Here is a 288,358-nt window from a genome sequence, read left to right as displayed (position 1 = left end):
AGCTTCAACAAATAATTACATATGTTCTTATTTTATCTGGTCCTCCCAATCTTTTTTCCTGGAGAATTTTAAAGAAAAATCCCAGACATTTTAGCATTTCACCCATAAATATTTTGGAATGTAAAAGATTATTTCATTTGCATATTTTACAAACATTTCCATTGGAAGTATTGATAATTTAAAGACAAAAATAAGGAAATAAAGGTATTAGGGGGGTGATATCTGAGAATATGGGGCATTCATTCTTGTCTGCCTGCTTTACTCGGAGGTACCATCCACAGTCCTGGATGGAGCCAAAGGCATATTGTGCTAAAGGAACAGTTTTTTGTGTGTGTGGCTTCCTCAGCACCCAGTGGACCAGCCAGCACCCACGGATGAATTCCTAGTGGTAATGTCTTCCCAGCAGGTCTGAGGTGTTACAAGGGTAGAGACTTTGGGCCAATGTGGGCCAATGAGATTCTCTCAACTGCCGATTTGAACTTGGAAGCTGAAAAACATAACCAGGCAAAACTCTAGATTGAAAGAGAAGGTCTTGATTCTGCTGCTGAGAGCCTGGAAGCTGTCCTTCCCAAACCTGGGGAACCTTGGGAAGGCTCTTGGCCTTCCCAAAGCTTGTGATAGAACAACATTTGCTTAGATTCCATGAGATACCCCTAGTCTTTCTAATAAATTCTCCTTTTGTGTGTTAGCTAGTCAGAACTGACTTTTACATTTGTACCCAAAAGAACTCTACTACAGATCTCTCTAGAAGGATCCCACAACCTAGAGATGCAAGCAGCACAAAACAAATGTAGTGATGAGAACGTTATGAAACAAACCTCATATGTCACATTCACTGCTGTCTCCCTAACACCTGGCACAGTGACCAATGCACAACAGTCATTCATTATCTATTTGTTGAATAAATTGAATAGTAATCTTCCCAGTAGAGAGAAGATGGTGGGATCTGGCCATCGTGAAGCGAATCCTAGTGTGTTACTAGAAACATGGGTTTGGCTCTGACTCTGCTGCTTTCTTTCTTTTCAAATGAGTCACTTCACCTCTGGACATTAGTTTCTTCATCTATAAATGGGGATAATAAATTCAACCAACCCTACAGAGATATTGTAAGGCTCAAATGAGGTCATGTTATATGAAAGTGCTTTGTAAAACATAAATTGTTTGCAAATGAAAGGTGTTATTATCTTTTCTAGCTGGGGATTCCATTCTGCCTATCTCAGCCTTTTGTACTGAGACGACTTTAGGGCAAAAGTGGAAGAGGAACTGCCTCCTTCACAATCTTTTTTTTTTTTTTTTCTGTTTGCATTCTAAGCACTTCTTTTCAGCTTAGTGTCTACTTTGAGGACTCTCTTTTTAAAATTAAACTATTTGAAGCCTAGGAACTAAAAAGATTCTTTTTCCTTTTTAATATATTTTCTTATTTTTAAAGTTATTTTATTGTTGTTTAAGTACAATTGTCTGCACTTATCCCTGACCATTCCCCCCACCACCCCAGCCATCCCCAACTCCCTCCCCTGCTTTATCTTTTTCCTAAAACCTATTGCTTCTCCATTCATCTCATTAAGTTCTCAAGACAACTCTTCTTTTTATTCATCTATCAATTTATTTTTTTTTAATTTTTATTGTTATTCAATTACAGTTGTATGCCTTTTCTCCCCATCCCTCCACCCCACCCCAGCTGAACCCACCTCCCTCCCCCACCTCCACCCTCCCCCTTGATTTTGTCCCTTATAGTAGTTTCTGTAATCCTCTCTCCTCACTGTCCCCTCCCCACTCCCCCCTGACTATTGTTAGATTGTTCTTAACTTCAATGTCTCTGGTTATATTTTGGTTGCTTTTTTCTCCTTTTTTTAAATTTAATTAATTAATTTATTTTTATTCAGTTACAATTGTCTGCATTTTCTCCCCATCCCTCCACCCCACCCCAGCCAGTCCCACCTCTTGACTGGGGTGACTGTTCTACTTGTCCCTCTGATAATAATGGATAGAAGCAGCGGCTTGATCCATTTATACCACCCCCCTTGGTAGACTCATCTTACTGGATAGAGGAGTCTGTGGGAAGACAGAGATGTGGAGGAACAGGAGAAATAGGTAACTGTCCATTTCCATAAGGCTTCCAGACTCAGCTCTCCAGCCTGGGAGGCTACCAGGTTGGCAAGAAGCAAGTACATGAGTCATGAAACAGCTTGAACTTTCCCATTACCTGAACAGCCCTGCACTTACAGAACATTGCTGCATTGTTCTGTGCCCTCAGGTTTCCCAGTGGCAGGCCAAACCTGGGCTGTACCAGCGAGCACAGAGCTATGATGACCCATCTGCATCTACAGCCAGTCAGTCATTCATCTAATTGAGTACATGGGGACATCATCTCATAATGTTACTACCCAAGGAAACAGGACTGGGCTCTGAACAAAGGAGATTACATCATCATTGTTATTGTTATTCATTTATCTGATGATTATTAATTATATGTCAATTAAAGGCTTGCACTCTTTACAAGCATGAGCTCATCAGCCCTCACAATGACCAAAGGAGGTCAAGAACCAGGAGATAGCTGATTTGCTCATGAATGCAGCTGACTTGAGTTTCAGACATCCTGTGATCTTTTTTTCCCTTCCATGTTGGGCAGCTGCCCACTTTCTTTTGGGGGCCCCATGTTACCTCTAGGTACAGTGACAGGTATGTCACCCATACCACTGACTGGACACAATAAAAATGGCAAGAATCGAATTTTCCTTTCTCAACTTTTGCATGGGTTAAAAAAAAGAAGAAGAAACAGTTAATTACTGGGTGCACCCATGCAAGCAGCTCATCCTCAAGATAAATATATGCAGGGAGGAAACTTCACAGTCAATCCAGTGACTTTCAATAAAGCCCCTAAAAAAAAGTTCTTGGTTGGTGTCTTGGCCAGAAAGTTGTTTGATCCTGTAGGTCAGAACACAGAGCTGCAGGGAAGAGGGACAGTAAATGGAGAGTGGGAGCCAAACCTTTCAGAAGGACTAAGCCACAAAGAGACACCAAATAGAAGGCCAAGCAGCCAGAGTCTTGTCTTTTTTGTAGGCTGCAGGTCCCACCCCCTACACACCTTGGGGTTCCAGCCTTTCCACCCCAAGGCGCGCCATAGCCATTGACCGTTGCCAACACTAAGACAAAACACAAGCCAGAAGAGAGATTTCCCTTTAAAACCATCATCAAATAGAAAAACTAGAGTTTTGCTTTGGAGGGGTAGTTCTTTTTTTACTATTTTATTTTATTTTTTGAGAAGCAGATGACGTGGAAGCTCTGTCAGGCAGGCTAAGGAACCAAGTGTCTTAGTGGGCCAGATGTCTGTCCCACAGCTGTCACCTCCAAGCTGGCTACAGAGTTAATAAAACCTGAAGGAAATGAAAAAGAGAGAAGTAGAAAGTTGAAGCCAAAAGTGCCTTATCTTGAAAGGGATCGGCATTTCAGTTAGGGGAAAGGTTTACTAATTAAAAGGCCTTTGAAAGAAGTAAATAAACCTCTAGTTAGTTATCCTGGTTGGCTTGGGGGCCAGAGGAGGGGGTGACCCAGTGCTTTGTACTCTATAAAGGGTATGGGCTTTGCAAAAGCATTTTGAGTAAAGGGACCAACGGCTTTACCCTTCCCACCCCTCCTTCCACTAACTTTACCCAATGAAGCTTGTAGTGATCTAATCTGAAAGAGATAAAGCCCAATTTCCTCAGCTTTGGAGCTGATAAACACCAAGCCAACAACCAGCTCTGTTCACAGGGTGATAATTAAAGCTCTCAGGAATCCAAGCAGTATGGTGGTCAAAAGGACAAGGACAAACTCTTATTTCTCAATGCCATTCTGGGCAGCTAGTTGTAAGTACCTGTCCTCTTGTTGGAATTTAACCCAGTGAAATTAGCATTACCATCATCCATGTCTTTATGGGTTCAGCTAGACCATATCAGATCATAAGCATTCCAGCTAGCATATAACTCTCAGATCACAAGCACCAAACATGCCATTAATTTAGCATTCTGTCAGGAGGCAAGATTCAACAAAAATAAATACTAACATATTTTCTTACTGGTCAAGGCAAGGTGTAAAATTCTAGAAATTAGACAATCCCATATTGAGGTATGCTGCCTTCTTTAATGGAAAAGCACACAGGCAAGATATCTTCTGATATTGTTGCAATTTATTAGTTTTGCAGAGTAAGTGCTGTTGTTGAGAGTATTTGGAAACACAAAGTACAATAATATGTGTGCATATGACATGTTGGGCAGAGGAAGCACAGAAAAAGGAAGGAATGTATGGAGCCATGAGGTCAACACCCAGAGGTTTCTCAAAAGTAAAAGTGGTAAAAAGCAGGGGCGGGTAGAGGGGAATGATGGAGAGACAGGGAGACATCTTGCCAAGAGTCAGCCATAAGTGAGTATGTTCCCCTGGAAACATGCATGCCACTTAGTTTTCTAAGTGGATCAGAGCTGTTCCTGGCTGGAACAGAAAATGTGGCTGTGAGCATCTGGAATTTCTTTTCTCTTCTGCATTAAAAGAACATATTGCAACTGTTTTAATAGGGTCAGGAGGAAGATAGAGTCTATGCTGAGACCTCAGTGGTTCTCACGTTTTTTCTTTTTTGAAGTACTGGAACATGTCTTTTTAAATGAAATTTTTCCTGGGACTCAACCCCATAAAATAGATCAATTTGATATTTTACTAATGTAAATTTATTATGAATATTTCTATTTTAATATTTATTTATCACTCAATAAGAACAGCAAGATAACTTTAATAAACATAAACATCTGAAATTAAGTGTTACATTTTGCTTCACATCAATCTCTGCACCCAAATTATTTATTTCAATCGCCTTCCATTATGTTTTGGCCTTTAAAAATTTTTAAATATATTTCAAAGTAACTAGAAAATCCTAATTCACACAGAGAAGTAGGTGCAGATGGAAAGTATGATTTCTTAACAGCCCTCCCTAAAGAATATACCCTTCAAATGAGCTAATCCAAAAACTTGAGCAAGAAGTTGATGAGATGTTAATTTAAAAATTTAATCACAATATTTAAGGATACCTTGCATTTCTCCTCATGATATAAAAGTTAGCAACAAACACTCCAACCTTTAAGTGCTGAAATATCTCTAGGAAAATATGATGTTTTTTTTTATTTTAATTTTTTATTGTTATTCAATTACAGTTGTGTGCCTTTTCTCCCCATCCCTCCACCCCACCACAGCCAAACCCCCCTCCCTCCCCCACCTCCACCCTCCCCCTTGATTTTGTCCATGTGTCATTTATAGTAGTTCCTGTAATCCCCTCTTCCCACTGTCTCCACCCCACTCCCCGCTGGCTATTGTTAGATTGTTCTTAACTTCAATGTCTCTGGTTATATTTTGTTTCCTTTTTTTTTTTTTTAATTTTTATTGTTATTCAATTACAGTTGTATGCCTTTTCTCCCCTTCCCTCCCCCGCACCCCAGCTGAACCCACCTCCCTCCCCCACCCCCACCATCCCCCCCGATTTTGTCCATGTGTCCTTTATAATAGTTCCTGCAATCCCCTCTTCCCACTGTCCCCACCCCACTCCCCCCTGGCCACTGCTAGACTGTTCCCAACCTCAATGTCTCTGGTTGTATTTTGTTTGCTTTTTTCTTTTCTTGATTATGTTCCAGTTAAGGGTGAGATCATATGGTATTTCTCCCTCACCGTCTGGCTTATTTCACTTAACATAATGCTCTCCAGTTCCATCCACGCTGTTGCAAAGAGTATAAGCTCCTTCTTTCTCTCTGCTGCGTAGAATTCCATTCTGCAAATATACCATAGTTTTGGGATCCACTCGTTTGCTGATGGGCACTTAGTTTGCTTCCAGTACTTATCTGTTGTAAATTGTGCTGCTATGAACATTGGGATGCATAGGTTCTTTTGGATTGGTGTTTCAGGGTTCTTAGGGTATAATCCCAGCAGCAGAATTGCTGGGTCAAAGGGCACTTCCATTTTTAGTTTTCTGAGGAAATTCCATACTGTTTTCCACAGTGGCCTCACTAGTCTGCATTCCCACCAACAGTGTACTAGGGTTCCCTTTTCTCCGCATACTCTCCAACATTTCTTTGTTGATTTGTTTATGTTGGCCACTCTGACTAGTGTAAGATGGTATCTCATTGTGGTTTTAATTTGCATCTCTCTGATGGCTAGTGATGCTGAGCATCTTTCATATGTCTCTGGGCCCTGTGTATGTCTTCCTTGGAGAAGTGTCTGTTCAAGTCCTTTGCCCATTTTTTAATTGGGCTGTTTGTCTTCCTGGAGTGGAGTCGTGTGAGTTCTTTATATATTTTGGAGATCAGGCCCTTGTCTGAGGTATCATTAGCAAATATGTCTTCCCATACGGTTGGTTCTCCTTTTATTTTCATGCTGTTTTCTTTAGCCATGCAGAAGCTTTTTATTTTGATGAGGTCCCATTTGTTTATTCTTTCCTTTATGTCCCTCGCTTTAGGGGACATCTCTGTGAGGATGTTGCCGCATGGAATGTCTGAGATTTTCCTGCCAATGTTTTCCTCTAGGACTTTTATGGTGTTACAACTTATATTTAAGTCTTTTATCCATCTTCAGTTTATTTTTGTGTATGGCATAAGTTGGTGATCGAGTTTCATTTTTTTGCACATAGCTGTCCAGATCTCCCAACACCATCTGTTGAAGAGGCTATTTTTGCTCCATTTTATGCTCCTGCCTTCTTTGTCAAATATTAATTGACCGTAAAGACTTGAGTTTATTTCTGGGCTCTCTGTTCTGTTCCATTGGTCTATGTGCCTGTTTTTATGCCAGTACCAGGCTGTTTTGACTACAGTAGCCTTGTAATACAGTTGGATATCAGGTATTGTGATCCTTCCTGCTTTGTTCTTCTTTCTCAAAATTGCTGCAGCTATTCGGGGTCATTTATGGTTCCATATACATTTCTGAACTGTTTGTTCTATATCTGTGAAATATGTCATGGGGACTCTAATAGGGATTGCATTGAATCTATAAATTGCTTTGGGTAGTATGGCCATTTTGATGATGTTAATTCTTCCAATCCATGAGCATGGTACATGCTTCCATTTGTTTCTGTCTTCCTTAATTTCTTTCTTCAGTGTTGTGTAGTTTTCTGAGTACAGGTCTTTTACCTCCTTTGTTAGGTTTATTCCTAGGTACTTTATTTATCTTGTTGCTATATCAAATGGGATTTTTTTCCTGATTTCTGTTCCTGCAGTTTTGTTGTTGGTGTACAGGAATGCCTTTGATTTCTGGGTATTGACTTTGTATCCAGCTGTTTTGCCAAATTCATTGATTAGGTCGAGTAGTTTTTTGGTGGAGTGTATAGGATTTTCCATGTACACTATCATGTCATCTGCAAACAGTGACACTTTCATTTCCTCCTTTCCAATTTGGATGCCTTTTATTTCTTTTTCTTGTCTGATGCTGTGGCTAGGACTTCCAGTACTATGTTGAATAGGTTTGGTGAGAGAGGGCATCCTTGTCTTGTTCCTGATCTTAGTGGGAAAGTTCTGAGTTTTTGTCCATTGAGTATGATGTTGGCTGTAGGGCTCTCATATATGGCCTTTATTATGTTGAGGAATGCTCCCTCTATTCCCACTTTGCTGAGTGTTTTTATCAGAAATGGGTGCTGTATCTTACCAAATGCTTTTTCCACATCTATTGATATGATCATGTGATTTTTGTCTTTGCTGTTGTTGATGTGATGTATTATGTTTATTGATTTGCGAATATTGTGCCATCCTTGCATCCCTGGGATGAATCCCACTTAGTCGTGGTGTATGATCTTTTTAATATATTGCTGGATACGGTTTGCCAATATTTTGTTGAGAATTTTAGCATTATGTTCATCAGCAATATTGGCCTGAAGTTTTCTTTCTTCATTGTGTCTTTATCTGGTTTTGGGATGAGGATGATGCTGGCTTCATAAAAAGAGTTTGGGAGTCTTCCATCAGTTTGGATTTTTTTGAATAGTCTGTGAAGGATAGGGGTTAGCTCTTCCTTAAAGGCTTTGTAGAATTCTCCTGTGAAACCATCTGGTCCAGGGCTTTTGTGTGTTGGGAGATTTTTGATTACTGCTTCAATTTCCTCTGCTGTTATTGGTCTGTTCAGGTTTTCTGCTTCTTCTTCATTCAGTTTTGGAAGATTATATTTTTCCAGAAATGTGTCCATTTCACCTAGGTTTTCAAATTTCTTGGCATATAGTTCTTCTTTGTAATTTCTTACAATCCTTTGTATTTCTGTGGTATCAGTTGTAATCTCTCCTCTTTCATTTCTAATTGTATTTATTTGGATCCTCTCCTTTTTTTTCTTGATGAGCCTACTTAAAGGCTTGTCGAATTTGTTTATCTTTTCAAAGAACCAGCTCCTGGATTCATTGATCCTTAGAATTGTGCTTTTAGTCTCTATGTCATTTAACTCTGCTCTGATCTTGGTTATTTCCGTCCTTCTACTTGCTCTGGGCTGTCTTTGTTGTTGTTCCTCGAGTTCTTGTAGGTGTAGGGTTAGGTTGTTTGTTTGAAATGTTCTATCTTTTTAAGGTAGGCCTGTATTGCTATGAACTTCCCTCTCAGGACTGCTTTTGCTGTGTCCCATAGGTTTTGGGTTGTTGTGAGTTCATTTTCATTTGTTTCCAGAAAGTTTTTGATTTCTTCCCTAATCTCATTTTTCACCCAGTCATTGTTTAATAGCATGCTATTCAGTCTCCATGATTTTGAGTGTTTTGGGTTTTTTCCCTTGGGGTTGGTTTCTAGTTTCAGTCCCTTGTGGTCAGAGAAAATGCTAGATATGATTTCAATTTTCTTGAATTTGTTGAGGCTTGCTTTTTGTCCTATCATGTGGTCTATCTTTGAAAAAGTTCCATGTACACTTGAAAAGAATGTGTATTTTGCTTCTTTGGGATGAAAAGCTCTCTATATATCAGTTAAGTCCATTTCATCTAGGGTATTGTTAAGTGACACAATATCCAAAAAATATGGAACACTTCACGAATTTGCGTGTCATCCTTGTGCAGGGGCCATGCTAATATTCTCTTTATCGTTCCAATTTTAGTATATGTGCTGCCGAATCAAGCACGAGGACAATGTTTTAAGGTAGGTACATACTGTATCTTTCAAAAAAAAAAAAAAAGGGAAGGTATCTGAGAAAAGTTCATGAACCCTAGAAGATAAGTGTAATTTCATTTGCTGGAGCTGGGAAAGGAGAAAGACAATCCTGGCGGGGATGAAAACATAAGCTAGAGATGAAAGCACAAAAAAGGACATTTGTGGGGAACTAGACAAATTCAGCTTGTGATAAGAATAGTGGTAGGGGCCCTGGTTGGTGTGGCTCAATGGATTGAGCATTGGCCTAAGAACTGAAAGGTCACTGGTTCGATTCTGGTCAGGGTGCATGCTTGCGTTGCAGGCCAGGTCCCCAGTTAGGGTCATGCAAGAGGCAACCAGTTGACATTTCTCTCATACATCAATGTTTTTCTCCCTCTCTTTCTCCCTCCCTCCTCTCTCTCTAAAAATAAGTAAGTAAAGTCTAAAAAAAAAAAAAAAAAAAAAAAAAGAATAGTAGGGAAGCCTAGAAAGGCAGACCAGGGCAAGTTACCAGGGAAAGTCTGAATGTCATACTTTATTGTGGGGTCTAGTCTGTAGGTATGGGGATCCAGTGAAAGGCTATGACAGGGAAAAGCATGAGATCATGGGTTCCAGTCCCCTGAGGCATGATTGCTTCCCTCACTTCTAAGGCCAAAGACTCTGACTACAGGGGCTTTGGGAAAGTAATGTTCTGTTCCCCATCAATCTTCCCAGGTAAATGTCACTGTTAGTAGAAAGGGAAATACCAGTGGTAACTGACAAACCACTGCAGTGGGGCCACATGGGTGAAGTCATTCTTTCTGAGTCACTAATGCTGTTCTTGAACTTATTTGGAAACTTTGGTTTATGGTGTGGGTGTGGATTAATTGACAGAAATTACAGAAGCAGCTATTACTCCATCTTGATTTGGGGAGCTTGTACAAAGATTTAAGAAACTCTTATTTTACTTTTGTGTTTTGTGCCTCGTTCATATACATCAAAAAAGAGATTCTGATATAATGAGGTGACATTCACATCCTACCTACATCAGTGGTCTCAAGAAAGCTGGTTGAAGTGGTTTTGTCATTGAGTGTAAAAACTGAAATTTCTCCCCAATATGAAGCAAACTGTGGTTTGATTAATACTGTGAATGTAGAACACAAAAGAAAAGAAAAGAAAAGAAAAAGCAAGAAATTCAGTGCAGGCCACTACTAATGCCACCTTACTTTTAACCACTGCCAATGGAAAAAACATGAGAAATGAGTCTGAAAAGGCCAAGATTTTCCAAATCAATGAAGTTTCTCCAGGCTTCTCATTTTGTTTATTTTCTGCCTGGCTACATCAGACTATGACATACCTGGTACATATACATATGGTTAGTTTTACACACAAGTACATATACACACACTACATGTTTGGAAGATAACAAGAAAACCATTTATAGAGCTCAGTTTTTCAATTAAATATGCTTTAAAACTTTCAGATGCTAAAAGGTCCTATTCCATTTGAGATCTCTTCTAAAATATCTCTTGCATGGCTTACTAACAATCCTAAATTAGAAGTCCTAACCAAATGAATATATATTGGAGAAGGAAGCTAAGAAGAAAATTGGTAAGAGTTGTCATCAGAGACACCCATTTAAAAGTGACCACTGTCAGGAAAATTGGCACAGAGAAGCAGACAACCAGATGGTCTCCTTTAAGCCAAGTGGGATGGAGCAGTAGACAGGATTTTCCTGTAAGTTAAAGGGGGAGTAAATATTAATACCCCAAATGTAATTAGAAACATTCAGAAGATCAATAAATTTATTTTCTCCAAAAAGTTACAAATCGGAGTTTTTAACATGATATGGAGAAATTAAAATCTTTAATTTCTCTAGAATTCTAAAGTGCTAGAAACAAAGATTAATGTTTATGTTCAAAGATTTTTGACTCGAATACAAGATTTTGGTCAAACTAACCAGCCAGGTCTCATAGAAAGCCAAAGTTAGATTAAGCAATGGTAATTAACTATTAATGTTAAATGCTAAAGGTAGCACATTGCATTTAGGTGTTTGTTTTTCTTTATTTCTTGCTTTAAGTTCCTTTCTTTTGTGCAAGTTTAGCAATTAGTAAATTAATGGTAGCAGCTCTCTTAATTGCAGCAGAGTTTTTGGGAAGTAAATAACATCTGAAGGATTCTTTTTTAAGCTGAAATTCATAAACTGACCACAAATATCAACTACATATTTGAGATTTTTTGTTTGAATTACATAGTTTGAGCCTGCCTTTCAACAAATGAAACGTGATGTTTTATGTATTCATAAACATGAGAAATCCATCATTAAATTTCTTTCTTAACCAATTTGTTTGTTTCTCTTGCAATCCCACATTATCAAGGGTTTTGGAGTCTTTTTTATTTGTTACTTATACAAGTAATGCATTCTTTTTTTTTTAATCCCAATAATTAGATAAATCAGAAGTTATCTGATTTAACCAACTCCTACCCTCCACTCTAGGCCCCTTCCATTATTACCAGTCTTTCATTAAAGATCTTTTTCTAATATGTTTGTAAAACATGTTTGTACACATATGAATATATCATTTTATACATTTTTACATAAATGTTACTATATATGTATTTATAATTTGATTATTTCTTTTTTAAATGTCTCAAATTTTTCCTTACCAGTGTGGAGAAATTAACTTCATTTTTTTTCTTGTGTATATTTTTAAACTCCTTTGAAGAATTTCAGATTGACAAGAAATTGCAACAAAAATATGTTTAGGGAGCTCCAGTGCTCTTTCACCCAGCCTCCCCTACAGGTCTGATCATACCTCACACAGTGGTAGGACAATATCAAAACCAGGAAATTGACATTGATACAATACACCGTGCTTATTCCCATTTCACCAGTTTATATATGCTCATTTGGGTGTGTTTATGGATAGTGATAAAGTAAGCTGACTTCATTTTTCAGACTTGTATTCTTGCTTAAATATATTCCTGGCAATATATCTTTTGTACAAATTCCTGAAGAAAGTATTTTTAAAGCTTTTTTAATGGTCTTAGAAATGTATATTATCAAAAAGGATTGGTTTTAGTGATTATCCAGATTCAAGATTTAGAATCTAAATCACATATTGCCCTTGTCAGATACTGTCTTGTTCTTCTACTGTTCATCATATATGTATAGATGCATACACGGAGAGGTGGATGCTTGCATGGTTAGATAGCCCAAAACCCCTTGGGAGCAAGAACTGTAGTTCAGAGGACGTCTTTGTAAAACTCACCATGTCTATGTATGTCTAATGCATGCTTAGGGTGTGCCCAGTAAATGTCTGCTGGTTGGTTAGGCTGGTTGATTGATTGGTGCCAGAGCTATTCCACCCTACCAGAGGTGCCTCTGAGTGATGATATTGCCAGGAGAGCGGTAATGCCAGCTGAATGAGCCAAGTTATGTTTCTCCATGCAGAAGTCTGCTCCTGGAAAACTGGAAACAAACAAAAAATGTACTTATAACACTCTCAGTGTAATAAAGCTTAGCATAACTTTCTCTGAAACACTGAAACATTATAAAAGCACCAAGACACTGCAGTGGTAAGTTTTAGAGAAAATGCTAGGAGGAGAGGCAGCTAGATATTTGCATTCTTAGTTCTAATTCCATCTGAGACAGTAGCAATTTTCTTCATGACTTCTGGCAATGTGTCATGCATATTAATGAAACACAGGATCAGAAAATACCGGCAGCTTGTTAGTTCCTGTGATCTCCCTGGGATGCAGAGAGCAAGGTACAACCAAGGCCGCACTTGTTTCACTTTTGTTCTTTTTCAGGACATTATTACTGTATTACATGTTTTAATTTTGCTGAAGTGAAGTCAGTCAAAAAAAACTCTCCAGAATATCAGATATTTAATCGATTGTAATTTTAAAGGGAATTGGAATGATTATTTCTTACCAAGAAAAGCACTGTAAATAGAGAAGAATAATGTGGCATAAAAAATTTAAGTTTTTCTTTACCAATCCTATCTTTCCTTTAACATGGAGCTCAAATCCTACTACCTTCTTGAAAGCTTCTGTTACCAAAATCCAATTCTTTGTAGAATGTAGAATTTGCCATCAACAAATAGCTGTCTGAGTCAAGTCCTACCTCTACCACTCAGTTTTATGATCTTAAACAAGTTATGGAACCTCTCTGAACTTCAGTTTTCTTATCAATAATAATTTATAGAGTCCCTTGCTTACTTTGAGAATTAAAAGTAATGGGGACAAAATCTAACATGTACTAACAATTCAATACATGTCAATCATTTATTATTAGTAGTATTTTAGGCAGCTATTTATTATAAACTAAAAGCTCTCTATATCAGGATTGCAAACACTGACCCATAGGTCGAATTGTATTTATCCATAGTGTTATTTTTTCTAAAGATTTTATTTATTTATTTTTACAGAGAGTGGGAGGGAGAAAGAAAGGGAGGGTGAGAAATATCGATGTGTGAGAGACACATCAATGGATTGCCTCTTGGCCCGCAACCCAGGCACGTGCCCTGACTGGGAATCAAACTAGAGACCTTTTGGTTCATAGGCAGCACCCAATCCACTGAGCTACACCAGCCAGGGCCAAACATAGTGTCATTAAATGTGTGAATTTGAGTCATACATTTAGGTCTGGCACTTCTTTATTTAGCTAGTACTCCCTTTTGAAACTTCTTGTTGCTTCACAATTTTGCATCACCTCCCTGATCTGTGAAGACATTTGAGGTTGTGACTACTCATCTAAACTTTTGATTTTGTATCCTAAAAGTTCAAAAGAAAAGGAAGAAAGATTAGCTTAGGCTGTCACAAGGAAAGGGAGTAAGGGAGATAGTGGTCAGGAGGTGGTAAAAATTTGTTTCTCTGACTAAAGCCCCAAGACTTGAGAAATTCTGTCTATTCTATTTTTCATTAAGCACTTAACAATAGACTGACTTGTATTATTATCTATTTATTAACATTAGTTTCATCTTCAAAGAAACCTACTGTCTTCTTAAGGACAAAAGTCATGTCACATACATTTTTAAAGATTTATCAGAACATCTAGTTCAGTTCTTTCCCATAATAATATTTCAGTAAATACATTGTCAAAATAACACTACATTGCATTCGCTAAGTTGCCAGTACACTATATACTAAATGATTTGCTACATTTATTCTATTTAATCTTTACAATAAACAAATGAGGCAGGCACTATGATTAGACCTACTTATTAGATGAGAAAGCTGAAACTTGGAAAGGTCATGGAACTTGGCCCTAAACCACACAGCTGATAATAGGCAAAGCCAAGACTGAAGTGAAACCCAGGTCTGTCTGGTCCTAAAGACCAGGCTTTTCATCACTTTGGGATATTGCCTCCCAAATAAATAAACCAACAAACATGTCTTGATTAATTAGATGCTGAACAGAGGGACATGCATAAACTCTCTAAGCTCATAATACAATATCTAGGTCACTTGGAAATTACTAGATATTTACTGTTGTAGATGTTGGAATTTGAGTTTTATTCAGTCAACAGAATGTTTTCCTAAGTATGTGCCCCAAAGGTTAGATGAGTCAGATAAAGCCACAGAAACAAACAACTATGAAACAGTGTAATAGAGCTTTAATGGCCACTTGAAAAGATGGGGACATAGAAGACTAACTGGTTTTAAAATAGTTCACCATATTAAGTCAGCTTTCTAGAATTCCTGCCATGTGCCAGCACTGTGCTAAGCAATTTACAAATATTTATTTGTTCAACTTTCAAAACTACCCCCATGAAACAGGTGTCATTATCCATTTTACAAATAAGTAAATGAGGCCTACAGTTGGCAAGTGGCTTGGTCAAGGTCACACACTAACCAGAGGTGAAGAAGGGGTTCAGCCTCAGGTCTGTAAGTCCATGGCTAGTCCAGCTCACCATGCTGTTATGAACTGTTTTTTCTGCTCCTTTGCAGTATCAGGAAACACCAAGGAAAACGGTGTGTGTAGACGAGGCTTCAGATCTGTCTCTTTAAGATATCTCCTGACAGCTGAGTGAACCAGGAGGGTCATGTGTCTGAGTCCTTGTCTGACTTGGGGAACCGATTATTTTGATATTTTGCTTCTTACTTTTGTTTTCCTCAGCTGGGCTTTGTAAGCCCTATGGTTCTTTAGACTGACACCAGTTTTTATGGGTGTTGATCTTGTTTAATGGTTTCTTGTCTAGTCACCTTACCTCTTCATATTTAATGTTAAGTATGGTCCTTTAGTTTCTATGTTTTTCCCTATCCTCTGTCACATCAAACACGAGAGTCTTGATTGATGGTAACGAGTGTGGTGATTCCATCGTATGATACGCAAATGTTGAGCCACTATGTTTTCCACCCTATTTATAACATTGTATGCCAGTTACACTTTAATAAAAATAAATAAATTGAAAAAAAAGAGTCTAGTCAGTTAGTTGGTTGTCTGATTTGACATTCTAATAATGAAGATTCTAGATCAAAGCCAAAGTATGATCAATAACATTTACAACATATTTTAGAAAAGGAAGAGAACCAAGATGGTGGCATAGGTAGACACACTGCGCCTCCTCGCACAACCAGAACTGACAGAAAATCGAACGGCAGGGAAGTCTGACACCAAGCAGATAAAAAAAGAAACATACATCCAGACCGGTAGGAGGGGTGGAGACAGGCACTGGGACGGAGAGGACTCCCATGACCATGGCGGGACCGAGACTGGCGGAGTGTGGGACGAACAGGGCAGGCAGTCCAACCACTAGCAGACCCTGCGGCCCCACATTCATGCACAGATAAACCGAGAGGGCCAGACACAAGAGTGGCGGAGAACGGGGCAGGCAGAGCAGTGGGTAGCACCCCACGGCCCCACATTCACGCATAGATAAACCAGATGAACGACAGGGATCGAAGCAGACCACGCAACCCAGGGCTCCAGTGCGGGGAAATAAAGCCTCAAACCTCTGATTGAAAACGCCCCTGGGGGTTGGGGCGGCAGCAGGAGAGACTCCCAGCCTCACAGGAGAGGTCGCTGGAGAGACCTACAGGGGCCTAGACGGTGCACAAGCCCACCCACTCGGTAACCAGCACCAGAGGGGCCCAATTTAATTGTGAGTAGTGGAGGGAGTGATTGAAATCCGGTGGAGAGTGGAGCGAGCGCCATTGCTCCCTCTTGGCTCCTCCCCCACATACAGCATCACAGTGCAGCGATCAGTGTTATCCCAACCTGTGGAACACCTAAGGCTCCTCCCCTTACTACGGAACAAGTGCTCCAAGACAAAAAAAAAAAAAAAGGCCCAAATGACAGAACACGTCAAAGCTCCAGAAAAAATACAACTAAGCGACAAAGAGATAGCCAAGCTATCGGATGCACAGTTCAAAGCACTGGTTATTAAGACGCTCACAGAATTGGTTGAATTTGTTCGAAAACTAGATGAAAAAATGAAGCCTATGCTAAGAGAAACAAAGGAAAATGTACAGGGAACCAATAGTGATGGGAAGGAAAGTGGGACTCAAATCAATGGTGTGGACCAGAAGGAAGAAAGAAACATCCAACCAGAAAAGAACGAAGAAACAAGAATTCAGAAAAATGAGGAGAGGCTTAGGAGCCTCCAGGACATCTTGAAACGTTCCAACGTCCAAATTATAGGGGTGCCAGAAGGAGAAGAGGAAGAACAAAAAATTGAAAACTTACTTGAACAAATAATGAAGGAGAACTTCCCCAGTCTGGCAAAGGAAATAGACTTCCAGGAAGTCCAGGAAGCTCAGAGAGTCCCAAAGAAGCTGGACCCAAGGAGGAACACACCAAGGCACATCATAATTACATTACCCAAGATTAAGCAGAAGGAGAGAATCTTAGAAGCAGCAAGAGAAAAGGACAGTTACCTACAAAGGCATTCCCATAAGACTGTCAGCTGACTTCTCCAAAGAGACCTTACAGGCAAGAAGGGACTGGCAAGAAGTATTCCAAGTCATGAAAGGCAAGGGCCTACATCCAAGATTACTGTATCCAGCAAAGCTATCATTTAGAATGGAAGGGCAGATAAGTGCTTCTCAGATAAAGTCAAGTTAAAGGAGTGCATCATCACCAAGCCATTATGATATGAAATGTTAAAGGGACTTACCTAAGAAAAAGAAGATCAAAAATAGGAACAGTAAAAATGACAGCAAACTCACAGTTATTAACAACTACACCTAAAACCAAAACAAAAGCAAATGTAGCAAACAACTAGAACAGAAACAGAACCACAGAAATGGAGATCACATGGAGGGTTATCAATAGGGGATTGGGATGGGGAGAGAGGGGGGAAAGGTACAGAGAATAAATAGCATAAATGATAGGTGGAAGATAGACAGGGGGAGGGTAAGAATAGTGTAGGAAATGTAGAAGCCAAAGAACTTATAAATATGACCCATGGACATGAACTATAGGGGGGGAATGTGGGAGGGAGGGGGTGGGCAGGATGGAGTTGAGTGAAGGGGCTGAAATGGGACAACTGTAATAGCATAATCAATAAATATATCAAAAAAAAAAAGAAAAGGAAAACAACCAAGCGAATGTGGAACATTTTCAGTGGACCCTCTCAGGAGGTGCCTTGGGACTGCCCTCCAGCAGGTTCGGTTCTGGAGCCTGGCACATATGTTTTCCATGTCTAACCAGGGAAGTGCAAGGGGAAGCGGCTGGGTGCCGGGACTGTGTTCCACAAGGACAGAGAAAGTCTGCTATTACTGATGGAGGATATTTTGGCAATATGGAACCCATGTCTTAAATATGAGCCTATTTTTGGGCCCAGCAGTTTCATTTCTAGGAATCTATTATAAAGAAACAGAGATGTGTATAGTGATTTACATATCTTTAATAGCAAAAAAAAAAAAAAGGAGGGGGGACCACCTAACAGTTTGATAAAGGAAAATTGAGTCAATAAATTATGATTCATCCAGATAATGAATGCTACATTGGAAACCTCATGCTGTAGGAAAATATTTAATGACATGGAAAAATATTTTCTATACATTTCAATCTTTTTATAATATAATGTTTCAAGCATATACAAAGTAGCAAGACTATTACATCAAATCCATCATCCAGCTTCAACAATTATCTACTCATTTTCAATCTTATTTTAAACCCAATCACATTTTTTTACAATCCCATTATTTTTCTACTCTATCTCTTTCCTCCCACCACACTGAAGCAAGTCCCAGAAGGTCATGAGCTATTTTCACTGCACTCATAAATATTTCACCACATCTCTAAAACTAAGGATCTTTTAAAAGTCAGTATTAACATACCTAAAATTTGTCAATAATGCCTTAATATCATTAATTATCTAGATCATGGTTAAGTTTCTTTGATTGTCTCATAATGTTTTGAGACTTTTTTTAAGTTATTTTTTTCCATTTACAATCCAAACACAGTTCATAAGTTGCATAAGTTTTTCTTCATAGAACCTAGAGGGTTCTATCTCCCCTATCTTTCCAATTGCTATTACAACTGTTTATTGAAGAAACCAAGTTTTTTTCTGTTCTGTAGAGATTCTCATTTCTTAGATTTCACTAATAACTTCCCCGTGATATTTTAAACATGTTTCTCTGTGTCCTGTATTTCCTTGACTTGATGTTTGCTTTTTGGCAAAAATACTTTATTCATTACTATGGGCTAAATTGAATTCCTCCAAATTCTCCCCAAATTAACTTATATGTTATAAATTGACATAAACTCATGTTAGTTCGAATCCCCAGTACCTGACCATGTGGCTGCACTTGGAGATAAGATCCTCAATGAGGTAAATAAGTTAAAAAAGATCTTTTGGGTGGGCCCTAATCCAATATGACCAGTGTATTCATAAGAGGGAAATTTGTACTCTGTACAGAAGGAAGACCCTAAGAAGACACAAAGGGAAGAGAGCCATTTGCAAGCCAAGAAAAGAGACCTCAGAAGAAACCAACTCTGCTGACACCTTGATCTTGGACTTCTAGCCTTCAAGAATGTGAGAAAATAAATGTCCATATATTTTTTTATGGCAGTCCCAGGAAACTAACACATAGACAGCACAATCTCATCTAAAGGCACATAATCCATTCTTGAGTAAGGAATTCTATAGTGGGGAGAAAAAGAAACATATTATAGACTAATTTTTTTTAAATCTATGTAGTAAAATGGCTACTATTTCAGAACACATTATGTGCTTGCCAGGCAGTGTGCTAAACACTTTACAGTCATTCTAACAATGAGCAAGATAGATATTATTGATGCCATTTATAGATAATAAGACTAATTCAGAGAGATCCCAGTGCCAACCCCAGGACACACCACTTGTGAAGAGGCAGAGCTGAGACTCAAAGGCAGCAGGCTGTCTAACGCTGTCTGCAAGTCCTGGGCCACTTCTCTACCATGCATACCACCATGGAGAGTTTGGATGACATCATCACAGCTGGGTGCCAGGCAAAACTGCCAAGTTCTAAGTGGAGAAGAAAGCAGAAAAAGGAGCGTTTTCCCAGTGATAAACAGGGGACCACTTCTCTGGAGTTCTGGGTATCTGAGGTCCCGACACTGATTTTCACGGGTCACTCTGAAGGTGTTCACAGCAATCTGGTGGTGACCACTATCGCGACAGCAAGGTGATTCCTCTTGGATCATCATACAAAATCACAGACCTCCTGCCTCTTCCCTCACTCCCTTAAGCCCACTAACAAACCTCCATTTCACTTTCACATTCACAGCTGTTTTGTTCTATTTTCATTTACTTTGGATCAAATTTCTCTTTCCATTTAGAAAAAAGAAGCAGTGAGTGGGAGGTGATGTAATGTTCGGGTTGAAAGTATAGGCTTTGGAATAAAACTGATTTGGGTTGGAGTCTCTTTACCTGTGTGACTTTAGGCGAGGGTTATCTTTCCTCTAAGCCTCAGTTTTCTTGTCTTTAAAATAAAATTAGTTATAATATGTACATCACAGGGTGGCTATGACTGTTAAATGAGAATATATATAAGCACACTTCACAGGACCTTGAAGTTAATAAGATAGCTTTGAAATATTAATCCTGAGAGGAAAAAAAAAAAGATGGGAGAGAGAAATGATGGGTGTCAGTACTCCACAGTATTCCCTGAGCACCGGTGAACTCCACTATGGAAAATAAGGTCAGATGACTCTGGTGGCTTTGTCACTAGCAATGCTTGACCAGAAAGCTTCAGGCACTCTTGTCTTCCCCACACTGGCTCCCAGATCATTTTACTGTTTTTTCCAGTGACTTTTTAACTATTTTATCACTCAGTCAACAAATGGAATTGACTTTGAAAATTACAGTGAATATTACTTTGAATATTAGCAGTGAATCCACAAAAACAGCCAAGAACAAGTTTCCTCCTGAAATGTCTGGCCACTAGCATTAACCAGCAATGGGAAAATTCAGGTTTGTTAAATATGTTAAGCACTATCTTTCTGTGTCATTCTATGTTGGTGTTATCTCCCCCACACCCCCTGTAAGAAAAAGGCACTATGTTTAGGACCAGCTAGCTATGTTATTATCTTTGTTGATGATACCCAGCGTGATATAGTTGGGGCTCATCCAGCATCTTCTCTGCATTGCCCAAAGCATCTTCTTTATATCCTGCTGCTTCTCTCCTGCTTGTTGGCTTGGTCATCCTTGATCAATGACAGATGGTTTTGTCTTCCACCTTCTTCATGGTGGACTCCATGGTTGGGGAAGCATGATGCATATCTGGTGATACAATATGCTACTCTGAAGGATGCCCTGCCAAGTGTCTCAGCCCCAAAGTGCCTGGGGACTTGGGCTATGGGACAGCCTCTAGATTGTGTTCCTGTGGGTGTGGATACTATCAGTATGACTGTCCTAGCTTTCAAGGCCTTCATTTTGCTGGGGTGGGGTGATAGGTAAAGGCCAGTTCAGAGAGTGAAGCTACAGCTTTCTTTTCCATTTTCTCTGCCTTTTGATGAGAAGTGCCTGAGGAAGGCACTGGAAGTACCCAACTCCAGAAAAGAGAACCATGTTGTTTCATCTGATATCCCACAAATGCCATCAAAACCTAAGATTTCTGCTAATCTTTGCTATTCATAGCTTGGGGACTTCAAGAAAGATTTGAGAAGGAAGTTGGTGGTTTTTCTTCCTGGGTCATTTTTTGCCTTAATTTCTGTTTCTTCTATTTTTTTAACTACCCAAAGACAGCAATTGATTTATTTTTTGTTTGGTAGGTTGGAGGACTGTCTTCCAAGTAAACTGTTAAAATAAGAGTGACAGTCACAATTAAATAATATTTTATCCTATGAAAATAATTGGAAAGAAATTTACATTAGGTTACATGTTGTATTTCACCAGGAATGCCCTCAACAGCTTTTTTGGGGGGGAAGGTGATGAGCACAGAATTGGAGGTTTTGATGCTGATTTTCTTCTGTCAATAACAGTATTTCAGATGTTTCACTCAGTGTTTCATTCATCCAAGACTCCCCAAGCACATGGCATTGACTGCCCAACAAAATAAAATAAATCCCTCACTCCCTCATTTGGAAACCAAGTTAAGAAAAGTCCAGAAATTTGTCTGGTTACTCAGTCAGTTCAGTGAGACACAGAGTGGAGAAACTGAAACAAAATGTAGCCCCCAACTTTCAGTCCTCAGTAATGAAAAGTTCATTTTCTTCCCCTCATTTTTATAAACTTCTGGAATTTCTGGAGATATGAGCTGTGATTCAAATTTTATTCTTTATCAGTTAATATTAGCTAATGTTATTATGATTAGACCTTTACCTGAGATCACATTTTTTTTTCAAGGTACAGGTTCAGATATAGCATCTAATTCTATCTTAGATAGTAGTTATATTATCCTTGATGAAGTCTTAGTGTTATTTAAAACTCTTCATACAGAAAAGGAAAAGGGGACCGATGGGCACTATACGCCAGTATGTGCCAGGTGGTCCACCAGACATTTAGAAACATGACTTCAGCAAATCCTCCCTACCATTTACAGAAAGATATTTTTTATTCCTATTATATACGAAGAGATTGGGATGGAGAGAAATTAGTAATAACTTGCCCAAGATAATATAACCAATAAGGTAATGGGAACTGGATTTTGACCCCAGAATTCTCTGACTCCAAAGTCCATGCTGATTTTAAAAAGAAATTTATATAGTAGGCCAAATTTCTAACTTTCATATTCTCCCAGAGAAGGAAACAAGTACACAATGAATCTCTTATATCTATGGATCAAATAAATACATGTCCCCCCTGAGGAACTGGCTCTTTTTCATAGAGGATTCCAAAACAGATTGGAACCCTTGCAGAAAACAATTTTGAATTTTCTATCATATGCCAGAGAAGGGCTAGGTTTTCATAACAGTCTAGAAATCTTTGTGGCAAACAATACTGTTTGGTTTAAGAATTTTTACTTCTCAGGCACTATCATAAGTGATATCATTTCCAAATTTCTATATATTATCATCATCTCTGATAAAAGTTATGCTGTGGTATCTAGAATGGGCACTCTCATTGTGGAACTGGGGCAAAAAAAATAAGTTACCAAAAATGTGAGTTCACTACAGGCACAAAATAAATTATTGAAAAGTAGGCTGGTGCTGGAATTTAAATCTCCCAACTCCTAGTCCCTTACACTTTCGATTTGACAGTATGGTCTCTTTCTAGATCATTTTATGGGCACGAAATTGTAACAGCGACTTTTGTTTTGAGAATGTAACTTGCCATAGATTTAATCTTTATTTACTATTTTCCCTAGAATGTCATTGCTAATATTCAAATTTTTCAGGATTGGGATTATGTCTACATTGGGACTCCATTGTCCTATTTATTTAAATGTGTTTTTATTTGTTCCACAGGATTCCCTTCTAATTTTTATGTCCCTATATACTTGATATGATTTTTTCCAACAGAGACTTCTGGGCCTGGGGCTTTGGGCTGGAGATGGAAACCTGTGTAACACACAGAACAGTGGTTGGGAAGCACTAGCTAAGGGTGAGGAAGTTCAGGACGTGCCCAGAGCAACTTCATAAATAGCTCACCCTCTCAGAGCAGGGGCTGGGAACAGTGCCCCAGGGCCCCAGATCACATTACTCTACACTGAAACATCTAGATTGCACCATCTCAATAAAGAAACAAACAAGGGAAAATATAAAACTGAACACAAGCCTAAAAGCTACAGAGGGAATGGTGTGGATCCAAATATAGGTACGGGGATCACATTGTTTGAGTTTGATAATTCAATTCATAAAAGTAACAGAGATGGTTTGGAGAGTTTTTATTCTTTTTCTCACCATCTTGCAGAGATACAGAACAATAAAAAAAATAAAGTCTAGAAGATAAGAGAAAATACTAATCTTGGTCTGTTGCCCAGTGTTATGAGATCTGATAAATATTTGAGAAGAAAAATTTTGCAGTGTTAGAAAGAAGAAATCCACAGAACCAAGATGGCGGTGTAGGTAGACACACTGCGCCTCCTCGCACAACCAGAACTGACAGAGAATCGAACAGCAAGGGGGTCCGACACCAAGGAAATAGAAAATGAACATTCATCCAGACTGGTAGGAGGGAAGGAGACGGGCACCAGGGTGGAGAGGACTCGCATGGCTATGGCGGGACTGAGACTGGCGGAGTGTGGGACAAATGGCGCAGGCAGTCCGAGCACTAGCAGACCCGGTGGTCCCACATTTGCACAGATAAACCCAGAGGGCTGGACTCAGAGTGGCGGAGAGTGGGGCAGGCAGAGTGGCGGGTAGCACCTTGCGGCACCACATTCTCCCACAGATAAACCGGACGAAAGGCAGGCAGCAAAGCAGATCGCTGCGCAACCCAGGGCTCCAGCTCCGGGAAATAAAGCCTCAAACCTCTGATTGAAAGCACCCCTGGGGGTTGGGGCGGCAGCAGGAGAGACTCCCAGCCTCACAGGAGAGGTTGTTGGAGAGACCCACAGGGGCCTAGAGTGTGCACAGGCCCACTTACTCGGGAACCAGCACCAGAGTGGCCCAGTTTGATTGTGGGTATCGGAGTGGAAGATTGAAATCTGGAGGTGAGTGAGGCGGGCGCCATTGCTCCCACTCGGCCCCTCCCCCACGTACAGCGTCACAACACAGCGACCAGCATTACCCCGCCCCGGTGAACACCTAAGGCTCCACCCCTTAAAGTAACAGACAGGCCAAGACAAAAAAAAAAAAAAAAGTCCCAAATGACAGAACACTTCAAAGCTCCAGAAAAACTACAACTAAGCTAGGAAGAGATAGCCAACCTATCGGATGCACAGTTCAAAGCACTGGTTATCAATATGCTCACAGACTTGGTTGAATCTGTTCGAAAAACAGATGAAAAAATGAAGCCTATGCTAAGAGAAACAAAGGAAAATGTACAGGGAACCAATAGTGATGAGAAGGAAACTGGGACTCAAATCAATGGTATGGACCAGAAGGAAGAAACAAACATCCAAACAGAAAAGAATGAAGAAACAAGAACTTGGAAAAATGAGGAGAGGCTTAGGAACCTCCAGGACACCTTGAAACGTTCCAACATCTGAATTATAGGGGTGCCAGAAGGAGAAGAGGAAGAACAAAAAATTGAAAACTTATTTGAACAAATAATGGAGAACTTCCCCAATCTGGCAAAGGAAATAGACTTCCAGGAAGTCCAGGAAGCTCAGAGAGTCCCAAAGAAGCTGGACCCAAGGAGGAACACACCAAGGCACATCATAATTACATTACCCAAGATTAAACGCAAGGACCTACATCCGAGATTACTGTATCCAGCAAAGCTATCATTTAGAATGGAAGGGAAGATCAAGTGCTTCTCAGATAAGGTCAAGTTAAAGAAGCTCATCATCACCAAGCCCTTATTATATGAAATGTTAAAGGGAGTTACCTAAGAAAAAGAAGATCAAAAATAGGAACAGTAAAAATGACAGCAAACTCACAGTTATTAACGACCACACCTAAAACAAAAACGAGAGCAAACTAGGCAAACAACTAGAACATGAGGGTGGTCAATAAGGGAGTGGGAGGGGGAGAGGGGGGTAAAGGTACAGAGAATAAGTAGCATAGATGATAGGTGGAAAATAGACAGGGGGAGGGTAAAAATAGTGTAGGAAATGTAGAAGCCAAAGAACTTATAAGTATGACCCATGGACATGAACTATGGGGGGGGAATGTGGGAGGGAGGGGGGTGGGCAGGATGGAGTGGAGTGGGGGGGGAAATGGGACAACTGTAATAGCATAATCAATAAATATATTTAAAAAAAAAAAAGAAAGAAAGAAGAAATCCATTTTGGAAGATGATTAGAAATTTACCCTGCGTATGTGTCTAAATGTATGGGAGACATAGCCACATGCCACATTTTGATCAATGTCAGTCTTCTCCAATAAATTATAAGCTCCTTAGAGCCCTGGCTGGTATGGTTCAGTGGATTGAGCACCAGCCTGTGAACCAAAGGGTTGCCGGTTCAATTCCCAGTCAGGGCACATAAGTGGGTTGCAGGCCAGGCCTCCAGTAGGGGCCACATGAGAGAAAACCATACACTGATGTTTCCCTCTTTCTCACTCCCATACCCTCTCTAAAAATAAATAAATAAAATATGTTTTTTAAAAAAATTATAAGCTCCTTGGAGCAGGAGATGTATATGCTGTTGGACATCAGACCCCTGATTCATAGTAAGCCTTCATTGTTGAATTAATTAATTAATTAATTAATTAAGATGTGCATAATAAAAATATTCAGGTAATTTTTATTTTTTGTGTTAGTCTTTACATTTTTCTTTTCACAACAAGTATCAATATTTGTCATTTTTCAAAGCATTAAAAGACTCATTTCAAAAAGAAGAAATAGAAGTATATATGTACTTGAGGCCCAAAGCAAAAACTACTTCTTGTCAAATAGCCCAAATTCTCAGGAAGCCATCTGTACAAAGATGTTCTACCATATATTGTCTCTGAAAAAGAGAGAAACAGAGAGAAAGAGAGAGACCACTTGGCTAGAAGTCAGGATAGAAACCCTGCCTTTATTTCAAGAAGCCCATTCTTTATTGGAAGGAACACCCCAATCTGGAATTTTATACCCTATCCACCAGAAGGTCTCTCTAGGTTGAACTGTTAGGTCCTCGTGCTAGCCCAATGTGAGTTGCATTAGTCAGTGTTCTTTAGAGAAATAGAATCAATACAATGTACACATAGAGAGAAAGAGATTTTTTATAAAGAATTGGCTTGTGGGATTATGGAGACTAGCAAGTCCCAAGATTTGCAGGGTGAGGTGGCAGGTTGGAGATACAGGAAAGCCAATAGTATAGTTTCAGTCTGAGTCTAAAGACCTAATAACCAGGAGCGCTGATGGTGTAGTTCAAGTACAAAGGCAGGAAAAAAGCCCATTTCCCAGTCTGAAGACTGTCAGGCAGGAAGTATTTCCTTTTATTTATAGGATGGTCAACATTTTTGTTCTATTCAGGACTTCAGTTGATTGGATAAGACCCACTTACATTATGAAAGGCAGTTTGCCTTACTCCCTCTACCAATTTAAAAGTTAACCTCATACAAAAACACCCTCACAAACATCCAGAATAATGTTTGATCAAATATCCTAGCACTCCATGATCCAGTCAACATATAAAATTAACCATCACAAGGATCATATAAGGTTGGGGCCTCCATTTTGACCCATGCTGAATGGTAAAGTTGATTTAAAGGGCGTAAGAGACTTTTCTTCTTTCCATATATTGTTTTAGTTTCCTAAATGCATGCAACAGAAGTCGAATCTGGTTAACTCACACAAAAATTTTGTCTGTTGCGAAAATATCAGGTCCCTGCCCACATGGATAAATATGATTGAACAATAGCAGGCATCAGGGAGTCAGGCAGGAGAAACCAGCTTGCCAGGGCTCTCCCATAGCCAAATTGTCCATGAACCCCACCACTGGACACTGAAGCCACATAGTTGCCATTGCTAAACCACCTTTGCCATGGGCGGGAATCGAATTTCATCATTTATCTGTCTCTTTGTCACTTGTTCAAGTCCCAGGGTCACAGTCCCTGGTGGGAGTGTCGGATTGGCCCAAGAAATCATATGCCTTCATCCTGATGCCAGAGGGGTAGGAGAGGAAATGTCATCTTTGCATTCTGGCTTTTAGAAGGGGGAACTGCCTTCCATCTATATTATCACAATAGGGAATTCCCTACAAGTAGCACATGGATCCAGGTGTTGGAAAGCCAAAAAGGAGCAATCGTACACTCCAGTCCTGTTTGAACAAATCTGCTATTCAGGTGATTGGTCAGCACTTAGCATAAAGTGAACTCAAGACAACCCAATATCATGGGCATGGGCAATTCTCATTGGAAGCAGGAAGCAATATCTGAGAAAGGACAGTTTGCTAGCTTGTGGATGGCATTAGTGTTTGAGTCCCAAGCAGAAATTTTAGAAAGAGTTCCTTAATCAATTAGCCTCCTGGAAAGTACTTAGGATACATTGGTAATGCTCCTGGTGTGGTGTGTACAAAAGAACAACCCTTACAAAATAAGTAGGCCTCAATCTCTGTCCCTTCAAGTAGAGAAACTCCTTGCATACTACTTTCACTTAGCAGGAAAGAAAAAGGAGAAACTGTCAGAAGCTGGCTCCTTGCTCTGTCTGAAGTCTGTTTCCCATCACCTCTTGTCCCAGGCCCTGGATCAGCACTTGGACATGAATAAACTGAGTGTGGCTGGAGCCAGTAACTACTATGCTCGGTGATCTCTCTCCACGGGAGAAATTCTTCACCTCTTTGGAAACCAAATCCCTTTGGAAATCTGATGCAAGCTGTAGTCCCTCCACCAGAAAAATTAATGTCTTCACAAAACACCAAAAATTTTCTTAAAAACTTTAGATACTTGGCAAGTTCCCTAAAACTCAAAGGAGTTTAAGAAGCCCAGATGAAGAATTTATATTCTCAGGTTAAGAAATAAACACTCCACGACTATTTATTTCTCCCTTTACCTTTAGGGTCCATCATAAAACATGGAGAAAAGGCCAGCTTTCTGCAGGGAACCTCTGGACTCAAACACCTTTTACTAGACAAAAGTCCTTGGCAACCAAGTTCACTAAAACTTAGTGGAATTTTCTCTTTCCCTTTTTTCAATATTCCAAGATGGTCATTCACTTCTTTGCTGTCCAGCAATCTTCAACTGTTTAGGTATTCCAAACTCTTATAATTCTTGGAATATTGTAATGCATTTCAATAGAGTAAAATGGCTAGTCTATTAGAGTAGAATAGCTTTTGAACAAATAATTTCCTTTCAAGGACCACCATTCTCCTCAGGTTCAATACCTAGGAAGCATTCTGGATTCTGTCTTCATGCTCCTTAGTACAGCTTCTCAGCAAAGCCCATCAATTCTTCCTTTAGAATGTTTCTAGGACCTGCAACTTAATTTCCATTTCCCCCTGCAGCTCTGATTTAGGCCTCTATAATCTTATACTCAGACCACTATGATAAACCATAAACTACACTGTCCCCATTGTTATCTTCCTCCAACCCATAATATACAATATAAGATTAATCTTCCTCAAAATATCAATTGTATCAAATAGTTGCCTCCATCAAAACGTTCTGTGTTTCCACTGCCTACAGAACAAAGTTATAACTCTACAGTTGAAGCTTGTGATGGGTTTGTACTGAGTTAATTTAGTTAACCTAGACAAACATTTCCCCAATGCCCTTTCCTGAAGGGTTCCAGGTTAGGGTTGCTCACAAGAGAAGTTCACTTAGATAGGTGGAAGGCAGGAGTGGAGAAGCAGCCATTATTTATGCTCTGAAGGTTGGAAGAGTCCCAATTGTGTCAGCTCACACATGTCTCTGGGGATCTTCTGACTACTGGCTGCAGTTTCTCCGGCTCCTGCCAGATAATCACCTTTCAGCTTCTCTGAGTACGGAGCCAGGTGTATGTGCAGCTCTGGAGCAAGGGCACAGGCCACCTATGTTGAGACTGGAAGTGGTGAAAGACAGGTGGGGGTCCAGTTTGTTCTTGAGGGTTTCAGTTTTCCTTTGTGGGTTCCCATTTGCTCTTGCCCTTTCCTGTTTTCTGTAGAGCTTTGCTTCCTGACTGTCAGCCTCTGCCCTATGGAGATTTCAGGCCCAACATTGTAACAGGCAGCAGCCTTGCATAGATCTCTCCACCAGGTCCCACGTTGCCCTGAGACCACCAGAAACTAGAAGAAAGGCAAGGAACAGATTCTCCCTCACAGCTATCAGAAAGACCCAATCCTGCAGACTCCTTGAGTTTGGACTTCCAGCCTCCAAAACCGTGCTTAAGCCACCCAGTCTGTGGTACTTTATTACAGAAGACCAGGAAACTAATACAACCCCCCTAGTCATCTTTCCCAACTGAGGGCCCCTACATATTACTAACACTCTCCCAGGATCCTGTTCCCAGACTTTTGGAAAGGAAAAAGTGACAGGTGTTGAGGGCACCAGACTCTGTATTACATGGTTTACATTCCTCATCCCATTTAACCCTCACACAGCCCTAGAAGGTAACTAATACTATCCCCATTTTTAAAATGAGCAAATGAAGCTAAAGCTGTATTAAATACTTGCCCAAGTTGAATGTTGGAGCTGAGATTCAAGCCCAGGTCTAACACCAAAGCCAGTGCTCTTTCCAGTATTACATCCTACCCCCCTTGTCATTAAATAGCACATAACTCAACATTCCAAACCCTCCTGTCTTCCAACTTTTCTCAACTTCTCTACATTTCCCAAAGGAGACCCTCATAGTTTCAAGAATCTGAGAAGCAGAGTATTCACTTCATGAGGTTCAACCTCCTTACACTAGTCTCCTTACACTTCCACATCTTATAGAGTCAAGATGACCTCAACTAATTAGACAAATTAGAGACAATGTCAGAAAAAACTGAAGAAAAAAAAAACCCTAGGATTTACATGATGTCTTCAAAGTTGCAATTTTATGACTTGAAAGTGTCCATAACATAGAAAGCATGCCAACAAAGCACTGCTTGGGAGAGAATCTTTGGGAAATCTGCAGTAATTAATAAATTAACATACTTTGAAATTAATTTTCCATTGTCTATAGTTAAGTCTCCATGCTGGCTTGAAAGTAGTTGCTTTTTTATTTGTGAAAAGAATTTGCCTCTATTGTCTTGCTTACCCTGTTTAGGAGATGGTGATTACAGAGAACTTCAGGGAATGTCACTGATACAGAACCCATCGGTTAGAGCCAAGGTCAAAGGGCAGAGGCAGATGCCCTCAGGCCCAGCCCACAGAGGGCCCAGACCCAGGGAGGGTCAGACAAAGGAGCATAGAGGCTCAGTTGTGGGTGGGCTATACTGCAATGAGGACTTCAGAGAAGAGCTCCTGAGCTAATAGGGACTTTGTTGTTCAAACCAAGGAGCCCTTGACTTGATGTATTGATAGGCTTGGACCCAGGTTCACATAGTAGCTCTTGATCCTGAACATCTTGATCTCATTCACATGTTACGCTGGATATTCTCTGCTTGCTCCCCACCCCTACCCCAACCAGATCCATTCTCCACCTTTCTCTGCCTGCTCAATGCCCCGATTCTTAGAACTCTAAGAACTGCCTGCTTGACTCTTGCCTTCTGGCTTCCATTTGTGTTCGTAACATTCGAGATATTTATTGCCCCAGATTCCTTAACACTGGGCCAACATTTGGCAGTAACTGCATTCCTCTATCAAAAGCAGAGCTGCTATCTGGAAGCCCCACTCCCACAGCTGCGTTCTTGGCCTGTTTCCTTTAGTTGCTTTCCCTTGCCTCTCTAGGCCTAGCAGTGGTAGTAGCTCCCTGGTGTTCTCCCTTTATCTTCTACTAGTACCATTAGCTCTGCCTATACCTTTGCATATAGCTTCTTCATTAACTCTGAAGTATACCTTTGCTTTTCTGCTAGGACCCTGACAGAAATGCTACCATATCTCCAGTATCTAACACCTTGGCAAATAGTAGTGACTCACTAAAAATTTACTGGAAAAAAAATGAAATGAAGGTTAGGGAACAGACTTTGCTTCAACTTTAAGGTAATTCCACTGTCCATTCTCTTCCCAGTTGTCCTTTCCTTCCATTCCTTTTTTAAATTTTTTATTCTTCAGCCTTTGGTTTATGATATTGCTCCCCAATTACACCCAGAAACTGAGAACTAAGCCACAATTACCTATCACCATCCTGAAAAGAACTAGAATTTGCAACTTGGGACATCCAAATACCCTGAGCCAGTGCTTGGATTCTGCTGAAAATGCAACACAAGTGGTCAGTAAATGGGAACTGATAAATTAGCAGTGCCTCCCATTTGGCATGAATGGGTCACAACAGAGAATTAAACCTGGCTCATGGAAGGGAATTCTGGATTCATACACATTGTACCAGAGTTTCTCATTGGGCATTTCAATATGCTGACAAGCTGTGCTGAATGGCCATCTAGTTTCCCGGGCCCATAGTGAAATGATAAAGGAGAGAATGGTCCGCTGGCCTGGGCCTTTCTTTAGGCAGGGCCACAAATGCTGAATTAATGCAACTGGAACAGAAAGGTGACTGAACATTAGTACATCTGAAGTTTGTTATCAGGGACTGGAACTAATCATTAGTGAAAACTAGGAGGAATATATTTCAACTGGAGCTTCTGGCCCTTATGGGATCAGTATGTGAAACAAAGCTGATATCTCGATTACTGATAGAAACTTTGACCTCCATTTCTTTTTATCCTAAGTTCTTTTTATAACCTATAGAAACATATTTACATTAAAGCAGAGACATTTTCTGTGTCTTTTAGGAAAAAAATCTGTTAAATTTCGATCCCCTCTTATTTTTTTTGTTTTTGTTCCATTTGACATAAGTATTTGTTGAACATTAGGAATATTCTAGGCCTTCCAGATCAACATCCCTAGAGATGGCAAGTCAGAGGACAGAACCACCTTTGGCCTGTCAGGCATTTGTAGCAGGTACGTGTGGGTAACGGCAGTCAGCTGGGACTGAGCGAAGCCTCGGTATGGATTCTGGCTCTGCCACTGTTCACTAGCTGTGTGACCTTCTTGTTGATCTGTCTTGGTTTCCACATGACTACAGTGGGAATGATCCCTACATCACAGCAAGGATTGCAAGGATTAAATCAGACAACATGTGCCCAGTACCTAGAATAGCCCCTGGCTATTCTAGCCCCATAGTAGGCCCTCAGTAAGTCATGTCTGTGAGGAATGCTTGCCGCAAAGATTGCTTGCATTGGTTGACCACAAAGACCGTGGGGAGGGTGCATGATGAAGTGAATCACTTTTGTTTTCCGCATTCTGACAGAAGTCCCCTGGCTCTTACTGGCTGTAAAGCAGCCAAAGTAGAATGAGTCCTAAGAGCCCCCTTTGTCCTGACAGAGGCCTCATTTGTCGGACACAAATGCTGCTCTGGCAGTCCTGGATGCCAGTGCCACTGCTACAAATCTGTTTGGGTTGGAGTACCACCAGCTCACCACTGTGATGCGTCCAAGCTCCCGGACTGCCCAAGTGCCACTGTGAATTCATTCACAGTGGATCTGCACCCGGGCCCTTGTAACCTTGGGCTTTAAATTCTGAGAATCAGCAATTAATTTTGATGACTCTGCTCCACTCTAGGTTGAGGGTTCCCAAGGGCCCTGGCCTGCCAGTCGGTTGGATGACTTCTGGAGAGACTTCCTGGGTTCCAGGAGCAACCACTATTAGTGTTGGAAGTGAAGGGACCTGGCAGGATTCCTTCTTAGTGGCTGTTCTTGGAGCCTGGGCATTATACACATGGCTGGCAAAAACCACTGCTTTTGCTTTGTAAGTGTTTTACTTTGTAAGTGTAAGAGAAAAAAGGGAGGTGGGGGCAATAGAATTTGATAGAGGAATTCATTATCAATAGTTTCTCATTCTGCTCAGGTGACTTGTACACTTGAAGACAAAAACAAGTGGAAGTTGACTTGTGGGGCAGAGTGTCAACTTGGGCTCCCTCCGGGAGGCCCTGAAAATCATTCCCAGTCCTCTCAGGCAGTTTCTGAGAGTCATGAATGATGGACAGGAACAGAGCTGTGAGTCTACAGAACTTTACTGCAAGTGAACTCTTTTTATATTTTTTTTAATTTCCTATTTTTATTTTTAATTGTGGTAAAATAGATATATAACTTACCATCTTAACCATTTTTAAGTGTACAGTTCAGTAGTATTTTGCATTGTTGTGCAACCAATCTCCAGAACTCTTTTCATCTCGCTGAGATGAAATTCTATACCCATTAAATGGTAGTTCCCCATTCCCCTCTGTCCCCCAGCCCATGACAACCAGCATTCTACTTTCTGTGGATGAACTTCACTGCTCTAACTACCTCAGATAAGTGGAATCATAAAAGATTTGTCTTTTTGTGCCTGGCTTATTTCACTTAGCTTAATTAATGTCCTCAAGGTTCATCCAAATTGTAGCATGTGTCAGAATTTCTTTTCTTTTTTAAGGCTGAATGATATGATGAGTTGTGTTTTTAAATTAATTTCTATTAAAGATCCTTTGAATATGAGGGAGAGCAGAGTTGGGTGGGGGAGACTCTTTAGGGTTTGAAGTTTTCATAAAGCCTACAGAGATTGAATCTTTTTATGGGAATATTTTCATCACCCACATTCGATATCCATCCATCATGTATGGCCAATCACACAATCAATGAATTTTGATCACTGATGATATAGAGACCTTTGTGTCATTCTGGCCCTCTGAATTAAATTCTGGGGAAGACCAGGCCTTGAATTCCAGGGGAGAAGGAGTCCCAACCACAACACAACTTTGACATTTATTAGTGGTAAGATCCTGGGTGAATTGCTTCACCACTGTGAATACGGTACCTCCAAGATAAAATGCAGATGATATTATAAACTCTCCCTAGCCTGAGGTGGGATTAAATGAGAGAATATATATTGAAGCATCAACTATGGTGCTGGGTAAGTTTTCAACAAATGGATGTTTTCTTAATAATATAAAGCAAATTAAAGATGAGATTCTTCCCCTCACCAAATGTAGCACCCAGATAGACCAATGGCTCTTCAACATTTTTTCCTTTTTTTTTTCATTAAGTGCTTCTTTGAGAATTACATACACAATTTGATATTGAATTTCCAGAGAATTCTTGAATCTTGTGATGTCCATCCAAAGACTTCAGGCACAAGATCAGGGATTCAGAATCTGGATAGTATAAAACATTCATATAAAACATAGACCAGGTTTTTCAATGTGAATAAGGAAGGCACAGAGTCCTGTATAATGCTAAAGAGACACTCATAGAGTACTAGAAGAGTCAGGTAGATCTAATCCTTCATGGATATTCACAAATGTCCCAGGAACTTGGCATTTACTTTCAATGTACTTTGAGTGGTTCACCAGTATTAAGATTTCTCTTTCATTCACCACCCTTTGAAAGCACTTATCCTCTTGATAGCTATACAATGTAAATATTTACTGGTGTTTGTCTGGTGGCTTGGTTGATTCATTTGCCGGTACAACCTTTATTCATTCTTCCTCACTATGTATGCTCTGGACAGCCTGTTGGTTGCTGAGTACCTCTCTCAGGGCCCCACAGACACAACTCTTTCAATGAGATTTTAAGTGAAAAATCATGGTGACAACTGTTTTAAACTTTCAGCTACAATCACTGTCCCATAAAATAGAGTCAGTTCTCAACTGGTTTTAAGTCACTTCATATGTGTCTCTATTGATGCTTGCCATGGTATGGACAAACATTACTTTGTGTTTCAAAGGGAATTTTTTTCCAAGAGCTCAGATAGCTTAGTCCTAAAATCCAGCTATCATCTTCTCCCTCATAGAGCTATCGTCTAAAATTGAGGACCAGGGAAAACAATGCAGGAAACCATCCAGGTCCCCTGCCTGCCTGCCACCTTGGACCATTCCCCAGCCAATCCAGCTCATGGGCATCTTGTAAGCCATTAGTTAGCTGTCATTTCAAGTCCACTTCTACTGGCACCATTTCTACTGCTATTACAGATGACATTTCTGTACTCTCCCCTCTGTGGGCTGGTGTGAGCATTTCACTAAATTTCAGTATCCTTGTAATTGCTGTTTCAAGTGTGTCATTAAAGATTTGTATGCTAACAAAAAGCCTCTTGTCTAAGCAGGTAGGGGAAAAACATATAGGGAGTCTAATCTTCTAATTGCCTAGGAACTGGCAGGTTACCTACCTCTCCAATTAGAAAGCCTTTGATTTAGGTCAAATAGCAAATCTATTAAATCTGATACCTCAGAATGGTCTGAGTAGCCATGCTGTTACAAACTTACTTAAAATGGCAGTAATCTGAAGAATCCAGGGTAAGATAAGAAACAAGTCTACTCACACAGCCAGAACAAATAACATGTTAAGCTTTCCAAACCCAGAACCATGGAAAAGATAGCATCCATCAAAAGGATTTCTACTCTCTTTCCTGAAATACTCTCAATTCCAGCAAAGCTAATTCTTCTCAGTGGTAAGAAAAATAAGTCAGGCAACATGTTTTGTTTGATTTTTATTTTTTAAAACATTACTCTCTGCCTAGTTACAAAATGTACTCATACTTCATGGAGAAAGCTTGGAAAACTGCACAACAAAGTAAAGCTTGCTTAGGATCTCATTTACCAGCAAATGATCACTTCAAGCATTTTAATATGTCTCTCTTTGATATTTACATAGATAGATAACCTTTTTACACAGATTACATGCTAATACGTAGGTCTTTTGATCTACTGATATACTTATTTCACTTAGCAACATGCTAGAAATATATTTCCATACCAAAAATATTCTTCTTAATATGCTGTCTAATGGTACACACAGTTCTGTCATATGAATGTACTATAATCCCCTCTATTTAGTCATTAAGAGTATTACAGTGCTTTACATCATAATGAGGCTTTGATGCACATCTCTAAATGGGAATCTTTAACTTTATCTCTGATTGTTCTGAGGACAACTTTGTGAAAGCTTACTCTGTCATTAATATATACACATACTTTTAATCTTAGGCAATCTTCAAGTTCTTCTATTGATTCTATTTATTTAGGAGTAATTTCTACCAGATAATAACACAAGTATAGATGCAAAACACAAGGAATGACTATGCCTCCTGTAAACCCAGAAATACATCAAAAATTGAAGTTGTTCATTAAGGAAGGCTGCACAGTCAAACCAGAGATGAGCTATTGCCTGAAAAGCCAAATACAGAAAATGAGCAATCTGCTGATGTTAATGGAAAGATTCAAAAGAAGTTAATAAAACTACGTTTCTAACATATCCAAAAGCAAATGCCAGTGAGGAAGGCGATGCAGTTAGAAAAGACACCGGTACCCTGTGCAAAAACAATGCATTGTTTACAGGGAGTAATATATAAAATTCCTATATGTCAGGATTAAGTTGTTAAAGATAAAATCATTGGTAACATGAGAGTTACATCTGTTTAGGTTTGTTTGGTTGTTTCTATCCAAGTTACGCATGCCTACATTTGAAGAGTGAAATCATTTTGAAAGGTTTATTACGAAAAACAGCAGTAGTTGCACCCATCTTCTCTTATTTTCTTCTTGCAAGAGGCAACAGCTTTCTCATCTCTTTAGCAGATTCTCTTACCATTTATCTCCATATTTCTTATAGCTTATTTATACACCTTTGTACCTGATATTTTTCTGGCTTTTTATTAAATCAGATTATTGAGACCCTCATTTTCTAAATAAAATATTATACTTTGACTTTCTACTAAGGAAGGTGAGAATTGAGCTCTTTCACTACCATCAGCACACTCATGCCACCTGTCAATATTATATTATCTATCAATCTATCTGGGTATGATTTTGGTTAGTTCAACAATTACATTACTTTCCTGCACAATTTTGTTTTCCCTGGAGTTAATCGTTATTTTCTTTGTTTGCTCACTTTGTGTGCACTTACTAGTGAGTCAGCCTCAACCTCTCCACCAATGTAGCTGAGAATTGTCTAAAGACATTTCGTTATCTGAACCAAGTCATTTATATTCATCAACTCTTCTGTCATGTTCATCTTGAAGTTATCTCCCCAGGAAATCCCAACTGCCCCAGTCTGATTCTGCTTTCCTTATGCTTCACACTGGAGTCCCTCATGTTAGATCCCCTATTTCCTGAAATTCATGTCTTCTTTTTTCTTAACTAATTCTCCCAGGAGATTTTCAACAAAGACTGCTAAGGAATTAAACTTTTTTTGAGCAACAAAATGTTTTTTATGCTATCCTCTCATTTGATTGATATTTGACTAAAGGGAGTTCTCATCTAGAAATAACTTTTCCTCAAATTTGATGCCATTGATCGATCCATTACTGTCTAGATTTCAGAATTGTTGAGGAAACTAAAGCCACTCAGATTTCCAAGCCTTTGCATGTTATTTGGTTTTCCTCTGTGGAAGCCTTTTGGGATCTTCCCTCAGTGTAAGTGGCCTGAAAGCTCATGATGATGAAATGGAATGTGGAATTATTTTCACTCATTTTGCCAGGCACTTCATTCTGTGAAATTTTCTTGAATTAGTGATGATTTTATCCCCTCTATTTTTCTACAATAGAATTATCTTTTCTCTCACTTCTACCTTTTTGTTCTACTTTCTGAGATATTTCCATAACTATCTTTCAACTCCTTTCAGGAGTTTTCCATTTCAGCTGTAGTGTTTTTAATTTCCTTGATTGTTTTATCACATTTATTGTTTCATAGATGCTTTCTCTGACAATATTAATTAACTGTTTTCTATATGGTCTCTTTCTCTGAGTCATTTGGGTATTGTTTTTGTTTTTCTTTACTGTTGGTTTTGGTCTCCATCTATTATTAGAAGTGTACATACATCAATTGTCCAGTGATCTTTGGTTGTCTGCTCATATTTGAAAGCAAAGCATTAAAGCTCCACTTGGAAGCTCTGAGCACATAGATGGGGCTTCCTGGATGTGGGCTTCAGTGTAAGGATAGGCCATTGTATTAGGAAAACCCTGATTTTGGTATCTTTAGAGCTTTCCTCTTGAGCTGGTCAAATTCCCCAGAGAAGGATCATCTGATCTCCTGCTGGGAAATTATAAGCCTGGCTGCCCATATTTCAGAAGCTTAGTCCCCTTTTTTCTTTAACATCCCCATTGCCAGCTGTGCCTGGTGTTCCCTAGGCCAGAGATTCCCTCTTTTAGTCTCTCATCTTCTAATGGAACAGGTGCGGATCAATTCCTGGGCTACATAGGGATGGAGGTATCTATTATAGAAATTGAATTACCTATCAAATGGAATTTTAATCAATATTGATGTTTCTAGCCTCACTTTCAAACCCAGTTTTATAGATACCTGTATCTATAAGGCTCGTGGATTCCTGAGCCTTTGGGTATCCTCTGTTAAAAAAAAAAAAAAAAAAAAAAAAAAGCTGCTTTTTTGCTTTCTCCACTGCTGGCCTAGGATTTTGCCCACTTGGGTCAGCCAATTTGTTCAACATTTATCCATCTGCTTACCAGCTTCCAAAATTTGTTGCTGTTACATTTTCATTCCTATTTGGGCTACATCATATAAAAAATGTTGTCCTTTTATTGGTGTTTCAAAGGGAGAAACATAGGTGCATGTACTGATATAAGTAGGGAATACCTTTAAGGAGGAGAAATCACAATAGAGAAAAATACCACCACAAAAATTCAAAGGACAATATGCCAAAGGAAGGATAAGGGTACAAGGAAAGATGATACCCCAAGCTTCGTTCCTTCTCCTAAAGAATGAAGTAGAATGCAACAGAATGGTACAGGAAGAGGAAATTCCTCACAACAGGAAACCAGATTTGGAGCAAACTTTATGATGTTGGGTGATTTTTATCTGCCCCAACCAAAGAAAACAGACATAAATTTCAGATTTATTCAGTTTAAGTATCAGTATAGATAATTCATCTATATTAACTCATTTGATCTTGTGATGTTGTCATCCTCATTTTTCAAATGAGGAAACTAAGAAGGCAAATTAGCATATTTAGGATTATAGTGACAAATAAGTGATAGAGTCAAGATTTGAGATCCAGTCATTCTGACACTGTAGCTATGTTCTTGGGCCATATTCATAATGTGATACTCATAGGCTATATTTCTAATATTATACTTAAAATTGATTAGCTATCCATATTTTCCCCACAGTAGCCCCCCACCCTACCACAGCCCACCCCATCCAACTAACACTTACAATCATGTGTTTTGTATTTCTTATTTTCCTTGTAGGACCACTTGAGTTCTTTTCTTTGTTGGTGCTGTCTTGTTTCATTTAACTTCTTATTCTCCAAGTAGTCAAGATCCATATCACTGACAGGGCGTGGTTCTTACTGATACCTGTGAATAATGTAACAAATCTATCTGAGTAATAATTTTGTGGTTTACTCTAAAAAGTTCATCAGATTAGAAGGAAAGAAGCTTGACTTTACCTTTGCAAAATATCATGGATTAATAACTAAGGAAAAGAAATAATTTCTGTGGTGCCTTATTTATAACATCAAAAATGAGTTTTTGTCTCTGAGCTTCTGATTCATGCTGAGATGAAACAGAAATTAAGTTCCTTAACACTCTGGGTTTATACTTTTTCTTCAATTCTTCCTTAGTTTTGCATTTTGCTACTTAGATCTTCTTGTTATGATAACACTTCTTCCTAGAATTGACACTAAAATATGCAGTGAGTGTGGTCCAGTCTACAATCAATGAACCCATGCTGCCCCCATCCTCCAATTCAGAATGTCATCACTTTACCTTCAAAATGTCTTTAGGTATCATTGGGCATCATGCAAGGTCTACTGTGGGGAGAAGGGAGAAGACAAATATGGGGAAGAAAAGATAAAGAGAGATAAAAGAAAGGAAAGTAAGACGAAATGGGGGAAGGAAAATACTGTCAATGGAAGAAGGTCCAAATTTGTAGGAAATTTTTATCAATTTATTTTAGAGTTTATTTGAGCCAAAGGATATGTTAGGGTGGCTGTTGATGCAGGCTGGGAAAAAATTCACAAAGAGAGGAAAATGCAGAAAGCAGAGTTTTATTCACTTTCCAAGGGAGGAAAGGCACTAGGCACAGAAAAATTCACCAGCACCAGAAGGTTGGGACTGTGAGTTTTTATTGAATCATAAAGAGTAGGGGGGTTGCTGGTGTGTGGCCATTGGACAGTTAACAGCATTGGAACACAGGAGGTTTCAGTTGGCTTTGCATAGGCTGCAGTTTTTCTCCAATGCTATCTTTTGCCTGGCTATAGCAAGTGACTATAGGGAGCAGTTAGCCACTTGCTTTTCCAGTAATTTTTCTGTACTTGCTTTTCCAGTAATTTTTCAGTCCTAGGAACATAAATTCAGAAGAGTAAAATGGCAGTCATATTTAACAAGATCATAGACCTGCTTGACAAATGGCTCCACAATAGCAAATGCCAGTGGCTTTGTTCTTTCATTCCCCTCTCTGGTTTTAAAATTATTTTATTCTTTAATGATCAGACCCAATTCTGGGGAGTATGGGTGAAGGGCCTCGTCTTCTTATGGTTACTTCCTGATAGTTAGGGAAGTAGAGTATCTCCATGTGAGTCCAGTATGGGTCATCAAGGGGAAGAGGGTGGAATTGGACAGCCTGAAAAGCAAGAGCTGTGGCCAGAGGTCATTTGTGGAGGGAATCTCCCAGAGCCTGGATAGTTCACTGAGTGAAGGATATGAGATATTTGAGGAGGCATGGCCCAAAAGCAAGAATAAAGAAAAAGACTGCTATAGGTACCAGGAAGGGTGTTAGCCAGGAAGACCAGGGCCAGATATTGGCCTTAAAATCCCACCATTCAAATCCTTCCAAGGGCCCCTCTTTATAGAACTTGCTGGCTCCGTCAATGATATTTTTTAATTGTTTTTTATTTTTTCCAGATTGGTTAATGAAAAAAACAGCAATCCTAGCTTAGCCATTAAATCTCTTCCAAAGAGAAGGATGGGGCAATCAGGAATTACTAAGAATGAGTGAGCAAAGACCTGATCTCACAGAGCACAGAAGAGGCTGAGGGATTATAGAGTGGTCTGAGGCCTTCCCTCCACCCCTATAACAGAGATAGAAGAAGGAGACAGAGGACCCAAAAACTCGGGAAGAGTAGAGTAAGTGGCTCTGGTATTGATTAAGAAATTGATTAGCGTACCTGCAATGGAGAGAGTTACCTGAGGCTCGGCCAATTCGATGGTACAAAGTGGAGCCTCGTCCAATGCCAGGGGCCCATCTGTCCAATGTCTAGGGGAGGCCAAGAAGGTCTGTGGGCATGGAGGGAGCCCTTCTAGGAGTTCCTGCTGGTTCAAGAAGGGGAGTTCAGTCTCCTCCCCTGAGGAGATGGCACTCCCTCTTCCAGTGCTCCCTCTTTTTCAAAATGGTTATAGTCCTGGCAGCTGCTGCTTTTTCTTCAAGCACTCTTTGCTCCAGTAACCCTCTTGTTTGCAGTTAAAGCAGGTTGGGGCCCCAGTGCCACTGATGGCTGTCCTCACTGCTGTGTTGGGGGCCTTGTGTAAGTCCCTCCCCGAAGAACCCTCTCTATTGCTGAAGCTACCATTTGGGAAATGTCTTTCTGCTCCCAGGAATATTGTTGGTCCTGTTCCCTTTTCTCCTCTCATCTATCCTCATCATGATTGTTAAAGACTTTGAAAGCCAGATTGACTAATTCTCATTGTGGGGTCCCTTTGCTAGCTTTTGGAGTTTGTGCTGAATGTCAGGGGCTGACTGGGAGATGAAGTGCATCACTAGGATAGACTGACCCTCTCTAGAATTGGGGTCTAGGTTAGTGTAGAGGCGAAAATCTTCCTAGAGCCTAGAGGGTAAAAGAGTAGGACTCTCATCTGGCCCTTGAGTGATTTCATTAACCTTGTGATAGTTAACAGGCTTTGTAGTGGCCCACTTCATTCCCTCTATGAGGCAGGAGAGCATGTGATTCCATTTACGGAAGTCAGGGGAATTAGCTTGGTAGTCCCAATGGATGCCCTGGTCAGGGACAACTGTGGCTCCCGAGGCCTAAGTATTAGGCTACCTCCAACATATGTCATCCCCATACTCCTATGCCTTGCCTAAATATGGCTTCTCTCTCCTTAAATGGTTCATGTAGAAAAAAGATAATGTGAATATCTCTCCAGGAGAGTCATATGAGAAGGTGAGATATTCAAACTCCTTTGTAAATTTAGCCAGATTTGCCAAAAAGTACTGAGTCTGACCTCAATTTGGGAGAGGTCTGACATTGAAAATGGAGCCTGAACCCAAATAATGCCCTCCAATCCAGCAATCTCATGGAGAGGGAGCTGGATCTCAGACTTAGGGGGTTCCTGAAAAGGATGGTTGGAGTAGCTAGGAGAAACGCAATCTGAAGTGGGGTAGGGGGAGAGGTCTAAGGAGAAGAAGTAGGGAGAAGAGCTGGAGGGGGTTGTTAAAGAGTCAGGTGAAGGGACAGAAGGGGGATATGAAGGAGGAGGAGATGCAGAGAGGATATCTTCCAAATCTTGGGAAGAAGGAGGAAGAAGGGAAGTTGGTGTAAGTAAGAGTATGTGACAGGAGGTACAGAGATCAGGATGATGAGAGTTCAAAAAAGGCCTGAACATAAGGAACCCCAGACTATTTCTCAAGATGGCAATAGTACAGGTCAAGGTAGAGGATAGTATTATAGTTAAGAGACCTGTTCATGGGCCAGACCCCCTGATCACCTAGTTTGTATTGGGGCCAGCCTGTATTGCAATACTAAATCAAGCACTTGGGCTTTAGGTCAGTAAGTACCAAAGCCTTCAGATTAAAAGGAAGGACACTCAGGGACAAGAACATGCCAAGGGAGGGGAATGTTTGAGAAGGGCATCCCCAACATAAACAACCTAGAGATCTGCCACCAGAGTCAAGAGACTCTGAGTCCAACGGCAGACCAAGACCACAAAGATCTGTCCCACAGTCAGGCATCCCTGAGTCCAAAAGTAGACCAAACCATGAAGATCTGTCCCAGAGTCAGGCATCGGAGTCAGAGAGCAGACCAAACCAAGCAGGGAGACAGTTGGGAAGCATCCTTCATAGCCAAAATTCTGGAAAAGTGATAGACCCAACACTGGGATTTACGACAGTGAGACGGGCCACTAAGCTATTACTTTTAACAAAGCAAATGTTTTCATCATGAGATTCAGAGACACTACCAATCACTGGCTGTGTAGGGGTTGAGGAGGAGGCTCTCTGCAGAATCCAGAGAGATGGAGAAAGGATTAGAATCTTCTCTCCAAACCTCACAGAGACAGGGTTAGGGCAGATTCTGCTGCCCACTGCTACCCTAGTTTCAAGTCTCAGGAGGCAGAGGAGAGGAAGAAATAGAGAATGCCCTGTACAGATCACCAATATGTTATGGTGGCCATTGATGTGGGCTGTGAAAGAATTCACAAAGAGAGAAAAATGTAGAGAGCAAAGTTTTATTCTCTTTCCAAGGAAGGGAAGGGGCTAGGCACAGAAAAATGCACCAGTACCCAAAAGGTTAGGACTGTGAGCTTTTATTGGGTTATAAAGGGTGGAGGTTGCTGTTATGTGGCCACTGGGCTCTTAGGGGCATTGCAACACAGGGGATTTCATTGGTTTTGCGTAAGCTGCAGTTTTCTCCAGTGCTATCTTTTGCCTGAGGCTGTATGGAGCTGTTAGTCACGTTCTGTTCTTGCTTATCCAGTAATTTTTCAGTCCCGAGGACATAAGCTCAGAAGATTAAAATGGCAGTCATTTTAACAAGGTCATAGGCCTGCAAAGCAAATGGTGCCACAATAGCAAATGGTGCCAGCTTTGTCCTTTCAGGATATGCTTGAAAGGGAGATCTCAACACACTCAAAGAATTGTTCCAAGAATGACAGTTTGCAGGGGGGTTTGTGCATTTGAAATTAAGGAGTGAATGTAGATTACATGAAGGTGGAAGAAAACAAGACAGTGATTGAATTACATGTTAGTTAACGAGATTATATTCTCTCTTGAGGGTTGTTCCCACAGGTCTGAAAATGAGATATTTAAAAGGCATGTTAACTCAAATGTCCCCAAATAATGGGCAGGGCTTGCTTAAGGCAGATAACCTTCTATGAGGGAAGATGTAGGCCTGAGGTGTGCCTACCCACAATAACATGCCCAGTTAGGAATTTATGATCACATCACCCACCCTGTTGTACCCCTGGGTTACAGTGGCTAATCTGGTGATGGGGAGAGGCTCCCAGTGCCATCTCTGGCTCAACATTTTTGTTTCTCACTGGGCAGACCACCCCAGGTCCAAAAGCCAGAGGTCTTCAACTTTCATTTTGTCCATAATATAATTTCCTAAGTTCCTTTCTCATTGATTTTAATACATCCTATTTTCCTTTTTACTTTAAAACTAAGTAATTATACCAGGTTTGGGGGCATAATATAGCCTTTAAATGTGATTGGTACAGTCCACAGAATGTTGTTAAAACTGAATTTAAGTTCCTTTAGACAGACCTCACTACTCAGTCACTCAGACTCTGCCATCATTCTCCATTTCTCTTGCTTAAGTAACTTACTTGGCTTTTGAATATATTTGAGTATGTGAGACCTGGATTATACCCTGTACTACGTAATCTTTATGTGTCCTCCTAAGTGTTGCTTTATGGGATCATGTTCTTGCTCACCACCACAGAGTGAAGTTGTTGAAGGCAGGAGCTCTCAGTAAACATGACCCCTGTAGCTCTGCTTCACCACAGCTGTACCAGGCACCACATGGGTTATATTAGCTGCCCTTCACTGAGTTCCTATTTTTTGCCAGGCCCATCCTAAACACTTGACATATGATAACTTATTTAATCCTAAAACAATGAGGTAGGAATAGATGAGGAAACTGAGGCACGGAGTAGTCAGCATGGCCAAATTCATCATGTGAAAAACCTAGGACTTCATCCCCTTCTGACTTCAGAGTGTGTTCAATCATCACACCCAAAGTCAGTCATTGCCATGAGCCATGGACATCTGCAGAATTAATTAAATTGGAAAAGTCATGAAATGACTGAGAGTTGTGTCTACTCACTCAGTTCCATAAATTATTTCTTCTCTGTATGAGGGGGCAAACAAAAAATTTATGGAGTCCCTCAAATGCTCTGTCTCTAAAATACAGAGAACAAACCACTGTATCCATCTGTCACTAGAGGAGCCTCTTGTTTATTATGTATCTCTTCCCCAAGAACCAGCCAGGTTACAGCTCTTCTGAAGACAGATTAGGAAAAAACACTAAGCAAAATTGAAGAACATACCTTTCAGAGCAAAGCAATAGCTTACTTTGTAGAGACTGGGACATGGTCCTAGTTTTCCAATGATGCCTTTGAGGATTGCAGGAATGCAACACACCAGTTTGCAATACAAAAGCATTTGAAATTGCTTTGAATGCCAGGTATTTAAAGTCCTCAACATAATTACTTATTAATAAAGTTTTCTACTGCTCATAAGTAAATGCTTATCAACAAATCCTACTTAATCAGTCAGTATAATCTGATTAACTGGAATAAAAGAGGCATCTAGATCCCCAGTAATTTGCTGAACTTGCACTACACCAAGGGATGTCTATGCTGAAAACCAAAGTAAAAGCATTTTTTGAATTTGTGTGTCAAAGTCTGACCCATGCCCAGCACCTTTTCCCAGGAGGCTGATGGCTTCTAGGTTCATCCACACTCAGCAGCAGCCCCACCAGGGACCTTGTATGACCTAGCCAGCTTCGTGGGCAGGATAGTTCCCATTCCTCTGCCTTGTACTTCTGAAGTCACAAAACTGTGCAGTCTCCTCTGGGCCCCAGAGGTCATGATGGGGAGAGGGTGGTGGAGCTGAAAGCAGCCTCTGTTTGAGGCACAGGGACAGAGAAGAAGTAGGGATAGCCACCTGAGGTCACCCTGTGGGATCTACCACCTGGGGCCACTGACTAGAGCCATCACCTGGGGCCATAACCCAGGGCCACCCCTGGGCATCTTCCTGCAACCAGAGCAGGTCAGATACCTGTTCCTGCCTCCAGAGGTTGGCATCCGCTGATCATCATTTCCCATTCCTCCTTAATCATCTCCTGAGTTATTCAAGCAGACAACTACTTCACTCTTCTAAGCCCCAAATTTGAGCAATCACTGGAGTGGAAATGCAAGGACTCAAGTTAAAACATCCATTAGCATCATTTTAAAAATCCCCAAATTCAAGCTTCCGGCACTTTTCCAGTTGTATTTACCACAATCCCTTGTTTTTCCTTCCACATTTTACCAGCCCTGAATACATACATACACCTTTTACATTTCCATCATGCATCTTTGCTTCTGCTTCTCCTCAGACCCAAAATGTCCTCTTCCCCATGCTCAGGGTTGGGTGGGATAAGTGGGTAGGGGGCTGTATGCACCATTCCTGCCTGAACCCCCTCTCCTTTGATTTTTCTTCAAAATTCAGGCCAAATCTCACCTTTAGTACTCATTCTATGACTAGTTGACCTATAGGAATTTTTATTCCTAAAACTGATATGAATCATTTGAATCATTTACTTGATGTACAATGAGCCTAGGTTGTTTATACTTCATTCTCAGGGCTGAGGAAACAGGTAAAGAAAACATGATTCCATCCCTCATGGGGCTTCCAATCTCATGGGAAACCTACTGATTCAGACCTGACTGTATTACACACAAAGTGCTTAAACTTGTTGTGTGAATGAAGTTATGGAAATGCCTCCCAGTGGTGGGAGATGGTCAGAATTCAGAATGAAATACATCATCACAGGTGAAATGGGTTCGTTCCCATAGCATGTAAGTTCATAGTAGATTCAGCCATTTTCCATTTTTACATAAGTACACTTCAGCATACAATTCACAAAGTTTTTATTTGGATATTTTTAAGTAGTGTAATAAATGACCCTCCCTCCAGTTTCTGGCTTAGAAGCCCTTGGTTCTATACATATCACCCATCAGTTATGTGCCTCACTGGGGTTCCAATATGGAATCTAAACAGCCACCTGGAGATAACAGTAACATTCCTAAACATTGCCCTCTTGTGGCCACATGAAGATATAACAGGAAATGGCCACACTGCCACCGTTTAAAGGGGAAAGTCAAGCATGTTTGCAATCACTCACCACTCCCCTTCCCACACCACATCCCACCCAAAATTATTGTTTGCAACTGTAAAGATGAATTCCTGGCTTAGAAAATTTGCTCCTCAAAAGCACGTGCAAACAAGAGTATTAGGAGGAAGACCTACCTAGAAATTCAAAGTCTCTGTGTCTTGGGGTGTGATGTTTCTCAGGAGGGTCAGTTTTCGGTGAGCTACACACCAGTCACCGTTTCAGAAAGCTCTGGCCTCGAAGAAGGTTGCATGGCCTTTTTTCCAGGATGGAGATTCTGCCTTTTGTTTGAATAGGACTGCTTGTAACGAAACCACAGATTTTCAAACATCTCCATGAAGCCCCTTACATCTGGTAGCCCTGAGGACAGCACTGACTATATCTTTGGGAATTGTGAAGAACACTGGCCAATGGTGCGAGCAAGGCAGGGAGGGGGATAAACCTGAGTCTACTTTTTGATGAATGTAGTTAGTCATCAGAGGGTTCCTGGGATTATGCCCAAGCAGTCAAGAGAAGAGAAGAATGGACCCCAAACTTTGTCAGTGTACTTGACCTGCTCATGGACACTTGGATAGGTAAGGATACCCACCTGAGTCATTATGTTTCTGTTGACACTGTCATGCTGTAGCTTAGGTAGCCCAGTCAATCCAACTGTCTTACGTCTGTGACAGGCTCAGATTTCTTCACCTGAAGAGTCATTCCCCCTCACTCACAGAAATGGAAAAAACTGGTCAGACACCTGCCTGTGTGGTCATCTCTGAGCTCATCACACAAGGCGATGGGTACATGACTGATGGGACAAGGAAAAATTGTCTATGCCAAACTATGTGCCCACTGTGATGATGACAGAAATAGCTTAAATTTCATTGTGCTTCTTAGCCTGTGTGCTCCTGAGATAAAGATATTAATGTTTTGATTGGGAAATTGAGATTCAGATCATTTATGTTAACTAGAATGAGGGAATGGAGAGAAGTTTTGTATTTTCTTTTTCTAGCCTTGAGTAAAAATAGCTAGTAAGAGTAAAATGAAAATTGATCACTTCTTATCTAACAGAGAATAGGAATAAGAGTCATGCCATGATTAGAATTCCAACATCCATTTACTTAAATAGCACATTTGATGGGTACCTGTAGAGTACACTGTACACTCTAAAATTGCGGGGACTGGTGACCTAACAGGTATCTTCAATGTGAGGCAGTTGTGTGAGCAAGAACTGCATTGTAACAGTTCATTGCTGCAGCACTACAGCAGGAAAAGGAAATGAGTTCGGGTGTGACAATGGAGGGTAAGTGGGAAGAGGGAGATTTTGAAATGATCCTCAAAGCACCCAGAATATTTTAATGAGAAAAGTCAAGAATGGGAAGGGGCATTCCACACAGAAGGAATGGCTTGAATATATACTTCCTGAAGCATAAAAGCATATTTGAAGAAAAACATGTAGTTTGGTTTTAATAAAGCAATCTGAGAGTTTAAGTTGGATGAATGGTTTGGGGCAATATGAAAACCTCTGAAAACCAGCATATTAGTCATGGTTGAACCAGAACCTGTCTCACTATGCTGATAGACCAATAGAAAGAATTTAATAAAAGGAATTATTTACCAAGGTGTGGGGAGATAGTAACTAGTTATAAAGGTAACTAGAGAATGGTGAAGCCATCTTGGAATTAAAATGAGCAGGAAGATGCTACCACTGATGGGCCTGGAGCCTAAGAGCCGCGGCCTGCCTTCAAGGGTGCTTGATCCCTTCTAAGAGCTGGGTGCATGGAGGGTGGGTCTGTCTGGTGGGAGCCACAACCACAGGAAGAGCACAGTCACTTGCTCTCCCTGTGGTTCTGTAGAGTTGGGGTAGAGGATGTACCCTGCCAGCTTCTTCCTGCCCTTCAGTCCCTCATCAGTGCACTGGCCAAACTCAGCCAGGAGCCATCTGACAAAGGAGAGGAGCCTTGGAAACACAGTTTGCAGGTGAAGGGCAGGAACAGATCAGGGAGCTATGAATCAAGCAAGAAATGACACAGCTAGGTAATTGGATTGGGCTACAGTCAATAAACAATGAAGGGCCATAGCTGGTGTTTTTAAAGGGGAATGTAACAATCATAGCATTGGAGGATAACAGTAAGACCTCTTAATTGGCTATTTCAGTCATATCACATATGGCAGCCTGAAGAATGATCCCTGAAACATATGTAAACCCTGATCCTCGGAACCTGAGAATGTTACCTTAAGAGGCCAAAGGAGTTTGCAGATATGATTACATTAAGGATCTTGAGTTGGGGAGCTTATCCACCTGCACCCAATATAATCACAGGATCCTGACAAGAAGGACAAAGGAGCAATCAGAGCCAGAAGGAAAGCAATGTGATAACAGAGCAGAGGTTAGAGTGGTGCATTTTGAGGATAAAGGAGAAGGCCACAAACCAAGGAATACAGGCAGCCTCTAGAAGCTGGAAAAGGCAAGGAAACAGATTCTTATTTAGGGCTTCCAGAAGGAACTGGCCTTGCCAATAACTTGACTTTAGCACATTGGAACTGACTGAGGCTTTTGGCCTCAAGGCACTAAGTTTGTGGTAATTTATCACAGACACTACAGGAAATTAATACAGCACCTTTGAAATAAAATGGGCCAAGTGAATAGACTATAGAGACTCCATATTCCCAGATATAGTTTGCAGGCCCCACAGACAGAAAAACTCTTTTGACCCTATGTAAATTCTCTTAAAATGGTTACCCCACCAGCTCCCAGATACACAGTGATGCAAGTCCCTGCAGGGAACAAGTGAGTCTGTTTTACTGGAACCGGATTGCAGGGTCTGCAGTGTGTGTGTGTGACACATGTAGCACTTGTGGTAAGCTGCTCCTGGCAGTCATGCCCCCATATGCTCCCCTTCCCTGGAGTGTCAGCTGGACCTAGTGAGTCCCTTCTAATAGGCAGAATATGGCAAAGTGATGGGATGGCCCTTCTGAGATTAGGTTGTAAAAGACTGTAACTACCCTCTTGCTTACACAGTCTCCCTCCCTCTCCCTCTCCCTCCTTCCTTTCCTGAACCTCTCTCAGGAGTCAGCTACCAGATGCGTCCAGGAGACCTCCCTGCCTGTGAGGACTCATTCTTCTCGTGAGACCACATGCCTTGAATATTAGCCCAAGAAGGGTCAGTGCTTATTTGTCTTGGGCCACTTTATTTGTGCAGGCTGTTTCCTGAGGGAACCCAAAGTGTCTCTTCAGGAGCACAGTAGGGGAAGTGGGGTGGAGGCATGCTCTACAGCCCCCTTGTCTGAACTCTGGCTCTGTGGGAATGCTTTCATTTGTGTGAAGGCCTCCACGGGCCCAGCCAGGGATTTATTTACATTCAAGAAACAAATACTGAAAAATGAAAACCAAAACCAGCAGGAATCTAGACAGCAAAATTTTGTGTGGTAGGGAAGATTCTGTGATGATTTCACAAGGAGGATTTCAGAGAAGATTCCACCCTAATGCTAAGTATTTTGAGGATGAAACACTCCCTTTTCTCCTGTGGCATTCCCCTCCACACTGGACCCTGGGCCCCTGTTCCTTCCTGCTGCCGCTCTGCCTCACTTGCAACTTTCTGAATGCTATGCTTTGTACCAAATGCTTGACATGCTCCCCTCACTTACCATCACAATTCCAGGAGGCAGGCACCATTACTAAACCTATTTAACAAAAGAGGAAGCTGATACTTAGAGATGTCCAGTCATTTGCTCAAGTAACAGAGCAAGGAGTACCAGACCCTGGAGTCCGGCTCACACCCATTTGACTTTATAACCATGCCATTAACCACTGCACTTCACTGCCTCCCCAGGTGATGGCTGCTTCCTAGCTTCTGCCTTTTTAAAACACTTTGCTTTTTAACTTCTAAATTGATTTCATTTGTATAAACAGGTACCCTCCAGCTTTTAAAGACATTGCTGTAGTTTTCAGGGTTTCTCAGCCTTGGCACTATTGACATTTGGGGCTGGATAATCCTTTGTTGTGGGGCTTTCTGGTATATTGTGGGATGTTTAGCAGCATCCCTGGCCTCTGTGTACTACATGCCTCCCTTCAAGTTGTGACAGTCAATAATGTCTCAATGTCTCAGACTTTGCCACATGTCCTGGTCGGGGTGGGGAGTTGCTAAAAGGGGCAGCATAGTCAAGTGCTGCCTTCTCACAGGTCCCATGAGCACATTCCAGAAATTCTCGACCTTCCCTTATGCTATCCTGATGGTACAGTCATTTTCAACTAACCCTCAATAAATGAGCCCAAAGATGGTTTGAGGAGAAAACAGTCAATAATTATAGCAGGGAAACAGGTCTGTGACCGGCACCGAGAAGGCCAATGGAGTAGCCCCCAGAGGACTCGACAGTGGGGAGCAGGAGTCGCTAGCCATCTTCTCTCCCTTTTTGGCATCAACATCCACTGATCCCTTGAGACCAATCACATAGCTGTACTACTTGATTGCTTGGGAGTCTCTAGATTATAGACTCTAAATCATATCTTGTTTGCGGTTGTTACTGTCACAAGTCCCAGGACTCTTCATATCATGGAGATTTATAAAATGACTGAAGAGATAAAAAGCTGCAGAAGTGCTCAGGCTAATCCTACTACTATTCACCCCAATCTAGAAATTTGTCATTGCCTTAAATAGTAGGATTGAATACACCTTCTGAGGTTGTGTTAGCTATTTTATATCCTTGGGTGAACTTTTGGAAAATATCAGATACAGGCTTCATCTGCATTGGGTTTCTTCAAAAAACATCAACCCTGAAAAAGGATTTGTATGCTAGCAGACTGTTTGGGTAGTGATCCCAGTGGAGATAAGACAGGGAAGGGAAGAAAGGAAATAAAAGTTGATTTCATGAACAGCTACCTCTGGGGGCAACTGTGGCTAAGTCCTCCTGGGTTGTCTGAGAAACACGCCTTAGAACTGTGCCCCAAGGATTAGGAAGCTGGAATTTCTGCATACTGACTCCTATACCTTCTTGGCTGATGTCTCCTGAGGCCATGAACTCCAGGCCACTGTGGGCTGCCACGCACATGGCCAAGCCTGCTCCTGTGAGCAGTCATGATGCAATGCCCTCAGCTAAAGAGAAGCAGGTGTGTGTGTGCTAAGCAGACAGGTGAACTGCATTAGTTATCTAGGGCTCCATAACAAATTTTCCCAAACATAGTGGCTTAAAACAATACACATTTGTTATACCCCAATTTCCGTGGGCAGGGAGGCCAGGTGCAGCCTAGCTGGGGAGTGCTGCTCAGGGTCTCTCAAAGGTGTCATCAAGGTTTCAGCTGGGCTGCAGCACATCAAGGTTGCCCTGGGGAGCATTGGCTTCCAGGTTTGCTCAGGTGGTTATTGGCAGGACTCAGTTCCTCACAGGATGAAGGGCAGAGGGCCTTGGTTTACTGCTGGCTGTCAGTCAAAGACCTCCCTCAGGTCCTTGCCCCAGGATCCTCCATAGGGCAGCTCACAACATAGCAGCAGTCCTTTCTCAAAGAGAGCAAGATGGGGCAAGAATGACAGCAGTCAGTCTTTGACCTAACCTCAGAAGAGACACCCCATCACTTTTGTTGGGTTCTATGTATTCAAAACAAGTTGCTAAGTCCATCCCACACTCAAGAGGAGGGAGTGGCACTGGGTGGGAATACTTGGAGAGCCCCCAGGAGCCATTTAACAGGGTGCCCATCTCAGGAGTGTATGAAAGTTGCCCACCAAACCTGTGGTGAGCTCTGAGCTGAAGATTAAAAGAAATGTACCAGGGGCCCAGAAATATAACTTCATGGTGTTACAGCAGCCCTGGTCAACGTGAAACTTTCTGGTTGTCTTCATAAAGAGAGGCCCAGGAATACAACATTTTTGAAAGGTCAGACATTTCATGGACCAGGTGCAGACTGAAATGGCCCTTCAGTCTCCAGACAAGTCTGAAACTGGCTTGACTTGAGTGACAGGCACTGTGCTAAGTTCCAAAGACAGAGTTAAATCCAGACCAGTCCCTGTCGGGGCGGGGTGTCAGCCAAGGATTGCTGAACAGGACACTAAGTACTGTATGGTGCTAGATGAAGAAACATCAATTCCAGCTGGGTGCGGGTGTAACAGAATGGTCAGACCAGATTGTGGTGAGAAGGCAGGGGTTGGGGAGTAAACCCCAAGGTGGAATTGAAGATTAAAAGCAGCTTGCCCTCCCTTTGAAGGGAGGAGGGCAGTTGCCTGAGGCAGAGAAGCAGCTTGTGTCTCAGCAGAAGGGAGCTTGTACAGAGTGTACGTGGTTCAACATTTTGCTCCCTTGCTAAACATGGCAGCAGGAAGAAGGGTAAAGGCAAACATGGCCTACACTGGCCCTTATTGGTTGGAAAGCTGCACACTGGCTTCCAGAGCACATGGGATTCTGGGAAAGGACTTTTAAACAAAAGGCAGCAGAAGCTCACTCTCTTGGCCTCTTGGCCCCTCAGCCCTTTGGCCTTTTAGCTTCTTGGGCGCTCTCTTGGTTTTGCTCCAGGGCAGGAGTGGCAGATTCCAGGACCACTCAGGGCTTAGGCCCTGCACACTTGAAAGCCAGTTCCCAGAGGCGAGATCCCATGCTGGGATGCATCCCTGCTGGGCGCCAGTCCTTTTGACACCACAACCCAGTGAAGTGTGGTACACAGGTCTTGGACTGCATCCATTCTCTCACCCTGAAAGTAGTGCACAGAAGCTGAGAGTAGCACATGGAGGCGTGAGCTGGGAAGTTCCCCGCAAATGGAGCTTCCCCTGCATAACTATTTGGAGTGATATGGCAGCTCATCCCAGACCCTGAGAGAGAGACAGAGAGAGAGACAGAGAGAGAGAGAGAGAGAAAAAGAAAGCTGCCGCGAGGTGTTGACAACTCTGGCACCAGAGAAAAAGAGAGCCTGGCACTGGAGAGACCGAGACTTGCTCAAGTAACAATCTTGAGCAAGTAACAATCTTGCTCAAGTAACAACAACAGATAAGCAATAATGGGAAACTTCTGGACATGGATTTGGACTTTAATCTTCCTGCAGGTGGCTGGTTTTCTTTGCTTTGCAGGAGAGGTTGGCTCAGTCAGCTCAGAGCAGGAATGCTTCCAGCCCCCTCAAAATGGGAACTCTCTTATTGAAAACCTATTTCCTTTCCCACAAATCTTTGTGTTATGCATCTACATCATGACAAGTGACCAGACCCCATGGTTACAGGTGGAGTTGAAGGGGAAAGCTTGAGAAGTAGGTTGTGGAGAGGGAGACATGTGCAAACCTTCCTGCTATTCATAACACTGCTGCCTCTCCTCCCCTGTGGGATCACCAACATTCCTACCAATGTCATCATAGGCTTAATCTTGTATGCAGATTTACTCTCCGGCACTTTCCAGGAGGGCCATGCTTTCGAAAGGACACTCTGCCCAGGCCCTGAGGACTATAAAGGCGTAAGAGATAAGAAGGAACAGAATGAAAGACCCAAACTAACACCTCCAAATGCAGCACATGGCAAGCAATTGGTGCCCCATAACTGCCCCCCAGCCCAACCCTCTGCACCCCCTAACCAGGCCATCTATACCTCTCCTCAACAGACTGGAAGCTTCCAAGTTAAACTCTAATCTGCACCTGCCTACCAATAATATTCAAACCACAAATGCCTCCAGAGCAAACAACTCTCTGCTCTACATATGTTTTTTCCCTTTTGACTTAAGAAAGACCTTATCTTGAGGTTAAATCCATTACCCTGGGCATTGGAATGAAGTCCGACACCTGATGAACAGCCCTGTTGTCTAAATTTTTGTCTCTTATCCATTCAAAGTAAATGGAGAGAGGTCCCAAAGGTAAAAGGAGGGAGGGTAACTTGAGTCAAGGAAATTTATGACAGGACTCTACAAGGGTGCTTCATTGTGCAAAGTTACATCTGATTTCTCAACACCTCTCCCCTTCTCCTCTTCATTAACTTTCATCCCCTTTGATCTGCTTTTTTTAGACTTTTTCTTTTATCCTTTCCTTCTCCTTGTTTTTATTTTTTAAAATTAGCATATCATCAATCATTCTTTTCTGAGTGTGATTCAAATTATTAATCAATTATTATTCATGTGAGTAGTAATTGAATGTATTAAATGTATTAATGATTTAAATACTCATTTCAATATTTCCACTGCTGGTTGGTGAGGACATGGGAGCCTATTTCAGGAGGAATGGGTGTCACCCAGCCTGGAAAGGATACTAGGACCCCCTTGGTAAGTGCCACTCACTGCAGCCCTTCCTGTGTGTCTTCTGAATGACATCTCACACATCCCTGCAAGTGAAGAAAGAGGGCCTTGTTAAACAGATGAAAAAAATGAGACTTGGTTAAGCCTTTCTTAGTTATTGAGCTACAAAACTGAAATCATATCTGTGTGGCTCCAAAGTCCATGCTCTTTCAACTATACTGCTTGCCTTGACTGCCCAAAACAAACAGAAGAATGCTACTGTATTTTAACAACTACATTTCAGTTTAAAATCCATTGATCTTACCACCTTTTCATTGTCCCTCATGTCCTCTTATCCTTTTTTACCTTTATTCAGTCCCATGGCCAATTATTAAAATCTATGGTCATTCAAGACCACTCCCTCATATGCCCTGTAAACTACCTTTCTTCTCTCTTACTTAGTCAATCTCTTGGCAAGTCTCCAATGGTAAAGCCCACCTCTCCACCTACCTGAAAACTGCAATCAGGCAGCTGACCATGACTAGTGAAAAGCACACATTGGTCTGACCACAGTGCTCCAATGGGTCCCCAGCATGTCCCAGTCACTCTACTGCACTCCCTCGGCCCTCCCTTCCCACACCATACCCTTCCTGTTTCATTGAGAGGCCAAAAGCCTTCCAAAGAGCACTCCCTGGTCTCCTCTCCACATCTACCTCTCTTTCCGTTACTACAAAAGAACTATCCTACTCCTGTCTAAGTATTGTATTCTATGCCTGCCTTCATCCATTTGGGCTACTAAAACAAAATACCACAGACTAAGTGGCTTATAAATAACAAAAATTTATTTTCTCACAGTTCTGGAGGCTGGAAGTCTGAGATAAGGGTACCAGCATGGTTGGATTCTGGTAACAGCTCTCTTCAGAGCTGGCAGGTTCTTATTGTATCCTGGTATAGTGGAAAGAGCCAGAAAACTCTGTAGAGTGTCTTTTAAAAGAGAACTAATCCCATTCATGAGGGTTCCATCCTTATGGCCTAAGCACCACCCCAAAGCCCCACTTCCTAATACCATCACATTCCAACATATGAATGGGGGGGGCACATTCAGACCATACCAATGTCCTTCCCCACCCATGTACCTGGTTCTAGCCATTCTCCCTCTCTTTTGCATTGTCAGTTTCTCCCTCTACTGAATCATTCTCATCACCAGTCATCTCCTCCCTCTTAAAAACCTTTCCATCTCCATTTCCTATATAGTTATCACCTCATTTTATTCCTTCTTTATGTCATTAAACTTCTCAGTAGAGTTGTCTGTATTCTCCTCCCCAATTCTGTTCCTCTCACACCCTCATAGACCCACTATAATAAGACTTTTGCCCCCATCTTTCACTAAAACAAATCATGTCACTACTGACTTCACATTGCAAATCCAGTGGTTGGCGCTCAGTCTGGCTCTTCCCTGTGCATTTGACACAGCTGATCCTTCCCTCCACTTGGAAACACCTCTTTCTCTTGGCTTCTGGAACTTCATGCTCTCCAGCTTTTCCTGGAGCTCACTGGCTGCTCTACCTCCGTCTCCTCTTCTGGTTCTTCCATCGCTCCCCAACTTCCTAATGTTGGAGTACCCCAGAGATATGCTTTGTCTTCTCTTCTCAACCAGCTTTCATTCCCTTGGTAAGCTCAGTCAGTCTAGTAGCTTTAAATATATATGAGGTATGTACAGAAAAAGTCCAGCCATTGTTAATATAATGATAACAGTTTGAGTGACGTCAATGTAACCTGGCAGCCAAGGAAAGTGGACTGGAATGCACATGTGTGAACAATGATGACTTCACTGTACACTGTAGACACCATTGAGTGCGCATGTGTACTATGTGACCATTGCATTCAAAATGTCTGATTGAGTAGAGCAACAAATCTGTATCAAATTTTGTGTTAAGCTTGAATATTCCTCTGCAGAAACTATTCGGATGATTCAGAAGGCCACAGCTATGGGCAACTGGTGATTGGCAGCTTCATTACAATAACATGCCCACTCATGCATCACATCTCATGAAGAGATTTTTAGTGAAACATCAAATCATCCAGGTGACTCAGATACCCTACAGCCCAGATTTGGTGCCCTGCGACTTCTGCCTTTTCTCAAAACTAAAATCACCTTTGAAAGGGAAGAGATTTCAGACCATTGATGAGATTCAGAAAAATATCATGTGGCAGCTGATGGCAATTGGGAGAACTGTGTGAGTCCCAAGGTGCCTATTTGAAGAGGACTGAGGCAGCATTGTCCTATGTACAATGTTTCTTGTATCTTCTTCAATAAATGACTCTATTTTTCATATTACATGGCTGGATACCTTCTGGACAGGCCTCATATAAATGCTGCAGACTCCCAAATTTACATCTCTAACCCAGATATTTCTCCCCTTAACTCCAGAATCAGCTTTATCTGCTGGCTCAATGTCTTCATGTACATGTATAACAGACATCTCAAAGGTTGCGTGTCCAAACTTGAATTAGTCCCCACCTCCCTGTCAAACCTGCTGCACTGTCTTCTTCGTCTCTGTTACTGGCCTTTCCCAGTCCAGTTGTTCAGCATCACACCTCACTGTCATACTAGTCTCATATTTTTTCTCAAATCCCACATCTAATCCATCAACAAATTCTTTCTTTTTTTTCTTTAAAATATATCCAGCCCTGGCTGGTGTGGCTCAGTGGATTGGATGCCGGCCTGTGAACCAAACGGTTGCTGGTTCAATTCCCAGTCAGGGCACATGTCTGGGTTGCAGGCCATGTCCCCAGGAGGGGGCTCATGAGAGGCAACCACACATTGGTGTTTCTCTCCCTGTCTTTTCTCCCTCCCTTCCCATCTCTCTAAAAATAAATAAACAAAATCTTTAAAATAAATAAAATATATATACATATCCAAACTTGATCACTCCCAATCACCCGAACTGCTCCATCCTACCCTGAGCCATTAGTATCTCTATTCCAGATTATTGCAATACTCTTCCCATCAGTCATTCTGTTTCTGCTAAGCACATAGCCAAGGAAGAAGAATTTGGGAGGAAAAGATCCATTGTAACCAGTCCTTTTCTCTAGGCATTTAGGGCTGGTGCATTGTCTGGATGCAGGATATTTTAAAACTGAGTCAGAATTCCCCCGACTAGGAGAACCCATTCAGAAGGGTAAGATGGAAGGGAGGCCCTTCCAGATCCAGAGTCCAGGTGTTCCTAGATCTTGAGAAAGTCTAAGATGGAGTGACAGGGCACATGTGATTTTGCCAAGAGAGGGATGCCATCACTGAAAGAGAACTGCTCTGGGGACTGGGGTGAACACGCCCCACTCCTTTCCATTTGCTTCAACTGTGTGGATCCCCTTAGTCAGGAATCAAGCCAGTTAGAAAAAGACTCATGACTGCTAAAATTCCAGTCCATGTAAAAAGAAAAATCAGTGTTTTCACACTGATATGAAATTTTTAATGGTGGCTGGTCAAGAGCTCTCTGTATTAAATTGGGATGGAATATTCTTGTTCCAGGGTCCTGACTATAATCTTTTCACAAAGCTGACTGGACTCTGCAATATCATGGTTTCCAAAGAAAGACGCTCAACAATATTTAGGACTCCTATCTGTAGGCAAAATGTCTTGGGGATTTCCCCAGAAACCATGTATTATTTTAAATATTTAAAAGCCAAAAACAGTCTCTAGATTTAAACAGTCAAGTTACACAAAATGGGAAAGAATTCAATTTAACACATACATGGCAAAGCCTAGCATTGCACTGTGAACGGTGGGTGAAGTGGGAGACCACTCTCTTGCCCTCCACACTTCCCGGGGCTCCCTCCTCACAGAAGTGTTCATTTCCCAAGTCCCCATGGATAACCTCCTCATTACTGGTAAGCTACTTTGCTATAAATTCCATTTAAGCAGTCTCTATCAAGGAGAAAAGAGCTAACATTCTCCAGCACTTCCCAGCTCTGTACAACTGAACTGTTTATTCATTATCAGATTTTAACTTCACACAACCCTGGAGATGTACAGCCCAATCATTCTTCCAAAGTACAGGTTCAGAGAAGTTGAGTAACTTGCTCAAGGCCACCCAGCTGTTATGTGGTAGAGCAAGATTCCAACAGGGCTGTCTGATATCAAAGGCTTTTTTTCTTTCCACTAAACCATCCTTTTTAGATTCTAAATAGCAATGGGATTTTTGGCAGTTAACAGAAGCTATGAAGGATGTTTCTGAGGGTTGTTTTTTTTTTTTTACATGGGGTCCATCATTTAATTTTTTTTTAAGATTTTGTTTCTTTATTTTTTTTTAATTTTTATTGTTATTCAATTACAGTTGTATGCCTTTTCTCCCCATCCCTCCACCCCTCCCCAGCTGAACCCACCTCCCTCCCCCACCTCCACCCTCCCCCTTGGTTTTGTCCATGTGTCCTTTATAGTAGTTCCTGTAATCCCCTCTTCCCACTGCCCCCCCCACCCCCGGCTATGGAATTCTATGCAGCAGAGAGAAAGAAGGAGCTTATACCCTTTGCAACAGCATGGATGAAACTGGAGAGCATTATGCTAAGTGAAATAAGCCAGGCAGTGGGGGACAAATACCATATGATCTCACCTTTAACTGGAACATAATCAATAGAAGAAAAAAGCAAACAAAATATAACCAGAGACATTGAAGTTAAGAACCATCATTTAATTTTACAAACATTCTAGAAAGCCACTAATAGAAAATAGACTTCCGAATTTTTATTCAGTCCGGTTTTCTCCCTTGGACATCAAACCATAGATCTGATTTGACATCTTCACTTGAATGTCTTATAGATGACCCAAATTTAACTTGTCCAGACCTATCTCCTGGTCATCCTCAAAGCCATTACTCCTGTGGGCTTCCAGACTCAGTGAATGGCAACTCCAGCTTCCCGCTACTCAAGCTATTCACTCACCTGCCTTCTGACTCCTTTCTTGCTTACTCCCTACATCCCTGCCATCAGCAAACCATGTCAGCTCTACTTCCAAAATGCCTCCAGAATCCAACCACTCTCACCACCCCTGCTGCCACCATCCTCCTCTCACCTGAACTGTTATTTTAGAGTTCCAACTGCCAAGCTTGCTTTTGCTCTCCTACAGTCTTCTCAACACAGCAGCCAGAGGGATTTTGTTGAAGTGTAAGTTTTCTTTCCCATTGTACTCCAAATAAAAGCAAAATCCTCACTTACTCTGCCCCTAAGTCCCTGTGTTCTGGCCCCTCCAACTCACCTCCTCCCTTTCTACCTTTGATCATTCCTTCTGTCACAGCCAGAGTACAAATAGCATTAAACATTGAACACTTTTCATACTTCCCATCAATTTGAATTGACCTCCATGTGTATGTGTGCTCAGTGACTACCAATACCACAGCATGAAAGAATCAGAACTGGGCAAGTGAGATGAGACCAGGAGTGAAAGTTCTGCTAGGCCAGGGAGTCAGTATGATGAATGGGCCAAGGTAGGGAGTCATTAGAAGCAGACCCTCTTAGACCTGGGTAAGGGGGCTCCTGGGCCCTGCACCTTAGGAGGACCCCTCTGACCTTCTTCTGGCTGTGTCCTACCCCATGAGGTGAGAGATCTGCAGGACCAAAGGAATGAGCCCACCTGGAGCTAACTATTAGATTATGTTTCAGGTAACCAAGACCTTGGAATTCTCTGCCCAAATAGCCATGAGCCTGCTTCCCAGGCTTGTGTGTGTGGGCGGGGAGTATAGGGGGTGCTCTTCTCTCCTAAAGATGCACCTCACTGCCAGTGTGCAGACCTCTAGAGCCAAGTGGTAGCCATGAGTCAGCTTGGAAATATGGGATGGGATACTACTGAGTGGTAGGTCTTTCACAGCATGAGGCAGGTCCAGGAAACGGAAGGAGCCAGGAGTGGAAGAAGGGGAGTAGAGATGGCTCTGCCCACTGCTACCTCTGGCACAGAACACTGAGGATTCCAAGACTTCCAGATTTAAACCTGGCCCTCCTTGTCATTATCAAACAGGTTTGGTGTCAAAAGAAGTTTGCTGGGCACTCCCCGGTGGGCCATAGTGTTCTCCAATTGAGCATAAACAATCTCACAAAACACCAGCATCAGATAAGGCCAGTGTGACTATGATGGAGCAAGAGAAAAACAAGACCTCTCCACACTCATATCTTAGCACAGACCAAAACAAGAATGTTACCAAACCACAACAATGACCAGTGTCCTATCCTGGCTAATACAAATGATTACTACTTCTTTTTTTTCATCCCCGCCTGAGGATACATTAATTGATTTGAGAGACAGAAGAAGGGAGAGAGAGAAACATCAATGTGAGAGAAAAACATTGGTGTGAGAGAGAAACATCCATACATCAATCAGTTGCCTCCCGAATGTGCCCTGACCGAGAACCAAACCTGCAACCTGGGTACTCCTGTGTGCCCTGACCAGGACTCAGACCCCGGACATTTTAGTACATGGGACAATGCTCCAAACAACCGAGTCACACTGACCAGGGCGTGACTACTACTTCTTTTCTAGTCACAGAGTTAGTCCTACTTTAAGATAGGACTGCCCACTTCCTGAGAGCATCCACTTAATCCTAAACAAAATTATGCCTTCTTGAACCTTCCCCCAAATCACCCATCATAAGCCCAATCTTCCAACACCTGTCCTTTTTAACACCCTCTGAGTGAGATGTCCCTCAGTTCTGCATGGGGTGTGGCCTCTCCCTCATGGCAATGAGTTACTCCACCCAACTTTGTTCCCCTTCAGGTATGCCCCTGGTGGTGTTGCCTGGATGGCATCGACAGAAGAAACATCTGTCAAGGTCAGAAGAACATAGTTTATTTAACAGTTCATAAGCTTGCTTTACAATGCTTAAACAGATGCTTGGCATAAGGCCTCCATGTGGTCTCTCACCCAACCCCTTACAAATGTTCAGCAGGCCTGACTCTAAGTCAGCAGGACTTGTGACTGTGTATCTCTAGAGAGCATAGCCATTTCCCCAGGGAGTGCACTCACCTGGAGTAAGGAGTTTCTAAGGTGGTGAAAATAGGACAAAATGAACACGGGCAAATAAATTGGAAATAGTATTCCAGTGTCCAGGAAAAACTTTCAGAATCTCAAGTACAATAAGCTTACAGCAAATGACCATCGCGGACTGCAGACACTTGGCATGAGAGTCAGCTCACAGAGTGTTGGGGTTACCGCTGCCAATGAGGGGCCTAACAGAGGAAAAACTATTCAGCATCTGGATGGAGGAATCCACACCTGGAATGAATGCTAGGGTGTAGCTATGACTTTCTGAAGATGCCTAAGTGTCTGCATGAAGTGTTTATTTTTTTTTCCTGATGTCCCTTTGTGTGCCATCTCATTGCTCTGAAACTTAAAAGGTTTCTATATATTTTTTTCTTTTCTTAAGCAGGAGCTGAGGCCAAGAGTAACCCTGAAATGAGAACCTCATATTATTTCTTCAGGTGCCAGTATGAAATTATTTCCTGGGCTTAAATAGGAAAACTCACTTTGATAGGTTTTAATTAGATAGGAATTGAAAATCTTTTCCTCACCCCAAAATTTATTCCTAGTATATTTTTAAAATATCTTATGATTTTATTTGTCAATTATAGTTCAATAAGCTAAAAAAAATAAGTTAAATTTTAAAATGTTTCCACTTTAAAGATACTTTTTTAAAATGCAGTGCTATCATTCATATATGAACTCTTTACACTTGCCAATGAAAAATATTGCATAATGTGGTTTGCAATGCTTCACTGTTTTAATAAACACAAATAAAATCTCCAATTGGTCACACACAAAAAAAGGATGATGGTGATGATGATGATGATGATGATTTTCTTTCTGTGTGACTAAGTGTCCAGCACTGTTCTAATTACTTTACACATAATAACTTCCTTTATTACTCACCCAAACCTATGAGGCAGGTACTACTATTACTCCATTTTACAGATGAGGAAACTGAGTCACAGAGGGACCAAGGTAATGGCCCAAGTTCATACAAAAACAGTGATGGAACTGGATTTGAACCCAGGCTAACTGCCTCCTGGGCATGTGTTCTTCATGTCTGGGCTCTACTGGCCTAGACTGGAGCTGGGAGGAGGGTGGTCAAGGACCGCTTCCCTGAGCACATGGTGAAGTTAACCATGAGAAGTTGAGGAAAGGAATTGTTAAAGAGGGAAGAGCAGAAGCAAAGCCCCTGAGGCAGGAATAAGTTTGACAAGTTGGAGGAATGGAGAAGAGCCCCATACGGTTGGAGCAAGTGATGTGGGGTAGCAGTGGGATATGAGAGATGACAGCAGGGCTACACCATGCAGGGCCTCAGGGAGCCACTAAAGGTTCTAGGAAAGGTAGCAATGACTAATTTCCTCTCTCCTGTTGTGCAACCTCTGGAATCAGAGTTTCTTTAGGTGTGAATGACAGAAGCAGGAGGTAGAATCTCACATAGGCTCTCCCCACCCCAACTGTGTGGCCTGAGGTAGATTGCTTTACATTTCTGTGCCTCAAATTCCATATCTGTGCAATGAGGATAATGATAGTAACTATCTCAGAGGGTTGTGGGAGACTTAAATAGGTTCATACATGTCACATGGTCTGGCCAGTGGCAAGGACTGCATAATGTCATATATCATCATCTGCATTGTCATAATAAATATGGACTCACATGACAGGTTCAGGTGAGGTTTGATCCAGTTGTTCACATGTTATTGCCAATGCTGAGAAGTTTCTAGGTGGGCCTGGAACACTAAGCTGGCCTCTCCCATGCAGGGAAGACCCAGGGAGATACTTCAGGGAGAGCACAGCTGCTTTCCAATTTTCTCCACTCCACTCCTTTGGGCCCTTCTTCAGTGAAAGCTTGACCGAGGTGGCCTGCAGTCCCAGGGCCCAGACTCTGAGAAGGCCCACAATGCACAAAAAGACCCCAGGGCAGGCAAGTATGCACAGCCCACATACCAGCCCCCTACAAGGGCCAGAGGTCACAAGAGGCAGAGGAGACTGGCTGCCAAGGGGCACCTCCACATGGGGCCCTAAAAGGCCACAGATGGAGTCAAGGGGCATCCTGCAAAAGCTAGAAACTGCTTCCATCCCCGCACCCCATCCACCAGGCTCATGCTTAAAGATTCTGCCCTGAGTTCTATGAGGCAGAGTCAGGCCCAGAAGGAGGCCTGGTGGATGGGCAAGGATCCCAAAATATCAAGCCAAGCACCCCTTCTGCAGGTAGGGAGTTGCTAGGTGGAGGAGCTGGCAGCAAAATCAGGAGGCGCCCATTTCACTCTGCACATTGTTCCTGGGTTTCCTGCAGCCAGGAAACCCAGAGCTGCCTGAGCCTCTGTCTTGCTGAGGTCACCCTTCTGCTCTGGCCAGCCCCCTGGCCCTGGCTCCTGGGCCTCGCAGCTGATGGCACAGCTCAGGGATGTGAGCAGTGAGCTCCTAGTATGTTGTTGTTGTTTATGAGGTGTTCATACCTTGAGATGCAATACTTGTTCCAAAGAATGACCATAAGTAAGGTAAAAAAAAAAAAGAAAAGAAAAGAAAAATAACATTTGATGTATGCTTGTCATGTGTCCAGAACTCTGACAGTTGGCTTATATAAGTGATCCCATTTAGGTAAAGACAAAAATGGATGGCTTGAGGAATCCATTTTGATCACTCAAAAGTATCCTAGATTTGTATCTTTGGGTCCTGCCCTAAGCAGATCCTTGTACTTGAAAGTACCACTATCTCTATCAAGATCCAGTAGCCAGCCATTGGCACTCCAAACAGAAGCCATCTGAGTGAATCAACTTCAATGATTTCCATGGCGGAAGCTTACAACTTACCTCATATTTTTTACTTAAAAAAAAAAATCAGAACTATAAAAAAGTTGAAAGTAGAGTACAATGAATACTCTTCACCTATATTAGCCACGTGTGCTGCTAAATTTGGCTTCTCTCTCCCTCTTTCCTAACATATATACACACACTCCCTTTTTTGGCTAAATCACTGAAACTAAGTTGTACAGATCCTGACACTTCATCCAAATACTTCAGCACACATCTCCTAAAGCTAAAAATGTTCTCTATAACCCAGCAATATTTATTATCACAGACATGTAAGAAGTTAACATCGATCGATAATGTTATCTAACAACCTCCATTTAAAATTCTTCAATTGACCTGAAAATACTTTTTCTTGTTTCTCCCTGCCAATCTGGAATCTTATCAAAGCTCATGTATTGCATTGTTGGTATTTCTCCATCCTATACTCAGCACAGCTGACTCTCAATAAATTACTCCCAACATTAAACCAACATCTCCTTGTACATTTCACCTCCTGGCATTCTTCAGTGGTTCTCAATAAATTTCTAACAACTTACCTACAAATCTAAGTGTAATCTGTTTCCCATGACAAGATTTTTTAAAAATAGAGGTCATGCAGACAACTGTAATTGAATAACAATAAAAATTTTTAAAATAAATTAATTAAATAAAATAAATAAAAAATTAAAAATAGAGGTCAGTATCTAGTTCCCTGCAGGCTTACCTATGGTTCTGTGAATGTCCTACAGCAAGAAGTCAAGCCGGTGGCCTCAGGTTTCATCCAGACGACAAGCGTGTGTTTACTCCACTCAGTGTGTGTGCACCCATGCATGTGTATGTTTAATATAAATTCATTGCCAGAATTGAAACATAAATTTTTTTAAAGATCTGGATTTCTGGTTCTTCTTTAAAAATGAAATCAGAAGAATTGGTAACTCAGGCTTCATATTCCCAAAAAGCACAACTGGCTAAAATTAAGTGGCAACTGCTGCCTTCATATGGGCCTGAGCCCCCCATTCCCATAGTGCACAAGCTGGATAATGGCTCCTAGCATCAGTTCCCATTGTCCATTGTGATGTTTCTATAACTTTTCTTACATCTGGTCTCCTATTCTCATTCACACTACCTGCCTGGTCTCACCAGGCATTTGTGTACCCCCATGCTATGTGCTACTTTACAGCATTCCAAGCACCTTCGCACTACCCTCTCTTTTTTTAAAGATTTTATTTTATTTTTTATTTATTCTTAAAGAGAGAGGAAGGGAGGGAGAGAGAGAGGCAGAAAAACATCCATGTGTGAGAGAAACATTGATTGGTTTCCTCTCACACACATCCAGACCAGGGAGCAGGCCTAAAACCCAGTCATGGGCCCTGACGGGGAATCGTACTGGTGACCTTTCACTTTGTGGGACAACGCTCAACCCACTGAGCAACACCACCATCTTATTCTTGAACCAATACTATGAGATAAATAGGATTTTTAATATATTCTCGTTTTCTTGATGAGGAGACCAAGGTCAGTACCTACAGTACCCCGTAGTAAGATGATAATTTACTGAGATACAGGAATCTGGGGAAATGAAATACGCAGCACTTGTAATGTAGAGGAAAGGGCTCTTTCAGAGACAGCTTCAGAGGCATGGGAATCTAACTCTGCTATAGAAAAGGAACAGCTATTCTAAATGATGTTACATCACTTTCATTAAGATTTTTTGTTGATGGGCTTGAATGGATCCCTCTGTTGGTTGCTGTGGAAACCATAAACCAGCGAAAGCTGTCTCGTAGCCTGGATCGAGTGAATTTAAAAGAAAGAAACTTTTGAAAATACCTAACTAAAGAATTTATGGAATGAGAAGGATAAATTATTCAAGGTGCTTATTCCATCTGAGAAGCACATGTTAATCAGAAATCACGACTGAAGGCTGAGGCCAAGCAAATGAACCCTCATTCCTTCCTGTTTAGCTCAAATGTCTGCTTGGAACTGAAATGAGGACCTCACAGCTCAGGCCTCCGGTCTTCCTAGGTTAAGTTATTGCAAAGAGATAAAGGAGCTTTGTCCTCATCTAAACATGATCTAGTTACAGGCTCCTCTCCCTGGTTTCCTTCCCCTGCTATATGCAACATCTGCTTATGTAAAAATATAATGAACAAAGATTCAAAGCCTTTCTTGTCTATTTAGGTGGAACAGGGATCGCAGGCTTCAATCTCAAATTCAACTTAGCTTACATGTTCTTCTTACTTAGATAATTAACTCTCCAATTAAACTAAGGTCTGGAAAACAGGGCTACAAAGTCCTCTGAAAGGCTGGACCAGAAACAAATGGACATGGCTTAACGGTCAGAGAACACAGTGTTCCAGGAGTCATATATAGAAGGTTTCAGGGCCAAAGAATTCACCAAAACTCCCAAGTGATTTATTTTACAATTTAGACAAGTTTGAGGATAAAGATTTTAAAACAAATTTATTTATGTGTAAACCTTTAGAAGGGAAAGTCTCCCTGGCTGGTGACTCTAAGAGAAAAATCAAATTCTCTATGTAGTTCCAATAATGCTGAGTAGAAGAGAATGTATTTCTCAGTCAGAGCCTCCAAGATTGATGCAGGAATGCAATTGATATGTTACATTAAAAATAGTAATGAATCTTCATAGTAATGACCACAGCAGAAAATATCTTTGTTAGAAGTGACAGTTCAGAGCACACACGAGAAATCAAGGCAGGGGGATAAGACTGAGCCCCACAGATACAGAGGAAATACTGGTACCTGTGTACAATGTCACCAGCCATGGGATTTTCAGGAATAATATCTCATCCACTACACAGTGTTATAGAAAGCAAGAGATGAAGTGATGCTACAGTTCTTATACTTTAAATGTCTATAAATGGAAACATGTAAAGAAATACAACAATAACATTATCTTCAATTTGGGTTATCTCTTATTTGGGCTACAGCTACATGCAGTGGCAGAATTTTAATTTCATCTCCAGAACAACGTTTTGTAAAGATTTCCCTTTTTTTTCTCTTTTTTGCCCATCAGAATAATAGAAAACACCTAGGAGCTAGACATCCACAAACATAGTTCTAATTCAGTTCTCTGCCAGGAACTGGGTGAGTTTTAATAAAAAGCTCAATACTGATCCACTCCGTACTCCAGGTCCTTTGTGCAACAAATGCAAATAATAAAACATGGCCTGTCCATCATCAGGAGGCCATTTAGAGAATCTGAGAGTGATAAATATTTAGAGCTGGAAACTTAGAGGTCGTCTGTCCCACCCTGCATCTTATGGAGAGGCCAGTGAGGCCCCACAGGTTAGGTAGCCACCCAAGGTATAGCTAGAGAGTGCCACGGCCACTACCAGAACTCAAGGATTTCTCCTGTGCAATTGTCACCATGCCACATCCTTCACTCATAAATGAAACATTACATAAATGTGTCAAAGATGGCTCTGTGTATTGGTCTCTATGTGGCTTATTTTTTCACTGCCAATTGAGATTCATTCACTCAAAAGCCCACTGGCACCAAACTCAAATTTTAAACATCTAATAATTTTTTTAATTATTTTATTGTTGTTCCATCCTTCCCCTCGATTCTGTCCACGTGTCCTTTATAGTAGTTCCTGAAAACCCTCCCCCACACTGTCCTCTCCACCCTCCCCTCTGGCTACTGTTAAATTGTTCTTAACTTCCATGTCTCTGGTTATATTTTGTTTGCTTTTTTCTTCTGTTGATTATGTTCCAGTTAAAGATGAGATCATATGGTATTTTTCCCTCACCGCCTGGCTTATTTCACTTAGCATAATGCTCTCCAGTTCCATCCATGCTGTTGCAAAGGGTATGAACTCCTTCTTTCTCTCTGCTGCGTAGAATTCCATTGTGTAAATGTACCATAGTTTTTGGATCCACTCATTTACTGATGGGCACTTAAGTTGCTTCCATACTTGGTTATTGTAAATTGTGCTGGTAAGAACATTGGGGTGCATAAGTTCTTTTGAATTGGTGTTTCAGGGTTCTTAGGGTATAATCCCAGCAGTGGAATTGCCAGATCAAAAGGCAGTTCCATTTTTAGTTTTCTGAGGAAATTCCGTACTGTTTTCCACAGTGGCTGCACCAGTCTTCATTCCTACTAACACTGTACGAGGGTTCCCTTTTCTCCACAACCTCACCAGCACTTGCTTGCTGATTTGGTTATGATGGCCATTCTGACTGGTGTGAACTGGTATCTCACTGTGGTTTTAATTTGCCTCTCTCTGATGGCTAGTGATGCTGAGCATCTTTCATATGTCTCTGGGCCTCTGTATGTCCTCCACAGAGAAGTGTTTGTTCAGTTCGTTTGCCCATTTTTTAATTGCATTGTTTGTCTTCCTGGAGTGGAATCATGTGAGTTCTTTATATATTTTGGAGATCGGACCCTTGTCTGAGGTATCATAAGCAAATATGTTTTCCCATACAGTTGGTTCCCTTTTTATTTTAATGCTGTTTTCTTTAGCCATGCAGAAGCTTTTTCTTTTGATGAAGTCCCATTTGTATATTCTTTCCTTTATGTCCCTTACTCTAAGGGATATATCAGTGGAAATATTGCTGTGTAGAATATCTAAGACATTCCTCCCTATGTTTTCCTATAGGACTTTTATGGTGTCGCAACATACATTTAAGTCTTTTATCCATACTGAGTTTATTGTTGTATATGGTTTAAGTTGGTGGTTGAGTTTCATTTTTTTTCATGTAGCTGTCTAGTTCTCCCAACACCATTTGTTGAAGAGGTGATTTTTACTCCATTTTATGCTTCTGTCCCCTTTGCCAAATATTAATTGACCATAGAGACATGGGTTTATTTCTGGGCTCTCTGTTCTGTGCCATTGGTCCATGTGTCTGTTCTTATGCCAGTACAGTCGCCTTGTAATACAGTTTGATAACAGGTATTGTGATGCAACCTCCTTTATTCTTCTTTCTCAAAATTGCTGTGGCTATTCAGGGTCACTTATCATTCCATATATATTTTTGAAACGTTTGTTCTACATCTGTGAAATATGTCATGGGTACTTTAATAAGCATTGCATTGAATCTATAAATTTCTTTGGGTAGTATGGATATTTTGATGATGTTAATTCTTCTCATCCATGCACATGGTACATGCTTCCATTTGTTTGTGTCTTCCTTAATTTCTTTCTTCAGTGTTGTGTAGTTTTCTGAGTATGTCTTTTACCTCCTTCATTAGGTTCATTCATAGGTACTTTATTTTTCTTGTTGCTATATCAAAAGGGATTGTTTTCCTGATTTCTGTTTCTCATAGTTCATTGTTGGTGTATGAAAAGGCCTTCAATTTCTTAATATTGAACTTGTATCCTGCTGTTTTGCCAAATTCATTTATTAGGTTGAGTAGTTTTTTGGTGGAGTCTATAGGATTTTCTATGTGCACTATCATGCCATCTGCAAACAGTGAAAGTTTCATTTCCTCCTTTCCAATTTGGATGCCTTTTATTTCTTTTTCTTGTCTCATTGCTGTGGCTAGGACTTCCAATACTATGTTGAATAGAAGTGGTGAAAGTAGACACCCTTGTCTTGTTCCTGATCTAAGTGGGAAGGCTTTTAGTTTTTGCCCATTGAGTATGACGTTGCCTGTAGGTTTCTCATATATGACCTTTATTATGTTCAGGAATTCTCCCTCTACTCTAGCTTTGCTGAGTGTTTTTATCATATATGGGTGCTGTACCTTATCAAATACTTTTTCCCTATCTATTCATATGATCATGTGACTTTTGCCTTTCCTTTTATTTATGTGGTATATTATGTTTATTGATTTGGGAATATTGTGCCATCCTTGCATCCCTGTGATAAATCCCACTTGATCATGGTGTATGATCTTTTTGATGTATTGCTGGATGCAGTTTGCCACTATTTTCTTGAGGATTTTAGTGCCTATGTTCATCAGCAACATTGGCCTGAAGTTTTCTTTCTTTGTTGTGTCTTTATCTGGTTTTGGGATTAGGATGATGCTGGCTTCATGAAGAGTTTGGGAGTCTTCCATCTTCTTGGATTTTTTGGAATAGTCTGTGAGGGATAGGGGTTAGCTCTTCCTTAGATGTTTGTAAAATTCTCCTGTGAAATCATCTGGTCCAGGGCTTTTGTGTGCCAGGAGTTTTTTCATCACTGCTTCAATTTTGTTAGCTGTTATTGGTCTGCTCAGGCATTCTGCTTCTTCTTCATCCAGTTTTGGAAGATTATATTTTTCTAGAAATTTCTTCATTTCATCCAGGTTTTCAAATTTCTTGGCATATAGTTCTTCATAGTAATTTCTTACATTCCTTTGTATTTCTGTAATATCAGTTGTAATCTCTGCTCTTTCATTTCTGAGTTTGTTTATTTGCGTCCTCTCTATTTTTTTTCTTGATGTATCTGCTTAAAGTCTTCTCAATTTTGTTTATCTTTTCAAAGAACAAGCTCCTGGATTTATTGATGCTTTGAATTGTTCTTTTAGTCTACATGTTGATTAATTCTACTCTGATCTTGGTTATTTCCTTCCTTCTACTTACTATGGGCTTTGTTTATTTTTGTTCCTCCAGTTCTTGTAGATGTAGGGTTAGATTTTTTATTTAAAATATTTCTATCTTTTTTAGGTAGGCCTGTATCGCTATAAACTTCCCTCTCAGGGGGGAGCCTTTGCTGTGTCATGTAAGTTTTGGACTGTTGTGAGTTCATTTTCACTTATTTCCAGAAAGTTTTTGATGTCTTCCTTGATCTCATTTTTAACTCACTCATTGTTTAATAACATGCTATTCAGTCCCCATGAATTGAGTGTTTTTGAGCTTTTTACTTGAGGTTGGTTTCTAGTTTCAGGCCCTTGAGGTCTGAGAAGATGCTTGATATGATTTCAATTTTCTTGAATTTGTTGAGGCTTGTTTTGTGTCTTATCATATGATCTATCTTTGAAAATGTTCCATGTGTATTTGAAAAGAATGTGTATTAGAGCCAAGATGGCGGTGTAGGTAGACACACTGCGCCTCCTTGCACAACCAGAACTGACAGAAAATCGAACGGCAAGGAAGTTCGACACCAAGGAAATAAAAAATAAACATTCATCCAGACCGGTAGGAGGGTCGGAGATGGGTACCGGGGTGGAGAGGACTCGCGTGGCTGTGGCAGGACCAGGACTGGTGGAGTGTGGGACGAACAGGGCAGGCAGTCCAACCACTAGCAGACCCTGCGGCCCCACATTCATGCACAGATAAACCGAGAGGGCGGGACACAAGAGTGGCGGAGAATGGGGCAGGCAGAGCAGTGGGTAGCACCCCACAGCCCCATATTCATGCATAGATAAACCAGACGAACGGCAGGGAGCAAAGCAGACCACGCAACCCAGGGCTCCAGTGTGGGGAAATAAAGCCTCAAACCTCTGATTGAAAATGCCCCTGGGGGTTGGGGCAGCAGCAGGAGAGACTCCCAGCCTCACGAGAGAGGTCATTGGAGAGACCCACAGGGGCCTAGAGTGTGCACAAGCCCACCCACTCAGGAACCAGCACCAGAGGGGCCCAGTTTGACTGTGGGTATTGGAGTGAAAGATTGAAATCCTGAGGAGAGTGAAGCGGGCGCCATTGCTCCCTCTCGGCCCCTCCCCCACGTACAGCGTCACAGCGCAGCAACCAGCATTACCCCACCCTGAGGAACACCTAAGGCTCTGCCCCTTAAAGTAACAGACGCGCCAAGACAAAAAAAAAGAAGGCCCAAATGAAAGAACAGTTCAAAGCTCCAGAAAAAATACAACTAAGCGAGGAAGAGATAGCCAACCTATCAGATGCACAGTTCAAAACACTGGTTATCAAGATGCTCACAGAATTGGTTGAATCTGTTCGAAAAACAGATGAAAAAATGAAGCCTATGCTAAGAGAAACAAAGGAAAATGTACAGGGAACCAATAGTGATGCGAAGGAAACTGGGACTCAAATCAGTGGTGTGGACCAGAAGGAAGAAAGAAACATCCAACCAAAAAAGAATGAAGAAACAAGAATTCGGAAAAATGAGGAGAGGCTTAGGAACCTCCAGGACATCTTGAAACATTCCAACGTCCAAATTATAGGGGTGCCAGAAGGAGAAGAGGAAGAACAAAAAATTGAAAACTTATTTGAACAAATAATGAAGGAGAACTTCCCTACTCTGGCAAAGGAAATAGACTTCCAGGAAGTCCAGGAAGCTCAGAGAATCCCAAAGAAGCTGGACCCAAGGAGGAACACACCAAGGCACATCATAATTATATTACCCAAGATTAAACGCAAGGACCTACATCCAAGATTACTGTATCCAGCAAAGCTATCATTTAGAATGGAAGGGAAGATCAAGTGCTTCTCAGATAAGGTCAAGTTAAAGGAGTTCATCATCACCAAACCCTTATTATATGAAATGTTAAAGGGACTTATGTAAGAAAAAGAAGATCAAAAATAGGAACAGTAAAAATGACAGCAAACTCACAGTTATTAACGACAACACCTAAGACAAAAACAAGAGCAAACTAGGCAAACACTAGAACAGGAACAGAGCCATAGAGATGGAGATCACATGGAGGGTTGTCAACAGGGGAGTGGGAGGGGGAGAGGGGGGGAAAGGTACAGAGAATAAGTAGCATAGATGATAGGTGGAAAATAGACAGGGGGAGGGTAAGAATAGTGTAGGAAATGTAGAAGCCAAAGAACTTATAAGTATGACCCATGGACATGAACTATAGTGGGGGAATGTGGGAGGGAGGGGGTGGGCAGGATGGAGTGGAGTGGGGAGGAAATGGGACAACTGTAATAGCATAATCAATAAATATATTTTTAAAAAAGAAAAAGAAAAGAAATATATATATATATTAAGTCCATTTGATTTAGAGCATTATTCACTGTCACAACATCCTTGTTGACATTTTGTTTGGAAGATCTATCCATTATTGACAGCTGGGATGTTAAAATCCCCTCGTATAATTGTGTTCCTGTCTATATCTTTCTTGAAGTCCTCCAAGATTTTCTTTACATATTTGGGTGCTCCTATATTGGGTGCATATATGTTTATAATGTTTATGTCTTCTTGATGGATTCTTCCCATGAGTATTATGAAGTGTCCTTCTGCATCTCTTTTTATGGCCTTTCTTTTGAAGTCTGTTTTGTTTGATATAAGTATGGCTACCGGACTTTTTTTCCTATCCGTTTGCTTGGAATATTATTTTCCAACCCTTCACTTTCATTCTGTGTAGGTCTTTTGTTCTGAGGTGGGTCTCTTGTAGGCAGCATATGTGTGGGTCATGTTTTCTTACCCAGTCAGCTCCCCTATGTCTTTCCATTGGAGCATTTAATCCATTTACATTTAACGTGATTATTGGTAAGTACTTATTCATTGTCATTTTACTTCCTTTGTACCTATGTTCCTCTCTCTCTCATTCTTTTTCTTACTGTTCTTAAAGCAGTCCCTTTAGCATATCTTGCAGTACTGGTTTGGTGGAGGTGTATTCTTTCAGCCTACTTTGTCTGAGATACTCCTTATTTCACTTTCCATGTTAATTGAGAGCCTTGCTGGATAGAGTTGTCTTGGTTGCAGGCCTCTGGTTTTCATTACTTGGAATATTTCTTGCCATTCCCTTCTGGCTTGAAGTGTTTCCATTGAGAAATCAGCTACTAGCCTTTTGGGGGCTTCCTTGTATATTACTTCCAATTTCTCCCTTGCTGCCTTTAATATTCTCTCTTTGTCTTGGAATTTTGCCATTTTAATTATGATGTGTCTTGCAGTGTGCCTCTTTGGATTCCTCTTGATTGGGACCCTCTGTGCTTCCTGGAGTTGTGTGACTTTTTCTCTTATCAAACTAGGGAACTTTTCCATCATTACTTTTTCAAACAGGTTTTCTATCCCTTGCTCCTCTTCTTCACCTTCTAGTATCCCAATTATACAGATATTATTACGTTTCATGTTGTCCTGCATTTCCCTTAACCCCTCTTCATTCTTTATGAGTCTTTTTTTCCTTTTCTTGCTCTTTCTGAGAGTTTTTTTCTACCTTGTCCTCCAGCTCACTGATTCAATCCTCTGCTTCATCTAGCCTGGTTTTCATTCCTTCTACTGTGTTCTTCAATTCAGAAAATGTATTCTTCATTTCCTCTTGGTTCTTGTTGATAGTTTCTGTGTCATTTTTCATGTTGATGTAGTTTGCAGTAAGTTCCTTGTAGTTTCCCTTTAGTTTTTGATAATTCTCAGTGAGCTTATTCATCTTCCTTATAACCATTGTTTTGAACTCAATATCTTGTAGTTGACTTGCCTTTATTTCATTTAGTATTTTTTCTGAGGATTCCTCCTTTCTTTTCATTTGGGTGTTGTTTCTTTGTATTCTCATTGTTTGTGAGACTCTTCTTATTTGCCTCTGCATCTTAAATTGATCTGTTTTGACTCCCCGAATTTTTGGTGTGAACTTCTATGGTAGGAGACCTGTGAGATTCAGTGGTGCAGTCTCCTTGATCTCCTGAACTTGATATTCTTGGGATGCCCTTTATACCACTTATTTTGACTCTCTGGATATAATTGGGTTTTGATGGTTGTTGGGTCATTCTTTGGTGGGTCCTTCCTTCCAGCTGGTTGACTAAGACTCACTCTGCCCACCACATCTTGTGTGCTGTTGTGCAGGTGCTGCCAGAACAAAACCACAAATCCCAGAGAACAAACCCACATCCACAAAAATATACTCACTCCCTCCCCGCACTGCAACCCCACTATCAACAGCAAATGAACCAAGGGTGTAAAGAAACTAAGACTGTTATAAGCAAGGAGAGAAATAAACTGTAGTATAAAATCTAGTTACTTAATATGCACTAACTTGCTGGAGAAGAAATGAATGTTAAAAAGCTATGCAGGAAAGAAAATATCACTAATCATGGAGAAAACTACAGTGGGTTTCATCTCAGTAGCCTTTAGTATTTACCACTGTTTTTCCTTTCTGGATCCACCTCTGGTAATGTCAGATGCTGACACTGTCTGACCTTAGGCAGCCTTCTCTGAGGTGGCTGGGGATCTACTGTCTGTTGCTATCTCCTTCAGTTGTTAACCTAGACACTCTGCACACAGCTGTCAGGCTTAAGCACCACAGAGTTGGGGCAGAGTCTCTCCTGGGGTCCAGGGCTATTGTTTCCCTTCAGGTTGCTTCTGCTCAGAGGGGAGTGGTCTGCCTGAGCATGATGGCTGCTGCCATATGGCATATGACTCAGCACCAGGATCCCAGCAGCTACTCTCTCTATTCTCTCCCCAAGCTTCCGTCTCCAGTCTCTCCTTTGGCATCTCTAGTCCACTCTGCCCCCACTTTTGCTGGAGCCCTGGGTAAGTGGCTGCAAATGAAAATTTGTATGTTGGCCCTTTAAATGGCTATTTGCTTCTTCATCCATCTGTCTCTGGCAGAGAGCAACCCTGCCATTTTTCAACACCAGTTGTTATCTGTGTACTTTTTGGACTCTGGTGCTCTAGGCTGGGGATCACAGCTTAAGGTTTAGAGCCTATTCTTCTCAGGTGGATCCAACCGGCCGCTTAATTATCCCTCCAGCACTGCTGCCTATGGGTGCCCAGCCAGCCCTCTCAAGTCTCCACCAAACTCCTTACCAGTCAGTTAGTGCTGAAGCTGATTCTTCTGTCTGCCCAAGGTTATAAGGCTTCTCTCTCTAGCTATTGTTCAGTTGTTTGTTCCAGGTGGTTTCTCCACAATTTAGTTGTAATTCCAGATTGGTTCTGGGAGGAGGTTAGTGTGGCTTCCATTCACTACTCCTCCATCTTGCCTCTCCCAATATTTATTGTTCTGTCAATTTTATTCACCCCGAAATCTGCACCCAGCTCATTGTCATTGTGTTGTGGCTGCCCAGAAGATCTACACCTGTTGTTCTAATCTGATAAAGTAAGTTCTCTTCATATTATCTGGTGCTATTCAGTATGACCCCTTCTTCCTCTTAGATCAAGAGACAGGCAAAGGGAGTCTCTGACAACCCTACTTAGACTCATTCCCTCTGAGCTCCAGCACCAGGGTAGCAGCTTGAAAGGCACCAGTGGCATGAAGGGAGGAACTGAAGTGTCTGGCATCCAAACTGTTCTTTTATTACCTTGCCTTGGGTATAATGGAAAGGCCATTTTACATTTTAAAATTATTGGTTTGATGAAATCCAAAAAGGAAATATTTTGAGTATGTTTTTCTGGTTTTGGCATATAAATAGTTGCCTTGCCTCCCCTGCCCCCACAAAAGACCTAAGCTCTAAATTCAATTCAATTGCATTTGGTTTGGAAGCACCACATTTTGAACTAAAACTACCACTTGCACTGTGTGTACTCCTGCCAAAACTAATGATAGTTGAAACAGATTGATCAAATACATGCCAGGCACTTCACTGAGGGCTGAAAATATAATGCACATCCTCTTCACAACAAAGCTAATACTGTAGATACTATTATTATTATTTTTCATGTTACAGATATGGAAACTGAGGCACAGGATACTATAGTAGCTTGCTCAGGATCAAGCAGCTTCTAAGTCAATTCAGTCTGATTCTGGAGCTGCCCTGCCCAATACACATAAGGCTACTGAGCACTTAAAGTGTGGCTAGTTTGAATTGATATGTATGATAAGTGTAAAATACATACTTTATTTTAATGGCTTAATATAAAGAAAATAATGTAAAATATTCCAATAAATTTTAAAATATTGACTACATGTTGAAATAATATTTTGGGTACACTGGATAAAATATTATTAAAGTTAGTTTGACCACCTCTGTTTGGTTTTGCAGTTTTTAATGTGACTGTTAGAAAACTTAACGTTCCATGTGTAGCCCACACTTGTGGCTCACATTATACCTCTATTGGACCACACTGCTCTGAACTACTGAGTTTAAAGCCTGAACTACTCACCATTTTGTGTTACCCTCCAAAGGTAAAAGTTTATTCTACAGGCATATCTCCTTTTATTATACTTTGCTTCATTGCTCTTCACAGATGTTTCATTCTTTTACAAACTGAAGGCAAAAACCTCCAACAGCAAAGAGATTATGACTCACTTTATTGCAATACCCACTTTATTTCAGTGTCTGGAACTGAACCCACAATATCTCCAAGGTATGCCTGGATTCATATTAATAAAAAAGTGTGGCCTTTCATTGCAAGATGAATTATATTTGTATGTGAGGAAATGAAGGCATAAAGTAGTTAAGACCCAAAGTCAAACATTAACCCTGAAGCAATCTTCTAAGAATACTGAGAACAAAGATCACACACTTCACTCTTAGCTTTACTTGCTTGACCTGCTTTCCAACCTGAGCTGAAGCCACAGAGTTCAAGAAGTTTGATGACTGTCTGAGGTTTAATGTCTAATCAAAACCACATTTGGCCTTTGCTTGTGTTTTTTGCTCTCCCTTTATGCCCATTGTGCTATGCATGGGTAAATGAACACAGCAAGGTTAGGGAAAATGCTATTTTGTGTGGCTTTTTACCAAGGGTTATGGGTTGGTTTTTATGACATTAATACTTCAATTATTTAATGATAGCTACTGGGTTTCCATTTTCAAGGAAAATGTATAAAACACATGCTTATACGCAAATTTATTGAATGGCATAAGGACTCTTAAAGAAAGGCTAAGCTATTCATAAGCCCTAATCATGGCTCAGGTGCTAGATTGGTTAAGAGCGGAAGCTGGATTTTTATATTTTCCTCTGAAAGGTCCCTAAGCAGAAAATATTTCCTGAAATGTGAGCAACTCGACAGGTGCCATCTAATAAAACAGGACATGGCAATTAAAACTAAAGATGTTCTTGTACTTTCTGCTCTCTTGGTCCAGCCCAGCCCCCATCTGGCTATGAACATTTGACGTCTGTGCTTATTTACTTAATCCCCTTAAGCACATGGTGACTTTTCTCTGTCACTGTGTTCACCTGTGAGAGCTCTATTTAAAGAGTCTTAATACTGTACTGAACATTTACATTGGAACCAAGCCCTCAGCTCGACACATCAACACTCCCTCTCCTACTTTTTCTCAACACCTATCCCTCTTTGGTCCTTTCATTAATTCTTCTTTCTTCCTTGCAAACATGTAAAAGAAGAGGCTGTAACACTGAAAACCTTCCTGGGTTGGTGGTAGGACTGGCCCTTCATACTGCAGCCTCTCCCTAGTGAGGATTAAGTGTTCCTCCCCTATGTCCCAACACTGGGCAGCTGTCCCTGACTCATTCAGGATCAACCAATGACACTCCAGAGGGCTGCAGTAGGGAGAACAGTGTCCGCATGCATTTTATTCATAGTACTGTGTGTGCTTATATAACCTCTCTCTGTACAGATAGACGCACCTATTACCTTTCACAATTCCTTATTGTTTAACCTTATTCTTCTGGATTTATTATATGTTTGATGTTCTTTTTTAAATATTTTATTTATTTATTTACTTACTTACTTATTTATTTACTTACTTATTAGAGGGAGGGGAAGGGAAGGAGAAAGAGAGGGAGAGAAACATCAATGTTTGGTTGCCTCTCACACACCACCTACTAAGGACCTGGTCCGCAACCCAGGCATGTGCCCTGACTAGGAATCTAACCAATGACCCTTTGGTTCCCAGGCCCATGCTCGGTCCACTGAGCTACATCAGCTAGGGCTGTTTGATGTTCTTAATGGGCAGTGTTCCATGCGACATGGTGGAAGGTGTACAAAAACCCAGAGGCTCATATTCTAATTACTGTTCTGCTGCTAACTAGCTGTGTGGCTTTGGATGTGTCATTGAGCTTCTCTGAGCCCATTCTGTAATGAAATGAAAGGTTGAATTAGATAAAACCTTGAAGCCCTTTCCCTTCTGCAATTCTATGATCCATGATTTTATAGATCATCTCTAGTCATTGGTAACTATTTCTTTTATATTTTTATTTTCTGTTACTCTTAACTCTGAGGGGTCCAAACTCCTTGGAAATTTGTGGTTGTCCTATGAGAAGCAAACTAAATAGGTCCCCTGACGAGGTGATTAAGGTAATTCTATCCAAGACTTCCAGTCAAGATGGTGAAGTAAGTAAATGCTGTGCTTGCCTCCCACAACCACAGCAAAATTACAACTAAATTATAGAATAAACATTGAAAACAACCTGGGGACTAGCTGAACAGAAATCCAACAACTAAGGAAATACAGAAGAAACCACATCAAGACTAGTAGAAGGGGGAAGATGTGGAACAGACAGGTCTTACACCCCTGAGTTGCAGTTAAGAAACAGGAGAGATATATGAGGAGCCAGGGGGCCCAGCCCCATACCGGGCTCACCATCTGAGGGCTCCAGTGCCAGGAAAAGAAGTCTCAATAACATTTGGCTCTGAAAACCATCAGGGTGAGATAGAGGGCTGCTGAAGTGCCAGGCACTGTGGGTCTTAAAGGGCCTGTGGAAGGACTTACTTGCTTATAGATTTACTTGCTCTGAGCTCCAGTGTTGGAACATCAGCTCAAAAAGTACCAAGGACACACTGGGGGAAAATGCATTGTCTGGTTTCAGGGCAAGGGCTAAAGGGGCAAAGATCAGGGCAGCTCACTTTGGGAACGTAAGTGCTCACAGAGACATTGTTCTTTGTGGAGCCCTTCTTTCACCCAATGAACAGTGGCAGATGGATGCAAATCTGAATGCTTCATTACCTGGTTAAGACTGTTTGCCCTGCCCTGGTCATTCCTTGGTGGGGGGCGGGGGACGGGGGGTGGGGGGGAGGGAATAACCCCCACTCAAATTTCAGGCCCATCTAAGCTGCTTCCAGTGGCTTTTCCATACGAGTAGCCAGTCTTGGCTCATGTTGCAGACTCCTAAATTCTCTCAAAAGTTCACAAACCCCAAACAAGCAGTGTCTGACCTCTGCATTTTCCATACCTCTTGCTAAGCAGTCCCAAGCCCAGCACTAGTGGCAGCCAGTCTTGGTTCAGAGCTTAGCCTCTCCTGGGTACTTTGAAGCCCAGCACAGATTACAACCATCTGCAGATCACTTCGTAGCTCCTACCAGGGGGCCCGTGGCCTAACACAGGCAGCAGCTGATCTTGGTCGGCACCAGAGTTCCTCCCAAGAGGCTCCAGAAACAATACACCCAGTGGCCAGTTTCCAATCCCTCCCATTAATGTTACAACAATAATCAGGGCTCAACTACAACATGAGGGCACACAACTCACACAAGGGATACCCTAGAGTACCTGGCTCAAGTGACAGAGAGACTATGCCATTAGGACGCACAGGACACCTAGTACATAAAACAGCTCTACCAAGACCAGGAGACATAGCAGATCTACCTAATACATAGAATCAAATAAAGGCAGTCAGCCAAAATGAGGAGACAAAGAAACATGTCCCAAAATAAAGAACAGAAAACAACTCTACAAAAAGAGCAAAACAAAATGAAGACAAGCAATCTACCAGATACAAAGATCAAAACACTGATTATAAGGATACTCAGTGAACTTAGGGGAAGGATAGGTGAACTTAGCAAGAACTTCAACAAAGAGATGGGAAACATAAATATGGAGATAGAAAACATAAAAAAGAACGCTCAAAAAAGAAAAAACACAATTACTGAAATGAAGGACACATTAGAGAGAATCAAGAGTAGATTGGATGAACCAGAGGATCAATCATCAATTTGGAAGACACAATAGCATAAAACACCCAATCAGTAAAAAGAAAAAACAGAATTTAAAAAATGAAAATAGTTTAAGGGACTTCTGGAACAACCTCAAGCATACCAGCATTATTATCATAGATGTACCAGAATAAGAAGAGAAAAAGCAAGGGATTCAAAAACCTATTTGAAATAAAAATGATGAAAACTTCCCTAACCTGACAAAAAAAAAAAGACATACAAATCCAGGAAGTCCAAAGAGTCCCAAACAAGATAAACCCAAAGAGACCCTCACCGAGATATGTCATAAATAAAATTTGAAAGTTTAAAGACAAATAGAGAATCTTAATCATAACAAGAGAAAAGAAGTTAGTTACCTACAAGGGAGCTCTCATAAGACTGTGAGCTGATTTCGCAGCAGTAACTTTGCAAGCCTTAAGGGATTGGCACACATATTAAGAGTGATAAAAAGCAAGAACCTACAATCCAAATTACTCTCCCAAGCAAGGCTATCATTTAGAATTGAAGGACAGATAAAGACCTTCCCAGGCAAGAATAAGCAAAAGGAATTCATCACCACCAAACCAGTATTACAAGAAATGTAAAGAAGAAAAAAAGATTAAAAATATGAATAGTAAATAGCAATAACTACATACCTATCAATTAGTTTACATGTAAAAGGATTAAATGCTCCAATCCAAAGACATGAGGTGTCTGAATAAATGAAAAAACAAAACCTATACATATGCTGCTGAAAAGAGACCAACTAGATCAAAAGACTCACACAGACTGAAAGTAGAGGGATGGAAAAATAGTTCATGCAAATGTAAACAAAATAAAAGCTGGGGTAGAAAGGCTTATATAAGACAAAATAGAATTTAAAACAGAAACTATAACAAAGACAACATAGTATTGGAAGTCTTACCCATACGATCAGACAAGAAAAAGAAATAAAAGGCTTCCATATTGGAAACAAAGAAGTAAAACTGTCATTATTTGCAGATTACATGGTACTATATGTAGAAAACCCTAAAGACTCCACCGAAAAACCCCATGAGAACTGATAAATGAATTCAGTAAAGTAGCATGATACAAAATTAATATTCAGAAATTTGTTACATTTTTATACACCAATAATGAACTATCAAAAAGAGAATATAAAAAACAATCTCCTTTACAGTTGCTTCAAAAAATACCTAGGAATAATTTTAATCAAGGAAGTAAAAAAAATTGTACTCAAAAAACTATAAAACATTGAAGAAAAAATTGAAAAATATACAAATAAAAGAAAGGATATATCATGTTCATTATAGGAAAAATTAACATCATTAAAATGTCCTTACTAACCAAAGGAATCTATAGATTCAATGCAATTCCTATCAAGATATCAATGGCATTCTTTACAGACCTTGAACAAATATTCTAAAAATATATATGGAACCACAGAAGACCATGAATAGTCACAGCAATCTTGAGGAAGAAGAACAAATTGGAGAAATCATGCTACCCGATACCAACTATACTACAAGACCATAGTAATCAACACAGCATGGTACTGGAATACAAACAGACATATATATCAATGGAATAGAATAGAGAGCCCAGAAATAAACCCACACCTTTATGGTCAATTAATATCAACATTTGACAAAGGAGGCAAAATCATATAATTGGGTAAATGTAGTCTATGCAATAAATGGTGCTAGAAAAATGGGACAGACAGATGCAAAAGAATGAAACTGGACAACTTTATTACACCCTACACAAAAATAAGCTCAAAATGGATTAAAGACTTAAATGTTAGATTCAAAACCCTAAAAAATTCCAGAACAAAATATAGATTGTAAACTCTTTGACACTGTTCTTAGTAATTTTTTTTTTTTTTGGATATGTCTTCTCAGACAAGGAAAACAGGAAAAAAATAAACAAATGGGACTACATCAATCTAAAAAGGTTTTACACCAAAATACAACCAGAGACATTGAGGGAGGGAACAGTCTAGCAGTGGCCAGGGGGGAGTGGGGTGGGGACAGTGGGAAGAGGGGATTGCAGGAACTATTATAAAGGACACATGGACAAAATCGGGGGGGATGGTGGGGGTGGGGGAGGGAGGTGGGTTCAGCTGGGGTGGGGGGGAGGGAAGGGGAGAAAAGGCATACAACTGTAATTGAATAACAATAAAAAATAAATTAAAACAAAACAAAACAAAACAAACAAACAAACAAAAAAAGGTTTTACACAGCAAAGGAAGTCATCAATAAAACAAAAAGACACCTACTGAATGGGAGAAGGTTCTCACCAATGAGACATCCAATAAAGGGTTAATGTCCACAATATGTAAAGAACTCATATAACTTAAGACCAAAACACAAATAATCCAATTAAAAAATGGGCAAAAGACATGAATAGACACTACTCCAAAGAGGACATACAGATGGCCAAAAGACATATAGAAAGATGCTCAACATCACTAATCAAGAGAGAAATGCACATTAAAACCACAATGAGCTATCACCTCCCACTTATCAGAATGGCTATTATCATTAAATCAACAAATAGGCACTGGCAAGGATGTGGTGAAAAGGGAACCCTCATGCACTGTTTGTGGGAATGCAGGTTGGTGCAGCCCCTGTGGAAAGCAGTATGGCACCGCCTCAAAAGATGAAAAATGGAACCATCTTATGACCCAGTGATTCCATTTCTGAGAATACATCTAAAGAAATTCAAAACACTAATTCAAAAGAATATGTGAGCCTCTGTGCTCATTGCAGCATTATTTACAATAGCCAAGACTCGGAAGCAGCCCAAGGGTCCATCAGTAAATGAGCAGATTAAAAAGCTGTGGTACCTTTACACAAGGGAATACTACTCAAACATAAAAAAGAAGGAAATCTTACCCTTTGGGACAGCATGGATGGAACTGGAGAGTATTATGCTAAGTGAACTAAGCCAGTTAGAGAAAAACAAATACCATATGATTTCATTTATGTGTGAAATCTTATAAACAAAATAAATTAATGAACAAAATAAAAACAGACTCATAGATACAAAAAACATACTGACAACTATCAGAGGGGAGGGGTAGGGAGCCTGGGTGAAAAAGGTGAAGGGATTGCGAAAACAAAAAAAAATACCCACTCATACAGACACAACAGCGTGGTGATTATCAGAAAGAAAGTAAGATAGGGGGAGGTAAGAGGGACTAAAGGGTGGATAAATGGTGAGGGAAGGAAACTTGACATAGGTGGCGAATATACAAAACAATAAACATAGAATTGTAACCCTGAAACCTGTATTTAGTTTTTTAATACATTTTATTGATCATACTATTACAGTTGTCCCATTTTTTTTTCCTCTTTATCCTCCTCCACCTTGTACCCACCTCTCCCACCAGCATTCCCCCACCTTTGCTGATGTTCATGGGTTGTATATATAAGTTCTCTGGACTCTCCATTTCCTATACTATTCTCAACTTCCCCCTGTCTATTTTGTACCTACCATTTATGCTTCTTATTCCCTGTACCTTTTCCCCCATGCTCACCCCTCCCCCTCCGCACTGATAACCTTCATATGGTCTTCATTTCTGTGATTCTGTTCCTGTTGTTTGCTTACTTTGTGTTTGTTTTTGTTTTTTAGGTTCAATTGTTGATAGTTGTGAATTTGTTGTCATTTTAATATTCACAGTTTTGATCTTCTTTTTTCTTAGATAAGTCTCTTTAACATTTCATATAATAAGGGCTTGGTGGTGATAAACTCCTTGAACTTGACCTTATCTGGGAAGCACTTTATCTGCACTTCCATTCAAAATGATAGCTTTGCCGGATAGAGTAATCTTGGATGTAGGTCTTTGCCCTTCATGACTTTGAATGCTTCTTTCCAGCCCCTTCTTGCCTGCAAGGTCTCTTTTGAGAAATCAGCTGACAGTCTTATGGGAATTCCTTTGTAAGTAACTGTCTCCTTTCCTCTCGCTGCCTTTAAGATTCTCTCCTTATCTTTAATCATGGGTAACTTAATTATGATGTGCCTTGGTGTGTGCTTCCTTGGGTCAAACTTCTTTCAAACTCTCTGAGCTTCCTGAACTTCCTGGAAGTCTATTTCCTTTGCCAGCTTGGGGAACTTCTCCTTCATTATTTTTTCAAATAATTTTTCAATGTCTTGCTCTTCCTCTTCTTCTTCTGGCACCCCTATGATTCAGATGTTGAAACATTTAAAGCTGTCCCAGAGGTTCCTATGCCTCTCCTCATTTTTTTGTATTCTTATTTCTTCATTCTGTACTGGTTGAATGTTTATTCTCTCCTTCTGCTCCAAATTGTTGATTTGGGTACTGGTTTTGTTCCCTTCACTGTTGGTTCCCTGTATATTTTCCTTTTTTTCACTTTGCATTGCCTTCACTTTTTCCTCTATTTTGCAACTTTACTCAGCCTTTTCTGTGATCATCCTGACTAGCAGTGTTTTGAACTCTGCATTTCATGGGTTGGCTCTCTCTTCATTGCTTAGTTCTTATTTTGGAGTTTTGATCTGTTCTTTCAGTCAGGCCTTTTTTTTTTTTTTGGCTCAGTGCACCTTTTATATAACAAGGGGCAGAGCCTTAGGTATTCACCAGGGTGGGACAATCCACAATGCTGCATTATGGCGCCGTATGTGGGGGAGGAGTCAGAGAGGGAACAATGGTGCTTGCAGGGCTCTCAGCCAGCTTTCAGTCGCTTCCCCCACTACCCACAAGCATATTGGGCCCTTATGGTGCTGATTCCCAGGTGGGTGTGTTTGTGTACATACTAGGACCCTGTAGGTCTCTCTAACAAAGTCTCCTGTGAGGCTGGGAGTTTCTCCCACTGCCTCAACCCCCACAGGTTATTCCAGCCAGAGGTTTTGAGGCCTTATTTCCCCATGCTGGAACTCTGAGTTGTGCAGTCTGTCTCACTCCGCAGTTGTTCCTCCCCGTTTATCTGCACACAAATGTGGGACCACCCTCCACCAGTTATGGCCTCGCCCACCCCTGTCCTCCAGCTGCCTCCTTGCCAAAAGTCCTCATCTCACCAGCTGCCAGTCTCTGCCCCTCCTACCAGTCTGAACGAATGTTTCTTCTTTAATTCCTTGGTTGTCAGACTTCCATACAGTCGGATTTCCTGGCAGTTCTGTTTATTTTTTGGTTTAAATTTATTGGTGTCCGTCTTTTGGTTGTGGGAGGAGTCAGAGTGTATCAACCTATGCCTCCATCTTGGCCAGAAGTCTCAAAACCTATATAATTTTATTAACCAATGACACCCCAGTAAGTTCAATTAAAAAATAAAGTTGACATAGATAAAATATGTTATAAATATATACAATGAAATATTACACAGCAATTAAAAACAATGAAATCTTGACATTTTTGAGAACATAGATGAACCTAGAAGTTATTATGCTAATTGCAATAAATCAGACATAGACAAATACCATATGGTTTCATTTATATGTGGAATCTAAAAAACAAAATAAATGCCCTTGCTGAGTGTCTCAGTGGTTACAGCATCATCTTGATACACCAAGATTGCGGGTTTATACCATGGTCAGGGCATATATAAGAATCAACCAATGATGAAAAATTGGCTTCCAGCCAAGATGGAGGCATAGGTAGATATGCTTAACTTCCTTGCACATCCAAAAGAAGAATAACAACCAACTTTAAAACAAAAACAACCAGAACTACCAGAAAATCGAACTGTCCAATGGAAGTCCAATGACCAAGGAGTTAAAGGAGAAGCCATCATCTAGACTGGTAGGAGGGGTGGATATGGGCAGTCGAGGCAGAGTGGACTCGAAGGAAGGTAGGAGCAGGCAGACCAGGTGGTCCCACATTTTCATCGGGATAAACCAGGAGGTACAACTGGGGAGCGAGCCAGACTGTACAACTCAGGGCCCCAGCATGGGGAAATAAAGCCTCAAAACCTCTGGCTGGAATAACCTGTGGGGGTTGAGGCAGTGGGAGAAACTCCCAGCCTCACAGGAGAGTTTGTCAGAGAGACTCACAGGATCCTGGACTGCACCTAAGCACACCCAGCTGGGAATCAGCACCATAAGGGAGCAATTTGCTTGTGGGTAGGAGAGAAGTGACTGAAAGCTGGCTGAGAGCCCAGCAAGCAGCCTTGTTCCCTCTCTCACCTCTCCCTCACATCCAGTGTTACAACACAGTGAGGTGGGTTGCCGTGCCCTGGCGAATACTTAAGGCTCCTCCCCTTAAAACATAACAGGTGTGCCAAGGCAAAGAAATATGGCCCAAATGAAAGAATAGATCAAAACTCCAAAAAAGAACTAAGCAATGAGGAAATAGCCAACCTATGAGATGCAGAGTTCAAAACACTGCTAATCAAGATGCTGACAGAAGTGGCTGAATATGGTTGCAAATAAAGGAAGAAGTTAAAGCTACGCAAAGTGAAAAAAAGGAAAATATACAGGGAACCAAAGTGAAGGGAACAAAACCAGAACCCAAATCAAAGATTTGGAGCAGAAGGAAGGAATAAACATTCAGAATGTTTATTCCTGAACCAGTACAGAATGAAGAAATAAGAATTTAAAAAATTGAGGGGTGCCTTAGGAACCTCTGGGGCAACTTTAAATGTTTCAACATCCGAATCATAGGGGTGCCAGAAGAAGAAGAGGAAGAGCAAGACATTGAAAAATTATTTGAAAAATTAATGAAGGAGAACTTCCCCAATCTGGCAAAGGAAATAGACTTCCAGGAAGTTCAGGAAGCTCAGAGAGTCCCAAAGAAGTTTGACCCAAGGAAGCACACACCAAGGCACATCATAATTATATTACCCAAGATTAAAGATAAGGAGAAAATCTTAAAAGCAACAAGAGAAAAAGAGACAGTTACTTACAAAGGAGTTCCCATAAGACTGTCAGCTGATTTCTCAAAAGAGACCTTGCAGGCAAGAAGGGGCTGGAAAGAAGCATTCAAAGTCATGAAGGGCAAGGACCTACATCCAAGATTACTCTATGCAGCAAAGTTATCATTTTGAATGAAAGTGCAGATAAAGTGCTTCCCAGATAAGGTCAAGTTCAAGGAGTTTATCACCACCAAGCCCTTATTATATGAAATGTTAAGGAGACTTATCTAAAAAAATGAAGATCAAAACTGTGAACATTAAAATGACAACTAATTCACAACTATCAACAACTGAACCTAAAAAACAAAACAAACACAAAGTAAGCAAACAACTAGGACAGGAACAGAATCACAGAAATGAAGATCACATGGAGGGTTATCATTGGGGAGGTTGGGAGGGAGAGAATGAGGGAATAGGTACAAGGAATAAGAAGCATAAATTGTAGGTACAAATAGATAGGTGGAGGTTAAGAATAGTGTGGGAAATGGAGAAGCCAAAGAACTTATGGACATGACCCATGGACATGAACTAAGGGGGCAAATGCTGGTGGGATGGGGGTGCATGGCGGAGAGAGGTAAAGGGGAGAAAAAAAATGGGACAACTAATAGCATGATCAATAAAATATACCTAAAAAAAGGATCAACCAATGAATGCATAAATAAGTGGAGCAACAAATCAATGTCTCTCTCTCTCCTCCCCTTCCTCTCTCTCTCAAATAAAATTAATTTAAAAATTTAAAAACAAAACAAACAAAACAGAAAAAAAACTCATAGATACAAGGGAACATGTTGATGGTTGCCACATGGGAGGTGGGTTGGGGGAATGCATGAAAAAGAGGAAGGGATTTAAACGTTAAATTGCCAGTTATAAAAATAGTCACAGGTATGTCAAATCCAGCATAGGGAATATAGTCAATAATATTGTAAGAACTATGTATGGTGTCAGATGGGTACTAGACTTATTGGAGTGATCACTTTGTAAGTTATATAATTATCTAATCACTATGTTGTACACTGAAACGAAAGTAATATTATATGTCAACTATAATTGAAAATTGGAAAAACGTTTTTAAAAGATAGCTCCATCCTGAACTCCATCCAGGACAGTGCCCAAGTTACACTGTTTACAATTTACAGCAGGGAAGAAATTAACTCATAAAAGGGTAATTTGTAGGAAATATGGTGTGAAAAAAGAATACATTTACTTACATAAGTACCATGTGACATTTTTATTATTTATTTATTTGTTTCCTTCTGTGATTCTTTTTGGATTCTTGGCTAAATGGAAGCACTCCTTCTACTCCACAGAACTTCCTGAATTACTGCTAGAGTCTTCAAAATGTGTCTCTTTTTTGCCAGTTCTCCCCACTCCATCCCAGTTTTCACACTGCTACCAGACAAAACTCACTAAAGCCATTCTTACCACTCTACCACTGCTCAAAAGCCTCCCAGCTCACTCTTGGGCAAGCACAACCCACTCAGGCTTGGTCAAAGCCACTCATCTCATGGCATCCATCATCCTGACCAGCCTTTCCCACTGCTGCTCCCTAAACACAGCCCACAGGGCTCTCCCACACACTTAGCATCCCTGGCATGCTAAATATCCCACATCGTGTCACTGCTCAGTTCTGTAAAATTAATGTCAAAATGACCACTTTCTTTTTTTAATTATTTTTCAATTACAGTCAGTATACAATATTATATTAGTTTCAGGTGTACAACTTCTAGTGATTAGACATTTACATACCTCACAAAGTGATCACCCCAATAAGTCTGTACCCATATGACACCACACATAGATATTACAGTATAATGACTATATTCTCTATGCTGTACTTTACATCCCCATGACTATTTTTATGACTGGCAATTTGTACTTCTTTATTGCTTCACCTTATTCACCCATCATCCCCAACACCTCTTTTGGTGACTATCATTTTGCTCTCTGTATCTATTAGTATGTTTCTGTTTTATTTGTTCAAAAATGACCTCTTTCATGATATGCTTTCTCCTTCCTTCAAAACCCCACAGCTCAGTGCCATCCAACAGAAATAAATGCAGGTAACATATATAATTCTTTATTTCCAGGGGAGAGCGTGAACGCAGTCCCTCACTACCAGAAATCATGCAGTCGAGTTTCCCACATTTGGGGAAATCGCGGGGGTCAGCACACCCAGAGTGCAATGGATAAGCCTCACCCTGGGAAAACCACCTTCATGATCATGGTATCAATCCTGCCAGGTAAGTATCACATACATAATTTTAATTTTTCCAGTTGTCATATTAAAAAAGAAAAAAGCAGATGAAATCAATTTTGATAACATTTTATTTAAACTAATATATCCAAAATATTATTATTTTAACATGTAACAAACATTTAAAAATTATCAATGAGTTATTTTACTTTTATTTTTGGTAACCAATCTTCTAAATCCAGGATACATGTCACCCTTAGAGCACATTTTTTAGGTTCTTAAATTTTCATAGGAAACGCTTGATCTGTATTTAGGTCTCATAAAGTTGAAAATTGGAAAATTAGATTCACATGCCCAAGTTGTTCTAAACATACTAAAAAGTCTTCCAGTAACTGAAACCAGTATTGGTTTTTAAATTTAAACTTAAATTATTTAAAATTAAATAACCTTAAATTTTTAGCTCCCTGAGTCTCACTAGCTGCATCTGCAGTGTTCAGGAGCCCTATGTGACTAGTGGGGCTGTGCGGTACTGGGTGACCATAGAGAGTGGGCTTGCCCACAGGCATCCACTCCACTGGCTTTGTTTGGGAAGGTTTTCTATGTGTGTAACCTCAGCTAATGACAAAACCCCAGAGGGCAGAACTGCATCTCTCTCACTGCTCCTTTCCCAGTGCCTACATTGAGCCGGACATAGCCTAGGCTCTAAATAAGAACTTTATGGATAAATGGAAGAAAGAGTAAATGAATAAATAATCTTATTCTTCCTATTAGGTTATTAACTATTAGAGCATATATTTTATTCTTCTTAGCATTTTTTATTGTGCTAATACAAGGCCTTGCCCACAAGAGATAGCCCACAAGCATTCTTCCTCATTTAGATGTATTCAGGATGCTATGGTCACATAATTTTCATTTTATGTTACTTTATGCTCACACATACCAGGAGTACAGTATGTCATATACAAAATTAGCTTTTTGAGTTTAGTTTTTTTAAGTTCCTTTTTAAATTAAAATCAACTAATTTAACCATGAGACGTTTTAGGACCACCCTAAAAGTGAACACAGGAATATTCGTCCTTCTTAAGCAGTGCTCGCAACATGGCAGAGCCACTCCATTTGCCTTCCAGCCCTCGCTTGTGCAGGCATTATTTGCTGAATTGAACACTTGACCTGTAAAGAAATACAGTCAGTCTATAAAAACTTTAAACAAGGATAATAAATCTTAAAAAAAGAAAAGAGATGCAAAAGGAAGAAGACAATGGTACACAAAGTACAATACAAAGACCAGCCGGTGGCAACCTCTCCTAGGGCAGACAGTCCACAGAGGGGGTGGGGCCAGTGCAGGCTACATCGATTACACCCATTTCCGGGATGTGTGGAGCGTTATCTAGACATCAGTACCTTGGGAGACAAGTCTTGTTCCTATGACAGAGGCACATGTATAAAAGAATAAGCTTGATTCTTATCAAATATTTGCATCAAATCATGGAATCAGTCTCATTACTTCTTGGAAAAACCCATGATCCAACGAGGTGAGGTCAATGAAGCTGAGACCGGTGCAGATACAGAGTCCTTGACCTTTATCATTGACCACGAGCACTGAGGCTCATGTCTACATCTAAGGACATTGTTCTGAAGATGCCTGAGGAATTCTGTGGTTATAAATCTAAGAGTTTATAATCCCTCCCAAAAGCTTTCACTTTCTCATTGCATACCCCAAGAAAAAGATGTCAGCTTACTCTCCCACTCTCTCTCTCCAACACGATGGAATTAATGTGATTGGGGGGGGCTCATATCCCATTTGCCTCACCCTGAAAGGCCTCCATACGCCACTGGTGAGTGGGTAAGCCTTGCACTCAGTGTACTTCCTGCCACTTACCCTAATTAAGTCCCTGTGGTAGATGTCAAGATGTCACTTGAAATCCTCCTATGACGCATCCCATTTGTCGCTGCTCTAGTCCAGTGGCTCCTCTCTACAATTCTGTTTATCCAACAGTACCTGACACCTCCATAGGAGAGAGAAGGAAGATCTGCTCAGAGGAAACACCACAGTACAGGAACACTTGACCTGGATTCGTCATGCTTCCAGGTCAATATCATGGGGGCAGCAGTTCTCTCAGACTTCTCTTCTTTGTTTCTTGACTTTTTGTTATTTCTAAAACGTATTGAGGGCTATTAACATTCTGTGTTGAAAAAATTAAAATTACAATAATATCCAAGGTAGCAATCATAAATGAAACCTCACTTTTAAGTCCAAAATGTTGCACCTGGATTGGGATTTCTTGTCCAGTTTCCCCCCTTGAATATTTTTCCTTGTTACATGATTTCCAATTGATGTTATACTTTGTAGTGGTTCCCCGAATTCCTAAGACAATAGACATTTTACCAAAAACCAGTTACATAACTAAATGAATACTTACATTAAGAGCATTATGGCAGTGGAATGGATGTGGATTCAGAACAAAATTTTATCATTAGATGAAGGATAGTGTTAATATTAAATGGACTTTATGTACGGCAAAGTTAAGTGACCCAATTAGTCAGGACTCTTTAGGGTGGAAATAACAGAAACCCAACTCAAACTACTTCAGCAAAATGGCTATGTATTGCCTTATGTAAATGGGATATTTATGAATGAATATGGACTTCAGGCAGGCCTGGACCCAGGTACTGAAACAAGGTTGTCATAACTCTTATGTTCATGATCTTCATTTCTCAGGTTGGCTTTCCTCTGAATTAAAAAAAAATTTTTACTCTCTCATGTTGCGGCTGACTCCCTTTAACAACTAGGGGGAAGTGGTTATTGGCTATTCTAGATCACATGCTCATGTCTTAGAAACCCTAATGGGAAGAGAATATCATTTTCTAGTATGAAAATAAATCAGTCTCTCAGAAGAATTCTCATTGGTCCTGATTTTGCCACATACCCTCCTCTGCAATAATATTTTTTCACTAGAGACTGTATGACAATTACCTGGAATGGATCATATATACAAATCTGTGGTGGCAGGTGGGAGGTGGGGTGGGGAGGTGCTTATTTATCAGGAAAAAAGTGGAGGGAAAATATACCCCAATGGCTGCACTGAGGGATGGCTTGGAGGAATAGCAATTACTTCCCCAAATTTTCTTTTTAAATGTTAATTACTAAATGTATATTTTGTGCTATGTAGTGAACAAACATTAAAATACCTACTTTCATGCAGTTTGTATTCTATTATGATAATGTTCACCAACATTAAAAAGCCATAAGAACTAAATGCAGAGTGACTTTTGCTGAGATCCTGGGTTTAAAAATAACTATAAAAGACGTTTTAGAGATAATTCAGGAAATTTGTTATTTTTTAAAGTATATTTTATTAATTATGCTATTACAGTTGTCCCATTTTTTATCTCCCCTTTATTTTTATTTCTCCACCCTGCATTCCCATCCCACCTGCATCCCCTCCCACCCTTAGTTCATGTCCATGGGTCATACATATAAGTTCTTTGGCTTCTTCATTCCCTACACCATTCTTAACCTCCCCCTGTCTATTTGTACCTACCATTTATTCTTCTTAATCCCTGTACCTTTTCCCACTTCCCCTCCTCACTGATAACCCTCCATGTGATATCCATTTCTATGATTCCGTTCCTGTTCTGGTTGTTTGCTTACTTTGTTTTTCTTTTTGGGTTTTTAGTTCAGCTGTTGATAGTTGTGAGTTTGTTGTCATTTTAATGTTCATATTTTTGATCTTCTTTTTCTTAGATAAGTCCCTTTAACATTTCATATAATAAGGGCTTGGTGATGATGAACTCCTTGAACTTGACCTTATCTGGGAAGCACTTTATCTGCACTTTCATTCAAAATGATAACTTTGCTGCATAGAGTAATCTTGGATGTAGGTCTTTGCCCTTCATGACTTTGAATGCTTCTTTCCAGCCCCTTCTTGCCTGCAAGGTCTCTTTTGAGAAATCAGCTGACAGTCTTATGGGAACTCCTTTGTAAGTAACTGTCTCTTATTCTCTTGTTGCTTTTAAGGTTTTCTCCTTATCTTTAATCTTGGGTAATATAATTATGATGTGCCTTGGTGTGTGCTTCCTTGGGTCAAACTTCTTTGGGACTCTCTGAGCTTCCTGAACTTCCTGGAAGTCTATTTCCTTTGCCAGATTGGGGAAGTTCTCCTTCATTAATTTTTCAAATAAGTTTTCAATGTCTCGCTCTTCCTCTTCTTCTTCTGGCACCCCTCTGATTCGGATGTTGAAACATTTAAAGTTGTCCCAGAGGTTCCTATGCCTCTTCTCATTTTTTTGTATTCTTATTTCTTCATTCTGTACTGGTTGAATGTTTATTCCTTCCTTCTGCTCCAAATCGTTGATTTGGGTACTGGTTTTGTTCCCTTCACTGTTGGTTCCCTGTATATTTTCCTTTTTTCACTTTGAATAGCCTTCACTTTTTCCTCTACTTTGCAATAGTACTCAGCCTTTTCTGTGAGCATCCTGATTAGCAGTGTTTTGAACTCTGCATCTCATAGGTTGGCTATTTATTCATTGCTTAGTTCTATTTTTGAAGTTTGGATCTGTTCCTTCATTTGGACCATATTTCTTTATCTCAGCATACCTGTTATGTTGTAAGGGGTGGAGCCTTGGGTATTCATCAGGGCAGGACAACCCACTTCACTGTGTTGTGGCACTGGATGTGAGGGAGAGGTGAGAGAGGGAAAAATGCTGCTTGCTGGGCTCTCAGCCAGCTTTCAGTCACTTCCCCCACTACCCACAAGCATATTGGGCCCTTCTGGTGCTGATTCCTGGGTAGGTGGATTTGTGTACATTCCAGGACCCTATGGATCTCTCTGACAAACTCTCCTGTGAGGTTGGGAGTTTCTCCCAGTGATTCAACTCCTATAGGATTTTCCAACCAGAGGTTTTGAGGGTTTATATCCCAGCCCTGGAACCCTGGGTTGCATGGTCTGTCTCTCTCCCCAGCTGTTCCTCGTGGTTTATCCTCACACAAATGTGGGACCACCTCCTCTGCCAGCTGCAGCCTCACCTGCCCAGCCCTCCAGCTGCCACCTTGCCACACATCCTCTCCACCATGGCTGCCAGTCTCCACCTCTCCTACCAGTCTAAATGAATGTTTCTTCTTTAAAGCCATTCCTTGGTTTTGGACTTCCATACAGTTCAATTTTCTGGCAGTTCTGGTTATTTTTTGTTTTTAAATTTCTTGTTGTCCTTCTTTTGGCTGTGCAAGGAGGCAAAGTGTATCTATCTATGCCTCGATCTTGGCTGGATGTCTTGAGGAAATTTGAACATGGAATGGATATTAGATCCTTGTTAAATAATTACAGAGTATTTTTATAATTGTAGGAGTATGTCCTTGCTCTTAAGAGACAATCTTACCAATGTAGTTAGAGATAAAGGGACATGATGCCTGCAACTAATTCTCAAATGGCTCAGCAAAAAATAAAATGTGTGTGTGAGTTTGTGAGTGTGTGGGTTCTTCATCAGTAAGTCATTCCTAAACCACCTTAAAGAAACACACAATCCAAATAAGAGCATCAGATTTTCTATCAAAACCCTGCTCAAAGTAAGTCATTTAGCCCCTTCCTAACTAATAAAAACCTACATAGAAATCCTAGGGTGCCCCATCTCCATTACTGTGGAAATTTAGTAAAATTAAGTTACATTAAACAAATTTAATGCTGATAGTTATCAAGAAGTGAAACTTGAAAAGTCAGTGTTCATGCTGCATGTGACTACCAGAACCAATAATAGAGACAAGGATTGAATCTTTGTGGGCACTTTATTCAATGCCATTATCTAAGAAGACAGAGGGTGATATTCCCTCAAAAACTGCCTTAACATCTCATCTCAAGCTAACCTTTTTATAAGGAAAATAAATGGTAGGTAAGGGATTTGGGGGAAAGGTTAATTGGATAAGAGTTGCTGTCCGTGGAGATTTTCTGGGTGGTTCCCTCCCTGGAACCCAGAGGCTCAGATAACATCTCCATTGCTCACACACCCCCTGGGGCACAAAGTTTGAATGCTGTCAACCTCCTGGGGTCACATGGTCATGCATTCCAGTTCCTGGAATAACAGCTTTCCACATGCATTAATCATTTAAGCCTATCAACTATGACAGAAGCTAAAATCTTTAACTCTTGAGTTCCCCTATCAGAAGGACTTCCACATCTGGATTTACAGTGTCCTTACCTCAATACTAGATTGGGGACAGGGCATCATGCAGGAGACCTTCTTCCTTCCAGAGCATCTACACTGGATTTTAAAACATTATCAATTCACAAAAGAAGTCAGATTCTTTCCTCCAGCAACAGCTCTCTGTTCTTACTAAATCCAAAGAGAGCACAACACCTCTGGATTAGTTTCCTATTTCTGTGTGGTAATTCACATTACACACAGATTTATTCTCTTAGAGTCTGGAGTCTAAAAGCAAGGTGTTGGCAGAACGGCATTTCTTTCAGAGGCTTCAGAAACTTTTTCCATTGTTAGAAGCCACCTGCACTCCTTACTCCTGGCCTCTTCATCACAGTGTTACCAGATAGGGGTCTGGCCCTGAGTAGGTAGGTCTGCCTAGGCCCAGCTATAGTGTGTGGGTTCTTGACTTCGTCTTGGAAAGATTTCACAATACGAGTCCAGGTGACTATGAGGGTGCATTTACTAAAGCTGGGGACAGTAAAACAAGGAAGGGCTTAGCATAAATGAAGCAACAGGAGAGCCTAGGCTGAGCTGCTGTAGCTTACTGGGAAGGCAGAGAAGAGGGAACCTTGGGGACAGATTCATGGGATAAGCCTGGGACAAGCTACCAGCTGCCCATTGCATTAGAGTTTAGGGGACACATACCTGTAAAGAAAGGAGTGGGGGAAGAAGAAGGGAAAGGGAATCTTGTGGGCTGCTCCTTGGAGGGAGAGTGTGCTGAGTCCTTTGTCATGAGGCTTTTACCTCATTCTTGCAGGTGGGAATCTTAGGGGAAGTTTCAGGGGAGGATTTCAGTACAATATTCATCCATTCTCCAGGTGTGCCTTTTCACGGTCAGATCTCCACTGACTGGATCAATGACTGGGCAGGGACCTTCATTATCTGGGCCTGGAGCTAAAATACAGTTGAAGCCTAGATGCTATCTCTAGGGAGGTGGCATTCTGTATCTGGCTGTAAATTGCTCAGCTATTGTGTTCAGTTTCCCTATTTCACTTGCCAAGGATTTTTCCTAGTTTCTTACTATCCTGTCTCAACATCACTCTAACCTCTTATCATCATCATACATCCTGCTACTCTCTCCAACCTGCCTTCCTCTTATAAGGACATCAGTCTTGCGTAATCCAGGATAATCTACCCTTTCGAACTCCTTAATTTAAGCACATCTGCAGTATTTGTTTTGCCATGGCAGGTAGCCTTCACAGTTCCAGGAATTAAAAACATTGTCATCTTTGGCAGGGGTTTGGGGTGGGGGGAGTGGACAGGGGTTCAGAGCAACACTACCTTTTATAAATATTAGTCCAAGAAGGGAGAGAAAAAGAGGTGACTGATCTGGAGCTGTCTGCTACTGAACAGTGCAAATTTTAGTTTGAGGGGAGGAGAGAGGCATCAAAGAGGACAGGCATGAAGGTGGCTTAGAGATTCCTTGCTGTTTAAAATGCATCTCATTCCCTGGCTCCCCTTATAGGAGCTACATTTCAATCCTCTAAAATACCCCTAGCAGTTAGACATACACTTCATTCACAGCTCCTTAAAAAGTACTGCCACCACCCTGAGTGCATTTGGGTGCATGGAAATTAGGGCTAGGAAATTAATGGTGGATGTGGGTAGAGAAAGGAAAGAGGAAAAATAATGTCCTCTAAGCCATACCTTGGTCCTTCCCTTCTTGAAGTCATGGTCCTCCAGGGTTCCTAGTCTGGGTGTCTCAGCACTATTATTATTATGCCTCTGCCCTTCAGAGACCACAACCAGGGACAACCAAGATCATATTTCCTGCCCCAAATTTACTTTACAATCTGAATCATCTGACCCTGAGACTGGAGAAGAGACCCCACCCAGCCTTGCTCAGGATCCTTTGGACTGATCTTAGCTCCTTATCTCTGCCCCTGAGGCCAGGGCAATGTCCAGAGACAGTCTAGACCCATAAGGTAATAAACTTTATAGAAGCTGATTCACCTGAGCACACAGGGAGCCTTGAAGATGGTACAAAACAGGCCTTTTGCCCTTCACGTCACCATAGTTCACAGGTGGCAAACACAAGGCCTGCAGGCCAAATCCAGCCCTCCACCTTGTTTTATCCAGCCTGGCACCTTGTTTCTACCCAGCGGCAGTGCTGAGTTCCTTGCCTCTAGCTAAGGAGTAGTTACATTTATACAGTCCTAAAATTATATTCTGCCCTTTGAAGGCAACTGCGAGGCTGACGTGGCCCCCACTGAAAATGAGTTTGACACCCCTGCCATAGTTCATTAAGACAGCACCTGCAAGAGATAGTTAGAGGTCTCTTACTTCACTGCTCCTCCCCCTTCCCCTCCTCTCCCAAGATCCCCTCTGTTGCACCAGGCCCCAGTGGTTCCAGCTATAATCTGGAGAGACAACATCTGATTCTCAAGGTTCCCAGTGTTTTTAGAGGGGCTCCAAGGTCCTTCCAATTCTTCAGCATGAACGAACATGAAGTAAACACATCTTTCTCCTGATGACAATGACCACTTCGCATAGATGAGCCAACCTAAAAATGTTTTCATCTCTCCACCCCCACGGTTATCCCATTCTTTCTAATTACTTACCAAACCCCACATGGTGTGAGGAAGTTCACAGGGGAAAGTCCAGCTACCACATTTTTGGGATTTGTCTACAGGCATCAGAGAAATCATTCGTGAGGCCGTTTTCTTGGGGTGGGTCATTTAGATGAAATGAGGCCGATCAAAAGAATTTCTTTCTTTTCAGGTGTCAATAACCTATACTGCTCACTTGGGCAATGTCAAAAGAGAATAATTTTGGGGGATTTTTTTAGTATGTTTTATTGATTATGCTGTTAAAGTTGTCCCATTTCCCTGCATTTGTCCCCCTCTACCCTGCACAGGCCCTCCCACCCACATTCGTCTGCTTTAGTTCATGTCCATGGGTCGTACATAATAAGTTCTTTGGCTTCTACATTTCCTATACTATTCTTACCCTCCCCCTGTCTATTTTCTATCTACCATTTATGCTATTTATTCTCTGTACCTTTTCCCTCATTCTCCCCCTCCCAACCTCCCCAATGATAACCCTCCATGTGATCTCCAGTTCTGTGATTCAGTTCCTGTTCTAGTTGTTTACTTATTTTGTGTTTTTGTTTTAGGTTTGGTTGTTAATAACTGTGAGTTTGTTGTCATTTTATTGTTCATATTTTTGATCTTCTTCTTCTTAGATAAGTCCCTTTAACATTTCATGTAAGGGCTTGGTGATGATGAACTCCTTTAACTTGACCTTATCTGGGAAACACTTTATCTGCCCTTCCATTCTAAATGATTGCTTTGCCATCATTTGCCATCATTACTCGGATAGAGTAATTTTGGATGTAGGTCCTTGCCTTTCATGACTTCAAATACTTCTTTCCAGCCCTTTTTCTCCTGTATGGTTTCTTTTGAGAAATCAGCTGACAGTCTTATGGGAACTCCTTTGTAGGTAACTGTCTCCTTTTCTCTTGCTGCTTTTAAGATTCTCTCCTTATCCTTAATCATGGGTAACTTAATTATGATGTGCCTTGGTGTGGTCCTCCTTGGGTCCAGCTTCTTTGGGACTCTCTGAGCTTCCTGGATTTCCTGGAATTCTATTTCCTTTGCCAGATTGGGGAAGTTCTCCATTATTTTTTCAAATAAGTTTTCAATGTCTTGCTCTTCCTCTTCTTCTTCTGGCACCCCTATGATTCGGATGTTGAAACATTTAAAGTTGTCCCAGAGGTTCCTATGCCTCTCCTCATTTTTTTGAATTCTTGTTTCTTCGTTGTGTTCTGGTTAAATGTTTCTTTCTTTCTTCTGGTCCACACCATTGATTTGGGTACTGGGTTTTTTTCCTTCACTGTTGGTTCCCTGTATATTTTCTTTAATCTCACTTAGCATAGCCATTTTACCATCTAATTTGCAACCATATTCAACCAATTCTGTGAGCATCCTGATTAGCAGTGTTTTGAACTCTTCATCTGATAGGTTGACTATCTCTTCATCGCTTAGTTGTATTTTTTCTGGAGCTTTGAACTGTTCTTTCATTTGGGCCCTTTTTTTTTTGTCTCAGCGCACCTGTTACATAGTAAGGGGCAGAGCCTTAGGTATTCACCAGGGTGGGGCAACCCATGTCTCTGTGTTGTGACGCTATGTGGGGGAGGGGTCCCAGAGGGAACAGTGCCACTTGCTCCACTCTCTTGTGGTTTTCAGTCACTTCCCCCGCTACCCACAATCAAATTGGGCCCTTCTGGTACTGATTCCTGGGTGGGTGGGTTTGTGTACACTCTTGGACCCCGTTGGTCTTTCCAATGAACTCTCCTGTGAGGCTGGGAGTTCCTGAACCCCCACAGGTGTTTTCAATCAGAGGTTTGAGGCTTTATTTCCCCAAGCTTGAACTCTGGATTGCTCAGTGTATCTCACTCCCCAGTTGTCCCTCCCGGTTTATCTGCACGCGAATGTGTGCTGCCACCTTGACCACCAGCAACAGCCTTGCCTGCCCCAGACCTCCAGCCACAGCCTTGCTGCAAGTCCTCTCCACCCGGCTGCCTATCTCCACCCCTCCTACTGGTCTGGATGAATGCTTCTTAACTCCTTGGTTGTCGGACTTCGATACAGTTCAATTTTCTGTCAGTTCTGATTGTTTTTTGTGTTTAAATTTGTTCTTGTCCTTCTTTTGGTTGTGCAAGGAGGTACAGTGCGTCTACCTATGCCTACCTATGCCTTCTTGGCTGAAAGTCCCCAAAAGAGAATAATTTTACATAATCTATGATGTTTCAGTACATTAAAAAGGATTTAATTACTTATTAATTTAACAAACATTTATTGTATTGAAATCTACTATATGCCAGGTCTCCAATGTTTAGTGGTAAACTGGGCAGACATAATCACTACTATCATGGCCCTGACAGTCTAGTGGGGTTCTCTCCCACTAGACTGCAAGTAAATGTAACTACCAGCTGCCTTTTGCAACACCTAAAGATATCATGTATCTAGGCAACAAACATCAACGACTGCCAAAACCAGCAGGTAACAGGTTGAATGGGAGATTCAGCAAGGATGGGATAAATGGTCAGACAAACACCTGAACCCCAAGATCAATCTTATTGTCACAAGAAGAGGCAAAATTCCTTCTGTGGAGTGGCACAATATGAAGCACACATCACCACCTATAAAGAATTTTGGCCTAAAAAATCATTTGAATCTGATCAAGCTTCTAGGTTACAAAAAACACAGAGGATATGGAAACTTGTTAAAACCTCAAGGAGGCAATCAACCAAATACAGTACATGGGAAATTCTACAGGATAAATGACTCACTTTTATCAACAGATGTCCTGAAAAAAATAGGAGGAAAATGTGTTTTAGATGAAAAGAGACTTAAGGAGACTTATCACCCAAGGCTATGTGGACCTTGTTTGTATCCTGATTTAAACAAACCAATTGTAAAAAGACATTCTGAGACAATCAGAGAAAGTGGACATAAACTGCTTGCTATAATATGAAGGCATTTTTGTTAGTTTTGATTATTCTGAAAATCCTTATCTTTCAGAGAAATATACTGAACTATGACAAGGGAAATGATATGATGAATGCTGTTTGCTTTAAAATATTTTAAAATAAAAGGTGGGGATGGAGATTGATGAAACGAGAATGGCAGCAGGTTGGAAATTATTAACTATGGAGATGGGAACATAGCAACTCAGTGTACTGTTTTCCTTAATCTTGTGTATATTTAAATTTTCATGATCAAAAAATATTATTTCTATTGTAAATGTAGAAAGAATATTTTTTAATATATACATATTAATGTGCTGTGGTAGAGATCACATTCTTTTCCACATCATTCTTCCTTTCGTTCCTCACTAACAGAACCTCTGCAATTTTGAAGACAGCAATATCCAACTGAAGATTACACGTCCCAGTCTGTGCAGCCATCAAACAAAGTTCTGGCCAATAAGATGTAGATGTATGCAAAAGTAAAGTGTAGGGCTTCTGAGAAAAACTCCTTAAAAGGACCTCACTTAGAGGTATGCTTTTAGCCATCCCCCACCTTCTTCCTCCTGGGCTCTGTAATGTGCACATGATAGCCAGCACCCTGGCAGCTATATTAGCCCACATAGTTATGTTGAGAATAGAAGACATACTAGTATGGTGAGACACCAAAAATAAAAGAATGCTTCATAACTGCAATTCCAGCCCTGGATAGCCCACTTCTTGGCATCATTTACATGAGAGAATATCACTTTGTATGTTTAAGCCACTGGAGTAGAGTCTTTTGTTATAGTGGGGAGGGGAGTGTGAGGAAGAGACTGAAAAAAGAATAGCAAATGGGAGGCCAGGAAAAACTTTTCTGATGCACTAACAATTTAATCTGATATCTAAAAGATGAGTACATGCTGGCCATCGGTATGTGTTAATCAAATACTAGAAAAGGAGGAATGCTATTTAAAAAGTGCCTGAGTGGTATCTTGAATTCTGATAGAATGTTACGCTCTTCCCAAGCTTTAATAAATATTTATTGAATGATGAGGACTTTGGGTAATTAGTAGTGACATGGGCTTTTGGTAACAGAAGCCATGGTGGGTAGAGGTACCCAAGGCAACAATTAGCAGTCTCGATGACCTGACTTTGATACATGCACTCTCCCCCTCTTTCAAGGTGTGGACTTCAGGAGCTCTGCCCATTTTTGCCCAGGGTGAAACCTAACTCAATGGAAAGCAAAAATTTTCCTCTAGGATCTAAATACTATTTCCCAAGCCATCCCAGTCTCTCCCACCTCCAGCACTATCACCCTGAGACAGTTCTAGTTGCTTCTCATCTCCCCAAAACAAAGTATGTATCCCAAGATTAAATCTGAGACTCTGGAGAAATCGGGCTGAAAACAAGAGTGAAACCCATTCTCAGAGAACCTAAAACAGGGCCTGGAAGAAGTGTGGGGTTAGCAGTCTCAGGTGAAGTTCATCTGACCTGAACTGGGGAGTATTCGCTTCATCAGATAGATCAGAGATTTAATCCTAGCCATCCCCTTGCTCAGACATGAACTTATACAAATCACCTTACCTCCTTGAACCTCAATATTTTTTCTTTTGTATAATGATGGTAAAAATAACAATGACACCACTTTAATCTTTAGGAATGAAAATGTAAGTTTTTAGTTACCCTGATTACTTCTGGAAGGGCATATGGGTGCACTTCATCACCAGAAAAATCCCTCAAAGAGCTGATACTAGACAAATAAGGAATCCAGAAAGTGGGGCAAAACCATTGTTTTCCCCGCCTCTAGTCATGTCATGAATGGAAATGTTGGGTTCTTTCTCTCCCTTCCTCCCTGCCTCCCCCACCACTGCCCCCACTGCCCACAACATCATCTATCTTTTCTGGCTCCTCTTTCCCTGAGACCAGGACCAGTGTGAAGTCCAGAAGTACAGTAAGAAGTACAGAAGTCTGCCCTGCATCTTTATTGAACTTCAGACATGGAGACATGAATATATTTTAGATTCTTCAAATAGAGAACAGAGCATCTACAAGAAAAATAGTCTTTTGATAGCTTTTTGAGACATACCTGTGGTATATTATAGTAACAGTCAATGTCTCTTTGCTCTGCTAACCATCAACTCCCTCCCAAAGGAAAGGGACAAGGGAGTACAAATGACAGAGGGTAAAAAGGGAAATAAAATTCCATGCACTATAAATATAAATTATCACAACACACCTTGAACTTCAGGATATTTTGTAACAATGTAAAGGCAAACACCTCCCAATTCTCTCTTAGGTCCACTTTTAAGGACCTTTGTGTACATTGGGACCACCCAGATAATCCAGGAAAATCTGTCTATTTTAAAGTTAGCTGATTAAGAACCTTAATTCTAACCTTAGTTCCAGATTAAAGTTTAGAGAAAGTGGAAGCAAAGTTAACAAGAGTAGGTCTGTGCATCAACTAATTCTTAAATTACTTAATAACCAACTCCTGATCCTCCTCAGTACTATAGATTATTTCCTCCCTTTTTAACCATTAATCTTTTGATGAAGAGCTTTTATTTTTATCAGATGATACTATTAGGTACCCAATTTCAATAATACCGTCTTCTATTACTTAAAGGACTTACCCAATACCATTGGTTAGCAAAAAATAAAAATAAAACCCTCAATGTTCTTCGCATAGAACTCTGTGTCCTAATCAGTCAATACACACACACACACACACACACACAGGGAAAAGTCTGGAATTCTTCCTTCTGCTGGCTGCTCTGGACCAAACGAGCCTCCACACTCAGGCAGCATGCCTATAGTGGTGCCTTCAGTTAGAGTCGGCAAGGATCTCATCATTTACTCACACCACACTCAATTGTGCAAAGGGAATACAGTTTCCTTCTTTCTTTATAAATCATCAGCTGGCCCTCACAGATTGGTTGAATCCAGAAACTTATTCCAATGTAATAATTGAAACAATCCTTCTAGTTAAATGCTCAGTCTATTAAAGCAAAATGCTTAATTTCTCAGATTTTTTTTCTTTGAACCACCACCCCTAGCTCCTCTCCAAGGCCATGTCTGAAGGACTGAGATCAAGACCATGACCTCATGGAAGTGGTGGAGCCATAAATTTTGCTTCCTCGTTGGTGTCTTCTGTGGAGTGGTTGGGCTGGCCTGCTCCCTGGGTAGGAATGGCGGAGCCATGGCTGCTCCTGCCAGGCCTCTGGTCAGTGCCCACGACCCCAGCTCTCAAAGGCCTCTGTGCCTGACTGGAGGCCCAATGGTCTACCTCTGCAGCAGTTTCCTACTGCTGCTGTAACAAATTAACAGAGATTCTTCCTTTCTGCCCACCAAGCCTATAGTCTGGCTGGGGACTAAACCAAAACTGTGTTTTAACTATTAAAACCAACCAATTATATTGTTCCTGTGATGGCTATGTGCCCTCCATCTGAAGCGCCCCCACCCACTGCTTCCTTCACTGGGTGCCAAGCCCCCAGGGGAACAACATTTACAGGTGTGGAAACACACCTGAAAATATTTCTAAAGAGTACCCCAATTTTTCTCATGTAGAAATATGTATGAACTGAAGAGGTAGGAAAAGGAGGATTAGACTAGAGTCCCAAAAGAAGTTACTAGCAAAATCCTGAACTGAAAAGAGAAACTTTCTGCAAATAGTACATCTCGTGGTTCTCAATAGACCACAGATATGCGGTGGGTGGAGAGGGGGCACTTTTAGTTACAGACTGTGAGAACAGTTCATGAGAGAATGTTAGAAACTATTAGGTCTCTTGTTGCCACTTATACATTGTCTAAAACCCCCTAACACAACCTGTTGCCGAATCATTAAGTTTTTTAATTAATTTGGCTGACTACACTGTGTACTTTTTTTTTTTTAATATATTTATTGATTATGCTATTACAGTTGTCCCATTTCCCCCCCCACTCCACTCCATCCTGCCCACCCCCCTCCCTCCCACATTCCCCCCCTATAGTTCATGTCCATAGGTCATACTTATAAGTTCTTTGGCTTCTACATTTCCTACACTATTTTTACCCTCCCCCTGTCTATTTTCCACCTATCATCTATGCTACTTATTCTCTGTACCTTTCCCCCTCTCTCCCCCTCCCACTCCCTTAATGACAACCCTCATGTTCTAGTTGTTTGCCTAGTTTGCTCTCGTTTTTGTTTTATGTGTGGCCGTTAATAACTGTGAGTTTGCTGTCATTTTTACTGTTCCAATTTTTGATCTTCTTTTTCTTACGTAACTCCCTTTAACATTTCATATAATAAGGGCTTGGTGATGATGAGCTTCTTTAACTTGACCTTATCTGAGAAGCACTTTATCTTCCCTTCCATTCTAAGTGATAGCTTTGCTGGATACAGTAATCTTGGATGTAGGTCCTTGCGTTTAATCTTGGGTAATATAATTATGATGTGCCTTGGTGTGTTCCTCCTTGGGTCCAGCTTCTTTAGGACTCTCTGAGCTTCCTGGACTTCCCGGAAGTCTACTTCCTTTGCCAGATTAGGAAAGTTCTCCTTCATTATTTGTTCAAATAAGTTATCAATTTTTTGTTCTTCCTCTTCTCCTTCTGGCACCCCTATAATTCGGATGTGGGAACGTTTCAAGGTGTCCGGGAGGTTCCTAAGCCTCTCCTCATTTTTCCAAGTTCTTGTTGCTTCATTCTTTTCTGTTTGGATGTTTGTTTCTTCCTTCTGGTCCACACCATTGATTTGAGTCCCAGTTTCCTTCTCATCACTATTGGTTCCCTGTACATTTTCCTTTGTTTCTCTTAGCATAGGCTTCATTTTTTCATCTGTTTTTCGAATAGATTCAACCAAGTCTGTGAGCATATTGATAACCAGTGCTTTGAACTGTGCATCCGATAGGTTGGCTATCTCTTCCTCACTTAGTTGTATTTTTTCTGGAGCTTTGAAGTGTTCTGTCATTTGGGCCATTTTTTTTTTTTTTTGTCTTGGCGCGTCTGTTACTTTAAGGGGCGGAGCCTTAGGTGTTCACCAGGGCGGGGTAACGCTGGTCGCTGAGCTGTGACGCTGTAGGAGGGGGAGGGGCCGAGTGGGAACAATGGCGCCCGCCTCACTCTCCTCCGGATTTCAATCCTTCACTCCGCTACCCACAATCAAACTGGGCCACTCTGGTGCTGGTTCCCAAGTAAGTGGGCCTGTGCACACTCTAGGCCCCTGTGGGTCTCTCCAACAACCTCTTCTGTGAGGCTGGGAGTCTCTCCTGCTGCTGCCCCAACCCCCAGGGGCGCTTTCAATCAGAGGTTTGAGGCTTTATTTCCCGGAGCTGGAGCCCTGGGTCTCACGGTCTGCTTCGTTGCCCGCCATTCGTCAGGTTTATCTGTGGGCAAATTTGGTGCCGCGGGGTGCTACCCGCTGCTCTGCCTGCCCCACTCTCCGCCACTCTGAGTCCGGCCCTCTCGGTTTATCTGCGCAGATGTGGGGCCGCAGGGTCTGCTAGTGCTCGGACTGCCTGCGCCATTTGTCCCACACTCCGCCAGTCTCAGTCCCGCCACAGCCACTCGAGTCCTCTCCACCCCGGTGCCCGTCTCCGCCCCTCCTACCAGTCTGGATGAATGGTTATTTTCTATTTTCTTGGTGTTGGTCCCCCTTGCTGTTCGATTCTCTGTCAGTTCTGGTTGTGCGAGGAGGCGCAGTGTGTCTACCTACGCCGCCATCTTGGTTCTCCGCCTCTACACTGTGTACTTGAATTTAATAGCAAAGGAGCTTTCTTTTGAGACATAGTGAGATAACAGGGTTTGGTCCATTATTAAAAATCCAATTCAGAGTCCCATCATTCACTGGGCCAAATGACCTTCTTGTGTAAAGGGCTTTCAACAGAGTTGTGCACACTTTAATTGCGGGAGAACTGGGAGGATCTGGTACAATAGCCTCTAGTTAAAAGACAAAATACAGGGGGAAACGAGGAGTGCTAAGGGCCAGAACTAGAAGACAGAAGGGAAAGAATGTAAGGACATATATGCAGGCTTCCTTTGCAGGAACCCTTTATGGTGGGTCACACCCCAAGCTATAGGATATGGGAAAAGTTGGGGACACTCAGCTCAATTTTGTTTTCAAGTTAGAAAAGAAAGATGTCTGAGCCATAATGGCATGGTGGGGTCAGCTTCTTCAGAGTGGGTTGCTAAGATGTGACTGGGGTCTTGCCAAGGGAAGGTCCCCAGGGGGTGCTCACAACTTATGACCTCACTATTCTGTTCCATCTGTTGTCTTTCTAATACAAAGTGGAATCTGTCACACAGGATTGTTTAAAAGTTCACTGAGTTTAATGCTGTGGGGATATGCCCGTGATACACAGGTAAGTAAAAAACACCTCCTTACAATATAGTCTCTGCTATATAATTCTCATCTTGTTGCAAGCATGTCTGTAGATATGCTTTATATATGTGAATATGATGTTAGGAGGAAAGGCACAAAAATATTAAAACATAAGGCCCAGGAGCAATCTTTTAACTTGTTTTCATCTTTTTTGTTGTTGTACTTTCTGATTTTTTCACAATCAACATTTATTTCTTTTATCATCCTAAAAAATTAAGATTAATGAAGACAAAATGTTATGTAAGCCTCTTGCTAGAGAGAACAAAATTTAAATTCTATCTCCTACTCCTTTAGCATATGATCCTACATTCCAATGCATTAAAACCAAACTACATAGAAGAGAGGGGGACAAGAATTCTTGTATGAACTCCCAGGGACTCTTGTAACAAAAGGCTTAGTGCAGCTGCAGAGCTTGGCAGATCCTAAAAGTCTTGGATGGAGTGGGTCACCTTTCACTGAGAACCTGCTCTTCTTTCTTTGGGGATAGAGCATGCTTACCCAGAGCCCTTTGCTGGGTCTAGGTGACCAGAAGATTTGACCATAGGATGAAGGGGTCAAGACCCTGGGCTGGACTAGTTGGATATTTAAGGTGCCAGTTGTGAAGTGGAGAGAGTGAAGTCACAGCTTGTATTAGCCCAGCTCAGCCAGTTCTGTTGGGCAGGTGGGTGTGGAGGACAGAACATCCACTGAAGCTGTGAGCACAGACAGCCAGGTCAGGCACAGGTGGCTCCTGTAGCTATCGCCTCTGGTAGGAGAACATCCTGCCCAATGCCAGGCTTTCAGAATGGTGCCTCACCCCCACTCCAGCTCCAGGTACTGTGGTGTAATGAAAAGAGTACAACAGAAGTTAAATTACTAAGTTTGGATCTATTACCTCCTAGCTATGCAACCTTGGGCAATCACTTAGCTTCTTGAACCTGTGTCCTTATCTGTAAAGTTGGAAGGAATATAATAAGGATCTGATTGAGTTGTGAGTATTAAGTGAGAACACGCATATTAGAAACACTCTGCACTGTGTAACAGGTTTGTCATGAGGAGATGGGGTCTAGCCTTCTGCACCCTTTTTACTGTCATGGCAGGACCTGGGAGACAAGAGTCACAGTCTTAAGCTACCAGGACAAAGAAGTCCCTGCCCACCTTTGCCATGCCATCTGCCACCCTCCCCTATACATGCTACCTTCTAGCAAACCACCGACATATACACCCCTCTCCCCATGGCAAAGATGGTCTCTAACAGTTGTGGAAGAAGTTGAAATGGGCAAAAGACACCAAACTGAGTTGTGAGACAACCATCCTGGATCCCCGGCAGAGGGCAAGTGACTGAGAACTTGCCACCTACATGAGGACAGCGTGGAGAGGGCTGTGGAACGAGGGTGTTGGGAAGACAATTCTTGAAGAATCTGCTTGTTTGGGACTCTGACCCTCCCTAAAGAGGAAGAATAGAGATCATATCCACCTTCAGCTCAGTTTAAGAGAGCAGAGCTTTAAGAACACTCAGGCATAAACGTGAATCCCTTTCAGTCTGAGGACAGGGCAGAGTGGGTTGGTGTCAGGCTCCAGGTGAGAAATCTAAAGGGTGAAGGAAAGCCTGCAGAATGCTGAAAAGCAGGGGACAGGTGCTTGCACTGGAAAGGACTGCCTTCCCAGAGTCTGTGGAGCAAATGTATCTGGAAGTTTCCCAGGACCTACTCTGAATTGGGCAAGTGGAGGCCAAGTGGGGTTTTGAGCTGCTGTCCACCTAGAGGTGGACTGCTGGGATCCTAGGGTCTGGGGAATACGAACTACAGCTGCCTCTGCCTAAATCAAGGCAGCTGCAGGCAAACCTCCCTAGTGATGAATGGACAGGGTGGAAGAGGGATTTCTGAAGAACCCATGAAAACACACTGGAGAGAACAAGTCACCAAGTCTCTAAGGCCAGAGAGCTCAGAACCAGTTAATGAGAGTGGGTGCCCGAGCATGAGAATGGTCCTGCTCCCTGCATGCCCCCTGGCCAGTGAAGTCAGGAGCAACCACTGGTGAGTGTGAGAGGGGGTGAGCAAGAGAGAAAGTTGGCCTCATTCCTGTCCCACCCATGCTGACAGTGACTGCAGCCAGTGCCCCTGGACAGAGATGGAAGATTAAAGTGTTGATCAATATATGAGAGTCCACATTCTGATTTCTGAACATGAAAATTACTCCACAACTTTGCATTGGCTCAGAGTGGTCAGGAAAGTCTTAACACTTTTGATCCATATGCACGGGGCAGTGGGAGGAAAAAAACAAAACTGCTTTGGGATTACAGCCCCAGGAATTTGCTTATTTGATATCTCAATGTACTAACTACATGTTTGCTGAGCATAACTGAGCATTGTAGCAAGCCCTAGTCCAAGCACTTTACTTTTATTAAATCATTTAGGTCTTACAACAACCATATAATGTACTATCTCCATGTCACTGATGAGGAAAGCAAGGCACAGAGAAGTTAAGTAACTTGTCCAAAATTTGCGGAGGTTGGGTTCTAACCCAGATTCATCCTTCAAGTCTTGGCTGCAAGCCAGCTCTTCTCCTTGGGCCCTTATCTTTGATCTCTTCAGGATCCCATAGCAAATCAATTCTCATGACGAACTGCCATTGTTTTGGTGTTGATGTCCTCAGTTTTGGTGATCTTCATTGGGACAAGAGCTACATCTCTCATTTTTTTATGAGGCAGGAACAAAACTCAAAACATCCTGTTTCAGCTCATGCCTGTCCCTCACATCCGCTGAAGAGAGCTCGGCCTCTACATGTTCATGCTTTGCCTGGGCCCAGCTGGCCCTTTGGGGTTTTATGACAGAGAGCTGCAAGCAGGGACAGGTTGGAGCAGAAGCAGCCTGAAGGCTAGACCCTGAGAGAGGTTTTCAGGAGATTGGAAGGGGCATGGGACAATTATGGGGTGTGAAGTGGAGAAGAGAGAAAAAAGTGCTCTAAGATAAGTGCCAGAACCCCACTTAGGGGTATTCAAGAATCACATATACATATTTGCTTGAAATTATATTTTTGGTGGCTAGACTGTGGTTTTGTTGTGGTGGTGGTTCCGTTCATACTGTTTGTTTCCAACATCACTCTGAGGCTCAACTGCATTTTGGCTTCCCAGTCTAGGGAATATCTATATTTAGAACCTAGTGCCTGACACATAATAGGTGTTTGGTAAATGATTACTGAGTTTAACTCTAAGTTAATTGCAAAACACACTGTAAATCATAGCCCGCTGCCTGTTTCTGAGGGAGAATGGCACTGGTGGAGGGGCTGACCACATAGCCACAGATAGAAGCACTGATGAGGCAGCCTTCAGGCAACTCGACCTCATCTACAAACCCCAAAACTGGTGTGTGGTTCACGGTTAGGGTGGGGCAGCTGACAAAAGGCTGGACTGGTGCTGAAAATGTCAGAGCTTGGACAGAATGGGTAAGTGTAACCTGGCCCCCAGACCTAGGATTCAAACGAACAGTTGCCCCTCATGGGGGTGTGAGTCAGAGGGGAGGGGAGGGGATTTCACCTCCCACAATCCTAGCTTTGTCTATCACCTCAACTTGGCTACAGGTTGTCCTTTCAGCCCTTTTTGATTAACTTTGATTTACTATTTTCAACTTTTAGGTGGCCTTTAACAATATCCACTCTTTGAAATGTTCTGCCCAAAGGATTTCAAGAGGTCAACATCTTGCATTGGGTATTTTATAAAAGAGCCCTTCTTTTCTACATGTGGAGCCCAGCTGGGTGAAAGTATTTTGCCTGAGAAGCCAGCCTTGAAATATCCATATAACACATAATCAATTCAAGACCAGTCCTCGTGTTTCTCCCCCTTCCTTAGGGGGATTTCTCAGACCCTGTGGAGCAGAAAGGGAATTGAGAGGGGTCAATGCCTTTCCCACTGGGAGGTCAGTTCAAAGTTTTATCATGGCCAGCCTTGAAAATAAGGCCAAGAAGAGGGATTCTCTTTATTTAGAGCTAGACAGTTGTGGCCTCAAGAATTAATGTGTATTTGCCAGGAATCTCTAATGAGGACCCGAACTGGCATCCTCAGAAATCTTTAGTTTTATGGGTCTTCAACACAGCCTTGAAGATAACTGCTAAAAGGCCTCAATTCACAAAAGTTACCAACTTCAAACTAAACTTGCCCTTGGGACATTGCCGTTGTTAAGGAAAAAATGCCTCAAGATAGAAAAGCCCATCAGACAAACTAGAGAGGAAGAAAGGAGCCCTGACTGTCCCTGCTGCCACTTGGGAACAATTTCTTCTCTTATGGGCCTTTTCGAGAATTCATGACAGTGACCTTCACTCTTTTAACTAGTCTAGCAAGAGATTGTTTGCAAACACAAACAACAGAGTTGCTGACTTTTGTCAAAACGGGGTTTTTTTAGTGTTTCATACAATTTTATTTTCTCCCTTCAACCATAATAATATGATATCCAAATTTCATCTTAACTGGAGGGTCTGCAACACAGGCTTGTCCAGCACACTTACAAACAAACCGAGTGTTGCCTCTTGAGATGGTCCCACCATGGACCCTCTGGTCATCCAACCCAAGTCATTCCCTTGCCTGACTTTACCATCACTATATTGTGCGGCCACTTCATTGAATCTCATTCCAGACCAACTTTTCCAAGGCTCCCATGATTTTTCTATGTTTTCCACATGGAATATGTCTGACTTTTATTGCATTGTCACCACCTTTGGGACCCTGAGGCTTCTTGTCAGAACTGTCACTCCCTGCCCTGGCCAGTGTGGCTCAGTGGGTTGGTTGTCATCCTGCAAACTGAAAGGTCATGGGTTCAATTCCTGGTCAGGGCACATGCCTGTGTTGTGGGTTTGGTCCCTGGTCTAGGTTCAGTCCCCAGTTGGGGCACATGCAAGGGGCAACCGATTGATGTTTCTCTCTCACACTGATGTTTCTCTCCCTTATTTTCTCCCTCCCTTCCCCTCTCTCTAGAATTAATAAAAGAAATTCTTTTTCAAAAAACTGTCACTGCCAGATGCTACTCCCCCTTCCCCCTCTTTTTCAGGCCTGCTTTTTCCTCTGGGTGGCATCTGCAAAATTTGACATTAAGCTCTGAACTGTCTGGTCAAAATGGTTTTAAATGTTGATACAAACAATAAGAAACAGGGGCTTTGTTTTCCAACTTAGTATAATTTCAGTAGGAGTTTTATGTCTACTTTTCTGTGGAATGTAGTTCTTCTTATGTAACATGATACTTCTTTTTTTCTCTAATTTTATTGTTGCTCAAGTACAGTTCTCTGCCTTTTCCCCCCACCCCAGCCTAACCCCCAGCTCTCCCCACCTCCCCCCCCCATTTCCACACCCTCCCCACCGCGTTATTGTCCATGTGTCCTTTATAATTGTTCCTACAAACCCTTCACCCTTTTCCCCTGAAATTCCCTCCCCTCTCCCCTCTGGTCACTGTTGGCCTTTTCTCAACTTCAGTGTCTTTGGTTATATTTTGCTTCTTTGTTTGTTTTGTTGATTAGGTTCCTGTAACATGATACTTTTTGAGGCAGAGATTAAATAAGCATCTCCTAAGATGGATAGTTATAAATTATGGCAGCCATCCCATGCCTGGGGAGAGCCCAAGGTCACCTAAGAGGAATCAGCATCACCCAGAAAATCGTATCTAGGGTCTCTTCTTAGTTACGTAAGAAGTGGCCCAGATAAATCATATATACTTGGAAGTTATACAGAGCAAGAAAGCATCTGCTACCCAGAGGGAAGAAGATAATAAAACCACCTATGGCCAGTCAGACACAGGGATCTGAACAGCAAATACCAATGGGCATGGTCAGCAGTTCTCTGGGGACACGGTGGGCCCACTTCCATGTGTCAAAACAACATGCAAAATGGCAAGTATGATGCGTGCTTCAGAACAGCCCTCAGCAGGAAAGCCAGGGAAGGTTGGGAGAAGATTCCAACTCAGGCCAGGGAAGGTGCGCAGTCAGGCTGATGCAGGCATAGCATCTGGACCTGACCTCCCCAAGACCCACCACCAGCACAGCTGCCGTGCTTGGGAACCATGGGTGAACACAGACATTTGCACTGTAGCACCTTGTCTGAGTGCAGTATAGAATGAGGAGCATGGGGATCATCCTTCAAACAACCACTGAAACCTGTGCGGGAACTAGACAGCCAGGGAACCATCTGGGGGGTGGATCAAACCATACTAAACACGTCTTCAACAGCGACACCGTGTGGCAGCAACGAGAAACTGCGGGAGTAATCTGTCAGGCTTTCATCCTGCTCAGCCTGCCATCTTCCCCTTTTAAAATAAGGCCTGGGATCATTTACCCTGTGCCCCATTCTCACGACTGTTAGGTGTGTAAGCATGTGAATAGCTTTTAGCTGTATTGATTTATGGGTTATTTATACTGAATTTCTGGCCTCTCAGTAAGTCAGGGCTACTCCCAAATGGCACCATTTTTAGAGAGGGTCTCATGGCAGTCTCTCAGGTACAGCCACCAGCAACAGGATATGCACCACTGGAAAAATACAGTTCCTCCCCTGACTGGTGGCAAAATACCTAATGTCCGCTGGATCCCACCAGCTGCAAGAATCATAAGAGACCCCTTCTCTTCAGTCAGTGACCACCCACATGGCCTGAGGTGGTGAGAAACCAAGATCTCTAAGTCTGCCCTTTGGCTAAAGGTCTTGTCTTTAATTCCAAGGGGTCTCAGGAGGACTGCAGATGCCATTGCCACTTTCTTGTGTCTTACTTGTATGCAGTGAATCTGTACTCCTTATGCAAAGAGAGAGAAGCTAGCTGCTCCTGGTTCACCTGGGGACTGGGGAATCAGGTTTCAATAAGGCAAGCATGAAGATAAATGTCGCATACCTTTCTTCCCTAAAGTGACAGAAAGTGACCTACTAACAAGAGACCAAGTAGGCTGGGCTAACCTTTGGTATCTTTATACTTCTTAGTCACACAGGGCAGCCACAACTTAAAGATGAGGTTTACATGCAGAGAAGGAAGTGAACTTACCATGCAAATTAAATGGGTAGTTATTTGAAGGAAGATGTAGGTAATGCTCTGCCATTTGCCTCCCAGACTCCAGTCACAGACCCACAGCTTTCCACTCTATCCATCTCTGTGTGTCTTGTCCTTAACTCAAATACGCAAAGTACCTGTGCACACCAGGAATATTGGCTGTCCCGGAAACCTTGAATAAATATAAGATTATTCAGGCCTTGCCACCTGTCTTAGCCTGGATTCCCTAGAAAGTAGAATTTGAGGCAGAGGGCTCATATGCTTCAAACATTGTTAAGGAATATAATCCCCTAAAGATTACAGGGAGCAAGAGTCTGGGAGAAGGGGATGGACAGAGAGAAAGGACAACCAGAGAAGGAAGGATGGCAGTCAATGAGCTGCTGACCTCTACTAACTGCAAATGATGGCATTCATTCAAAATATATTTTTTAACATTCATTGAACCCCAAATATTATGCAGGAAACTATAAAGTCAGTCCCTGTCCTCCCAGAGAAATCATGTAAACAGCATCTAAATTTTGCCTGTGCTAAGAGAAGGAAAGGGAAAATTTTATCCATCAGCTCTTGCCTCCCAGTGGTTGAAGGTTTGCCCCACAAGGCACTGATTCCCCCACACGGCCAGCTTGCACATGTGGCCCCAGGCACGTCTCATAGAGGCATCAACAGGGGTATATTGATTGGGGGTGGAGGTGCAGGTGACCCTCATGCACATAGGCAAAGCACCGTTGCACCTGTGTAGTCAACTGGAGCCCATGTGACATGGCACTGGGATGAGATAGATAAGACCAAGAGGATCTGAAACACCAGAATGGGAAGAGTTAGAGGGACAGGACAGTAGCAGCTGTCTGCAACTCCACATCAGAACACTGACCGCTACGTGACTTTGTGGCAGCCAGCACAATGTAAAAGAGCCAGACTTTCCTCAAGACACGGAGGTGACAGCATGCACATACCAGTTCTAGGAAGCGGAAGAGATTTCACAGCCTCCAGGGTCTTCTAAAAATGATCTATGATCTGATTCATAATCCATGTCCTCCACTATTTCGGGACCCAGCAAAATCACAACCCCATCTCCTCCCTGGGAGGCAGTCAGCTGTGAAGCCTTACAAGTTGGCAGCCCAAGTTCAAGTCCCAGGTCTGCCACCTACTGGCCTTGTGACCTTCTGCAAGATTCCTAAACTCACTCAGCCTCAGTTTCTTCATATGTAAAAGGGGAAATTATGATATCAATTAGAAATTTCAATGTAATGTATAGTCCATCATTTGGCACACAATAAATTCTCCATAAATAGACATTTCTGTGGTGATTATGCCACCAAATTCTGTGTGCTTCCAGGAGTATCATGTTTGTCTGGGGACAATCAGGACAGTATGACACTCTGGGAGGGTTCTAAAGACCAAAATATATCATTAGATGCTTCTATTTTAACAACAAAATGTCCTGAACAGAAATGAAATCAAGGAGTTAAATTAGCATTACATTTTTTCGTTTATTTTTATTTTTATTTTTTATATATTTATTGATTATACTATTACATTTGTCCCATTTCCCCCCCTTCGCTCCACTCCATCCTGCCCATCTCCCCTTCCATAATGCCCCCCTATAGTTCATGTCCATGGGTCATACATATAAGTTCTTTGGCTTCTACATTTCCTATATTATTCTTACCCTCCCTCTGTCTATTTGTTACCTACCATATGTGCTACTTATTCTCTTTACTTTCCCCCCCTCTCTCTCTCCCACTCCCCTGTTGATAACCCTCCATGTGATCTCCATCTCTGTGGTTCTGTTCCTGTTCTAGTTGTTTGCTCAGTTTGCTTTTGTTTTTGTTTTAGGTGTGGTTGTTAATAAGCGTGAGTTTGCTGTCATTTTTACTGTTCATATTTTTTATCTCCTTTTTCTTAGATAAGTCCCTTTAACATTTCATATAATAAGGGCTTGGTGATGATGAACTCCTTGAACTTGACCTTATCTGGGAAGCACTTTATCTTCCCTTCCATTCTAAATGATACCTTTGCTGGATACAGTAATCTTGGATAGAGGTCCTTGCCTTTCATGACTTGGAATACTTCTTTCCAGCCCCTTCTTGCCTGTAAGGTCTCTTTTGAGAAGTCAGCTGACAGTCTTATGGGAACTCCTTTGTAGGTAACTGTCTTCTTTTCTCTTGCTGCTTCTAAGATTCTCTCCTTCTGCTTAATCTTGGGTAATGTAAGTATGATGTGCCTTGGTGTATTCCTCCTTGGGTCCAGCTTCTTTGGGACTCTCTGAGTTTCCTGGAAGTCTATTTCCTTGGCCAGATTAGGGAAGTTCTCCTTCATTATTTGTTCAAATAAGTTTTCAATTTTTTTGTTCTTCCTCTTCTCCTTCTGGTACCTCTATAATTCAGATGTTGGAACGTTTCAAGATGTCCTGGAGGTTCCTAAGCCTCTCCTCATTTTTTGAATTCTTGTTTCTTCATTCTTTTCTCGTTGGATGTTTCTTTCTTCCTTCTTATCCACACTGTTGATTTGAGTCCCTGTTCCCTTCCCATCACTATTGGTTCCCTGTACATTTTCCCTTGTTTCTCTTAGCATAGCCTTCATTTTTTCATCTAATTTGCAACCAAATTCAACCACTTCTGTGAGCTTCCTGATTACCAGTATTTTGAACTGTGCATCTGATAGGCTGGCTATCTCTTCGTTGCTTGGTTGTATTTTTTCTGGAGCTTTGATCTGTCCTTTCATTTGGGCCATTTTTTTTTATCTTGGTGCACCTGTTATGTAAAGGGGCAGAGCCTTAGGTGTCCACCAGGGTGGGGTAACGCTGGTCGCTGTGCTGTGACTATGTGCATGGGGGAGGTACCGAGAAGCAGCAATGGCTTGCTCCACTCTCTGCTGGATTTCAGTCACTGCCTTTGCTACCCACAATCAAATTGGGCCCCTCTGGTGCTGATTCCCGAGTGGGTGGGCTTGTGCATGCTCTAGGCCCCTGGGGGTCTCTCCAACAAACTCTCCTGTGAGGCTGGGAGTTTCCCCTGCCGCTGCCTCAACCCCCACAGGTGTTTTCAATTAGAAGTTTGAGGCTTTATTTCTCGATGCTGGAGCCCTGGGTTGTGCAGTCGGCTTTGCTCCCCTTCTGTTCCTCCTGGTTTATCTATGCACGAATGTGGGGCCACCTTGGGGGGTCTGCTAGCTGCAGCCTGGCCTACCCCATTCCACAATCCACCACCTCACTGGGTCCGCCAGCCACCGCCTTGCCAAGACCTCTCCCCACCCCTGCCCCAGCTGCCCATCTCCGCCCCTCCTACCGGTCTACATGAATGTTTCTTCTTTATCTCCTTGGTTTTCGGACTTCCATACAGTTGGATTTTCTGTCAATTATGGTTGCTTTTTGTTTTTAAATTGTTGTTGTCCTTCTTTTGGTTGTGCGAGGAGGCACAGTGTGTCTACCTACCCCTCCATCTTGGCCGGACTCACATTTTTTCATCTTTACTCCAGGGCACAGGTGCTCCTCAGATCCCCCAAGGGTATGTCGGTTCTGGCAGGGGAAAAAGGAATCCAGCCTAAAAGACAATCTGGGACCCTACTAATCCTTTCCTTTCAGGCTCAGTGTTTCACCCTCAAAGAGGATGCTTGTAAATGACTACATAAGGTTTATGAAAATGGTCCCATGTCTTAAGTTTTCATAAGCAAATGGACTCTATTCCCACTCTGCTTTGCTTTCTGATGGTTTAGACTTGTTACAGCTTTTTCTTGGTACCAGTGATCTCCATCACTTATTACTGATGAATTCATCACATCATTAACCCCCAAATGTTTACAGAATCTTGAATTTGTGCCAGGCCCTGTACCAACCTTGGGAAGGTGAGTCTCTATGGAACACTTCATACATGGGGAAATACACCACAGGATAAGCAAGCACTGAGGTTCAGGCATTTGTTCAATGGACACCACTTACCAAGTCCAAGTGCCTGCTAAAAGATACAGACTTGGTGCCTACCCTCCGTGAGACTGAGATCTGGAGCCAAAGCCTGACAAATAAGCAGATGATTATAACACAAGGAGACTAGCAGTGCAGATAGGAGAACACACCAACATATCCTTTCTGTCTATCTATTCCAAGAATCCACATGAAGCTGCACTGCAGTAGACGCCACTTGACATTCAATTACCCATCACACACCTCAAACTTCCAGTTTCTGGGTATTGGTTCAGACCTTTCTTCTCACTTCCATGAGATTTTTATGTTTATCAAATAGGGCATAGTTTGTTTGGGGGCAGGGGGGTTAGGGTTGAGAAGTGTTCCTCTGTAAGATACCTTTCAAACTATTTAAAAGTCACCAACCTGGATGACTAAAATGTTTCACAGTCCAGAGGCATAGGTTCAGAGAAAGGGGTAAGTATCTCTCACCCCATACAAGGCCTGCCGGCACAATTCCAGCCCCCAAACTGCCTCTCCACAGGTAATGACAGTGGGAAAGCCCACTCTCTTCTGTGGAGATCCCCCTACATGCCAAGGCTTTATCAGTCCAGGTAAGACTCATGCAGTTATTCAGATGAAGAGTGTATCTCTAGATCCCAAAATGACCAAATACTACCAAAAGAATCAACAGCTGTTTTTAACTTTATAAACTCTTATTGATATATATCATGCATATAAAAATTACACAAATCATAAGAATATTCTCTGAATGAGAGACTTCTGGCCAAGATGGAGGCATAGGTTGATACACTTTGCCTCCTCACACAACCAAAAGAAGGACAACAACAAACTTAAAAACAAAAAATAACCAGAACTGCCAGAAAATCAAACTGTATGGAAGTCTGACAATGAAGGAGTAAAGGATAAGCATTCATCCAAACTGGCAGGAGGGGTGGAAATGGGCAGCCAGAGCAGAGAGGATACACGGCAAGGTGGCCACTGGAAGACTGGGCAGGAAAGGCAGAAGCTGGCGGTCCCACATTTGTGAGCAGATAAACTGGGAGGAACAAATGGGGAGCAACACAGACCACGCAACCCGGGGTTCCAGCACAGCAGAAAAAAAGCCTCAAAACGTCTGGCTGTAAAAATATGTGGCAGTTGCAGCAGCAGGAGAAAACCCCCAGCCTCACAGCAAAGTTCTCTGGAGAGACCTATGGGGTCATAGAATGTACATAGAACCACTCATCTAGGAATCAGCAACAGAAAGGCCCAATTTGCTTTTGGGAGCAGGAGAAGTAACTGAAAGAAGGCTGAGAGCAGAGTAAGCAGCATTGTTCCCTCTCTGACCCCTCCCCCACACACAGTGCCACAATGGCAGTGAAATGGGTAGCCCCACCCTGGAGAATACCCAAGGCTCTGCCCCTTACAATGTAACAGGTGTGCTGAGACAAAGAAATATGGTCCAAATGAAAGAACAGATCAAAGCACCAGAAAAAATACAACTAAGCGACAAAGAGATAGCCAACCTATCAGATACAGAGTTCAAAACACTGGTAATCAGGATGCTCACAGAAATAGCTGAGTATGGTCACAAAATAGAGGAAAAAGGGAAGGCTATCCAAAGTGAAATGAAGAAAAATATAAAGGACCCTGGCTGGTGTGGCTCAGTGGATTGAGTGCTGGCCTGCAAACCAAAGGGTCATCAGTTCGATTCCCAGTCAGGGCACATACTTGGGTTGAGGGCCAGGTCCCCAGTACAGGACACAGGAGAGGCAACCATACATTGAAGTTTCTCTTCCTCTCTTCTCCCACCCCTCACCTCTATCTAAAAATAAATAAAATCTTTAAAGAAATAAAGAAAAAGAAAAATATACAGGAAACCAACAGTAAAGGGAAGGAAATCAGGACTCAAATCAACGGTTTGGAGCAGAAGGAAAAACTAAACTTTCAACCAGAACAGAATGCCACGAAAGAATAATTCAAAAAAATGAGGAGAGGCTTAGGGAACCTCTGGGACAACTTTAAATGTTTCAGTATCCAAATCATAGGGGTGTCAGAAGAAGAGGATGAGCAAGAAATTGAAATTATTTGAAAAAATAATGAAGAACTTCCCCAGTATGGCAAAAGAAATAGACTACCAGGAAGTCCAGGAAGCTCAGAGAGTCCCAAAGAAGCTGGACCCAAGGAGGAACACACCAAGGCACATCATAATTACATTACCCAAGATTAAGCAGAAGGAGAGAATCTTAGAAGTAGCAAGAGAAAAGGACACTGTTACCTACAAAGGAGTTCCCATAAGACTGTCAGCTGACTTCTCAAAAGAGACCTTACAGGCAAGAAGTGGCTGGAAAGAAGTATTCCAAGTCATGAAAGGCAAGGACCTCTATCCAAGATTACTGTATCCAGCAAAGGTATCATTTAGAATGGAAGGGAAGATAAAGTGCTTCCCAGATAAGGTCAAGTTAAAGGAGTTCATCATCACCAAGTCCTTATTACATGAAATGTTAAAGGGACTTATCTAAGGAAAAGAAGATCAAAACTATGAACATTAAGATGACAACGAACTCACAACTATCAACAACTGAACCTAAAAAAAACAAAAATGAAAACAAACTAAGCAAACAACTAGAACAGGATCTGAATCACAAAAATGGAGATCACATGGAGAGTTATCAGTGGGGACAGAGACAGGGGAGGATGAGGGAAAAGGTACAGAGAATAAGAAGCATAAATGGTAGGTCCAAAATAGACAGAGGGAGGTTAAGCATAGTATAGGAAATGGAGAAGCCCAAGAACTTATATGTATGACCCATGGACATGTACTAAGGGAGGGGAATGCTGGTAGGAGTGTGGGTGCAGGGCGGAGGGGAATAAAAGGGAGAATAAAATGGGACAACTGTAATAGCATAACCAATAAAATATACTTTAAAAAAAGAATATTATATCTGAACAAATTATCTCAAAAATACACCTCCTTCCCATGATAACTACATAAGTTAAAAGCTATGGTTTGGGTTTAATATGTTTTATAGTCTAGATTATTGCTAGACTTAGAGGAAATTCACTGAACCCAGCCAAGTCTTTGCTGTGGTGCCTTTTCCACATGAGGCCAAGGTGACACCAGCATGTTCTTCCTGTGGCCTTGGGGTCTCAGCTCAACAGAACCGAAGTCTGCAGGCATGGATGGCACAGTGTGGACCCACAGGTGGACAGGAAGCCATTTCCCAAAGGCAATGTGGGCTGCAGAGACAACGCCTCTGCTTGCCACAAAGACAGCCTTTGAATCATTATACAGAGCAGCAATTAACTGCTGACAGCTCCAGCTTCTCAATTTAACAGCCCATTCAGGTGGATTTCCAAAAAAAAGGAGTGGTTTTCATCAACACCATATTCCAGAGCCTACCTCTGAAATGATCTTTTCCCCATCTTTCCCATACCTAAAAAGGTTTCAAGGAATGGCCATCAAATTCCACTTTCCCAAGAGGGCTCTGAGAGAAACATGCCTCTCCCCAGCAAGTGGTGAGGAGAGAGGGCTTCGCAAAGAGATGGGGGAGGCAGAAGAGCCATCTTACGGGACACTGGGACAATCTGCTGTACCCACAAACACTTTCTTTATTTCACAATCAGCTGAAACCCAACCTCTGCTCAGCCTTTTGTACCCACTCTAGAGGCCTCAGTTGGTATCTGTCACCTGCTGTCTCATATGCCACACCATCAAACGTGCCCTGGCACCTCATGGCCATCTAAGGCTCAGACAAAATGAATTCAGCTGCAGACATCCCGAACATCAGCTTGGTGCAGACACGGGGTTAGGAGCCAGGAACACAAGTGTGTCTGGGATAGCTAACTAACTGACCACCAAATTTTGTGTCATCACCCCCACCACCACCAAGAACCGACTTACCAGCCAGAAACTATATCTTCCAGTCCCCTTTGCATTTAGATGAGACCATGTGGTCATTTCTCAGCAACAGAAGGTGAGCAGAAGTAATATTTGTCATTTCTGAGTCAAAGTGTTAAGAAATGTGGCTTCTCCACCCTCTCTTCCCTCATCCACTGGCTGGATACAGAGGATCAGAGGATTCCCAAGCCTTAGGCAAGGAAAAGCCACAAAATGGAGAGTCAGAATCACCAGGAATATCTGTATTTGCCTATTATGTGATTGAGAAATGAATTTCTGTTGTGTTAAGCTATTGCGCTAAGCTACTAAAACATAAGCAATTATTTGTTATAGCAACTAGCATTACTCTATCCCTAAGACACTAATATACCCATTGTTTAGATCTGCATATTAGAAACCTTTTCCCAGCACCAGGATGGAGCATAGAGTGAAGTCAGACCACTTCAGAAAGAAGACTGGCATGTAATAATATTAATAATAATAATATATCTCAGCTATTATTTTCATTTTTGCTGGCCCAAGATTTATTCCCTTTTCTTCTTATAGCACCCTAATTTTCTTTCATTTATATAGTTTGATTGGGACTGATTCACCATAGCTCTAAAGATTGGTCTGGACAATCAGAACCAATCAGAGCTATACTGTGACCTTTTCTAGAAGAGTGAGAGAGAGAAAGAGAGATACATCTTTCCTGGTTGGGTTACTGAGGGGACCAGCAGCCAACCTTCCTCCATCAGGAGGAAACTTGCTGAGAATGGAATGGGTGAGGAGGAAGGAGTGAAAACAGCTGGCCTGTGATCCAGTCTCTCTCTGTTACGAGAGGGATCTCTGGAGGAGAGAAGGCAAGTTCCCTAGCCTAGTCTGTTAATTTGCTGATAACTGACCTCCTGGTAAATGATTAACAACAGTTCAAAAAGGAAAGTTTTTATCTATGGAATGCTCTTAGCGGGATGTTCCTGGTTTCAGATTGCTTATGGTAAACAATTATAGAATCTATGAATATATGAAGCACGGCTCCCTGAAAAATGCCACATAAGCTCAGTAAAAATCTTGTTATAAAATAGAGATGTTCAAAACATAAACACTCCCTGCAGTGTAAGGTGAGCACAGACATTACTTAGAGACCTCGTCTGATTACTGTGAGCCAGAAAGCATGACTTATTCAAAAAGAAAGGACCTGAGGAGCCACACAGGACGTCACACACTTCTTTCTGTATTCGGTTACCTATTGCTGTGTAATAAATTCCCTCAAAAATGTAGTGGTTTCAAACTACACCGTTTTATTATCTCTCGTGTTCTCTACAGATCAAGAATTTGGACAGGATGCAGCAGGCTCAAGATGTCTCTGCTCCATGTCTTGTGGGGATTCAGGGAGGGGGGCAACTTGGAGGACTCAGTGGCAGGCCAGAATTGCCTAGGGTACTCACATGTCTGGGGGCTCAGCTGGGTTCCTCTCTACAGCTTGTTTGGCTTCCACATGGCATGGTGGCTGGGTTCCAAGAGAACATCCAAAGATGAACAGGTCGAAGTCATATCAGCTTTTATGACCTAGACTCAAAAGTCATATAGCATCACTTTGCTGTATCCTCGTGCCCAACCAAATGCAATGGAAGGGATCCTAGGCCCCACATCTTGAGGGCAGGAGTAACAATGTCACATTATAAGAGGTACATGTGGAATGGGATATCTTTTTGTGGCCATTTGGAAAATGTAAAACTGCCTCATGCTGCTTTGAACTAGTAAAGATTATAGTGTAAGTAAGATGTCTGATTTGACAGAAGAAATCAGAGCCAAGAATCATGATGACCGTGTTTATGCGCTATATTTGGCTGTGCTTGAATGCAAAATCAGTCTTGCACTACCCAAATGTGTGAGTCAACAATGTCTCTGTTTTTATTTAAGCTGGGTTTTTTTTATTTTGCTAGTAATCAAAACATTTCAAAATAATATAGTGCATATGTATTATTTGCCACCTTGTTAGGTGGTATTTTAGGCTACTTATAAAAATATATATGTACTCTGCAGCAAGATTAAAACATTTTTTTTAATCTGAGGAAAATAGAACCAAGAGAAAACAAAAATAGGAACAAATTACACTTAAACTAAGGATGGGGTTAGAACTCACAATTCATTGTAAGAAATCATGAAGAATACTTAATAGAAATAGGAGAGATGAGCTAAGAGATTTTTTAAATAACCCAGGCAGGAGTGGACAGGTCCAGTAGGAATTGTTGCCTGACTAAATAGGAAGAATAAAGGGAAGGTCAGGGTTCAGTAAAATTGAAGAGGGTTTCTACATTTCTGGCTTAGGTGATTGGGGAAGACAGAAGTACAATTCACTGAGATAAGAATATCTCAATGAAGAACAAATTTGGGGGGGATTACTTGAAGGTCAGTTGTTCTTTGTGGACATTTCAAATATGAGGTACCACAAACATACACAGAGAGATGCAAATTGACAGTTTTCTAACAGAGTACATGAGGAGTAGCTCTAAATTAGAGATCCAAATTCAGTTAGATATATTTTAAGATTCTAATATGGGCAAGGCACTACACTATAATAATTACTGAGTATAAATGGATAAGCACAACAGACAAGATTTCTGTCCTCATGGAGATAAAATTCCAGCAAGACTCATCAGCAGGTAACTGACACTGAGGCCTTGGATGTGCAAGACGTCACCCAGGAACATTGTCTTAGGAAAGCTAAGGAAAGAATTCTGAAAGAAGACTGAGAAGGATGGTCAGAGAGGTGGCAGAAATACCAGAAAGGATGTTCTGAAAGCCACCCGGGAAAGAGCAAGAGAGTATGTAAGGACTATAGACAAAAGTACTTAGTAAAGTACTATGTAAATGTTTTATTATTATAATTTTTGGTTCTCATCTCTCTTTGCTTCTGGTAGTATCATTTTTTTCAGAACTTGCCTTACCTAAGTTTCTCAAGGGTGGAGACATTTTTCACCTTTACACCCCTGGATGGTCTTGCTAGTGTCTTGCACCACACTCAATCAGTGTTCATGGACCTATCATGTCAGTTACTGTGGGGAGGGGGGAGAGAGGGAGAGGGAAAGAGGGAATATGATCTCCCTAACTAGATATAGCACTCTGGGGACAGGGGCTGGACCGAGGCGTGGTTTCTTTGTCCTTCAGAGCCCCATTCGCTCTCTACCATATTAAGTCACTCATCAGTATGTGTTGAACTGAATTTCCTCCCCCTGTTCTAGTGACTAAGTATTCATGTATGATCCCTGAGCCTGAATGTACTGCCTGTAAGAGAAACTGGTTTCTTCTCTCTGTTATTTCTTCGTACAATGTGTTCTCACAGAACTGTTTTTATTCCAATGTGGAGTCAAGGTATGAAGGTTAATATGCAGGGCACTCAACCCAACCAAGGCCAAAACAACCCAGATATGAGGAGATCTGAAATGGTAGCCCTAGCAGCACAGAACTCCGAACCAAACGGACCTAAGATCTCATCTGGTGATGGCATGAGTCTACTCCACTTCTCTCTAACAAACAAGGGAACAAATATAGAGAAAATTTCCAAAAATTATCCAAGGACACAGCTAGTTTTTCAGGGCTGGGATAAGAACCAAATTCCCAGACTCCCAGACCTTTGATCCTAGCACTACACCCAAAATTTCATCTTAAACTGACTTTTATCTATAAGCCTAGAGTACTTTGCCCAAAGCTGTTCTGCATATCACATAGGATTTAAATAATGCTGCAGGGAGATAGCTAACAGTCAGGCTTTTTGGGTGGGCACAATGGAAGGATAAATGAAAGCTCATCCTAGCACCTCATGGCATTCCATCTTTTATTTCCATAACATATTACATACTAATATCTCCTCTCCTCAACATTCATTGTGGATTAATATTTTTGAAGACCTGAGACTGCACATTTCTCCAGACTCCAGTTATACTCTTTCTGAAAAATCTCATACCACCATCTTTTATTAACTGGCTATCACTTTACAATAGAGAACAAAGGAAAATTCATTAATAGGTGCAAAAAAAACCCCAAAACTTTAGAATGGTCATTCACTCTCATTTACATCTCACCTAATCTATTTTCAACATTAGAATCCTCTCCAGTGGTAACAAATTGTAGTGTCACAAACAAAGGATTATAACTCTAGTTGAGAAATAAGCAGTGGAATGAGAGGAGAAATCCTGTTTCTATGTCAGTGTTTCTGGCAAATTTATTTTTAAAGAAAACAGAAAATAGAAAATTAACTTTATCCTCACATTTAAGAATGACAATAATGCCTACTGTCTAGAGTCCCTTGGTGAGTACTTCATTGAGTACTTTTTCACATATGTGATCCCAGTTAATGTTTGTAATAATCTTTCAAAAGAGAAATAATTCACAATTCACCAAAACATAAAAGCAAATTTTTAAAAAGTAAACTGCCCAGCATTGTTACAGATAGCAAGTGGGAGGATCAAAACTTCTTAGGAGAGGCTATGGGATTAAGTGAGATATTCAAAATATGAAATGAGACAGACAAATTCCATAGACTTATAGGTTCTTAAAGAAACCACAAAGGACAGATTAAAAGTTATCAGCCCTTTTATGGACAAAGCTTCCAAACCTGAAATTTCCCAAATTTTCAGAGTTAGTAAGTTGCAGAAGGATAAACTCCTCATTGCCTTTTCATACTCCTGCACACTATCCTATAAAGGAAACTCGATCATAACTAAGCATCCAACTATGCACCAGGGACTGTTCTGGGCATGTAACTTATCTCATTGAATCCGTGCAACAATCTGCTCAGGCAGTTATTAGAATCCCCATCTTACAAATAAGGAACTGAGGCTCAGAGAAATGGAAAGCTAGTTTACATCAGGGCGTAAATGTAAACACAGGTCTCCCTACGGCTGTTTTGTTCTCTTTCATTATATCATATGTCATAGTACTATATTGTAACTATATCATGCTGTATGCATGATATTTTGTATAAATTGAAAAAATTGAGACTACAAATCACCTGCATCATCAAAAAAAACAAGTTTTCCACCTAACTACCACTGTGTTATAAATTTCCACCATTTCATTCATTACTTTAAAATTATGGTATTATGGAATAAACTATTAATTCTTCACCAATATCCACTCCTCCCACCATAGTACCTACACCCTCCTTTTGCAGGTGGCAGTGGAATATGGGAAGTGACATGTGCTGCTTCCGGCCTGAGCCTCAAGACTGTGGGTGTGTCTGCTTCGAACTCTTCCTTCCTTGGGCTGGATGTGGACATGGAAGCAGATGAGGACAACACCCCCAGAGACTGAAGAAATGTAAACCCACCTGCCAACTGGGCACATTTGCCTCATACTATTATCTGAAAACTAACATTCTAACCTCCTCAAGCCACAAATTATTAAGTAATAATAAATGTCTATTGTTTAAAGTCACTGAATTATATCGCTACTCAGCAATAGCTGCAGATCATCTCTCATCAGGCCCTTTCATGGTTCTAGCAGCAGGAAGTGACTGGCTAGTTTAAGCAAGAAATAATTTATTGAGGATATTGAGTAGTTGATAGAATCAAGAGAAGGCTGTAGAGGCAGCCTCAGGAAAACAGGCAGGAAGAAGGGAAGCTAGGCAGCTGGACCCCTGACCCAATATTATGTCCCAGGAACCACTTGAAGAGATCACTCCTGTGGCCACTCACTGCTGGACACTGGACACTGACTAGACACCATTGGGAACTGGTCACCACTGGTGTTACCATGGCCACTACTGCCCTGGAATCTGCTGTTGCTGCTGCAGAACTAAGTCCCCACCATCCTTGCCTCCCCTGCTCCAAATTCTAAGCCCAGGCCAGAGAATCTGGCCATGCCTTAGTTAAGTACACAAGCCTTGCCTATCTGGCTTTTCCAGCTATTCCAGTCCCATTACAACTCCTACAGAAAAAAGCTTCGCTTGTTAGGCAGGCCAAAATAAATAAATAAAAGCTTCAAATTGTCCTGCCAGAAGAAAAAAAATGCTTCTAGAGCAATACAGTTTAAGAAAAGTCTTAGGTTTGAAAAGTGCTCTCAGAGGACTATTGCTTCCTCCAACCTTGTTATGTTCAACCTCCTGGTTTGTCTTAATCAAGACTCTCAGTTATAAGTGACAGAAGCTTAGTAAAAACTATTTGATGCTTTTTTTTTTTAAGTAAGGGAGTTATTTATGCAAATAAGATGTGTATGAGTTCAAGGCCTGAATGATGTCATTGGGGCTCATTCTCTATTTCTCTGTTCTGCTTTCCCTGAACTGCTTCATCACCACTACGGTTCACCTTGTCATGGAGACAGATACCTTTTCTGCATCTTGAGGATATGTCGTCTCCTCTCGGTGCACCTAAAGAAAGTGTGTCTCTCTTCCCACAGTACACAGAAGTTCTGGAAGTGCATCTCACCCAGCTCTACTTGTTCCGTGTCCGTTTCTAAACCAGCCACTGTGGACAGGTAGTTCAGTGGTCGCATCCCCACACACGGAGTCAGGTCTACCCAACCCACAAGGACGGTGAGTACAGAACAGCGAGTTTCTCAAGGAAAATCAGGATGCTACCATCAAAGAGATGAGGAAAGGAAACAAGAAATAGCCTTGAAAGCAGCGGTCCCTAACCTTTCCGGCACCAGGGACTGGTTTCGTGGAAGACAATTTTTCCACGGAGGGCCAGGGCGGGGCCGGGGCGGGGCAGAGTTGGTAATGCAAGGCGGCGAAGCTTCACTGGCTCACCCGCTGCTCACCTCTTGCGGTTGGGCGGGGTTCTTAACAGGCAGAGAACCGCTAATGGTCTGCGGCCTGGGGGTTGGAGAATCCCCTGCATTAAATAGACAAATCGCCAGCCTAGCCTAGGACCCCAAAGATTGCAAAAGAGGTTTTTTAAAGGTCACTAAGAAACTAAGAAGCCCCCCAAAATCAGACCTCTTTTTTCTGTGTTCTGTGAAGGCTTGCCTGGATAGTACAGACCTGAACATTTGTCTCAAAGGATAAAGACAGTTTGATGTAGTGGGACAGGGTTTCTCAACCTCAGCTCTATTAATGAATATTTAGAGCTGGGTAATTCCGTGCCGCGGGGCGGGGCGGGGGCGGCATCTGTCCTGGGTATGGTAGAACGTTTAGCAGCATCCCTGGTCTCTACCCATTAGATGCCAATACCACCCCACACTCACCCCCAGTTTTGAAACCAAAATATCTCCAGACTTTGCCAATGCCCCATCCCCCACTTAAAAAACACCATGGAAGAATGCATAAGAAAAAGAAAAGAAGGGTTCTAAATCCTAATCAGCAAAGACAAACCCAAGTCACCTGGTCTGGCTGGGTGCCCCTGCAGTCTGGGACCTGCTCCATGGGAATACTGGTCACAAGATTGAATTGTGAACATTAGGTGCCAGAGCCAAAGACTATCCAGTTCTGCTCCAGAACTCTGGGGGATGGCCTCAGAGGTTCCAGGCTCTCCCCTCTAATTCAAGCTTAATGTAATCACATGTGTTACTACTTAATGCTTACATGCATTTTCTCACTTAATCATTAATTACATCAACACTCCAATAAAGACGTTAGCCTCATTTTACAAAGGAGAAAACTGAAGCTCTGAGAACTTAGTTGCCCCAAAATCACATTTAGTATATGCTACAGTTTGAGATTCAAAATCATGTCTCTCAGACTCCGGAGTCCTCACCTTTTCTAATATAAAGCCTCCCTGAATTTCCACTTCTGACAGCTCTCTGCATTCAAGCTCCCATGACTTACAATTCCTATCCCAGTTTCTCTTTTCTTCGAGATCTTCTTTTCTCTTGCCCTTCTCTATACTATACTATACTTTTGTTTTTGCTTTGGAAGTTTAATCTCTTTATCTTTACAGGTCTAAAATAACAAAAGAAGCAAATAATAACTATTGCTCACCATCAGATAAATAACCACACTTCACCATTTCTCTTGGAGATTTGGTCATTTTAGAGATTTGTTTCAATGCATTTATTTAGAATTGGCAGACAGTGGATCAGGCCACTCTATCTGGATTTAAATTGATTTTAGAGACCTCATAGTATTGTATTATGAAGGGGCATATGGTTAGGATTTAGAAGGCATGGGTTTTAATTTTGAGTTTTAATTTAAATTTAAATTGCTGTGCAATTTAACATCTCTCAGTCTTTGCTTTGTAAACCGTAAGATTGGGGCTGGGGGAAGGCTGGACTTACTCAATTATAAAGATGCTTCCAGAAATTTGATGACAGCACTAAAGTTAAAATTTATTCTATCACTATTTTAAAAGTCTGAAATATTTCAAATAGTTTCAAACAAGCAAGTGTTGCTTGGCACGGAGGCAGCTGTAGAGTGTGCCTCTATGTGGAGTGAAGGTACAAAGCTGACTTCAGCTGTGCTCCGTGAGGACAAAGAAAAGGAAGGGCTGTCACCTGAGTCTGCATAGAAAAGTGAATTAAAAACACATGCCCAGGCTGAAAGAGGACACCTAATGAATTAGTTATGGCCCTTGGATGTCTACATTGCAGCGGTGGCAGGGAGGCAGGAGGTAGGCCCAGAGAGAGGCCTAGCCAGCCGAGTAACAGTATAAACAGAAAGCCCAGTTCACAAGTCCGTCCTCACTGGGTCTGGGTGCAGCCCTGGCACAGAAGGAGCCTGCCTCCAAGTATTAGCTTAACAGGGTTATTTAGCAGAAGTGAGACAAGCACTGTTCTGCTCACACCACCAGGGCTCACAATGGCAAATCCTCTGGCTTCTGTCCCCACAGAAAACAGTGGAGCCCCGTAGCAAGAGGGGGACCCTGCAGAGATGATAGATTGGTCTGACCCCTCTGTCAAAAACCAGTAACCTCTGAAGGCAGGAGGGAGACTGTAATGGGCGCCCCCTCCCCTTTCTCTCTCTTATCCCCATGTCAGCTGCTGTCCAATTGCTTTTTTTCATTCTGAGTCCTCAGATGCGGATCTCTAAGGGGTCCTCACAAGCTAAGAATTGGAAACCCACTGGGAACGTACCTGAGTTTCATGGTAAAGGTGGTCAGAGAGCTGGAAAAGAAAACCCCCTGGAGAGTGGCCAGGGAAAAGGAGACTCTTCCTCTCTCTGCCCACACCACGTGCTAGGTGCTGTGTGCCAAGTGCTGTCTTGGTGAGGGGATGGCCCAGAGGATGCTGGGAAATTACCCAGGTCTTCACCTAGCCCAAGTCCTGGGAAAAGACAAAGCCTGAGCAGGAAAGGACAGGCTTCTGCACTGGCCCTAGGGACAGAAAAATCAGCCCCAAGCAGTGGAGAGGAAGGAGACAGTTCAGAGAATGATTTGGCATGGAGGGAGGAAGAAGAGGAATATCAGATGACTCCAGACTGGGCAAGGTGTCTGGGAGGCGCCAGCACCAAGGTGGGAGACAGAAATATCAACCCAGGATGTAGACAGAGGGCTTGGAGCTCAGGGGTCATGCATTTGGGGCCATCAGTTAGCAGGGGGCAGTTGACACCTGGAGGGTAGATGAGTTTGCATAGCAGAAAATAATAATGATAAGAAGATGAATAATAAAAAAACCTCTTCTTAAAATGTACTTTGTTGGGACGCTGTGTTTCCTCTGCCAGGTCACTTTTGGATTACTGGGAAGTGCAATGATGATGATTTTCACATATAAACATCACAAAAACTTTAAAGTCACAGTTAAAAAGCGAGTCAGCAGTCACCCAGCATTTTCTGAGGTTTTACAGTGAGATGTGCTGAAAAGCTTCCCTGACTCCTCCAGGCCAAATAAATACCTCCTCCATTGACCTGCGTCCACTCTTTCACCCAGAGATAGAAGGACCTTCCTCTGCTCAGCTTACCCTAGTACCCTACGTGCTAGAACATTCTCTGGCACATGGAAGAGACTCAATAACTATCTGATGAATGAATGAATGAATGATAATTTAACCATAGATCTGTCTACTAAACAGTGAACTCCTTTTTAAAATTTCTATATTTAAAGCCTCTGTAGCCCTGGCTGGTGTTGCTCAGTGGACTGAGCGCTGGCCTGTGAACCAAAGGGTCAACAGTTCAATTCCCACTCAGGGCACATGGCTGAGTTGCAGGCCAGGTCCCCAGTAGGGGTTGTGCAAGAGGCAACCACACACTGACATTTCTCTCCTTCTCTTTCTCCTTCCCTTCCTCCCTGTCTATAAATAAATAAATAAATAAATAAATAAATCTTTAAAGCCCCTATACCAGTGACTAGCACACAATAGGTGCTCAATAAATGTTTTTGAATTAGGGGGAAGTTTCAGAAACCAACATCAGACAATGTTAGTTCTCTGGCTGATATGGGAATCATTTGCTCTCATCCAACACCTCTACCCCACCCCCTCTCCTCCACAAAAAATTGAGGTGACTTTCTGACTTGTTCTTTGGACAAGAAAGACATTCACTTCTTTATCCTCCAAAAACATGTATGCAAGTCATTTGCTTCTGCTAAAGATCAAGCCAGGCATATGGCTAGCCCCTCTAAGAGCAGAAAAATAAACATAGGACCCAGCTTTAACATAGAGAAATGTCTACCTGCTTTAGTTAATTTAAAGATCTTTTTAGTTAAAGATTATTTTATTTTATTATTTTATTTTATTTTAAAAGCTGTGTATTTTCAGGATTATACACGAGAACTTCCACACCTCCCAAGCTCTATTTGGCAATGCTAACCCCCCCCCATCTCCATTAATCCCCTTTGGGAGCAGGGTTCACAGGACAGTATCTTCACCACAAACTCTGCATAATAGACATAATTACTACTACCAGGGTGAGTGACAGATACACCGTCATTAAAAATGTTGTGTAGTCTCCCTCTTTGTTTTTGCTTGTGGTAAATTAAGGTCAGTTCCCTCTCCTCTTAGAAGGATTCCGCTGTTCTGCCTCTCTTTCTCTCACATCTCCTCCGTTCCACTCCCCACCACTTCACCCTTTAGTTCTCCCTTCTGTTCCCATATTCATTACCTATTGACTCACCTCCCAGTGTTTTTCTCTGAGATCTGACCAGAAGCCTCCCTGTATCTCTTTTAATTTAGGGTTGCAAAGGCTCCCCTGGTGAGGTCACTAACCTTTTTTTAAGAGACTGGAAGTCATTACCCACCATAGACAGCTGCCCAACTCTCTTGTCTTGGAATTTAGTCTGAAGGAAGTATTATTGCCATGTGCAGGCTTCAGTAGGAAACCTGTTTGTCACACACAATTCTTGGGTATGTTTGGTTTTTTTGTTTGTTTGGTTGGTTGAGGTCTTTTTGGTGCAGTTGGAATTGAACTTGAAATGGTCATGTTGAAGCCCAATCCATTAGTGGCAAAACATGGAGTCAAGGCTTAACATTTTGTTGCAAGCTACTGCCAGCTCAAAGAAGCAGGGAGTCTGAAGCAAGAACTCAAGTGTTAATAAAAAACTAAATGCAATTATAAAATTACCATTTGAATTAGTTTCTTAGTGCTGCAATTACCACAAATTGGATGGATTAAAGCAACAGAAGTTTATCCTCTCAGAGCTCTGGAGGCAAGAAGTTCAAAATCAAGGCGTCACTGGGCCCTATTCCCTCCAAAGCTTGTAGGGCAGAATACTTCTTTGCTTCTTCTTAGCTTCCGGTGGCTCCCAGCAATCCTTGGTGTTCCGTGGCTTGTAGATGTGTCACTGAAGTCTCCATCTTCACACGGCCTTCTTCTCAGTGTCTCTGTGTGTTCCCTTTCTTCTTTTAAGGACAGCATCCATTGGGTTTAGGGTCCACTTTAATCCAGTATGATGTCATCTTAATTAATTTTATTCACAAAGACTCTACTTCTAAATCTGAGGTTCTAAGTGTATATAAATTTGGGGGGGGGATACTGTTCACCCAGTACACTATTTAAAAAACATAGGAAGATAGATTTTAAAAATATTTTCCCTGGATTTCTTCATATTCTCTTGCATATCATTCAAATGTCCTCTAGAAGAGGAGAGGGATTAATCACAAAGAGTTCCCACAAAGCTAATTTAAATTTAGGGACCCCAAGGGAAAAAAATCAAAACAATCCTCATTAATGCTTTTTTTTTCCAAGCTCAATGTACACATCTTATTGGAAAAGGGACCTTTCCTTGTGTGCCTCACCTTTCCCACCTCCCAGAGTCAGGGGCTGCCTTAGGGTGCCTACTTACTTAATCTGTGAAGAAAGGGACACCTGTAAGAACAGTGAAATGTCAAGGGGCTGAAGCATGGAAGAAAGATCTCTTAGGACTTGCAAGCTTTCATTTTTAAAGTGAATTAAAATGTATTTGTACAAACTTTGTATGAACTTTTCTTAAAATGCAATCAAATAGTATGCGGTAACTAGAACAAAGGTTGCCTTCCTAACTTTCTAGTTTCTGTGTTCACAAAATCATAGTGCAAGGAGGCAAGTCAATTATCAAATTAATTATTCAGGTCCCAAACCTGACTTCAAAAACATCAAAGTAAAACTTTTTTTTTTAAAGCACTGGTCTCACCAGAAGTGATTTTGCGCTCCTTCCCACGCCTGGGACATTCTTCAATATTTGGAAACATTTCAGGTTGTCATGACTAGGAGGGGTGCTATTGGCATGCAGACACCAGGAATGCTGCTAAATATCCTGCAATGCTCACAAAAGCCCTTCACGACAGAGCGATCCAGCCCCAAACATCAGTTTGCACTGAGGTATGGCCATAGGACTAAGTTCTGGCCAATTGGATGTGAACGGAAGTTATGTGTGCAGCTTCCTGAAAGTAAGCTTGAAAGCTGAGTGCCTTCCCCTTCTTTTCCTCTTCTGGCTTAAATATGAATGTGGTAGTGCCCACCATGCAGATGAGGGCAATGTCCAGAGATGGTAGAACAACAAGGAAAAAACAAGTGGGTCAATGACATCACAGAGGCTGTGTAGCCCTGAATTGCTTAAGCTCAGAAGTTTCCATGAGAGAGAAAACTTTCTACCTTGCCTAATTAACTGTTATTTGGGGTCTTGTTCCAAAAGATGACCTGATAGCCTCACCCTTTTCTGCCTTCCTCACTAAGAAATTCAGCAGTACCATCAACATTTTGCCAAATCAAGGTGTCCACTTTATTCAATAAAATTGACGGAAATGCTAGAATTGAGCCAGAACATCATAGGAAATGTTTTCCTCAGCCTTCTCTGACACCCCAGCTTCTCTGTTACTGTCTATCCTTGGACTTCTCTTAGCTCCTTAACTTTGATCTTGCCCATGGGTACTGATCAGGTGGCACAACATGATCTGAATAAAGGATATTTTGAGAGGCCCTGAGTCGGTTTATCTCCTGCCAGCAAGTCTTTTTACATTTCCAGATGGAACTTGCCCCATTCTTTTTTCTCAGCTTTCCCTGAGGTTTCATTTACTGCACCAAGATAAAAGCACAGTTCCTTTAGCTTTAGAGATGCCTCCAGAACTTGTGATCTGAGCCTGTCACTGTGGGATTTTTGGATTATCAGAGACCCCTTACACATTAATACTCTATACTGATATCAGAGTACTTTCAAATGATCTCCATTTACCTTCCATCATTCACCATTTGTTGAAAATAGATGATCACAGTGTCCCTAAATGTTCTAAATAGACACAGCCAAGAAAGGTGGGGCAAGTCAATTTATTTTTGCAACAGGTAGATGTGGAACACCTCCTCAGGTACCATCCTAGGCACTGAGGATATATAAGTGAGCAAGACAAATAAGGTCCCTGCCTCACGGAGCTTCCTAGGGGGTTACAGACATGGAAAAAGAGAGGGAGAAAAAAAGAGGAGAGGAAGAACAGGGAGAAGAGAAATTAAACAGTTTCACGTTGTGATGAAAGTGCTATGGAGAAACACAGCAGGGAATGGGTCGGGCAGGCCTGTCCCAGGAGATTCTGATTGAGCTGAGGGTTCACTGATGCCACCCCAGTCATGGGGGTAATGATCTGGGGAAGAGTCCCAGAAGAGGAAAGAGCAGGTGCCAGTGCCTGGGGTGGTAACACCTGTGTGTGTTGAGGGGCAAAGGGAAGACCCTTGTGGCTGCAGTGAATTGAATGAGAAGGAGGACATGAGATGGTGTCAGCTCAAGCTCCTCCCAGCCCCTCAAAAGTTCACACATGGAATTGCAAAGGTGGGCCTGAAGGCCATGAAAAGAGGAAAGGAAAATCCCACCTTTTACTATTGTCCTTCCCAAGAAGAGGGGAGCTTAAGGAAACTCTGAAAATCTGGTTCAGTCCTGCCCAGTTTCTCATTCTCTCAATGCCCTTTAGAGAGCACGGTGCTTACACTTGTATGTATGGTAATTATGATAATGATGATAATAAGTATTGACAATTAACAGCATTGCTAAATTTTGGTGTTAAATATATACTTTCAAACTTCTCTAAAATATGTTATCTTCTAGCATAGGCAGAAAGTAAAACTTTGTATACTGTTAGCAGGGAGACCTTAGTCAGCATCCACCCTAGGCTTGTTCCTCAGTTCTTGCCTCACTCACAAGAGATGAATTCAAGCGAGAGACAATATATATACTGAAAGTGAGATAGCAAGTTTATTTATGAAACACACGAACACGAAGCTTCAAGCAGGTATGCACCTAGTCTGAATGCCCCACGTATAGAGGAAATAAAGCTCTTAGTAATTTTGTTAATAAGTTTATTCTATACATTTGAGTCAAGGCTACAAGTGGGCACTCAGCTAATCTGAGTGTGCTATTGGGGTTCAGGGGTTATATACCTTAGTTGGCTTTTGGGTTCCCTCTCTTTCTTCCCCTTCTAAACCTTGGGAATATTGTACAGCTACAAAGGCTTTCTTTCTCACCTAGTAAAGGCTCTTTGCCTTAGTGAAATTGGTACAGAGGCCCCCTTTCCCAGCACAGAGTCTCAAGGACTCCCCTCCTCCTGCGCTATCCCTGCTTGTGACGTTGGGAACACCAGGAAATCTAATCAGACCAGGCTCAGGACTGCTTTGTCAATGGGTGAGACATGTCTCCCTCCCCCTCCCTGCCTTGGTTTACTACCTATCCTACTTAACAATACTAAGTCTGAATAGTTAATGAAACAATGCATCCTAAAAGCAGGGACTAGAGTCTAAAAAAGAAGATTCTTGCTTTTAAACCCCTTTTTACTGCATTTATGACATTGCAGCCCAAATGGCCCCATCTCCGCCTTGAGTAACCCAAGACAAAAGTTCTGATCAAGTATCTACGGTGACTGAGATGAGATTTACTTTATATGTTTGGGGCCTCAGTTTTATCTTCAAAATGAACATAAATACCTTAAAGATTCATGTCAGCTAACTAGTAAATAGATTTTAGAATCTACCTGTCCTCTTTTTTTGTAAATCATATAACTTCTGCCTCTGTGGCATACCTCCCATTCTCCATAATTTCATAGAAATTGCCACTGACAGATAAAATGGTCTATGTTCAGTTATTTATTCATTGTCTGCACAGTGAATGGGGATATTGTGATGGACGGGATGGCCATGTTCCCTGCCTTCAAGAAGTTAAGTCTAGTCCTGGCCAATGTGGCTCAGTTGGTTGGAGTGTCTTCCCATAATCTAAAGGTTGTGGGCTCGATTCCCAGTCAGAACACAGTCCTAGGTTGCGAGTTCGATCCCTAGTCCAGGCACTGACGCATGTGACGCCCCCAGTCCGGGCATGTAGGGGAGACAACCAATCAATCGATGCTTCTCTCTTGCATTGATGTTTCTCTCCCTTCTTCTCTCTCTAAAAGCAATGAAAATGGGGGAGGATAAAGAAAAAGAAAAGCTAGGTGCAGTGGGGAATACAGATAATGAGCAAGTAATTTCTGGAGTGTCATCCAGGAGAAATAGGGTCCCTTTGGAAACAGCCATCTCAATGTCCAGGCCTGATCTGGGAGAACTCAACTTTTCTTGAAGGACTCATTCATCCTGAGAAATTTGAAGATTGCTTTGCTTCATGATGTATTGAAGAAAATATAGCAGCAACTAGTTTTTCTTTCTCTCACCTGCCTGCAGTACACTGTCTCCCTAAGGATGGCCTTGCCCATCTTTCTTTAAATGTACATCTGAGGAATATAACAGAAAGTGATGTGGTAGAAAGAGCCAGCATTGGGCCTGAAACAATCTGGGCTCAAATCCCAGTTTTGCCTCTGAGAAGTCCCCACACAATCTAAGGCTAATAACTCCTTCCCTCTCCCCCAGCATTACTGTGAGGATTCATATGATCATTTACATAAAAGTGCTTTGTAAACTATGGGGCATTATTCTTGAGTCAGCTGCTATTTCACAAGTCTTTGCATATTCTGGACTTCCTGACACTAATATTCAGTTTTTCCTGACACTAATATACAGATTCCTGCTATTCTTTTTGACATCCTTCATTAGTGCCCCTCCTTCCATCTTTTGTTTGTGTTCATTAAAAATCAGAGCTATAACAGCTTTCTCTCAGAATCATGCAGGTTTCTTTAACTGCCTCTCTCTCCCTTTTCCTTGAGACTTGGTATGGATAGGATGGCATTTAAAGCTTTGAAGTCTTCGGAGATCCTTTCAGAGTCATCCTCAAATCCAAACCCCAGACAGCAACCTATTCCATTTACCAACTTGGAAAATCAGAAAACTGTTTTTAATCCAGATCCAAATTATGTCTCTAAGCTTAATGTCAAGTAAGGATTAGTGTAGCCCTTAGCTTCTCCATGAAATCTATCCTATTTGGTAGTGGCCCTGGAGCACTATGGAAGATGTGAGGGTCAGAGGTCCCTGGGGAATCTGATATGGTGACTCAAAGAAACTAGTGGCTCTTTATATGGGGACTCCTCCTCATACCCCAAAGCTTTCTGAGGTCTCCCAGACTCTCCCTACCCCCCTCATTAAACCAAGAGTCTAGGTCTCTCTTGGCTGGTGCATCAGCACAGAGCACCACCAGGCAGTTCGTGGCAGGATGGGGGCAAGCTGGGAAGAAACTCACGCCTGGTCTGTGAGGAAGGCCATTTCTCCCAGCACCTTCCAGTGGCAAATGAAGCATGAGCTTCTCTTCTTCATCCAGGCAGGCCTCCACTGACCCTGGTGGCAACAGACCAGCAGCGCTATTGCCCTGTCTGTTCCTAACAATTGCAGAGGGCTTTGCAAGAGTGTCATAAGCCTCCTCTCAGGAAGTTCCTGCAGTTGCCAGGTGACATCACAGGCTGAGACTGGGGAGAACTCCTGAGAAAGGTGAGCAAGGAGAGGCTGTGGATTAATCCAGAGAGTAAGTAAAATAGGTGAAAATGAGCACATGTAAAGGAAATTTACATCACTTTTTTCCCACTTTAGTAAGAGACATCACTGGGTAATTGCTGCACAGACACTACTTCTCCATGGGAAGTATCTTGCTGCCAATGACAAGGAACAGGGAAGCAAATGGGAAGCAGGACAAACCCTGGGTTGTTACCATGAGAGGCAGGAGCAGCCTGGTGATGCCGGCATGCACACTGCAATGGAAGCAGCTCCTTCCACACTGTGGGCACCTCGGCCAGGGTCCTCATCTTGCTTCCGTGGCAGAAGCAGTGTGATTCCTGGAAATACACAAAGAAACATACACAAAGGTATCTCATTAAAAAGGATGCAGCCTTTGAGCCAAGAACCACAGCAGGGAGTGGCTGTGGCTGCATCCCAGCCCTCAGCCTCTGACCTCTGTTTTACCAGGCACCCGTACCTTTCTCCAGAGTGACTTACGAGGAATCCCAGGAGGATATGCGTGTATTTTCAAAGACGCCAGAACCCTGTGGTTACTATGCAAGACTGAGTCTTTCATCTTTCTTTTTTTAGCCTTCTTAAATCAATCTACCCATCTTCCACAGTCATTACCAAATGTCACTGAATCCCCTATGTCAGGTAGAAACAACTACTGTTTGCTTGAAACACAGGTTCACTTATATGCTGGAATATGACACATTTAGAAAAATAAGGACTGGCAAAAAAAAGTAACTTTATATTATACTGTCCATAATATAACCAAGAAATACCATAATTCCCCCCTCTGCAATCAGAACCATTATTAGAACTCATCTTTCTGACTACTTTAAAAAATGTGTGCCCTTTAGGTTCTGGCAGTTAAAGCCTAAGGTTTTTGTTGTTGTTTTGGTGATGATTTCAGACCTGTTTAAGGGTTTCTTGGAGTGAAATTGTTTAAGAAAATGTGCCCTATTCTCCCCAACTCTCTCTCTCTGTCTCTCTGTCTCTCTCTCTGTCTCTCTCTCTCTCTGTTTTGTTTTATAGAAATATTGACCCATGAGGATTTACTTAAATCCTCCTTGGTTATAGGCCTCCAAAGACAAAGCTGTATCCATGGTAACCACAGGCCACCCAGCAGAAGAGAGAACACATCAGACACAGGGCATAATAGCTCTGTTTACTGATGACTCAGATATTGAAAGCACTACTGTACATTTCAACTCCCAGCTCAAGGCAGGAGTCCAGGTCATCCTCATCCTCCAGGCACAGCAATCTATAATCACAGAGATGGAGAGAAGCCCTCTTCCCAGACTGGGTATTCCTCTTCCCCGGGAGAGAGGGATGTACCACTTCTTCCAAGGCTTTGGAAGATCCTTCAGGAAAGGATATTGGGACAACATGAGAAGGAGGCAAGGAAAGGGCTCTGGTGGGCCTTAAATAAAAGCACTTTGGGCCAGTCCCCAAACAAAGGGATAAGGCAAGTCATGTGGGGTGGGACAGGGTGGGGTGCACCTGCTGAAGACCTTGTGGCCATGGGGAGTCTCCCCATCTAGCTGCATACCATCTGAGGCCATCCTGCAGGAACAGCCTCAGGCTGAGGCCACCTCCAGAGGGAAAGGCACACACAGCAAGAGCAGGCCCTTGCAGAGCCCTGTTCACAGAGCCCACTTTTGTGATTTACACTTTGACCCCTGCTTACACCAGAATGCTTTATTCCATCAGTCTTTCCCATGTGCCAATTAAAATCTAGTAAGCACACAAACCTGAGTAAAGTTTTGCACACACCAAGCTCCTCCCCAATTTCTGACCCATGGGCACAAAACAAGAACTCACAGAGTTCTCATCAAACTGCTGCATAAGAACAGTCAAGAGCTCCCAAGCAGCTAGCTCATCCTGCCATCCCTCCAGAAACTGGGTTCATCAGAGGAAACACCAGAGTGGAAAGAGCTCTGGCCCAAAGTGCTTTCATTTAAACCCCAAGCCACCAGAGTCCTCCATGGGAAGATTTCAGTTACCTGGATCTGGGAGGGGACAGGAAAGCAGTAGAAGGTGGGGAGCAGTGCAGGGACCAGCAATCCAATCAATGCCTGGGTGTGCCATATTCCCCAGGTTCTCCCAGTAAATGAACAAGGCCATCCAATATGCTTAAGTTGCAGGAAGCTGCCATCTACCAAACAGCAAATGAGGGAACAAATCAGACACTTCCTCTCTACCAGTTTGGATTTTTTATCTGTTTTCTATGTCTGGCTTCTACATACACATTTATTTAAATTTTTTAAATTTCAGTGGTTAAACACTAGTTAGAAAATTGCAGCTCTAGAGACAGGAGAAGAGGATGCAAAGCAGGAGGAGGAGAAAGAAGGAAAGGTAAGAATCTTGGAGTGCCTGTTGGGCGCCTTGCATGTTAGTTCATTCAGTCATTCTCTTATTGACCTTAACATGTAAGCATTGCATTTTCTATTGTTTGGGGGTTTTTTTAGATGAAGAACTGGGATTTGAAGAAAATACAGAATTCCTCCCCAAGACTACACGTTGGCAGAATCAATTCCAAGTTGTGTGTCCAAGCTGAAGCCACACCCCAGGGCTATTTGATTCTCCCTCAGTTTTATTTCTCTATAAAATCAGTAGATGCTTACATATGATTACAGATGACAACATAAACAAAGGTTACACAGTCTGGAATAGCTCTGCCAGTAAATTAGAAATATTCAGGGACCCACTAATGTCCCAGGAGGCCCCAAGTTGAAGCAGTCACTGTGACCAAACCTTTAATATCAGGTTGATTCTAAATTTTAAAAGCTCCATGCTGAAAAGTGGGACTCTATTTCTTGTTGTCAGTGCCCAGAGTGCTCTTTGTTTTAGATGCCAGTGCTTGGAGATGTTCAGGCTGCTCCAATTTTACCATCACAGAGGGAACTTCGTAGAATTGCTAGGAAATGGAGCCAGCTCTCTATGTGCAGGGAATTTTCCACAGTGTCCTTGCCAGAAAAGGAGAATGAGCTCAGCTTATGAGGCAAAGTGAAAAGAATTTGCAAAGGAGCCCATTCAGAGCTGTGTGCTGGGCAACCACTTACTGTATGGAACCAGCTTTATGCTCAGATAAGACTTGCAAAAGTGTTAGGTAGGTGGATTACCAGTGTTTTGAACTGTGTATCTGATAGGTTGGCTATCTCTTTGTTGCTTAGTTGTATTTTTTCTGGAGCTTTGATCTGTTCTTTCATTTGGGCCATTTTTTTTTTTTGTCTTGGTGCACCTGTTATGTAAAGGGGCGGAGCCTTAGGTGTTCACTGGGGCGGGGTAATGCTGGTTGCTGCACTGTGATGCTGTATGTGGGGGACGGGCCAAGAGGGAGCAATGGCACCTACTCCACTCTCTGCTGATTTTCAGTCACTCTCTCCACTACCCACAATCAAATTGGGCCCCTCTGGTGCTGATTCCTGAGTGGGTGGGCTTGTGCACGCTCTAGGCCCCTGGGGGTCTCTCCAAAGAACTCTCTTATAAGGCTGGGAGTTTCTACTGCTGCCACCTCAAGCCCCACAGGTGTTTTCAATCAGAGGTTTGAGGCTTTATTTCCCCGAGCTGGAACCCTGGGTAGCACAGTCTGCTTTGCTCCCCCGCCGTTCCTCCCGTTTTATCTATGTGCAAATATGGGGCTGCAGGGTCTGCCAGCCACCACCTTGCGGGGTCTGCTAGCTGCAGCCTGGCTTGCCCTGTTCCACAATCTGCCACCTCCCTGGGTCCTCCAGCCGCCGCCTTGCCACCAGTCCTCTCTGCCCCTGTTGCCCATCTCCGCTCCTCCTACCAGTCTGGATGAATGCTTCTTGTTGATCTCCTTGGTTGTCAGACTTCCATATAGTTCGATTTTCTGTCAGTTCTGGTTGTTTTTTTGTTTTTAAATTGTTGTTGTCCTTCTTTTGGTTGTGTGAGGAGGCACAGTGTGTCTACATATGCCTCCGTCTGGGCCGGAAGCCCTGGATTTTTAATTTTAGCCATAAGATGTGCACTCAAGAGACTATTTTCATTTCACTTAAGTGGTCTGAGAATAATGCCTTTTTCTGTGAGTTTCATATATGCCCCATTCTCTCGGCTTCTCCAGCCTTCAAGCCTACCTCCTAGGCGGGTGAGCCTTCTAGAGCATGTACTGTCACTGCAGACAGTCTCTCCCACAGCCTCTGGCTTCTGTCTTGGTAATTTTAGTTTTAGAAATCTACATCAAGGATAGAGTCAGAGAAGGGCCAGGATAGAGATTTATGGACAAGGATGCTTTTCCTTACAGCATCATCTATCATTAAAAATATTTGAAATGGGGCCTGGCTGGTGTACTCAGTGGATTGAGCATAGGCTGCGAACCGAAGGATCACCGGTTTGATCCCCAGTTAAAGCACATACCTGGGTTGCAGGCCAGGTCCCCAGTGAGGGGCACATGAGAGACAATAACACATTGATAACTATCTTTCTCCTTCCCTTCCCCTCTCTCTAAAAATAAATAATAAAATCTTTTTTAAAAATCCTTGTGTATATGAACTTACTTAAAAAAAAATTTGAAATGGAAAAAAAATCCTGCAATAGTAGAATGAATGAACAAATGGTACTGTATTTTTCAGACTATAAGACACACTGGACCATAAGACGCACCTAGGTTTTAGAGGAAGAAAATAGGAAAAAGAATATTGAAGCAAAAAATGTGGTAAAATATTTAATAACATCCTTTAAAGCAGAAATCCTTTTCTGCTTTGACATCTTTCCACAATTACGATAGATTCAGCAGGAGACTACGGTATGCTATTGTATCTTTCTACAACAAAATACCGTAAGGACAGAACTATCAGCACTGTGTCCTTCATAGTTATGGGGGCACTGTAGCTGAGAACATCAGTGGATGACACACTGTTATGGGGAGATTTACTGCTTGAGGGCCACAGGTTGCACAACACTCTTGTATGGGGGCAGCAGTTTTGCACAACCTGTGTGGCTCTGCAGCTGTTGCCAAATTACAGCTCCCATCATCCCAACCTGTCCAGGCATGATGGGAGTTGTAGTTTTGCAACAGCTGCAGGGCCACATTGACAGGTAACCCTGCCGTGGAATTTGCCTATGTTAATGTTAATTGGGGGCACACACCAGTCACGTGATGGAGGCACATACAGGCGCCACAGGCTTTCTTCTAACAGACTGCACTGCCTATACCCTCCTCCCTAGCGCTATAGTATGCCGGCAGCGGGCACTCTGCTCCTGCCTCTCTTGCTTCTCACTGAGGAGACACCCCCTCTTTGCAGCCCAGGGCCCGCAGCATCTCCCCACTTCTGCCGCCACGAAATTCCTGCAGCAGTGACCCTCCTCCTGCCTCCTGTGACCCGGCTCCACCACTGTCCTCCACCCCCACTCCCCCCCACCCCCGGCGAGTCAGGTAAGCTACGTTTGGACTATAAGACGCACCTTCCCCCCCAAAATTTGGGAGGAAAATGGAGGTGCATCTTATAGTCTGAAAAATACAGTATATCCATATGTTGGAACACTATATAGCAGTATTATATATAGACAACGTTGTGTAATAACAGAAAAAAGCAATATCCCACACTCAATAGTTTGTGTCCAACTTTGTAATACATATTGTTTATAAGAAGAAACACACATACATGAAAATAGGAAGGAAATACACCAGGAAGTTAACAGTGGCTGTATCTGGATGATAGAATTACAAGTGATTTTTTTCCTTATATTTATTTCAATTTTCTAAATGTTTTAAAAATGAGTATGTAATTGTTTTCATAGATAGCAACTTACTTCCTTGAAATAAATTCACATAACTTGGAAGTCTGTGTTGAGTACCTGAAAGGTGTGCTCTCAGCTACTGGCCCCCCAACCTTCCCCCAGCACAAGGATATCTCAGAGCTGTCCAGCCTTCTGTGGGCTGTTCTTTGCTGCTGTCACCTTTTTGACTAGGGTTTCTGGGCTGGGTTTCTAGGGTTTCTGCAGTGGACAGGAGGGAGCAGTGAAGAGACAAGGCTTCAGGCACACTGTATCAGCCCTGGTGCTCTCTCCCAGGGGGATGTGGGTAGTCTATCTTCTCCTCTGAAAACAAAACCTAAATACCTTGGGCCTTGCACAGGAAATGTCATTTTAGCTGCACATGGGGAACAAAACAAAAACTAAGAGCTTTTTTTGTAGTGTTTAAAGACCTTTTAAGTTCACAGCCTAGCTCCTATTAGGCTTTACCTATCTAGTAATGTTTCTCAGAGTGCTGCTTTGCCTTATTGCTCTTTTGCCAATGAAAATCACTGTTTTTGCTTTTTTGTTAAAAAAATACTTTCAGGTGGAGTTTTGATCCACTGTTCTTTAGCTGGGTGTAAAAGGCGTTGGAAAGATTTGTTAAAATGAATTTCTATATCAAGAATCACAATAATCTGAGTTTTATTTGAGGGTTAGCAGGAACAATTAGTATTTTCTCAAGCTGGAAAGAGGCCAGTGTCAGATATGACAAATAAAATAATAAAAATAAAAAGTAAAATTTATTTCATGTTAGGCTCAGTAATAACAAAAACAAAATGAAAACCTTTGATATTTAGAATGAGTGCTTAACCTCTTGAACATGATCTTCTAAGGACATGATATAAATGTATCTATACACATGCACATATATCATAGAAAATCATTCCATTGCAAAGAAAGTTAGAGCCCTCGAGTGTCGGGGGAGAACCAAGATGGAGGCGTTGGTAGACACACTGCGCCTCCATGCACAGCCAGAACTGACAGAAAATCAAACAGTAAGGAAGTCTGACACCAAGTAGATAAAAAAGAAAAATTCATCCAGACCGGTAGGAGGGGCGGAGACGGGCAGCTGGGGCAGAGAGGACTCAAGTTGCTATGGCGGGACTGAGACTGGCGGAGTGTGGGACTAACGGGGCGGGCAGTCCAACCACTAGCAGACCCTGCAGCCCTACATTCCCACACAGATAAACAGAGAGGGCTGGACTCAGAGTGGCGGACAACGGGGCAGCCAGAGCGGCGGGTAGCACCCTGAGGCCCCATATTCACGCATAGATAAACCTGGATGAACGGCGGGGGAGTGAAGCAGACCCGGTAACCCAGGGCTCCAGGGTGGGGAAATAAAGCCTCAAACCTCTGAGTGAAAACATCCGTGGGGGTTGGGGCAGCAGCAGGAGAAACTCCCAGCCTCACAGGAGAGGGGGCCTAGAGTGTGCACAAGCCCACCCACTCGGGAACCAGCACCAGAGTGGCCCAATTTGATTGTGGGTAGCAGAGGGAGTGACTGAAATCCAGGGAAGTGGAGCAGGCGCCATTGCTCCCTCTAGGCCCCTCCCCCACATACAGAATCACAGTGCAGCAACCAGTGTTACCCCGCCCCAGTGAACACCTAAGTCTCCGCCCCTTTATATAACAGACTTGCCAAGACAAAAAAAAAAAAAAAAAAAAAGGCCCAAATGACACAATACTTCAAAGCTCCAGAAATAATTCATCTAAGCAGCGAACAGATAGCCAACCTATCAGATGCACAGTTCAAAGTGCTGATAATAAGGAAGCTCACAGAATTGGTTGAATTTGGTCACAAATTAGATGAAAAAATGAAGGATATGCTAAGATAAACAAAGGAAAATGTACAGGGAACCAATAGTGATGCGAAGGAAACTGGGACTCAAATCAACAGTGTGGACCAGAAGGAAGAAGGAAACATCCAACCAGAAAAGAATGAAGAAACAAGAATTCAAAAAAATGAGGAGAGGCTTAGGAACCTCCAGGACATCTTGAAACGTTCCAACATCTGAATTATAGGGGTACCAGAAGGAGAACAGGAAGAACAAAAAATTGAAAACTTACTTGAACAAATAATGAAGGAGAACTTCCCTAATCTGGCCAAGGAAATAGACTTCCAGGAAGTTCAGGAAGCTCAGAGAGTCCCAAAGAAGCTGGACCCAAGGAGGAACACACCAAGGCACATCATAATTACATTACCCAAGATTAAGCAGAAGGAGAGAATCTTAGAAGCAGCAAGAGAAAAGAAGACCTACAAAGGAGTTCCCATTAGACTGTCAGCTGATTTCTCAAAAGAGACCTTACAGGCAAGAAGGGGCTGGAAAGAAGCATTCAAAGTCATGAAAGGTAAGGACCTACATCCAAGATTACTGTATCCAGCAAAGCTACCATTTAGAATGGAAGAGCAGATAAAGTGCTTCTCAGATAAGGTCAAGTTCAAGGAGTTCATCATCACCAAGCCCTTATTATATGAAATGTTAAAGGGATTTAACTAAGAAAAAGGAGATAAAAAATATGAACAGTGAAAATGACAGCAAACTCACACCTATTAACAACCACACCTAAAACAAAAACAAAAGCAAACTGAGCAAGCAACTAGAACAGGAACAGAACCACAGAGATGGAGATCACATGGAGGGTTATCAACAGGGTAATGAGCGGGGGAGAGGGGGGGAAAGGTACAGAGAATAAGTAGCACAAATGGTAGGTAGAAAATAGACAAGGGGAGGGTAAGAATAGTATAGGAAATGTAGAAGCCCAAGAACTTATATGTATGACCCATGGACATGAACTATAGGGAGGGAATGTGGGAGGGAGGGGGTGTGCAGGATGGAGTGGAGCGAAGGGGGGAAATGGGACAAATGTAATAGCATAATCAATAAATATATTTTAAAAAATAAAAGTAAAATTACCATATGAAAAGAAGAAACACATGTATAGCTTTGATATATAATGTATACCAAATGTTTTTTCCTGAAATTTGTACCAACTCCCCTTTCCAGTGTGTCTCACAATCACACAAAAAGCATATGCAAGAAGCTAGGTTCCAACATTAAAATGTCCAATTTACAAAATAATTAGTAACTCAGGGTCTTCGACAGATTCTTCACATCATGTAGTAAGATCACAAGGGACTGGAAAATTTGCAGGCTTTATTAAGCAAGACTCATTCAAAAATAGCCTAACAAGCACCCCAGAGCCTCTGCTAACTTATATAGTTGTATATAATACCTTTGGACAAGTTAGAAAAAGTCACACCTTCCTCAAGACACTTCGCTGCCATCTGTCAGAAAATTATAATAAATATCAAATCTATGATAACTGCGATGAGACCAGAGCCCTTGGAACTGTCAGTGCACAACTGGTGTTCTTGAGATGTCTGTCACTCAGGCCTAGAACTTTACATACAAAAGTTTGCTTCTGTCACCGCAGGCCACGTACAGGACAGAACTTCTCTCCTCACCTTCCCATCACACACTTATTGTTCTCCTTTTTTTTGCCTCACTCACTACTTGAAACAGCCAGGCACTGTTCAGTAGAAAACCCCTAAACCTGTTTGAAAATGACAATTGCCCTCATAAGTGTCTCCTTTCAGTGGTATTCCAGCCTGGATTTCCTGTGCTCTTAGGTTTCGACATTTAGATGTCCCCGCAGTGCCTCAAATTCATCAGTGGAGACTAATCTCATTCTCTCTGCCCCATTTATCTGTCTCTCTGCAGATTCTTATCATCTTGGGATTGTCAACAAGTCATCCCTCCCCTTAACACCCTACTACTGAGCTATTACCAAATTCTGATTATTCCTCCTTCACTTCCCTTAGTGCATCACTCTCTTTGCCTCCTTTGAATCAGGACATTAATGAGCATAGGTTATGGAAAATTACTCCAGCTACTGATAACTGTCAGCTTCACTCTTCCCACCTTAACTCACTGAACACATCTGATGCTTATAAAATCTCCTGCCTTCCTCTACATGACCCCACCACCACCACCAATTTCTGTATTAGAGGTTAGAATAGAAAACAGCAACGGACTGAGAGACACCCAGGGACAAGAAATAAATGGTGGGAGTCATTGCTTTTGGCAAATGGACTTCCTAAGTGCATACACAGAGAGAGTCAAGGTAAAAGGTGATGCAGCCAGACTTCTGCAGGTGTTGGGCCAATGGAACTAAAACCCAGTGGGCGGGGGTGGAGGTCCCTGATAATAAGGTAAACTCTCCAGATCCACTGTCAAATGCTGCAAGATCTGGATTAAATCCTGACAGGCATTTAGTCCAGAAACAGGCATGTTTCTGCCATTCCATAACTTTGCTTTTGAGCTTCCGGTGGAAATAGCTAATGCAGGTGCCATCCCTCAAACTAACCTGCTGTACTGACAAGGCAGAAATCCCCAGCATTAGACATACCCTCAAGGGCCCACTGTTTCCATTTTAAGATCAGAGGGTGGTGATGTGAGGCAGCCAGCCAAACAAAGATTGTGGGCCTCAGAGAGAACCTGCTGTTCTCCCACAGCCCCTCCTCACCCCTTTTTGGAACTTCCTCTTAGAAAGTCTGGAAAAAAAAAGTGGCAGACAGGCCAGAGCCAGCAGGAGCCACTTGTGTCCTGCCCTGAACACTTCCCTATGTTTTAGCAAACAGCTTGTGGCAATAACCAATCCTGTCCATCTCCATTGAGAGAAAACTAGGGAAAAAATGGCCCGTAGTCAAGAATATGACCTTCCCAAAGTGAGATCTGGTTTTGCCCTTGGCTTCTGGGAAGTAACCTATGTCATATCTGGAACATATTTTTGTTTAGGGCAGAGTCCGGCCACAGCTGATACTTTTAGGGTGATAGCTGGCCCAGCCAGAAAGACCAACCATGTAACTTAGGATGGGGTCTCTGAATCACTTGTTATTAGTCAGCCTAGAAACTGAGTTCACCCACATGGGCAATCAATCAATCATTGAATCATGCCTACATAATGAAGCCCTGATAAAAATTTAAGATGAGCTTATCTGGTTGGCAATATTCCATGCATATTGTCACACATTGCTACTGGGAGGGTAACGTAATCTGACTCCACAGGGAGAAAGGACAATAGAAGTTTGGTCATTGGAGCCGTCCCAGACTCTGCTTTATGCATCTTTTCCTCCAGCTTATTTTAATCTGTATTCGATCAGTGAGTTCTGTGGGTTCCCCTAACACATCATCCAACCTGAGGGTGGTTTGGGGAATACACATTCCCCCCACCCCTCAAACTTGCAGTTGGTGTCAGAAGAAAGGGCAGTTCTTTCGGAGTGTACTTTCAAACTTTGCAATTTGGCTAACTGGGCAAATGGACTGAAAGTGAAGCATAATGTGAACTAACCTAGATTTCCAAATTCTGAAAATGCAGTTATGGAAGCCATCTCAAGAGATCTGTTAAAACATTCTCATCTTCCTACAAAAGTGTGGTTGGTGCTAACAAGCTGAGGACCAAACCAGACTCTCAAAACACCTCCAATCCATGACGTCTCCTCCTAGGGGTGGAATTCTCCTTGCTTAAATCTCCAGAGGTTTCTCATCAAATTCAGAATGAAATTCAAACTTCTTACCTTATTTATGTGTTTGTGTGTGTGTGTGATTTCCCAACTAAAATGCAAATCTAGATCAGTGCTGGCACATAGTAGGCACACTATAAATGTTTGTTGAATAAATGAATAGCTCAAATAAAAGGAATATAAAAATGTTTATTTTGCCAGAGATAAATGCTTTATCTCTGGCTTAATTTTTTCATCTTTTCTTTGATGAAAAAAATTGAGATATAATTCACATATCATAAAATTTAACCTTTTACAATTCAGGGGGTTTTAGTATATTCACAAAGCTGTACAGACATCACCACTGTTTAATTTCTGTGGCTCAATTTTAATCCCTATTCCTCCTTCCTCTCCATCATGTGATTCTAATGAGGACTGCCAATCATAACACCCTACATGCTTCAATCATAAAAGAGCACAGGACCCAGGTAAGGCAGCATTCCTCTCCAGCACTTTCCAACAGAAACTAAGAAAAGAAAGGCCTTCCCTTTCAGTTGGGGAAGCTGTGAGGAATGAGCCTGGAGTTGGCGGTGTCCAGATTCCCTGCCATGTGGAAGCAGCTGGTCCATAATAGGTGAGAATAAACCTGACACGCAGAGAGAGGGAACACTGGTTCTGGCTGTCCCTGAGGCCAGTCACACCACTCCACTTCCCACAGTGTGGTTATATAAGCCAATGATTCTCCCTTGGGCCTGAACTAGTTCCAGTGGTTTTCTATAATTTAGAACTAAGGTATTCTTTGGGACAGTACAGTCCTTGTCTGGTTCATACATTTCCTCAACACATGCTTTTTTAAGTATTTACTATGTGCAGGGCACTGGCCCTGGAGTGTACGTCTAGCAGGGTCATGGCAATGTGGTATATTCAATGAGAGGGAAACATTAGAGCAAGGCATCTCACCCACTGTTAGTGAGGCAGGAGAGACTTTCCAAGGAAATAACATCTAAGCTAAGACCTTACGTTAGAGAGGAGCTTGTATCAGAAAAGTTCATAGGATGCTAAGGAGAATCAGAAGAGGTTCCCATTGGCAGGTGAGTTCCTTCCTACATGCTACATGAAAGATGTGACATTTGAATTAACTTTAATTTTTTTATTGATTGAGTTGACAGAAAGCAAGAGAAGGAGAGAGAGAGAGAGAGAAACATCACTTTGTTGTTCCACTTATTTACACATTCATTGGTTTGTTCCTCTATGTGCCCTGACCTGGGATCAAAATGCAATCATGGTGTACCTGGACAATGCTCTAACCAACTGAATTAAGCTTTAAGCATGGAACTAAGATGTAGATACTTAGAAAAAGGGCATAAGAGGAGCATTTCAGTGGAGAAGGAAAAAACTGAGAAAAGGTCAGATACAGGACACAGTGAGAAATTACTTGGACTCTGGGGTTCACGGAAGAAAGAGGTAGGGATATGGCCGCAAAGATAGATTTGAAGTGCATGTCAGGCCAAAGTCCTGAAGGTTTAGGTGCAGGAAACAGCATGCTTCACTCCAAGCTCTGAGAAGGAGCAGAATGTGACATGGAAAAGATGGGTGAGGTGGGGGACAGAGAAACCAGTTTGGTGCCTATCACAATAGTCCAAGGCACAAAACAATCTGACCCAGCACAGTGGCAGGGGAAATAGATGAGAACATATGTGGGTGATGCAGAAGAGGTAGAAATGGTCAGATTTAACACTGTCATTAGGAGTAGAGGAAAAAGAGGAACTAAACATGATAATAATGATGGTGGTGATGGCTGGGTCAAACATTTTATAGGCATTATCTCCTGTAATCTTCACCACCCTATGAGTACATTCTATTATTACCCTCACTTTAGAGTTGAGGAAACTGAAAAACAGAGAGATGAAGTAGTTTGTGCAAAAAGAACCTGATGATAATTTTTAAAAAATAAGAAATCCAGGCAAAAGAGACTTGGAAAGGAGGATGAAGTCATTTTTGCATAGACTGGGTGTAAGTTGCCTATCTGGATGAAGCTGAACCCTGAACTTTGGTTTAAATGTGTTGCTGCCAGAGGGCAATAGCCTTACCTATGTTTTCTTCATGAGTACACAACAAAGTAGAAAACCCCAAGGTTTCTTAAATCAGGACAGATTATCTTGACTGCTCCCCCCACCATGTCACTTTGTGACAAAAGGAAATTAGATTCATCTGATAAGCTTTGTTTTCTACAAAGTTATGTGGGATAATTACCCAGTACCCTGTGGTCTTCTAGGTGTTTGCAAATTGCTTTTTTTTTTATTATTATTATTATTTGTTCCAGTGATTTTCCAAGTATTCGGTGTTTTTCCAAGTTCTTCAGCTTTAAAATGTGAATAAGTTAAAATTCATATTTGCTTTCCTTGTCCCATATTAACATGAAATTTTAAGGTTGTAATTATTTAGAATATTTTTTGCATGAAGTATATAACTGAGGAAACATACATACAAATATATATAATTATAAGTACATATGTGGATGGGCATAAGGTGATCTTCATATAGACTCCCTCAGAGTTTATGACTGTATACAAAAATGGAAACAAAACATATGGCTATTTCAAATATTCCAAATAAATTAAGGTTATTACTTTCTAGAAATTTTATATGGTGAAACAAAAAACTCAAAACCTCAAAAAAATTGTTCTGGGTTTATGTAGCTATCCTGTGAACAATAACCAAAAGCAACATAAAATTGAATTTTTAAAATTTATCTTCCGACTACCCAATCCCTTTCCCTGAAACCAGGATTTGGAGGGAATGGTATCTGGCCAGGACACCATGCAGAGATTCCTTTTTTGGGGGTGTATGTGTGTGTGGGTGTGTGTGGATATAATCTAAAGGCCAATGCCAGGGAATCAGAGGAATAAAATCCAAGATCTGATGCTTCATGAGGGGCTCATTAAGTAAGTGTTAAGGGCCTTTGCAGCTTAAATAGTCCATGGATCTAAAGACTGCTTATGAGGACGATTAACAAAACTTTTGGCAAAATGTTTTGCAAAAATGCAAGACTATAAAAATACCAAATATAACTCAAGCAACTATCTCTGTACAAAATTAAACTTTTTAAAAAAATTGTTATTGTTATTCAATTACAGTTGTATGCGTTTTCTCCCTACAAAGTTAAACTTTTTATTAAGTATGTATCTTTAGAAGTACCTACTATGCTCTGAGTATCTTAAGTATCACAGGCACCCAAAGAAAGCTTTTTTGTCAAATCCATGAATCCAAATAGCTATTTTATGAAAATGAATGATTAATAGGATTAATAAATTTGATAGCCTTCATGTGAATGAAACTCACCTGTGATAAGAAAGCAAAAGCAAGTTTTAAAACAAACAACAACAATAAAAAACACAGTTCCTCAGTAGCAGCCCTCTCCACCAGCTACCCTTTCTCCCCATTTATGCCCAGGAGCCCTGAGGACTGCATTATCGCTGCTTCCCTAAACACTAAACAAATCCTAAATAGTCCCTTTGTTAAACTCTCTACTAAGAATGTGACATCACAGGCGAACTTCTGGTCAAGATGGCAACATAGATAAACAAGGCTCACCTCTTCGCCCAACCACATCAAAATTACAACTAAAATATAAAATAACCATCATTCAGAACAGTCAGAAATTGAGTTTAATAGAAGTTTGACAACTACAGAATTAAAGAAACCACATCTGTCCAAACTGATGCAGGGGATGGAAATGCAAAATTGTCTGGTCCCACACACATGGGTGATGTATAAAAATTCAGACGAGATATCTCTGGAGTGAGGAGTTTCTGTCCCACACCAGGCCCCCCAGCCCAAGGTTCCAGTGCCAGGGAGGTAAGTCCTCATAACTTTATGGCTACAAAAACAAGCATGGATTGCGTTGGTAGAAGAAACTTCTGGAGTCCCAAGCAGTTTCTCTTAAAGAACCCACACAAGGACTTGCTCAGACTCATTCCCTCTGAGCTCCAGAACTGGGGTACCAGCTTAAATGGCACCATTGCCATTTAGGGAGAAATTGAAGTCTCTGGCATAAAGGCAAGGGCTGGGGGACAGAAGGGCAGGCGGAGGCCATTGTCCCTTTTCTGAACCCTCCCGCCACAGAGCCACCAGGCTGATGCCATATCTGAGACCCCATCAACCAGGCTAACACTGTTTGCCCTGCTCTGGAGATCCCTTGAGACTCTGTCCACCCAACTTACTGGCCTACCCAATGGTTGGTCTTGGCTCATGCTTCACAACTTGTTAAATACTCTCAAAAAAGCAACAGCCAGCCTCATTGAGCCCACAGCCCCTATACCTCTTGCTAAGTGGCCCCCAGCCTGGCACTAGCAGCAACCAGCCTAGATTCACAGCTTGGCTTCGCTTGGGAATCTCCAAGCCCAGAGCAAGTAACAGCCATCTCAGATCTCCTTATAGCTCAGGCAGGGTGGCCCTGGGCAAAACACAGGTTGGGGCTGACCTTAGCCTGCACCACCTAGGAAACCGCAAAGCCTGCACACCTAGTGGACAGTACAGACCACACTGGAGTACCATGACCCTGCCCCTGCACAGGTGATCCTCCACAGAGGGTGGAGGTTTGTGGTCAATGGTCACAGCCAGTCCTTGCAGCTGACTGGCTGGGATAAATCCCTCCCATTGACCTGCCAACAGCAATCATGTCTCAGCAACAAAAGGAGGGTATACTCAGCCCACAGAAAGGGCACACCTCTAATACCCAGCTTGGTTGATAGGGGAGGCTGCTCCACTGGACACTACAGGATACCTACTACATTAGGCCCCATTACCAAGACAGGGAGTCATAGTAGCTAATACATAGAAACAAACACAGGGAGGCTGCCAAAATGAGCAGACACAGAAACATGGCCCAAATGAAAGAACACATCAAAACTTGAGAAAAAGAACTAAAAAAATGGAGATAAGCAATCTGTCAGATGCAGAGTTCAAAACTATGAGGATGCTCAAGGAACTGGTGAGGACCTCAACAGTATAAAATAGATCGAGTTAGAAATGAAGGAAACACTAATGGAAATAAAGAACAACTTACAGGGAATCAACAGTAGAGTGGATGAAGCCAAAAATCAAATCAATGATTTGAACATAAGGGAGCAAAAACAACCAATCAGAACAACAAGAAAAAAAAAGAATCCTAAAAAATAAGGATAGTGAAAGCAGCATCTGGGACAACTTCAAGTGGTCTAACACATACATCATAGGCGTGCCAGAAGGAGAAGAGAGCAAGAAATTGGAAACTATTTGAAAAAAGAATGAAAGAAAACTTCCCTAGTTTGGTGAAGGAAATAGACATGCAAGTCCAGGAAGTACAGAGAGTCCCAAACCAGACGGATGCAAAGAGGCCCACTCTAGGACACATCATAATTAAAATTCCAAAGGTTCAAGATAAAGAGGGAATCTTCAAAGCAGCAAGAGAAAACAAATTAGATACCTACAGGGGAGTTCCCATAAGACTTTCATGATTTCTTAAGAGAAACTCTGCAGGCTAGAAGGGAATAGCAGGAAAAATTTAAAGTCATGAAAAGCAAAGACCTACAGCCAAGATTGCTCTACCCAGCAAAAATATCATTTAGTATTGAAGGGCAGATAAATAGCTTCCCAGAAAAGAGAAAAACTAAAGGAGTTTATCATCACCAAACTATTATTATGTGAAATGTTAAAGGGACTTATTTAAGAAAAAGAAGATCAAAACTATGAACAATAAAATGGCAATAAATACATATCTATCAGCGATTGAATCTAAAAAACAAACTAAGCAAACAAGAACAGAATCAGAATCATGGATACAGAGAGTGTTTTGATGCTTGCCTCATGGGAAGGAGTAGTTGTAGGGGTATAGTGAAGAGGTGAGGGGATTAAGAAGTACAAATAGGTAGTCACAGAATAGCCATGGGGATGTAAGGTACAGTATAGGAAATGGAGTAGCCAAAGAAACCTACATATAACCCATGGACGTGAACAATGGTGTGAGGAATTCCTGAGGCAGTAGAGGGTACAGGGTAGAGGGGGGCAAAGGGTAACAATTGGGACAACTGTAATAGCATAATCAGTAAAATATAATTTAAAAAAGGAAACAAACAATAAAAAGAATGTGTCAACAGTTTCCTATTAGGCTCCTGGTTAATAAAGGCATAATTATATTACTCAATAGCAAAATAAAGATGAAATTGAAAAAGAGTGTGTAAAGCTTTTAGCCTGGTTTATTGTACATACTCAATAAATATCACCTATTATTATTATTGGGCTTTTTATTTTCCTATCATTTCTGTCCTCCTTGACTGGGCAAATACATTTGCCAGCTGAAGATCAATTTCTCCTCCAAGCTCTTTATTAGGAATTTTGAATGAGCATGTATGTAGCCTAATATTTTTCTCATAAAGGATGACATTTGTTTTTGTGTCCCTTAAAATCCCAAAGGACACTTCCGGCCAAGATGGAGGCATAGGTAGACACACTGTGCCTCCTCGCGCAACCAAAAGAAGGACAACAATTTAAAAACAAAACACAACCAGAACTGACAGAAAATCGAACTACATGGAAGTCCGACAACCAAGGAGATAGAGAAGAAACATTCATCCAGACCGGTAGGAGGAGCAGAGATGGGCAACAGGGGCCGAGAGGACTGGTGGCAAGGCAGTGGCTGGTGGACCCAGTGAGGTGGCAGATTGTGGAACAGGGCAGGCCAGGCTGCAGCTAGCAGACCCCACAAGGTGGTGGCTGGCGGGCCCTGTGGCCCCACATTCACACATAGATAAACCAGGAGGAACCTCAGGGGAGCAAAGCAGACTGTGCTACCCAGGGTTCCAGCTCAGGGAAATAAAGCCTCAAACCTCTGATTGAAAACACCTGTGGGGCTTGAGGTGGCAGCAGGAGAAACTCCCAGCCTTACAAGAGAGTTCTTTGGAGAGACCCCCAGGGGCCTAGAGCGTGCACAAGCCCACCCACTCAGGAATCAGCACCAGAGGGACCCAATTTGATTGTGGGTAGTGGAGAGAGTGACTGAAAATCAGCAGAGAGTGGAGTAAGTGCCATTGCTCCCTCTTGGCCCGTCCCCCACATACAGCGTCACAGTGCAGCAACCAGCGTTACCCCGCCGCAGTGAACACCTAAGGCTCCGCCCCTTTACATAACAGGCTCGCCAAGACAGAAAAAAATGGCCCAAATGAAAGAACAGATCAAAGCTCCAGAAAAAATACAACCAAGCAACAAAGAGATAGCCAACCTAACACATGCACAGTTCAAAACACTGGTAATCAGGAAGCTCACAGAATTGGTTGAATTTGGTCGCAAATTTGATGAAAAAATGAAGGATATGCTAAGAGAAACAAGGGAAAATGTACAGGGAACCAATAGTGATGGGAAGGGAACTGGGACTCAAATCAACAATGTGGACCAGAAGGAAGAAAGAAACATCCAACCAGAAAAGAATGAAGAAACAAGAATTCAAAAAAATGAGGAGAGGCTTAGGAACCTCCAGGACATCTTGAAACGTTCCAACATCTGAATTATAGGGGTACCAGAAGGAGAACAGGAAGAACAAAAAATTGAAAACTTATTTGAACTTGAGAACTTCCCTAATCTGGCCAAGGAAATAGACTTCCAGGAAGCTCAGGAAGCTCAGAGAGTCCCAAAGAAGCTGGACCCAAGGAGGAACACACCAAGGCACATCATAATTACATTACCCAAGATTAAGCAGAAGGAGAGAATCTTAGAAGCAGCAAGAGAAAAGAAGACAGTTACCTACAAAGGAGTTCCCATAAGACTGTCAGCTGATTTCTCAAAAGAGACCTTACAGGCAAGAAGGGGCTGGAAAGAAGCATTCAAAGTCATGAAAGGCAAGGACCTACATCCAAGATTACTGTATCCAGCAAAGCTTTCATTTAGAATGGAAGGGAAGATAAAGTGCTTCTCAGATAAGGTCAAGTTCAAGGAGTTCATCATCACCAAGCCCTTATTATATGAAATGTTAAAGGGATTTATCTAAGAAAAAGGAGATAAAAAATATGAACAGTAAAAATGACAGCAAACTCACACTTATTAACAATCACACCTAAAACAAAAACAAAAGCAAACTAAGCAAACAACTAGAACAGGAGCAGAACCACAGAAATGGAGATGACATGAAGGGTTATCAACAGGGGAGTGGGAGGGCGAGAGACGGGGGAAAGGTACAGAGAATAAGTAGCATAAATGATAGGTAGAAAATAGACAGGGGGAGGGTAGGAATAGTATAGGAAATGTAGAAGCCCAAGAACTTATATATATGACCCATGGACATGAACTATAGAGGGGGAATGTGGGAGGGAGTGAGTGGGCAGGATGGAGCGGAGTGAAGGGGGGGAAATGGGACAAATGTAATAGCATAATCAATAAATGTATTTTTTTAAAAATCCCAAAGGACTTAAAAATAGAGAAAATTTCAGAGTTATATGACACTCAATCTTTTTCACACTCATCTCTGGGTGTTAATGGCAGTCTAGGAATAAACTGGGGAGCCTTCAAGGAGGCTAACACCAGTAGGAAAGAGGTGTGGCTTCCAAACGTCTTGAGGTTTTTCCTAATAGCAACTGTTTGGAGAGGCTAACATAAACAATTATAGCAGAGGCTACACTTATTTGGGTAATAGTTTGACGTGTTACATCAATACTGAAATTTCTAATTCTAGTTGAGTATATCACAAATTCTTGAAGTATGTTAAACAGAATGTATCAAATAAATACATTAGGGTGTGAGAAGAAATGTTTATTTTTGCCACTCTTCAATACTTGTAATAATGTAATTTTCTCCACCATACCCCACCCCCCAGCCCACAATAATTGGTTTAGTCAGTTCTTTGAATAACAAACACATGGATTGTACAATGAACTACTCTGCCGTAACTACATGTCTTTTTGTTTTTTGGGGGGTGGGGTGGGGTTCCTGTAAATCTTGCTCTTCTTTTCAAAGGAATGGCTTTGGGCAGCTTGAAAAGCTCTACAATAGCCCAAAATGCGTCTTTTTCTTTCAGAGTACTTTGGATCATTTTTTCCATATCCACATTACAAGAAAAAATTATGGCAGAAAAACCACAGAAACATAAATGGTAACAACAGATTGATGGTCTCCACGCTTTTTTTCATCTCAGATTTAATTCCTTATTTCAAAAGTTGTGTTCAAACCCTACCCTTTCCGTGTGCTTTACCTTCAGGCCTGCTCCAGAGGTAGACCCTGATTTCCCTCAGCTCCCTTCAGCCCGGACTGCCCACCTCCCGCTCCGCGGCTGCTCTGAAATGGGTTAGAGAGTTTTCTAAAAGGACCAGTCATTCATTTCCTTGTTAAGAAACTCTAAATTGTTGTTTTCATTTCAAGAGAGAAAAGAAAAGAAACATACTGGCGTTCCCACACCGGGAGTCGAACCCGGGCCGCCTGGGTGAAAACCAGGAATCCTAACCGCTAGACCATGTGGGAGACGACGAAAGTGAGTACAAGCTTAGGCAAATTGAATTTCTCTCAACTGTTTCTGCCTGCTTTACCTAATCAGTTTTCTGTCGTCAGACTTGCTTCTGCGCCTGCGGGAATCCCCCCGGCTTAACCTCTTCCGGCCCACGTTGTATCCTTTCACTCTTTGCAGAGGACGCTCGAATCTCTTTCTACTATCGCGTCTGTTGCGATGGCGTCCAGTCTGCTGGACTCCACATATACACCAACGTGGACTCTAGCTTGGATGAGTCACTATTCAGAGTTCCTCACAAGAAGTCCTTCAGAGTACAAAACGACCGGTATTTGGATTTTAGACTCATTAATAAAACGAGAGCTGTATGAAGTCCTAAAACTGCCACCGCGAGACCAAAATGGAGTTGGTGCTCCACCCCGCGACCGTGGCTGACCTGCTTTAACCACCTCCCGGGCGCAGTTCAGCCCCAAGCCGAGCAAATCCCGTGTGTGCCCGAGACGCAGGGGCTAGTGCCCCCTAGACCGTTGTGCCACAAATTTCCACGGTACCCAAAAAGCTCGGGACTGGACACGGGCCCCATTCCATCCCCTTTAAGTTTATCTTTTCAAAATCAGGAAGGAGGGTTACCCGGAAGCAGGAGTATTCCCTGTTCTGTTGACTCTACGGCAAGAGGCAGGATTTTTGTCACTGAAAACAGGCAATGGAGTCCCTCACGGCGAGCAGTCATGATTGACGAGAAGTCCTTTCATCAATGATTGGACTCATTGATTATTTCCCTACCCATTCTCGAGTTGAAGCAGCATTTCTTTGGGAGCAGTTTATGCGGTAGCAATCTACTGTTTGGATTAGGAAAGTGAATACAAAGAGTCCGTTATTCGGGACAGCCAGTGTGGGAGAGCTGTGGTTCTGGTGTCCTCGTTGTGGCTTAAGGTACACAGTTGTTTTTAGTAGCGGCGGGCACTTTGGAGCCCATTTAAAATATGATTCTGGTTCTGATTCCTCGCTTTCTCCCTAATGAAGCTCCCTAAGGCTTCAATTGTGACAAGCAACAGCAAGAGAAGGGAGAAGAGATTCGAAAGAGAAACTCTTCCATTCATTCTACTGCATTTATTTACAGGAGGAAGCTCCCTGACCGGGAGTGAACATGATCCACATCATTGAAACAATGAAGCTCTGAAGAAAAACTAGATTCTACTAATTATAAACCTACTGTGTGTATTAGACACGTTCAAATATGTTTGCTCATTTAATCCTCACAGTATACCTGTGAGATATGCCAGTTTACCAGTCTTATCCACATCTTTGGTGGTTCTTCCTCTGCTATCTTAGCATCTTTGAACAGAATCATTTCTTTGTTTTGTAATCACTGAGACAGCCCTGGGACATCTATTTTGGAACTCTAAAGAAAACTCTCCAAAACAAACCTCAGCAAATACAGAATGCCCTTCACTGGGAGCTGAGATTCAGGTGTACCATTCAGTTTTGTATTTCTATTTGACAATAATTCTTTTTTTTTTAAGATTTTATTTATTTATTTTTAGAGAAAGGGAAAGGGAGGGCAAAGAGGGAAAGAAACCTCGATGTGCAAGAAACATGTCAATCACCAAGTGGGGACCTGGCCTACAACCCAGGAATGTGCCCTGGCTGGGAATCAAACCCACAACTTTTTAGTTTGTGGACCAGCACCCAAACCACTGAGCCACACCAGCCAGGGCAGTCATTCTTTTTTCAAAGTATCTTAACAGTTTTAAAAATAAAAGTTGCCAGTGTAACCCATACATTAGACAGGCATCATCCTTAAGATATTGCCAAAATGAAACTTTTCTTTTGACTCATTATCACTGAACTGAAATTTGTTCACTTTTTCCCTTGCTACTAAATGAAAACAATAACAGAAAGCCCTATGGTCACTTTAAATAATAAAGCACAGTCAAGGACAATATACTCTTTTAACAGCTCATTCTTTATTCTATTCTCCACCACCCCAGCTTGGTCATGATTTCAGGCTAGGGCAATGGTGAGGAGAATGGGGTTCCCACTGGCTCACAATTGTGGCCTTCTCTTCCCAACTCTGTGTTCAGTCATATCACACTGGTAGCCTGAGGCGGCCATGCTGGCAGTATTTGCATCACAGAAATATGCAAATGATACAAGATAGGTCTTTTTACATTGGAGCGTTAGTATGCTGTTTAAACAACAGTGATGTGCTGGCTAAATATTTACCAGCATGACACAGTCAGCAGTGCTGTCCAAGAAACAGGGGGTGATCTACTTCTCATTTCTTGTCTTCTCATTTTCTCCCTTCCAGGCTCCAAGGCCCTCCAAGATTGGAGTGTAGAGAAAGGGGAACCAAAAGTTCCCCCCTCCCCCAGTGGACTGGTACTATCAAAAGTCAGCTTCCTGATTTCCAGGCCTGAATATATTTTAAGGTTGACTCTTTTTCCCCATGGGTTCATCAGAGGCTTCCCTGCTTGGGCCAGTCGGACAGTGCCTCCCAAGGGGCTAGCAGTGTTCTCCCTGTGTGGGTCTCAGGCCAGTGGTACCAGAATCAACAATGACTTGGTTTAATTGCAGATTCTCTTACTTTATTCTCAGATTCTGCAAATGAGAACTTGTGGGAGCAAGGCCTTGGAATCTGAATTTTAACAAGCATTTTCTTCCCCCACTCCCAAATTTTTCTGATGCCACTAGTTTGAGAAACACTGAACTACATGACAGTAAGTTCTCTTCAATCTCTAAAAGATCAGATCCCTGAAGCACCATTTCTATCATTTCTCTTTCCTTCTCAAAAACCTGAAAAAAAAAAAGACTTCTGATTGCCTGTTGAGTGAATTCTAAACTCCCTGGCCAAGCTTTCTAGGCTTCCCATAATCCAGCCCTCACCTAACCTGCTAATATTATCCCCACTTTTCAGAAACCACATTCCACGTCATCCCACTTGCTTTGTCCCACTTGTCCCTTGTGCTTTCCTGCTCTGATGCCTTTACTCCACCTCTTTCTGTCCTGCCCTCCCCACCCTTCTTTCTATATCTGATCCCAATGCCAAGGCCAGCTCAGCCCCATGAAGCCACCTATGGTCCTCCTGGTCACAGTTCACTCCCGTTTCCTCTGAATCCCAAAGCATAGGCCTTTTAAAAATGTAATGGAGGCTTATGACTTGCCACCCTTATAACTTATTTAATAAGAAAGTCCATGAATAAAAGTTAGATTCCATAATCCCCCTGGAAACCCAGTTCTACACTCAATCATTCTGCCAAGTAGTCCTTCCTTTTATCTAACATAAATACTTCCTGCTGTACTTCTATGTGAAAGCTGACCCCTTTTAACCACCAGCATGAACAAAATGTTCCTAGGAGGTAAGAGGTAGAAAAAAAACCCACAAAGTTTTGAAGTTTAGCCAGACCAGTCAGTGAGCTGCATTTCTTTAGTTCCACACACACAAAGAAAGCCTCCTTGTTGACACAAGGAACAGCTATTCCTTTCCTATGAGTCTAAGGCTGACTCTTAAGAGGCAGCTCTCCCATTTCATCCAGCTTTTGATACTAGACAAAAGCCCCAAACATACTGTACTTGCCTGGCATCTACATTAGCCGAAGTGGTGGGTGTGATTCAGGTCCTTGCCTGCCACTCGTTTAGGAGTTAGATGGTTTCCATTTCAGAGGGCTCAGGAATCACCTTCATAAGGGCATCAGAAATAAGCACCAATTAAATTCCACTCTCCCAAGAAGAGCTCTAGCCAGCACAGACCCACCCCTTGGCACAAAGTTAACCTCAAAGCTCTTTTGGGTAACAGCACCTGCCCAGTTGGGGTGAGTTCTTCATGGCCTAACACTAGATTCAATTTCTAAAATTGGAGCTGAGCTCAGGAGGCCATTGGGATGACAAAGCTTCTTCAGGGTTTGTTTAGATTATATAATTCTGCCCTTCACCTCTCCCCCAAATCTAGCAACTCCTATGACTCAGGAAAAATGCCCTCAAACTCCCCAAACTGGGTTAGGTTCTATGGGCCAGCCCATCCATCACTGGGCTAGACGAATTTCTCAGCTTCCCTCTCCTATAAAGTCCTGAGGGCAGAGTCTGGATCTTATTTTGTTGCATCCCAACTTCTAGCACAAGGCTTGGCACACATAATCATTTACTGTATGAGTCAATCTCCTAAAATATCTTTGTTTCTTTGGGAACCGTCTTATAAAAGTTACTTTTTCCCTTAAATCAACAAATAACAAGAAGAAAATATTCCTCAGCCAGGTAAAAATATCTCCAGAGTGTGGTATCTTTCCTGACATATCAGCAGAATTCCCTAAATGTTTGAGTGGTTTCTTACTTGACTCATTCATTCAGTAATCAATCAATCAATCCCAGAGGAATGGACTTCATTACCACTTGGCACCTCAATGGCAAAGCAACTAACTGAGAGTCTCAGTGGGTCGTAATTTTAATATCTCAGCAAGTATAATATAGAACAAGAAAACACATCGTCTCCTAATACTCTGCCCCACCTCACAGACACTCTTTTTTCCCTCCATACCTTCCTTTCATCTGCTCTGATTGCTCAAGACAGGAAGAGTTTGGCAGACCATCCTCATATTCATGCCCATCTGTTTGCTCCTACCAGGGCTCAGCCCTGGAGCAGAGACAAGCTTTTCTCATTTTTTCTGGAGGACATACTCTGGAGTTGTGTGAGTCCAGATACTCTGAGGCCTGGCATCTAGACAACATGCCCGCCATTGTAGTTTCCTGTTTCACATGGCAGTTACAGAAATATTGAAATTATGGCCTTTGGATGCCCTAGTTGGTGTGACTCAGTTGGTTGGAGCATTGTCCCATAACAAAAAATTTGCCTGGTTTGATTCCCGGTCAGGGCACATACCTAGGTTGAGGGTTTGATCCCTGGTCTGGGAGTGCAGGAGGCAACCAATTGATCAATTGATGCTTCTCTGTTGCATCAGTGTTTCTCTCTCTCTCCCTTCTCTTTCTAAAAGCAATGAAAAGTAAAAAAGAAATTATGGCCCTCTGGGACCTTCAATTAGTTCGTTTTGCCACTGAAGTGCTAGGTGGAAATCAGGTTGGACCTACAAAGGATGTTAAAACTTTTTTTGGTTCGTTTTTAGACTTCTCACCAGCAGTTCTGAGTTCAGGGAGCTTTCTAAACTCACTCTATTTCTTCTCCTTTGAGATTATCTGTCTCAGTTTTCACCAATAGATCCACAGCCATCAATAGATTCATAGTGTTTCAGGTATTATGTAAAATATATTGTTGATCATGGCATGCAGTATATGTGACAGTGCTCAATATGAAAATAATACTATTGCATAAAAGATGAATCATGTGCCTGACAATTCTGAACATTTTAATATATTAACAATTTAATTCTCACAATGACCTAATGAGATAGGTACTAATATTATTCCTATTTTACAGATCAGAAAAATGAAACACAGGAAGGTTAAGTAACTTGCTAAAGTCTTACAATTTATTGATAATAGAAGCAGCATTTAATCCCAGGCATTTTGTCTCTCTGGAACTCATTAATATCAAACTGGCTTTACTGTTATACATATTGCATAAAATAGGGAACTGTTTGACAAAAATAATGATAATGCCTTTAGCAACAATGATAACATACATTCTGAGGCCTGATGGCCTTCTCAGGGGAGAGTAAAGATGTTTAGACTCTTCTTAAACCAATGAAAATAAACATTTCATGACCTAAGACTTCATAGATGCTGACCTTGGCAAAGAGAAGACATCTCTGGTCCCTTTATTTTCATCACCGACCAATTTTGAAAAATATTACCTCTTTTGTGATTGTCCAAAAATTCATAAATGTTTTTCCTCTCTCAACCCAGTCTAGGGTTAGAAATCTCATAACTCCCCCCACCCAAACCTCTACTCAGAAAGGTCTTCATTGTTTTTTACTGGTTGATTGATTGATCGATGCAATCAACAAACCAGGCTCAAAGATAAATAAGGCATAAAACATTCTGCCCTTCTGAAGCTACAATCTACTTGCCATCTGCACGTGGATGACTAATGAGCATCTCAAACTTAATACGTTTAAAACTAAGCTTTTGAGAGTCCACCACTCTCATCCCCCCAAACCAGATCCTTCTGGAGTCTTTCCAGTTTCCCTTAATAGCAACTCTATTCTCCCAGTTGCTTTAGCCACAAATTCTGGAATCAACTGTGAGTTCATTCTCTCTCATTCTAATCCAATAACTGAGGAAATCCTACTGATGCTATCACGAACACATATCCAGAAAGTGATCACTTCTCCCTATTCCTCTTGTCCAAGTCACCATCCCCTCTTACCTGGATTACTGAAATCATCTCACTCCTGCTACTGCCTACAAGCCCAATTCCCACAGCTTACTCCCAGCACTGCAGCTGGAGAAATTCTTTTAAAACAAATCGGATACTGTCCCTCCTTTCTTCAAAACCTTCCAGTGGCTTCCCATCTTACTCAGAATAAAGGCTGTACATGACAACCACTCCCTCCGATTAATTATACCAAACCGTTTGACACTCTTGAACAACAATAATATCTTTCTCTGGAGTCACTCTCAGGATAAGAAAAATTTTATAAGGAAGACTAAGATATAACACTGAATACAGGGTAGGTCAACCACTGATTACTGATCCAAGAGGAGCTGAATATACTCTTAACAATATCCCCTTAAAATTAAAAAGCTATTCAGACTGCATCAAAACAGCACTCTTCCTCGTTGCCTGGTCTATTGAAACCTATGTTCTTTCCACTCTACCTAAAAGGAAACACTCAACAGTATTTCCTAGTGAACCTCAAAAACAGACACCATTGGCATTGCTGTTAATCTTTTTTTCTGATATGTCTCTGGGCAAAGTGCTGAGCAAAGAATAAACAATGCTTGTTAAAGTAGAAACAGAAATGCAAGAGGGAGGCTATGCAGCAGAGGAATCAGAACTGGCAGCAGCAATATCCCTGTGGAAATAAATGAAGACCAACCAAAGGAGAAAAGCAAAAGCTATTCATTCAGAACCTGCTAGAGCAAGGCAGTCAGCCACCATAGCTTGTGTTTGGGCAGAGACTCAAATGCAGGTAAAGGAGTGAGAATGCTTTCTGGTGGAAAAGGGGAAATCCTCAGGTGTGCCCTGATTGGAGGCTGTTGGCACAGGGAAGCTGTAGGTGGGCTAACTAGAAGCAGGGCGTCCTATGTGGTTAGTCAAGGATGCATATTTGTCTTTCTCTGGTTGGTCCTGAGTTGGAAATTGGGACAGAATAGGGAAGCTGTCAGTTCTTAATCAAGTCCTGGCCATTTAAGAGTGATTGTCACCAAAGGTATTGTTTAGCTTCCTGGATTGTCACTAGAGATCCAGGAAGCTAAACAGGAAGCTGACTTCCTACAAGCCTAACTTTCAGCAGGCTGGCTTCCTGGGTAGTTTATTGTAGATCAGGTTTGGGTTTCCTGGGCAGGCTGCTGTGAGTTGTGAGTTCTGTGTTTATGTATGGTCTGGCCATTGCCATTGCCTATTAGCATATTCAGTCTCTCATCCCCAAGACAGTTAGCAGTCTCCCGTCTTCAGGCCAAGGCACCCAATCCAGCTTCTCCTTTCTACTTTCTGCTTGCCAGACTGGCCCCTCACAACTCTTCCCCTTGTTCTTCCTCCTACCTTATCTAGAGCAAGAGTTCTCCTTTGCATTCAAAATCACTTTGGAATCACCTCTGTGTCTCCATTGACAGGCCTCCTCCTGTTCCCTTTCTCTTTCTGCAGCTTTTTTAAAGATCTTATTTATTTTTAGAGAGGGAAAGGGAGAGAGAAAGAGAAGTTGTCTCTTAAACATAACCCCAACCAGGGACTGAACCCACAACCCAGGCAGGTGCCCTGACCAGGAATGGAACCAGCAACCTTTAGCTTTATGGAAATGACCCTCTACCAACTGAGCCATACCTGACAGGGATCTTTTTGCAGGTTTACATGTCATTTATTTATTTACAGGCACATGTACTTATCATTTGGCATTAACATAAAGAGCAGTGACTGTGTCCATTTCAAGACTGTCTGGGGCTTTGACAGTGCCACACCTAGAGAGGTGGTCAGTAAATGTTTCTGATGACCGATGACTCCAGCTACACCTTAGGAAAGTGGACAGCAATTCTAGTCAAGTAGTCAGAAGGGCTTCAGCTAACCTGCTTAGCCTCAGGTGGTATCTTTCTCTCCTCAGGCCCTTTCTTTTTAAATTTAGAAACACAGTAAAAACATTTCAAAAGTGAATATACCCACTGTATGAAAAAAAGTTTCCCAATTTTGTTTTAGTAAAATTATTACATATACATATCATATCCATATATTGATTTAATTAAACATTCACTTATAACTATTAAACTAAAAGCCACATGGCAAGAATTAAATGAAACAGGCCTTATACCCTCACAATCAGAAGTATAGCCCAGAAGTATAAAATAAACCACATAAGTATAATAAAGGCTGATATAACAGAGTCCCATATGACAATGGCCCTCATCTAGATTCTGATTGATGCCTGGAACACCTCAGACCTCATTATCCACTGTGAAAATCTGATGTGGCAGGAGCTGTTGCCCAATTTCCAGTTTTGAAAAAGAAAATATCCATTTTAAAACTTTCAAATACTTATATGGTCAAAGTCGGTCACTGCTATTTTAAAACAGCAACAATATATGGACTGGTGCTCTCTATTGAGATATTTGTCCAATTTATCTGGGTGCAAATTCTGGCTTCAAAAGGAATGGTCAGGAGGGCCATTATCTGTAAACATCAAATCTTAAAAGTTTAAAACTGTTAATTTTGTAAGTTCTGACCTCTTGCTCTTGGTTATCTTTCTCTCCTCTGAAATCCTCCCTTGGGTACAGACACCCATCACCTCCCTGGAGCTCAGCTAAGGACCAGAAAGAATACAAATAACAAATACTAGTTCTCATTTGCATCATGCTTTACAGTTTACAAATCAGCTCATATACAGTGAAGTCATGTGAGCCACAAATTGTGGGTGAGATACAATCTGTGGTGTTCTATCTCCTAAAGGATATCAGTCATTATCAGGGTGCATGACAGACGTTAAGAGTTTTCACAAGCTCTATGAGAAGCCTATTAATTGTGTGCCAACATCTAATAATGCTGCCAATGGGTCTACCTCCCTGGATCATATAAACGGTTTTTTCCTGCCAAAGCCCATTGTACATGATTTCCAGGCTGCCATGGCTACTCCTTTCCCTGGCCTAAAGATACTAAGTTCAAGTTAATGTTGGAGACTCCTCAGGCAACTGCCCAGCTGCCCCCAGGTAATGAATTGTTCCCTCCTCCCACATTCGAACCTCTAGTCAGACTTCTAAAAGTCCTAAACTTATTTTTATTCTCAGCATGTTCCTTTCGCCAGCTGGCTCCTTGTTTGGCTCTGCCAATAGAGGGCACTAGGAGACTGGGAGGCCGAATGCTTTCTGTTCCCGAGTGTCATCATGACCACACATTTGTCACAGCAGCAATTGCTTCCACCACTTCCAGAAAGACTGATCACCACCTCCCCTCCCTGCTCAGAGACACCAGCGCAAACTGGCTAGCATCTCCCCATCAGAAGTCTTAATGCCGGCTCCAGTCTCCCCATTCAGTGCCTGAGGAACCAGGACCAGCAGGGCAGGATCTCCTTTAGCCCAGAGGTAGGAGTGCCAGCTCTGCAGCTCCTAAATTTCAAAATATCCCAGCCTCTTACCTTTGTTCCCTCACACTTAGGGGTGATTGCTATTTCCCATAATTCTAATTTCTGTGACACTTCAGTATCCTCTGCCTTCTCTCTTCCCTAATTCCTGGCTAACTACCCTTTATATTAAGTTCCATGTTAAAATACATGTGTGGTTTCCATGTCCAGATTGGATTCTAGACTGATATATAAGTTCAGTTTGGGAATGTCTACCCTGCCCTTCCCACTGTGTGTGTATAATGTGATCCCACCCACTGCCATTCATTTAACTATGTGCCAGACACAGTGCTTATACCTGTAACATGATAGAAAACACAAAAATGCTTAGTTTACAATGTAAATCCGAGCTTACAGTCTACAGGAAAGGGACAAATTATCAAACAAGTAAATAGAAAACTGTAACTGTGACAATGCTGATTGAGAATGCAGGTACATGGTGATGAGTGTGCAAAAAGGAGGACCTAACCTAGTTAGGGAGGTCAGAAAAGGCATTCCCGGGAAGTGATGATTGAAGAGATCCAAGTTTAAGCAAGCAGTAACAAGACATCAGGGAAAAGGCAAGAGTTTTCCAGACACAGAGAACAGCAAGGTCTCTTGGCAGGAAGCATGGCAAGGACCCATGGCCGGAGATTCACAGCTGGAGCATGAAAAAGAAGTACAAAGGCTTGAGCCACAGAAACTGAAAACCTTGTCAAGGAATTCAGTTTGTTGTTTCTTTGTTAAGTGTGCCAGTCTGGGTCTGTGGAGTCTTGGGGATGGTCTGTCAGCAGTACCCAGTGTGGTCCCTAGGCCAGCAGCAGCATCTCCTGCGAATGAATTGTGAGTAAATTCTCAGGCCCCACACAATACCTCTGAGTGAGAAACCTGGTAGTCCACGTTTTAACAAGCACAAAGGTTTCCACTTGCTCACACAATGGCCAGCATCAGCGATTCCCAAACTGTGTGACCACCCTACCCACTGGTGGAACTTCTTAAAATATTCCTATGCCACACCGCTGTTTCTACAAAAATCAGAATCTCAGGCTAGGAACCTCTATTCAGATGATCAGCCTGGTTTGGGAGGCATTGGTCTACACCAGTAATACCGTGTCTACAGTGTCTGACGCAGTGAGCAATTAATTACGAATGCTATTTTTCTCTTACCAGGTATTCAAGATTATGTAAGGTTCTACGACCCAGAATCAGTACATAATTTGATTGGCATCTTCTGTCTTCTCAGGTCTTCAATTTTAAAACATTGTCTTTCACTGATTATTTTTTGTAGATGTCTCCTTGTCTCACATCATCATATCCACCAAAAAACTCTTGAGATCTAGTTAAGTGCTTATCAAATTCAAACTTTGTTATTTTAGTTGCATTCTAAATACCTGTTCTTGAAAATGTCCCCAAGTTTCAAAATATCAAAAAGTACCCAGTCTTGTAATACAAATATGCATTTAATTCAGAATTTTTTACTGCTTTTGCAAGGAAATAAATTGCCTAGCATAGTGATTCAGCATTGTCTTAAATAGATATACACATACATATGGGAGGAATTAAGACAATATTATGTTTAAAACAAAAAACAGGAAATACTTCCAGAGCTGAAAGAATAGACTATCATTCTAAGTTCATCTTCAAGCAACAGCATTTTCAAGAATTTTTCCATCTTTTCCCATATCCTGGGATTTAGGCAGCCCATCTGCAAATATTTACTGGTCCACTGTAACAATAAACCCGTTTATATAGTAACATAAATAACATTTTTTAAACTTTTATTTTCTAAATACAAAAAAAGTAGTGAGCTCAGTGGCATCATCTTAAAGTTTTATAAATCATTGGGATTTCAAAATAATTTACTGATGACAATTAGAGAGGTTACATACTACAGCAGGGATAGCCAAAGACAGATCATAAGAGTACAGCCAAAGTACTGAGAAAAACCTGAGTTCATCTCTAAAACTCGTTATGTATATCCTCAAACTACCACCTTGGAAAATTCCAGAAAACAATAGTCAAGCACACTTCCCATTAGCTGTCATAGTAATGACAGCATCACACATCATGTAGCCTCTGGAAAACTCCACTGTACATTCATAAAAGAAAAGTGAAAATGGCAAATAATGTCTTGGAATTACAAAAATAGTTTTAATTTCACAGATCCTATGAAAGGGTCTTGGACACTACAGAGGTCCCTGGACCACACTTTGAGAGCCACTGCTCTAATGTGACATCTAAATGCAAGCGGTAATCCACCTTCCTTATTTCAAGTCTCAGTACATTTTTTTTAACACATTTAATAAGAATGTAATTTGATACAGCCTTTTAATGACCATTTGACCTTTGAACCCAACTCTTTCCTACAGAAATACTCACAGGCGCACACACACACACAGAACACAGAGTATGTGTATCACTGTAAATTTAGTAGTGTCCACTGTAGGGTCATGAACATTATAGAGAAAAATTGGAAACAAACTTCCCCATGGGGAATGATTTAAAAAGTGAAAGCATGGGTATACGTACATGCATGCATACATATATACACACAAATATTCGTGGCACTGTCAAGTATGCTTTGAAAAATTTACAAAGCAGTATCTGATTTTTCTATTTAAAAATAAAATTCATATGAACATTTTAGGTACTTGTAAATATATGCATTTAAAAAATCTGGAAATGCATGCCAAACTGTTACCAGTGGTGTCTTTGGAAAATATGAGAAGGGAAAAGAGCAAAACAAACTTGACGTTTTTATTTTACATACTACTGGATTATTTGAATTTTTACAATAAGCATACATTACTTTTGTCACTAAAAATAAAAAAACTAAAAACAAGGTAATTAAGAGACACAGTGACTAAATGCAATGTGGTATCCTGGATTGAATCATTAAAAGATGACAGTCGTAAAATAGGTGAAATCCAAATAAAGCCTATAGTTTAGATTTACAAATTAAGTAAAAACACAGAAATAATCAGAAAAACTTAGACATAAAACTGCAAATACTTGGCCCTGGAAATGGTGACATTACTCGCTAGTAACCAGAAATGAAGACTTCCAGAAACTGGAATGTGGAAAACTTCACACCACCTTAGAAAGGTCCTGAAGTGATGACCCAGTTTTTACTGGGTGTGTAGACTTCTTTAAGCCTCCTGAGTACAGAGGATCAATAGAAGACATCTGTTGTTCTCATTCTGAGAAGACCCAGCAGGTTTTTCCAAACAGCCACAACTGCTGTGTCAGAGCATGCGCTGCACTGCAGGGCAGACTGTGGCAACAACTGCAATGAACAGAACTTCCACTTGGGGTCTTCTGTGTCCATCCTGAATGTGTCTTCTTTATTACTCCATGCATTCAAATTACTTTCTCCCAGTTTTGAGGAACAAATAATCATTTGTTCCCAATGCCACTCCTAAGAAGCCTCCAGTTGTGCCGTGCCAACAGGAGACTGTTCTGGAGCAACTCCGCCCTCTGAAGCTCCTGCTTCCAGCACAGTTGAAATGGCTCATCCCCTCCAAGCAACCGTTCAATCAATTTTAGCCTAGACAAATAGTTACTGGACAAAGGACATGAATAAAGCAACTTTCAAATGCTAACTCAGAGTGTGGGCCGTGGAGGTTAAAAACCATCACTAGAGAAACCGCTGGGCCCTGCTCCATCAACAGGGCACTCTCCCCTCCCCTGAGAATGTTCTGAACACCTAGCAGCAGCAGCAGTGAGCTCCACAGCACTTACCAGCACCATCTTCACATTTAAATTAAAATACATTGTCCATTTCATAATTCAAATGTCTATTTTAAAAAGATTTTAATTATATATTTACTTTTAGAAAGAGAGAAAGGGAGGAAGAGAAAGAGAAACATCGATGTGAGAGAGAGAAACACCGATTGACTGCCTCTGCCAGCTCCCCAATCCCAGGGACCTGGTCCGCAACCCAGGCATGTGCCCTGAGCAGGAATTGAACCAGTGACATTTCGGTTTGCGGGATGACATCCACACAACTGCGCCACACCAGTCAGGGCTTAAATGTTTATTTTTAATTGGAAAAATTATAACTATAGTAGATATAATTAACGGGTCGATCTTTTAAAGATGCCCAAAATGTAATTTTCCAAAATGGTAATTTTGATACACAAAACAAGGCACAGATGGATACAGAGAATGATCTTATTATCTTAAAAAGTTATAGAAACTGTCTGATTGGATAGTTGATAGTCTTAGGGAATTACAAATTTTTTAAGATATATATATATTTTTTAAAAAGTCCTTACCTTCTAGAGATAGGTATTGGGATATATAGGGATAAATGACTGGTTTATTTGCTTCAAAATAACCTCAGGTGGGTGGGGGAGGGTAATGAGGAATGGGTGAGTAATGTATGAAAAAAGACTGGCCACAGACTGATAAATTACTGAAGCTGTATGATGCTCAGAGTTGTTACAGTACATCAGGGAGTGTTATTTCATTATTCTATAAACTTTTGCATATGTTTGAAATTTTCAAAAAATAAAATGCTTTTTAAAAAGTCAGAAAAAAATTAAACAAAGAGGCTTACTTTAAAAACTAAGGAATATAATGAATGAAGAGATTCAGTTATGAGTCCTCTTCTCCAAATTCCTTGAAATGATATATTTTTAAAAAACTGAAGAATTACAACAGTGAAGGAATACAAGATTAAGGGTGATTATTAGGATACCAGTGGTTTTGACAAACTCCTCTTAAGTTCCTCAAAATGTGGTCCCTCAGACAAACCTCATGAGTATTACCTAGAAACTCGTTAGAAAGGCAAATTCTCAGGCCACATCCCAACCTCCTTTGGAGGTAGGGTCCTGTAATCTTACAAGAAACGAGAGGAAAGCCTTAGCTCAAACCAGCCCCAGAGACAACAATCAGAGAGGTAAAACCAATTGCAGGGATACTCCAAGCCCAGAGTCAGCAGCCATGGAAAGCTGGAGGCCTCCAGCTGCGATAGTCAGTCCTAACCTTGCTCACTTCCAAAACCATGTGGCTGGTGGGAGTGGGAGATAGTTCTGCCCAGGGGAGAAGAGCTCCACCCTCAGAATATAGCGCTTTGTATTTTGGCAAAGAGATTGGGGATGTGACAAAGAGTGAGGATGGGACAAGAGCTAGCTCTTCTGCCCACTACCCATCTGTGTATTATAAAAGGTTTGTGTGAACAAGCCGCCTTTTCTCAAAGTAAACATCCTTTGGAGAAATGAAGGCTCATACAAATGTGGGAAAAATCCACACCAACTACCAATACATTAATCAAGTGAATCTCTCACATGTAAGAGTGATCTTTCAAGAACAAATAGCAGTACAAGTAATTAATAAATTGAACAAACAGAAAACTCACAATCAATGGGGGAAAAAACAAGTAATGCAAAGACTAGAAAAGAATGTGAAAATTCTAATCAGTACCCTCAGAAATATAAGGGTACTACATTAATAAAAAAATAAACTAGAACAAGACAGCAATCTTGACTATTTAAAAACAAATTACTAAACTTAAAAGCTAAATAACATAATGGACACATCTGAGAGGGATTAATGACCTGGAAGACAAAGAAAACTTTCAGAACAGAGAAAAAAGATCAAGACAAAAAATAAAAGTGAACCAATAGAGGATCAAGTCAGGAGGTCCCATATTTACTTGATAAAAGTGCCAGAAAAACAAAGCAGGTAAAATGGTAAGAAAATAATTTAAAAAATCATTTTAAAACTGCCCTTAATCCAAGAATGGTAGGATTCTTCAGAGTAAAAAACCATGGGGTCAGTAGAATAAATGACAAATGTCCCACATACCCACATACCCAGGCACATACTGGTGAAATTCTAGAACTCCAAGCACAAAAAAGTCCTAAAAGTTTTTCATAAGGAAAAAAGAGGTTTTTACCAGTAAACAGAAAATCAGATTAGTGTCTGACTTTTAATCAGAAATACTAGATGCTAGCAAACAATCATGTTACAATTCAAAATCTGAGGGGAAATTATTTTGAAGCTAAGACCCTAAACTCAAAAAAAAAAAAATTTAAAGGAGGAGTAAACATTTATTTACTTGAAGAAACATTGCAGTAAACCAAAAAACTAACGGTAGGATGAAAGAAAAAGAGGTGAGAAGGAAATGGCAACCGTACGCATAATGTTAAAACACACAAATCAAGGTAATAGCGAATAATCTGAAACAAATTTCACAAGATTACCAGAGAAGAGGCCCAGGAGGAAAAGTGAAAGGATGCTAAGGCTGATGACTTAACTGGGAAAATAAACAGAGAAAAAGGATGACCACTAAAGGAATAGCAGTAACTTTAACCAGTTCCAAAGCACTAAGGGAAAAACAAGAAAGAAAAACACCAATCATAGCAATAAAATGCTAGCTAAAAACAAGCACAATATGGAGAAAATACAAAACAAGATAGCAGCACTAGTCCAAACAATTCAGTAACTTCAATGAATATGAATGGATTAAATTCCCCAGACTCTAAAACTGAACTCCCAAGAAGCTGTTTTGACTACACTAATTGGGGAAAATAAAAGTCAATGCAGAGTGTATTGAGGACAAAAAAAGAACATTTCAGTTATAAAACACACAAGTCACCAACAGTTACATATGCTTTCATATCTCAGAAATCAACTTATTAAATGGACACTAAGAATAAGAATGTAGAAGGTTTGAACAGTTAAGCTAAATCCAAAAAATTTTGTAGTCAAGAATATGTGACTACATAAAACTCAGAATATTTACAAATATTGAGTACATATTCCATAAAGTAGATACCACACAAGTTATATTCTATCTGCTCAGAAATTTTAAACACATTGAAGCAAATCTTGAATTAAATATAAAGATGACTGAATCTGAAATTATCTACTAGAAATAAATAACAAGTTACCCCAGCTAAAGACTGTCAGACACAGCCAAAGCAGTCCTTCGTTTATTAGAAAACAAAAATGCTGAAAATAGAACTTTGCACAATGCACCTTGAAGTGATGATTATCAGTATCTCTGGAGATACAGTAGTCCATCAAAGTAGCCTAGGAGTCTGAATTCATTTAGGTATATGAGGCTTCTGCAATTTGCATGCTAACCAGTGATAAACTGCAGACTACTACTGGTAAGTCATATTTTAGAATATCAATTTATAATAATGGTTACTTCATCCTGATAACATGAATTGAGTTAGGAACCACATCTTTGAATAATATAAAAGTTAAACTGAATTTCTGAGGTCAGGCAAGGCCATATTCATTTTTATATCTTTATAATCTATGCACAATGGTGTCACATGAGTAAGCACTCAACAGTATTATATGAACTGAATTAATATACTGACCGGATTATTTTCCAGAATGAGTCTCACTGAAGAAACAGAGTGAAACATAGTAAAAAGGGCTGTATGTGGTTACAAGATTGGGAAACGCTGACTTAAACATGAATTTTAACCTCAAGTCTATAATGCACAGTGCTGCACGGAAGGTGTTCCAGGGTTCAGAATAGGTAGGATCTTACAGACGAAGAAAAGCAACAAGAGGGCTGAGAGCATGATCAGCTTTCTTGCCTCCCCTTCTTGCAGGCAAGATATCCATGGACTTTGATAATCACAATGTCAAATAAAATTAACTTCTCAACTACAAATACAGACTAATTTTTAAAAACCTAGCACCTTTTAGCTGTTTGTCAAAAGGGTAGGGCTCCGGCTCTAGCAAGCACAGGTGACTAGAACATAAAATTAAAGCCTCTCTATTATAAAAGACAAAAAAGGTCTCAGTAGCTTTTATTAAAAACATTTAAAAAGGATTCAATTATTATCGTCATAGGATGAATTTTAACCAAGCCTAAAACTAAGATAACTATTTCACAAACTGTTTCTGCTATACGAAATCAGTTGAACCTCTTCAAATACTATACTTTATATACTTTTTCACAAGGAAATTAAAAAGGTCCAATTCTGAACCATACCAAAACAAGCACTTTAATTGAATCTAAGCACACACAGAGGCTGTATCAACATTAATATTTCAAATGTTCAATATTTGAACTACTGAAGCAGTAGCAATAGGTGAATTTCAAAATGTTATTCAAAGTAAACAAAGAAAATTTAAATTTCAAGACCTTTTAATTATATTCATTTAAACTGGTTTACTTTTAAAATATTTTCTGAAGAATGATTCTTCCTTTCCTGCATTAAAAACAAAATAACGCTCTCTCTCTAATCTATAGCTTTGCTCAGCTGAATTAAACATTTTTAAAAATTTTTTCTTTACTACTAAACCAGTATCTTCATTCTTAACTCATTCAAGAGCCAATTTCCTTACTTGACAGCAATATATACAAACACATACAAACAAAAAGAATTCTGCCAGTAAATATTATGTTCAATCCCAATAATAGAGATACAGTCTTAAAAATCAGTTATGTATTTATTTGCATAGATTCAAAAGAAAGACTTGAAAAACCCAACATAATATCATATGAAGCTTACAATTTAATTACTAATCCAGTTTAAAAATAAGTTCTCCTCCATTAATGTGAGGATGGCACTATTTTACATGCTTCAGTTATGGGTGCTGAAACATCACACACCTACACATCTTCAGTCTTTGTAGAATTATCATTAAGTCCAAAAAAGTCTTTTTTGATGATGTACCGAACACACTGCAAAATCACATTTCTTTCATGTCGAATGTCTGGAGCTAAAAGCTAAAAAACAATAAATACAAAGATTAGGTACTAAATAAAATATATCCAACAAATACAATCTAAGATATTATGTGTGCCTTCCTCATATGAAAACATAGAACAATAAAGATATATATTACATTTACTAATTATTTTGCTAAAAAATATGCAAGAATACTTCCTTTTAATTTAACACTTGGAGTCCTCTCTAGAAGTACCTAACAAGGGACAAGAAATATAGCATTAAAAGTCTGCCATTCTTTAATCCAAAAATCATGTCAAAGAGGACCCTACCAAACCCAAATCCATAAACAGTACAGAAATTGATAAGTAGATATAGTAATGATAGTAATAATGAAACTAGCAGTTAAAAATCTCAATATTCCTGGACTTTTATAGCTTCCTGTTTTTGTGTTTATTGTTGGATAATAAAAAGAAAGCTAAAAATCCCTAGTACTTAGAATAAGTACATAACCAAAGAGTCACATATGTGATACTTTTTTTTAAAAAAGATCTTATTTATTTTTAGAGAGAGGGGAAGGGATGGAGAAAGAGAGAGAAACATCGATTGGTTGCCTCTCACACACCCCGCAGGCACGTGCCCTGACTAGGAGTCAAACTAGAGACCTTTTGGTTTGTGAGACGATGCCCAACTGAGCCACACCAGTCAGGGAGTCATTTGTCAAGAAGATAAAGTGACCTCAACTTATTTTCTGATGATATTAATGTAGTTTGGAAACATCATATAAGAACTTTCAGTGGAAAGATGATTTAATTTGCCCTTATATAAGGTAAATAATTTTAAAATGCAATTTATTTTATAAAGCACTGAAATTTACAAAGCAGAAAAGCACATTTCAGATCAATTTTAATCAGAAGCAACTGTGTCTACATGCCACAGAACACTTTAGCTACAGAACGAGCACTTACCTGACAAGGCGAAGCCAGACTTTTCATAAAATGTCAGTATTTTTACAATCCCACTAAAAAATCTGGAATGTTTTTATTTCTATCACTCTTAGACATGAAAGCCTTGGATTTTTTAATAGTTTCACGTCCATTACTTAGAATCCAAAGATGCATTGCTTCCTCTTTATAATTTAAAGACAATAAATTTTTTAGCATACCACAATGAGAGTAAAGCCAATAATGCACAAAACAAACACACAAGAACCCTTTTCTCCTTTGAGCCTGCCAATGTATTTTGCTGTGCTTTCAATGAAAACTTTAGGTGTCGTTATACCTAAATACATACTTTGTAACCAATCAGTTAAACCAAGATTCTAATTCCATATTTACTGAATTTAAGCTAGAGGTCAAATGAAGCCTCAAAATTAAGATACACAGATGACTTTTCAAAGACCTTTTTGTCTGTGGTTACCTTAAAATACACACACACAAACTCAGAGGCTCTATCTCCACGATGTGAAAAGAACACAAATGTTAGAATGTAAAGAAAAAATCATTTACCATTTCCAGGAGATATGGATGATGTGTTCTTGGTTCAAATAATGGATGATAGTTGTGATAATCTTTTTTCCTATTAGGATTTGTCTTTTTGAAACTTTTCTTTTGACTCTTATATTTGGCTTCTGAGTAATTTCCAGCAGTCGCATTAACATCCTGACTTGGTCTCTTAGGAGTACTGCCATGAAGAATCTGGTCTTCCACCAGAACGTCTGCTTGAGTTTTAATGGGCGCTTCTAAATATTTATAGGAAACAAATATAAAACTTGAAAACAAAAAACCAGGTTACTCTTCTAAAAAGTAACAACCCCCCCCCCATAATTTCCCCCAGCCACAATCCTGGCTTCTTATTAATGAAAACTAGGTATTTACAATGTATTACAATATTTTTTAAAACTGGGAGTTATAGCTGCCAAGACTTGAGGAGATTACCACAAAGAGCTACAGAAAGTGAGTGATCCCTACGAAGGATGTAATACCAGAGGGAAACTTGGGTCTACACAAATGAAGAATGAAGAGTGTCAGAAACAGTCAATATGTGTGGATATACAAAACACATTTTTTTCTTGCTTATAATCTTTTTTTAACAGGTATAACTCATAAATCAGTATTTGCATTGCCCTAAAAAAACAGAATTAATCCAAAGGCAATAAAAGGAAAATAGAACAAAGACAAATGAGACAAAAAGAAACAAACCATTATCAATAATTACATGTAAATAGATTAAACACCCTAATTAAAAGGGTTGAGATCAGATTTGGGGGAAAAGAGTAATAACTATGATGTATACAAAAATAAGAAAACCAAGCTCTGAATGATAGGTAGTCCTCGCTTTATACAATTTGAACTGAGATGAAATCTTAGTTACCAAGGAACAGTGCAAAGACTGCCCATATCAAGTCACAGGTTAAAAGTAAAGGATGGAAGAAGATATCAAGCATACACCAATCATAAGAAAACTGGAATGGCTTATATCAGTATCAATGGCTATAACAAAGAAGAGTTCAGAACAGGGACTATCACCAGGGATAAAGAGGGACAGTTCATAATGATAAAGAAATCAATTTCTCAAGAACACAGAACAATAACAGCTAATAACAGGTGTCAATAAACATGCAGCACCTTGGCCTGTGTGGCTTGGTTGGTTGGAGCATCTTTCCAGAAACAGAATGGTCATGCAGCGCGATTCCCAGTCAGGGCACATGCCTAAGTTGTGAATTAAGCCCCAGTCAGGGCACTTAGGGGAGGGAACAGATGGCTGTTCCTCTCACTTATTTCTCCCTCACTCTCCCCCTCCTCCCTCACTGGAATCAATGGATATATCCTCGAATGAGGATTAAAAAATATATACATATACAGCAAAATCTCACAAAACTGAAAGAGAAGTCTATTATTAAGGTTGGAAACTTGAATGCTGTACTCTCAGTGATTGAAGAACAATTAGAAAATGAACAGGAATAGAGAAGACCTGAGTACCACTAACAAAACTGACTAAAACAAAACTAAAACTGACAAAGTATGTTTGCGTCATCAAATTCATGCAACATTCACCTTGTATTGGGCTATAAAACAAGTCTCAATTATATAGAAAAAAACTGAAAGCATACAGAGGATGTTCTCTGAACGTAACATAGTTAAAAGTAAAATCAGTAACAGAAACCTACCTAGAAAACCTCCAAATACATGGAAACTAAACAGCATACTTCTAAATAGCTTACAAGTTAAAGAAAAAATCACAAGGGAAATTACAAAAACATTTTGAAATAATGATAAAACCATAATGTGTCAAATTTATGCAATACAGCTAAAGTAATATATGAAAGCAAATTTATAGCTGAGTATTCATTATTAGAAATGAAGAAGAGGAAAGAAGGCAGCCAGATAGGTGGGACCAGAGTCCACTTCTCCCTGCACATGGGTGAAACACCTACCCTATCTACTGAGAAACAAAGCGAACAGCCAACAGTACCCCAGCATTTATGAAGGCAGAAGACCAAAAAGTATTGAGGACACTGAAAAAACAGATGGTAAGGGGACTGCTTCAGGACAAAAAGGTCCCTGGGACCAGCACAGGGACCAGGGCAAATGCAGCCCCAGGCCTGTGCCCGCGGGCCTGATGGAGGACTCCTAGGAGAGAGCAAACAGCTAGCTTCCCTGCCAAACAAGGCTTGAGCAGCACCAAGAGACCTGTTTCTTTGAAGTCACAGGGAGGGGAACAAGGACGAAGTGGCAAACACACAGAGACTGTGGGCGTAGGATGGGGAAAATTGAGAGTTGGGCCGTGTGGGGCCCTGACCTGGACAGTCCCCAGTCTAGCTGGAGAGGTGGGCTGTGCAAGAGGACAGGCCCTTCCTTGTATGCAGCAGCAGGATTGAGGAGGATTTTCTCAAAAAGAAAAAGACCCTCAGGGACACTTTGGGGAATTCTCCTGCAGCAGCAGCTCCAGTCTCCTCTCCACCTGGCTGCCCAGAGCTCCCGAGGGGCTTTAGGGGTATCGAGCCCAAATCTGAGGCACTGGCGGGGTGGGTTGAATACCTGTGGGGGTGGGGGTGGCTGAGACCACAGCCACCGACCAGGGAGAGTATGCATTATGGAAGGGCCCCCGTGTGCACACCCATAGCCTGGAGGAGGGTGAGTGCCTGAACCTGTGGGTCTGGGGACCTCTGCAGAGCTGGGCTGGAGGCTGCCCAAGTGCTGGTCCGGAAAGAAGAGCTGGGCTAGGCCCCTGGAGTTGGATGCAGGCAGAAAGACCCGCAAAACTGGCTTGGCCAGTTTAAAGCCACCAGGCTTGTTTTTTTGTTTCTTTGGATTTTTTTTTAAAGTAATTCTTTATTATTATTTTTTTATTCTTTTTTCTTTCTTTTAACACCTACTTCCCCTCTTTCCTGCTTTCTTGTTCTACTCCTTCTTTCTCTCCCTTTATATCTCCTCTTCCTTCCAGTAAAACCTGGAGCTGTGAAAAGACCAGAGTTGGATCAAAAGAGGGGGCACCCCAACACCTGAGATAGTGAAACAAATTTCACTTTGCTACCCTAGAGAACTTGCAGGTTATTGTATATTTGTATTATTATTTTTTCATTATTCTTACATCACTCATTTTATTACTATTTTTGTATCTCTCTTCTTTCTGTTTAGTCTTCTTCGTTTGACTAGTTAATTTGCATTGTTTGACTGGCTTCCCCTTGTTCTCTCTTTCACAGTGTATTGTTAATTAACTGTCTTTCACTTCACTTGGGTTCCATTAGCACACTACTCTAGGACTTATACTCCGTATTCTAGTTATCCAGATCACATAGATTCTTTCATATGATTGTTGCTCCATTACTATTGTAAATAATAGCTGTTCCATACATCTGTAAATACTACACAGAACTTCTCCTGGATCTCAGCCCACTTCACTGTTTCCTGAACTTTATTATGTTGTGGTTAACTGTATTCTCTCACACATTACACCTATTTTCTACCCTTTACTCTCACTTTACCTCATAATCTGACCTCCCAAAAGCTCACAGCTTTCTACATCCAACTCACAATCCTTCCCCCCCAAAGACAACAAGAGTCTTATCTTCTTTCCACCCTTTCTAAAAAGTGACTAAGTGGTGAAATATCATGGTTAACACTATATATATCCAAACGATCTCCTATCTCTTCTCGAAGGGCTGGTACTTTAAATATCATAGAATACAATCCTGCTGCCCTTAAACCATTTCACCTTCCCCCGACAACCGATCATAATAAAGAATAGGTAGAAGCTATGAACACCAGGATACCTCCTGGAAGAGGAAACCCACCAACAAAGGTAACACCAACATCTAAGACAGACGAAGGTGAAGGAGGGAGTGGAAGTCACACTAACTCAACCCAACATATTTGGAAATATAACTAAATAGTGAAGAAATTATTAAGAACAAACAACTGAACAAGAACAAGAGAAAAGCCTCAAAACTTTGTACACACGGAAGAACCAGCTCCAACACATCCTGCCCACACATGCACAACAGAAAACAAGAAGTGGGGGACAGACTGACCCTCAGATAACCAGCTGGTGGGAAACACCCACAAAAAAAAGAAGCAACAAGAACCAAAAACCAAAGACATACACAGAGCCAACATAACCCACAGCCCAACATCAGTAAGCTTGGGAGATCAAGGAGACTATACCACTGAATCTCACAGGTTTTCTACCACAGAAGTTTATGCCATTAACCCAGGGGGTCAGAACAGAGCAACCCAAGAAGCACAGGCAATCAGGAAGAGTCTCACAAACAATGGGAAGACAAACAATCCCCAAATGAAATAAAAGGAGGAAGTCTCAGAAACAGTGCTAAATGAAAAAGAGGCAAGTCAACTATCAGATATTGAGTTCATAGAATTGGTTATAAGGAAGCTTAATGAGCTCACACAGAATTACCAAAAACTACAGGGAAACTACAATGAACTCACTGAAAAACTCTATCAACATGAAAAAGGAAATAGAAACTAGCAACAAGGGCCAAGAGGAAAAGAAGAATACAATTTCTGAACTGAAGAACACAGTAGAAGGAATCAAAACCAGGCTCGATGAAGCAGAGGATCATCAGATCAGCGAACTGGAGGACAAGCTAGACAAAAACACTCAGAATGAGCAAGAAAAGGAAAAGAGGCTAAGAAAGAATGAAGAGGGGTTAAGGGAAAGGCAGGACAACATGAAACCTATCATATCTGTATAATAGGGACACCAGAAGGAGAAGAGGAAGAACAAGGAATAGAAATGCTGTTTGAATAAGTAATGATGGAAAATCTCCCTAATCTGATGAGAGAAAAAGTCACCCAAATCCATGAATCACAGAGAGTCCCAATCAAGAGGAACCCAAAGAGGTCCACTGCAAGACACATCATCATTAAAATGGCAAAATTCCGAGAAAAAGAGAGGATCTTAAAGGCAGCAAGGGAGACACAGGAAGTAACATACAAGGGAGCCCCAATATAGACAAGCAGCTGACGTCTCAATGGAAATGCTCCAAGCCAGACGAGAATGGCAAAAAATATTCCAAGTAATGAGAACCAGAGGCCTGCCACCAAGACTACTTTACCCAGCAAAGCTCTCAATCAAGATACAAGGCGAAATAAGGAGTTTCCCAGACAAAAGAAGTCTAAAAGAAGATACCGCCACCAAACCAGCTCTGAAAGAGATGCTACAGGGACTGCTTTAAGGAAAGGAAGGAAAAGAGAAAGAGAGAGGAACACAGGTAGGAAAAAATGGCAATGAATAACTACCTATCGATAATAACCTTAAACATAAATGGATTACATGCTCCAATCAAAAGACATAGAATAGCTGAATGGATAAGAAAGCATGACCCACACACATGCTGCTTACAAGAGACTCACCTCAGGACAAAAGACCTACAAAGACTGAAAGTGAAGGGAAAACAAATTTTCCAAGCAACTGGACAGGGAAAAAAAGCAGGGGTATCAATACTCATATCAAACAGAATAGACTTCAAAAAAAGGGCCATAAAGAGAGACCCAGAAGGTCACCTCATAACACTCAAAGGAAGAATCCACCAAGAAGACATAAACATTGTAAATATATATGCACCCTACATAGGAGCACCCAAATACATAAAGAAAATCTTGCAGGAGTTCAAGAAAGATATTGACAGCAACACAATTATACTAGGGGATTTTAACACCTCACTGTCAAAGATGGGCAGATCTTCCAAACAAAATATCAACAAGGATATTGTGGCATTGAACAATGCCCTAGATGAAATGGACTTAACTGATATATATAGAGCCTTTAATCCCAAAGAAGCAAAATGCACATTCTTTTCAAATGCACATGGAATATTTTCAAGATAGACCACATGACAGGACACAAAACAAGCCTCAGTAAGTTCAAGAAAACTGAAATAATATCAAGCATTTTCTCAGACCACAAGGGACTGAAACTACAAAACAAATCTCAAGGAAAAAACCCCAAAACACTCAAAAACATGGAGATTGAATAGCATGCTTTAAACAATGAGTGGGTGAAGAATGAGATTAGGGAACAAATCAGAAAGTTTCTGGAAACAAAAGAAAACGAACTCACAACAACCCAAAACCTATGGGACACAGCAAAGGCAGTCCTGGGAAGGTAGTGCATAGTGAGTGATACAGACCTAACTAAAAAAGAGAAACACTTCAAATAAACAACCTAACCCTACACCTACAAGAACTAGAGGAATAACAACCAGATAGCCCAGAGCGAGGAGAAGGAAAGAAATAACCAAGATCAGAGCAGAGTACAATGACATAGAGACTAAAAGCACAATTGTAAAACTCAATGAATCCAGGAGCTGGTTCTTTGAAAAGATAAACAAAATCAACAAGCCCTAGAGCAGGCTCATCAAGAAAAAAGAGACGATCCAAATAAACACTATCAGAAATGAAAGGAGAGAGACTACAACTGATACCATGGAAATACAAAGGATTGTAAGAAATTACTACGAAGAACAATATGCCAAGAAATGTGGAAACCTAGGTGAAACACAAATTTCTAGAAAAATATAACTTTCTAAAACTCAATGAAGAAGCAGCAGAAAGCCTGAACAGATCAATAACACCTGATGAAATTGAAGCAGTAATCAAAAAACTCCAGACACACAAAAGCCCTGGACCAGATGATTTCACAGGAGAATTCTGCAGAGCATTTAAGGGAGAGCTAAACCCCACCCTCCACAGATTATTTCAAAACATTCAAGAAGATGGAAGACTCCCAAACTTGTTTTATGAAGCCAACATCACCCTAATCCCAAAACCAGATAAAGACATAACAAGGAAAGAAAAGTTCAGGCCAATATCGCTGATGAACATAGATGCTGAAATCCTCAACAAAATAGGCAACAATACATTACAAAGATCATATACCATGACCAAGTGGGATTCATCCCAGGGATGCAGAGACGGTACAATATTCGCAAATCAATAAACATAATACACCACATAAACAAAAGCAAAGACAAAAACCACATGATGATATCTATAGATGCGGAAAAGCATTTGATAAGGTACAGCACCCATTTATGATAAGAATACTCAGCAAAGTGGGAATAGAGGGAGCATTCCTCAACATAATAAAGGCCATATATGAGAGACCTACAGCCAACATCATATGCAATGGATAAAAACTTAGAGCTTTCCCACTAAGATCAGGAACAAGACAAGGATGCCCTCTCTCAATACTCCTAGTAGTGAGACTTTCATAGTATTGAAAGTCTATGAGTCTGACTCTAACATAGTATTGAAAGTCCTAGCCACCGGAATCAGACAAGAAAAAGAAATAAAATGCATCCAAATTGGAAAGGAGGAAATGAAACTGTCACTGTTTGTAGATGACATGATAGTGTACACAGAAAATTGTATAGACTCCACCAAAAAACTGCTTGACCTAATAAATGAATTTGGCAAAATAGCCAGATATAAAGTCAATACTCAGAAATCAAAGGCATTCTTGTACACTAGCAATGAAACATCAGAAACAGAAATCAGGAAAAAAATCCCATTTGATATAGCAACAAGAAAAATAAAGTACCTAGGAATAAACCTAACCAAGGAGGTAAAAGACCTGTCCTCAGAAAACTACACAGACTGAAGAAAGAAATTAAGAAAGACACAAACAAATGGAAGCATGTACCATGCTCATGGATTGGAATTAACATCATCAAAATGACCATGCTACCCAAAGCGATTTATAGATTCAACGCAATCCCTATTAGAGTACCCATGACATATTTCAGATACAGAACAAACATTTCAGAAATTCATATGGAACCATAAATGACCCCAAATAGCTGCAGCAATTTTGAGAAAGAAGAACAAAGCAGGAGGGATCCCAATACCTGATATCAAACTGTATTACAAGGCCACTGTCATCAAAACAGCCTGGTACTGGCATAAAAACAAGCACATAGACCAATGGAACAGAACAGAGAGCCCAGAAATAAACTCAAGTCTTCACGGTCAATTAATATTTGACAAAGGAGGCAGGAGCATAAAATGGAGCAAAGATAACCTCTTCAACAAATGGTGTTGAGAGATCTGGACAGTTACGTGAAAAAAAAAATTCGATCACCAAATTACACCATACATAAAAAGAAATTCAAGGTGGATAAAAGACTTAAATATAAGTTGTAACACCATAAAAGTCCTAGAGGAAAACATTGGCAGGAAAATCTCAGACATTCCATGCAGCAACATCCTCACAGACACATCCCTTAAAGCAACGGACATAAAGGAAAGAATAAACAAATGGGACCTCATCAAAATAAAAAGCTTCTGCATGGCTAAAGAAAACACCATTAAAATGAAAAGAGAACTAACAGTATGGGAAAACACATTTGCCAATGATACCTCAGACAAGGGCCTGATCTCCAAAATACATAAAGAACTCACACAACTCCACTCCAGGAAGACAAACAATCCAATTAAAAAATGGGCAAAGGACTTGAACAGACATTTCTCCAAGGAAGACATACAGAGGGCCCAGGGAAAAGATGCTCAGCATCACTAGCCATCAGAGAGATGCAAATTAAAACCACAATGAGGTACTATCTCACATCAGTCAGAGTGGCCAACATAAACCAATCAACAAACAAATGTTGGAGAGGATGAGGAGAAAAGGGAATCCTTTTCTGTTGCACTGTTGGTGGGAATGCAGACTGGTGTGGCTACTTTGTAAATCAGTATGGAATTTCCTCAGAAAACTAAAAATGGAACTGACTTTTGACCCAGCAATTCTGCTGCTGGGATTATATCCTAAGAACCCTGAAACAACAATCCAAAAGAACCTATGCACCCCAATGTTCATAGCAGCACAATTTACAACAGCCAAGTGCTAGAAGCAACCTAAGTGCCCATCAGCAAATGAGTGGATCCAAAAACTATGGTACATTTACACAATGGAATTCTACACAGCAGAGAGAAAGATGGAGCTTATACCCTTTGCAACAGCATGGACGGAACTGGAGAGCATTATGCTAGGTGAAATAAGCCAGGTGGTGAGGGACAAATACCATGTGATCTCACCTTTAACTGGAACATAATCAACAAAAGAAAAAAGCAAAGAAAATATAATCAGAGACATTGAAATTAAGAACAATGTAACAATAGCCAGAGGGGAGAGGCGAATGGATAGTGGGGAGAAGGGTTTTCAGGAACTACTATAAGGACACATGGATAAAATCAAGGGGGAGGGTGGAGGCGGGGGAGGGAGGTGGGTTTGGATGGGGTTGGGTAGAGGGGTGGGGAGAAAATGCAGACGACTGTAATTGAACAATAAAATAATTTTTCAAAAAATGAAGAAAAATCTAAACTCAATGATGTAGAAAGTGAGAAGGTATGAAATAATAAAGACTGAAAATCAATGAATTAGAAACACACAATGAGAAAAACTGACAAAGCCAGAAGTCATTTCCTTAAAAAGATTAATGAAATTAATAAATACTTAGCAAGACTGATAAAGATTTAACAAATACCAATTAGTAATAACAAATCAAAGAAGGAACACCAGTATTTATCCTACAGATGGTATACGAAAATATTATAAATAACTTTATGCCAATAAATTAGACAACTTAGATAAAACAAAAAAAAATTCTTTTGAAAGACACCATTCACAAAAAAATGACTCAAGGCCTCGCTTGTGTGGCTCAGTGGATTGAGTGCCAGCCTGTGAATCAGGGGATTGCTGGTTCGATTCCCAGTCTGGGGCACATGCCTGAGTTGCGGGCCACGTCCCCATTAGGGGGCACATGAGAGACAACCACACATTGAAATTTTTCTCCCTCTCTTTCTTCCTCCCTTCCCTTCTCCAAAATAAATAAAATCTTTATAAAAAATAGAAAATCTAAAGAGAGTTCTGGCCAAGATGAAGGCGTACACAGAAACACTTCACCTCCTCGCACAACCAAAAGAAGGATAACAACCAATCTAAAAGCAAAAACCACCAAAACTGCCAGAAAAACTGCAAGGAAGTCCAACAACCAAAGAGGTAAAGAAGAAACATTCATCCAGGCTAGTAGGAGGGGCAAAGTGCAGCAGAGAGGATGCATGGCAAGGAGATGGACCAGGCGGTAGAGGGGGAGGTGGACTGGGTGGTCCCACATTCGCACATGGATGAGCTGGGAGGAACAACTAGGGAGCAAGACAGACCATGAAACCTTTTCAGCGCAGAAAAATAACTGAAAACTTCTAGCTGTAAAATTCTGTGGTGGTTGTGACAGTTGAGAAGGTGGAAGAAACTCCCAGTCTCACAGGAGAGTCTGTTGGAAAGGCCCATGGGTCCTACAATGTATACAAACCCACCCACCTGGGAATCAACACCTAAAAGGGCACAATCCACTTGTGGGAAGTGAGGGAAGTGACCGAAAGTGGGGCAAGTGCCAAACAATTGGCATTGTTCCCTCTCTCACCCCTCCCCACATACAGCGCAAAAATGGAGCAAAGAGGGCTGCCCTACCATGGTGAATACCTAAGCCTCCACCCCCTACAACATAACAGGTGTGATAAGACAAAGAAATATGGCCCAAATGAAAGAACAGATCAAAACTCCAGAAAAAGAACTAAGCACAAGGCAACTAAGCAACAAGGCAACGAGAACTAAACCTATCAGATGCAGAATTCAAAACACTGATAATCAGGTTGCTAACAGAAATGGTTGAGTTCGGTTGCAAAATAGAGGAAAAAGTGAAGGCTATACAAAGTGACATAAAGGAAGATATACAGGAAAGCAACACTGAAGAGGAAGGAAACCAGGACTCAAATCATCAGTTTGGATCAGAAGGAAGAAATAAACATTCAACCAGAACAGAATGAAGAAACAAGAAATCAAAAATATGAGGAGAGGCTTAGGAACCTATGGGACAACTTTAAACGTTCCAACATCCGAATCATAGTGGAGCCAGAAGGAGAACAAGAACCAGAAATTGAACACTTATTTGAAAAAACAATGAAGGAAAACCTCCCCAATCTGGCAAAGGAAATACAGTTCCAGGAAGCTCAGAGAGTCCCAAAGAAGCTGGACCCAAGGAGGAACACACCAAGACACATCATAATTACATTACCGAAGATTAAACGCAAGGACCTACACCCCAGATTACTCTATCCAGCAAAGCTATCATTTAGAATGGAAGGGCAGAAAAGTGCTTCCCAGATAAGGTGAAGTTCAAGGAGGTCATCATCACCAAGCCCTTATTATATGAAATGTTAAAGGGAATTATCTAAGAAAAAGAAGATGAACAAAAATATAAACAGTAAAATGACAACAATCTCACAACTATCAAGAACTGAACCTAAAGAACAAAAACAAAAACAAACTAAGCAAACAACCAAAACAGAATCACAGAAATGGAGATCACATGGAGGGTTATCAGTGGGGAGGGGGAAGAAGGGAGAATGGGGGACTATGTACATGGAATAAGAAGCACAAATGGTAGGTACAAAATAGACAGGGGGAGGTTAGGAATAGTATGGGAAATGGAGGAGTCAAAGACCTTATATGTATGACCCATGGACATGAACTAAGTGGGGGTGAATAATGGTGGGAGGGGAGGTGCAGAGCAGAGGGGAATAGAAGGGAGAAAAAAATGGGACAACTGGAATAGCATAATCATTTAGCAAACACATTAAAAAAAAAGAAAATGCTACTCGTTCATATTTGGTTTGCTTTGTGGAGGGTGGGACCAAAGGAGGTTTACAGATGTATGGAAAATAATACAATAATTAATAAGTAATAATACCAGAACAAACACTGTTTGCATACTCACAACTGTAAACCTACTTTTGCGCCCACCCCTATATATCTTAATGATTCTGACAGCCCCCGAACCAGGCACAGTCTCTTCTTTTACTTCCTTCTTCAGGGCCCCTTTCCTCATTTAAAACTCTTTCCAGAAAATCACTACTCATGTTTAAGATCCACTATATACTTTTGTGTTAATCCCTAAATTGAGATAGATTTTAACTGTAAAGATATAATTGTTAACATCTGTGAGATTTAGACTGCTCCTCTCCATTTAGAATACAACTAAATAAGCAGACTTCTAAATGCTGTTTAATGATTCAGAGAAGGCCCACTTTATTTCCTTCATTTATTTATTCCAAAGTCTCTATGTGTCAATACCCTATTCCATAGCCCAGAATTAATATTGAAAGCTACAAATTTGCTAGTGATCTGTACCCACTTATATCTGACAAAGTAGATTTCAAGACAACAAAGGTAACAAGAGACAAAGAAGGACATTTTATAATGATAAAGAGACACTACATCAAGTAAACATAGCACTTCTCAATAAATATGCACTCAATTAGGGAGCACCGAAGTATATAAAGCAAGTACTAACAGAACTAAAGGGAGATAAGACAAGAACACAATTGCAGTTGGTGACCTAAATACTCCATTGACAGCTGTAGGGAGCTCATTCAAACAGAAAATGAATAAAGAAATATTAGCCTTAAACCCTGACCGGTGTGGCTCACTTGATTGGACGTCAGCTTGCAACGCAAAAAGATCACCAGTTCAATCTCAGCAAATACCTGGGTTGTAGGTTCGGTTCCCAGTAGGGTATGTGTAAGAGATGGCTAATCAATGTTTTTCTCCCTCACTTTTTCCCTCCCTTCCCCTCTCTCTACAAATAAATAAATAAGACCTTAAAAAAAAAAAAGATATCAGCCTTAAATGAAACAGTAGACCAAATGGACCTAATCGACACTTCGGAGCCTTTCACCCCTGAACATCAGCTTATATGTTCTTTCCAGGGTACACAGAACATTCTCAAGGCTAGACCATATATGCTGGGTCACACAAAAAAAGGCTCAACAAATTCAAGCATATTCTCTGACCACAATGCTTTGAAATTAGAAATAAACTCCAAAAAGGAAGTAAAGAAACCCACAAATATGTGGAGATGAGACAATATGCTAATAAAAAAGACTGGATCAAAGAAAAAATAAAAGGGGATATCAAAAGATCTACAGAGATGAATGAGAATGACAATACCATGTATCAAAATTTCTGGGATGCTGCAAGCAAAAGCAGTAATAAGAGGGACATTTGTATCATTATAGGCCTATCTCAAGAAGCAATAGAAATCCCAGATAAACAACCTAATATTACATTTTTAAAGGAGACTTTATTTATTTTTTAGAGAGAGGGAAGGGAGGGAGAAAGAGGAGAGAAACATCAATGTGAATTAAACACTGACTGGTTGCCTCCTGCACACACCCTGACTGGGGACTGAACCTGCAACACAGGCATGTGCCCTGACCAGGAGTTGAACTGGTGACCCGTTGGTTTGCAGAAGGGCACTCAACCAACTGAGCCACACAAGTCAGGCCTGACATTACATCCCAAAGAACTAGAAACAGAAGAATAAAAGCAACCCAAAGTTAGCAGAAGAAATAATAAAAACTAGAACAGCCCTGACTGGTGTAGGTCAGTGGGATCGGCATCATTTCGCAAACCAAAATGTTACCTGTTTAATTTCCTGTCAGGGCACATGCCGGGGTTGCAGGCGTGCAAAAAATAACCAGTTGATGTTTCTCTCCTACACTGATGTTTCTCTCCTTCTCTTTCTCCCTCCCTTCCCCCTCTCTAAAAATAAATAAATAAAATCTTTAAAAACAAGTAGAATAGAACAGAATGAAATAGAGAACAAAAAGACTACACACAAAAAAAAATACAACAAAGAGCTGGTTCTTTCAGAAGATTAATAAAATCAACAAACCCCTGGAGAGACTGACTAAAAAAAAAAAACACAAGAGAAGACTAGATAAACAAAACCATAAATGAAAGCATCATAGACATCACAGATATACAAAGTATCACATTAGTACTCTATGAAAGACTATATGCCACAAAATTCAATATCCTACAAGAAATGGATAAGTTCCTGAAAATATATAACCTTCCCAGACTGAATCCTGAAGAACTGGAAAATAGAAATAGATCAACAGTGGACACTGAAACACCATCTTTTGGGAGGACACTGAAACCTCTCCAAAAATAAAATTCCAGGACTAGATGGTTTCACTAGTGAATTCTACCAAACATTTAAAGAAGATTTAATACCTATTCTTCTTAAACTCTTTGAAAAAATTGAAGAAGAGGCAATAATTTCTAAAACATTGTCTAAGGCCAGCAACCCTGATATCAAAATCTGGCAAGGATCTCACACACACACACACACACACACACACACACACACACGAAAAACCTCTACAGGCTGACAGTTCTGATAAATATAGATGCAAAAATCTAAATAAAAAAACTAGCAAGTCAAGTACAACAATACATGAAAAAAATAATATATCAGGACTTCCTGCCAAGATGGAGGCATAGGTAGACACACTGTGCCTCCTCACACAACCAAAAGAAGGACAACAACAATTTAAAACAAAACACAATCAGAACTGACAGAAAATCAAACTGTATGGAAGTCCGACAACCAAGGAGATAAAGAAGAAACATTCATCCAGACCCGTAGGAGGGGCAGAGATGGGCAGCCGGGGTGGAGAGGACTCGCAGCAAGGTGGCGGCTGGCGGACCCAGTGAGGTGGCGGATTGTGGAACGGGGCAGGCCAGGCTGCAGCCAGCAGACCCCACAAGGTGGTGGCTGGCAGACCCTGCAGCCCCACTTTCACACAAAGATAAACCGGGAGGAACCTCGGGGAAGCAAAACATACCATGCAACCCAGGGCTTCAGCTCGGGAAAATAAAGCCTCAAACCTCTGATTGAAAACACCTGTGGGGGTTGAGGCGGCAGCAGGAGAAACTCCCAGCCTCACAGGAGAGTTCGTTGGAGAGAACCACAGGGGCCTAGAGCGTGCACAAGCCCACCCACTCGGGAATCAGCACCAGAGGGGCCCAATTTGTTTGTGGGTAGCAGAGGGAGTGGCTGAAATCCGGCAGAGTGTGGAGCAAGTGCCATTGCTCCCTATTGAACCCCTCCCCCACATACAGCATCACAGTGCAGCCACCAGTGTTACCCAGCCCTGGTGGACACCTAAGGCTCCTCCCCTTTACATAACAGGCGCGCCAAAAAAAAAAAAAAGGCCCAAATGACAGAACACTTCAAAGCTCCAGAAAAAATACAACTAAGCAACAAAGAGATAGCCAACCTATCAGATGCATAGTTCAAAACACTGGCAATCAGGAAGCTCACAGAATTGGCTGAATTTGGTTACAAATTAAATGAAAAAATGAAGGCTATGCTAAGAGAAACAAAGGAAAATGTACAGGGAACCAATAGTGATGGAAAGGGAACTGGGACTCTAGTCAACAGTGTGGACCAGAAGGAAGAAACAAACATTCAACCAGAAAACAATGAAGAAACAAGAATTCAAAAAATGAGGAGAGGCTTAGGGAACCTCTGGAACAACTTTAAATGTTTCAGTATCCGAACTATAGGGGTACCAGAAGGAGAAGAGGAAGAACAAAAAATTGAAAACTTACTTGAACAAATAATCAAGAACTTCCCTAATCTAGCCAAGGAAATAGACTTCTAGGAAGTTCAGGAAGCTCAGAGAGTCCCAAAGTAGCTGGACCCAAGGAGGAGCACACCAAGGCACATCATCATTAAGTTACCCAAGATTAAGCAGAAGGAGAGAATCTTAGAAGCAGCAAGAGAAAAGAAGACAGTTACCTACAAAGGAGTTACCATAAGACTGTCAGCTGATTTCTCAAAAGAGATCTTACAGGCAAGAAGGGGCTGGAAAGAAGTATTCCAAGTCATGAAAAGCAAGGACCTACATCCAAGATTACTGTATCCAACAAAGCTTTCATTTAGAATGGAAGGGAAGATAAAGTGCTTCTCAGATAAGGTCAAGTTCAAGGAGTTCATCATCACCAAGCCCTTATTATACGAAATGTTAAAGGGATTTATCTAAGAAAAAGGAGATAAAAAATATGAACAGTAAAAATGACAGCAAACTCACACTTATTAACAACCACACCTAAAACAAAAACAAAAGCAAGCTAAGCAAACAACTAGAACAGGAACAGAACCACAGAAATGGAGATCACATGGAGGGTTATCAGTAGGGGATTGGGAGTGGGAGAGAGGAGGGAAAGGTACAGAGAATAAGTAGCATAAATGATAGGTGGAAAATAGACAGGGGGAGGGTAAGAATAGTATAGGAAATGTAGAAGCCCAAGATCTTACATGTATGACCCATGGACATGAATTATAGGGGGGGAATGGGGGAGGGAGAGGGTGTGCAGGATGGAGTGGCATGAAGGGGGGGAAATGGGACAACTGTAATAGCATAATCAATAAGTATATTAACAAATAAATAAAAAAACCTCATAGACACAGGAAAAAGAAATAATACACCACAATGGATGGGATTCATTCCTGGGGTACAAGAATGGCCCAAAATAAACAAATTAATCAATGTAATACACTAATACAATGTAATACAATGTAATACCACATTAACAAAACAAAGGGAAGACTAGTGATCAACATGGAAGCAGAAGTAAACAGTTTGCCTCCTCACACAACCACATCAAAACTGCAACTTAACTACAGAAAAAACATCACTCAGAGGTGTCAGAATTCGAGCTGAATGGAAGACCAACAACTATAGAACTAAAGAAACCACATCCATCCACAATGGTAGAAGACACAGAGATGTGGAGACCTGAAACGGGCGGGTCTCACACCTATGTGTGGTGGATAAAAATTTGGGAGGGATTATCTCAGGAGTGAGGGGTCCTACCCCAACACTAGGCCCCTCAGCTCAGGGATCCAGTACCAAGAAGATTAATCCTCGTAACTTCTGGCTGTAAACACCAGCGGGGTTTGAGTTAGTGAAGGAACCACTGGATTCCCAAGCGGTTCCTCATAAAGGCCCTGCACATGGACTTAGATTCACTCCCTCTGAGATCCAGCACTGGGGTAGCAGCTTGAAAGGTACCAGTGGCATACAAGGAGAAACTGAAGTGTTCGGCGTCAGGGCAAGAGCTGGGGGACAGCCTTCCCCCAGAGAGAAAGGCAGGCCACTGTTCCTCTTCTGAGTCCTCCCTCCACAAAGCCACAAAGCCAACAGAAGGGGCCATATCTGAGACTCCAGCAACCTGGTGAATCCCTAAGGTTCTGCACCACCTAACTTACGGCCCATCCAAGCTGTTAAAAGGGGCCTTTTCATATAAATGGGTAGTCTCAGCTCAGGCTTCATACCTTCCTAAATTTTCTCAAGCAACAGCCGGCCTCAGTGAGTTCCCAGGCCCACATACCTTTGGCTAAGCAACCCCAGGCCCGGCACTAGCTGCAGCCAGCTTTGCACCACAGTTTGGCTTCATCTAGGAACCTTTAAGCCCAGCAAAGTAGCAGCCATCTACAGACTGCTTTGTAGCTCATGCTGGGTGGCCCCGGGCAGAATATAAGTGGTGGCTGATCCTGGCCTGCACCACCTAGGAAACCCCAGACCCTGTGCACCCAGTGGACAGGTACAGACCACACTGGAACACGACCACCCTGCCCCTGCAGAGGTGATCCTCCACAGAGAGTGGAGGTTGGTGATCAGTAGTCAGAGCCAGTCCTCGAAGCTGACTGGCCTGGGTAAATCCCTCCCACTGACTTGCCAACAGCAATCAAGGCTCACCTACAAAAGGAGGGTGTACTCAGCCCACACAAAGGGCACACCTCAAGGACCCTGCTTGGGAGATAGGGAAGACTGTTTCACTGGATCCTACAGGACACCTACTACATAGGCCACATTACCATAACACAGAGTCAAAGCAGCTCTACCTAATACAGAGAAACAAACACAGGGAGGCTGCCAAAATAAGAAGACAAAGAAATATGACCCAAATGAAAGGACAGATCAAAACTCCAGGAAAAGAACTAAACAAAATGGAGATAAGCAATCTATCAGATGAAGAATTCAAAACACTGGTTATAAGGATGTTCAAGGAACTTAATGAGTACCTCAACAACATAAAAAAGACTCAGACAGAAATATAGGATATACTAATGGAAATAAATAACAATTTACAGGGAATCAACAGTAGAATGGATGAAGCTAAGAATCAAAGCAATGATATGGAACATAAAGAAACAAAAAACAACCAACAGAAAAACAGGAAAAAAGAATCCAAAATCATGAGGATAGTCTAAGGAGCCTCTGGGACAACTTCAAGCATTCCAACATTCGCATCATAGGGTGCCAGAAGGAGAAGAGAAAGAGGAAGAAATTGGAAACGTATTTGAAAAAATAATGAAAGAAAACTCCCTTAATTTGATGTAGGAAATAGACATGCAAGTCCAGGAAGCACAGAGAGTCCCAAACAAGATGGATGCAAAGAGGCTCACTCTAAGACACAACATAATTAAAATGCCAAAGGTTAAAAGATAAGAGAGAACTTTAAAGGCACCAAGACAAAAGCAGTTAATTACCTACAGGTGAGTTCTTATAAGACTGGCATCTGATTTCTCAAAAAGAAACTTTGCAAGCTAGAAGGGATTGACAAGAAATACTTAAAATCATGATAATCAGCAACCTACAGCCAAGATTACTCTATCCAGCAAAGTTATCATTTAGAATCAAAGGGCAGGTAAAGAGTTTCCCAGACAAGAAAATACTAAAGGAGTTCAGAATCACCAATCCATTATTCTATGAAATGTTAAAGGGATTTATTTAAGAAGATCAAAACTATGAACAATAAAATGGCAACAAACATGTACCTATGAACAACTGAATCTAAAAATAAACTAAGCAAACAAGAACAGAGACGGAATTGTGGATATGGAGAATGTTTTGATGGTGGTCAGATGGGGGTGGTTGGGGAGAATGGATGAAGAGGTGAGGGAATTAAGACCAAATAAGTAGTTACCTAATAGCCATGGGGATGTAAAGTACAGTATAGGAAATGGAGTAGCCAAAGAACTTACAAACGCATGACCCATGGACATGAACAGTGGTGTGGGGATTGCCTGAGGGAAGGTAGGGTGCTTAATGCAGGGTGGCAAAAGGGGGAAAATTGGCACAATTGTAACAGTATACTCAATAAAACATTATTAAAAAAGAAAAAACAAAGGATAAAAATCGTATCTTATCAATAGATACAGAAAAAGCAGTTAAGATACAACATCCACTGATGATTAAAATACTCGATGAAGTGGGTATAGAAGGAATGTGCCTCAACATAATAAAGGCCATATATGACAAACCCACAGCCAATGGTAAAAAACTGAAAGCTTTTCCTCTAAGACCAAGACCAAGACAAAGATACTCTCACCTCTCTTATTCAACATAGTACTGGAAGTATTAGCCAGAGCAATAAGGCAAGAGAAAGATATAAGAGGCATCCAAATTGGGAATCAAGAAATAAAAATATCACTTTTTTGCATATGACATGATTCTCTATATAGAAAACCCTAAAGATTCCACCAAAAAACTATTAGAAACAATAAATACAGTAAAGTTGCAGGATACAAAACCCACTGCTTTCCTGTTTACTAACAATAAAATTTCAGAAAAAGAAATTAAAAGAAAAAACAATTGCAATAGCAACCAAAAGAATAAAACACCTAGGAAAAAACTTAGCAAAGGGTATGAAGGACCTATATACTGAAAACTACAAAGCATTATTAAAAGAGATGGAAAAAGACACAATGAAAAGGAAACATATTGTGTTTATGAAATGGAAGAATCAACATAGTTAAAATGGCCATATTACCCAAAGCAATATACAGATTTAATGCAATCCCCTCCAAAGCACCAATGTCATTTTTTAAATTAAAAAAAAAAACCAAAAAATCAGATCTTTATGGAACCACAGATGACCCCAAATAGCTAAAGTAATCCTGATTAAAAAGAAACGAAGCCAGTATAATTTGAATTCACTACCCGATTTCCAATTATACTACAGAGTTATAATAATCAAAACAGCATGGCACTGGTAAAGAAAGAAAGAGAGAGAAAGAGAGAGAGACAGAGACAGACAGACAGAGAGACAGAGACATAGACCAATGGAGCAGAATTGAGCCCAGAAATAAACCACACGTACATGGGCAAAAGCACACAATGGAAAAGAGAAAGCCTTTATAATATATAGTGCTGGGAAAATTGAAAAGCCACATGCAAAATAGTGAAACTACATTATAGTTTGTCCTCATGTACAAAAATTAATTCAAAATGGATCAAAGACCTAAATATAAGATCTAAAACAATACATTATATAGGAACCATAGGTACTAAACTTATGGACTTGGGTCGCAGAGAAAATTTTATGAGTTTGACCCCAAAAGCAAGGGAAGTAAAGGCAAAAATGAATGAATGGGACGGTATCAAACTAAAAAGCTTCCACATAGTAAAAGAAACTGACAACAAAACATGAAAGCAACCAATTTAATGGGAGATATTTGCAAACAAAAACTCCAACAAGGGATTAATAATAACCAAGACATATAGAGAATTTATACAACTCAACACCAAACAAATAATCCAATTAAAAAATGTACAGAGGACATGAACAGACACTTCTCCCAAAAGACATACAAATGGCCAACACGTACATGAAAAGATGCTCAACTTAACTAGCTATTAGGGAAATGCCAATTAAAACTACAATGAGATACCACCTCACAGCTGTTACTATAGCTATTATCAAAGGAAATGGAAACAACCAGTGTCCTTCAACACAGGTTTGGATGAAGAAGATACAGTACATATATACAGTGGAATACTACTCAGCCATAAGAAAAGACGAAATACTGCAATTTGTGACAACATGGATGGACCTTGAGAATATCATGCTAAACGACATAAGTTAGACAAAACTAAGAACCATCTGATGTCACTGATGTGGGATATAAAACTGAAACTCAAAGACAGACAACAGTTTGGTGGTTACCAGAGGGAAGGGGATGGGGTGGTAAAGTGGGCCAAATATATAGTAATGGAAGATGATTTGACTTTGGGTGGTGGACACCCAATGCAATATACAGATCATGTATCATAGAAATGTACACTTGAAATCTGTATGATATTGTTAACCAATGTCACACCAATAAATTTAATTTTGGAAAGAAAAAGCTATGCATTCCTGTGCAGGAAGATATCAAATGCCACACAGAGTAAGGCTATAATGGAAGGCAATATATTGTAGCTGGCTTCTTCAGACTTTTAAGTCAAACTAGGTTTTACATCAGCTCAGCCACATACTTGCTTTGCACACTTATTCTTTTTTTTTAATTTACTTATTTATTTTAAATTATTTATTTTTAGACAGGGGGAAGGGAGGAAGAGAAAGGGAAACATCAATGTGTGGTTGCCTCTTGTGCACCCCCTACTGGGGACCTGGCCTGCAACCCAGCCATGTCCCCTAATCTGGGAATGGAATCTGTGACCTTTTGGTTCTCAGGCTCAGGCTCAATCCACTGAGCCTCACCAGCCAGGGCTCACATTTATTCTCTCTAAGCTTAAGGTTCTATGAAACGAAGGGGTGGAACCTCAAAGATCTCTTCCAGTTTCTTTTCTTCCTTCTAATTAAAAAATGGTGGCAGCCTAAAATGAAGACATGAGTATAAAAGTATTAAAAGTTTATCTTAAGAGAGAGAGAAGAAAGCTTGTTTTTAATGGATTCAGTAATTTGGTAACAGCTTTCTTTGCTATCACCTGTCATAAATACAACTGATAAACATGAAATATGTGTTTAAAGAATAACTCCATCTTCATATCAGTGTAATGGAAACAAGAGTAAAGAAATACTGTTTTTCTTTAAAAAAACAAAAAAAAACAAGAAGAGGCAACCATCAGATAAAGTCAAAGTAGTTTATATTCCAAAATTCAAATAGCTTTTAACTAGCTATCATTACAAGCCAGAGCCCATTTTAAAAATAGAAAAATCCTGTTAACATCTTCCAACTACACAAACATTAATTATCTCTAGCCTAGCCAGCATTAAAAGTGCTGCCATCTTCATCCAATTACATTAAAATCTTCTCTTCATTCTACATTCTTATCTTCAGCAGAGCTCCTATTGTGATTGTTCATCTTGTCCTGAGATACATATACATGCATTCTCTGAGGGTTGGTAAACCGTAAATAAAATTACCATGCAGAGTCCAGTTTCCAGAACAGCAGGACACAGGCTTATTCACTAAACATATGCTGGATTATTGATATGAAAATTGGGTTAAGAATTGCAACACTGCAACAGACCAATGGCCTACTCACAGCTCTTCTAAAGTGGCCCTAAAAGCAATGCTAGTGATTAAGCTGGCTCACCATCATCTTTAAGGGTAAGACATGTCTCCTGAACATTGCTGATGTCTCAGAAAGACTCCTGAGAGGATTCCATTTCTTCCAACCTTTAAAACATATATACTGATGCAACCACCAAGTATAAGGTTGCTGTGTTCCCCAAAGAGGTAATTTACGTAAATCTGCTCTATGAAGAGCAGTACCCTACACATACTGAAGAAAGTCCATCATTCTCTCTTTCATAAAGGATCTCTTTATGCCTATCAAAGGTGCTAAACATGGAGAGTACGGAGAAGAAATTAACTTTCTTTGCTATATCTTTTAGAATTTTCTTCAATTCCATTAGTCAATAGTCTCTCTTCTCAGTCTTTCACTGTATTATGTCTGCCTTTTTCTCCCAGAATAGCAATACATTTCTCCATTTCTTTTTTTATCCCATGTTAACTTTACTTCTGAATCAAGTGAAATAGCAGTTTCAATATCAAATAAAGAATGTACATGACACATCTTTCCTCAGATACAGACATGAATGAATGCTACTGATGCACAGCATGTATCACAGGCAAAAGCAACAAAACAAAACAAACCCACATGCAACAACTGATGCCATGACTTACCTTCTGGCTCACTCTCTGACCCTGAGAGACTGACATAGCTGCTCATTAGTGAGCACAGGGCTGGTGTCACTTCCTTGGGTATGACAATACTTTGTGGTTTCTCCTCTTTATCAGACTCTGAAATAGAAAGGAAAATAACTAAGAGTAAAACAGTATACCAAAAACATCTACCCCCATAAAAAGAAACTTGATAGCCCCTTACTCCCTCCTGTGTTAGTGGAAAGAAAGTAATTTCTGATCATTTCCTAAATCTTCCCAGAGAACAAATCCCAGTACACCTGGAAAATTTCCTTTTGGTTGAAATCTTCACGGGCAGAGAAGCTATCTGCCCCGAAGAGAAGACACAAGGGAAACGGAAGCTCTGTTACTCACCATACTTCACAGGTTATGAAATCTGGGCCTTCTTTAAATTAATTTTAAATTAATTCTATCTTTGCTATTTATTTATTTATTTTATTTATGCCATTAATTAATTTTATTAAGGTACTAGAAAGGCCAGAATTTATTTAACTTCACTGGGTTAGGATAATTGAGTTTGAAAGTTAGATTTAGGAATAAAATATAAAATTACTCACCTTTGTTGTTTTTAAAACTGGTTTAAGGACAGAAATAATATTTATGCCATTCTATAGATAAAGGCTTAATCAGAGTTTTTCTGAAATTAATCAGCCAAAAGTTTTTATCATTTGAAACTTCTATGAACTTAAGTAAGCAAGACAAGCATGAGAATCAAGCAAGTCCTCAAGAGCTTGCCAAAGATAAAGTGTCTGATCACAGCCCAACAAGCATTTGTTTTTGGCAGCTCTAAAAATGTATTAATTCTATTCAAAACAACCAATAAAAATAAAGCATGATGGAAGAAATGAATAGTAACCTGTTTGTGTAATGAACTAACTCAACCCACAACCAATATGAAATGTTTCAAGACAGTATTTAATGTTTGCCAGTTCAGTCTAGGAGGAACCAAAACATGCCAATATGAAATGCAAGTGCACTTTTCTGTGAATAACTACCACCTTCTGGTGGTTGAAGTTAAATCCTCTTTCCTCCACCCATCCACACTGCCAGCACACCATCTAAAAACTGCTCTTGGTCAATTTTAAGCTAAGTTATCCCCTATTCTCCTTAATTAACAAAGGGAAAGGAAAATATGTAGCACAGATAGATAGGTAGATAGACAGACAGACAGGTAATTAGTATAGATACATATTAGTGGATTAAACAGAAATCTACATCAGTATTAGTATGGAGACTCTTCATCCCATTGTTTGAATGACAATAGGCCAAACTCTATTAGAGATACCAAAAAGTATAACACGTGTTCTTTACAAGCATGAGCACGTTTCATCCTTATGAGGTCTCGATTTCAGTACTAATTATAGGTGATGAAACCAAGTTCAGAGAATCTGAGTAATTTTCCCTTCAGGTTACAAAACTACACAACAGTTGGGTCAAATTTAAGTCCTAGCTATCTAACTGTAAACCCCAATTCTTAACTAGTGAGCTAGATCTCCTACATCTGTTCTCTTCTTAAAATGAAGCCAACCTATCAAAATGTCCCTTTGGTCAATAACAGTGCTATTAAATGTCTTCTTCCAGCTATAGTTCCACTTCTCTGTTCCCTTTTACAGCACAATTCCAAACAACTATTTGATATAATCACCAGGAAATCATCTGGGCCTGAAATTTCCTCAGCTGTCTGACCCACTCCAGCATCTACTCCAATCTGTCTTTCAGGCCTGCCATGCCAGTGAAGCTCTTCCTGCCAAGTTAACCCGCTTCCTCTGTGTTGCCAAGTCCAGAGGTCATTCTTACTCTCGTCTTATTTCACATAAAGACAACATTTCACAGTAATCATGTGTTACTTTTAAAAACATATTCTTCATGTGGCTTCCAGACCCCCATCACTTGGCTCTCCTTCCCAAACTCCCTACTGAATTCTCCTCACTGACCAACTTCCAATTTTTTCAAGTGTCCCTGGTTTCAATCTTCAGCGAATCTTCCTCTTTATGCCTCCTCCTCTTATGATTTCATTTTATCTAAAATCTTAAACACAATCTACATGGTGGTGAATCATAAATTTATACCTCCAGCCTTAAGTTTCCCCCTAAATTCCAGAATAATACAAGTGCCTGTTCCATATCACTACCTAGAGGTCAAACAGGTCTCAAAGGTTAACAGCTCCAAAAACAAGCATTTAACTTTAACTCCAAACATGACTTCCAGAAGTCTTTACCTCAGTAAGTACCAACTCTTACTTCTCAATGTGTCAAAATCTAGCTATCGTCCTTGACTCTTCTCTCTCTCACATACTATAACCAAAGTATCAACAAATGACGTCAGCTCTATTTTGAAAATATCTTCAGAATCATACCCTTCTCATTACTTCCAATATTACAATCCCAGTCCCAGTCAACATTTCTTGCCTGGACAACTGTAACAGCCTCCTAAAAGGTATCCCTCTCATGACCCTGCCCACTGCTCCCTACAATCTATTCTCTCCCTAAACACATAAACAAGATCACATCACCTTTCTGCTCAACCTCAGAGTAAAGTCTCAAGTCATTTCCTGGCCTGCAGCACCCTACTTGATCTGGTCCTTCACTTGTCTCCACTAAAATACTACCACTTTCTTTCCTGCTCACTCCACTCCACTCTGACTGTTCCCTGAGCACATGAGGCATGCTCTCACCACGGAGTGTTTACACTTGTTCCTTTCTCTGCCTGAAAGCTATCACCTCAGGCATCAGCTCCTAACTTTATTCAGATTTCTTAGTGTCACCTTATCAGAAATGCCTTCACTGACTTTATAAAATAGCACAATCCTTTCTTTAACCATCATTCTGTATCCTTTCACTTAGCTTTACTCATCCTCATGTCAGTTATATCAACCCATATATTTACTACTTCCACCCCCAACAAGACCATAAGCTACAGGAGAGAAGGAATTTGGCTTTGTTCAGTATTGTATCCTTAGAACCTAGAAAAGGGCTCAACAAATACCTGAAGAACAAACTGTTGCATGAATAAAAGGCAAGTTCAAAAAGAGTTAACTTGTACAGATGACAGAGCTAGGAAGAGGTAGGGCTACAGTGGAAGCCTAGTTCTGTCTGGATTCAGAGCTAATTCTTTTTCCTTTTGTTGTTTTAATAACATGACTCCATTTTTATTTAACAAAATAAAATACATGTTAATAAGAAAAATATTTCTGGAAGGATATACAACAAAATGTGAACAGTGGCTATTTCTGTAAGTTAAGAAAGTAGCTTGCTTTTTATTTTATGCTTTTTGGTTTTTCCTCATTTTCTGCACTGCGATCGGGAAATAATAGAAAAAGAAAAATAAAGAAATAAACCTTGGAGGAAAATGTTACCTCACAATTCAATTCAAAAAGTGGAGGACAAGGCTTTAATTGGCCTACATAACTCCACCCCCTTCCCTCTTTTTTAATATTTTCAAACAATATTAAATTTACACGTGTTGCAAAGATAGCAGAGAATTTTCACACACCCTTCACCTACTTTCCCCTAATGTCAATATCTTATACAACCACAGTACATTTATCATAGCTAACAAATTACACAGGTAATTTAGGTAATAATATTACCTAAATTACTGACTGTACTGGAATTTCACTAGTTTTTCCATTAATCTCCTTTTTCTATTCCAGAACCCAATCCTCCATATCACATTGTATTCTGTCCTCACAACTCCTCATCTGTGTCTTCTCCAATCTATGACAATTTCCCAGTATTTCCTTGCTTTCATGGACTTTACAGTTTTAAAGACTACTAATCACTTGTAGAATATCCCTCAATGTGGGTCTGCCTGGTGTTTTCTGATGATAAGGCTAAGACTATAGATTTTAGGTAGTGCCCTCTCATATCGCATCATATCAGGGGATCCATGATACCAACATGACATTACTGGTGATGTTAACCTTGAGCACTTGGTGGTGTGTCTGGTTTCTCTACTGTAAAGTTACTATTTATCTCTTTATTATACTATTTCTTGAAATGAGTCACTAAGACAAGCCAACATTCAAGGGGATGGGAATTAAGTCTACCTCCTAGAGTAAGGAATATTAACGAATTTGGAGATATGCTAAAACGACCATGGTATACCCTGTTTTACCTTAAAGTGTTGCCACCAATTTTACCATTCATTAAAGGTTCTTGCCTGAAACAATTATTACTGTGGTGTTCTAATGGTGACTTCCTGTTTCTCCCTAACCTCTTACAATTATTAATTGAAATTCTTCTATAAAAAGATTTGTCCCTCTTCTCCCATATTTATTTATATGAGTATGGACTCATGGATATTTATTTTATTCTTTGGGTTATAATCTATTGTCTATTTTGTGGCTCAAATTGCTCCAGCTTTAGCCATTGGGAACCTAGTCCAGTTGGTCCCTATATCCATCTGACATGCCCACTTCCTGCTGTTTTTGAGCACTTTCTTACTTTCTGGCACTATATTAGATCCTCTAGGCTCACTTTGTATTCTCTCTGCTCCAAACTTCAGTCATTTCTCCAAAAGGCTCCAGTCTCTTTAATTGGAGAATGGTAAAACCACAATCTGGGTGCTTGGTGCACTCATTATTAGGAGTGTCACAAAGCTCACTATACTTGACTGCTTCCCCAAGGGCAAGAGTTAGGAGTTCACACAAATGAACCGCCACATATAACGAGCACTTTGAAAAGAGTGCTGCCCTTTTGACTTGATCAAAATGTCCTCCACAGTGACTTTTCATCTCAAAAGAAAATGCCTTTGCAAAGCTCCCCAGATCTACCTCGCAGTTCTAACACAGGCATTTTTAGCAGCTGTCCCGTAAAGTGCTGAAGGCACTGTGCTGGCTGACTGAATCATGCTCAACACACTTTACTTGCTTTTTAATAAAAATAGCAAAAACATTTCTCTAAACTAGAAATATCAGTATAAAAACAGAAGCAATGAAAATGATAAAATCAAACTACAATGATTATAAAACAACAGCTAAAATAATTTCTCTTACTGTTAAAACACCAGTGACACTTTTCTTATGGTAAATCTCACCTCTCTCTTATACATATCATGTTCCCACTAATCAAAAAAGTAATACAATAATCCAAAACTTATCACTAGACCCGAGGTGGCAAACACAATGCCCGCGAACCAAATCCGCCTCTCCACCTTGTTTTATCCAGCTCAGCACCTTGTTTCTACCTGGCCGCAGCACCAAGCTCTGGCTTAACTGTTAAGGAGTAGTTACATTTATACAGTCCTAAAATTACTTTCAGCCCTTTGAAGGCAACCACTAGGCTGACATGGCCCCCGATGAAAATGAGTTTGACACCCCTGCACTAGACTATGAGTTTCCTGAAGGCAGCAAGAGACTTCTCTGAATTACAGTGCTGGGTAAGCAAAATGTAGGACCTCAGTAAATCCATACTGAAATAAAAATGGGGAAAAAATTGCCTCTCGAATGTTTTACCCAAGTCTAAACACTGATTGTAAAAGCTTCGCCTCTGGCCTCTTTCTACAACTTATTTCTTACTTTATTTCTTAATTTGTCTCTCCCCTCCCGCCTCCTACTACTTCCTATTGCCCTCAAGGAACAAACATAGTTACATGCTCTAGTCTCAAGAATATTTACAGATTAAGTCTCCTAAGAAAACACTATCTATTGAAAAAACTCACCCTTAAAAAACAGGAGCTTTGCTTTATGGTTTCCAACTCTCAAAAACAGATATTTAACAAAGGGCATTCATGACAGCTGACACGCTAGGTCAGCTTCTTTTCTTACTTTAACATCTACCTTTTAAACAACAGAAGCCCATTTAGCCTATGTGTCAGTATGCAGACTGATATCTGTTCTAGTGTTCTATGATAATACCTGTATTACAGCAAATGACAAACTGGATCCTTTTCGTTCTGTTGATGATGAGGCACTTTAGTCTGTGATGCTCAAGGACACATTACTGACCAGCTCCTTTCTTTCTAGCTCAGTTAAAACGTATCAAAACCATAGGCCAGGAAAGCATTTAAACATGGTGGATCATATTTAAAGAAGAGCAACAAAGTAAATATGGTTCTAACAAATGAAATACCAAAAAGATTAAAAGGAAATCTATTGCAAACAGGCCATACTCAAAACTGATTAGCTGGTAGACTCCAAATGATATGTTCTCCCTTTGAAACAATGTCATCCCCACGTTTAACGCACCTACACAATTAGTGAGAGCTGACATACTACCAAGTATCACAAAAAGGAGGGCTCTGGTAAAGATTTTTCTAAGCATGAGATGAAGTTTATAAAGATTGAGAACTGCTGTCTTATTGAAAATGTGAATGCTGATGTCTGGATTAAGATTCTGAGCCAAAAAAAGGCAAAAAATGTAAGAAATTGGGAGATCTCCATGTTGAAAGTAAGCTTACTGCTAAAGAGTGTTAATTGCCACGTGAGAGCAGGAAGAGGACTGCATCACCATGCTGCCCTGAGACCTGCAACCTGAAAAACAAGCACACCCGGAGCTCTGACTGGCTCTGGCTCAAGGTGAAAGAAGATGCCTCCAAACAAGTGTAAGGCTGATATGTTGGAAAGTGGAGATGCTAAGGATACTACGTATTTAGGGCATGTGAAAAAAAATGGTACATGTGGTTTTCTATAGCTCTACCTGAAATGAAAAGTTGAGGAACCAACAGTCTAAACATTGATTTGGAAAACGTAAAAATCCAGAAATCTGGAGGTAAAGATGACATGAATTTAAATGGAATCTTTTCCACAAAATGAGAATAAAAGGTATTTACTATTGTTGTTCATAACTAAAGTGTCTCTTAAAGATCTAGCTACAGACTTAAGTAAAAGCAAGATATATAATAATCTTTTCATTGGTATTTCACCATATTAACATATACTGAAATACTTCTTTAAAAATGAGAACACAGAATTACCCACCTACTAAAGCTAACAAAACAACAAAAAAAGAATACTTAACATTACAGAGTTCTTCAAATGTTCATTTAGAGAACTGCATAAAGTGAATAATTACATAATTTTCAAATTAGTAATTTACTGATTATAATGATAGCCTTCATATTTGTGTTTCAAGTATTTTAATGACATGAAAGTTTATTTTTGGGTACAGATGGTATTTTATCATCAAGATTACACATTATAAATGCGAGTAAGTGTAGGCTGTAACATTTTTTGAAGGAAAAAAAAACAGTGCTCAAAGAATAAACTCAGCAATGCCCAAAATGTCATCAGCCTTTTCCCTGCTATCAACAAGGGTAAGAAGATACCTTTTCTAAACTCTCTCCACACCTAAACTATCCCAGGCTCATGCAATATATTTTTTAGACAAATTCAGACTTCACATTTAAAGGAGGTATAGTGGTGTACTAGTGGAGTCAGACTCCTAAGTTCAAACTCTGGTTCTGCCACTAGCTAGCAGTATGACTAAGGTAAATCACTTACCTTGTGTTCTTTAATTCTAAAATGGAAATAGCAGTTCATATGTAAAAGGTTTGTTATGAGGAAATGAGTTAACATATATATAAAGCTTTTATAGCACAGTAAACATCTTACTTAGGAAGTAGTAGTTGGTGTTAAATACAATCTTATTTTTGGTCCAACATTCTCTTATGCCAAGATTGTTTCCCGACCGAGTTCAATCAGTACATTACCTCCCTGTTTCTTGCCAGCTATAAGTTCAATAATTTTTCACGTGAAGCTACTATTTTCCAGGCTGAACAGAGCCGGCTAACAAACCTACAATATAAGCTCAGTTCACTCACTAATACCACTCCTTTGCAAAATAGGCACACATGCAATTTAGATAAAGTACTTCAGTGCTACTGGAAGAAAAGGTGGTGGATATGTATATTTACATACACATTTTCATTTTTCAGCAGGGGAAATGGGGCCTCACAGGCTGAACATCTTCAAGATAGTAGCATTTTGGTCCTCCAATTTGTTACGTTGTAAGCAAGAGTAAACTTGCCCCATAAGTTCTAAAGGAAATTCAATAAACACATAAATATATTCTATGCCCTGAGGAAGAACAGTATTACTCAAGTACAATGAATTAATACTATTTACCCAAAGAGACTGTGTTCATGCTCAGTAGCATAAGTAATACTAGGTTCCATTGGGATTACTAATTTATAGGCAAGACGAAATTCACATAACTGGGCAAATCTGAATCTATAGCATCAATACACTTAAAGTCCCAAGATCACATCACACTATGGAAATTATCCAACATATATTATCTCTCTTCCACATTCTGCCTACCTCATATGCCCACACACAAGGTTCAGAAAAGATGTCCTGAAATGAGTTTTTTGACAAGGAATCCCTATAAAAAATAACAACAAAAGCATCATCCTACATTTTTACGTATTGGCCACTGAACTCTCCACAAAACAACATCACTGTCCATACTTATAAACAGTTTTCCTGTTTAACTTACCAGAATCAGTATTTACCAAAACACTCAGAGGGTCTGCATTTGCATCAGGTGGACCTTCAGGCTTCAAGTCACACAAGTGGTGGCCTGATCCAATGGCTGCTCTCTGTGCAGGTTGGTCATTTTTCCATTTGTGATGTCTGCCAGGACTTCTGATATTTGCCATCTGTGAATGTCTGGACATTCCCTTCATCTTACTGGAGAAAAAAAAGCAACTCTTAATATAAAAGACAATGACATTTCTTCCTTCCTTTCTTTCTGTTTTTAAATCCAGGGCCTGGAACAGATAAAGTGCCCCACAGTTGTGAGTTATATTTATTACTTATTCTTTTTTTAAATATATTTTACTGATTATGCTATTATAGTTGTCCCATTCCCCCCCCCTTTATTCCCTTCCGCCCTGCATACCCACTCCCACCCATACTCCCCCTTTAGTTCATGTCCTTGGGTCATACATATAAGTTCTTTGGCTTCCACATTTCCTATACTATTCTTAACCTCCCCCTATTTTCTACCTACCATTTATGCTACTTATTCTTTGTATCTTTTCCCCCTCTCTCCCCTTCCTACTCCCCTGCTGATAACTCTCCTTGTGATCTTCATTTCTTTGATTCTGTTCCTGTTCTAGTTGTTTGCTTAGTTTGTTGTTTTTGGTGTGGTTGTTAATAACTGTAAGTTTGTTGTCACTTTACTGTTCATATTTTTCATCTTCTTTTTCATAGATAAGTCCCTTAATCACTTCATATAAGGGCTTGGTGATGATGAACTCCTTTAATGTGACCTTATCTGAGAAGCACTTTATCTGCCCTTCCAATTCTAAATGAAAGCTTTGCTGGATACAGGAATCTTGGATGCAAGTTCTTGCCTTTCATGACTTGGAATATTTCTTTCCAGCCCCTTCTTGCTTGTAAGGTCTCTTTTGAGAAATCAGCTGACAGTCTTATGGGAACCCCTTTGTAGGTAACTGTCTCCTTTTCTCTTACTGCTTTTAAGATTCTCTCCTTCTGCTTAATCTTGGCTAATGTAATTATGATGTGCCTTGGTGTGGTCCTCCTTGGGACCAACTTCTTTGGGACTCTGAGCTTCCTGGACTTCCTGAAAGTCTATTTCCTTTGCCAGATTGGGGAACTTCTCCTTCATTATTTGTTCAAATAAGTTTTCAATTTCTTCCTCTTCCTCTTCTGACACACCTATGATTCGGATATCGGAACATTTAAAATTGTCCCAGAGGTTCCTATGCCTCTCCTCTTTTTGTATTCTTGTTTATTCATTCTGTTCTGGTAAAATGTTTTTCTTTCTTCTGGTCCACACTGTTGATTTGAGTCCTGGTTTCCTTCCTGTCACTCTTGGTTCCCTGTACATTTTCCTTTAGTTTACTTAGCATAGCCTTCATTTTTTCATCTAATTTGCGACAATATTCAACCAATTGTGTGAGCATCCTGATTACCAGTGTATTAAACTCTGCATCTCATAGGTTGGCCATCTCTTCATCGCTTAGTTGTATTTTTTTCTGGTGCTTTGATCTATTCTTTCATTTGGGCCTTTTTTTTTTTTTTTTTTTTTGTCTCAGCGAACCTGTTACATAGTAAGGGGCAGAGCCTTAGGTGTTCACCAGGGTGGGGCAACCCACATCACTGTGTTGTGACACTGTATGTGGGGGAGGGGTCTGAGAGGGAACAGTGCTGCTTGCTCCACTCTCTGCTGGTTTTCAGTCACTCCCCCTGCTACCCACAAGCAAACTGGGCCCTTCTGGTGCTGCTTCCCAGGTGGGTGGGTTTGGGTACATTCTAGGACTTTGTGGGTCTCTCCAATGAACTCTCCCATGAGGTTGGGAGTTTCTCCTGCTGTCTCAACCCCCACAGGTGTTTTCAATCAGAGGTTTGAGGCTTTATTTCCCCATGCTGGAGCCCTGAGTTGTGCAGTCTGGCTCCCCCGCCCAATTGTTCCTCCTGGTTTATCTGCACTTGAATGTGGGACCGCCCGGTATGCAATGTGCTGCCTCACTGGGTCCTCCAGCCACCTCCTTGCCGTGAGTCCTCTCTGCCCGGCTGCCCGTCTGCATCCCTCCTACTGGTCTGGATGAATGTGCCTTCTTTAACTCCATGGCTGTCAGACTTCCATAGAGTTCTATTTTCTGTCAGTTCTCGTTGTTTTTTGTTTTTAAATTTGTTGTTGGTCTTCTTTTGGTTGTGCGAGGAGGCCCAGTGTGTCTATCTATGCCTCCATCTTGGCCGGAAGTGACATTTCTAAAAATACTGAAAAAGTCTATCGAATCCAAAGAACTATAGCTGTCAATCAATCACTTGTAGCTAGTTCATTAAAGACGACCAGAATAAAATAAATTCAATGGTTTCCAAAGATAGAGATAACTTTGTAAGAACAACTTTATCAGAATAACACATCGCAATGGACTTATCAATTCCAAGATAACCACTTCCTCCCATATTTGACACCTCTGAAATTGGGCTATGTTGTACAAACAGCAGCAGGGTGAATTTAACCAGCCACTTACTTTCATTCCAATTGTACATAACGTAAGTGGGTTTCTTTGAGTTTATAAAGTACGTTAACTTTTGTATATTCATTTTTAGGAGCCTTAAAGTTTCTGGAGCATTCACAAATATGCTGCTTTGTTTGATCTTCATGACAGCTCTTTGAAATTAATAAGATAGGTACTATTCACTTTATAAGAGGATGAATTTACAGCCTGAGCACAATTTCACAGCTACCTCAAATCAAGTGCCCTCTTAACCACACTACAATTACACCTCTTAGAAGGAAAGCAAATACTTATGTGAGCAATTCTCATATAAACTGTGTAGAAAAAAAGGCTATTTTAAAAAAAGTTTTAGCCCTGGCCAGTGTGGCTCAGTTGGTTGGGAGTCATCCTGCAAACTGAAAGGTCATGGGTTTGATTCCTGGTCAGGGCACATGCCTGGGTTGCAGGTTCAGTACCAGTCTGGGTGTGTGCAAAAGGCAACTGATTGATGTTTCTCTCTCACATCAGTATTTCTCTCCCTCTCTTTCGCCCTCCCTTCCCCTCTTACTGAAATCAACAAGCAGGTCTTGGGGTGAGGATTAAAACAAAAACAAAGAAAAGGACTTCTGGCCAATATGGAGGCATAGGTAGATACACTTTGCCTCCTCACACAACCAAAAGTAGGACAACAACAAATTTAAAAACAAAAAATAACCAGAATTTCTAGAAAATCCAACTTTATGGAAGTCCAAAAACCAAAGAGTTAAAGAAGAAACATTCACCCAGACCAGTAGGAGGGGAGGAGACAGGTAGTCAGGATGGACAGGACTCGCAGAAGAGTAGAGGCTGGCAGACTGGACAAGGTGGCAACTAGCGGAGTGGGCAGTCCCACATTTGTGTGCAGATAAACCAGGAGGAACAACTGGGGAGGGAAACAGTCTGCACAACCCAGGGTTCCAGGGCAGGAAAATGAAACCTCTAACTGCAAAAACCTGTGGGGGTTGAGGCAGCAGGAGAAACTCCCAGCCTCAACAGGAGAGTTGGTTGGAGAGACCCACAAAGTCCTAGAAGGTACACAAAACGACCCACCGGAATCAGCACCAGAAGGGCCCAATTTGCTGGTGGGTAGCAGGGGGAGTGACTGAATGCTGGCAGAGAGATAAGCAAGCTGCACTGTTCCCTCTCAGACCCCTCCCCCACAACAGCACCACAATGCGGGTACATGGGTAGCACCGCCCTGGTGAATACTTAAGGCTCCACCCCTTACTATGTAACAGGCATGCTGAGACAAAGAAATATGGCCCAAATGAGAGAACAGATCAAAGTTCCAAAAATAGGATTAAGCGATGAAGAGATAGCCAACCTATCAGATGCAGAGTTTAAAACACTGCTAATCAAGATGCTGACAGAAGTGGCTGAATATGGTCACAAAAATAGAGGAAAAGGTGAAGGCTATGAAAATGAAATAAAAGAAAGTTTTCCGGGAACCAACAGTGAAGGGAAGGAAACTGGGATTCAAATCAACGGTTTGGAGCAGAAGGAAGAAATAAACATTTAACCAGAATAGAATGAAGAAACAAGAATTCAAAAAAATAGAGAGGCTTAGAAACCTCCAGGACAACTTTAAACATTCCAACATCGGAATCATAGGGGTGCCAGAAGGAGAAGAGGAAGAGCAAGAAATTGAAAACTTATTTGAAAACATAATGAAGGCAAAAGAAATGAACTTCCAGGAGTACCAAAGAAGTTGGATCCAAGGAAGCACACACCAAGGCACATCATAATTACATTAGCCAAGATTAAAGATAAGGAGAGAATCATAAAAGCAGCAAGAGAAGAAGAGACAGTTACCTGAGTTTCCATAAGACTCTCAGCTGATTTCTCAAAAGAAACCTTGCAGGCAAGAAGGGGCTGGAAAGTAGTATTACAAGTCATGAAAAGCAAGGACCTACATCCAAGATTACTCTATCCAGCAAAGCTATCATTTAGAAGGGAAGGGCAGATAACGTGCTTCCCAGATAAGGTCAAGTTAAAGGAGTTCATCACCATCAATCCCTTATTACATGAAATGTTAAAGGGGCTTATTTAAGAAAAAAGAAGATAAAAAATACTAACAGTAAAATGACAACAAACTCACACCTATGAGCAGCTGATCCTAAAAAACAAACAAACAAAAAAGACCTAAGCAAACAACTAGAACAGGAACAGAATCAAAGAAATAGAGATCACTTGGAGGGTTATCTGCAGGGAGGGGGAGAGGGGAAAATGGGGGAAAAGGTACAGGGGACAAGAAGTATAAATGGTAGGTACAAAATAGACAGGGAGAGGTTAAGAACAGTATGGGAAATGGAGAAGCCAAAGAACTTATATGTATGACCCATGGACATGAACTATGGTGGGGGAATGATGATGGGAGAGGGGGTATTAGCTGGAAGGAAATAAATGGGAGAAAAAAATGGGACAGCTATAATAGCATAATCAATAAAATATATTTAAAAAAGGGTTTATTACCTACATTCTCAATAGACTATAATACAAGGTATTCTTTGGTGGAATTGAGTTTTCAAAGATACATATGAGATCTGTCTAGAAAAAGTCCAGCCATTGTTAATATATAAATGTAACCTGACAGAGGAGAGTGGAGTGGAATGCAAATATGTGAACAATGACAACTTCAGTGTACTAGTCAGTGGGTGCAGCAGACACAATTGAGCATGTGCACTGTGTGGCTGTGGCATTCAAAATGACTGAGCAAGTAGAGCAACGAATCTGCCTCAAATTTTGCATTAAGCCCTGGCCAGTGATGCTCAGTGGATTGAGTGCAATCCTGGGAGCCGGAGGGTCACCAGTTTGATTCTCATTCAGGGCACATGACTGTGTTGCAGACTGGGTCCCCAGTGGTGGGGGCTTGCAAGAGGCAGCCACACATTATGTTTCTTTCCCTCTCTTTCTCCTTCCCTTCCCTTTCTCTAGAAATAAGTAAATAAAATCTTAAAAATACATTTTTGCATTAAGCTTGAACATTCCTCCATGGAAACTATTTGGATGATTTGGCCCATCTATGGTCAGCTAGTGATTGGCAGCTTCACCACAGTAATGCACCCACTCATCATGCATCACATCTCACACAGAATAAATTATCCAGGTAATGCAGCCCCTCTACAGCACTTATTTGGCACCCTGAGACTCCCGGCTTTTCTCCAAACTAAAATCACCTTCGAAAGGGGAGAGATTTAGACAACTGGGCAGCTGATGGCAATTGGGAGAACTGTGTGAGGTCCCAAGGTACCTACTTTGAAGGGGACAGAGGTGTCGTTGTCTATGTATGTTTCTTGTGTCTTCTTCAATAACTGTCTCTATATGGCGGGATGCCTTCTGGACAGTCCTCATATGTTTACCCTAATTTGTCCGTTATCAGACAAAATTCATTTTTTCATTAATAATGGAGGCTGCAGTTAGGAGTATAGAAATTAGAAACCGGGGTTTAAATCCTAATTTTGTCACTTACTAATTGTGTCTCTTAGACAATATTAACACCCCTGACTCAGTTTACTCCCTCATCTGTAGAATGGAAACCAGAGAGACATAGAGATAATTACTATAAAGTGCTTTGCATCTAGAACAAGGTAACACACTGGGCCCTTAATAAATGGTAGTTATTATCATAACACTTTCTAAATAATTTGCTAAACCAACATATTCACTTAATATCTCTGCAGTACAGAGGTTCTTAATCCTTTTAGATTCACCGTAATCTTCACAGAATCTCATTCCAAAAAATATCATACATATACTCCAAATTTTGCAGGAAACCATGGACCAATTTCCATTTTCCACCCAGAAATGTTGGGCGAATACCTCAACCAAGTTATCAAAGTGAAAACAAAAACAATTGCTGCCTCTGGCCCATCATTACCAAGAGGATAATGAAGAGATGCCACTTTCCTCAGGCTCTCACTCACAGATGCTTTCCCTGTATCCAGAGAAGCTGCCTGCACCTTAACACAGCTGACTTTTGAAAGATCATCCTTAAGGTAATCACTAATAAGTAATGAGGTAGGATGATCCTTAATTGATGAGATCAATAAGACTTGATTGAATAAGTACTATATTTATTATCTGTATCCCACTCCACCTTGGAGGGAATATTTCTCTTACACCACTGTTTTACAATCATTTACAAGGAAAATTTATTTTTCTATAGATTTTATTTATTTGTTTTTAGAGAGAGGGAAGGGAAGGAGAAAGAGGGAGAGAAACATCGATGTGTGAGAGATGCATCAATCGGATGCATGTCGCAAGCCCCTGACTGGGAACCTGGCCCGCAACCGAGGCATGTGCCCTGACTGGGAATCAAACTGGCAACCTTGGTTCGCAGGGTGGCACTCAATCCATGAGCCACACCAGCCAGGGCTGAAAGGAAAATTTATTTAATCAACATTTTAAAATAGTTATCAAAGTATAAAGTAAACACAAATGTAGATGCACTTGAAGTGAGAGATTAAGAATAATTATATCTAAAAAGCTAATACAGAGAAAAATATAATATTTAAAATTATTCATTTAATCCAAAAGAAGGCAAGAAAGGAAACAAAGAATAAGAAAACTTTAAAAAACAAATAGGACAATGGTAGACCAGAACCCTCGCTAAAAGATAAAGGCTTTTCCGCCTGGATTACAAGTATAAAAAAATGAGACCAAATTATATATTCTCTATAAAGCAATAACATACTTCAAAAGTTTAAAAGGAAAAGGTTAAAACACACTTTCCTTTCCCCACTGCACCATCCTGCACCTTTGCCACAGTCAGGTGATTGTTCACTGGTAGATCTGATACTGTGGTGTTAGCCAGTACTACAATATCTTCCTCACTCTAATTTCCTTAGCTATTCTAGAACCTTTGCATTTTCAGATAAACTTTAAAGTCTATCAGGACTGCCCTCCTCTAACATCCCCCCCACCCCCGCCCCAATCCAACTTTCTAAGATTTTGATTAGGAGCAATTTGAGAACTGATGTAATCATATTGAGTTTTCCAGTCTATGAATATTATATACCCCTCCATTTATTTAGGCCTTTCATTTTTCTGAGCAATGTTTTATAGTGTTGAGTATAGAGGTCTTGCAAATCTTTTGTTAGATGTATCCTAGGTATATATTTTGATGCTATTGTAAATAGTATCTCTTAAAATTTAATTTTCTAATTTATGTTGCTAATAACTGATTTTTAAAACATTGATGTTATATGTATTTTGGCACTCTTGCTAAAGTCACTTATTAACTCTAATGGGAAATTTGTTTGGATTTCTACACATACGATCATGTCAACTCTAAAAACTGACAGTTTTACTTCTTTCTTCGCAAACTCTGTATGTTCTTTTTCTTTTTTTTGCTTTATTACACTGCCTTGAACCTGTAATATAATGTTGAATGTAAGTGGTAATAGTGGATACCCTTGTCTTATTCCCAAACTCTTGGGGAAAATGATCAATATTTCACTATTAAGTGTAACCTGGCTGTAGGTTGTTTTTAGACCTCCTTTATTAGACTAAGGAAATTATCTTTTATTCCTAGTTTGTTGAGAGTTTCTTTTTTATGAATAGAAGTTAAATTATTTCAAAAAATTTTTCTTATTAAGTTAATTGTATTATTTTACTCCCTCAATCTGTTGATGTGGTAAATAACATTTGATTTTCAAAGACCAAACCTAACCTTACTCCTGAAATATCCCATTTGGCAATGATATAGATCCTTTTTCATTCCAGACTGATTTGCTAACATTTTGCTTAGGAATTTTGTGCCCCTGCTTGAGAGACATTTACTTGTGATTTTTCCTTCTCGTAATGTCAGGTTTTGGTACGAGGTTACACTGGGCTTGATGGGGCACTCAAGAGTTGGAAATTTTTAGTTTAAGGTAATAGTTAAGAAGCCTAGTAGTTAATATACGTAAAAAGCTATTGTTTCAGGAACTGCAAGTATGGCCCACCCTGACGCCAAGGGACCACAAGTGATTGACCTTTGTGCTCCAGAAAAGACCATAAGCAATCAAGGTGGTATCCAAGCCATTGTGTTCCAGGGAGAGACAGTCTATCGCCCAGGACACAGGACACAGATAAAGAAAATAACCTGTCAGCTGATGAAAGGATTTTAGAGAAATTGCTTGACTGCAGCTTTTATCTGATTAACCTCTTTCTTGAATTATAAATCCCTTACCTACACTTTTTCCTCTTGAATTCCAGACCCCTTCCCTATACCTTTGCTCCCTTATAAAAAGGCTGGTCTGAAAGGAAGCCTTCCATAAGATGGTCTTTTAGGGCACACACTCACTGTCTTCTCAGATCACTAGCAATCTGAATAAAGTGCCCAAAAAGATTCAATCCCTGTCTCTGCTAATTGGGTCAGGTAGGTGACAGGCAGCATGAACACTAGATTTTCTGGTTTCAACATCTTGAAACAAGCTGCAAAGTGCTCCCTCATTTTCTATTTGCTAGAAGAGCTTTATAAGATTAGTATTTATTCTATAAATGTTTTAAAGAATTAAACAGTAAAGCTAATGGTAACTACACAGGCAACCCAGCCATCAGCCACGCTAGAATAGCCATCAGCTAACCAACCCCCAGCTGTGACTGAGCCTTGTCAAGTACCCCAGGTATCCCCAGAGCTCTGAGCAATTGACTACTATACTATTTTTTTTTAAAGGACACCCATTGAGAGAGTAAAATAGCAAGTCACAAACTATGAAACTACATCTACAATACATATACTCTACTCAAAAATGGATTGTACCTAAGTAAATAACTCCTACAAGTCAAGAAAAGCAACCCAATTTAGAATCAAAATTGATTCTAGGACTTACGGTCGATTGTCAGCAAAGGTAAAAATAAACATCGTTCACCTCCTCGCACGACCACATCAAAATTACAACTATAATACAGAACAACCATCACTGAGCACCCTCAGAAATTGAGTTGAATGGAGTTCTGACAACTACGTAATTAAAGAAACAGAGAGAGATCTGATCAGATCACTGGGGAGAAGCAGGGAGGGGCTGTAGGAGGAGGCAATGGAAAACAGTCTAGGAGGGATTGGCTGAGAGGCTGAATGCCTCCAGAGCACATGGAATTATGGTCTAGAAGATGTGAAATAAAAGAGGGCTAGCTCTCTGGCTCTTGGGCTCTCTTCTTCCTTGAGGCTGCCTGGATGATTGTGCTGCAGCTGCCTGCATTTCCCAACAGACAGTATTTTGGATGGGAAGGAACTCTGGGAACAGCCTAGGAATCAGGCAGGCCTGGCAGAGGGTGGCAGGTTTATTCTTTGGGTGTTCCAGAGGGAAGAGGCTCTGAGACAGAAGCCTGCCATTATTCTAAAATTGTGCACCTTTTGTATATTATGTTGTTTTAGTTTGTAAACTAACTCTATAGAAATAGGATAACAGGGAGAATGACGGGGAACTCAGGTGTTGAGGATTTAGTTTCAATTGATAGGTTTATTAAAGCTGTGACTTGATAGGCTTAAGTGACTGCTTTTTGAATAAAGACTCCTTTTCTTTATCACCAAACCTTTGCCTCTGAAACTCCACCTAGAGCACAGGTGGCAGTAGCACCGAGCTCTGGCTTAACTGTTAAGGAGTAGTTACATTTATACAGTCCTAAAATTATATTTGGCCCTTTGAAGGCAACCGCTAGGCTGATGTGCCCCCAGTGAAAATGAGTTTGACACTCCAGCTCTAGAGGGTGGATGTGGGCAGCAGGATCCCAATTGCTGTTCAGTAACAAAACTACATCCATCTCAATTTGTAGGAAGGGTGGAGACATAGATCAGGCTGGTCCCACTTCCACATGTGGTAGATAAAAATTCGGGAGGGGTATCTCAGGAGCGAGGAGTCCCAACCCCAGACCAGACCTGTCAGTATGGGGTCCAGTGCTAGGAAGATAAGTTTCCATAACTTCTGCCTGCAAAATCCAGTGAGGATTGAGTCAGTGGAAGAAAACTATTAGAGTCCGAAGCAGTTCCTCTTAAAGAACCCACGCAAGGACTCACTCAGACTCACCCGCTCTGAGTTCCAGCACCAGTGGCATACAGGGAAGAACTGAAGTGTCTGGCATCAAGGCAAGAACTGGGGGCAGCTTTCTCCCACACAGAAAGGTGGGCAGAGACCACTGTCCTTTTTCTGAACCTATCCCTCACACAGCCGGCAGGTGAGTGCCACATCTGAGATTCCATCAACATAATACTGCTTACCCCAACCTGGAGATTCCCTGAGACTCCATCCCACCCAACATACAGGTCCACCCAAGCTGTTAATAGAGATTTTTTCCATGTGAATGGCTGGTCTTGGCTCATGCTTCACAACTTCTTAAATCCTCTCAAACAAGCAACAGCCAGCATCAGTGAGCCCCCAGCCCCTGTACCTCTTGCTAAGTGGCCCCAGTCCAGCACTAACAGCAGCCAGCATAGATTCACAGCTTGGCTTCACCTGGGAACCTCCAAGCCCAGCACAAGTAGCAGCCATTTCAGATTGCTTGATAGCCCAGGCAGGGTGGCCCTAGGCAAAACACAGGTGGTGGCTGACCTTGGCCTGCACCACCCAGGAAACTGCAGAGCCTGTGCACCCAGTGGACTGTACAGACCATGTTGGAGCAGCACCACCCTGCCCCTGCACAGCTGATCCTCCAAGGAGGGCTGAGTTATGTGGTCAATGGACACAGTCCTTGCAGATGACTGGCCTGGGTAAATCTCTCCCAAAGACTTGCCAACAGCATTCAAGGCTCAACTACAAGAGGAGGGTGGACTCAGCACACATGAAGGACACACCTGGAGTACCCAGCTTGAGTAATACCCCACAGGACACCTACTATTTAGGCCATGCTGTCAAGACACAGAGTCAAAGTATCTCTACTTAATACGTAGAAACGAACATAGGGAGGCTGTCAAAACAAGGCAACAAAGAAACATGGCCCAAATGAAAGAACACATCAAAACTCCAGAAAAAGAACTAAACAAAATGGAGATAAGCAATCTATCAGATGCAGAGTTCAAAACTATAAGGATGCTCAAGGAATTTAGTGAGAACCTCAATAGTATAAAATAGATCGAGTCAGAAATGAAGGATACACTAATAGAAATAAAGAACAATTTACAGGGAATCAATAGTAGAGTGGATGAAGCCAAGAATCAAATCAATGATTTGGAATATAAGAAAGAAAAAAACAACCAATCAGAACAACAACAAAAAAGAATCCAAAAAAATCAAGGATAGTGTAAGCAGCCTCTGAAGTAACTTCAAGTGTTCCAACATTCGCCTGATAGGAGTGCCAGAAGAAGCGAGAGAGCAAGAAATTGGAAATCTATTTGAAAAAGTAATGAATGAAAACTTCCTTAGTTTGCTGAAGGAAATAGATATTCAAGTCCAGGAAGCATAGAAAGTCCCAAACGAGATGGGTGCAAAGAAGCCCACGCCAAGGCGCATCATAATTAAAAAGCCAAAGGTTAAAGATAAAGAGAGCAGCAAGAGTAAAGTAGTTCATTATCTACAGGGGAGTTCCCATAAGACTGTCAGCTGATTTCTCAAAAGAAACTTTGTAGGCTACAGGGGATTGGCAAGAAATACTCAAAGTCATGAAAAGCTGGGACCTGTAGCCAAGATTGCTCTACCCAGGAAAACTATCATTTAGAATCAAAAGGCAGATAAAGAGCTTTCCAGACAAGAAAAAACTAAAGGAGATCATCATCACCAAACCATTATTATATGAAATGTTAATGGGACTTATTTAAGAAAAAGATGAAAACTATGAATGATAAAATGGGAATATGTATCTATCAACAATTGAATCAAAAAAAACTAAGCAAATGAGAACAGAGACAGAATCATGGATACAGAGAGGGTTTTTGATGGTTGCCAGATGTGAGGCAGTTGTGGGAGAATGGGTGAAGAGGTGAGGGGATTAATAAGTACAAATAGGTAGTTACAGAACAGCCATGGGGATGTAAAGTACCATATTGGAGGTGGAGTAGCCAAAGAACCTACACACATGACTTATGGACTTGAACAATGGTATGGGAATTGCCTCAGGGAATGGAGACTGCTGGGTGGAGCAGTGCAAAGGGTAACAATTGGGGCAACTGTAGTAACATAATCAATAAAATACAATTTTAAAAAATTGGCCAAAGACTTTAACTAGTATATCACAAAAGAATATCAAAATGGCCAATAAGCAAGCATATAAGAAGGTGTCTGATATCATTAGTTATGAGAAAATAGTAATACAGAAGGAAAAGGTGTAATAATACCAAGCACTGACCTGGACACAGAACGATTAGATGCAGAGTCAGTGGGTGTGTAAATTGATACAACCACTGAACAATAAAATAATTAAAAATAAATAAATAAATGGATACAACCATTTTGGAAAAGTGTTTGCCCTTACCTATTAAAGCTGAACACATGGATGTTCTATGACCCAGTATATGTATGTGCATGTGTGTGCAATGAAAATGAGTACTTATATCTATAAAAAACATGTACTAGAATGTTCATAGCAGCTTTATTCGTAACAGCCCAAACTGGAAACAGCCCAAATGTCCAACAGTGAGAAGATATACATACTCACAATTGAGTTTTATATAGCTATAAGAACAAACAACTTACAGCTACATGCAATATAAGTGAATCTCACAAATGAATAGCTTCAATAATTTTGAGCTATTGAAATCACACACCAAAGAATATATAAAGTATGATTCCACATACATAACATTCCAAGAATAGGTAAGACAAATCTATGACGACAGAAATCAGATAGGAGATTACCTTCGAGGGAAGGCACGGAACCAGGGCTGGTGTTAAGAGGACTCTGAGGTGAAGACTTTCTGTACAGTCAGCACTGCATAACGCTATTGCAGTCGATGACAGACTGCATGTGTGACAAGCGTCCCATGAGATTATAATGGAGCTGAGAAATGCCTATCATCAGAGCTGTCTAACATCATAGCACGATTACTCACTCACATGTTTGTGGTGATGTTGGTGTAAACAAACCTACTATGCTGCCAGTCACATGTAATTATATACACATAGTTATATATAATATACAATATTTAATAATGGTAAAAAATAATATGGTTTACATATTTATTATACCATACTTATTATTTTTAGAACATACTTTCTACTTACAAAAAAAAGTTAGCTGTAAAACAGTATTCTGTGTTACACTAGTAGCCAACCTCACACATGTTGTATTTACTGCATCTTGATGGTATCGTTTTCTCGTGTGCTTGATTTAATCTCATTGTTTTATAAATTTATAAAGTATACAGTGGTGTACAGTAATTCCCTCATAACTCACTCATGGACTTACACAGAGCAACTTCCAGTCTAGCAAGGTCCGTTCACAATAAGTGCCCTATATAGGGGTATCTTTTTTTATCTTTGTTACTGTACCTTTCCTATGTTTACAGGTAAAATACTTATCATTGTGTTAACAACTGCCTACAGTATTCAGTACAGTGACACGCTGTACACGTTTGTAGCCTAGGAGCAATAAGCTATACCAATGAGCAATAAGCTAGGTGTGCAGTAGGCTATATCATCCTACTTTGCATAAGTATACTCTATAATGTTTGCACAATGATAAAATTGCCTAACACACTTCTCGGAGCGTAACTCATAGTTAGGCAGCACATGACTGTATTAATAATCTGTGTGGAAGTTGCGTGGGTGTGTAGGGGTATGTATGTACATAAATACATCAAGTACATTTAAGCTTTGCATATTTTACTTAGATTAAAAATGTATTTCAAGAAAAATATAAACTGAAAAAACCTCTATGAAGGTGAGTGATAGCGAAAATAGGGTGTCTCATACATTGCTAGTGGAAGAGTAAACTAGAATTGCTTCTATGATAGATATTTGGCAGTTAGTTATCAATATGACAAATACACACACATGTTATCTTTTGACTCAGCAAATCCATTTCTAGGAATCCATCCTCAGAAATACCTGCACATGTGTAAAATGTATGTATGGGACAATATTGGCAACTTTTTATTAGTAGAAGTTTGATAAGAATTTAACTATCTGTCAAAAGTTACAAAAAGAAAAAAGGGTCCCATGGGATATCCTTAAGCTTCCAACACATCCTTAGAGAATGAGGAGACCTACTATGTATTAATAAAAAACAATATCCATGTATGTTATGTGGCTAAAAAACAAAGGTGTAGAATAGTATCAAAAAAAGAAGAAAAAGATTATTATCTACATGCACTATACATGTAAAATATCTCTGGAAGGAGGAAATGGGTTGTCTTTGGGAAGGAGAATGGTTCAGCTGGCAGACAAAGAAAGGTAAGATATACTAATTATAAATCTTTTTGAAAACCATACAAATATCGGGTATTGATTATTTAAAAATGTTTAAAGGAGTTACAAAAGCAAAGATTTTAGAATTGGGAGTATAGAGACCTTAGGATTTTGTTGTATGCTCTCTTTATTATTTACAAGTATACTTGTTTAAAATAAGTATTGAGAATGTAAGCAATTTTAAGGAACTTACCCATACTGTGTTGTTGTTAATACTGCACCTCTCTTTTCCTTTTCAAGTTTTAACTTTTTCTTCCTTTCAATATTGGCCAGCGTTGGGTAATTTCTACAAAACAAAGTCAAAAAAATTATAAAAGGGCTTTTAGAATAAAACTTTAATTACACAAGCAATTGCTGCATTTAGCAGCTTCTGTTTAATGACTAATACTATAAATCATAATTTACATAAACCTTCATATAAAATTTATATGAATCTTTTATCCCTTTTAGAATCTTTTTAAGGGGAAAAAAGTAGACCAGTAAAATGCTACTCAAAGTGTAGACTAGCTCCAAGTCCACAAAACTTTGCAACCAGTGTGTGAGTAGGTAAGGAGCTTTACACTAGAATTTAATGGAATATATCATACAATGTGCTTAAACTGATCTAATTCATCTAATTGGTGTATACATACCTGTAAATACTGTAAGAAAAATGTGAATCTATGCAATTAGTTATGCAAATACATAATAGGTACATCCAAAGTTATCAAGATGAGGAACAGACTGTTTTCAAAAAAGATAGTCTACCAGAAAGGAGAAGAAAAGTACACAAACAGCTTAAACGAAGGGCAAAATATAGTCAACTACTCCAAAGAATATAAAGATTGGAGGGTAGGAGGAAAGATCATATCAAGCTGGAGAAATCCAGAAAAAAAAGGAACATGTAAAAAATTGGTCTCAATTGGTGTTGACAGAAATCAGAAAGAAAAGCTTTCGAGTGTTCTAAGTAGCACAAACAGTACAGACAAACCAAGGCCTCGGAAAGTGCAACAGATCCAAGGAATGACAGTGGTTCATTTTGTAAGACACATAGTTATAGGGAATCAGACTAGAAAGGAAGGGTAAGGCTAAAATGTAGCTTGGGCGGAAGACTAGAAAGTTTACATCTAATTCAGTGGAGATGGGGAACCGCTGTAAGTTATGAACAAGGAGACATACATACAAGGCAGTGATTAAGATTAAATCTGACAGCAGTATGCAAGATAAAATGCTCTGCCAGAGCTTTCTTTGTTCCTTGGCAGAGTTGGGTAGAGATGCAAAAAACAAACTCTGGTGGTAAGGGGAAGAGATCTCAGAAGCACAACAGCACAGAAGGAGGGGAACACAGACAGATCTCTAACACTCAGCGGGGCTGCTCATCAGAGTAAATTTTAAGAAACACCAACAAATCTTGTTCTGCCATTGTTTCTAGGGCATTGTTTCTACCTCCATGTTTTTTTTTAATACCTGAATCACTGACTTGAATAGTACAGACAATATGAAGCCTATTGGTTGGTCATGCTGGAAGATAAGAATTGAAATGACATTAAGTGGTGAAGTAATGAGAAAAAAAGGCAATAAATTTCAGTAAGGACAGTGCAAAGCAATCTCTTCAGCCAAGAAAAATAAAGTCCATGAATAAAACATGATGAATTCACAAGCTATAATAAACATAAGAGGAAAAGATCAAGGTCATAAGGAGATAAAAAGCTGACAGCCAGTCCTGGCCAGCATGACTCCGTTGGGTGTTGTCCAATGAAGAAAAGGTCGCCAGGTCAATTCCCCATCAGGGCACGTGCCTAGGTTGCAGGTTCAGTCCCCGGTTGGAGAGCATACGAGAGGCAACCAATGTTTCTTTTCTCACATCAATGTTTGTCTCTCTCTCTCATTCTTCTTCCTTTCCCCTCTCTCTGAAAAAATATTTTTAAAAAACCTGATAGTCAGTACTGTAAGACTGTACTTTTGGAAAGCAAACATAATCTAAGGTTATGTGAAATGGACTCTGGCATATGTTCAAGTGTGAAGTCTCCTCTCATGATAATCAAAAGTGGTCAGAAATTCTCAGGGCACTGTGTCCAGTTTCATATTTCTAAATTGAAAAGAAGGTTTGAGGAAAAATAAAACTTGGAAGGAATTCAGAAGAGACTCAAAGATGATTAGCGGGATGAAAAAACAAAACCCCTGAAGAAAGATGAAAGAACGGGAATATCACAGCCTTTAAAAGAGGAAGAGATGTGACAATAAATGACCTCACAGACAGGATGGTAGCCAGCTGTTCTCAATCAGAAGACAGGCTGTGCAAAAGCAGAAATGAGGAGGGAAAAGGTGGTGATGCTCCCAGGCCCCAGTGTCTAGGCACGTAACTCACAGCTATTCAACAACCTTCAAATCTCCGAAATTCACTTACTCATACACTTAGGTTTCTTCAACATTTTTCCCCTGAGTACTGCAGACCCTTAACATGTTAGGCCATATTCTAAACAGTAAGATTTGGTACGCTAGTGTACCATGTATGCACAAACAGATGCTACTTAGGTGCTTTTCAATAATAAAGAACATAAATGTTATGGCAAGTGGATTGTAGGTGAAATGTAAAAAGAATTCCTTATGCAAGACATCACGAACGTTGTGGAAACTCCTTTGGTGGAAGCCTTTTAAAACAGCTTTCTCTTTCTGGCAGACTGAAGTATCACTGTCCTACAGGTAAGGCATCTTTCAGTATCCCTTAAAAAGCCACAAAATTCTATTTTTCAGTGCTTAAATTAATAAAATTTTGGCCCCAAAATTATACTATACTTTTTTACACAGAACCTAGAGACTAAAAACCAAGGAAAACAAGGGTATCAGAAGGCAAATGATCCCAAAACAGGGATACCAGATACAAGATAGTTACACACACCACAATCAGAAAGCCCTTCCCGCAGGGTAATATAAGATACAAGGATAAAGAAAAGCCTGGAACTTTGATAAAGGTCACAGGTCAGGTTTCTAAAGTACAATTGAAATAACCAATTCAAAGACTATTGAAAAAAATCACAAATTGTCTTACATTGCACAATTTCATACAGATAACAGCCCAGTATCTCCTGTTAGAGAATGGATATTATGAAGTTAAAAGGCTAGGGTAAGTGATATTTTCACAGGTTTCTCTAATTTTATCTTCTAAAATCACTGCTTCCTGTATTTCCATCTTTCCCCAATACCCCAAGAGGAACGGATCCTGAAACTGTAAGCCCTTTTTCTTTCTCTCTTCTTCCTGTTTCATTTCGTCTTACCTACTTACCTTCTTCCCCTTTCTTAAGCACTAGAGTCAATAAATGAGCAAAACTGTGCCAGCCATGATCTTTTGGTTACATTATACTCTCTAACTCTTTCCTTATCCCCAAATCACCACCCACTTAGTGACTTCTCCCCTAAGCCCGTTCTCTACAGGGAACAATCCCTCTTTACTCTCACTGGACCCCAACTACTTCAACACAAGCCCTACTACTGTATTTTATTTCAAAGGCTTTCCGAACTTCAAAAAGATGCAGCATTCTTTAGGAGCAGACCCCTTCGTTGGAATTCTGAAAGAACTGGGAACACAATTTCAAAGGATTTTCTCAAAGCCACAGCAACTATTGAAATAAATATCACAAAACTACTCCACCTAGTGGACTCCCATTTGCTGTAAAACATGTCTCGTATGTTCCTAAAATCGAGGTTTTGGAAACAAACCTCTGATCACTCGTTTTCCCCAATGCCAAATCATCCAGCATTTCTACCTCATAGGTCAAGAATTAAGAATTGCTTTTTTGGGGGGGTGGATTTTTTCCCCGTAATATTAGTGGAAAGCCTTAAAGTTTTAAATTAAATACAACAGTCTGCTTTTGGCTAATCTGAAAAAAATTTAAGATTAAGGAATAAAGGTAAAGATATACTTTCTTTAAAGGAGCAACACACCAAGCAAATCTTTAGCATTTTCTTTCAGCTCTAAAATTCTTACTCCATGAAAAATCTTTTTCAAGATTTTCTAACATAGCAATTGCAAAGTCTTTATCTTTCCTGCATGTCAAAAAATATAGTGGCTTCCTCAGAAGGAACGTAGCTTTCACAAGAAAAACAAAATTCAAGACATAAGGATTATTTTGCCATATTGATGTGAAACTTACTTTTTTAGGAGTTCAAATACTTTTTAAAGATTTTATTTTAGAGAGAGGGTAAGGGAGGAAGAAAGAAAGGGAGAGAAACGGCAATGTGCAGTTGCCTCTTGCACACCCCCAACTGGGGATATGGCCTGCAACCCAGGCATGTGACCTGACTGGGAATCAAAACAGCGACCTTTCAGTTTGCAGGCCAGTTTTCAATCCACTGAGCTGTAGCAGCCAGGACTAAAATAATATATGTATTTTTAATTGAGGGTAATAGCCCTGGCCAGGTAGATCAGTTGGTTGGAACATTGTCCCATAAACCGAAAGGTCACAGGTTCAATTCCTGGTCAGGGCACATGCCTAGCTTACTGGTTTGATCTCCAGTAGGAGCATGTATGAGGCAAATGATAGATGTTTCTCTCCCTCTCTCTCTCCCTCCCTACCTCTCTCTCTAAAATCAACAGGCATGTCCTCAGGATAAAGATTAAAAAAAAAAATTGAGGGCAACAGAAATTTAGAAAGTAAATGTATTTTCATGATAGGTTTTTAGAAACACTGTTAATGGAGAGAATGTTAGTGTATTTTTGAGGTATCTATTAAATGTGCCAAAAGAAATGTTTCTCATATTTTTTATTAATAAAGTATACTTATAGAAATAATGTACAAATACGTTAGAGCAAGAATTGGAAAAACAAGATATGGAAGAACTTCAGATGAAGTCAGCAAGCACCAGAAGACAATTCCAGAACACTATGTTGACAAGGTAATATCATAGGTACAAATAAACTTCATTCAAAATTGTCAATCTCACCCAATTTCCTCATTCTCTTTAAGCATTTCATAATTTCACAAACCTGTAACCTCATTTATTCAGTCCACAGAATTTGCCCAGTCTTCTCCCAAGTTATTCAACCCACTGTCATAGTCATACTTTCAGCCTACATTCTAAAAACTACAAGACTCTCTTTCCCCTCTGCCCCCACCTATCTCACACAAAAAGAATCACCAGGAAGCATACTAAACGCTTGCTTGCCTTCATTGAGGATAGTGCTGCTTCCAAGTATCACCTGGAGTTTTAAACCTTCCCACCAAGCTCTGAGGTAAATGCTATATTACCTGTTCTCTCCTTTCCTTAACAATTTTGTTTGGAGACATTCTATCAACTCTGCTGTCACTAGCAACCTACTTCAACGAGAGCTACATGGAAGTCTCCTGGAACGCAAAGTTATCGTTTTCCCAATGTAAAGGGGCAGTTTTGGCTATGTGTGCCTTTTGCCTTTCTTCTTCCTGCCTAGAATGTAGGCTTAATTTTTGGGTACGCAGGAATCTTCTGGTGGACACGAAAATGAAACCACAGGCCAGGGAGCAACGAGAAAGAGCCTGTGCCTAAAGGTGATGTTGAGCAGGAAGAGTAGCTCTGGACTTTTTCTGCCTTGGAAAAATAACCCTCTTTATGCTAAGCTGCAGTACAGTAAGGTTGCTGTTCCATTTACTGGAGCACAATCTTAAAGGATGCAAGCACCACTGCATCCTACATGGAATGTCTTCCATGTCCAACTAGGCATTTCTTGATTTTAAACTCGTCTCCTAAAAGCTGTGGCAGTTTCTTATTAAAGTTAAACATATGCTTATCATTGACCAACCAATATCACTCCTAGGTATTTACCCACGTCAAATAAAAACCCATGCTGTAGTCTAAACGAAAACCTGTACACTGATGTTTATGATAGCTTTATTCATGACCATCAAACACTGGAAACATCCCAAATGTCCCTAAACTGGGAAATGGATGAACCAACTGTGGTATATTCATACATGAGACATCCACATGGGACAGAAAAAGAGCAATAGAAAAGAATGAACTGCTGCTGTATGCACAACAGAAATGATCTCAAATCCACTGTGCTAAGTGAAAAAGTCAGACTCAAAAGCTATAGACTGTATTATTCCATTCGTATGATGTTCTGCAAAAGTACAAATATAACAATAGACAACAGATCAGTGGTAGCCAGGGACCGAAGGTTGGGGGAGAAGCTGATCACAAAGGGCATGAGAGGATTTTGGAGTGTTAAAAAATACTATTCCATACCTTGAATGTGGGGATTACACAACTATATACGTTTGTCAGAATTATGCATTAAAAGGGGTGAATTTCACTGCATGTATATCTTAAAATAAATGGAGGCAGGCACTACACCTATTACAAGAAGCCTTTCAAAACAAACTGATGGCCTGCCTTCCAAAGACTACGAGTACCCCTTGACTAGACATTATCATCCTCATGTGAATAAACGTAATGCTTCAGTTGTTTATGGCCTCATGGCCACATTACATATATTTACCCTACTCAGAGAGAGGGAGTATTAAAAGCAAGAGTCTATTCCTCTCTGCTTTTGGTGTTCTTGGCCATATATAGTAAAATCTTTTCCTTTCCAAATACTGAATGTTTACCTCTAATTTTCCAGGTAAACTACTGACAAGAAGTTATTCAAAGATATCATAATGTACGTTAACATAAATGTAAAGATTGCTAAGATTTCTCACTAACATTAGAAAATCAAACCAGTCTTCTACCAGGGACTTTATATAAACACATGCTACCTAAGTCAGTTTGCATCTATAAATTCTTTAAGTTTCTCTAGCCAATCGATTTTTTTCCATGAAAGCACTAATTAGTTGCACAACACTGCAAGGGGGCACAGTTCACATTCCTATGGGGAAAGCTACTTTAGAAAGTGTTGCATTCAAATACAATCAATGTGGTTTGTCTCAACAGTAGTTTAATTAGTATTAGTTACATTACTAATCTACGACCATAATTATTAATCAGAAAAACACATTTCTCCCCCATTTCTTTAAAAAAACAGGTTTAGTTTAAAACATGAATTAAAAATGAGTCTCAGCAGGATTTCTCCAACCACTTACTTGTATGTACCAAAACAGAATTACACACATAATAAAAATATTTCCAAGCTCTATTTATATATATCAACATTTATAAGATCCCTTACATCTATGGCTCCATGGGATATAAAGAGCCATGTAAAAGATTGTTCTTACATTTGTAAAACCTATAAATAGCTTTTTTAAAAAGTTACATATGCAAGGGAGGGAGGTGGGATTGGCTGGGGTGGGTGGGGGAGTAGTGGGGAGAAAATGCAGACAACTGTAATTGAACAACAGTAATTTTTTTAAAAAGTTACATATGCAAAGTTCATCAATAGGATTATAATAAGAGTTAAAGGGGCAGAGCAGCTACTAGATACTGTATTCAAAGAAGGGCAAGATAGTCCTGAAGGCAGATGAAACTATCCCCAGGGTGGCAGGATTTCAGCTGGGCTAAAGCAATGAGCAAAACTTCAAAGACAGAGAAGGTATGATTTTCTAGAAGCAGCAGCTTGAGTAAAGTCATTACTCTGATGTACTCAGCCTTGCCACAAAGACAGTTACTTAACTGGTTCTAAATCCTTTACTCACTTTCTCCTTTCTTCTCTCCATCTCGCAATCTCCTCTGGAGTGTCTAACTTGATCTTCTTCATACCTGGAGCATGCATCTAGGGGAAAAAAGCCTGCTGAACATCAGGAAGCATATTTGTGCTTTTGACTAACTCTCAAGCATTATGGGGGATAATGGAGATTCTACAGCACAAGTTTAAAACTGAGTAGACAGGTTTCACCCATCCTTACTATGATTTTTCCATTAAAGAATAAAGAATAATTTCCTATATATTTAAACTGGTGCTATTGATAAGAAAAAAGGAGTAACATAATTTTGGTTACAAATATATCACCCACTTTTCAATTGACATTAAATATCCAAATTAATGGCCTAACAACCAAAATTGAGGGAGGTAGCTAAAGAAATAATGAATACACAAATCAATTTGAAGCAGCATGGTATAGAAAAACCACCATAGAATTTTGAATAAAAGAAACCTCAAATTCAAGAATCAGTTCTGAGACCCTGGGCAAATCACTATTTTATCCACCTAGCAGGGCCAGTATCTATCTACTTTACATAGTGATTTGTGAGAATAAAATTGAATAATAGATGTAAGAATGTCGTTCAAAGTACAAAGTGAAAGGTTTTCTTAGGCTCCACCGAGGAACAAATGCCAATCAGCCACAAAATTAGGCAGTACAGAGCTTTATTGGGGTTTGCGCACCCGGGCGAGGTTCCCAGTCCGCAGAGCGGGGCCAAGGAAGTCGCGCTCAAGCAGGGAATATGGCAGGGTTTTATGCACCAAATTCTGGGTGGCTCTCTTTGTGGGGGCTCGGGATTGGTCTCTTTGGACAAAGCGGCAATCTATCATTGGTGGTTCCCTGGTTTGACGTCAGCCGTCTCTTCCAGGTTGTAGTTCGGCTGCCATTTTGTCCTACCCCGCCCATCCTGACACAAAGGACTGCATGAATGTTACTTATTGTTAGGCTATGTGAGTGAACAGCTGTTACAGATAACAGATCAATGAAATAAAAAGAGCATGTCTAAAAAAACCCCACAAGAACTTACATTTCTCCAGTGGAACTGGACAATCTTCTCATGTGCACTGAAAGAGCAATCAACTTCAGGACACTGTAAGAGTTAACAACAAAAAAAGACTATTCAGTGTTTTTCCATACTAAGTACACCCTATTACTACACATACGGACATACTGTGGTCATATTACATAGTCACCCCATCTATTGGTGTTATTGATGCATAGTTATGTCATAGTAAAACAAAAATCACTCCAAACAGAGTTGAATTTAAAAAGAAATGGCATTTTCAAAGTATATAGTACAGTAATACATATTATTTACTTTCAGTGTTGTAAAATGTTCTTTATTCCTAAAAGTGAGGGGCATTTCTATCAATATAACCTGAAAGAAAACCTTTTCCAAACTAAGAACTTTCTTTTATAACTTTATTTCTCAAATATTCTGGTTAAAAAAATTATTTTTAATTGATTTTAGAGAAAGGAAGGTAGAGAAATGGAAATACCCATTCATTGTTCCATTTATTCACGCTTTCATTGGTTGATTCCTACAGGTGCCCTCACTGGGGATTAAACCTGCAGCTCTGGCCTAACAGGAAAATGCTCCAACCAACTGAGTCACCGGGCCAGGGCTGGTTAGAAAAACTTTGAAGTACTTAATAAGGTCGAGACCACCCTTAGAAAGTGATGGGCCGTGGCAAATTACACCATGTGGTTATATAGTCAAGGGGAGCCTTACAGGGAAAAGAGCTTACAAAGGTGCACAGAGCAACTGGAGGGGGAACCAGCCCTCTTTATGAAGCAGAGGCGGCTGCAAGACCATCCTTCTTTGCTGCCATCTTACCTCTTCCTGAAGCAATGGGCTCCCCACCCTCAAACTGCAAATTCCAGGGTCCCAATTTATCAGGTCATCAAACATTTCTATGAACTACAAACTTTTAAGGAGAAGCTCAGAATTTCTACCAAATATATCCATTTTCCTAAATAATCACAGGATAACCAAGAAAGCCTACTTTTGTATGTTCAGACATGTGTTTATCATACTTTTCTTGATTTTTAAAACCACGATCACAGGTATCGCAAAAACAGTGAAAAACCGGTTCCTTTCTTTTCTGCAAACAAAAATAAAGAAGTGTTAGGCTTTTGGTGAAAAATCTTTAATCAATAATAAAAACATAGCTATCCTTCTAGCAATACATACTTTGATTTTTCACATAACCCATGTAAGTGGGAGAACTCCTGAAGATGTTACTAATGAAGAGATAATTCTGTCTCTTCTTTTTTCTTTTATTTTAAGCAAACATATTAGGAAAAGCCAGGCACAACAAAAACTTTTAAGCCTGAGTAGAACTGATATAAACAGTGAATAGCTTGCAAAGTGGTGATCTAATTAAAGAGCATGTTTCAAGAAGATCTAAAAATAAACATTCAGTGTAAAAACATTTCATCTTTCAAAAAATGTGGGTGTATATGTGTAAATATAAATATATAAAAAACTACAGAAAGGGATAAAGTATTACTTAGGTAAAGATCAGTTATTTTTTTATTCCCAATTTGTTATATTATGCTTAAACATGAAAAACTCCATAGAAAATACTTAATGTTGAGATGTTAATATAGTACAGTTCCATAATATTTTGTTAATATTAGGTACATATTTTCATGCCAAAATAAAGAATCTTATTCAACTTATTCTAAACTAATGACATTATTTACATACTTTAAAAGGTGAAAGACCAGATTGTAAACTACATCAGATAAAATAAGCCCATTTTAAGATTTCGTTTCTGAATGTAACCAAGAGTTGTTCCTCCTTAAAAAAATACAAAAGACCTTTACTTATCCCCTCTCCCAACCTTCTATATATATATATATATATATATATATATATATATATATATATATAGAGAGAGAGAGAGAGAGAGAGAGAGAGAGAGAGAGAAGTAATATATGCATATAATTTATATGTTATTTATTTTTCACTTCATTGAGGTTTAAAAACATCTTTATTTATCTACAATGGTAATTTTCAATAATACTCCTGATACTATATTGAAATGAATTCAGTATTTCCTTTTTCTATGATTTCTCCATTTATTTCTCAAAAAGATTTCCCTTGAAATTTTCACTTACAGCTAAGATTCCCTAAAGACCCTATTACAGCAAGGCTCCACTGTGTCAATAATAGATGCAAACACTGTGAGAGTTATTACAGAAGCATAAGATGTGAAAGAGTAACATAGGGACCAAAGTGCTACATTCAAGAACATCTTCGAAAATACCTTTTTTTTATGTTTTCTACTGGGAGGGAAGTTGAAGTCAGTAAGCTTTGCATCATATTTTTGTGGAAAATAAGAATATTTAACTGAAAAACAAAAAGAGATCCATAAATGTTTACAACTAAACAATTATTTAAATTTTTATTTGCTATAGCATGTCACAAATACTTGAGTAAAAACTGCTTGAACAATTATAAAAGATTAAGAGTAGTCTACCAAATAAATTTTTCAAATTAACACATAGTGGTGAGATTAACTGTCCATAGATGTTTTAGCATCTAAGCAATGAACAAGGTAATGTGAGAAATTTCCTGTAGTTGTTTCAAACATTAGAAATTCATCAATAAACAGGAAAACGCCTAATCCAGCTTTTTCAACATCAATTTTATTATGTTGAAAACAACCAGGAAAATCACCTTGTGAAACACATTTTTTCTCAGATCCTTTTCCTTTCTTATTGCCCCGATCCAACTCTGAAACCCTGATCTTTTGTGATGGCCTCCCAACTGTTTTCCAGTTTCTGAAGTCCTCTCTTCCAACAGACCCTGTACTCTGACACCACAAAAGCAATCCTCCAATTGTCACAGCCCTGCTCAAAATCTGCAGATGGCTTCCTGGAGTCCTTCAATGAGATCCCGGTTTATTTTCTCACTCTTTCCCCATACCTTCCACATACTTGCTTCACAGTACATGACAATCTTCAGAACTTACCTTGTACTGACACCTCTTTGCCTCGGCCTAAAATGTATCTCTTCCTAAACAATTCCCAGTACACTAATCCAAAAGCTGTTCCCAATTTCTCAAAACTCCGAAAGCACTTTTTACGTGCCACCGTTACCTGCCGCACTGTATTGTTATTTACATTTATGCACCCATCTCACCTGACTTGGGTACTGCCTCAGGAATGTTCACATCCTCAGCATTTGGCACACAGTGAACACTGACTTAGATTCAATTTCATCTAAACTGAATCTTATGCAGGAGAATGGTGAACAATCTCATGACTTTAAGTATGATCTATATGCTGATAACACCCAGCCACAAATCTCCCCTTAAGTACCATATAGCTAATAGCCCATTCAACATTTCTATTGATACCTGACACACATATACCAAACTCAACTCCTGGTTTTCTTTCCAAATCTGCTCCTTCCACTTGTTTGGCAAAACACTTTAAATTAATCTTATCTCCTCTTTACCTAACACCCCATACCTGATCCTTCAGCAAATCGTTTTGGACCTACTCTACCTTCAAAATGTATCTAGAATTCAACTACTTCTCACCACCTCCTGCGCTCCACCCTGGTCCAACTCCCCACTATATCTCACCCAGAGAACTGCAGTAACTTCCTAACTGGCCTCCCTCTCATTCACGTCCCATTGGTAGCCACATTAATCCTTTAAAAACATAAATCAAATCATGTCTCTCCCCTGCAGTACAAAAAACAAAGTCCCATCAAACTACAAGGCCCTCACAGGTCTCCCCTCTTCCCCAGTTTTCTACAATTCTATTCGAAGCTCAGTCCTCTTTAGCCACGTTGGCTTCCATTCTGATCTATAGTTCCTGCCTCAAAGCCTTAGCGGTTGCCATTCCTTCTGCCTGTATCTTTATTCCCCTACACGTATCCACAGACCTGATTCCACCCCCCCCCCCCCCGAAATCTTGGCCCAAACGTCACCTTCCTTATGACTCACACTGACATTTTAATAGTGCACCACTTATCACTCTTTTTTGCTTTACCTCCCTCCATACCACTTATTGCCTTCTACTACAGTTTCATTTTGTCTGTCTTCTTACATCAGGAAATTAAGCTCCATAAAGGTAAGAATTTTCGTATGTTTTGTTCGGTACGATATTCCCAGTCCTGACACATAGTTGAATTCAATAAATAACTGCTAAATTGGATGAAAGGGCGAGGAACACATTCTTCTCAAATTATGAGACATTAATGACCATATTCCAAGAGAGCGGCGCAAAATCCTCAGTGGAGAGGGAAAAAGAAAAGCTGGAGAGGGAAGGGGAAAAGATAAGTAAATGGGGACGTGGTACGGAGAGGAGTAACAGCCTACCTGGAGTGTCGTGGGATTTCTGGTGCCAAGGGAAACTACCAGGAGACTGTCGCCAGGGCCATGATGTCGAAGCCTGGAAATTCCAGGAAGGCTGGCCGTTGACCTGAGGCTGAGAATCGAGGCGGGACTGGGTGTCGAAGAGGGACTGAGACCCGAGAAGAATCTGGGTGTCGAAGCCGGGAGGCGCCTCGGTGACCGGGGTCTCCACCAGGGGCTGCACCTCCGAGCAAGGCTGTGACCCTCCTGCGGGAGGCGACGACGAAGGGGGTGGAGGCGGCGGCAACATGGCCCACAGCATCCAATTAGGTGGCAGCGGGGCTGTGTCGTTCAGAGGCCCCAACGTGGGGATCATCTCGGGAGCTGAAAACCACCCCGTAGGAGCCACAAAACCGCCCGCCGACCCTGCCATGCTGCCTGCCAGATCCGGAACCCAGCGTGCGAATGTGAAGCCTGCCTTACGCGTCACTTCCGTTATCGCGAATCCCACGGATCATCCAACCACAGGCTGAAGTGTCATTGGTCAGCGCCGGAAAAACTTCCAGCGTTTGCGACGGATCGCGGGCTGTTATGGGGTTTAGGTTTGCGTGGATAGACTTGCAAGAGTTATCAGTATCCGCCACCGCGCATGGCGAGGGATCTGATTGGGCCGGCTCTGCCGCCCGGCTTCAAGGCCCTGGAGACAGCAGAGGACGAGGAGCGGGACCCCCGCCCGGGTAAGCCGCGGTGCGTCCCCTGCCCGCCAGGCCCTCCTGCCCCTTCTCTGGCCCGGCCTTGCTCTCGAATAGAAGTCTGAGGCCTGGAAGGCTGGGAAGTGGGCTGTGGCCGCGGGCGATCCAAGCTAACTTTCCTTCCCAGGACTTAGCAGCGCGGGAGGAGTCCGTGGAGACCTCCGAAACGTGTTTTGGGTTGTTAATGATTACAATAATGATGTGTTCCCATTTAGCGTTAAATGGGCTGGACGCTGTGCGAAGCTGTCGATACACACTCAGTCATTTAATTCTCCTAGCAACTGTGTAAGGTAGAGGTTATTCTTGCTGTCGAGGAAAGAATGTCCAAACCTATACACAAGTTTTAGGAGAGTTTATTTGAGCCAAATATTTCTGAACGTGCCCTGAAGCAAGATCTCAACTGATTGAGAAAATGCTCCAGAGAATGGCAGGTGTGCAGTCCGTTTTATGTATTTATAATCAAAAGTGAAAACATAAGGAAGGTATATGAAATCAACTGGTGGTAGATGAAGGGTGGGAGATGGGAAGCAAAGTGGGGAAATCTCTAGGATTGAATAAAAAACAAAGTGAAGAAACACATTTTATATCGCTGGGTTGTGAACAATTTGTTAATTAACATTTAGAGTACAAAAACATAGTATTCGAGGAACCAGATAACAATGAGGGGTTCTGTAGTCTCCGGTGGTCCTGTGCTCTGGTGCCTGCAATTGTGCTTTTGAGAGGTTTAGAAAGTTAGTCTGACATTTCAAAGGTATGTTATGCTAGATGCATAAGAATGATGGACAGGGCTCACTTAAGGCAAACGTTGACCTTTGCTAGACCTGGGGTGTAACTACTTACCATTAGGAAATTGTGATAAGACCTGTGTGGTTACTTTTGGTCACTGAGCTTGTCACTGTTAGTATATAGCCCCTTTTTTGTTCATATTTCCTTGTTAGAACTGGGGACGCGGAGGCCCAGGTTGTTTCCCAGATCACACAGCTAGTAAGTGGGGGAGCCCTATCGAGAGTGAAGCCAGTGCTCTGTGTTTGATTGCGTTTTGATATACAATGCCTGGCTCTTGGAGAAGATGCTTTGCTCTCTAGCGTGACCTGCATTCCTAGCTTTTAGTTCTGTCGTTGCGTCTGACACACACAGCCCAGAACTCAAACCAATTATAAGTTCTGGCAATTCCTTAGAGAAGCTTCTTCTGGCTTCACTCTGTACTTCTTGACATACCTGACAGACTGCTACCCCATCCCTGAGGGCCCAACTCAAATGTCACCTCAGCGAACTCTCTCAAACATTGTCATGCCCTCCTCTCTATCCATGGGTTTTTTCCCTACTTAATTACATCATGTATTTAATACAGTGTTTTTGAATAATTTGTTCGCTTGTCTGTCTCCAATATTGCACTATGGTCTTCTGGCCTTAACACATAGTAGGCACTTCGTAAATTCTTTTCAGACTCCTCCACACATTATCTATCTCCTTTAATGTTTGTTCCAATTTGTAGGCTGGGACTGACACCAGAGTTGGAAAAGAATAAAGCTAAAAGAGTAACTCTCCCATGTCTTAGTCTAATTTTCGTTCTTTGACTACCCAGAGGCCACGTTTCCACCTAGAGCAGCGATTTTCAACCTTTTCCATCTCATGGCACACATAAAACTAATTACTAAAATTCTGCAGCACACCAAAAAGTATATTTTTTGCCAGTCTAACAAAAAAAATAAGATATAATTTTGATTCATTCACACTGGATGGCTATTATTGTGTTGGCTGTTGCCATTCTTTAAAAAATTTGATGGTCTAAGGGAAGAGAGGTCAGTGAACCTAACTAGTCAGGAATTGCGTGTTTTAAAAATTCTTGAGGCAAACCTGCTAAAAATCACTGACCGAGAGGTTTCCTTCCAGATCTCCTTTGTTACCACTGTTAAAAGGTCAGGCTTTTATTTTAGCAAGGAAAGTTCCATTCTACCATGGTTGAATGAGTTTGGGTATTAAAGATTTTGCGATTCTCACAGTTACACTGTATAAGACATGATTTCTGCCTTCCTGGAATTGGAAAGACAGAACCACTATACACAAAATAGGAGTATATGAGATTAAAGTCCATAATAAATGATAGCCAGCCAGTGCTGTGAATTCAAAAAAGAAAGTATAAAATGTCAACTAGGGGTTTGTTGTAACAGTTGTGGCTAGTTATGACATACACGAGAAATCTTTAGTTGCAGGACCAGCTCTACCTCCTAATTATAAAAGCAGTAGTTCAGAATCATCAGACAGCGATGAGGACAGTAGTTCTTTGTATGAAGGAGGAAATCAAGAATCTGAAGAAGATGACACTGGTCCACCTGCAAGGTCAGTCACTTTCTTAATCCAGGCTTCAAACCTACTACACATTGGCTGGAACCGATCTCTAGAGAAAGGGGGATATCACATCTGCATTTATGCAGCACAGTAAGAAACCTTTCCATGTGATATTTCCTTATAAACTATACTTATTACAAAGAAATTTATTCTAGTACAACATAGATGTGGAAATATCTAGAGTTTTGATAAAATTCTTATAAAATTTTTCCTTAAGGTATTATTAAAGTGACTAAATATTCTAAATGAACCATACAATTTATTTTTTAAAAATTACATGTGCACTGTTTGTTTTTAAGTTAAATGATTTCCCTCTAATCTGGCCTTACTCACTACAAGCCCATGTTAATAAGATGTCTACTTTTTGTTTATTATTGAGTAGCAAGGGTTTTTTGATGCATTGTAAAGATTATGAAATAGAAATAGCAACATAAAATCCTTCCTTAATTGAGATTAAAAGCCAAAGTCATAAACATTTTGGCTCAAAAACATCTAGCAAGCAGTTTCCTATTTGAAACTTCATTGAGTAGAATCTTTAACACCACAAAACATATAGAAAATTGATATGTTACTGCTCTAAAAAAGTAACCAATCTCTATTTTAGGTGAAAAATAAATTCCAGGAAAAGATTAGTAAAAGACTTATTGTGGTGTTTGTTTTTTCTTATTCGGTAAGGTTAATTTATTGTTTCAGTGTTTATACAACTAGTTGAAGTTAAAAATTGAAATTTCTGTGGAAAATATGTTGACATATATGCATGAAGTTATACTACTGTGTTTCTAGAAAACAGAAGAGAAATCAAGGTGACGATGATGATGATGAAGGATTTTTTGGACCAGCCCTTCCTCCTGGATTTAAAAAGCAGGATGATTCTCCTCCAAGGTACAACGTGTAATATTTCAAGCCAGTGTTTCTAAGTATTTCAATTTGCGTCTGTTAATTCATCCAACAGTTGTCTGAAATTGTTTTTTTACTTATGTGTTTATATGACATTATGGAATTCATATAATAAAAATAATTATTTAAATAAACACTTAAATAATCACTTTAAGAAAAATAATTATAGCCCTGGCTGGTGTAGCTCATTGGATTGAGTGTGGGCTTGCAACCAAAGGGTGGCCAGTTCAATTCCCAGTCAGGGCACAGGCCTGGGTCGCTGGTCAAGTCCCCACTAGGGGGCATGTGAACGGCAACCACACATTGATGTTTCTCTTCCTCTTTTCTCCTTCCCTTCCTCTTTCTCTAAAATAAATAGATAAAATTCTAAAAAAAAAAAATTAAAAACGAAAAATAATTGTAATGAAAATAACATGTTTATGACACTTTCATAGTTTATAAAACTTATACATCTCCTATTTGATACTCACAAAAGTGTTCTATGGTAGGCTGGGTAGAACATTATCCTTTCCCCTTTTTGTAAACAGATAAGGTTGCACACATAATAAGTGGTAGACCTGGGACCTAGAATCCTGGTATTTGACTTTTAATTCAGACTTTCTAATTTCATATTTTTATATATATACATGTGTGTGTATATGGTGCCTGGCACAGAGTAAGCACATAGTAAATATTGATTCCTATCTTCTTGGACTTTTAAATTTTTAAATGCTGAATATGAAATTGCACACCAAATTGTTAATAATTCATAACATTATATACCAATATGTAAGAAAAAGTAAAAAAAAAAAAAGACTTGTACATTTTATATTCAGTTTGTCATCACATTTATCAACTCCTAATTTATGGAAGTAACAGGGATAGACAATCTACTGCCTGTTTTTGTGTGGCCCCTAAGCTAAGAATGATCTTTAGACAGTCATTAGAAAATCAAAAACGCATATGCAACGAGACCCACATGTAGCCCTCAAAGCCTACATTTTCCCATCTGGCCCTTTGTAGAAAATTTGCTGAGGATATAATATTCCTTTCAAGAAAATAAATTATTAGATGTATAACAGTTTCTTTTTTGAGAATTATAGATTGGCAATAATAAAATATATGTGAAATAAATAGGTGGTAGTGTATAATGTAGGCAGAAACCTTTTATACAGCCATAACATGTCATGATTATATTCCCTTACTGTATTTTAAGATGTCATGTACCAGTACTTTTATCTTCACTAATACCCTGAGGCAAGAAAATTGAGCTGTAATTTCTTTCTCTTTCTTTTTTTTTTTTTTAGAGATTTTATTCATTTATTTCCAGAGAGAGGGGAAGGGAGGGATAAAGAGAGGGAGAGAAATATCAATGTGTGGTTGCTGCTGGTGTGCCCCCTATGGGGACCTGGCCCAAAACCACCCAGGCATGTACCCTAACTGGAAATCGAACCAGCAACCCTTTGGTTCACAGGCCCCGCACTCAATCCACTGAGCCACACCAGCCAGGGCTTGAGGTGTAATTTCATTTGTAGATCTGCTAAAAACTGTACTCAGAAAAAAACCCATGTAGTACTTTCTTCTGTTTTATGATAGTTAATTTGATCTTTCTGACAGTGCCAAACTTCCCTGTCTTTTATTTACAAAATTATTTTTCTTCAAAGAAGCTTTATGAATCAAGACAACAGATTATGAAATGGCTAGGATCAATGGCTTTGACTTTAAGAACTGTTTTTCCTCTGCCAGGAAGCCCGTCTGTAAGGCTCTAATGAATATAGTGCAATCCGGGAAATTTACCTTAGGACTCCAATACCATCTTGGTTGGTAATACTGGCACAGTGACATCTCTGGGAAAAACATTGTTATGAAAGAAAGAATAAAGGAACTTAAAAGTATGACAGAGTGTAGAAAATACCTTTTTGCTTATTTTTTCTCTATACAAAATAAGGCTTTCTTTTTTTAAGACCCAGAATTAGCATTCTCCCTTCTGGATTGATGACAGTTCCCTCAGAATGTGAATAGGGAAGCTTGAAAGAAAATGAACTTTTCATCAAATAGACTAGGGTTCAGACTCTAGCTCTGCCACTTACTAGTTTGTGTTATCCTTCAGGATGATTTTGCTCATCTAGAAAATTGAGTGACTTATACTGGGCAGGGTTATTTTATAGAAACAGAAAGATGGAGTAGTTGAAATGTACGGCACCTTTTCCTTTTTCTCAAATGAACTGTTTTCATTCTTGTACACCTCCACATCATTTTTGGATTATCGGTGAGGACAGGCTTAGATTTTCATACCATATTGGCACATGTAACCATACATTGCTGACATCTGTTGTATGCACGTGCTGTAGGTGTCCTTCAAATTCAATTTATGCTTAAGTAGTTCCGACTATAATTATAATGCCCCTAAGGTAGCGGTGGACAATGAGTAGCAAAACTGAAAACTAAGGCACAAAATAGAAAAACATCTTCACAGGCTTTAGTCCATAATAATGACTTATTTTTTATTACCATTTTTACTTAACATAGTTCGTTTAGGAAGTAGATATGCACCACTGACATGAAAATTGAGAGTTACTGGATTAGTATGTAATCATTAACAAATAGAAAGTACAAATGCAAAAATTAGATTTTTTATATTAAGTGGGAAAATACTAGGTTGTAGAATAAAAATATGTTAAATAAAATTCTTATCTCCGACATTTTTTACTATGTTTTTTTATTATTATTGTGAATTTTATTCTGAAAACTTTTTAAAATCAGGGAAAATGATAAAGGTACATTTTATTTTTCAGGCCTATAATAGGTCCTGCATTACCACCTGGTTTTATTAAATCTACACAGAAAAGCGGCAAAGGCAGAGATGACCCAAGACAACAAGTATCATCATATTTCAACTCTGAGGTTTGGAAAATTTTTGATTAAAGAATAAGATGTAACAAACTCAAGACTTTATATAATAATAACTACAGTCATTTGACTCATGTAATGTAAGACAGTCATATTCAGATTAATGTAGTATCATAATGTAGGTAGATATAATCAAAAGCTTATATTATGGACCTGAGATTCTATTAGAAAAATAACATGTAATGTTGGAAGTGTATTATCTATTGATGCTTCACACCTTTGAAAGGAAGCTTCAAAGTGATAGGCAATAGAACATGATGAAAAGTTTAAGGAATCAATATGATTTGACCCATAACAGAGAAAGCTGAGGAATTTTTAAATAATGATCTTTACCTTGAAATTAACTCTCTCCTGCCTAGCTCTGGTACATGTATATAACAAAGGCACTGGTGGATACATAATTTTATGAAAAGATAGATCAAATGATTTTGGAGTCAGGTGTGAAGATTATTTTCTTCTTGGAAGCCAGGTCTTCAACAATAGCTGAGATTTGTACAGTACTTTATAATTTGTAATGCATTTTACTCAAGTACAGATATTTTTATCTTCTCTATTGCCTTATGAAATAGATATCACATTTTACAGATGCTAAAAACCAGAAAAATTGGGTAACGTACTCAAGATTGTACAGTTTGTACTTATGAAGCCCCAGGTCTGAAGCCTTTAAATCACCTGTTTGTTTTGTTGTTCTGCATGGAATTCAATAGTTACATTGAAGTTGTTATTAAAGGAAATACAGTGCAGTGGTTAAGATCAGAAACTTCAGAATCATTTATTAATTCTTTCAACAATGTTACAGAGCTCCTATAGTTTGTCAGGCACATAGTGAAAAAATGAATCTGTCAACAAATTCTTTTGTTCCTACCTTCAAAAGATATCCAGAATCCAGCCACTTCTGTTACCACCCTGGTCCAAGTCAACATCACATTTCACCTGTTTTATTGGTTTTCATATTTTAGCCCTTGTTCCTCTGCTACCTCTTCTCAACACAGCAGCTAGACTGGCCTGAGTGAAACGAAGTCATATCATGTCACAGATAAATTGCTCCTCCTATCTACATAAAGCCAAAGTCCTTACAGGGCCCTCTACAATCTGGCCTCTATACTTCTACCCCTGAGCCTTTATACCTGCTGAGCCTCTCCGAAATGGTCTTCCCTAGATATCTCTGTGTCTTGCCTACAAGACCTTCCATTTTTTGCTGGAATGTCACCTCAAAGAGGTCCTTCTCCCCTCCCCGCCCAATATACCAATTTTAATTTTTTCTTTCTTTTTTATTTTTTTAAGTATATTTCATTGATTATGCTATTACAGTTGTCCCATTTTTTTTTTCTCCTTTATTCTCCTCCTCCTTGCACACCCCTCCATCCAGCACTCTCCCTCCCTTAGTTGATGTCCATGGATCGTATATATAAGTTCTTTTGGCTTCTCCATTTCTCATACTATTCTTAACCTCCTCCTGTCTATTTTGTACCTACCAAGTATGCCCCTTATTCCCTGTACCTTTTCCCCCATTCTCCCCCTTCCGGCACCCCACTAATAACCCTCCATGTGATCTCCATTTCTGTGATTCTGTTCCTGTTCTAGTTGTTTTCTTAGTTTGCTTTTGTTGTTCAGGTTCAGTTTTTGATAGTTGTAAACTTGTCATTTTACTCGTCATAGTTTTCATCTTCTTTTTCTAAGTCCCTTTAACATTTCATATAATAAGGGCTTGTTGATAATGAACTCCTTGAACTTAACCTTATCTGGGAAGGACAGATAAAATGCCCTCCATTGTAAATGATAGCTTTGTTGGGTAGAGTAGTCTTGGATGTAGGTCCTTCTTTTCATGAGTTTAAATACTTCTTTCCAGCCCCTTCTTGCCTGCAAGGTTTCTTTAGAGAAATCAGCTAATAGTCTTATAGGAATTCCTATGTAGATGGCACTGCCTCCTTTTCTCTTGCTGTTTTTAAGATTCTCTCCTTAGCATTTTCTTCTCTTCAGTTAAGCCAGTGGAAGCCTCAGTTACCATTTTAATTAAATGCCCTTCTATATTTACCATGATCATTCTGAAAATCCTGAGAATTAGTTCATCAAATCAAAGTAACTTTTCAAAAACAAACAAAAAGATTCTTTCTTCATCTTTAATCTTGGGTGATTTAATTATAGTGTGTCTTCGTGTGTTCCTCCTTAGGTCCAACTTCTTTGGGAGTCTGAGCTTCCTGGACTTCCTGGAACTGTATTTCCTTTGTCAGATGAGAGAAGTTTTCCTTCATTATTTTTTCAAATAAGTTTTCAATTTATTGCCCTTCCTCTTCTCCTTCTGGCAATCCTATGATTCAGATGTCAGAATGTTTATAGTTGTCCCAGAGATTCCTAAGCCTCTCCCCATTGTTTTGAATTCTTGTTTCTTCATTCTGTTCTGGTTGAATGTTTATTTCTTCCTTCTGCTACAAATTGTTGGTTTGAGTCCCAGTTTCCTTCCTGTCACTGTTGCTTCCCTGTATATTTTTCTTTATTGCACTTTGCATAGCCTTCACTTTTCCTCTATTTTGCATCTACTCAACCATTTCTGTGACCATCCTGATTACCAGTGTTTTGAACTCTGCACTTGATAGGTTAGCTATCTCCTCATCACTTAGTTATTTTTCTGGAGTTTTGATCTGTTTTTTCATTTGGGCCATGTTTCTTTGTCTTAGCCCACCTGTTACATGGTAAGGGGTGGCGTCTTAGGTATTTGCCAGGATGGGGCAACCCACTTGCTGCGTTGTGGTACTGTGTGTGGGGGAGGGGTCAGAGAGAGAACAATGCCACTTGCTTGGCACTTGCCCTGCTTTCAGCTACTTCCCCCTCTACCCATAAGCATATTGGGCCCTTTCTGGTGCTGTTTCCAGGGTGGGTGAGTTTGTGTATGTTCTAGGACCCCATGGGTCTCTCCAAAAAACTCTCCTGTGAGGCTGGGAGTTTCTTCTGCCACCACCCCAGGTCTTTACAGCCAGAGGTTTTGAGGCTGTAGTTTCCTTGCTGGAACCCTGGGATGCACAGTCTGTCTCGTTCCCCAGTTGTTCCTCCCCGCTTATCCACATGCAAATGTGGGATCACCCAGTCCACTAGCCACCACCTGGCCCTGCTCAGTCAGCTGCCTTGCTGCACATCCTCTCCACCTCGGCTGTCCAACTCCACCCCTCCTACCAGTATGGATAAATGTTTCTTTTTTAACTCCTTGGTTGTTGGACTTCCATAACGGTTCAATTTTCTGGCAGTTCTGGTTACTTTTTGTTTTTAAATTTGTTGTTGTCCTTCTTTTGGTTGTGCAAGGAAGTAAAGCATGTCTGCCTACCCCTCCATCTTGGCTGGCAGTCCTCAAGGAGGTCATTTCTGGCCTCCTAATTTAAAATTGCTAACTCGTCTTCCCTTTACTCCTTTCCCCTTCCCTCCTTTAATTTTCTCCATAGCTTTTATCACTACGTAAGATACCATTTATTGACCTCTCCCCATGAGAATGTGAGTCCATGGAGGACAGAGGTTTTTGTCTGCAGTAGCCATTCAAAGTATTTGCTGAATGAGCAAGTGAGGCGCAGTCCCTGCCCTTATTGCACTCACAGTGTCGTGGGCAATACATACAGTAAACAAATACTGTCTAATATGAATGATTAAAAAGGTGAGACAAAATGTAGTGGAACCATGACAGGGAAATCTAATGAAATGAGAAAAAGTCTTTTTCTCTGAGAAAATGTCTAAAGTGAATATTAATGAGTTGGAGCTAGCTCAGCAAAAAGGTCAGGAAAGATTGTTCCAGAGAGTACAGATAGCTTATTTGAAGGCAAAATAGTATGGAGAGGGAGAGAGTTGGGGTTAAAAAAAATCTAGGTTGGTTAGAATGGAGAGAATGAGAAAAAAGGGTAGGAGAGAAAGGGAGAGAGGTAAGCAAGAGCCACGCAAGCTTTGACTCCTGGTTGAGCTTAGTTTCATTACTGGTAGCATGCAGGTTGTTATCTTACAGAGTTGTTTTAAGGATAATTTAGAACAGTAGGTATTCAATTTATAATAGCTCTAATTGTTAATATTACTATTAGTGTTATGATTACCACCTCCCTTATTGATATCATAAGAGTGACTTTGAAGAATTTATGCTGTGTATACAGAATCCTTTCTAACAAGGTTGTTCAATACAGGAATAAATGACCAGAGGTAGGACTTCCGGCCATATAAGATAGCCACAAAGTTAATACACAGCTAAGCTTAAAAGAAAGAAAGGGAAATCCATGGGTGTTAATAATATTGAGAGAATTCAAAGTCAGAGCAGTAAACACAGCTTACACAGCAGAGGGCCACAGTGGTTTCAGAGGTACCAGCCATAAGCCCTGGGGTACTGGGCATGGGGACAGGAGCTGCAGGTTCAGGCTCACTCAGGCAGAGGAGCATTGAGCCTGCTCAGTGAAGCCGACAGCCTCAAAGCCCTGCTCTGTCCGCAACAAGGGTACTAGAGAAATACAACCCACTGTCTTTAGGAAAGTTTTCTTCAGTCTAGGGCCTTTTCACACTGTTTGTCCTACTTTCAAAGAATTCACACACACACACAAAAAGTTGGGGTGTGTCTATCCAACTCTCTGCCTCAGAGAAAGAGGGGCAAAGGGTGGGGAAAGAAAAATAAATGTGGTAAAATGTTAGCAAGTGATGAAATTGGGGTGAGGATACATCGGTGTTGTACTTGTCTTAGCACTGCATTCTTTCGAAATAAAAACTTTAAAAGATGAAGCATAATTCACTTTATTTACACCTAGAACTTTGTCCTAACTCACCTGACAGCAACAAATGGGTAGTTTATATAATTCCCTAGGTGGTATATATTCCACATTATCTAGCTTTTCTTAGCAAAAGGGGAAGGATGAAGGTAGTGTAGAGGTTACACTGTAGCCTCCCTGTTTAAGGGACTCTTGGTTCTGAATTCTTTGTAATTTTTCTTTCAGCCTTTTTCAAAAGACGCTTCTTTTTCTGTCTTTTTTTTTTTTTTTTTTTCAAAGAGAGGCTTCTCTTAGTCTCTTATTCACAACATATACCCCCAAATTAAGACATACATAAGACTAATGGTTAATATTTGTGAGGTGCTTGCCACAAACTAGATACTGCAAAACACAATATAAACTCTATTTGCATGACTTAATTATATTTGCATGACTGCATAAACTTAATGCAGACAATAGTCCTGGGGGAATAGTGTGTCAGCTAGAATACTTTTAGCTGCAAATAACAGAAAATCTAACTCAAAATGGAATTTTATCTTAACCTACAGAGTTAGCAAATGGGTTGTTTATATAATTTCCTGGTTGGTGTATAATCTATAAGGAAAATGTGTTTCATACATAATAGGAGATATAGGGGTAGGGTCATTCCAGGGTTTGTTAGTTCAACGGCTTAATGAGATCACTGTTTTTTTCTGTCTTCTCTGTCATCCACAGTATGTTATTTCCTCTTAGGCTGACTGACTCCTTCATTGTATCAAGAAGCCTGCCAAAGTTCTAAGAGTCACATGCAGATGGTAATGTTCAGACATGGAACAGGAATGGTCCTTTGCAAGTTTTCCCGTAGACCTGACATCATGTTTCTTTGGCCAAATGGTCAAGGGAAATGAGACCACAGTGTTTGCTTTAGAATTATTAACATTTTTCCTTAGGAGTTAGAGAAGGTCCCAGGTTCCTGAGAAGAGCATGGCTCCAAACAGGATGAACAAACTTAGTATTCTCTTAGCAACAGAGTAGTTATTGGTTGAAGCTGTTAGAATCCCATTTGAAAGACAAAACTGAGGCCCAGAAGGTTAAATAACAAGCCTGAGGTCACAGGGTTAATGCAGTGGTAAATTGAGGCCATGAACTCGGTCTAACCCTGCAGCCCAAACTATAAACCATTAGGATACAGAATTTCTACTTTATTTCTAAATAATATAACTTAATATTTTTTGTTTTTTTTTAAAATTAACTCATCCAGGACACCAAAATGATTTAATATCTAGATTGGATTTGGGTTTATGATTCTGGCTTCTCATTTTCAGTTTAATGTGTTAAGCCTGATTTTCTGTTTGCTCCTTCATCCATTTAGTTTATGTCTTCCAACATCCTAAGTGATGTTTATTTCTAAAAATTTCAGGCATTATCCTACCAAGACATGCTGAAATTTACCTTTATAAAACCACATTTTGTTAGGTGGAATTAAAAATACCATTAGCTTGTCCCATCATCTTAAACTTTAACACTATATTAATATCATATCTTTTATAGTTTTACTTTTTTTAATATATAATCTTTATTATATTTTTTCCATTACCATTTAGTCCCCTTATACCCCCCTTCCCTCTGCAATCACCACACTGTTGTCCATGAATCCTATTTCCTTTTTGTTCAATCCTGCCACCCCCTAACCTTCCCTGGCCACTGCTCACTCTGTAAATGTCTCATAGTAGTTTTATCCACCCATCTACTGATGGATACTTGGGCTGCTTCCATATCTTGGTGATTGTAAATAACACTGCTATGAGCATAGGGGTGCCTATGTTCTTTCAAATTAGTGTTTTGGGTTCCTTCAGATATATTCCCAGAAGTGGGATTGCTGGGTCAAAAGGCCCATCCATTTTTAACTTTTTGAGGTATCTCCATATTGCTTTTCACAGTAGCTGCACCAGTCTGCATTCCCATCAAGAGTACAAAGGCATTCCCCTTTTCCCACATCCTAACCAGCACTTGGTTGTTGATTTATTGATGATAGCCATTGTAGCAGGTGTGAGATGGTATCTCATTGTGGTTTTTATTGTCATTTCTCTGATGATTAGTGGCATTGAGCTTCTTTTCCTATGTCTATTGGCCATCAGTATGTCCTCTTTGGAGAAGTGTCTGTTGAGGTCCTTTGCCCATTTTTTTAATTGGCTGGGGTTTTTTGGTGTTGAGTTTTGTAAATACTTTATAAATTTTGGATATTAAACCCTTATCAGATGTATTGGTAATTATGTTTTCCTTTTCTGTGAGGTCTCTTTTTTATTTTGTTGACAATTTCCTTTGCTGTGCAATGTCTCTTATACTTTTAAAAGTTCATTATATCTTTTGTATCTGCTCATTTGTGTCACCAATATTATATTTATAGGGTGGTTGTAATCCGTTTAAGATAAATGTCATCAACATCACAGAGCTTACCATTATAGAGATAAGCTATAAACACTTAAAGTTAAATCATCATCAGTTGAAATAAATAAAATAATAAAGAGGTTGCTGTGATATAAAAAACTGGCCTTGATCTTAGAATATTTGAATCATAGATACTAGTTTTATAACATTGGAAAGATGTTTACCTTTTGAAATGTTAGTCTAGTTTTCCTCAAAAAGAAGGTAAATAATAATGCCATTTTACAGTTATGTAATGAGGATCAAATTAGGCATGGTGTACACGGTCCATAGTTACTAAGAGAGAGTGTATGATTTATTTTTTTAATATATTTTATTGATTATGCTATTACAGCTGTCCTATTTTCTTCTACCCTTTATTCCCCTCTGCCCTGTATCCCCCCTCCCACCATCATTCATCCCCCTACCTTAGTTCATGTCCATGGGTCATACATATAAGTTCTTTGGCATCTCCATTTCCCATACTATTCTTAACCTCTCCCTCTCTATTTTGTACTTACCATTTATGCTTCTTATTCCCTGTACCTTTTCCTCATTCTCCTCCTCCCACTCCCTGCTGATAACCCTCCATGTGATCTCCATTTCTGTGAATCTGTTTCTGTTCTAGTTGTTTGCTTAGTTCATTTTTTTATTTTATTTTTTATTTTATTTTTAAATTTTTATTGTTATTAAAGCTTAGTTCATTTTGTTTCCATTTTTTTAGGGATAGTTGTTGATACTTGTGAGTTTGTTGTCCTTTTACTGTTCATAGTTTTGATCTTCTTTTCCTTAGATAAGTCCCTTTAACATTTCATATAATAAGGGCTTGGTGAGGATGAACTCCTTGAACTTGACCTTATCTGGGAAGCACTTTATCTGCCCTTCCATTCTAAATGATAGCTCTGCTGTATAGAGTAATCTTGGATGTAGGTTCTTGCCTTTCATGACTTTGAATACTTCTTTCCAGCCCCTTCTTGACTGCAAGTTTTTTTTTTTTTTTTTTTAGAGAAATCAGCTAATAGTCTTATGGGAACTCAGGTAGCTGTCTCTTCTCTTGCTGCTTTTAAGATTCTCTCCTTATCTTTAATCTTGGCTAATGTAATTATGATGTTCCTTGGTGTGTTCCTCCTTGGGTCCAACTTTTTGGATCTCCTTGGGACTCTCTGAGCTTCCTGAACTTCCTGGAAGTGTATTTCCTTTGCTGGATTGGGGAAGTTTTCCTTCATTATGTTTTCAAATAAGCTTTCAATTTCTTGCTCCTCTTCTTCTCCTTCTGGCACCCCTGTAATTCTGATGTTGGAACATTTAAAGTTGTCCCAGAGATTCCTGAGCCTCTCCTCATTGTTTTGTATTCTTCTTTCTTCATTCTGTTCTGGTTGAATGCCTATTTCTTCCTTCTGCTCCAAATCGTTGATTTGAGTCCTGGTTTCCTCCCCTTCGCTGTTGTTTCCCCATATATTTTCTTTTATTTCACTTTTCATAGCCTTCACTTTTCCCCTATTTTGTGACCATACCCAAGCATTTCTGTGAACATCCTGATTACCAGTGTTTTGAACTCTGCGTCTGATAGTTGTATTTCTTCATTGCTTAGTTGTATTTCTTCATCTCTTAGTTGTATTTTTTTTAACGTTTAACTTCTATTTTTTTATTGTAGTCCAGGTACAGTTGTCTCCATTTTCCCCTCACCACTCCCCCTTACCTCAGCCATCCCCACTTCCCACCCGTGATCCTATCCCCCTTTAGTGTTCTCCATGTGTCCTTTATAGATGTTCTTGAAAACCCTTTCTCCTTTTTCCCCCATTATCCCCTCCCATCTCCCCTCTGGTTACTGTCAGTTTGTTCTTAATTTCAGTGTCTCTGGTTATATTTTGCTTGTTTGTTTGTTTTGTTGATTAGGTCCACTTAGAGGTGAGATCATATGGTATTTGTCTCTCACCACCTGGCTTATTTCACTTACCATAATGCTCTCCAGTTCCATCCATGCTGTTGCAAAGTGTAGGAGCTCCTTCTTTCTGCTCCATACTATTCCATTGTGTAAATGTACTGTAGTTTCTTGATCCATTCATTTACTGATTGGCACTTAGGTTGCTTCCAGCACTTGGCTATTGTAAATTGTGCTGCTATGAACATTGAGGTGCCTGGGTTCTCTTGGACTGGTAATTCAGTGTACTTAGGGTATAATCCCAGCAGTGGAATTGCCAGATCAAAAGGCAGTTGCAGTTTTAGTTTTCTAAGGAAATTCCATACTGTTTTCCACAGTGGCCGCACCAGTCTACATTCCCACCAACAGTTCACTAGGGTTCCCTTTTCTCCATATCCTCTCCAACACTTGTTTCTTGATTTGTTTATGATGGCCATTCTTACCAGTCTGATGTGGTATCTCATAGTGGTTTTGATTTGCATCTCTGATGTCTAGTGATGCTGGGTGTGTTTTCATATGTCACTGGGCCTCTGTATGTCCTCCTCAGAGAAGTGTCTGTTCAAGTCTTTTGCTCATTTTGTAATTGGGTTGTTTGTCTTCCTGGAGTGGAATCGTGTGAGTTCTTTATATATTTTGGAGATCAGGCCCTTGTCTGAAGTATCATTGGCAACTACATTTTCCCATACGATTGGTTCTGTTTTCATTTTAATGCTGTTTTCTTTCGCCATGCCAAAGCTTTTTATTTTGATGAGGTCCCATTTGCTTATTCTTTCCTTTATGTCCCTTGCTCTAGGGAACATATCGATGAAAATATTGCTGCGTGGAATGTCTGAGATTTTCCCGCCTATGTTCTCCTCTAGGACTTTTATGGTGTCATGCACAACTTAAGTCTTTTATCCACCTTTTCTGTATGGTGTAAGTTGGTGATCAAGCTTCATTTTTTTCATGTAGCTGTCTAGTTCTCCCAACACCATTTGTTGAAGAGACTATTTTTACTCGATTTTATGCTTCTGACCCCTTTGTCGAATATTAATTGACCATGGAGACGGGTTATTTCTGGGCGCTCTAATCTGTTTCATTGGTCTATGTGTCTGTTCTTATGCCAGTGCTAGGCTGTTTTGAATACAGTCACCTGGTAATACTGTTGGATACAGTTCATCCCTGGGATGAACTCCACTTCCTCATGGTGTATAATCTTTTTAACGTATTGCTGGATGTGATTTGCCAGTATTTTGTTGAGGATTTTAGCGTCTGTTCATTAGCGATACTAGCCTGAAGTTTTCTTTCTTTGTTGTGTCTTTATCTGGTTTGGGGGTTAGGATGATGCTGTCTTCATGAAGAAAAGTGTTTGGGAGTCTTCCCTCTTCTTGGATTTTTTAGAATAGTCTCTGAAGGATAGGGGCTAGATCTTCCTTAAATGTTTCCTAAAATTCTCCTGTGAAACCATCCAGTCCCGGGCTTTTGTGTGCTGGGAGTTTTTGGATTACTGCTTCGATTTCATCATCTATTATTGGTCTATTGAGGCGTTCTGCTGCTTCTCCTTTCAGGTTTGGAAGATTATATTTTTCTAGAAATATGGCCATTTCACCTAGGTTTTCATATTTCTTGCCATATAGTTCTTCGTAGTAATTTCTTATAATCCTTTGTATTTCTGTGGTATCAGTTGTAATCTCTCCTCTTTCATTTCTGACTGTGTTTATCTGGGTCCTTTCTCTTTTTTTTCTTGATGAGTCTGCTTAAAGGCTTGTTGATTTTCTTTATCTTTTCAAAGAACCAGTCCTGGATTTATTGATCCTTTGGATTTTTGTCTCTGTGTCCTTTAATTCTGCTCTGATCTTGGTTATTTCCATCCTTCTAGTTGCTCTGGGCTGTCTTTGGTGGTGTTCCTCCAGTTCTTGTAGGTGTAGGGTTAGGCTGTTTATTTGAAATGTTTCTATCTTTTTTGGGTAGGCCTGTATTGCTATGCATTTCCTTCTCAGACTTTCTTCACTGTGTCCCAAAGGTTTTGTATTGTTGTGAATTCATTTTCACTTATTTCCAAAAAGTTTTTGATTTCTTCCTTGCCATTCATTGTTTAATAACATGCTATTCAATGTCCTTGAATTCGAGTGTTTGAGCTTTTTCCTTGAGGTTGGTTTCTAGTTTCAGGTCCTTGTGGTCAGAGAAGATGCTTGCTATGATTTCAGTTTTCTTGAATTTGTTGAGGCTTGTTTTGTGTCCTATCATGCAGTCTATCTTTGAAAATGTTCCATTTGCATTTTAAAAGAATGTGTATTTTTGCTTCTTTGGGTGAAAGGTTCTATATATATCAGTTATGTCCATTTGATCTAGGGCATTATTCCATGCCACAGTATCTTTGCTGATATTTTGTTTGGAAGATCTATCCATTTTTTTAAAGATTTCATTTATTTATTTTTGGGAGCAAAGGCATACAACTGTAATTGAATAACAATAAAAATTTTTAAAACAAACAAAAAAAAGATTTTTTAAATTTATTTTTAAGGAGAAGGGGGAGAGAAAGATAGGGAGAGAAACAGCAGTGTGTGGTTGCCTCTTACATGACCCCCACTGGGTACGTGGCCCGAAACCCAGGCATGTGCCCTGACTGGAAATTGAACCATCAACCCCTTACTTCGCAGGCCATCACCCAGTCCAGTGAGTCACACCAGCCACCGCAGGTGAATCCATTTTTACAGTGGAGTGTTAGAATCCCCTACTATAATTGTGTTTCTGTCAATATCTTTCTTGAAGTCCTCCAAGATTTTCTTTACATATTTGGGTGCCCCTCCTATGTTGGGTGCATGTATCTTTATCATTTTTATTTCTCCTGGATGGATATTATGTAGTGTCCTTCTGGGTCTCTTTCATGGCCCTTGTTTAGAAGTCTATTTTGTCTGATATCATTATTGCTACCTCAGCTTTTTTTCCCTATCTGTTTGCTTGGAATATTTTTTCCAACCCTTCCCTTTCAGTCTGTGTAGGTTTTTTGTTCTCAGGTGGGTGTCTTGTAGGCAGCATATGTGTGGGTCATTATTTCTTATCTATTCAGCTACTCTGTGTCTTTTGATTGGAGCATTTAATCCGTTTACATTTAAGGTTATTATTGGTAGATACTTATTTGTTGCCATTTTACTTCCTTTGTACCTGTGTTCCTCTCTCACTCTTCTCTTCCTTTTCTTAAAGCAGTCGCTTCAGCATCTCTTACAGAGCTGGTTTGGTGGAGGTGTATTCTTTTGGACTTCTCTTGTCCAGGAAAGTCCTTATTTCTCCTTCCATTTTAATTGAGAGCTTTGCTGGATAGAGTAATCTTAGTTGCAGGCCTTTGGTTTTCATTACTTGGAATATTTCTTGCCATTCCCTTCTGGCTCAGGGCGTTTCCATTGAGGAGAAAGCTGCTAGTCTCATCAGGGCTTCCTTGTGTGTTACTTCCTGTTTCTCCCTTGCTGCCTTTAAGATTCTCTCTTTGTCTGGAAATTTTGCCACTTTAATGATGATGTGTCTTGGAGGGGGCTTCTGGGTTCCTCTTGACTGGGACCCTCTGTGCTTTCTCCATTTGTGTGACTTTTCTCTCATCAAGTTAAGGAAGTTTTCTATCATTACTTTTCAAACAGTTTTTCTATCCTTTGCTCGTCGTCTTCTCCTTCTGGTATCCCTATTATATGGATATTATTACATTTCATATTGTCCTGCAGTTCTCTTAACACCTCTTTGTTCTTTCTGAGTCTCTTTTCCTTTTCTTGTTCCTTCTGGGAGTTTTTTCCTACTTTGCCTTACTCGTTTTGATTCTCTGCTTTTGATGCCTTCTACTGTGTTCTTCAGTTCAGAAATTGTATTCTTCATTTCCTCTTGGCTCTTGTTGATAGTTTCTATTTCCTTTTTCATGTTGATATAGTTTGCAGTGAGTTCATTGTAGTTTCCCTGTAGTTTCTGGTAATTCTCTGTGAGCTCAGTGAGCTTCCTGATAACCATTGCTTTGAACTCAATATCTGATATTTGAGTTGCCTCTTTTTCAGTTAGCATTCTTTCTGAGGCTTCCTCCTTTCCTTTCATTTGGGGTTTGTTTCTTTGTCTTCCCATTGTTTGTGAGACTCTTCTCGTTTGCCTCTGCTTTTTAAATTGATCTGTTCTGACTCCCTGAGTTTGTGTTGTAAACTTCTATGGTACATTCTCTGTGCATCCTCCTTGATCTCCTGAACTTGCTGCTCTTGGGATGCCAGTTATGTTGGCTCTCTGGATGTGTTTGCATTTTGATTGTCATTGGGTCTTTCTTTGGTGGGTCCCTCCCTCCAGCTGGTTGGCTGAGAGTTACCCTGCCCATCACGTCTTGTATGCTGTTGTGCAGGTACTGCCAGAGGAAAACCACAAAGCCCAGGGAACAAACCCATATCCTCAAAAACATCTCGTTTTGGCAACCTCATTTTCAATAGTAAATGAACAGTATTAATAAGGGTATAAAGAGATTAAGACTAGTACTAGCAAAAAGAAAAACTATAGTATAAATTATAGTGACTTAATATGCACAAACTTGCTGTACAAGAAATGAATGTTAAAAAGCTGTGCAGGAAAGAAAACATCAGTAATCATGGAGAAGACCAAAGTGGATTTTGTCTTGGTAGCCTTTCGTTTTAACTTACCACTGTTTTTTTCTTTCTGGATCTGCCTCTGGTGATGTCAGATGCTGACCCTGTCTGACCTTTGGCAGCATGCTCTCGGTTTGCCTGCTTGGTAATAAGGGACAGAGCCTTAGGTATTCGCCAGGGCGGGGCAATTCACATCACTGTTTTGTGGTGCTGTATATAGGGGAGGAGTCCAAGAGAGAACAATGCCACTTGCTCAGCTCTCTGTGGCTTTCAGTCACTACCCATAAGCAAATTGGGCCCTTCTGGTCCTGATTACCAGGTGGGTGGGTTTGTGCATGTTCTAGGACCCTTTTGGTCTCTCCAACGAACTCTCCTATGCAGCTGGGAGTTTCTTCTGCCGCCTCAACCCCCACAGGTTTTTTCAGTCAGTGTTTTTGAGGCTTTATTTATACCCACTGGAACCCTGGGTTGTGCCGTCTATCTCACTCCCCAGTTGTTCCTCCACGTTTATCCGCATGCAAACGTGGGTCTGCTGGTCCACCAGCCATCACCTTGCTGCAAGTCCTCTCCTGCCCGGCTGCCCGTCTCCACCCGTCCTACCAGTCTGGACGAATGTTTCTTCTTTAACTCCTTGGTTGTCAGACTTCCATACAGTTCTATTTTCTGGCAGTTCTGGTTATTTTTGTTTTTAAATTTGTTGTCCTTTGGTTGTGCGAGGAGGCAAAGTATCTACTTACGCCTCCATCCTGGCCGGAAGTTGACAGTATGTGATTTATAGTAAGTCCCAGGACAATATGTAATTATCTAATCACTTGTACCTGTGGCAATTGCTATAATTGTTCACAGAAGAAACCACAACTAGAAAGTTACCTTCAGGTGATTAGTAGGGAAAACATAAACTGCTAATTGTGGTAGTTTGGAAAAAATAAGAAGCAGCCACTGCCTTTCAGAGCTGGAGGACAAACCTGATTTATTGTTCATCTTAATATGTCATATGTTTTAGGACAAGGACTGCTTGAAACCCTACTGTATATAGCATCTAACCCAGAGTCTTACATGAAAAACCTTTATTAAAATGATTTGCTAAGAATTAAAAAAAATCAATAATTACAATACTGTTATATCTTTGCAGTAAGTGTACTTTGGGAACCAAATTAATTCATTCAGGTTAGCAGTTGTGAAATGCACGGCATCTCTGTTTCAGCGGGGGATACTGCATCATGAAGGCTGATACAGCTTCCAGTAGTGTTTCAGTTGTGTGCCTCTTACCCCAAAGAGCTTTTTCTGTACCAGGAATGCAAATGGTTTCATCTCTGACCTGTCAATAATAGTTACCTAGAATATCATTTGAGAAGAATGATGAGGCCACATTGTTGTCCATCAGGAAAAAAGCTGAAATAATTTAATGAGGTCTGCTGTGAGCCTCTGTGGGAGAAGAGGTGGGGAAATCCACACGCCATGGATTTGTCCTCCCTGTACTGTGTACTTCAGGAAGGCACAGAAAGGTTCCTCATTGCTCAGCGCTTAGCCAGCAACAAATTGTTTGCTTTTTGTTATATTGTCTCTTGGTAATCAGATTCAGTTAAACTTTAAATAATTTAGTCATTTTCTATAATCTGTAGCTCTGCTCTTGGTTTAAAGGTAGTGTCTTATTTCTAAAGGAAACAGATAGCAGTGAAGATGAAGACATTGTTGGACCAATGCCTGCAAAAGGACAAGTTAACTATAGTGTAACAACAGAGTTTGAAAAACGGGCACAGAGAATGAAAGAAAAACTGACCAAAGGAGATGATGTAAGTTTTTAACATACGCTACTCTGAGAAATAAACTAACTAAATTAAAAATCTAAATTTTAACAATAGACCCTTTTTTATGTATGTATATACATACACACCTATACAGGGTGGGCAAAAGTATGTTTATAGTTGTTTGTATAGGAAAATATATAATAATTAATAAATAATGATATAAGAATAAACCATGTTTCACATTGCTCCACCCTTGTATATGTATACATATATACATATACATATTCAGGGATTATATATACACATATACATATTCAGGAATTATATATACACATATACATATTCAGGGATTATATATACATATACATATTCAGGGCTTATATATACATGTACATATTCAGGGTTTATATATACATATATACATATACATATTCAGGGTTATATATATACATATACATATTCAGGGATTATATATATATATATATACATATACAAGGGTGGAGCAATGTGAAACATGGTTTATTCTTATATCATTATTAATTATTATAAATTTTCCTATACAAGAACTATAAACATACTTTTGCCCACCCTGTATAGGTATGTATGTATATATATGTGAAGAAAATTTAGTGGCTGGGTAACCCAGAAGCTATAAAAGGAAAAGACGGGCAAATTTGCCTACTAAATCATTTTTGTATGGCAGCGATAAGTCAAAAGAACGATAAATTAGATGAAAATATTTGTAATATATATAATGAAAACATTAATTCTTTCTATTTAATCCTTTGTCTTAAAGTCTGCTTTTAAACTTAGAAGCCTCAATTGAAAAACAGATGCACTTACACAGCATTTTACACACACACACACACACACACACACACACACACTCTTTCCAGGCCACTGGGGTTTGTTGTGGTTTTTTTTTTTTTTTAACTTTTTGTTTCTCTTACAGGTTTCAGCTAAACCAATTACAAGGGAGTTATGGATGACTGAGCTTCCTCCGGAATTTAAAGACTTTGGTCTTGGGCCCAGAACTTTTAAGAGAAGAACCGATGACAAATCTGGAGATCGATCAGTCTGGACAGATACTCCAGCTGACAGGGAAAGGAAGGCTAAGGTGAAAGTGTTTGCTCATGTATTTCTGTCCATGTTGGCTCTATTTGGAAAAGACATAAGGCAAAATAATTAAGGGTACTATTTTATATATTCTGATTCCAAAAGGAAAAATATAGATTTCCCCTTGAAGGAAAGTGACACCAGTTGCTTACTATTTCCTAATAAACTGTATCATTTAAATCTCTAGAAAACCCTGAGGCATGGGTTTATTGACCTCATTTTATAGGAGAAAGTAACCTCTGTGAGGTCAGTTTTTCTGGTATTATAATGCTGGTAAGTAATGAACAATAATTCTGTTGTAGACCTTTCTAACTCCAAGCTCTTAGAGTTAGGAATTTCAAAACTGGCCCTTACACAACATCATACTATCTCCATGACAAGGTATGTTTTAAAATATCTTGAAAGAAAACAAAGCCACAGATTAACCTAGATTCTTAAATGATGCATAATGACTCATGCTACTATCAAGATAGGCAAGAGCACTTTCACTAATAGTACTAAATACTGTATGATCTCACTTACATGTGGAATCTAAAAAAAAGACAATTTTTTTTTTAAAAAACTGAGCCTGAGGTAGGGGGTGGACAAATGGGTGAAAGGGGTCAGAAGGTGCCAATTTCCAGTTATAAAATGAGTAAGTTCTGGGGATATAATGTACAGCATGGTGGCTATAGTTAATAATACTGTCCTGCATTTTTTAAAGTAGCTAGGAGACTGGATCTTGACAGTTCTCATTGCCAGGGGAAAAAATTTGTAACTATAGTGATGGATTATTAACTAGATTTATTGTGGCAGTCATTTTGCAATGTATACAAATATCAAATCATTACATTATACACCTGGAACTGATATGTTAGTTATACCTCAGTAAAAAATAAACACTTTCATTAATGCAGTAAATAATTTACAAAATATGTACCCCCAAGAGTATGCATAAAATACATTATTATTTTTATATTTTCTTTTCTTGAATTTTTCTGTTTATTTCAAAACACTCTGTTGTAAATTAACAGTTGAACCACTGTCCCCAGCACTACTCCTTAAATTTGCTCCATCCAAACATTTTAATTCCCTTAGGATATCTCATTCAGATTTTAAATACTCTGCTAATTGGAACCTTAAGATTTATAGCTTTATCAGTTCTGACTTAAACAGTTACACAGTCCTTTCCCTCACTTGGTTTATGTTGTTCATTAGTACCTAGAATTCTGTGGATTTCTATTTTCATTCTGTAACTATAAATTGTGTTACAGACTTTCTATTGATTGCTGGTATAGAAAGATGAAAAAGCTCCTTTTCATCTTTAAAATAAATGCTTAAGGAGCTTTTATTTTAGTGGAGAATTGCTTGTGAAATAGTGTTACTGTTAAAACGAGGATAATATGTTGAAGTCTCCTCGTTTTAGCACCCTACCCTGCATATGTGGCAGCGTCCTAAGTTCTCTACTGCCCTGAAGATTAAAGGAATCTGGAGTTGTAATAGAAAGGTGAGGTGAACCAACACATGGGGGCAGAAGAGGCTACAAAAGATGTGGTGTAAACACGAGCCACCCCTTTGAATGACGAGTGTTGGAAGGCCTGTCTAATCTTCCTTAACTGGTCTCTTATACAAATAATATACTATTGGCATTTTGTAATTTAGCCTTTAAGATTGTCTCCAAAAATACAATTAATTCCCTTGCTCACATGGACTTTTTATTTGTGCCTACATTTATTTATGCATTTTTCTGTCCTCCTCTATGCAGGGAGTCTTCTTCAGAGAAAGATCTCAGAGGAAAATGGAACAAATAGAAACTAGGCAGTACAATTTGAACTAAGTGATTTTAGGCCCTATGACTGAATTCTTTAGATCTGGTCATTCTTTTCAGGGCTTAAAGTGTAATGTTCAGTGTTTACAAAGAACTCATGAAGGAATTACTACTATCCCTTAAATTTTATGTGGTACTGTATTACAGCAAATAATACCATAGATTTATATGTATTTGTGGTACCAAATAATATATATTATCACAGAGCTATTCATTTTCTGGTATTTTTGATCCTGTGTAAAAGTTCTTGACTAATTTTTTATTTTTGTAACAGATCATAGTTGTTTCCTGTTTTAAAAAACTATATAAATAGGTTCTCTTCACCACTTCATCTTACTTCTTTATATTTGATTCCGCAGCATACATCTCCCATATCACTCATGTTCTCACATTCACTTAGGTAACATTACCTAAAAGAAGTAAAATTGTTCTTTAGAAAGAAATAGCAGTGTGATGTATAAGATAATTGAATAAGATATGTTATATTCTCACCTCCCAGTCTTTACTAGATCAATTAACTCTTCAATAGTCAGGTTTTTATCTCCATCTACCATAACATCATTTTTCTCTGAATATTTACCATTAGAAGCTTCTGTTTTCTGGGAAATGTTTTATGGAAAATAAGAATTGAGTTATTCCTATGTTCTTAATGAACTTTTTAAAACAATGTTGTTTTAGTCCATTATAAAGATAAAAATTATGTAAGATCCTCCTCATTGGTTTTCTTAAGCAAATAGCAGCAGTATAAAAATATCCTTTGAGAACAATGGTTTTCAATTTTTTTTTATGTTTATTTTCTTTATTTCTGGTTGGGACTGTATTCTCCAGAATTTTTTTTTTTCTAACTAGAATTTGTTGGAAATTTACCTAAGTACATACTTTAGGTAAATTTTTGTGTGTGCTATGGCAAATGTTGTTTTTTATCTTAATTTCAAATTCTAGTTGTTAATTGCTGGTATATTTTGTACATCAGCCTGTGTCCTGCAGCTTTGTTGTACCTGCTTACTATTCCAGGAGCGTTTTTGTTGATTTGTTGGGGTTTTCTACATAGAAACTTTGTCATCTGTGCATATAGTTTTATTTTTCTTTTCCTATCTGTACATATTTTATTTCTTTTTCTTAATTTGTTTCCTCAAAAAGTGACTTACCAAGTTTTGAAAACATAATGCAAGCTTTCTTTTTAAGCCTTATTTTGTCTTTCACATGTTATCATAGTTTGTCAAACTGATGTCTGAAATCAAAAAATTGGTGATTCTTCCATTTCACTGGATAGTTGTATAGATTATTTTTTCTTGTTTCCAGGAAAATCTTAGATTACCGACAGACCCCTTATCAGGTATATTAGCATTTGTGGTGGGAAGAGGTTCAGCAAGCCTGGCTTATTAGTTTAGTCTCTAATTACGCAATCTCAGTAAAAATTATAGTTTTCCTTTTTACTGTCCCTTAATTATATGGTTCAGTAATGTGTTATCTGTGCTTGTTCCTCAGGAGACACAAGAAGCAAGGAAGTCACTCAGTAAGAAGGATGAAGAACATATATTGTCAGGAAGGGAAAAGAGATTGGCTGAGCAGGTGTCCTCATACAATGTAAGTTGGAATAAAATATATAGCCTTTTATGTTTTTCTATCTTTTAATGCTCCTCATTTTTTCTTGTTTCTGTTTTGCATGTCTTTATCTGTCTTTCTTTATACATCTGTTCTGAAAAATATTGACCTCTGTTGTATATATATTTTATAAAATCCTTTTGTGTAGCATTTTTTAACTCATCTCATAGTCTTAGTTCATTTTTTTACGTAAATCTCATATCAGAAATTTAATTCCTAGAGATTGATAGCATGTGATCAGAAAGTAAGAACTATACTAACTCCTAGAGAACCTAAGTGCATACATCTTTTTAATTATAAGCAGATTTAGGATATTTGATGTAAAGATTTAAATATGGGAGAAAATGTTTTTAAAACATTTTTAATGTTTTAATATGGTTCAATCTAAATTTATAAAGTGAACAGTCAGTATACATTTGGCATATCATTATTTTGTTATATTCTCTTAGTTGAAGAAAAAAAAACAAGAATAAAAAACTGTCCTGGCAGGCTACCTCAGTTGGTTAGAGCATTGCCTGAATATGCCAAGGTTGAGGGTTCGATCCCTGGTCATGACACATACAAGAATCAACCAATAAATGGAATAGCAAATTGGTGTTTCTCTCTCTCCCTTCCTCTCTGTTTCTAAAATCAACTTTTTTTAAATTTTGTTTTAATTTTTTAAATATTCCATTTTAAAAATAATTGGTATTTCAGTTCAAAGAATAAATGTAAATCACTGAGCCCATTGGCCCCTGAAAGGTATTGTGTTCAGGAAAATTACCTTCTGTTCCCAAGATATTAATTAGTAAAAAGTTCCATAAATGTGAAAAATAGAATGAGAATGATTTATTGGACATGCAGACCAATATCACAAACAGTAAAACTGAAAACTGACAAGCTCAAAAGTCACATGTCAACAAAATTAAGAGTCACTGTCACTTAAGCCATATTCTCTGACTACAAGGAATTTAAGTTGAAATTAAGATAACTTAAAAGTCTGTACAACAAGAAGTTAGAAAAATTTTAAATTTAAACTTTGTATCAAAGAAGACATAATGGATGTTAGAAAATACCTAAACCTGAATGATACAAAAATATAACATATTAAAATGTGTGAGATGCAGTATAAAGTAGTACTTAGATGCAAAGTTTATAGCCATAATGAGTTACGTTAGAAAAGAAGAATAGCTGAAAATTCACAAGCTGTGCTTTTTCCAAAAGAGCATTTTTATAAAACTAAACATATGCTTACCCTGTGACCCTGCAACTCCATCCCTGGGCATTTATATAAAACATGAAATGGAAATATGTCCACAGGAAGACTTGAACATGCATTATTCATAATAGCCTCAAGAAAAGACTTATATAAGAATACTCATAGATGCTGTATTTTCAATAGCTAAATTTGTGAAAAGCTTAGGTGCCCAGCAAAGAGAAAGAAAAACCAAACTGTATACAATGAAATACTACTGGGGGTAATTGAATAACAATAAAAAATTAAAATTATTTTTTAAAAAAAGAAATACTACTGGGCAATAAAAAAGAACAGATTACAAATAATTGTGATAATGTGAATAAATCTTGAAGTCATTATGCTAAGTGAAAAAGGCCTTATACTCAAAAATTCATATATAAGTCCACACTCTGTGATTACATTTGTGGGAAGCTCTACAATAAGCAAAATGAATCTGTGGTAGAAAAACATCACAGTAGTGGTTGTTAGAGTGGGAATGTGGGGATTGAGCAGGAAGGGGCATGTGGAGCTTTCTAGGGTGATGGAATTTTCCAAGTCTTGATAGTAATTTGAATTCTAAAACTTAGTAAATGTAATATTAAGATTTGTGCATTCTATTGTATATAAATTTACCAAAAGAAAAGCTTGTAAACAAATATCGAACTCTAGCTAATGAAATGCATGATGAAGTACTTAGGGGTACATGTAATGACGTATGCAATTGACTTTAAAATGCATTTAAAAATTAGGATTTTAATCTCATACTGAAATTTTGGTTACTTGTAAGATATACTTTTCAAAATATTAATATAGTCTTAAGACTCACCCTATAATTCTTAGTTTTGATAAACTGAACACTATTTATTCTTTTTTAAAGATTTTATTTATTTAGAAGAAGGAAGGGAGAAAGAAAGAGAGAGAAACATTGATGTGTAAGGAACATTGATAAGTTGCCTCTTGTATGTGCCCCAACCTGGGTTGGACCCACAACCCAGGCACCTGCCCTGGCCAGGAATCTAACCAGTGACTTCTTTCTTTGCTGGACGCTGCCTAACCAGCTGAGCCACACCGGTCAGGCCCAAGCACTATTCAAAATATTACCATGAGGCCTTGACCGGTGTGGCCCAATGGATTGAGCATCATTCCACAAACTGAAATGTCTCCAGTTGGGTTCCAAGTGAGGGCACACGCCTGGGCTGCGGCCCGGTGCAAGAGACAATCGATGTTTGTCACACAACGATGTTTCTCTCACTCACTTTCTCCCTCCCTTCCTCTCTTTAAAATTAAATAAAATCTTTAAAAGTAAATAAATGTTACCATGAAGACAAAATAAAAACCAAACTAGAATCTTAGCTTGAATTTTTAAAAGTTACTATGAAACTATCCCATTAACATAAATTGCTCTGGCTTTTTTTAATTTCTTATAAAATAAATTTCATTATGAGATTTTTTTGTTAAATGATTAAATTGAGTAAATCATCAAATTGGCATTTTGCAAATTGATCTCTGCATGAATTGGCCTTCAGTGTAAGTTTTAGCGAACTGACTACTTCTAGGGGGTTTTGCTGTTTTTTTATAGTTCTGGCACTAGTGTGGTCATGTGTGTCCCAGCATGCCAAGTGTGCTAAACCAGAAAGCACACCTGAAACAACTGAGAAACAAATTTGAGACCTTGAATTGTTTGAATGGATTGTAGTAGTCCAGTGGTTTGATGTATGTATGCCTCTTCTTTTTTCCTCCTCACCCAAGGACATACTTACTGATTTTAGAGAGAGAGGTAGAGAAACATGGATGTGAGAGAGAAACATCAATTGGTTGCCTCTCATACATGCTCTGACAAGAGACCGAATCCATAACCTTTTGGTTTTGGGATGATGCTCCAACTAATTGAGCCACACCAGCCTGGTCTTCTCCTGTCTTTATTCCTGTTTAATTTATTAAATTTACTAATAACAGATGCTCCTTGACTTAATGATGGGGTTACATCCCAATAAACCCATCATAAGTTGAAAATATCATTAAGGCAAAAATGCATTTCATACCCCTAACCTGCCAAACATCACAGCTTAGTCTAGCCTGCCTTAAGTGTGCTCAGAACACTTACATGTGCTTACAGTTGGGCAAATCATCTAACATGAAGCCTGTTTTATAATGAAGTGTTGAATATTTCATGTAATTATGCATATCACTTTCACACTATTGTAAAGTCGAAAAATCATAAATTGAAACATTTTATGTCAGGATGTTTGTACAGGGGATCAGTAAATTGAAACCTGCTGTCTTTATTTCTCCATTTTTGATTGCTCGTTGTTACCTTTTGTACAGTTTTGCTCATCCTTTTTCTCAGTAGGGGCCCTAGGTAAAGTAGGGCCTCTACAACTTCATTTTTTCTCACATCTCCTTCAAACTTTGTTCTCTGTTTTCTTCAGCTTTTGATACCTTCAAGCCTTCCCCTTCCAATTCTTGATAGACTCTCTTAGACACCTTAATCACTGTAATTGTATTAATGAATCATTTTCCAGTTAATGGGAAAAGAGGAAAATGTGGAGAAATGGTGTGAAAAGATCAAGTTTTTATAGTATAGTTTTTTGCATATAGTTTTATATATTCATATAAAATTATATTTATATTACATTATAATTCCCCATCCTAAAATTAACCCTACTCCACTTCTCTTATGTGATGTCATTCCACTTCTTTCTGGTAATACCACAAACTACCAGAAAGAATGATCTACCCAGTGGGTTCCACAACTGATGGGTACCCTGTATAAGAACCTGGGTGATTTTTAAAAGCACAGGTTGCTGAGACCCACAGTTGATGATTATCATTCACTAAATATATGATGGGGCTCAGGAATCTGTTTCTTTTCAACCGATCAGCAGTGGAGACCAGTGGCCTTCAAGTGTTTCTGCTTTGGTATCCCCTAAAAGAAACTTTTTACTTCACATCTTAAATTTTGTATTGTAACTTTCAATAGTTAACCAAAGATATAATTTATAGCATATTACATGACTCTATTAAATGTTTTGAATGAAATCTAGATACCAACACAATTCAGTATATATCAGTATTTGTTAAAAATATATAAAATACAAAATTTATAAAAATATAAAAATAAATAAGTACTTCCTTAATGGTTGGAAATTTTATTTCATCCTTTTTCTCTTTGAGTTCATAATTTTATTTCTCTCCTGCCACAGAATTCTGTCCTAACGGAATTTACTGTTATACCTGAAAGTCTTTCATCATTATATTTGATAAGTTGCATTTTACTGCAACAAAAATATGCACATAAATTGAAATTGGAAGTTTAAAAAAAATTTTTCTGTGTCTTAAAATCTTTACACTTTTTAACAATTTCTGGATTAAGTTATAATTTCAGTTGATCAAAACAATGTAAACAGACTCTGGTAGCAGGGTTGGTTAGAGCATCATCTTGATATGCCAAGGTTGTAGGTTTGATCCCTGGTCAGGGCACATATAAGAATCAACCAGGTAATGCATAAATGGGTGGAACAACCATTTGATGTTTTCCTCTCTCTCTGTCTGCCTCTCTTTCTCTCCTTTCCTCTCTCTAAAATCAATAAGTAAATTTAAAAATTAAAACAAAAACAACATAAACATTGTAATTTTTGGTAAATAATTACTAAATGTAAAAAAGTAAAATGTACATTTCATTTAACCTCCTTTTTTAAAGTATATTTTATTGATTATGCTATTACAGTTGTCCCATTTGTTTCTCCTCTTTCCTCCCTTCCACCTTGCACCCCACCCAACAGCATTCCCCTCTTAATTCACATCCATGGGTCATACATACATGTTCGTTGGCTTCTCCATTTCTCATACTATTCTTACCGCCCCCTGTCTATTCAGTACCTACCATTTATGCTTCTTATTCCCTGTACCTTTTCCCCCATTGTCCTCCCTCACCCTCTGCACTGATAACCCTCCATTTGATCTCCATTTCTGTGATTCTGTTTCTGTTTCAGTTGTTTGCTTAGTTTGTTTTAGTTTTTGTTTTGTTCGTTTAGGTTCAGTTTTTGATACTTGTGAGTTTGTTGTCGTTTACTCTTCATAGTTTTGACCTTCTTCTTTTTCTTGGATAAGCCCCTTTAACATTTCATATAATGAGGGCTTGGTGATGATGAACTCCTTGAACTTGGCCTTATCTGGGAAACACTTTATCTGCCCTTCCATTCTAAATAATAGCTTTGCTGGATAGAATAATCTTGGATGTAGGTCCTTGCCTTTCATGACTTTGAATACTTCTTTCAAAGAAGTAGCCCTTCTTGCCTGCAAGGTTAATTTTGGGAAATCAGCTGATAGTTTTATGGGCACTCCTTTGTAGGTAACTGTCTCCTTTTCTCTTGCTGCTTTTAAGATTCTCTCCTTATCTTTACTCATGGGTAATGTGATTATGATGTGCCTTGGTATGTGCTTCCTTGGGTCCAACTTCTTTGGGACTCTCTGGGCTTCCTAGAAGTGCATTTCCTTTGCCAGATTGGGAAAGTTCTCTTTCATTATTTTTTCAAATAATTTTTTTCAATTTCGTGCTCTTCCTCTTCTCCTTATGGCACCCTATGATTCCGATGTTGGAAAATTCAAAGTTGTCCTGGAGGTTCCTAAGCCTCTCCTCATTGTTTTGAATTCTTGTTTCTTCACTTTGTTCTGGTTGAATGTTTATTTCTTCCTTCTGGTCCAAACCATTGATTTGAGTCTCAGTTTCCTTCCCTTCACTGTTGGTTCCCTATATATTATTCTTTATTTCACGTTGCATAGCCTTCACTTTTTCCTCTGTTTTGCAGCCATATTCAACTATTTCTGTGAGCACCCTGATTAGCAGTGTTTTGAACTCTGCATCTGATAGTTCAGTTATCTCTTCATCACTTAGTTCTGTTTTTGCGGTTTTGATCTGTTCTTTCATTTGAGCCATACTTCTTTGTCTCAGCACATCTGTTATGTGGTAAGGGGTGGAGCTTTAGGTATTCACCAGGGTGGGGCAACCCACTTTGCTGGTTTGTGGTGCTGTCTGTGGGAGGAGTTCAGAGAGGGAATAATGCCACTTGCTCGGCTCTTGGCCAGCTTTCAATCACTTCTCCTGCTACCCACAAGCAAACTGGTTTTGTGTACCTTGTAGGACTTTGTGGGTCTCTCCAAAGAACTCTCCTGTGAGGCTGGGAGTTTATTCTGCAGCCTCAACCCCCACAGGTTTTCACAGCCAGAGGTTTTGAGCCTTTATTTTCCCATGCTAGAACCCTGGGTTGCACGGTCTGTCTCTCTCCCTAGTTGTTCCTCCTGGTTTATCTGCACGCAAATGTGGTACTGCCAGCCACCGTCTCGCCCAATCAGTCCTCCAGCTATAGCCTTGCCATGTGTCCTCTCCTCCCCAGCTGCCCATCTCTACTTCTCCTACCATTCTGAATGAATGTTTCTTCTTTAACTCCTTGATTGTTTGTTTTTAAATTTGTTGTGGTTTTTCTTTTGATTGTGCAAGGAGGCAAAGTTTATCTACCTATGCCTCCATCTTGGCCAGAAGTCTTAATTTAGCCTCTTAATGAAAGACCTTTTTTTCGAGTTAGTCTGATCTTTGGATGAATGTTACTTAATGCTGGAATAAGACATGTTTCAGCATCAAATGTGTTCTGTTGTTTGTTTCTGTAGGTAAATGAGTTTTATACTTAAGAGTTAAGATACCATTTTTACATAAAGATGTGGGGCACCCTGGCTGGTGTGTTGGTAGATTGAGCGCTGGCCTGCGAACTAAAAAGTCACAGGTTCAATTCCTGACCAGGGCATATGCCTGGGTTGCCAGCCAGGTCCCCGGTTGTGGGCGTGCGAGAGATGACTGATTGATGTTTCTCCTGCATATTGAAATTTCTGTCCCTCCCTTTCTCTCTGGTTTCCCCCCTCTCTATAAATAAATAAATAAATAAATAAATAAATAAATAAATAAATAAATAAATAAATAGATAAATAAATAAATAAAATCTTTGTAGAAATAAAGAAGTGGAAGAAATGGAAAAGTTTGTTACAACATTATTCAATTCTTTAAACAATTTCTGAGTTATTTACTTAAACCTCATAGTGACTTGTTAAACATTATTATTAATCTCTCTCTCTCTTGATTGTCAACTATCAACTTCAATTTTTTTCACTTTGGTCCCATTAGCTTATTATCCTTCTTTCCAAATCTGGGTAATGGGAATAATAACACTTAATTTACAGAGATATCGTGAGGATTACATTATAGTAAATTCTCAGTGAATCTTGCTAACATTTATTGGGAGATTCTTTTGTGCCCAACACTATTAAATCCTTTGTATTCATTAGATCATTTAGCTCCTCCCTTGCCCAAATATATAAAAATTATTACTATCATTTTATACCTAAGAAATTAAGGGCTTAAATTACTTGTCTAAGTCACCAGAGTTGAAAGCAGCAGGACCATCATTGCAACCCAGATTTTCCTGAGTTCAGAACTTAAGTTATTAGCTACTTCTCCATGTTATACGTATTGATAACCTATTTTTTCTTAGCGTTATTTGAATTTTGACCTAGTATTTTATTAAAAATAAAGAACTAGAAAGTACTTGAGTTGCAAATCAATTTTTTTCTAAAAACTTTACCAGGATTTACTTATGAAATGACTTATGGAGGATTGGGAAAATGGAAACAATGCTAACTTAAATATTTACTTATACAACATCATTTGTACTTTCTGCTAAAACCTATAGCTCCAGATTGTGCTCATTCATTTATAGGGAATAACTACCATGTAACCTAACTAACAAAGTCAGTTCTGGTTGTCGAATCAGCCAAGACAGTCAGTTTTTCTGACAGGCAGACTGTCAGAAATCCTGGCTCCATTTTTCCATTCAAATAGATGTGTTAATCATCGTTCCTGTAACCATTCTGAATTCTAAAGTAGGTAAACCATGAATTTATTTGTCTTCTAAATGAAATAGGATGCTGTAACCTTCAACATTTCTTACCAATGCCTTGTTACTTTGCTTTCATTGGGCTGTCTTCACATGAATCTTTGCTCTCAAGTATATTCTTTAACAGGGCAGGGCCTGGAAGAGAGGTTATATTAAGCAAAAATCACCCTTTCTTCCATTGCCCCACTCTTCAGTATATCTGAACTCAGAACATTCCAACAAGAGCCAAAACACCCATTTCAAAAATACATTACACTTTTAAGAGAAATATGTTTTAAACAGAAAGGACACTAAGCCCTTCCTTGATGAGGGGACGTTTCACTTATACTAGTATTTCAGGGTTTTTTCTTTAATGCCCTGGAGATTTGGTCTCCCAGGCAGTGTTCGGTAAGAAGACACTGAAAGGCCTCGCCTTTGTTAAATGGGAAGAGTCTGTAACAAAACAGGAGCCATTCTCATAAGATGCATTATTGGGCAAGTCTATTTTAAGTAAGACTACATGAAGAAGTTGAGAATCATGGGTGGATAACCTTAAAATTATCCATGCCTTCATACCTCGTGGAATCCAGTCTGTGTAGCCCAGGCATACATGTACCCCAGTTTGAAGGCCGCTAGTCAGTCCCACCTGTATCTCGTCCTGCATCCCACTCCCTGCTGCTTTCATCCAGGGACATTCTGTCTTTTACTTCAATACTAAAAGGTTCATAATGAATCTCTAATTTATGAAATAGTTGCCTTTGCTCAGATTCATCTTACTATATAGATGTTAAAATGTAAACACTTGCCCCAATTAAAAAAGGAAGAAAATGAGGGAGGTAAGAGAAAGAACACAAAACTGAACAGAACAAAAGTTCTCTTGTGTAGGGAACATGCCAGCATGTCCTGCACAGACCTTGAATGGTATCGCCTCCGTGCTGTTATTTTTCTGGTTTCCCCTTGTTTTTACTTCAGCCTGGCAATGCCATTCCCTTCCTGGTCACTTGTGTAAGCTTCACAGACCACAATGCCCGTAAAGCTTTAACCAGGCTGCCAGGTGAGAATATAATTGCTTTCCTTCTCCCCCAAGTTCTTGGTTTGGACTGTAATTTTGATACAACATCGTGCGATGCTTTTCATTATGATTATTTAAACATTTGTCTCCTCTCTGTCTTGCTTTTTTTCTGTGTGTGGCATACAATTACCAGATGCCTTCATTGAATGGAATTAGCCTCTGATACATATTTTCTTCACAGATGCTGTCTTAGTATTTGAAAAACCCTATTGGAATTTGTAAATAGCGCTCCTTAATGTTCACCATTACTACCTAGCTGTTTTGTTTCACTATTGTATTCCATCAGTAATCCACACAAACTGAGATTTTTCTGTTCTCTTGCTTTCCCCAGGAATCGAAAAGATCAGAATCTCTTGTGGACATTCATCAAAAAAAAATGAAGAATAAATCTGCTGAAGATAAAACTAAGCCCCAAGAAAGAATACCATTTGACCGTGACAAGGATCTTAAGGTTAATCGGTTTGATGAAGCTCAGAAAAAAGCCCTAATTAAAAAATCTAGAGAACTAAACACCAAATTTTCACATGGCAAAGGCAGTATGTTTTTATAAGTAAGTATATTTCAGTGAGTATATTTTTATACTGATAAATTTGAACTTCTCTAAAAATAAATTTTGTCTATAAATAGTTAAGTGCAAAATATATTTCTTTTTATAATAAAGTAGATTATAAACTTGCAAATCTTTTTTATAAGAAAACTGATTTTTCAAAATTCAGCCTTTATAGAAAAGTAGCCTTGTTCTCATAATAACCTAACAGGACATTGCTATTAAAAATGCTAAAATAAAAGTTTAGTTTATGGGAAATGGAAAGGAAAGTGTGGTTTAAAGATTGGGTAAATAGGCATGGTTTATTAAAGGATGAAGAAAGGCTTGCTAGTAGTCTTTTTTTATGTTAAATAAGATCACAATTAGAACATGTTCATTGCTTTGAAAGGTTCTCAATAAGGTAAGGTTCAAAACCATTACATCATTCATTTATAGCCAGGACTGACAAGGGTTCATAATAGTGATTAAGGAATTACATAAAAACTAATGCTCCTTCTTAAAATTTTTTAAAGATTTTTTTCAATTTTATGAGACCTACATCAATATTAAAATGTGGCTTTAAGGGAAAACGGTTAAAATTAGAAATATTTTCCAACTTACTGAATTTTCTTATTCTTACTTCAGGGGGATTTCCCTGTGCAATGAAGAAAAGTTGAAGAACACTCTTATCTGTTGGCCCACCCTTACTACTTTGTTTTAAGTTTCTTACGATTAGAGATTACTTTAGTCTTAAAAACTGTACAAACTCACCTTGTTCTCTGCATCCTTAAAGTCATGTGGAAGCATAATATCAGTGTTTCTTACATAGAATAGAATTTTATGTGTTTGGCTTCTGAGAAAGTATGGGCTTTTCTTCAAATAATTATTCTGAGGATTCCCCCCACCATGTCCTAATTTTTGTAATGTGTCCCAAGTATCCTTTCAGATCTGGTCAGGACTGTCTGAAGCCTGCACCTCCTCATTGGATGTTATTCACCTACCCTGGAGCGAGTGTGTCCGGTACTTGGAGTAAATCCAAGAATTTGAAATTGGATATTCCCTTTCAACTGCAGGGAGCGAATACATACTTAGATGAAAAAAGTATATTTGGAGGTTTTGACTGTTAACAGTTTGCTTATTTGGGCACTCAGGGCTTTTTATTTGTGGTTTGTGTTTTCTGGTGTGTTTAAGTCAGAAAGGAATCTCTGTTATCTCATGTTCTAAGGAAAAAGTATTTGATTTTTTTCAACTTTAATAAGTGTTTATAGGGGAGGCAATCTGAGGAACAAGACACAACACTGACCATGAGCAGTGTGAAGTCGAAGACACAACTCTGTGACCTCAGCCAAAGCTTTCTAAGCTTTAAACTCTGCTTTGAGATGATCTTACTTTACCCATTTATATTTAACAGATTTTAGCTAATTTATTGGGGGCAAATCTTTTATATCAGTGGTGAATAACCTTTTGAAAAAAATGAAACTCTGAAATCATAACAACTCTAATGGAGCATTATAAGTTTGTAATGCTGTAAGTACTGCCTCTTTAGATGTTAAATAGAAAATTCTAAATAGTTAAAGCCTAAATTCAAATTCTGTAAGTTATATTTTCTTACAGATTAATCTTAACTCTTCTGCTACTTCTGTGTTCTAGTTTTGATAAAGCACAAGGTTTTAATGGGAAGATCCTGATTCCTAATTCATTTAGGCTTTATGAAAAATTGAGTAAACTGTTCAGAGAATAGTAAAATTTTTTCTTCTTTTAATCATAGCAGTATAATGATATTTTCCATAACATCTATGTAAATGGTAGCCTACTCAAGGAGTGTTGTTACTAAAAAGATGAATTATTCTCCTAAGCAAATTCATGAAAAGGCTTCTTGTTAGAGTTGAACAGAGCTAACTTTTGACTAAAGGTGTCATTTTTAGTGGGTGGTATTGTGTAAACACAAAACTTTGTTGCAAGAGCATCCATTGCTTTCATTTAATTTTGTTACAATTTTTTTTCCTCAATGAAAGGAAGAAGTGTTTTCTATTTCCTCATCCCTCTACAGATTCCTAACATATATTTTTGGGAAGTTTGGTATTTTTAAAGTAAAAATGTCATCTTTGGATACTTATTTTTGCTTTGTTTTTATTCTAAGGGGATAGGGATATTTCTATATTACATACTTAACTATTTCTTCCCTCATACGTGGAGTGTCCAAGACCTTTGCAAAAGGTGGAAAAGCTTCCTTCTTTCCATGAGCTACATATGACCTTATTGCCACCTTGGATCTAATGTTCTTTCGTGCCACCCTAAGTACAGTTTTAATAAAATGTAAGAACAGACCAGAGTGCCTTTGCCCCTGGAGAGTCTAAACCCAGTATGACAACAGTGGCAATAAAAGAGCAGAACAACTGTTGCATAGAATGAAAGGGTATTCATTTCATCTCCTCCTCTCTTCCAGGCTGCAAAAGCCCTCATTAAATCAAGTCTCCTATCAATCTGGTAGAAAATTGAGATTGCTGACATTTTCTAATAAGAACTTTTTAATATCCTGCACCTTAGCCAAATTTTATAGAACTTTTGCAATTTAAAAATGAAAAACAAGACCTGGCCAGGTGTCTTGGTTAATTGGAGCGTCATCCCATAGCAAAAGGTTGCAGGTTTGATCCCCTGGCGGGCACCCACAGAAGGCAACCAACTGATGGATGTTCGTTCTCTCTCTCTCTCTCTCTCTCACTCTCTCTCTGTCTCTCTCTCTCCCTCTCTCTCCCCGCCTCCCCCCTCCACACCCCCTCCTCTCTCTAAAATTAGTAAACACATCATTGGGCAAGAATTTAATAAAAAAAAAATGAAGAAGACAAAGAGCAATACTAAGTTTAAAAAGTAAAGCAGCTACTTTATATTCTTTACTGTTACAGGTGACAGACATTTAAGTTTATTGTGCCTGCTGTTTTATATTTTGTTCTCTAAATTGTCATCTGAAATAAATGTAGAGGCTTCAAATAGTAACCATATTACTGGTAAATAAATGGGGGAGTTGGTGGCTAAATCCATAAGAATGGTTTATCAGATAAATCCTTTTTATATTGGGCAGAATGTTATAAATTAAGCCCTACCCCAAAAAAGCACATCTTGCTGAGTAAATTTTTAATCTTAGTGAGAATATAAAATGATGCACACTTTTTATATTAATTGTGTACTGCAATATAACAAGTTACTATAAAACTTAGGAGCTAAAAGCAACAAACATCTGTCATTTCACAGTTTTTGTGGGAGAGGGATCTAGGAACTGAGTAGCTTACCACCCTGGAAGGGCAATGTGTATCTGGGGATGGGCTCTGCAGGCTCCAGCCCGGAAGGAGAACCAACTTAATCTTGTTTGGACATAGGAACCACTTGGCATTTAATTACTTGAACATTTAATGGTTCTTTGAATTAATTGTTTGTTTGATAAGCAAGGTTGAGATTTACATGGTACTATGGCTTATGTGCTCTAGATAAAAGGTTATTATATAAATTATTGATCCAAAAACATAGCACTTTTTGTTTCTTACACAGAGTGGATAATGTATTATTACTCAGACATGTAGGGTCATGGGAGATAGTTTTTAAGACTTTACAGTAGCCCTTGTCACTTCTCCTTTCAGTTTTTTCACGATAATGTTAGGGGGGGGAATTCTCTATTGAGTTAGATGCCTAAGAGGAAGAATTAACATGGAGGAAAGTGGTTAGAGATTGTATCTATGTAACATCAAAGCTAAGTCTTCTATGTCAGAATATTAACTTATTTTACTTTGATTTATGATGCCATAATGAACTCTGCAGTTACAAAAGGTCATGCATTTCCTGTTATAGGAGAGGTATATATATTGTATTTTTGCAGCTGAAAAAATTACCTGTGACTGTAGTATGTCAAAAACTAAACAGCTGTACACTGCCCTTTTCAATCTTTTCATTTTGAATTTTAAAATTAAAAGACTGTTTCTAGAAAAGAAGAATTTCTGAGGTGCAGTTTCTATATGTAAGTTGTGGGCCTTTATTTTTGTCTCATTTGTCTTAATATTATTAGCTCATCTGAGACAAGCAATATTGGTAAAGAGAATATCCTATAAAGATTCTTCTGTACAACCAGATCATTGTGGGCTATTGTGAAATCTTTCACCCCAACTTACTTGTTAGGTTTTCGTTATCCCAATATAACTGTGTAACTGTTTATTTAAAAATGGAAGACAGACAAATGCTATTAAGAGCACCAAGGCACAAGAGGGGCTGAACTGGGTTGTTAGCAAGATAGATTTCCATGGGTCTGGTTCCGGCCAAGATGGAGGTCAGTAGGATAGAGACCCTTTGCTTACTCACACAACCAGAAGGAGGATAACCACCAATCTAAAATCAATAAACAACCAGAAGTGCCACAACTGAATGGAACTTTGACAAAGGGGATTGAGTTGGTTGAAGAAACTGCTGGAGCCCCAAGCAGTTCTTAAAGAACCCACACACACTCACCTATTCAGACATTCCCTCTGAGTTCCAGCACCAGGGTAGCAACTCGAAAGGCACCAGTGGTATACAGGGAGAAACTGAAGTGTCTGGAGTCAAGGTGAGCAGAGGCCATTGTCCCTTTGCTAAGCTCTTCCCCCCACAGAGCCAGTAAGCTGGTGCCATATCTGAGACTCCATCAACCTGGCTAACTATTTGACCTGCCTTGAAGATGACCAGAGGCTCTGCCCCACCCAGCTTATGGGCCCACCTAAGTTGCTTTTCCATAAGAATGGCTGGTCTTGGCGCTTAAATCCTGTTAAAGCAACAGCTGGCTTCAGTGAGCCCTAGCAGCAGCCAGATTAGATTCACTGCTTGGCATCTCCAAGCCCAGAATAAGCAGCAGCCATCTCAGATTGCTTTACAGTTTAGGGAGGGAGACCTGGGCCAAAGACTGGTGAGGGCTGACCTTGGCCTACACCACCTGGGAAACCCCAGGGCCAGCACACCTGGTGGACAGCTACAGACGACATCAGAGTACCACCACCCTGCCCCTGAAAGCTGATTCTCCACAGAGGGTGGAGGTATGTGATCAGTGGTCACAGCCAGTCCTTGCAGCTGACCAACCTGGGTAAATCCCTCCTGTTGATCTGCCGATAGCAACCAAGTCTCATAACAAGAGGTTGTACTCAGCCCACATGAAGGGCATACCTTGAGTACCCAGGTTGGGTAATAGGGGAGGTTGTGCCACTGGACCCTACAGAACACCTACTACGTAGGCCACACTACCAAGACACTGAGTCATAGCAGCTCTACCTAATGCACAAAAATAAACATGGGGTGGCTGCTAAAGCGAGGAGACAAAGAAACATGGCCCCAATGAAAGAACAGATCAAAACTCCAGAAAAAGAGCTAACTGAAATGGAGATATGCAATCTATTAGATGCAGTGTTCAAAACACTTTATAAGGATGCTCAAGGAACTTAGGACTTAAGCAGCATAAAGAAGATCCAGTTAGAAACGAAGGACACACTAATTGAAATAAAGAACAATTTACATGGAAACAACAGTATAGGGAATAAAGCTGAGAATCAAATCAATGATTTGTAACATAAGGAGCAAAAAACAACCATGCAGCACAACAAGAAGGAAAAAGAACCCCCCCCCCAAAAATGAGGGTAGTATAAGCAGACTCTGGGACAACTTCGATAGGTCCAGTATTCGCCTCATGGGGTGCCAAAGGAGAAGAGAAAGAGCAAGAAATTGGAAATCTCTGAAAAACTAGAGAAAGAAAACTTCGCTAATTTGGTAAAGGAAGTAGACATGCAAGTCCAGGAAGCACAGAGTCCCAAACAAGATAGATGCGAAGAGGCCCACTCTAAGACACATCATAATTAAAATGCCAAAGGTTAAAGATAAAGAGAGACTCTTAAAAGCAGCAAGAGAAAAGAAGTTAGTTACCAGATGGTTGCTACATGGGAAGGGGGAAGTGGAGAATGGGTGAAGAGGTGAGGGGATTAAGAAGTACAAACAGGTAGTTACAGAATAGCCATGAGGATGTAAAGTACAGTATAGGACATGGAGTAGCCAAAGAACTTATACACATGACCCATGGACATGAACAATGGTGGGGGGATTATCTGAGGAAGTAGGGAGCACCGGATGGAGAGGGAAAAAGGAAAAATTAGGACAAGTGTAATAACAGTAAAATACAATTTAAAAAAAAGAAAAAAACAGTGGTGAGCCAGACATTTGCAGCTCTCCTCCTTGAGGGAGATTCTGTGCCAGTCACTACAGGGTATGTACAGGTAAGTAATGCACATTCCCTGCCTCATGATTTTATATGTATTGTAGTGAGAGAGCAGAAGAGGATCTCAGTAAAAACAATGGAGTAAGTACAACAAGATGACTATAGCTAATACTGCTATATGATACACAGGAAAGTTGTTAAGTGTAATTCCTAAGAGTTCTTTCCACAAAAAACATTTTTTCTTTCCCTCTTTCTTGTTATTGTGACTATATGAGATGTTATCGGTAGATGGAGGTCAAAGGTTCAAGTACTGAGGGTATGGCTTGCAGCCGGTCAAAGAATGCCTTTGCAGAAAACTGCCTGGAACTATGGCAAGGACATGGAGTTTTGCAACACAGCTCCCCAGGGCATGAGGCCATGTTGCTTGTTGCCTGGGTAACCAAGCACAGGCCTTGACAGCGCTTCTCCCTGTGTGGATTTGACACTGTGCCAGAGGAGTCCTCCCCCACCCCCGGCCTAAATAGCAGCTGGGGGAGGTTCTTACACTGAGTACGGGAAAGGCTAGCAAGATAATTGGATGGAGGAAAAACCCTCCTACCCCCTTCCAGTACCAGATTGGGGATGGGACTGTGGGAAGGCAGATACATGCATTATGGGAGTCAAAATGGTGTTAGGCAGAGGTGCTGGACCGAAGTAGCCTGTCAGTCTAGCCTGGGGAAAGAAGGGGTTGGCTGGAAGGTGGACCCACCCAAAGTACATGAAAGTTCAGAAAGTTGATTGGTCATTTTGGGAAAGCACCTAGTTCATCCCACACACAAAACTAATAGTACCAAGGGAACAAAGAAACGCTCTTTTGCTCTTTGCTTGGTGCTCAGGACCTGCACTTGCACAGTGCACTGGCCTGTCCTCTCCGTGGACCACGTGGCCTTAGCAGCCATGTGGCCCATGGCCTCCAGGTGGGAGTCAGTCTCTCTCTCTCTCTCTCTCTCTCTCTCTCTCTCTCTCTCTCTCTCTCTCTCTCTCTCTCTGGTCTGGTGAAGGATTCTCTGGTGTGTTCACACACTTTTCCGGGAGCACGTGACCTTTGCAGACTTAGCAGCCACATGGCCCATGGCCTTCAGGAGGGGCTGAAATCAACAGCAGCTGGGAACTAGCTAAGCTACCTGGATGACCACTTAGCAGCTGCCTGCAGGCTCCAAAGGACAGTAGTTTAAAGTGGAGCAGGAACTCTGGGCACCGTCTTTTGTTTTGGTCGTGCTGAGGACAGTTGGACTTTGTGTTTTGCAGAGAAGAGAGCTTTGAGGCAGCGTCTGTCATTCTCCCAGATAGTGCAGCAACCGCATAAAACCTCTTCCATTCTTACCAGCCTCTGCCTCTTGTGCTTGGCTTTTGTGGTGGAAGGCAGACAAAACCCCTTTTTTTGTTTGGTAACAAGAAGATGGCTGTTAGCTGAACCTATCATGGCAAACATTTCACAATATATGTAAATAAACTATCATGTCCTATGCCTTAAGCTTATGCAGTGATGTATGTCAATTATTTCACAATTAAACTGGAAAAAACCAAGTAATTGCAAATTGTGGTAAACATTATAAAGAAAAATGAGTAGTAAAGAGTCTAACAGGTATTGAGGAAGGAAATCCTATTTAAGTAAGTTGATAAGGAAAGTCTTTCTGAAGAGACGTCTTAAACTAAAACCTAAATGAAAATGGAGCGTGCTAGCAGAGTGAAAAATGACTTACCACTTAGGCAAAGGCCCTGAAGCACTAGTTCTGTGGTGGTTGAAGAACCACACCCATGTGGCTTGTATATAGTGAGAAACATGCCCAGTGTTGGTCCTTGCTGCAGACTCTAGGAAGGCCCTATCATATGAAGGCATTTGACGCAGTACTAGGAGGTGAAAGAAGAATTCCAGAGGGGAGTACTTATCAGCCAAGTCATAAACATCACTTAAGGGTTGATATATTGGTCCTACTACCAAAGGTCTACCCTACTGGCCTTCCTGACTTCCCAAACATGTCTGAATTCATGTTCTGGGACCTGGCTCTGAAAACCTGTATGTAACCCCACTTACAACAGTCATCAGTTATCAAAATATTAACGCATTGAACTTCTGTCTGTACTTTATCACCAAACTTCAACTTATTTAGGTAGAGCTGTTTAGTTTTGTTTTTTCAGAATTTGTTGTAAATTTTGGTTCAGTTCCTCCTCTCAGGCCTAATTATTGAGGATTACATACATTCTTTTTAAGAGCTAAATAGCACCAGATGAATTCAATTGATATTACTCTTTAGTATGCTAGGACATGGCAACCCATTTTATTTACAGGCTGAAGTATACGGTAGATATGTTCCTTACCTTGAATCACCTTCATCAGAATCACCTAGGGAGCTTGTTTAACTGCGGAATCCCAACTCCACCTCTATTGAATGGGAATCTTTGTGGTTAGAGTCAGGAAATCTCCATTTTTAATTATTTTCCCTAGTCTGTCTTTGTCAACTCAAGTTTGAGAATCATTGCACTTACTATATATGGTTTTTTAAAAATCATCACTCAAGGACATTTCTTCATTACTTTTAGAGAGGAAGAAAAGGAGAGAGGAAGGGAGAGAGATAAACATCTGGACCAGGAATCATACCCAGGGATCATATGCACCTGGACCAGGGATCAATACTGCAACCCAGGTATAGGCCCTGACTGGAAATCGAACCCATGATGCTTTGGTTACTGGACGACACTCCAACCAACTAAGCCACACCAGCTAGGGCTTACCATATATGTTTTATAAACAGTCCCCTCTCTCTTATTATATGTTGTACTTCCCTTCATTAAATAGTCTTTTTTCCTGTGTTAAGTATTCTTGATACTCAATAGTTTTCTGTTGCATAGCTACAATGACCAATAAAAATACTTGGATTATGAAGCATAAATTATCATTTCTACTGAGTGAATTGATGCCTGAAGTTTTCATTCTTTAAACATTTTTGCCAGGCAGCTACTACAGGGCTCAAGATTCTACTGTCAAAGGTAATTCAGTTTCATTATACTTTGCCTTTTCTAAGGCACCTTTTAAAATAGAAGAGTCCCTAAGAGGATTAGTTAGGTTACAACATCCTTGTCCCTGGCTGACTGGGACCCCATGAGATCAATGTACTCATACACCCTGGAAGTGCAGAACATTGAAAGGGTGAAGCACACAATGAGATGCTAAAGATGAACTCCAAGAGTGGTTTCTGCCTCTTGACTATTTTCCTTGGAAGGGGTTAATCAGTTAATGTTACAGAAGTCCTTTGAGATCTGAGCTACCAGTGTTTTGGCGGCTAAGGTATTACTTCAAAAACTAGTGAGTTGACTTTTAGATCTGTTTCTGTATTTACTAACAAAGATAATCATAGATTTAAAATGTCAAAAAGCAAAGGTACACAATTGTTTTAAGACTGAAAATTTTCAAGGACCTGTGTCAGAATAGTGAATATTTTAAATCGCTTTGCCACTGTGCAGCCCTTTATAGAACTTCCATTTGGTTTCTTTAGGATGAGGTAATTGCCAGACAGGCCATTTGATAAGGTATTTAGTCCTAAAAGTTTCTCTTTATACAGTCAGTGCTCTGAGATACAAATGAACTTGCTGCTTTTATCACTAAACACAAAAGAAGAAATGGAGTTGCCTACCTATATAACTTTTAATGTTTTTTATCTTTTGAGGTAATGGCTGAAAGCAACAAATTCACTCAGCTCAACTAAGAATGCATAATACTATACTTCATTCATGCTACACACTTAAAGAAAGCAATTTATTAACATAAGGTTGCTACTTTTTAACAACAGGTACAGGCATAATTAATTTGATATTGGCCAGAAAATAAATATGAAAATTGAGACCTTTCTTCAGTCTTCATTTTAACTGTATATTTTGTGTTTTTTTAAATTGTTTTTTTTTCCAAATGGCCTTTTATACTGGTTAATAAAATGGTTATATTTGAAAACTAAGATTTTTATATTTAAAAATGTATGCCAGTCAAACCAGTTTATCAGTAAAGACAAGATTACAACTCACCTGTCAATTTATAAGATGTTAGCTGCCTCATTATACTGTGATACTTCTAAGAAAATAACATGATCCCTGGCCAGGTGGCTTAGTTGGTTGGAGCATCATCCCATGCACCAGGGTGCTGAGGGCTGGATCCCTGGTCAGGGCACATACCTGGGTTGTGGGTTCCGTTCCTGGTCCAGGCACATGAGGGGGGCAGCTGATCAATGTTTCTCTCTGATTGAAGCTTCTCTCCCTCTCTCTTGCTCTTTCTCTCTCGATCTCCCTTCCTCCCTTTTTAGAATCAATAAACATATCCTCGGGTGAGGATTAAAATAAAAAGGAATTATAAAAGCAAATGAAAAGATGGAGTCAGAGATTTCCTTTTACCAACTAATCATAAAGAGCTTTTTAAAAAATCATATATTCCTTACAATGAGTGTGTATCAACACCCAGAAGGACTGCATCTTTAGTTCAGCATTTACCAGACCTGAGTAATACCTAAGTTTTGAGGGATAAGGCACAATAGTTGGACTGATTTAGTCAACAAAAACCCCTAAGTCATTGTTTTTCAAACTTTGGTGTTCACCAGAATCCCCTATGAGCTTATTAAATATTCAGAAGTCCTAGCCTTATTATCAGAGATTTTGATTCTATCTTAGGTGTGAGGTTGGACCCAGGCATCTATTCTTACCAAATTCCCCAGGTAATTCTAATGCACTCCAAAGTGTGAGAGCCAAACTTGGTTTGGTCTAAACATAGCACATTAAGATTTCTAGAATAAAAAAAGTCAGATTATTGTCATGTCAGGCTGTGTCCACTGAGCCTCTTGATTTAAAAGACAGGTGGCAAACTCATTTCCTGGCCTCCCCTTGCTACTAGAGCACAAATACATGGCCTGGGTTCTGTCAATAGGATGCACAGGATTGGGTGGTGCATCCTGAAAAAAATGAGGACATTGAAGAAACAGACATTCTGAGAATCATCTGGTGGGTGCAGTAGTGGAGGTGATCAGATCTTCAACAGCAGCAGAAGTAGCACTTTTGGTACCCAGTCCCAAACATCACTGGTGTGAACCACCACGTTGGAGACCCATGATGGGGCATGGAGTGATGGTGATGCTGGTGCTTCATTAGAGGAGCGTTACAGTGTAGGAGGACAGATCCCTGACTATACAGCTTCTGGGTCTGCTTAAACTAGCCAGATATATTATTTTGTTTGCAACTAAGATCCCTGACTAGCGTAAGGGAATTACGCTATACTAATTAAGAGTATAAACTTTGGAGATGGTAGCCTGGAATCAA

General features: G+C 40.3%; 2 protein-coding genes, 1 long non-coding RNA gene, 3 other non-coding genes and 1 pseudogene across 9 annotated transcripts; 1 reads left to right on the top strand and 6 right to left on the bottom strand.

Moving 5' to 3' along the window:
- Positions 1-8,974: 8,974 nt before the first annotated feature.
- LOC112313977 (U6 spliceosomal RNA) lies at positions 8,975-9,081 on the bottom strand. The gene has a single exon (XR_002975745.1). It is a non-coding gene; the product is annotated as a U6 spliceosomal RNA (small nuclear RNA).
- An 81,529-nt stretch (positions 9,082-90,610) lies between these two features.
- Positions 90,611-90,774, bottom strand: LOC112313791 (U1 spliceosomal RNA). The gene has a single exon (XR_002975731.2). It is a non-coding gene; the product is annotated as a U1 spliceosomal RNA (small nuclear RNA).
- Positions 90,775-113,106: 22,332 nt separating this feature from the next.
- On the bottom strand, positions 113,107-113,759 carry LOC123480350 (peptidyl-prolyl cis-trans isomerase NIMA-interacting 4-like; annotated as a pseudogene).
- A 24,283-nt stretch (positions 113,760-138,042) lies between these two features.
- Positions 138,043-141,086, bottom strand: LOC123480351 (uncharacterized). The gene is made up of 3 exons (XR_006656310.2): positions 140,872-141,086; positions 140,410-140,645; positions 138,043-139,188 (listed from the first exon to the last, which is right to left on the bottom strand). It is a non-coding gene; the product is annotated as an uncharacterized lncRNA (long non-coding RNA).
- Positions 141,087-161,337: 20,251 nt separating this feature from the next.
- On the bottom strand, positions 161,338-161,409 carry TRNAE-UUC (transfer RNA glutamic acid (anticodon UUC)). The gene has a single exon. It is a non-coding gene; the product is annotated as a tRNA-Glu (tRNA).
- An 11,116-nt stretch (positions 161,410-172,525) lies between these two features.
- NUFIP1 (nuclear FMR1 interacting protein 1) lies at positions 172,526-240,761 on the bottom strand. The gene is made up of 10 exons (XM_024569518.4): positions 240,313-240,761; positions 238,246-238,328; positions 236,977-237,075; positions 235,998-236,060; positions 234,965-235,041; positions 227,572-227,664; positions 212,544-212,737; positions 204,088-204,204; positions 181,241-181,473; positions 172,526-179,791 (listed from the first exon to the last, which is right to left on the bottom strand). The coding sequence occupies exons 1-10, from the start codon at positions 240,719-240,721 to the stop codon at positions 179,675-179,677; spliced, it is 1,485 nt and encodes a 494-aa protein (XP_024425286.1). The 5' UTR covers positions 240,722-240,761; the 3' UTR covers positions 172,526-179,674.
- Positions 240,762-240,836: 75 nt separating this feature from the next.
- On the top strand, positions 240,837-285,943 carry GPALPP1 (GPALPP motifs containing 1). Of its 4 annotated transcripts, none has more exons than XM_045202393.3 (9): positions 240,837-241,025; positions 243,248-243,380; positions 244,173-244,271; positions 247,061-247,169; positions 262,462-262,593; positions 263,501-263,665; positions 266,960-267,058; positions 276,616-276,834; positions 285,605-285,943. In XM_045202393.3, the coding sequence occupies exons 1-8, from the start codon at positions 240,938-240,940 to the stop codon at positions 276,832-276,834; spliced, it is 1,044 nt and encodes a 347-aa protein (XP_045058328.2). In that variant the 5' UTR covers positions 240,837-240,937; the 3' UTR covers positions 285,605-285,943. The 4 variants fall into 4 exon arrangements, with proteins under 4 accessions (XP_045058328.2, XP_045058331.2, XP_024425298.2 ...); XM_045202396.3 differs by lacking the exon at positions 285,605-285,943 and adding an exon at positions 277,746-278,926; XM_024569530.4 differs by lacking the exon at positions 285,605-285,943 and adding an exon at positions 277,456-278,926.
- Positions 285,944-288,358: the final 2,415 nt, after the last annotated feature.

This window comes from Desmodus rotundus, chromosome 13 (genome assembly GCF_022682495.2).
Source record: "Desmodus rotundus isolate HL8 chromosome 13, HLdesRot8A.1, whole genome shotgun sequence".
Lineage (NCBI taxonomy): Eukaryota > Metazoa > Chordata > Mammalia > Chiroptera > Phyllostomidae > Desmodus > Desmodus rotundus.
This window is presented reverse-complemented; position numbering and strand designations above follow the sequence as displayed.

Excerpts from the sequence above, each read along its gene's own strand:
- NUFIP1 (XM_024569518.4), bottom strand. The coding sequence starts at position 240,721 with ATGGCAGGGTCGGCGGGCGGTTTTGTGGCTCCTACGGGGTGGTTTTCA. Across the intron at positions 238,329-240,312 it reads GAAATCCCACGACACTCCAG|TTAAATATTCTTATTTTCCA; the intron begins GTAGGCTGTTAC and ends TTTGTTTTTCAG. Across the intron at positions 204,205-212,543 it reads TTTGGTAAATACTGATTCTG|AGTCTGATAAAGAGGAGAAA; the intron begins GTAAGTTAAACA and ends TTTCTATTTCAG.
- GPALPP1 (XM_045202393.3), top strand. The coding sequence starts at position 240,938 with ATGGCGAGGGATCTGATTGGGCCGGCTCTGCCGCCCGGCTTCAAGGCC. Across the intron at positions 247,170-262,461 it reads CATCATATTTCAACTCTGAG|GAAACAGATAGCAGTGAAGA; the intron begins GTTTGGAAAATT and ends TTATTTCTAAAG. Across the intron at positions 267,059-276,615 it reads AGCAGGTGTCCTCATACAAT|GAATCGAAAAGATCAGAATC; the intron begins GTAAGTTGGAAT and ends TGCTTTCCCCAG.